This window comes from Triturus cristatus, chromosome 2_1 (assembly GCF_964204655.1).
Source record: "Triturus cristatus chromosome 2_1, aTriCri1.1, whole genome shotgun sequence".
Lineage (NCBI taxonomy): Eukaryota > Metazoa > Chordata > Amphibia > Caudata > Salamandridae > Triturus > Triturus cristatus.
This window is the reverse complement of record NC_140581.1, coordinates 256,697,644-256,920,026: the sequence shown is the minus strand read 5'-3', so window position 1 is coordinate 256,920,026 and position 222,383 is coordinate 256,697,644. Positions and strand designations below refer to the sequence as shown.

The window sequence follows — 222,383 nt, the reverse complement described above, 5'->3', positions numbered from 1 at the left end:
CATGGTCTGCCATTATAAAGTGGCAGGGATCCCCTTGCAGAGAGTGACTGCACCTGCCTACAAGGGAATGCATGGGGGTGTCCCTCGACACCTTTTCCCACTTTTAATCGGCACTTCCTTAAGGGGCCATCTCTCTGTGATGCAGTCAGTGCATCTCCTGACAGCTTCTTTATCTCTGTGCCTATGTCTTTAATATGGCACTGGCGCAAAGTTTTTCGTCATCTGAATGGGACCACACCCCAATGCAAATAAGGAAGCACCCCCTTATGTGCATGTTAGCACTATATGTGCACCATCACAATCTTTATTACAGAAGGGGCGAAACAGGCATCTGCATTCCTTTCTATAATACTGAAGTGCGCTGGGGCGCGGAAAATGGGCGCACACGCCCGTTATGTTCCCAAGCCACTTGGTGTAATGCGGCCCCCAGCTCCTTTCCCCTCCTAATCCCTAAATGTAGCAACTTGCCTCTGAAACAGAAGGAATAGGGAGCAAGTACCTAAGTCACCAACACTCACATTCTATCTATGCATTACCCTTTTAAACCACTCGAAGGATCACTTTTACCTCTTCACCCGCTGTACCATCAGGGAATAGTCACTCATCCTGGGATTTTGATGGTGTTATTGAATTGGCTTGTTGTATATGTTCCTAACCATGCCACAACTTTTAATTTCCGAGTGGCGTCCTCAAACTTGCTTTTCCGTGACTTGATTCTCAGAATGATTTCCCTGTGCTCTTGTTTTGTTTCTCTTGTGATCTCTGTCACCATATAGTATCTTCAGGTAATGACTAGGATCAGGGATCCTTCTCCCTATCATCTCAATTTCATTAATGGCCCATTCCTTTCGGTTGCTAGCACTCGTGCTCCCACTCTATACGCTTTTTCTTGCTGACAGTGTCGCAACTGTCCTTCACTGTCCATAGATTAATATTTCTTGTTTCGATATTGATGTGGCATGTGTATATTGTAATCTGTATATACGATTTGTAAATGTGGCATTTGTAGAGAAGAAGCAGTCTTGCAAGGGGTTGTCTGGTGTCCTCCCTTACTGGATACCACTAGCTTAGTCTTTAAATTGCATTTCAGACAAGTCAAGCGAGTCAAAAAATTTGAATAATAAGCTGATGCACCAAAAAATTATATTAAAATAATTTATTTGCTTTGTACATTTTGTATCAATGTAATTGACAGCAGAACCCAGTATTATAGTGAAATCCGATATTAAAAATGTTAGGATTTTAAGGTGGAACGGTTAATTTAAGTCCATGATGTGAAAAACACATTAACAAATATTAAAACCACCCAAACAACTTGTTTGAATGGAATCGCACTTTCCCACAGTGCAAGTCTTCTGAGGACATGGCACTGTATCGAAAAAGCTCAGTTCTTTCAATGTGGTCTCCGATATGTCTTTATTCCTATGCGTTGAGAAATACACAGTTCAACCTGCGAATTAATGTCCCACACAGTGAATTACAAGTTTCATCTATTCCTACGCTTCTCCTTTTTGATTCTGGCGTTTGTCGGCCCAACTTCAGGAGACGCCTGTAGGACGGATGCGTGACCTGTAGCCTTCAGATGATCAAAGAGTTTATTCCGAGAGGAAAAGTTGGAACGGCAAGTAACACAATGTAGTGGTGCTTGGACCTGGAGGGAGAAAAATAAATATTTATTCTTAGTAAGTACAACTCTTTAGACAACTGGTTTGCATAAATGTGTCCTAAAAGCACAGATTTATCTGACTGTAACAATGTTTCTGAAGGATTAGAATATGTTACTGACCTGTACCACTAGTTTTCAAGCTTGACGGTATCTCTATTGTTTTCTTGTTTGTGTTCCTATGCCCACTTCTGGTTGAATTTGTTTTGATGAAATTGCCTCATAGCTGCTATTTGTAGAACCCTATTGTGATTTAAATCCAATGCCATCATAATATTTTTGTGTAGGTGCTGCACCCTAGGATCTAGCAATCATAAGCAATTTCCTCTGGGAGTGTGTGTTTTAGGTTCCACATGCATCTATGAAGGAAACCGAACTGGAAAACCAATGTTCCAGACGTGACCGATTTGTCTGCAGCACAGAATTTCACATGTAGATGCTTGCACTCTGCAAGTATCATTCTGATAAGGTGAGAGCGATGCAAAGCAGGAATGCCTAAATACATAGTATACCTCAAACTGACCCACTTCAGAATCAGCTGCTTAACTAGTATTGCCTTGGTAAAATAAGTAGAATAGGCCACTCCTCTTTAGATTTTTGGCCTTGGTAGCAATAAGTAATCGCAACTCATCTACACAACATGGGTCCTATGTGACCCTTTCTATTGACTGTTGCTCTAAAAACATCAAATGTACACTAGAAATCCTAATAAAAGCACTGCGAGCCTGTAGAGCCATATTATGCCAAATTTCACTGTGACCCAGGTGTCTTTTTTTATGCCTAAACTGTTTTCACTGACAAGGTTGGATATCCAACCATTCCATGGATCACCTGCCATTTTTTTCTCCCATTTTCAAACGCGCCAGGTTGTTGTCGGAAAATGCACAAGCATTGGCAAAGCTAATAAGTCTGGCATTGTTCACCAGCCTTTTAGCAATTCTTGTTTTGTCATGGATTTTGCAAAAATGTGTTTAGTATGCTGTGGGGCATTACCATAATACTCCTTGGCACAGAAGGGAATTATTTTGTGTGGATGCGCTGCTTGTTAAAGGGAAGCATGCCTTAACTCATAGTTGTCAGCCAGTGACTGAAACAGGCTGGCACACTGCCCCTTAGTCTATGCTCGATTGGGATGGAAAGAACTGTGAATGACACAACCACAGACAAATAAATGAAATGTGGCTGAAATCCCCTGTATGCAACTATGCCCCACACACAATTTTAGTCAAATCAAAAGGTCCTGGTTAACACTGAAAGAAAGAAAAAAGGAAGAAAGGGAAGAAAATAAAGCAGGAAATAAAGCATCAAAGAAGGAAAGAAGGATAAAGAAGGAAAGAAAGACAAGACGGAAATAAAGACTGAAAAAGGACAGAAAAAAGGAAAGAAAAGACACGAAACAGGAAAGAATGAAAAAGTGAAATAATGAGCAATAAAAGAAAAAAGAAAAGTTAAGAAAGAATGAAGGTCTGAAAGAAAGCAAGGAAGATGGAAGGAAGGAAAGCAAGTAAGGGAGAAAAGTAAGAAAAAACAAAGCAAGTTAGGAAAGGAAAAGGAAAGCAAGAAAAGAAAGCAAGGAAAGAAAATAGAAAGAATAGAAAAAGGGATAAAATAAAGGAAGAAGGGAAGAAAGAAAGAAAAAATAACAGAAGAAAGAAGGAAGAAAGAAAGAAAGAGAGGACAGAAAGGTAGAACGAAAGATGGAAGGACCGATAGAGAAAGAAAGGAGGGAAAAGTGAAATAAAAAAAAAAAAAGAAGGAACGGAAACAAGAAAGATGGAAAGGAAACACGAATGATTTAAAGGAAATAAGAAAGATGGAAGGAAGAAAAGAAACAAAGATGGAAGTAAAAGAACGAAAGATGGAAGGAAAGAACGAAAGATGGAAGGGAGAGAAAGAAAAAACAGACAAAGAAGGAAACAAACAAAAAGGAAACAAAAGAAAAAGATGATGGAAAGAAAGAAGGCAAGAAAAAACCAAGAAAGAAACAGAGGAAGAAGGAAAAAAAGGAAGTAAAGACGGAAATCAATGTAAAAAGTGTTACAAGTTCTGCAATTTAAACACGATAAAGGCCGGTTTTCATCATGGGCAAAGTTTATCAAGGAATCACTGGTGAAATCGAGTCCAGAATTAATGTGTTCTAAAGAATTGTTAGTTTATGAATTCACAGGTGTAATATTGATGCCTTTCGTTTGTGTACTGCATTCATAGTAAAAAGAGGATAACTTACTACAGAACAGTTTCAAATTCATGCAATCTGCTACGCTGGGAAATACCAGCAGACAAACAAAGGACACTCGAAGAGGAATTTACAACAGTACTGGTAGGAGGCGGGAACTGTGCTCACTTCTGGTATAAAGTGCCCTACTTTCACCTCAGCTCTAAACACAAAGGCAACACTAAAGTGATTATAAAGTAAGACCAAAAACACTGCCAATGAAGGGAACTTCCATGTGTGCGGATGTGGTTATTGTGAGAGCAAAATGCAGTCATTCAAAGTGATGGTTATCAGTGGGATAAGGAGGCTAACCCATTGCCCTATCCTGTGTGTTGTATGTTGTAGTGGGCAGAAGCAAAATGTGGATGGCACAACACCAGACCAATGGATGAAGAGAGGTGGCTTAAAGCCCCTTTAAATAAGTATATTATACATATAAGTTTAGAAAAATCAAAAGATCTTGGCTAATGCCAGACATAAAAAAAAAACAGTAACTGGCATGCTAGGAGTTTTCTCCCAGAGTATGAGGTACATGGTTTTTTTCTGATCGAAAAGGTAAAAGCACAGTTGACATTGCAGCTGAAGGTCCAATCTAAACCAGGCACGTCTTCACACATGTTTGCCACAGGATGGACTGGGAAAAGATGTTTTCAATAACAGGGTTGGCTGTGGCTCCACGGTGTCAGAAAAAAAGCATTTTCTCTGCCGGTAAGTGATGCGGGGAACCAATAGATGAACAAAGGTGCATCTGCCGATTTCTGGCGATGCCATTACCATCAACTTTTAAATGAAGACCTTAGAACTCAAAATATTATGTCAGGGCTTCCAGATGCAAGTTATTACTGTTCACAATGTACCACTGAGAAAGGGTTAGTAGACAGATGCCCAGATTTACAAGAAATTCAGTAAACCCTGCTAAATGAGCTTCAACCCAAAGGTAGAAAAGTTTTACATTTTCACACCACTGATCCATAAGCTTGCTGTTTTCCTGGACGTTACATTGCCTCGAGGAATTCTTATTGTATGCAAGAGCATTTTAATCTAGGAGTCATCAAGCTGGCTAAAACTGAAAAATACTTTTTTTATTTATTTTTTATTGAAGGGAATACTTCTACTGGTAACCAGATTTTTGGAGTGGAGTAGATCGTGCGGTTTGTAAATTGGCTGGGACTATGCCACTGTCGCAGCCGCTGACACTCCTTGGCGCACCATGACTAATACTCCTAGTTGAACATAATGAAACCACAATACAAATGGTTCTAGATCTAGAAAGGTGCAGGAAATCCACATCTCCAATAAAATTCTGATAAGTATTTTTCATTCAGGAATGACCTTGCTGACACACAGTCCAAATGAACTATCACACGTTTACTAATGCTGTACTGAAATTCTATTTATTGAAAGGATCAACTTCAGCTTTTCCAAAAATACAACTGGTCATTTTCTGAGGGGATTGTAAAGAAGCTCAGAGACATTACTACTTCCCTGTTCAATGGTCTAGGCAAGAATACAACAAACATCTTTCCTTTGTGTCAACGTCAGCACTCATTCTAACTATACAATGAATTCTAGATCACTGTACTCTACGAGTGAGACGAAAGAGCAGAGGCCATTAAGCATAAAAATGCTGCAGCAGAAGCTTGGAGACCAGCACAGAGAGCTTATGATCTTAAGTGAAAGAGGACAGAACAAACGCAGTGTTCCCTATTTTAACTCCTAGAGAAAAGTTTTCGGTCAGCTGCAAAATAGTACAGTGAAAAGAATTACACCAAACTTGGTATGAAACTAGACTTTACTCAGTAGAGTGAATTTGCCTTGTTTAGTGGAAATCAGTTTAGTAGTTTTTGAGTAAAGCATTACGTATGTGTATTTGGTGCACTTCAAAAGGGTAAAAGTTAGAGCTAGCTGTACCACTAGTTTGAAAACTATCCTCTAATCCGGGTTCGGGGACAGTTAGTGGACACAATTAAAGAATAAAGGCTGAAAGCCGGCAGGGCAGACACACTGTGACCCCCCCAGGCCTAAGGAAAGGACATCCAAACCTCCCTCCAACATACATTTAAATAAAATAAAAAAAGGGTAGTGCTGGGTCCACAAACTCACCCCAGGGTACACGAACCCCGACAGGCAGACCCTGCCTGAAGCCATGTAGCCAAGTTCACACACCTGGTCAAATGTTCATAAACGTTGAAGCTCACAGATCATTCCGATTCCATTCCTCTTCCATAGTTTATGGCCTATGTACGGAGATCATGAACTATGAGACCCATGTTCGGTGCAGAGCCTTTAGAGAATCTGCAAACTGAAACCTGTGGCCCCATGCTGGGTTCCCTGTCGTAGTTCATTAACTCTCTAATTGAGGAATATACTCGCCATTTGAATGTGTTGCATCTGCAGACTCATTTTACATCTGCAAACTACAGATACATTTGGGCACTGTCAAAATTTTAAAATACTTTATATGTGTCGTTTACAAATGGATTGGGGACGGGATGTGTTTTAGGGGATGCACGGTTGGGGAAGTAAGTCTGCAGGCTTGAGTTCTCTTCACACCAATCAATGAGAGCATGACTTCCTGTAAATTCTGAGGACTTAAAGTTTCCAGAAGCAGACTGTGCTTGAAGAGCATTCTGAGGTTTTTGTTGGCCGAAAGTATATACATTCTTCAACCACATCAAAAATTGCCTGTTCCCAGGGGTGGCTCCTCCACTAGGGTGGAGGAGCATCACCCACTGCTTCTCGCAATGTGAGAAGCAGGAACATGAAATGTTTGGTTGCGGGTGGGCGGGTTCGTTGCTGCCCTGAGAGCAGGGCAGAGGAGGAGTGGTGTGCCTACCCACTCCGGAGTGCGCAAAGATTGTTTGGTCGGCCCCCTGGGGCCGCCAAACCAGTCATGAGCACTCTGCCCTTCTCCATGCAGCCTACATGGAGAAAATGTCCTCCCCATAAGCGGCTGGCTGGGCAACGTCCCGACTAATCACAACGCTGCTTGCAGCATTGTGATTGGCTTAGGGGAGGGAGGGAGCGTGGCTGCCTGCTTCTGCTTCCTGATCCTGGAGAGCAGAGAAGACGCGGGACCCGGCCAGCGGGGAAGGTAAGTTTAATTATATATATTTTTTTAAATTAAATTAACCTCACGCGGTGATCCCCACTCTCCCCGCGTGGCAAGACTCCTCCTCCTACTTGCAAACCATAACTAACCTACAAGCCATAAAAAACATAATTTGCACACCAAATGCAATGCTTTTGATCTTGAAGAATATATACCAACATGTAACGCCACCTACCGATCTGACACAACTCTACTCTAAAATCTTCTCTGCTTCAGACATCTGAAGACTCAAACACGGTTTCCACATCATACATAGCTTTATGTCCAGCCTGAAGCTCAACCCAACCAAGACAGAATCCCGACTTATTTGCCAACAGCAGCAACCAAGATAAAGTACAAACCTGGGTCAATGACATGAAACTTGACAGCTTTGTACTGCAGCTTTAACCAAATGCCCAAAAAGCTGGATTCACCCTTGACACAAACCTCACCTCCAAGGAACGCATTGTCAAAAAATAAAGACAGTTTGGTATCAGCTCTCTCTTCTTTCAATAAATCAATCAGGGATTTGTAAAGCGCACTACTCACCTGTAAGGGTCTCAAGGCGCCGGGTCGACAGGGATTCGAACAGTTCTGTCTCATCCAAAGAGCTAGGTCTTGAGGCTGTTCCTGAATGCTTGCAGTATGGGGGTTCGTCTGATGTTCAGGGGAAGTTCGTTCCAGGTCTTGGCCGCGAGGTAGGAGAAGGCTCTTCCTCCCGTTCTGGCTTTGTAGATGCGTGGGATTTCGGCCAGGGCAAGGTCAGAGGAGCAGAGGTTTCTCCTGGGTGCGTAGAAGGAGACTCTTTCGTTGAGGTATTGGGGTCCGGTGTTGTGGAGGGATTTGTAGGCATGAGTGAGCAGCTTGACGGTCACTATCTTTTCGATGGGGAGCCAGTGAAGGTCTCGTAGGTGCTGGGTGACGTGGTCTTGTCGTGGTATGCTGAGGACAAATCTGGCTGCGGCATTCTGGAAGGTCTTGAGTTAGAGAAGTAGAGATTTGTTGATCACGGCGTAGAGGGCATTCCAGTAGTCGAGGCTGCTGGTTATGAGTGCGTGGGTGACGGTCTATCTGGATTCGGGGGGATCCATTTGAAGGTCTTGCGGAGGGTATTGAAGCATGTGGAAGATACGGCGCTGAACTGTCAGTTCATGGTGAGGGAGGAGTAGAGTATGATGCGGAGGTTGCTGGCGTGGTCTGTGGGTGTGGGAGGGCTGCAGAGGGTGGTGGGCCACCAGGTGTTGTCCCATGCCGAGGACTTCTGTTTTCTCAGAGTTGAGCGTCAGGCAGCTGCTGCTCATCCAGGATGCGACATCTTTCACTCCTTCCTGGAAACAGTGTCCGGTGATGTTGTGTTCCATGGTGAGGGAGAGGATGAGCTGGGTGTCGGTGCAGGATACTATGTTGAGTCCATGTTTTCTGACGAAGGAATCGAGGGGGCCATGTAGATGTTGAAGAGCGTGGGGCTGAGTAAGGATCCTTGGGGTACTCAGCAGCTGATCTCTGTGGGTTTGGAGAGGAAGGGCGGGAGTCTGATTCTTTGAGTTTGGCTGATGAGGAAGGAGCAGATCCAGTCTAGGGCAGTTCCCTGAATGCCGGCGTTGTGGAGCCTGGCGGTTATTATGCGGTGGGAGACGGTGTCAAAGGCTGCTGAGATGTCTAGTAGGATGAGGGTAGCCGTGTGGCCTTGGTCGAGGAGGGTGTGGAGGTCGTCCGTGGCGGCTAGGAGGGCGGTCTCGGTGCTGTGGTTGCAGCGGAACCCGTAGTGGGAAGTGATGAGGATTGAGTTGGATTCTACGAAGTTCGTGAGCTGATTGTTGACGATCTTCTGTGTGACTTTGGCTGCGAAGGGGAGGACAGAAATGGGTCTGTAGTTCTTGAGGTCCCCACAGTACACACCATCCACAGCTTGTACAAATATGATCACATCATCCCTATCTTGATGGAAATCCATTTGTCCATCTTGCCAGACCGAACTATTATCAAAATAGGCTGCATCATTTACAAAGCCATCACTACCAGCAGCCCTGCTTATCTTGCAGACAAGCTCACCATTTCTCGTAGTTGCTAGCACACCTGGAGCCAGGACACCATCAGACTGCAGACTAGGAAGCGTACAGATGAAGAAAAAAACAGGGCAGTCACCCTTTCTATCTATGCTATCAGGATATTGAACAACATCCCTGTATCCCTCAGTACTGCATTAACGCTGCTCCACTTCAGGAAATCATTGAAGACTCACTTTTTTAAAGGGCACTTCATCACAATGCATTATCCATCCACAACCTGGCTTCCTCTCCTATTACTCATTGACTTTATACTCGTCTTTCGCCATGTAAGGTGCCGCGCTGGCTTTTTGCAAGGTTTGTGTTATAGAAATACCATATACATACAAACAAACCTAAGCAAGCACATAAATAAATAAAAAAATACTATATTGAGAGTTCTCATTGAATTGACGGAGTTATTGCCACTGAGATAAGAAATTTCACAAGTAACAGTGTGTGATTTGTAATTGCATCCGTCACATCAAGGAAGAAGCATTGCATTTTGTGCTAGACATAATTTTTGTTTAGCCAATAGCACAACCTCTTAATATTCTATGCATTACATATTAATATTCTGTTTTCCATATTAAGCAAATATTTACCCTGTCACTTAAATACACTCACATATGTATTTTTTGCAAAGGCAAGGCAGCCAGAAAAAGAAATCGTCTCAGATAAAGGAATGGATTAGAAAATCCACATATAGAATTATTTTAACCTATCTGAGTGACACCCTTAAAATATTTTCTGTGGTGAATAAGAAGGAGGCGCAATGTTATTATGTGTGCAAAATGAGTAAATGTCTTTATAAATGCAGAATATACTTAATGTATTTAATTTGCTTAAGAAAGGGAAAATAATAAATCACATTCAGAACTCCTAATGGAAAGGATGTTTTATATTCAGAGGGGAATGTGTGGCAGGACTTGAAAAATGCAGTCCTTGGTGGAAGTACAGTGCATCTTATGCAGTAATTCCAGTTCCAATGGCATAGATAAAAGCTGTGGCACTTAAAAAGCTTGTACATGGATATTGCGATTCAGCGGTAAAACTGGTGTAAATTTAACACTGACAAATCTACTGTGGGCAAGATTTTTCACTGAGCGTTCATTGTTAACAAGCTGCTTACTGTAGATTATAACTTTCGAGACCTGGTTATTGGTAAAGCATTATCACCTTTGGGGTGTCAGTCATTTACTTCTCTGCTTTAAGGGACTGTTGTTAGAGAACAGACTGTACCTACTGCCTGTATTTAGGGACGCTCCTCAGCTGGCCAGAAGAACACTAACCCCTAGACCACTCCTTAGTGAAGTCTTAGCGAAGGGAGAGCCTAAATCTGTCTGAACTAAAATGGAATGTCGGACAGACTTTAATAGGGCAGCTAATCCAACACCATTTCTACTGACCCCTGGACCACAATAAGGGTGTGCATGAAATAAGAGAAGATGGCTGCTTTGCCATCATCAACACTACCTCCCCTGGACTTTAAATGAGGCAGGTCAATACAGAGATGGGTAGTTGAAACATCAGCAATTTCTTAACCCCCACCTGGAAACGAGGCCCAAGTAAGTTACACAGTATATGGGTAAATGAATAACAAACTACCACACTTGCATAAAAGTTGCCACTTCAAGATATCATTTGGCACTCATCATTTCAAGTGGGGAGGTGGAGGCGGGCGGAGGTGGAGAAAGGTGGCTCTAAATACTAATACACCCCTGTATCCCTGCACTAATAAATAACTGAAGACACCTAAAAGCACACTATCCAGTCCCGTTCAATGAGAAGGCCTCCATAACACTAGCCTCTCCTACCTAACCAATGCATTAGCCTCCACAACGTACCTGGCAGATTATTTAAGTAGTGAGGACCTAAAAATGGGTATAGGAATTAGCTGTAGAAGATCTGCTGGTCTCACCCCCTCATCAGCCAAGCTGGGGGTGAATGTTTGACAATTTTCAGCATTCTGTCCATCATCTTTTTGTTTTGCTATAAGTCGCCCCAAGTGGGAATAGTATGCCTAGACGTGGGTCCCGTGCTCACTATGCCAGTAGATTCAAGCTAGCCTGGCTGATGTGGGGTGATATCCCTCATCAGGTCCCAGGATGCTTGTTGTCCGGTCCAGGGAGGACTTGTCCTTGCAGGTCGGGATACAATGTCCCCATGGGGACCAGGGTCACGGCTGATTTGCATATGGCTGTGTTCAAACTGGGCGGCATGGTGAGCAAAGAAACAATGGATTTAACACAGATCTGTGACTGGGGGTGAACATTTGACAATGTTCAGCATTCCGTCCATCATCTTTGTGTTGCTATAGCATGACACTGCTGCACATGTTCTCAATTCTGGAATGCAATTTCCTTATGGCATAACTGATTTTATCTAGTTAAGTTTTGGTCTATCAAATGCTATGCTCAATCCTTTGGAACATGCACATGATATTAGACATGAATGGAAATAGGAGCATAAATGAAAATTACTGAGGTAATGTTTTTGGGATTTCATAGGTTTTGGTGTCACGGTGGCTTCTGGTCAGTACACCAGTTGAATGTTTGTCAGTCTTATGAACACTTTCAAGGACTTAATGTGTTTCCTGGTTATTGTCCACTTGACTAAGTCACTGCACTGTCATTAGTATGCCGGCAATAGACCCACATGTGTGCCTCCCAGCCCAAACAGCACTCGTGTGGAAGTTTCGAAACCACTTTCAAGCACCAGCAACAATGCAATGTTTCACCAGCATTCTTAAGATGCTTTCGCACATGGCTCCACTCACAGCTGGACAAACTACACCATTCCACTTATCGAACAACCGCATGACTTCAAAGTAGACCCCAGCAAATTCCATGATAAAGATGTGCAACCTATCTGGCAGGCTGTGCCAATTATCAATGGATAAGTCCCTGTTCTTACCAAAACCAAAAATGAAGAGGTAAGGTATATATACACAAACCACTTCAAGCTGGATGGGGACTTCAGTCTCCACGCAAGTATAACTTACAAGAACCAAGGGTCTGGCGGACCTTACCAGGCATCCTCTGCCACACTGCTTCTCAGGCCATGGTGTTCTAAACAGAATAGTTCAATATTTATGCAGAGCACTGTTGGGACGAGAAGCGCTGGAGAAATGTAGCGTCTTGGAGGGTCCTGAAGCTAATGCTTCACATTACGCTTTATTAAGATTGGCTCAAATTCTTTGTAGAACAGGTCCTCGACAGATGTATAATACTAGTAATTCTCTTCCTTCACTCTTCTCAAGAGTCGTTTATAAAAGCTGAATACTTAAATGCTCAGCCCTCCCAGGATGTAAAATTAAAGGCCAGAGTAGCATTAGAAGGAGACTTCAACTGGTTGCAAGAGGAAGGTTTAGAGAACATGTCTGGACACAGGCAAATTAGATGCTTGAGAACTTGTTAAGAGTGAACAGTAAGCAGGCCAGAAAAGCAGAAGCTAAAACATTTTTATAAAAGCTTTGTAGAAATTCAGCCTTAAAAACACCTATGTTCGCCTTACACCCCGAAGAATTTCTATGAAAAAGTCTAACAGTATGGGGATAGCCCAAATAAAACTTCAGAATGGTCCCACCCAGTGCCCTTCGACATCTGGAAGCATCCAAGTCCATGCATTGGCAAATTAATTAAAAAATAAATGGAGTCTTTCCTCAAATACGACAGACAAGCCATAACAATCAAGTAGTTAACGGTCTTCTGTAATTAGTAATGTATTTGTCCTATGGGGAACTTGATACAGCTAATAAATACTAATTTGACCATAGCTTCGTATAAATATGTTCGTATTTCTCTGAAAAATAAATAGAGATGGAAAATACTATGCATACCTCAACTTGTGGCTCCGTTGATTGCTTTGCAACTTTTTTCGACTCCTTTCCTTTTTTCCCTTTAGACTTAGGGATGCTGAAAAAAAAGAGAAAAGTAAAACGTATTGAAAACAATCGTCTTTTTGCAAAGAGCACTAGATTTTAAAAAACAATCCTGTGTGGCTGAAGAGTTGGGCTATCTTACATACTAATGTGTTAGAGCATGAACAAAGCAGGATATTTGCTCATAGGTAAAAAGCTGCAGAGCCAAAGTTCTATGGGTTGATCATCCTCCTATGCCAGGTTACAGCAGCAATGAGTTCTATATATTTATTGTTCCTGTTATAAGAAACTAGATTATGTGCTGAAGAGGCTAAGAATCTACTTCAAATAATAATCACAATCCTTGTGAGGATGAATCACCAAAGTCACTAAATTAACCTGTGCTTAACCCTCTGGTAACTTGGCACAAACGCAGTCAGGCTTAATATAGAGGCAATTTGCAAATTATTTATAAAGTATTCAAACAGCAACAAAGTGACAACACAACACCAATCTCAAACAATTTAAAACAACTGACAATATTGTAATAAATGAAATCACACCAAAATGCCAAAAATCCAATCAGTAGAACCGGAGTAATGAGTCTTTAGGGATTTAGGCAAAAATAGCGCCAAAAGGCGTGAAGCGCCAACTGTGGGTTTCTGGTTGCCCTGGACCAGGACAAAGTCAAAAGTTCAGACCAACAGTGATGGAGCATGGGCTGGGGACTGGACCAGGTTAGGGCCACTGGAAATTGTACCTTCTGTCCTTAGTGAGGGGATTGGGGGGGGGGGGGTACAGCTATGCGAGGCTCTTAATTGGATTTGGTGAAGCTACCGATCAGAAGCTGCGTGGTAATATGATGCAAGGGCCTGCGCTGGATCTGGTGAAGCCACCAATTAGGAACTGTGCTGTGTTGCAATGTGGGGCCCTGCATCAGATCAGGTGAAACCTTCAGTTAAGCAGGGAGAAGTATACTCTGACTCAAGCCAAGGGTCCAGAGCTAGGGAGTCAGGGCTCACTCCCAAAAGGCCAGCAGAGGGGACCAGGGCAAGGTTCAGTTGAGTCTGGCCAGCTGGAAAGCAGGAAAGGCCTCTGGAAGCTTGTTGTGTCCCTGTAGCTCAAACAAGAGGCCAGCTGACACTTGGAGTCACTTCTGTGGTCCTAGGTTCAAGCAAGCATGCCCAGTCTTCCTTCTTCAGACAGCTAGCAGTCTTTCCTATAAATCTTCTCAGGTCCAAGAGTGTTCTGATTTTAGGTTCTGGGGATGCCACTTTTAAGCCCAGTGCCAGCCTATGGTTGGGGGACACCCCTTTACTTAACTCTAAAACTGGTTCTCGTTCATTCTTCCCCTTCCCCTGGAGTCTAGCTCCAGTCTGCCTAGTGAAACAAAAGCAAGCAGGCACAGACACATTGTATATAATACTTCAAAGAGTGAATCCTTGCTCCAGAATGGATGGCTTTCATGCCAATCTCAGTTGCCTTGTTCTTATTTGTGGCTTTGATCCCTTTCTCTGTTTGATACTGTCAACAGGAGCATTTTGGTTCCACTGTTAGTAGAATCTGCATTCATCCTGCTTTAAAACGCTGCACTACAAGTAAGCACTGGCAACACCAATCGATCTTGCTTGTTTATAAAGGTAAGCAAGACTGATTGGCATTGCCAATGCTTGTTTACATTACAGCCCACCCTGCCTTCAGATTGCAGCCAGTTTTGAGTGATGCTGGATACGATCCCTGAGCAACAAATACTGGCTCAACACTAGAAGGGGCAATGCATTCGTTCATAATAGTTACCAATTTAATTTGTCAAAACCAAGATATGTGACATTCCTATATTATCATTACAGAGCTCCTTAATAGTTTCAATACAATGACCAAGAGATCATAAATATACTGTTACACGGATTCGGGTAGCAAAGTTTTACAATATTAGTGTGGAAGTTCAATATGGGGTTCAGCGAAATGGGTGATGGATGGAAGCCCTGAGGAAAGCCACGATTAGTTATGAAACTGAGACAAAAAGGATTTCAGGTGTAAACTCACAACTCTGATGCTTGACATTCCAGTAAAATGGACTCAATTTGCTGGTCATTTACAAGAATGAAACAATTAAGTTGATCTGCCGTATCCATTTCATCCCATATGGTCACCAGTATAGTTTCCGTACCATGTTCAGCTGTTTATGCATAAAGTAATGTAATGCATATATATAATGGAATGCTGACCATATATCAAGAAACAAAGCACTTTCCACAGAGAAAGCGTATAGATATTGAGATTCCTGATGTTTCTGTATTAATCCCAATACTGAAAATGTCTTGCACTTAGGCGGGGTGTATTCTGTTGTAAAATACTTTATATTTTCTGTGATGTAGCCAACATGAGATCCATGTTTTAAGGCGTGAATCTCAGTTAAGTAGATTAATCAACCTAGCTTTAAAGTTTACATAGGGGGTCGAGAAGGTGTGTAAAACATATTTCATTCTAGGATAGCACTACAAACGTGTTTTCCACACAATCAGAAAATGTGCAATTAATATTCTCAAATAAACGGAATCACAGACTTTTCAACAAAAATAAAAGTGACAAAGGGTGGAATTTAAGGCCATGTGCACTGCACACAAACTGATGAATGGAGTTGGCCCTATGATCCTCAGCGACCTGGTGACTCCTTATAAGGCCCCCAGATCCCTTCGGTCTGAGTATGAGCGACTGGCCAACATCCCCAAATACAGAAAGACACGGACTGGAGGCCGACGCTTCTCCGTGAAGGCATCTGCCGGGTGGAACTCCCTCCCCCGCATCCTTAGACTGGAGCCCAGTTATCTGATCTTCAGAAAAAAACTGAAAACGCTTTTATTCCCAGAATAAAGTCCCTTCTCTTTCTTCCCCTCTCCTCTGGATAATACAATCAATATAGCGCGGGGATGCCTTCGGGTCACCAGGCGCTCTACAAATCGTTAAATAAATAAATAAATAAATTTAAAAGAATTATACCAACTGTCTCAGTGAGATTGAACAGGGCAACCAGCAAAAGCAGTGTATTTACTGAAATAGCATTGCGTACACCGACTACGATTAATTACTTTGCTAAGAAATATATTGTGCCTTATTTCTCTACTAAACACAGCATCACGTATTTTCGTATTTTTCTGAATACTTTCTTTACTTTAGAGTTAACTTCTAGTATACCTTTGATTTGATGCACTGATTTATTGTACAATTGTGATATTTTCTGTTGAAACACTCTGTAAACAACAACAAACCATTTTTCTCATCTGGATTCCATATAAATCTCTGGATCTGACCGTATTTACAAACAACAGCCAACACATTATCAAATTAAGACGCTATGGGCCAGATGTACAAATCTTTATTGAGGTCGCAAATGGCCAGATTTGCAAAATTGGGCCGTTCTTTACCGCAAAAAAGCATTTTCTATTTGTACAAATGCCCAAATTGTTATTTGGTAACCTATTAACGAATCGCAAATTGGGTTTCTGATTTGGTATTAGGAAGAGGGTGTTTAAGGCGGTCCTTCCTAATAGCGAATCACAGTGGTGTGTGTGTGACTGTTTTGCAACTGAAATGTGGTCACAAAACATTCGCATTTTACCGCTAACTCAAAGATGGTGGTAACCCATTTGCAAATGGGAAGGGGTCTCCAAGGAACCACTTCCTCTTTGTGAATGTTTTGAATTTTTTTTTTAATTTTTTTAAAGCAGGCAGTGGTCCCACGAACTACTGCCTACTCTTAAAAAATGAAAAGAAAACTTTCCATTTTATAATTTGAAACGCATCCAGTTTTCCTTTAAGGTAAACAGGCTGTATTTTAAAAAAACAAAAAACATTGCTGTATTTAACCCCTTGTGTGCCCATGACGAGCTGGACTCGTCATGGAGCACAGACGCGCTGTGCCCATGACGAGTCCAGTTCGTCATGAGGCATTCCCTGGGGAATCCCTCTGGTGCAGGCACCAGAGGGATTCCCTTTTACTGCAAATAGCCTCGGGAGCTGGGGAAGAGCTTCCCCAGCTCCCGAGGCCCCCCCCCCCTTCACTGTAATGACGATCGGCGCGCACGTCGCGCCAACGTCATTACAGTGAAAGTGAAACTGAAATGAGCCAAGAGGCTCATTTCAGGTTTCACTTTGTACGTGCTCAGGGGGCTATCTCAGCCCCCTGAGCACGTAGAAAGACGGGAGAGGTATCGTTGGAAAGGGGAGAATCTCCCCTTTCCAATGGTACCCCTCCCCAGTGGATCTCTGCTTGGAGATCGCCACAGGAGGGCGATCCCCAAGCAGGGATCCACCCACTAGACACCAGGGAGGGGGGAGCGGCCCCTTGGGCAAGGGCCTTTGCTCCCCCCAAATAATTTGGGCATTATTTAGCCCCCAATCTGCCCCCCCGGGGGGGCAAAAAGCCCACTAGACACCAGGGAATTTTCAAAAAAATAAAAATAGGGCAGGCCCATGCCCCCACCCCACCCCCCAATAATCACAGTCTTTCTGCCCCCCCCGGGGGGCAGATGGGGCATTGGCCCCTAATCTGCCCCTTCGGGGGGGCAGAATGCCCACTATACACCAGGGATTTATTTTCCTTTTTTTTTTTTAGGGTGGGGGCTGCCCGAAACCCACTCACCACCATTACAGCCTCTCTGCCCCCCCGGGGGGCAGATGGGGCATTGGCCCCAATCTACCCCCTGGGGGGGGCAAAAAGACCACTAGACACCAGGGAATTGTAAAAAAAAAATAAAAAAAAAAATAGGGGTGGGGGCTGCCCAAAACGGGCAGGCCCATGCCCCCACCCCACCCCCCAATTATCACAGTCTTTCTGCCCCCCCCCCGGGGGGCAGATGGGGCATTGGCCCCTAATCTGCCCCTCCGGGGGGGGGGACAGAAAGCCCACTAAACACCAGGGATTTTTTTGGCGCAATTGTTTTTAGGGTGTGGGCTGCCCGAAACGGGCACGCCAATGCCCCCACCCTCCCCCCCACAAACATGACAGTCTTTCTGCCCCCCAGGAGGCAGATGGGAGCTGTAGCCCCCCAATCTGGCCCCCCCTGGGGGCGCAGAATGCACACTAGAAACCATGGATTTTTTTGTTTTATTAGTGATGGGGTAGGGGCTCCCCAAAATGGGCATGACAATACCACACCCCACCCCCAGAGAAATTCCCGTCTCTCTGCCCCCCCCCGGGAGGGCAGATGGTGGCAGTGGCCCCTGATCTGCCCCCTGGGGGGGCAGAAAGCCCACTAGGCGCCAGCGAGTACGCAGGCTTTTTTTTATGCGTGGGGGTGGGGGCTGCCCAAAATGGTCATACCAGTGCCCCCACCCCGCAAAAAATAGCCACAGTCTTTCTGCCCCTTTAGGGGCATATCAGGATGTAACCCCCTTCCCCGATTCCCCCCCAGGGCGGCAGAAAGGCCACTGGGCTCCGGATTTTTTTTAGCAATGTGCATACCTGTGGATTTTGGGCCCTAGCGCAGTTGGCACGTAGGCAAACCTAGCAAATATGTACATTCTTTAAAACTAGACACCGAGGGGAATCCTGAATGGGGTGACTTCACTGGCTCTCACCAGGTTCTGTTACCCAGAATCCATTGCAAACCTAAAAATGTGTCCAAAATAACACATTTTCCTCACATTTCTGTGGTGGAAAGTTCTGGAATCTGCGTGGGACCCCAAAGTCTTCAGAGAAAATTGGTACCTCACTTGCGTGGGTAGGCCTAGTGCCCGCGTTAGGCAAGGGCCCAAAACGTATTGAGGAGACCTCAAAATTACCTATCACAAAACAACCTGGTTTTGCAAACGGGGTCACCTAGGTTTCTGGCCTGGTGCCCGGCGGCCACCTAGGGGAACCTACCAAACCCACACATTTCTGAAAACTAGACACCCGGGGGATTCCATGGAGGTATGGCTTGCGTGGATCCCCCAATGTTTCCTTACCCAGAATGCCCTGCAAACCTCAAATTTAGCTGAAAAAAAAAATCACCTTTTTCACACATTTTTGTGTGGGAAAGTTGTGGCATCAGTGGGCTGACACAAATTTCCTACCACCCAGCGTTCCCCCGGGTCTCCCGATAAAAACGGTGCCTCACTCGTGTGGGAGGCCCAAGTACCCGCGACAGGCAATGGCCCACAATGTAGTGAGGCGACATAAAAATTGCCTACCTCAAAACGACCTGGTTTTGCACGGGGGGGGGTCGCCTGGGTTTTTGGCCCGGTGCTCGGCAGCCACCTAGGGGAACCTACCAAACCCACACATTTCTGAAAACTAGACACCCGGGGGATTCCAGGGAGGTATGGTTTGCGTGGATCCCCCAACGTTTCATTACCCAGAATGCCCTGCAAACCTCAAATTTAGCTGAACAAATCACCTTTTTCACACATTTTTGTGTGGGAAAGTTGTGGCATCACCGGGCTGACACAAAATTCCTACCACCCAGCGTTCCCCCGGGTCTCCCGATAAAAACGGTGCCTCACTCGTGTGGGAGGCCCAAGTACCCGCCACGGGCAAGGGCCCAAAACGTAGTGAGGCGCACTACGTTTAGGACCCTTGCCTGTTGAGGCGCACTACGTTTTGGACCCTTGCCTGTCGCGGGTACTTGGGCCTCCCACACGAGTGAGGCACCGTTTTTATCGGGAGACCCGGGGGAACGCTGGGTGGTAGGAAATTTGTGTCAGCCTGCTGATGCCACAACTTTCCCACACAAAAATGTGTGAAAAAGGGAATTTTTTCAGCTAAATTTGAGGTTTGAAGGGCATTCTGGGTAAGGAAACGTTGGGGGATCCACGCAAGCCATACCTCCATGGAATCCCCCGGGTGTCTAGTTTTCAGAAATGTGTGGGTTTTGTAGGTTTCCCTAGGTGCCGGCAGAGCTATGGTTAAAAAACTACAGCTAGGCACTTTGCCAAAAACGGTTCATTTTTCACTGCGAAATTGAGGTGTGTCCACGATGCGTTTTGCGCCGTTTCCTGTAGCGGGCACTAGGCCGACCCACACAAGTGAGGTACCATTTTTCTCGGAAGACTTTGGGGAACGCGGGGTGGGTGGAAATTTGTGGATCCACGCAGATTCCAGAACTTTCCACCAGAGAAATGTGGAGAAAATTTGGTTTTTTGGGCAATTTTTTAGGTTTACAAGGGATTCTGGGTAACAGAACCTGGTGGGAGGCAGTCAAGTCACCCCATCCTGGATTCCCCTGGGTGTCTAGTTTTCAAAAATGTATAGGTTTGCTAGGTTTCCCTAGGTGCCGGCAGAGCTAGGGTTAAAAAACTACAGCTAGGCACTTTGCTAAAAAAGGGTAATTTTGCATTGTGAAAATGTGGTGTGTTCACGTTGGGTTTTGAGCCATTTCCTGTTGTGGGCACTATGCCTACCCCTACAAGTGAGGTACCATTTTTATCGGGAGTCTTAGGGTAATTCAGATTTGTAAAGGAACTGTTTTTACCTATTGACTTTCGATGCATTTCTGCCTTCCAAATGAAAGACATTGTGTAAAAAATAAGTCATTCTAAAAAATGACTGATAATTCTCATGCTAGTATGAGTATTCCCAAATTCGGAAATGTGCAAATATCTACTGTTTCTAAACTCTATATTTTGTTCCCATTTCAGAAATACATAGGTGTCTTTCATACCGATTTTTCCATGTACACATTTTTACAGAATAATTACTATATACCCGGTACATAATAAAAAACCATTGCAAGTTGTTGCTCAGTTTTTGGCTCTGGGTTCGTCGGGCTCTTGGTGAACCTACAAGTCCTATATATCCCCACAAACAGTAATGTCCAGTGGATGTAACGGAACATTGCTTTCAAAGAGCTGTCATAATTACAAGAAGTTACAGGTGAAAACGTTGACACAAAAGGCGCTTGTTTTCAACAAATTTTCAATTTATCCTAGCTGTTAGTTTCTATAAAGAAACCTTGATGGATCTACACAAATGACCCCATGCTGAATTCAGAATTGTGTCTACTTCTCTAAAGTGTATAGCTTTCCAGGATCCATTATTGATTTTGTACCCATTTCTACCATTAACTGGAAGGAGGTCGAAAGCACAAAAAATAGCAAAAATAGGCTATGTCCCAGAAAAATGCCAAAACTGTGTAAAACATGTTGGGTTTCTGACTAAAGTCTGGTATCCCCTAAAAGCTGGGAAAATGGTGATTTCAGCCCCACAAACCCTTTTTTGATAACACTTGCAGGGAAAAACCCAGAAGCTTTAATTTGAAGCCCGTTTTTCCCATTTTCCCCCCAAAAAACTACATTTTGCTGTATTTTGGCTCATTTCTGTGACCCCTCCAGGGGAATCCACAAACCCTGAGTACCTTCAGAATCCCCATGATGTTGGAAGAAAAGGACGCAAATTTGGCGTGGATACCTTATGTGGTCAAAAAGTTACAGAGGCCTCAGCGCGCACTACCCCAAATAGCCAAAAAAGGGCGTGGCACAGGAGGGGAAAAGGCCTGGCAGCGAAGGGGTTAAAAGCAATCACAGACATGCTGGTCTACTGACCCCAGCAGGCCACCATCCATGTGATTTTTGCGATTCCCATTAGGTCGCAAACCGAGACCTAGGTCAAAAATATTAATGAGATAGGTCTATTTGCAACTCGCAGGGAATCGCTAAATGTGTTTAACAAACATTTGTACATCGCTGTTTGCGATTACCAAACAGCGAATCGCAAAAATTCGCTACTTGGTAATCGCAAACCCTAGCATACATACATCTGGTCCTATATTACCCGACTGCTTAATTCATAAAATGATTATCAAATAATTAATAATTACAAATATACCACATTAATTATTATACTTCAAAATTGGGATTACTTAATTTAATTTTAGTTTTGTTAACGCCCTCCTAGCACTCATAACCATAACAAAGTGTTAGGAAATTAAAAGTAACAACAATTGCTCTATAATCCATCTAGTTGAACTATTCAGACCAAAAGAAAGAGCACAGGTTAAAGTTAATATTAATAAACCAGCAGAAAAGCATCAGAGAGTTGAGATATCTTTGAATACCCAAAAAAGAGAGATCAAAATGATAATTAGGCCCAATGTGAAGAACGGCTGGCCAGCATAAACATTAGCAGAAGCAAAATCTTGACAGATGACATCCGCATGATCCTAGACAGAGGTGATATAGCAGCCTCCTCCTCCTGGACCTCCCAGCAGCATTTGACACAGTTTATCCTCATCAATACTGCTCGCTACTGGATCTGCTCCTTCTTGATGGAGATAACACAAGCTGTTAGCATGGCACGGTACTCAGAAGGTCCCAAACTCATCTGTGAAGTGTCTCAAGGTCAGACCTACCCCTCTTTAACGCATACATGATCCATCCATCTGGCCAGTGTCATAAGTGCACACAACATCAACATCCTCTCCTAGGCTGACGGAGCACAACTCATATTCTGCCTCTCAGATAAGACCTTCAACACAAGGACCAAGTTCACAGCCTTCATGAACAAAGTTGCCAAATTGATGAAGTCCAACTGTCTCAAGGTCAGCAGAGACAAGACAAAAGTAGTGATTTTCTGCAAGAACATCTGTCAATGGGGTTCCATTTGATAGCCGGATGACTCTAAACCCACACCCACTCCCATCATCTATGCCAGGAACTTTGAGATCGTCACAGACAACAAACTGAACATGACTGTGGAAGTAAACACCATCATAGCAATCCTTTTTCACACCCTATAGTTGCTGAGGAAAGTGTACAAATAGCTCTCAAGAAATACCAGAAAACCCGTCACCTATGGACTTTCCACCAGCAAGCTGGACAACGGGACCACCCTCTACACCGGAAATCACCAAGCAACTCATCAGAAGACTGCAAGCCATCCAGAACTTGGCAACCAGGCTCATCCTGAACCTCCTCCCTACTCCAGGTCTGTAAGAAGCTTAAGACCTGACTTTTCAATTAACCCTCCCCTCGACCCCCACCCTAGCCAGGACCAGACAAATATATTTGCTCTATGCCAGGATACCCTCACAAATAATAGTGCACGCTACAAATACACATGATAAACACAACATAACAAATTCAACAATATTTGGAATATGTACAGACTGTGGAGAGTAACTGGCAAAAGTATTGTTTCCGCCAGTAAATAACACACCTTTTCTCAATAGCTGCTAGAGATATTTTTGGCAATTAATGGAAGGTGATCAGTATTAGGAGACATCTCTATTATTACTGCAGCTCCTGGTAATAAGTGGAAAAGTTTGACGCCTAGAGCTTACAAAATATCCGGTGCCCCAAATACTAACCATTTCCCCTTTAAGAAATACTTACTAGAGATTATAAATAACCTTCTGAACTCCAGACTGTAATTTTATATCAGAGCTATAACATTTCATATTGGAATACTGTATAATTAATATTCAAGATGAGAAATTACCTACATTAGGTATCTTATGAAAGTCACTAATAGCATGCGCGTACCTAAATTATGCTTGTGCTAGAATGAACATACAATCCTTGTCATGGCCTACTAGCGCTGTGCACAATAGGTAGTATCAGATCCGCTATGTTTATCTCCTGGAGAACAAAAGTTTTATCGAACCACTACTACTAACGTTCAAGCACGATTTTACCCAACTAGGTTTCGACTAAACACACTGCACTATTTAGTGGCTTCCCTAAACAATCAGTTTGGGTTCATAGTTTATCACTCTTTCCATGTAACAATTTGGCAGCACAGAACACGTTGCACTTTATTTTGTTCTGTCCCCTCTATAAAGATCCAAGGGGGACATTTTTAACCCCATTACTGAGGAAAATAAGGCCATGCACTTATATTGGTGGTTTTAACTTTCTACTGTCTTTGTCTACTTTAACCATCTGCACTGCTGTTTCGAATTTTATTAGAGTTGCAATGTCTATAAGAAAACGCTATGAGCAATTATAATTGAAGAAAATCGGAGTAATCCTTTCTTACAAACTAGATACACAGACTATATTGTATGGGTGATACTAGAGATGGATGCTTAGGGTATTCAACATCAGGGTCCATATCTCTTTTTCTATTGATTGCTTTTATTGTTTGTTTTTATCTACGCTGCTGTAACCAGGATACGCACATTTTATTCTAGCAATGTATTTATGTCAAACTGTTATGGTTCTTGTAACCAAATACATTTATTGATTGAACATAAACACCTGCAAATAATGTTCCATTTGGCACCTTTTTATTATTCGTTGATCACTATTAGACCCGACAGTACCAGTTTGACAAGAGCAACACAAAGCTTTGGAACCCAAAATTAAGAAAACCAAGCACGGAGCGGGAGAGGATTAGGGAAATCAGGAGAATTTGTCTTATTTACTGGGCCTTACCTTTTCACTCCACTGCCTTGGCAATTCAGAGAAGGTGGTTCTGTTTCTTCTTGTGTAGCATTCACAGAGCTCTCAATTTCTTCTTGTGTATCATTCACAGAGCAACTCTCAGTTTCTTCTTTGGCAGCATTCACAGAGGAACTGGAACGCACGTTCTCTTCTTGAAAACCATCAGTTCTATTAATTTTTTCAGGTTCATCTTGAATGAGCTCATTGTCCAAATTATCAGCTTCCGGACTGATACTTGTTGATTCAACAACATTATCCATAGGTAAGGGTTCCTCACAAGACTAGAAAGAAAAGGGCATTCACAGAATGTTACTAAAATCCAAGTACAACATCATTGTAACACTAACCCATTTACATCTAGTTGCACATTCACAGAATATAGCCCGCAAAGAGAAGTGTCCGTTTCCAAAAACATTTATAAACATTGCCCATCTAAACACATTTTCTGTCATTTTGTTTTAAAATGACTACAGAATTAAATATCCTTCAACAAGCAGCATGGGCAAGGTATTTTATGTCTGCCATTAAACCTGGGAAAAAGAAAGAAAAAACAGGCTACTTACCTGTACACTGTGGTTCTCCAGTATTGATATCTTTTATAGATCCACATGCTTGAATCTTCCCCATAATCATGGTGGGAGTCCCACACTAACAGAAGAAATAGCAGTAATAAAACATCACCATAGACCTCCATAGAACAGAAAACTCACTTAAGTAACTTTTCAGCCTCATTTTAAAACATCCAAACTTCACAGCAGAGACCCAAGATTTCCCTTGCCCACAGAGCCACCACACCTCAGATTTCGAGCACAAGTGTATAGGTATACAAAGCTCTGAGGTAATTGGTGAGCCTAATCAGGGAGGAGGGAGTGTCGCATGTGAATCTATAAAAAATATCAATACTGGAGAACCACAGTGTACAGGTAAGTAACTTGTTTTTTCTCCAGTATTGAATCTTTTATAGTTTCACATGCTTGATACAGACAAGTAAGCAGTAAAAACACAATAAGAGAACAAGAAAGGTGGCAGGCAGGAGAACCATCCGACCACGACGTAAACTTGTAGCATCAGAAACCAAGAAGAGAATAATAGGCATACAAATTTACAAACAGCATGTAAAGAACATACACGGCTAAAAGCTGACTACCTTAGGCAAACAGGCGAAGTGTAGCTTGTCCAACAGCGATATCTGCCTTTTTTCAAACATCAAGGCAGTATTGCTTTGTGAATGTGTGAGCGTTCGCCCACGTTGCTTCCCCTGCATATGTCAGAGAGTGATGCTCCCGCAAACAGGGCAGAGGAAGTCGCCACTTTCCTAGTAGAGTGAGCTTGTGTTTTCGCAAGAAGCAGTGGCCAGCTTTCTCATGACAGAAGGAAATCGTGGAGGTGACCCAACGAGCAATGCTGGCCCGTGTCAAGTCTTGTCCTTTCCTAGGTGCAGAGTAAGAGATCAGTAGCTGAGTGGATTTACGGAAGGTCTTCATTCTTTGTAGATAAAACTTTAAACAATGTTTAATGTCCAGCGAATGCAACGCCCTTTCTGCTGCTGAGGATGCAGTAGGAAAGAACGTTGGTAAGACAATTGGCTCGTTGAGGTGGTAAGTTGAAGTCACCTTAGGTATAAAAGAAGGGTTAAGGCATAGGATAACCCGGTCCGGCAAAAACTGCAGACACAGTTCTTTTATAGTGAGAACTTGGATTTCACTGATGTGTCTGGCTGACGTAATGGCCAAGAGGAAAGCCGCTTTCCAGGAAAGGAACTTCAATTTGCATTTGCGCACTTGCTCAAAGGGAGGACAGGACGGTGTTTAATTGCTACAAAACTGGAGGCAGCGTAACAGGCGGAAAAGCTCTTAAAAAGTCTCTTCTTAAATTATTTGACGAGTCGGTTAGACCAAAGAGAAGTTTGATTTGAACATCTTCTATACCTAGAAATTGAAGCAAGGTGAACTCTTATGGAAGAGTGAGGAAGTTCTGATTTTGCTAAGTGCAGGAGATTAGGCAGTACCTTCCCTGGAGATGATGAGAATGGATGTAATGCTTGTGAGATACACCAATCACAGAATCTTTTCAATTTAGCTGTATAACATTTTAACGTAGACGGAGCTAGATACTTGTGTAGCATGTTAGAACACGCCTTGGAAAGCCTCAAATCCCCAAATTCAGAGTGATGAGGAGCCAAGCCGACAAATGAAGCAAGGGAATTTGTGGATGTACGACTTGGCCCTGGTTCATGTAGAGAAGATCCTCCTTTTGAGGGAAGAGAATCGAAGCAAACTGATAGGCAATGCAGCTCGGTATACCAGAATTGTATTGGCCAACTTGGAGCAATGAGAATGATCCGATAAGGCTCTTTCTTCATTTTCTGAAGTACCCGAGGAATGGGTGGAAATGGGGGAAATGCGTAGGCAAACATCCCCGTTCAAAGAAACTGGAAGACATCTCCCCATGACTTTTGATGAGGATGTCCGCTTGCAAAAAGAGGACACTTTGTTGAGTAACGTAGCAAACAGATCGAATGTTGGGTAACCCAAGGACTAAAAAACAACCTTCAAATGCTGGTCGTTAAGCTCCCATTCATGGCACTGTTTGGAGGCCCTGTTGAGAGAGCCTGCCTTCTCGTTGTGAACCCCCGGCATATGCTCCACTCGCAAGGAGATGTGGTTGACAAGGAGTCATTCCCATATCTGTTGAGCAAGAAGGGAAGGCACTCGAGATCTCATGCCGCCTTGCTTTTGGACAAAACATGGTCGTAGTGTTGTCCGTCCTGACTAGCACTGACGCACCTTTGATCCGGAGGCAGGAAGACTTTGAGACCCAGAAGTACTGCCTTGAGCTCTAGAACGTTTATATGGCACCCCGAGTCCTGTTTGGAACACTTGCCGTGAACCTGTAGTTCTTGAAGGTGAGCCTCCCATCTGTCCATCGACGCATCCGAGGTCATCACCAGCTGTGGCACAGAGTGAATGAAAGAGGCCTTGCAAAAGGTTTTCCTTGACCATCCACCAGGCCATTGCGGCTGTCAATGCTGCTGAAATGCGAACCTTGTCGTTGAATGAGCCTGGAGTCTGAATTCACTGCGCATCGAGCTACTCCTGCAGCGGTCGCATGCGAAGTAGGCAATTGGGGATGAGAGGGATGCAAGACGACATCATCCCCAGCATGGTCTTGTACTGCCTCACAGAAAAGAACCTTTTGGTTGAAAGAAGCTTTGAAAGGCCTTACCCAGATCTATGTCGAGACGTGCACCCAGAAAGACCAACGATTTGGCCGGGATAATGGTCGATTTTTCCAGATTGATGCGAAGACCTAGAGACTGGAAGAGGACCTGAAAGACCCTTGTTGAAATCTCTGCCGCTTGAAAAGACAGCCTTTATGAGCCAATCGTCCAGGTAAGAGAACACCTGTGGACCTGAACATCTTTAGAAGGCTGGTATCGGTGCCATGCACTTAATGAACACCCTGGAAGAGGACTTCAAACCAAATGGAAGCACTTTGAATTGATAATGGCGCCTGCCACTTTGAACTTGAGAAATGTTCAATGGTGAGGGTGGATGGGAATATGAAAATAGGAGTCAAGGATATCGAGATAAGCCAGGTAATCCTCTTTTTCCATGAGAAGAAGAATCTCTTGAAGAGAGAACATCCTGAAAGATTGTTTTTTGATGAACATGTTCAGCATTTTGAGGTCCATGACCTGCCTCCCTTTTCCATTTTAATTTTTGATGAGGAGGAAGTGGGTATAAAGCCCCTGATTTTGCTCGTTGAGGGGTACTTCCTCTATGGCCTGCTTGAAAAGTGACTATCTTCTTTTTGTGATCTGGAAGGTGACTGAGCAGACCTTTCCGCTGTGAAACATTTGGAGGATGCTGAATGAATTCTAGTGCGTGGCCACGCTGGAAGATATCAAGAACCCATTTGTCTGAATAAATGGATGTCCATTTCCGAAAGGTTGCGGAGAAGACGTTCATCATGCTGTGGGACTATGGTAGCAGGGGCCTGATGAACTTCATTGTCTCCTATTGCAGTCTTGTGACTTTCCAGCAGATTCCTGCCTCTTGCGTCCTGCCAGTTTTGAATAAGTCTGAGCGGTGTTGGATTCAAAAGACCGGTTGCAGTGATGGTAGGTACTCTGCAGATATGGCTGGTACCACTGCTGAAATTACGGACGGGATAAGAATTGCCCCTGACCTCAACCCCCGAAGGACTGAAAGTGGTGCTGCTGGAGATAGCCTAAGGCTTTCACCATGTCCATGTCCATCTTTATAGATTGTAGTTCTTCGTCAATGTGGTTACCAAACGAGCACTCCCCGTTGATAGGCATGTCTAAAACCTTGACTTGGACCTCTGGATGAAAGGTGGTTGCTTTTAGCCATCCCTGGCGACGCAGAACCACCGCTCCTGCCATTTGTCAAAATGCAGTGGCTATTTCAAAGAGCACCGAAGACGCTCTTTCTCCCTCCAAAAAATATCTTTTGCCTCATTCTTTTTATCTTCCGGGATATACTCCAACAGAGTAGAGATGTCCGACCACATCTGCCGGTCATATCTCCCCAGAATGGCCATGGCATTAGAGGCTCTGATGGAGGTGGCCGCCAGTGTCGAGAAGCTCTTACCACTAATGTCGAGGTGACGGTCCTCCTTGTCCGGTGAGGCTGGGCAGGAAGATGCTGGATTCTTGGCTCTTCTCTGCGCTGCTTGCATGATGACACACTCCGACCTCGATGACCAATGATGCATGCAGGCAAATCGTCAGGAGCCTTGTATTTTTTGTTGCGCTATATAGGATTGCCCCTACTGAACGTTGAGTGCCTGGTTTAAAATCACATAGAAAACACTCAGTTTGTTTAGTTGGCTTTGGCAAATCAAAACGTTAAGAGGCACGCTCAAGAAGATCATGAAATCCCCCAATATCCACCAGAGGGAATACCGCGGCTGGAGGGATCGGAGATGGTGGCATAGGGGCTGTGTAATCATCACATTGATGTTGGGCATCTATGTCAGTTTGTATTTCTCCTTCTTCTGTGAGTATCCTCGGTGATGACTATAGGAGGAGGGAGGGTCTTCTATATCGTGGATTTGGGAGTGCTTTGGCCCAGAAGAATAGTGGGTACCTCTTGGGGAAGTAAAGGCCTCGGAGGGGTATTTGCATCCGGAAAACAACTTTAATATAGTCATCAATCATATGACGGACATCAGACACCAGAGACACTGGAACGTTCACTGATGGTTCCCTACACTGATGATGCTCCTCCTCCCTGTCATCATAAGGATAATGTTCCTGGAAAGAATCGGGCCTCTGCAGGACGGACGTGTCTTTTTCCAAAAAAGAAAAGTCCCCTGCCAGGTAAGAAGATGGATAATGGTCCTCAATGTCCTCACCATCCGAATCTTGGCATTTGACCCTTAATTTTAACTGACTGTATGCAGGGCCAAACATACCTTCATCCTCTGACTCTTGGAAGTCCAAAAGACAAGCAGGAGGTAAAGGGGATATTTTGGAGAAATCCTGAATCTACCTGGGCTGAAGAAGACTAATTTTTCCCTCTGTTAATGGTCCTGTTTACAGGCTCGACTACGGTGCGACAGCCGATGCAATCGTCTATGGCACCATCAATGGTGCGTGGACGGCCTTCGTCTGCGGGGACGTCGTCGTCTGAGTCGCCGACGGACCTGTGGTCAATGGTGAAATTCTCACTACGTCTTTGCTATCATCAAAGATCCTGCCGCTGTTGCTGCCGTAGACATCTTGTTTTGACCGTTGCAGTAGTCACCAACGAAGCCGGCGACGGTGTAGGAACCTCAGGGTTTTCTTGAGGAGAGTGGAATTTGACGAGGAAGCCGTCGACGGTCGAGAGGACTGGTCTCTGAGAGGAGTCAGAGAAGCAGACACATGAGCTGAAGAGGGATTTGAAGCCTCTGTCTGAGGTTTTTTGTGGTGTTTAAGCTCAGATTTGTCCTGGGACTTAGATCTCTTAGAATTCCCATGATGTGAAGAGGGACTGCCCTCCTTTCTTTTCCTTGAGGAAGAATGGGTCTTTTCTTCAGGTTCAGACTCAGAATCTGAAGCAGCCTTTCTCTTCTGTAGCCAGAGTAACAGCCTACCCTCCCTATCTTTGAAGGTTATTGCTGAAAAAGTGCAGCAATACCGGCATTTCCTGGGTTTGTGGCCAGGGTAGAGGCAATATAGGTACTGTTTGTGGGGGTCTTCCCACAGGTCTTACAGGGCTTAAACAGCCCTTTTTTAGGCTCTCACATATCAAAAACAGGAAGGTCAAAAGTATAAAGTCCAAGAAATAACTTGAGTTGCTAAAGCAGAGACTGGAGGTCAAAGGGTGGTAAGAAATCCTGTAACTGAGCAGTGAAGCTCCCTATCACACGACGTGCAGTAAGAAATCTGAGATACGGTGGCTCTATAGGGAAGGAAACGCTGAGGTCTCTGCAGTGATTGGCTGAAGTTTGGATGTTTTAAGATGAGGCTGAAAAGTTACTTAAGTGAATTTCTGTTCTATAGAGGTCTATGGAGAGGTTTTATTACTGCTATTTCTTCTGTTACCGTGCGACTCCTACCATGAAGACGGGCAAGATTCAAGCATGTGAATCTACAAAAGATTCAATACTGGAGAAATGGAGTTAGAGAAGGAAAAATCATAAACTGTAAAGGAATCAGACAGACACTTTAAGATGCCAGGCTGCTGCCTTGGTCCAAGATGCAAAGTAGTTTAAGATAGATCTCAATAAATGTATGCTAGAAAAATAATCTTAATCACTTCCTTACAATTCAACCTCATGACTTAACCAGGGATGCCAGGGGGTGGTTTATGAATTTATTCAAGAAACCGAAGAGGCAATTCTTTGATCACCATGAAATGATTACCAATAGCAAACATTAGTATAGAAATCGTACCCATAACCCACATGACAGGAACGCTGCAAGAATAGTAAGACATGAGAAATAGAGATGATGATTCAAACACATCAGGAAAACAAGTTCAGCAGAAAAATCTAAGCAACTTGTGCGTTTGTTCTGAAGTTAGAGTTTAGGGCTGTGGTAAGTGTTGGTAAAAGCATAGACTGTTCCCAAAGTGACTGTTTAAAACAGCAACGTTAATTAACAAAGTTGTAGAAAGTGCAGTGCCTACACCTATTCAGAATCTGGTTAAATAAATATGATGGAAGGGAAGCGGTGTGGTTCAAGTGAAAGCCGTAAAAGACCTTTAGAAGAAAGTAAGGCGGAGCTCCCAGGAAGACTATATGGCGCAGATCATTAAAAGGCTCACGGAAATGGGTGACCTTTTCGCACTGCTTCAAATAGCGTTCCTATCACATTTGGAAAAGGTTAAATATAAATTCTAGGCAGCTCCGAATCCTATATAGATCATATTATTCAACAACACTGATACACAAGATACGATGGGCGCCCACACGATACTGCATAAGAAAGAGGCTGCTGTCAAGAGGGTACATTTATACATATATTATGGGCCTGTCCACTTATCCAATCCTTTTGACAGAGTGCAACAAGATTAATGCCCAGAGTAGTGGCTACAGAGGTCCCGATGGACGCCAAATGTCTTCTTCTGAATGGAAAAGGGGAGAGTTCATGGCCTAAATATACAAACCTAGGACTAGAGATTGGAGCTGGAGTGGCAAAGAGGAATATAGTGAAAGCATGGGGTGCGTCAATGCCTCCCAAGATTCATGAATGGGAAAGAGACATGGACTGTTGCCAGCGGGCTGAAAAAGTGGTTACCATGGTAGGATCTGCGTCCAAAAATTAGAGAAAGTATGGGGCAGTTGGTGCTATTTCTGTGAAGATGGGGTGGAACTGGAATAGCGTTGTGCTGGGTGGAAGAGATTGGCGACATTGGAACCTGGGGATAGAGTTTCCTTACATATGTGCTTGTTTGGGGAAATCCCGATGCCTCAATGCTATTAATATTATGTGCTGTTTTATGCTGATGCACTCTGAACCCTATGTATAGTATTATACCTGCACTTCTGTTCTTCAAATAAAAAGATTTAAAAAAATATATATCTTATATATATATATATATAAGATATATATATAGATATATTTATTATCTACTGGCGGACGCCAGTAGATAGTTATAGTTAGGACCGTGTTTCCATAGGAAATCTCAAAATTCTATTTTGAATAACTTTGGCGCCGGTTGACGAATCTTCGCGAAATTTTCAAAACTAATGGGGCGCTCCGCTCAGCTCCTACCCTGAAAGTCTCGGGGGGCCGAGAAAAAAGGGCGGTCCCAAAACGCGTTTTCCCCATAGGACCTTTAGTCGAAGGTACAGCCCGAACGGCTGAACAGAATTACTTGAAATTTGGCAGAGAGGTAGTCCTCAGGTCAGGGATGTGCCTTTTGCATATATGGAGTCAATCTGTTCAGTAGTTCCAGAGAAAATTGCATTAAAAAGCACATACATATCTATAGCCGCACACCGTGCGCGCACCCTAACGTGCGCGAGCGTAATTCTGATTGGTTGTTACATGTCAGTCAACGTTCGAATCGGTCGAAATCAGGAAGTGTCGGCCGCCATTTTGTTTGTTTTCAGTGCGAGAGTGGAAAAGGAAGGTGGCGAACGTGAAAAGGGGGCAGGGTAGAGAGTTCCTGACCCCCTAGCCTTGGTCAGGGGGTCCCTGAAGGACCCCGAAGGCAGAAAAAAACATTTACATTTTTTTTTTTAAGTCGCGGGGGTGCGCGCACGGTGAAAAGCCATTAAAAAAAAAAAAAATTTTTAATATGTAGTTTATTGCAAAATAAATATATATAAAAAATAATACATACATAACTTAGCATTTAAAAAACCATACAAATTCACTTAAAAAACCATAGGTTTCACACACGTTATAGTTAGGAATTAGCATTCAAAAAACCTTGCAAATTCACTTAAAAAAACATAGGTTTCACACATGTTATAGTTAGGTGGATATTTCACTCGTAAAAAAACAATTAAATTCCCCCGTTATAGTTAGTTGAGATAACTATAAATCGCGCGACCGCCACTCTATCACAAGGATGATGTCATCAGTGATGTCATGAGTGATGCCACTGACCATGTCATGAATGATGTAATATGTGACGTCATGAGCAGAGGATTGCGGGCGCGCAAGTTATAGTTATCTCAACTAATTATAACAGGGGAATTTCATTGGTTTTTTACGAGTGAAATATCCACCTAACTATAACGTGTGAAACCTATGGTTTTTTAAGTGAATATATATATATATATATATATATATATATATATATTACCTACTGGCGGTCGCCAGTAGGTAGTTATAGTTAGGACCACGTTTCCATAGGAAATCCGCAACATTCTATTTTGAATAACTTTGGCGCCGGTCGACGAATCCTCGCGAATTTTTCAAAATAGGTGGGGCGCTACGCTCCGCTCCTACCCTGAAAGTCTCGGGGGGATTCGTCAAGCGGGGGCTGAGATAAAAGGGGGGTCCCAAAACGCGTTTTTCCCATGCATTTTTCCATAGGACCTTTAGACACAGCTACAGCCCGAACGGCTGAACAGAATTACTTGAAATTTGGCAGAGGGGTAGTCCTCAGGTCAAGGAAGTGCCTTTTGTAGGTTTGGTGTAAATCTGTTCAGTAGATTCAGAGAAAATAGCCTTTAAATCAATATATATATCTGAGCCAGCTTACGGTGCGCTTACGGTGCGCTTACCGTACGCGTACGGTGGCGTGCGCGAGCGGATTTTGATTGGCTGTTAGATCTTAGTAAACATTCGAATCGGTCGAAACCAGGAAGCGGCGGCCGCCATTTTCTCTCTCGCTCTCTGAGTTGGGCAGCAAAAACGATGCCAAAAAATGTCTAAAGAGGCAGTTTCTTGAGATCCTAACCACCCAGCATTGATATAGGGGTCCCCAAACAACCCCCAAGCCCAAATAAAAAAAATGTGTTTTTTCGGAAAATCGCCGATTACGCTTACCGTAAAAAATTTTTATAAAAAAAATTATCCACACCCTCCCTACCCCGTGTGCAAATGCTTATTACAGGTAAGAAATAAACAAAGAATAAATTTCACAAAGATGCGCATAATATGTCCCCCATGTGCGCACGGTGCGCGAAGCGCATCGTGCGTACATGGCCCATCCCGCATAACGTGGGCACGCGGTGCGCGCAGCGCACCGCGTGACCACCGTGCGTGCACGGCACTAACTGCGTAAAGTGGGCGCGCGGTGCGCGAAGCGCACGGAACGAACTGCGTTAACTGGGCGCGCACGCCACGAATGGCGTAAAGTAACTTAGCATTTAAAAAAACGTACAAATTCACTGACAAAACCATAGGTTTCACACACGTTATAGTTAGGAATTAGCATTTAAAAAACCTTGCAAATTCACTGAAAAAACCATAGGTTTCACACATGTTATAGTTAGCTGTACATTTCACTCGTAAAAAACCAATGAAATTCCCCCGTTATAGTTAGTGCAGGCAACTATAACTCACGCGACCGCAATCTTCTGCTGATGACATATGTGTCTTTATGAAAAAAAAATATTTGTAATATATGTATAGCTAAAATTTAATGGAAGAAGACATGGGCAAATAAGTGTCTAAATACAGTATTAGCATCAGCAGAGGATTGCGGTCGCGTGAGTTATAGTTGCCTGCACTAACTATAACGGGGGAATTTCATTGGTTTTTTACGAGTGAAATGTGTTAACATCTGTTTTTTCATTCCCCCCCTGAGGATTGTACCCAATGAACATATGGTACTATTGTGTGTTCTTTTAATTTTTCACTACTGCACTTTATATTTAGTAACACAAGAACAGCACTTGCAAACTAGTCACTTTAAGATGGCCGCCATGTATTTTTGAACAATGTTGCGTAAGTCCGTCTTTGATTCCCATTACAAACCTTGTAACACGTGTAAAGTTTAAAGGTTCCCACGGAGCACATGAAAAGCTGACATTGAGAAAGCCAGTCGGCGAAACGCGTCTGTCAGCGTTTGGGATAGGGGGGGCTCGCAAAATAAAGCACTGATGCTTTAAAACTCTTTGAGTGCTTTCCATTCTTGCACGCCATGGCGTGTTTGGTTTTTATATATATATATATATATGAACTTCCAGGAGAAAAATGATTTAATGGGGGATATCATTTATTTAGTTCCTCTAAAAATCTTTAGTCAAGGGGATGGTACTCAGTAAAGACCGCTAGATGAAACTTGAGACAAACTAGCAAGATTTAGCCAAGGTGGGTATTTTATTTTATCTAGGTAGAAAAAGCAGAATCGTTTCTATTTGAAGGCTTAGAAGCATCACATCACAGGACATTTTGCCTTTTAAGATTGTCTGTCAAGTTCATCGATGACTGTCAAGTTCACGGATGGAAACTTGTGATTAAGGATGCTGCTTACATCGTGAATAGGAAAGACGGAGTGCATGGCAATCTGTGTGGACTTTTTTAAAGGAAAAACAGAGCCACAAAACGCAAATTCGACCGACCTGATTAGGTTTAATCTTGAGGTTACATGGCTTGAATTTGATCATGACGACACTTGGTACAAGAAGAACAGAAAAGAAAGCAGGGAAGATTAAGCATGGAGAAAAAAAGTCTGACCAACTGAAATCTGTTCATCAGCATCAAGATGCTCATTGGGGTAAACCAGGTGCTTTATAAATATTAGGCGTATCTGCTAATTGAGATTATATAGGTGTGCCCATGGAAGGTTGGTTAGCCTCATCCTTTGCTGCACTTTAAATTTAGTTGAGAAAAAAGGCTGCCATTTATTATAATCCAAGCTAGTTAGGTGACAGATTACTCATAATAAATGAATGGTCCTAGTCTGGAATATTATAATTTCTCTTGTCTGAGGTTAAAGGATTTTTCATAAACAGGTGTTGAAAAACCTGCATATACTACTCTTAACAAGTCCCCGAGCGAAACAAACATTCAGATCGGAAAGGAGAGAGAGAAAATGAGTTTGCTCTCAACGGGGCTAGTAGGAAACACCTCCCTAGCTGAATCAATCACTCTAAAAGTACTGCACTGCCACTAAAATACTCGGACCCTGTTGATGGTGCTGGAGAGTATGTATGGTATGTCGTCCTTGTGACAATATCCCAACAACCATGTTTATTTTTATTATTTGTGACCCTCACCCACTCAAGTAGTAGTACGCTTCATCGTCAGATCGTATCCTGGTCCCTAAAATCCAAATCGGCTCAACCATATCCCAGGAAGCACTTCTGAGAATACGGTCTTACCAAGTACTAAAGGAAAAATACCTAGGTATCCCTTTTAATAAATGGTGTTTTAGATATAGATAAAAAAGAATCTCGGGTGGTCAAGTGAGATTATGAACCTGCACCCTAAAACCAAGACGACATGTCTCGGCCCTTACTGGCAAGTGGCCCAAAAGAGTCCACGGGCTTTCATCAGGATTAGAATATGCCCAGATCTGAATGTAGACGATTACTGTACAGAGATACTATAGGTGTCCTCAATTCAGTCACGTGCCCTTACCGATTTGGTGGGACAGAAAAACGATTACAAGTAAATTGAAGAGGGGCTACTTGCCCAACAGTTGAGTTAGTTACTTCTGGTTCCCGTGTCGATAACAGCAATATATCTGCTCATTGCCCTTGCTTGGTTTCTTGTTGAGAGCATGCGTCATACTACATTAAATTGTATTATAGCACTCGTACATACACACATATTGCGTGGGACAAGACAAATACACACGGGTAGAGGGCTCTCAGCCGCTGCATAGGGGAGAGGATACATAAAAGTGATCACTAAGTGTAGTTCACTACATGTGATACACTGCAAAATAACACATGAAGTGAGATTGAGAAGAGCAACATATCACACTATATTACCGTATCTATTTATGGTAACTCTACTGTGACATAGGAAGGTGGGGGGCATGCCTCTGTAGTCACACACTGTATAATGTAGATGCCAATATTTTGCTCTACAGGTATGCAGAGAGAAAAGATACGCTAAATATCTCAGTTGCACTTACTTTCAGAATTAGACATTGGAAATGTTATCAGTCATTGGTTACATATATCCTCAAGGGTGTCATGTCGCTTGTAGACACCCATAGTAACTCCCTTGTTCTTTCCTGGCTGTTTGCTCCAATGTGCAGCGAATCTTGTATTTTTGTCCACGCTACCCGTGTATGCAGCCACCTCCCGATTCAGCTGATACGCGTGACGTCAGCATGTGGAGCAGACATGTTCGAGGCAGGATAATGGGTTACCATGTAGTTACCAGTCATACCGCGTACACTAGAGACTGTAGTTCGGAGACGCTGTGCGATCATTAGAGGCAAACGAAATATGGTGCCAGTCACTCGTGTGCAAGTGTTTTTAGCAGCCACAGGCGATTTTTAATGGATATCAAAAAGACCATGATGTTGCTAGCAGGCAAATACCATGGTTCTGTGGGGGTTTAAAATAAAGATTTTTTTTTAAGTCGAGCTAGTCATTGCAGCGGTCTCTTCTAGACCTGCTGTAATCAGTCTGTGGGCATCAAGCCCATCCCCTTTCTTGACATTGTTTTTAATTTGTCTATATTGGTGTCCTTCAAAATTCCCTGCTTGCTAGTGGTCAGTAAGGCCTCTAAGTCCCTCCTTTCGCTCTTCTGTTCCTCCCACAAAGCAGGGACTTAGTACTGTCTCATTCCTCTATGGTTCTTTATCTGTTCTTGGGGGGAACTATTTTTTGCTTGGATTCCTGCTCTGTTTATGTTTGTCTGTGTTCTACTTCAGCTCCCTACCTGCCTACATTTAAATATAGCATTCTTACTTTGATCCCCTCTTAATGTCACAGATACATTACAGCTCTGCCGTGCCTCCGGCTCTGTTTGTACTTTATTTAGGCATTTTGCACTTTTATATGATCGCCGTCAGTTGGGCTTCTTTTGTGGTAGGATGGTTTGGGCTTCCTTTTAAGGTAGATTGGACTTGTAATTTTTCCTGCCTGCCTCCGCTTACTTCTAGTTTGCCTGTTCACTTAATTATTCCTGTGCTCTCTGCCCACACCCCTCCCACAATAGTGCTTGTGTGGGCTCCCACCACCCCTCCAATATTGAAGAATGTTTTTTTTGTGCATTTTTTGAAAAGATTTGCCTACAATCATTCAAAGGATGTCGAACCGACACCAAGGCTCGAACACGGATTCCCAGCTCCGAAGTCTGTAGCTCTAGCTGCTGAGCACGTCCCCTCGCTCTGCAGGCTGCTCGCATTAGAAGCAGCTCGCTCTGCAGGCTTTTTGTTTTGTTTCGTAGTTCTTTCCAAAAGCACCATTTACATTACACATTTACAGTTTCATATTTTTTGTAGACCCTGGGAGATTAATCGGCAGCTCAGGACATTGCTTAAATGTCTTTAACAGAGCTGCCGATTAATCTCCCCGTGTCTACAAAAAATATGAATATGTCATTGTGTAATATTACTGTTGCTCGTGGAAAGCGCTACGAAAGTGAAGGCTTTGCTGTCACTGGATTAAATGCATTCAGCAATGAGGAATTCACCGGGTGTCAGTCTGTATGTATTAAATGGAATTATGCCTCAAAATCTAAAAGCTTGTAGCTTTTATAGAACTGTAGAAAGACAGATTTGTCAAAGTCTTTCCATTCTTTGAAGGGAATACCTTTGATGATTCTTTAGTACCTCACTAAAAGAGAGAGTCGTTTCTAAAAATGAATCCTGGGAAGGGACTGTCCGATAAAATCTCGGTTTCATAGCAGTTTAGCAATTAAGATGAGCTTTCGATGCGAAGAATTACCCATAGGTATTTCGCTAGCTACAGCACCTGAGCAACACGGAATAATCACATGCAAAGATTAAAAGAAAATGAAAGGAAAAGTAATAATGTTCCTGCAGCATCTCTACTGGGGACAGAAACCAATGTGATTAAAGGGGGGCTAAATGGAGACGATGGAGAAAGGGTTAGTCTAACTGATGGAAAGAAAGAAGACTCCTGTAAGAGAAATGTAGTCTTTCTTCTCAGTTTTCACTTCTATGGTAACTTTCTCGAGGAGGTGTATGCCTTCAAGTAAGTAAGGAATGGAACAAAGTAATGCATGTTTGAGCTTACTGTTCAAGACTGTTTTGCACTAAACCAAAGAGCACAAATAACTAACTTTGAGCCTTTCGTTGCATTTAAACCAGGCCCCTACGACTTAACAGTCATCCCCACCCGCATAGCATAAAGTGCCACAAGGAGAACAAGTTCTATACAACTTGCAAAAGCGCGGCATGGGGAGCTTTTACAAACAAGCATTTAGAATGCAATAGGTCTTGCATTTGCGAGTTTAAGCTATTAGCATTTTTATTTATGTTTTAAAAACCAAAACATAAAAGGCATTCAATTACAATGCCAATAGCTCAAACTCATGTAAATGCAAGACCTATTGCAATGCAAATATTTGTTAAAAATTGTTGTGAATCAGTATTATATACATACATATGTGGAGTGTGGAAATAATTATATATTGGTAAACAGTGGGGAAGACCAATGGTATATAAACTCATAATTAACTCACTGATGTATACGTGACAATTCCTAAGGAAGACGACGATTTTGCATTCTAGGTACATCCTGCTTCTGACGTGATACCACTGATATGGGCAAAAGAAAAGGAAATAATGGGGAATATTTTACAGTGTTGAGTTGTTTCCATGGAATCTCATCATTGAGGAATCTCTTATGTGTCTGCAACTAACAAATTAATCTTTGTTCACGTTCTAGTAGCGTTTTGTTCATATTTGGAATGGACCTTACTTTCTTGATGATTGTCCATTTCAGATAATTTCCATTGTGTTTTTTTCAATGACCAATCCTCCTCGTTGTACTCCTCTGGCACCAAATGTTGCTCCGATGCTCAGTAATCCTAGTTTTTATATTCTAAGATGTCATCCTTATATGCTTTTGTTTACAGGGACATTCAGTCTTACCACATTATTGGAATTACAGTTTGTGGATGTTCTTAGGTCGCTGGATATTCTCAAATGTAGATCTATTCCTTACTCTGTGTGGTAAGAGGACATGCCAAGAACTTACCAAAGGGACAATGTCCTGTGATGTACGGAAGGCCCGATAAAGTTCTTTGGTCTTTCCAAATTCTAGACTTTGGTCTCAATGGACTAACAGATCTCTTAAGCTCATGTTTCTTGAGAATAAAGGTTGGGATCGTCAACTGTGTCAAAGGCAGCTAAGAGATCCATGAAAATCAGCACACAGGGGTCATCTTCATCTGTGGTGAGGAGAGCATAGTCTACTATTTGTAAGGTAGTGGTCTCCATGCTGCAGGGTAATCTGAAGCTAAGAGATGGAGATGAAGCCTGGAGATGGTTATCACTTTACAAACGGAGCGATAGGGAATGGGCTGGAGCACTAGAGCCATTATTTAATGAAATAATACAGTTCAATATATTACCTGCCTCCTGGAAGGGCTCAATTATCTCTCCTATACTCAAATCAGGTAATAAATCACAACCAAGCAACTACAGACTGATTGCCCTTATGGATAATGAGGCCAAGTACTTTGCTGGGATCCTCTTGGAAGAATTACAGCTCTGGGCTACAGAAAACTCCTTAATCCCTGTAAATCAAACAGGTTTTGCTAAAAATGTTGGGACAACAACGAACATCTTGACGATGGGCATGTTAATCGATAAAGCGAAAACTATCAAAATGCCAATCCATCTGTGCTTTATTGATTATAAGGCAGCGTTTGATTACATCAATCGAAATCTCCTGTGGTCTAAACTGAACAAGTGGGGGATCCCGAGGCCCTTGCTAAATCTACTTATCAACCTGCACAGTGACACCTGGATACAGGTTAAGTTGGGTGATGGATCTCATCTGTCCAGACGCATCCCAACTAATAAGGGTTTAAAACAGGGATGTGTCTTGGCTCCAACCCTTTTTAATCTATTCTTAAGTGATTTAACCCCGATTTTAAATACCTGCAATTCCCATGCACCGAAACTAGGAGGCCAAACATTACCATCATTACTATATGCGGACGACATAGTGTTAATTAGTCAAACAAAAATAGGGCTACAAAACCTCCTAGATGCCACTCGGTTGTATTCTGATGATAACCAACTGACAATAAATCTACAGAAGACACAAACTATGTCAATTAATAAAAAAAGGAAATTCAGCTATGGCTGGTTCTGGAACAACAACCGTATTGAAGACACAACAGTGTACAAATACCTGGGAGTCAAAATTGATAATGGTGGCCAATTTACCGCTCAGAAAGCAAGCATTAGAGGAAAAGGCATTGCGATTTCTATTTCGTTAAAAAAATTAAATGGTAAGCTCACCAGTCCCTCCCTCTTGCCCCTGGCACAAGTTATAAGAGCTAAACTGCTGCCCACAATTACTTATGGGAGCGAAGTACAGAGAGGTAGGGATGCGGCGACCCTAGACAGAACTGTGGCATCAGCATACAGAACCATATTCAGCTTGCCAAAACAAACCTCTCCGGCCCAACTCAGGCTGGAATTTGGAGGACAGAAGCAGTCTTTGGCAAGACAAGGTGCATATATAATGACTTGGGATAAAGTCCGTAAGGCAAATGAAGGAACCCTAAACAGCTACTTATGGTCAGAATTAGAACGGTATCCGGCATCGCCAGCTGCCAAATACTTGAAAAGCAGCCTAGTGAATCTAGGGTTACAGGAGCTGTGGAATACTCCTACCAATCACACCACGATCAAAAGAATAGTAAAGAGAACAATAAAACATCTTTCATGGATTGAAGATAAAGCGTGTGTTGCAAAGAGGTCACATGGGTGGATCATCCTAAACTCCTACTCCAAACAGGGCCACCAGAGTTACCTTGACCTCGGCTACTCACGTCATATAAAACTGAAGTTCCTCAAATACAGACTAGGCGTGTTACCATGCACACGCCACTTTCCGCAGTGGCTGAGGGTTAATGGGGGTTCCCTCTGTCGCCTATGTGGCAAGGCATCTGAAGACATGGAACATTTGTTGTGCTCCTGCGAGAAGCTGTTGGAGGAAAGGAAACGGTTACTGAAACACCACTTCAACCACCGTGGAATACGCTCACGAAGGCAGGCAGTTCTTGCCTGTTTTACACCTAGTGACCCGCAGTTGAATTGTAGCCTTGTGAAGTTTTTGAAGGTGGTAGAAACAAAGATGCAGAAAATTGACCGACCGTCATATTCTTATAGGCTCTTAAAATAAGCAGATCCCTATTTACATTGTATCAACTATGGAAGGTGGAAGAAGAGTAAATACTGGAATTTGTCCCCTTGCCATAAAACACAGAGGACATTTAGAACAATACGTTTACTATTTTAACTCTATCAACATATAAAATCTTATGAACTTTTTAAAAGGAATTAAAAATACAGTTACTACGTGAATGTAATTTTATTAAGTGATGAATAATGTATTGTGTACAAAGTGTTTTTTTATTATTATTTCTTTTTAAGGATGAATTGCAATGGTTTTAATTAACTATGCTAATAAACTACTACTACTACTGGTGTATTTTTAGAGTTGAAAACTTAAATTTCAACTCAAATTAATTTCAAATGTAGTTCTAATGTGAAAATATGAACCTATTGTTCATACATTTTAATCATTAAATTAATTATTAAGTAAATGTTACATGTTTATATCAATTAAAAGTAGTTGAAATTAAGTCATTGTAATTGGATATACATAGATAAAAAATTGCAGTGTGTGTATATATCTTCACTACAAAAACAAGCTTTTACAATGCAATAGGTCTCGCATTTTCAAAACTTTGACCTATTGGTATTGTAAATGACAATACCTTTTATTATTGCAGGTTTTTTAAACATAAATAAAAGGCATTGTCATTTACAATGCAAATGGCTCAAAATCTCACAAATGCGAGACCTTATGCATTGCAAATGCTTGTTATAAGAGCTGGGGGAAATGAGCAGCAGTAATGGGCCATCCCAAGCTGTTTTGTCATTTATATCCTAGATGGGGAAAATGTTAACACAATTTAACTGCAATGTTTAAATATGTCTCGTGTTTAAATAAATCGCGACAAATTTAAACATAGTTAAAAATAGAATAACTGGGGAGGAGCCTAGCGCGCAACCAAGACGGCCGCGTAGGTGCGAGGCTCCCGAGGACCTCCGCAACCTCCTACGTTTATCCTGTCTTCATCCTGCATCGGTTGAGGGGACTGTGTCGGTGAGCCTGAGCCGAGGTGGTACCCGTTTCCGAATCGGACCTCGGGTGCCGGAGTGAGCACCGACTGAAGTTTGCGGCCTACTTCTCTCCTGACCCCGGATTCGCGTTTGGGGGCGACCCAGTGGCAAAGTGAACAACAACGGCGGGCTGGGCCTGGCGAGTCGCGTACCCCTCACTTTCACTTTCGAGTCCCCTTGCCGTTATCGCAAGTGGGATCACGGCGCTCTTTGTGTTGGGGTGGCCTCGCTGGGAGACCCTGCCTGCCTGCCTGCTGTGGCCCGCTCTGCCGTCCTGGGGTGGCCCCCGGGGCTCGCGGCCTTGATTGCTTGCTCTCCACTGCGTGGCTGGTGCGGGTGCGAGACACGCGACGATGGCCACGAAGCAGGATGGGGATCGGTTGAAGGCCAAGTCGACCCGGCGTGGCACCGCACATCAGGCCAACATCATGGACCGCTACACCCTCCCGAAGGGGTCTCCCGGCGGATCGCACAAGTCCTCTGAGTGCCCCCCCGGATGCCCCGGATTTGCCTACGGATCTGTCTCTGCAAGACGTCATGGGCGCCATTGCTGAGATGAAGGCCTCAGTGGGCCAGCAGTTTGACACTCTAGCACACAAAATCGAAGCGGTCCTCATTGATGTCAACCTTGTGAGAGCTGATCTCTCTAAGACTAACGACCGGGTCGACTTTTTGGTTTGGCCCACACCGCGTCGCCTCACGACTGAGGTGGCGGCCCTTCAAACGGAGGTGCACCGGCTCCGTCAGGCAAGTGCGCTCATGGATCGGCGCCTGGAGGACTCCGAGAGCCGGGCCCGGAGGAATAATATCCGTATCACCGGAGTACCCGAGGGACGGGAGGAGTCAGCGGCGGATCTCTTTGTGGAGGACCTGATCACTACCCATCTCCAGCCTCGAGGACGGAGTAAATTCTTTGCTGTGGAGAGGGCCCATAGAGTTCCCGGGGGCAGACCGAAGGTCGGAGCCCCTCCGCGGCCTCTTATTGCCCGTATTTTTAACTTTCGGGACAGGGATGCGATTTTGCAAGCTTCCAGACTGCAAGGGCCGATTAAGCTGGAGAACATGGAGGTGAACTTTTATCCCGACTTCACCCAAGCGGTCCAGAAGCAGAGACTGAGTTTCCTGGGCGTCAAGCTGCGGCTTCGAGGCATGAACTTAAAATACGCCATGCTCTTCCCGGCCAGGCTGCGGGTGGAGGTGGATGGTCGCACTCACTTTTTTGACCGTCCTGAAACGGCCGGGGACTGGCTGGACACTTTGTCTGGGGGTCATGATCGGGATGGCGGGATGGCGGAGGGAGGAGAGTGCCCGCCGGACCGGGTCTGAGGTACTGATGCGGGGGCTCACTCCGGATGCTGCCACTTTCGGCCAAGCTTAGGGTCTTTTGTCTGTCGTGTCTTGTCTCCCCACAATTGGAGGTGGCGCGGGGTCTCGAGGGGGTGCCTTTCCTCCTCTAGGGGGTCTTAGTAGTTTAAATTACACAGGGGCGACAGGCACACTGCAAGTTGGGGGGGGCTGTCTGGGCTCATGCAGGGGTGCAGGGAGGGGGGAGTTTTGTTGGGGCGGTTGGGGTGGGGTGGGGTATTGTTCATTTGTACCACAAGGCAAAAATATTGTTGTGCTATTCCTAAAGTGCTCTCTGGGGGGCGATTGATCGCTTTCGGCTATGATGGGGGGTAGGGGACTGAGTCTTTTGTCCTGGAATGTTAATGGACTGGGGGACAGGATAAAACGGGGGGTGGTCCTGCAGTTCCTAAAACGAATTTCACCTGATAGTCTTTCTGCAGGAAACACACCTCATTGGAAACTCCTTTCGTGCTATGAATAGACGGGGCTACCGCCTTATGGCCCACTCGGGCTTCACGTCTGGTTCAAGGGGTGTGGGCATTATGCCTAAGACCTCGCTCCCGTTGGAAGTTGATGAGGTGCTCCATGATGACAGGGGAAGGTACAAGGTTCTGGTGGGTAAATTGGAGGGCAGAGTGATTGTTTTCGTTTCTGTTTATGTCCCGCCGGGGTTGCAAACGACTACTTTTGCGGATCTGGGGCGCCTCCTCCTTGGCCTTCCGGAGGGGATTCTAGTGGTTGGGGGGGATTTTAACGCTGTGGTTTCCGGGACTGAGGATCGTCACCCCCCTAGGGATCTCCCCCGAGCCCAAGCGTGGTTGTCCGGCCTCTTGGATACCTTGGGGCTGGTGGATTGCTGGCGTTTGAAACACCCTACGCAGATACAGTACACCTTTCATTCCGGGGCCCATGGCAGTCTTTCGAGGCTAGATTATGTCCTAATGCCAGCGGCGCATGCGGGGAGGGTCGGGGAGGTGCGCCATTTGGCGCGGGGTATTTCAGACCACTCCCCGCTCCTGTTGCACTTCGACATTGTCCCGAGAGGGGAGGGGAGGATGGTCCCGATTAATCCCTGGTACCTGCGTGACCCCACCATTCGCACAGAGTTGGTTAAATCCCTTAAGCGATATTTTGAAGATAATGTGGGGTCTGTGTCCTCGGCGGTCTCTCTGTGGGAGGCGTTCAAGACGGTACTCCGGGGGGAGGCCCTGTCCCTTATTTCCCATTCCCGGAGGCGCGAGCGGGAGGAGGTGACCCGTATTGAAACTGAGATAACTGAGTTGGAGGGTGATTTGGAGTGTGGGGTGACGGAGGACAAATTGCATGCTCTCCGACTCAAGCAGGCGGACTACAAGGCCCTCGTCACAGAGGCAGCCAGGGGCCTCAGTAGGGAGCAACAGGGTAGACTGTATGATGTGGGTGATAAGGCTGGTAAACTGATTGCGTGGCTGGATAAAAAGGAGAGAGCGAGTCGAGTTGTTCCGTCGATTGAGCAATTGGATGGTGTGTGTGTCACTGACCCAGGAGAAATTGTCGATTGCTTTGCAGAATATTTCCGTGGGGTGTACTCCCCGGTATCTTCCCGCTTGGAAGAGGACTCCCATGCCTTACTTAAAGACATTGCGTTGCCTTCCCTTTCGGAGGAGGATAAAGCGTTGTTGGACGCGACCCCAACATCTGAGGAGATTGCCCTCGCCATACGCTCGGTCGCCTCCGGCAAGGCCATGGGTCCTAATGGCCTTCCCATCGAACTGTATAAACTATGACCGGATACGCTGGCGCCACATCTCCGTGCTATGTTCCTCGCGGCCCGCTCGGCGGGTTCCCTCACGCTGGACCAGCGTCTGGCCACTATCGTGGTTATTCATAAGGAGGGGAGGCCGCGGGATCGGGTCACGTCCTACAGGCCCATTTCGCTGCTGAATGCGGAACCCAAAATTCTCGCCAAGGTGTTGGCTAATCAGCTGGTTGGCGTGGTGTGCGATCTGATTCACCAGGATCAGTCCGGCTTTATCCCTCATCGCAACACTGCGCTCAACCTGCGGCGTTTGCATGGGGTGCTCGCGCGGGTCCCGTTCATACGAGAGCCGGCCATTTTGGCGTCCCTGGACGCCACTATGGCGTTCGACACGCTTGAGTGGCCATATATTTGGGCGACACTGGCGAAGTTTGGTTTTGGCCCGGGATTCATCGGTTGGGTGAAATTGTTGTATTCCGGACCGCTGGCGCAGGTGGCGGTGAACGGTAGAGTGTCGGCTCCGTTTGAGCTGGGTAGGGGCACGCGGCAGGGCTGCCCGCTATCGCCGCTCCTCTTCGCGCTTGCCTTGGAGCCCCTGGAGGAGTGGCTGCGGTGGCATCCTTCTATCCGTGGTCTCCGATGGACCCCCGAGTATGAGGATCGCGTATCCCTTTACGCGGATGATATTCTTTTATACCTTGCTTCCCCGCGTAAATCACTGATTGTACTAGTTGATGTTTTGCACTCATTTGGCCGCAACTCTGGCTTAGTCATCAATTGGGCTAAATCTTGTGTGTATGTCCTTTCCGGGGAGGCTCCTATCCTTCCGCGGGGTTGTCCGATCCAGATCGCTCCGCAGGGATTTAAGTACCTGGGTATCTTCATTACCCTGGACGCGGAGGCCCGATATAAACAGAACTTGCTCCCCCCCCTCCAGCGCCTGAAGGATGACGTGGCGCGTTGGAGGCGCTTGCCGCTCTCACCGCTCGGCCGTGCGGCATTGTTTAAGATGATGTCGCTGCCACGTTTCCTGTACGCTTTACAGAATACGATGGACGTTGTCCCGGCGCGCTACTTTCGCGAGGTGGAGAGTCTGCAGCGACGCCTGTTCTGGGAGGGTAGGCCGCGTATCGCCCTTGCGAAGCTGACGCTCCCGTGGTACGACGGGGGGGGGTCGCCCTCCCAGACATCAAACGGTATTACTGGGCCTCCCAGCTGGCTGCGATAAACCACGGCCTTTATGGGCCCGCTCTTAACCCGGCCTTTGAAATGGATAAACTATTACTGCCGGGTGGCGACTATAATCGGGCGCTGTATTCTAGATCGCTTGACGCGCGTCTGACGGGCCCTACGCGGGTCGCGGTACGGGTGTGGCACGCGGCTAACTTGGCGATGGGGTGGAAGGACCGGTTGACCCGGGCGACGCCACTGTATGCATCTGAGCGGCTGGGCTCCCTGTGGACCTCGAAGGGCTTTGAGAAGTGGGACATGATAGGCATCAGCAAGGTGGGCGATCTCTGGACGAAGGGGGGATTTAAGACGTTAGAGGTGCTGCAGACGGAATTCCAGTTGCAGGACAGGGAGTACTTTCGATATATGCAGGTCCGTCACGCTCTGTGCTCCGTCTTCCCGGATGTTGCCTCCATCCCGGAGTACTCCCCCCTGGAAGATAGAGTGCTAGATGGGCATGTACCGGACGGCACGATTTCATTAATTTACAAAAAGCTCAGCAATGATCGCTCGGGACTGCTGACTAGCCTTCGTGAGGCGTGGGGGGCTGATGGACTGGAGCTGGATGACGAGGACTGGGTGTCTGCGGTGGCCTCCCCGAAAGAGGTGGCCATACCGGCTCGCCTTCGCTTCGTCCAGCTCAAGATACTCCATAGGGTCTATGTTACGGGGCCGGGTCTGATGCGTATGGGCTATGCCGTGGACGTGTAAGCGTGGGTGTGGTTCTTTGGGGACCTTTCTCCATATTTTGTGGGAATGCCCGGAGGTGGCGCGATTCTGGCGTGGTGTGCATGCGGTTTTGCAGGCAGTCACGCATGTGACGCTGCTGCCCGAGGCGAGGAGATGTCTCCTAAATGTGTGGGAGCCAACCGACTACTCAGTGCCACAGACGTGGTGGGTGACTCTGGGATATATGGTGGCCAAGCGTGATATTGCGCAATTGTGGGGTTCCCAGAGGTTGCCAACTGTCTCGGCGTGGAAGGACAACATGGATTGGTGTATGTTTCGGGAAAAGGTAGTGTATGTTGCGAGAGGTAAGCCTGGGAAATGGGTGAAAGTGTGGGGCCCCTGGAACACCTACCGTGGGGGAATCTGTACCCCGCCGATGACGCCTGATCTGTCACCGGCCCCGTCTCCTTAGCCTGCTTGTCTCCCTGGTTCTGGGCATTGAGTTCACTTTGTCTCCGTCCCGACCTATCCCCCCCTGCTATTCCTGTGGATCGGTAGGGTCCCCCCCAGGGGAGCTCATGATGCGGCTTCGACTGTTGGTTGCCTTGTGGATTTGTTTTTTCGTTTCTTATATAAAAATGAAACCGTTGTGTGGGGTCCGGATGGTGTGGCTGCCGACGCTTCTTTCAACTCCTGTGACCTCTCTTCTGCCGCAGCGTGTGTTTTACTGCTTGTATTAAATGCTCTTCCTGTTTGCTAGCGGCCGGCCTGAAGGTTGTAGGCCCATCTTTGTACATTTTTTGGATTCTGTAATAAACGGTTTTAAAAAAAAAAATAATAATAAATAGAATAACTGTGAAAAATATGAGGGGGGTGATGCATTTTATTTCTTTAAGGGAGGGGGTTTAACATATTTTAATTTTATGGGCACTTTTGTAAAAATTCGCGTTTAGTACCGATTTCGCAATTGTTTTGCAAATCGCAAAATCCTGGAGGGTCTGCGATAGGTTAAACACTGAATATGGAGGTGCACCCTTTATTGAGAAGATCGAATATATTGTGGCTTTTAACGTACACACGTTTTGAGAGAAGGTAATTCATGCCCCCGTGTGTTGATCTGCTCTTATACTCTTAAGCATGGACATCTTCAGGTTGTGTAATTATGTTCCTTACGCAATGATCCATATATATTGTAAAGCACTCTAGCACCTTCAGGTTATATCCGCGCTATATAGAAATGGATGGATGGATGAATAAATACATAAATAAATCATGTTAAAGATTTTTGGTCTGGGTAGCCCCAGGCCGACACAGAGACGAGCGGTTGACCAAACCAGTTTTCCCTCTGCCGTACTAGAAGCGTGGTCTCTTTATGTAATAATTACGCTGGCAACCACGGCATAAATAAGTAAACGGAAAATCCCAGGAAGGCTCCTGCGACTAGCTACATGGGGAGAACGAATCATAAATCATCAGGTGCCCATGGCAGCTGAGAGCAGAGCTAAACCGGGAGCGAGGTATCTGAGCGCCACCCAGAGGCATACCTGGGAAGTGCGGCTGATGCTCAGATCGTTCTCTATCTGTAAGACTGGGCTCTCTATCGGTTTATCGGGCAGCTTTCAAACGGTGCCACAATGCACTCCGCTCTGTGTTATTATTTTTCCACTGGAACTCTGTGATATACTAAAGCACTTACTAATATATAAGTGGACACACAAATGCATTGACAGTCGGCAGAACACAATTTCTTGCACTTCGATCACTTTAATACATACCGCAATGATTAAATAATTTACCGCCGAGGGTAAAACATATCTATGCCTGATTGCCTGGCGTAACAAGTTATACGTTCCGCAGCAGGTACAGGGGCCTGGAGAGGAAAGTGCACTTACATTATGTCTTCAGTGTTATGGAACAGAACAGGCATTTCCACTTTTCACGCTGTTCGCATTCCGTCTTTTTTAGCCGTTTTTAGGCCTCGCCTGAGCCAGCGCTTTAGCGCTGCTCTCGCAAGAGCTTTTGTAAAAGGGGGATTTGGAAGTGCAAACCAGTGCTTTCAGGCCGCCAACTACAGTGCATGTGCGCCCGCCAATTACAGTGCATGTGCGCCGGGCGCGCGCACCATTTGGCAGCCTGCGTGATCATTTCGCGGCCGCTTTGATGTTCTCAATGAGCCGCGCGGCCACTGAACATTAAAGCGGCCGCGAAAGTGCACACCATTTGCCACCCCCTCTCTTATCCCACTTCCTGCTTGTTTTTAATGCAGGTTTATACAGCGCAAACTCGTGCCATAGGTACTGAAGCTCTTTAAATGAGCACAGATTACGTTACACAAAGACACATTCAGGCACAGGGAGACTAAGTCATTATTATGGTGGCCAAACGCTTAACTTCTTTTTGCAGGCAGCACAAATGCTTACGTTTATTTTGCAGGCGGCAAAGAACAAAACAGCGGGACGGTAAAGCACAGTGCTTGCTTCCTTTTATTTTCCTTCATTTCACGGACTCTCCTGGGACCACACCTCTAACTGTAATCGGTACATAGCGGGACGGTAAAGCATAGTGCTTGCTTCCTTTTATTTTCTATTATTTCACGGACTCTCCTGGTCCGTAATTTTTGTTGAATTTGGGGAAACACCAGCCAGCAGCTTTCATGTAACACGGCTGGTTTTTGATGCGTGTGCAGTTTTTTGTTTGAGTGCTTTTTTTTTTAATGCAGATTTATACAGCTCAAACTCGTGCGGTAGGTATTGGAGTGCTTTAAATGAGCACGGATTACGTTACACAAGAACACATTCAGGCACAGGGAGACTAAGTCATTATTATGGTGGCCAAATGATTACTTCATTTTGCAGGCGGCACAAATACTTAACTTTATTCTGCAGGCGGCACAGAACAAAACAGCGTGACAGTAAAGCACAGTGCTTGCTTCCTTTTATTTTCTGTTATTTCATGGACTTTCCTGGGTTCCTACTTTTTGTTGGATTTGGGAAACTACACCATCACAGCTGATGTCAGCAGTGAGCGTCACGCGTGCTTTTCGTTGGATTTGGGAAAACATGAAGTATTCTTTTTTCTCATCTTTAAAAAGGTAATTACATTTAGCGTGCATTTAAAAATATGCGAATGCGATGGGGATGTTGTCTTTTTACCCCTTACTTTAGCAGTAACTGTGTTTTACCGTCCCGCTATGTACCGATTACACACAATCTACTCCTCAGCGACCGACTCCAAAATGTGTTCCATCATTTTATTCAATGCCTGTAGCACTAATTAAATTAGAAACAACGTTCACTTCAAAAACCACTTCGCCAGTGTACCTGGACTCCATTGTGCTGTACTTGCGGCCCGTAGAAGGTGCGCGCATGCCGGTAGCCAGTGCGTGTGAAGTGTAAATAGACCCTGAAGCATGTTATATCCAATTTATAAAATTCCCAAACGCACTTACACAAAAAAAAGTACTATAGTTTTTAAAAAAATAATGTGGTTTTGGTAAATACGTTTTCAATTTTGGTTAAAATAACTTCGAGTTCACCTTTATTTTGTAACTGTGCTGATAGATTATAATCTATTGACATTTGTTTAGGGAAAAAAAATCAGACCGAAAGACTGGTTTAGTGTGAAGTGTTAGCATGTGTTTGCAAGTTGGGAAAGGAAACCAGGACAAGCTAATTAAGTGCTTTGAGCCTTGCAGTAAAGATTGTAATCTCTTGGCGCGCAGCATCTCTGAGATGAAACTGAACAACCAGCAGGATGATAAGCTCCTTTCATTTTCCGTAATTTCACTGACTCTTCTGGGTCCGTACTTTTCCTTGGATTTGGGAAACTATACCATCACAGCTGATGCCAGCAGGGAGCGTGAAACTTGCTGATGTATTTTGGCAGTGAGATATCCGATGGAACACATTTTGGAGTCGGTCCCTGAGGAGTAGGTTGTGTGTAATGCAATAGGTCTCGCATTTGTTTGAGCTATTGGCATTGTAAATGACAATGCCTTATATTTATGTTTTGGTTTTAAAATAAATAAATAAAAGGGATTGTTATTTACAATGCAAATAGCTTAAACTCGCGTAAATGCGAGACCTATTGCATTGCAAATGCTTGTTTTATAGCGCGATCGACGCAAGGTATTCAAGCGATTTACACGAGCACCATTTACATTACACAGTCATTTTTTTAAGGAACGGGGAGATTACAGGATTTGCCCAGAATCACGGGGTGTTGACCCAACAAATCTCTAACTCGGTTCCCCAGTTCCAAAGTGGGCAGCTCTGGCCATGGCACAATCAATATACAAATGTCATACATGACGGCACACCCTCCGCAAATCTGATTTTGTTGGTGAGGGTGAGAGTCTGATCATACTCCCATGACCACTTCTCGAGGTACTACCCGGCAAACTCATCTGCAGACCCTCTCCAAAAGTGTTTAAGTCTTTGTTATTCAATAGAACCACAAAAAAGTAAGTGCTTGTCTTTGAAATAGTATTTAAAAGAAGGAACAAACAACAACTAGGTCAACACAGCAGGTCTAAATATCTTAAAGTTGCAGAGTGGCTTTTTACCGGGAGCAGCGGTGTTGTGCAGATACCTGGTTCCTGCTCTACTGCGTTAGGGTTGGAGTACACTGCTTGTGAGCTTATGCAAGGAGGGTTGTATAACACGGTACGCTGTGCGTGTGTGGAAGTATACAAGAGAGCCTGGTGTACACTGCACACTGCGTGTGTAGGGGTATGCAGGGAGGGTTGTAGTACACGTACCTTGTGCGTCTGTGGTGGTATACAAGGGAGGCTGGGGTATACAATGCGTGTGTGGGGGTATGCAAGGGGGTTGTGGTACACGTACCTTGGGCGTGCAAGGGGGTACGCAAGAGATGCTGGAGTACACACTGTGTATGTAGGTGTATGCAAGGAGGGTTGTGGTACACGTATCTTGTGTGTGTGTGGGGGTATGCAGGAGATGCTAGGGTACACATTGCGTGTGTAGAGGTATGCAAGGAGGGTTGTGGTGCACGTACCTTGTGCGTGTGTGGGGGTATGAGAGAAGGGTTGGGGTATGCTCCATGTGTGAGGTATGCAAATGTTTGGGGTACACTGTTCGTGTGGAGGTTTACAAAGAGGGTTGAGGAAATATTGTGATGGGGTAGGAGAGGAGGTTTGCATACACTGTGCATAAATGGGGTATTCGAGGAATATTGGGGTACACGTACACTCCATGTGTTGGGTATGCAAGATGGGTTGGGGTGCACTGCGTGTGTGGGAGTGTGCAAGGATGGTTGGGTATCAAGTGCGGGAGGTATGAGAGGAGGGTATGGGTACACTGTGCCTGGGGTATGCTAGGTGGGTTTAGGTACACTGGGTGTGTGAGAGTATGTGAAGAGGTTTGGGGTGCACTCCGTGTGAGAGGTATGCAAGAAGGATTGGGGTACACCGCGTGTGTGGGAGTGTGCAAGGATTTTTGGGTATAAAGTGCATGTGTGGGGGTACGATCAGAGAAGGGTTCTGTGCATAAGGGAGTATGCAAGAAGGTTTGGGGTGCGCTAGGTGTGGGGGTGTAAGCAAGAATGTTTGGGGTACACTGTGAGTGTTAGGGTAGTGGTGGAAACGGGGCTATACGAGAGCAGTTGAGGTAAAGCTGCGGGCTGGAGGTACTGGTACTATGTGCAGGTGGGGTGAGGTTCTGTATGCGGAGGTGGTGCGATGGGGGAGCAGCGGGTGGGTGGAGAGGTGGCTCAATCACCCATGAATAATCGTCATGCAAGGAGGGCCTGGTCTGCACGTTTTTGGGACCAAAACTGGATCGATTCCTATAGGTCTCCTCCTATGCAGCGCATGCGCGCTGCGTAGACAAGACCTAAAAACTAAGGTTAAAGTGACATTATAGTTAGGTGAAAATGCCAGTTAAAACATACTATTTTAACCAAACAAAACCACTAAAATTCACTAGTTATAGTTCCCAGAGCTAACTAGAACTTGTTCCTTCACCAAGCCCAGTGTTGTCATCAATGTAATTTAAGATTTTGACATCATTGAACATGTCATGAGTGATGCAATCTTTGAGGTCATAAGCAGAGAATGGTGGTGGCACAAGTTTTAGTTGGCTCAGTAATTTATAACTGCTGGAAGTAATTTTTGTTTGTTAAAATTTTTCTGAGAATTCAGTTTTTTTTCCCTTTAATGTAAAGTAAGCTATTATTACCATATCCAACTATAAACCTATTTTTCCCAGTGAAATTCTAGGGCTTTTTAAACGTAAATTAAGATCATATTACCATATCACTGTTCAAATTTTAGAATTACAGGTATGCCACAGCATTGCATTGTAATTAAAAAGTTGGACATGTCCTTTTAAGTTTTACATGTCTTGGAAGTGAAAAACTCACAAATTTGTATCTCCCTGTTGAGACCTAACTCCCCAATCAGATAACATTGAGTTATCTTATTACATTTAATAAGTGCTAACTTTTGATTAGGTGCAGATAGGAAAGTCAAGTTTGGTGTCTGAGGGGTTATAATTTAAAATCTTCTTTAATGGTAAAGTCAGATTTTAAGTTACAATTCTGAAAACATGACTTTACAAAGTTGGCATTTTCTTGTCCGAACCATTTGGTGTCTGCAGCCTGATCCTGGGTCACATTCCTCCGAGATAGCATCACAATAGAGGGCCTGGGTGTTGGCAGGATGGGTCATATCTGACTTGATAGAGGGGTGAAGCTGTCACCTATCACACTTGCATTGTAAAGGCACTGGCTCAGCCCACACAAAGGACATCAAACTAGCCTATTGTGCCCCCTAGACAGACTGGGACTAGTGCAGGGAGGCAGGAAGTTCCAGTAACCTCTGTAGGAGAAAACTCAAGAAGCTTCACCTACTTCAAAATGGGCACAGGTATAAATATTGGACCCTCAGACTCACTCTTTAGACCACTTCTGGCCATGTGGAAGACTAAGAAAGACAACTGCCCTGCTTGAAAAAGGACTGGTCTGCTACCATGCTGCCTGAGTAGTAAGGACTGGACCTGCACCTTGAACCAAGGACCACCTCAGTGACTTCAAGAGCTAATTGGCTGGCCTAATGATCAGAGACTCTGGAACAGAAAAGGCTCCAACTTGAACACTTCACCTGGACTGACTGCTGCGCGTCCTGTGCCTCTCCAACCCCCCCCCCCCCATCCAAGTGGTACCTTCCCAGTCCTGGACCCATGGAAGTGGGTTTAAAGGAGCTCCACCACCTCAGTTGTTGTCCCCATGAAAACTGAAGCAACTGGACACAGGACCTCGCATCATCGTCCTTGCAGCCCCTCATCTGAACCGGCGTGACGTAACTCGATGTGGACCTTGCCCCGCTCATTGGAACCGACGCTGTGCAACGCATCTTGACGCAGAACCATGCATCAAACCTCAGACCCGCCGCTGTGTTGCATAACACCCCCCAATAAGGACATAAGGTACACTCAGCAGGTCTAACCTGCTCCCTGTATCCAGCCCGCGCTCCATTACAGTTGAGCTGAACTTGTGACTTTGTCCCATATCCGGTGTGACCAGATAACCACAGTTGGCGCTTAGTGCTTTTTATAGCTCTTTTCACTGACATATTTAAACTTGCATATCTCTGGTTCTGCCGATTGGATTTTTGTTGTTTTGCTGTAAAGTTATTTATTAAAACTGACTAATTTCCTAAATTGGTATGAAAAGAACAGACTAAACAAGCACATGATAAATAAAAGGGATTTACATTATGTCACTCTTGAGAAGGCAAAATAGAAACCGGTTTATGATTACAGGGAGGCTTATTTTAGTATTGTGACTTACCTCCAAAAATGTTACTAAGAGAAAGATTTCAGGAAAATTTCTGCCATGGCAGACAAATCCCTATATTATTACAAAAACAAAATTGGAGTTGAAGAGAAGAGACAAAATAAAAGATATCGGTTCGATCATTATAAAACTATTTATAATGGACAGGAAATCCATTTATCAAATTTGAATAGGTTTCTTATTGCACTACCTATCCCTGAGCAAATGGCATTAAGTATGAGAAAGCCTTTAACAATGAAAGAGCTAGATGTAGTAATTTAGTCATTGCCAAATGGAAAGAGAGGTGGAGAGAATGACTTTGACAGAACCCTTTAAAACGTATTATACACGACAGATCTACTTTACAACAAATCTAGTGGATTCTTAGGATTTAAACTAGAAATTACTGAGCCTCAAAGTTAAATCTTTACTTTCTAGAGGGAACTCTTCTCTTTTCGATTTTAGACAGCTGCTTTTATTAGAATGTTAGTTTTATAGCTATTTAATTTTGGTTTTTGGCTGCCTCAACTGTATTGAATACTGTTTTTGTTTATGTTAAAAGAAGTTGAGAGTTTGCTCTCTATGTTCATAAAGGAGAAACAAAACTTCCAGGTAAGCACTTTATATAGATCAGTTGCACACCGAGAATCAGCTCTCTAGAATATTAAAATACATTATTACACAGTTTGCACAGATATGTTCCAGTTATAATAATATGCATACTGTACTCCAATACTATGATAATGACTGAACTGTTATGATACTTAAAGAAGATAGACTTCAGTATATTATGAAGTTGGTCAAGCCCCCCAAAAAGTTTGTTATAAGGTATTTAAATGTTTTTTTAAAAGGAAGGATCAATTTCTTTCTAAATGTTTCTATTCCCTATATAAATGCTGCCACTCGTTTAAGGATATTAATATCAACAATTAGAGTTATGTAAAAAAGTAGCCCTTTTTAGATCTCGGGCCTAGCGATGCAGTGCGTAGCACTGCTCGCGCAGCGAGAGTCCTTTTGTCCGGGGTTCTGAAATGGACCCTGGAATTGCACATGCTTGTGCATGTGTTTTTACATTTGTGGCCTGCTATTGGCCTTTGCCTACGTGTTTTTTTTTAAAGATAGCACACAATAGGCCAAAGCAGGGCGCATTGCTCCGCCCATGGCCTATTGGTGTCTATTACGCGCATTCCTGCGATATGGTTTCAATTATCGTGCCCAGACACGGGCACGATAATTGAAACCATATGGCTCGCTGTGGCCACCACTCGCTGGCTTTTTCTTTAATTTTGGATCCATTTCACACGGAAGCAACAAAAGCCAAAAGGCTAAGAGTAAACACCAAAGTTACTTTCTTTGCCAGTGCTTGTTAAGCCTGGTGGAGCGCTAGGAAACATTCCTGATCTTGATCGTTGGTTGGAGTAATCTTATGAGATGAAGATTTTTTGGACATTCCACAATATATGGTTGTTCTTACTGACGTTACTAAGTTCAGTATGGGGGTGCTCGGATTCTCGTTAATCTCGGGTGCCCAGTTAAGAGAGCGCTTCAAAGGCACGCCACCCCCCCCCCCCACCAAAGGTCACCCCCGCCATCCCCGTTTGATAGCGCCTTCTCCATGGGTAATGATCGCCGTCACTGGAGGAAGATGTATTCCGAAGAAATTAGCGCCTCCTGTGTCGGACGTGTCACCGGGGCGAAAGGCGCAAAATCTGGAGAGCAACTGCCAATTTTAAATCCGCTCTCTGCTCCCGTACACCCTCCTCCAAAAGATTAGCCTTTGTCCTCCAGCCAACTTGTTCGCCAATATGCTTCATTCTTGCAGTACCGAACGCTACATAATTGTTGTTACTCAATCATTGACTCATCAATGGGCGTTTGTGACAGCGGGACAAATCGACTTTAAAGAGCTCCGCTCCGTCATGCAACGGACTGTGGCAGCCGAGCTCCTGGCGGCAAAGCGTCCTCCGGAGGACACGGAGCACGTCCAATAACAGCACTGCTGTTGTAATTATGTTATTATGGTCTTGCATGCATATTCACAGGGTTCATTATATTGTCTTTAAACAAACCACGAATAAACTTTTAATAAAAAACACAATGAAAAGTGCAATCCAATCAACTAATTCAATGACCCTCTAGTGGAGTTTATAAATATTACTGGCTCGCTGATACACAACCGTATGTTTATTTACAAAGGTTCTTATAGCGCTGTATTGCTTTTCATATGACTTTGCAGCTCTGTTAGGAGTCCAGTGCCAGGACGCTCTGTTCTCGAACATTTCACAAGACTGAAGTCTTGTTTCTGATTGGGTTGACTGTGCAGTCTAAAGGCCGAAGTTAATATGCAGCTTTTGTGTATGTTTTTGGTTGTACCTGTGTTGTGATGGCCAGTGGTGTTTGGCCAATGTATCCAGAGATTGTAGACCGCCCTCCAATAGAGATCACGTGATAAAACGGAGGAAACGCGTTTTACAAGTGCGGCCCTCTGACGTCATGAGAAAGTTTGAAGACAACCTTGGGACAGATACAGAAATGAAAACCCCAACCTGAGGAAACCAATTCTCACATTTCTTTCCTGAAACTTAACGTGTGGAACCAAGGCTTTAAATGGCACAGGCAACCCTTGAAACCGTGCTGAGCACGAGCAGGAAATGACGCACGCAGCAGTTACACTTAGGCTAAAATGTTTAAACTTGACCCAGCCAGGTGGGCACCCCCAGGTTTGACCAGGGGACACCCTGAAGAACCGAAAAAAATTAAATTCAAACACAGACTGCTTCTCAGTGGACCTCCCATTCTGCTGCTTTCAAAAGCTGCTTAAGTGTTGGGGTCCTTCCGCGGGGCATCTGTATGCAAGTCACCCCGAAAACAGCACGGACCACAAGTACTGCCATAGACAAGGGACTTTGAAGGTGCTTTATACCTGACCTGGCACCAAACTGGATAAAGATATGTTCCTCTCTACAATGAGAACCCCGGGGTCCTGGTCAAACCTATCATGTGGGGCCCCAGAAAGGCCCTCATGACGAGTGGCCACTTAAACCCAATAAGACCGTATGGAGGGCCATAGAATGAGCACCTGTTTGTAATTTAAACAAGCATTTGCAATGCAATAGGTCTCGCAGTTGTGAGAGTTTGAGCTATTGGCATTGTAAATGGCAATACCTTTTATTTACGTGTTGGTTTTTAAAACATAAATAAAAGGCATTGTCATTAATAATGCAAATAGCTTAAACTCTCGCAAATGCGAGACCTACTGCATTGCAAATGCTTGTTGACATGGTCACCCCCACTTTTTGCCTGGTAACTGATGTGATTTCAATTGGAAGTGCACTGAGTTCCTCCTAACCAGATTCCCAGTGCCAGAGCTCTTTCCCTAAACTGTACAATGGTTTCCCAAACTGGAAAAACCTTTAGCATCCTCTGTAAGTCCCTAGTAAATGGTACCCCTCGTACCTAAGGCCTGAGGTACTAAGGAAGGGCAGCAGCATGAATTGTGCAACACTAAGGGGCTCCTCACCAAGCACATGCAAGTCTGCCATTGCAGGCTGCGTGTCTTGGTGCAGACAAAAGTAAAACACAAAATGTCACACATCCCGGTGTGCCATGTCCCCTGACACTGCATGGCATATTTGTAAGTCACCCCTACAGCAGGTCTGACAACCCTAAGGCAAGGTGCTAAATATTTCATGTAAGGGCATACCTGCATAAGCAGATATGCCCCTGTGTGGTCAGTCCTAGTACTGCCAGTGCAAGTGGACAGGGAAGCCATTTTAAAACATATTCTGGACACTGGTGAAAACGAGCTATCCCAGTTACATGATGGCTTCACTGAAAATAGGGATCTCGTATTGATAAACCCACACGGATTCCAGTGATGGATTTACCAATAAATTCAGCTAGAGGGTACCTTAGAGGTGCCCCCTTGAAACCTACCAGCCTCTGGTGTGCTCCCTGACTGTTTTCTGCCAGCCTGCTACCCGAGATAGAATCCATCGTGGTTTCATCCCTTGTGGACCCTCCAATGTTGCCTGCAGCCACTGCACGCTGACCCCCTCTACCAGAAACCAGATGCCTAAGGACACCTCTGCTCCCGTCGCCCTTGGGCTTGAGCCTCCCTATTTGTTCAGCCCGGTTGGCCTCCTAGCCAGAGCCTACTGCCTCTTTTTACAGAGACCGATCTCCATAGAAGAACATAGGGCTCACTATGCTGTTTTTCACCCTGCACCCGGCTGCCCTCGTGCCGCTGGTGGTGTACTGTTGGTGCTACCTTGGACCTTAACCGCCAATCACCTTACCTCAAAGAGATTGGTCCCGCAAGTCGATGTACTATACCTATGTGCAAAACTTGTTCTTCCTTCCATAGGATAACATAGCAGAACTCAAAAATTGCGCTGTCCACTTTTTGAACTGAAAATAATTCATAATTAAAAACGTACTTACCTAAACAATTTTTCTCTGATGCCTACAAATATATAAAGATACTTGCTATTTTTATACATTGGTGTGGATCATCTCCTTGAGTCGTGTGTGTCACTTATTGATCATTGTGTGAATTTGCAGATGACCTGCACTCCTTTCGTTAAGCCCAAGACTGTGCGACCACACTACCCCTAATAGAGCAGTTTGGGATTGCTAGAACAAGCCCGGGTCCACTCATGAGAGAACCCCTGGACCCATTACACAATATATCAGACTATTGATATATCACAAAGAGCCAGCTTTCTACACCTACTCATGGATAAAATAACATTAATTGGATGGCAAGTAGATGGTTTTAGTAAATTATACGTTATTTTACTAAAATGGATCACAGGGATCCTAGGGGAATATTGAACCGTTGACTGGGCAATTTAAAGGCTGGTTGATATGATCTTACAATATTGTATATTTTTTTTGTTAAATATTGACCCGAGTATTCCTTCTGTTAATACATATTTTATCTCAGGCTTAATTGAGAAGATTGGCTAGCTCTTGGAAAATTGTCAAGCCAAGGTAAACATTTATATAAGAATTTCTGAGCGATGGAAGAAAGATAAAAACATTACACAGACTGAAAATAGAGATATAGAGTAAAGTTAATAAAAATTAATTTTTCGGTTTTAAGAGCGGCTAATCTCCACAAGATGCAATAAGTGACTAATCTATAGTACTTCTTTAAATTTTAAACAAGATTAAAACCCTGAACTTTCAGACACCTGTTTTAGATGCGATCAGGAGAAAAGGGAAATTGGTTCTACATTATACCGAAATGCTCTAGAATAGATTCTTACCAGAAACAATCTTTAAATAGGCTCAGATACGTTAAACATAAATAAAAAAAATATATGATCCAGCAATGATTATAAATGGATAGCAAATTACTATTCATGTTGATGCTCATAGCTCAATTGTTGATTCTTCAGAGAAGGAAAACTAAAATAATTCCGACACTTCAGGAGCAGCTGCTGAAAATGCACAGCGGAAAAGAGTGAGAAAAGAAGATCGCAGCACAAGTGGAAGAAAAAACAATGTCTTTGGATTGTGAGAAATTCTATTTAGAAAACAAAGTGGTTAGTCTTTTTTCAAGTGAAAGTTATTTATTATGTTGCGTCCATAAACAAGCTACCATTGTTTGTAATAACTAAGGAACGGGAACAATTTTCTAATATAATATGTTTCTATGAAGGTGTACTTTTTGTATCTATGTGAATAAAAAACTTTGTAGTAAACCCTAAAATCCAGTACTGTTTGAAGGAGTGTAACGAGAGCAGTCTATCTGCCTTCCTAATTTCCTAACAAAAACTGCCTGATAATTTTTCTAGTATCCAATCAATCGAAGAAACAAGCCCTAGATTTCTGGAACTGACACCATTAAAAACCAGATAAATGTTTACTACCCTAATAATTACATTTTGACTGAAGACCAGAAAAATATTTGCTACGGCAGTGTATCTCAAACTGGGCTGTGAGACAATTTTTGGTGTGTCGGGAAAGTTTGAGCAGAAAAATAAAGATGCCTTTAAATGAGGTCTTGCCACATTTACTGGTGCTTCAAAGACAGAAGTCAAATGTTAGGTTAGGTCTTCTGACAAATTGCTGCTTATGTTTTTTTTAACATGGGCATTTGTTTGTGACTGCAAAGTAAGAGGAAGTTTTAAAGTGACAATCTTGCTGCAGTACAGTGAGTGTGACAGGAAAGGCTGTAGGATGTTGTTTTTTGCAACACACAACAAAATTCAATTACCTGTAACTGAACAGTATGCATTCAGTGGTTAGGAAAACAAAAAGATACACCTGTATTTTTGTCATTCTGAAATGTGCTGGAAACCGAGAATTTAATGGGACCAAACTAAATCAATATACTTTACCTGATGACACACTATTTCCACACATTTCCATTTGTGTGCTACATAGTTTCATCATTAAAACCCTATGTCTGTGCAAAATTAATGGTCATTACAATAAAAAATGTGCTGTCGTAGATCTCTCTCTGAAGTCTTGCCTTGGAGAATGCAAGGAAGTCCCCTCAATGTCCTGCAGTTAATCTTTTTACTTCTCCTGCTGGGTCTTCAGATCCACTTAATGGCTTCTCAGACAGATCCCCTCAATGTCCTTAAGTGCTCCTTCAGAATTTGCAACTGGATACCGCGTGAGTAGATGCCCAATGGACCACAAACACAGTGTTGATCTAGGACAGTCTTCTTCTCAGAAGAAGGGCACTTCACAAAAAGCAAAAGTATTATGAGAGGAACATCCTCCCAAAGGTAGGCAAAAGGGCTGCTTTTAATGGTAAGATGTGTAAGATATTGAATTAAGTATACTGAAGGGCAAAAACTAAAAATTGTGAAAATAACTCCCTAAAGTATTCCATTGAACTAGTCAGCATGAGTCAGAAAAAAGAATTGAGGCTGTGAGGCAAACTGGCAGTATAGTGCTTGCTTAGAGATGGAATTGTTTGGCTACTTACAAGAGCAGGGCCTCCTTTTTAGAACTAATGTACTGTTGGCCTACCAGACACCCTTCCTTTATTTTTCTATTTTGTAAGGTAAAGTTTGAAACCTCATTATGTTGAAATATTTACATTGTTCAGCTGCCTGCTGCAATGAATTTTTGAACTGTCTTTGTCAAATAGAGAAACATTCAGAAAATACTGACTTACTTTAATCTATAGAGGGGATGCATGCAAATACAAGTTTGGAAGGTGTCTACCTCCTTTACAGCTATATCTCTGGATTTAATGAAACCTGCTTGACAGTCCATGCACGCAGTAGGAATTAGTCTACGTTTAGGACTATCAGCGAGCATTCTATGATGCAGGACCACCTCTTTTCCTCATGCCTCGGGAATCCGTGATAGTGTTATGACCCCCCTCCCCCCCAACGCCCCACTCTATGGCACTGCTGTTCATTTAAATTGGGTCAAGTGAAATGTCTTAGCATGGAAAAATGGAGACTGACAAATGAATGAGAAAATTTGAACACATGGAAAGAACGGCATAGATAGTAAGGAAATTAAATTGGGTTTCTGCTTCAATCTTAAATAAATGTTCATTACAATCCTATTTTGTAGTAGAGGGCCCTATGAAATGTTCAACAGTAGGTGAAAAACATTTTACCACAATAATACAGCACATCCTATGGTATCTAGGTGAAGACTGCTCTGGTGCACCAGTATTTCTAGTTGTGTGCTCAGTTAGGTAATTTAATTAACGTGTCAAGATAACGAGAGGACCACATGTGACAATACAAACTAAGTTACGAACCTTTGAAGAAAGAATTTAGAAAGCATCACATACCGTCATGTTTTTTTGTTTCTTTTTCTTCTTTTTGGATAATCTATAGAAAAATGTAATTAAAAAAACCAGTAAATATTCGACACCTATATGAACAACATGATCAACATTTTAGATGTAAATACTCATCAGTTTCATGGGTACCGGAAGCGGCACACTACTAGATATGATGGAACAGGGCAGGTTAAAATAGTGTGGTACCAGAATATAGTGTCAGAGGGAAATATTTTTGTTTGCCAATATTCTAACTACAATCTACAAAAATATGATCCCATTGGAATTCCTAACATCTACATATTTGTTTTTACAAATAATATTCAGAACACAATATTTATGTCAGACTAAATTTCAGTATACGATATTCTGACATAACTATTCAAGAAACCTCCTAGGATAGATAAATAAATATTACATATATTCATATATATATATATCACAGCTTTTCTGTCGTAATTAATAAACTGAACGGCACTCCTCTTAGTCTTCAATAGATGTTTAGTTGCACAGCGGATTCCACACTGAAAGCATCAGACGCGTTTCGGATGACTTAGCCTTTCTCATGACGCTTGCGCACAATAGGCACTGTGATTATATTTCCTTATGTCAACACTAAAGAGGGACAATCCATGTAATTCTATTACAGTGGCCATCTTTGAATGTGTTCTTATATATATTTTATATTGGGAACCATAGTGTGCAAAGTCAGATTCAGCCCCATTGGGCACAAACATTCAATTTTATACATGAAATCTTTCTAGAATGGTGTGTATTAGAACAATACTGATTTGTACACATTTATACGTGTTTCTTCACCTTTTTGCACCAATTGATGCCTGTATGCTCATCTGATATAAATATTTCAGGCCTTCTGTATTGTGCAAAATTAGGTTATTTAAACTATTAAGGCAATACGTTATTGTAATTCAATATCCCGTTGACCTTAATCAAAACCAACCCTTTTGCGTTTCAGTTACACTACTCTTTTTTAATCCAATTGCACTGCGTTCCAAGAAATCGACACTTTAGCCAATGACCCTGTAAATAAACTGATATTCTTCCTTTAGCTCTGTACACAAAAAGCACTCTCAGTTACAATTATCTAATCATTCTAACAGTGACTCTACTGTGCGAGATTAAAATACAAAATTTAAAAACTGATTCAATTTATCTGAGGGTAGGACTAATCTTCTTAGCTGTTCCTAAAGATATGTATATATATCTTCATCCACATTCAGTTTTTTCCTTTCAATAGCACCTATTTGTACAATGTACCTACATTCCAGCTGTTAAAGTGTTCTTTCTCTATCCCCCCAACGAGGGGATTTCACTACATGATCAATCACACTACAATTAGGAGATTAGAATTGCTTGCATGATGTTCTCAGGGTATGTTTTGTCTACATTTCTTATGGCCACGGTTGCTGTAAGATATGTTTATGTGCCTGAAGTATAGTGCTGCTAATGTACCCCTTACGCCTAGGGCATGTTAATATATATATTGCAAATTCTGATTTGCAAATCTGTGTTTTTTTTAAATTGCTATTCGTTCACCCGTATCTGTATGGATTGCTGCAGTGTTCTCCCCCTGTAGGTAAGCCTTACATTTACTACATTTCCTGAACTCATTCTTGGGTTTCAGCCAGCTGCCTTGAGTGATGATCTGACTCTTAACCAAAGTATCTCTGATAGATAGCGATCTTCTGTGCGAGATCAATGGTTTCCTGTTGATCACTGACCCAACAACTAGGTCTTGCTGGATCAGGTGCCAATGTCTCTGTATGGCTTGTCTTACTTTATTGTGTGGCTTATTATATGTCATAATAAATCTACACTCATTCTCCTTTTGGATTAATTGTTCAGGTTTTTTAAACGAAAGTCTACTCTTGTTTTTGTGGCTACCCCTATTCTGGCTTTTATAAGGGTTGACTCACTATAGCCTCTATCGCTCAATATGTTGGTCATCTCATCTTCTGTGAACTGCAAATCCGTATAGCCTTAATCGTTCTCCATATGGTATACTCGGTTTGAGAGTGAGTGGATGTGAAGTTGTAGCATGTAATGTGGTGTTACCTGAAGTTTCTTTTCTAAATACTGTGGATGTAATAGTAGAACCTATAACTTCAAGTTTTACATCCATTTTATGGTACTGTTGCAGATACAGCTAGTGAAGGAAAGGTTCAAATAGTTTGTTGATCTGCATAACATTTATTCACCGATTTTTTATCTCCTTTCCACAACAGGAAGAGGTCATTGATATATCAAAGCCATATTATGTTAGATGACCAATCATGCAATCCAGTACTGTTGAGCACCTGCTCCTCCCACCAGCACATATGCAAATTTACATAGATGGGGGTGAAGCAGGTGCCCATCGCAGTACCTTGTAGTTGTTGGAACAATTCATTGGTGAAAAGAAATACTTTGCTTTTAATGCACCAATCAATCATACTTAACAACATTTCATTATGTAATTATGTATGTAAAATGATTTGGCCTAGTTTTCATAAAGTGTTGTACCGCTTTCAGTCCATCAGTATGTTTTAAATGCGTGTAAAGGGAGTTAACATCTTGACATAACATCAGGTAATCCTGTACAGGGGGAGAACACTGCAGAGATCCAAACAGATATAGTGATGAAAAAACCACTGAATTGCAAATCAGAATTTGCAATATATATGCTAACATGCCCTTGCCGTAAGAGGTACATTGGCAGTACTATACTACAGGTACATAAACGTATCTTACAGCATATTCGGGCTATAAGAAATATAGACAAAATATATCCTGTAGCAAGACATTTCGAAGAACATCATGCAAGCAATTCTAATCATCTAATTTATAGTGTGATTGATCAGGTAGTGAAATACCCTCACGGGGGATAGAGAAAGAACCCTGCAACAGCTGGAATGCAGGTATATTTTATGATTAGGTACCAAGAAATCAATAGGACTGAGCGTGGATGAAGAAATATATACATCTCTTTAGGAACAGCTAAGAAGATTAGTCGTAGCCTCAGATAAATTGAATCAATTTTTAAATTTTGTATTTTAATCTTGTACTGTAGAGGCACTTTTAGAGTGATTAGATAATTGTAACAGAGTTCTTTTTGTGTACAGATCTATTGGAAGAATATCTGTTTATTGACAGAGTCATTGGCTAAAGTGTTGACATCATAGAACACAGTGTAATTGGAATACAAAAGAGTAGTATAACTGGAACACAAAAGGGCTAAGAAATCAAATTTTTCATAGAATTTTATTTTTATCACTGATATGGATTGCTGTTTATTTAGAGGTCAGTTTGCCAGAATTATCTTAGGAAGTTAGTTTATAATAGTTTGTATATGCTTTATTTCGACAACTTGTATACTAAAAGCTTCAAAAAACATTAACCGATTCGTTGCTCATGACGAGCCCAGCTCGTCATGAGGCACAGTGGAGCTGGGCTCGTCAGAACAGTCGCGGCCCACCCACGCGCGGTTTATTCCCCGCCTATGCGGGGGAATCAATCAGTGGGCGGGGTCGTGACGAGCTCAGCTCGTCATGAGCACAGCTCCACTGTGCCTCATGACGAGCTGGGCTCGTCACATGCACAGCGCCACCGCCGCGTGGAAGGGGTTAAAAATGAGGTAGAAAGCTTTGTTTTAAGGGTTTGATTTTATTTGTATTGCCTTTCACGTTCTCCTCATTTTTATGAAAAATGGTCAAATTCAAATCAAATTTTGTATTTTGTATGCGGCAGGTGTCTCTGGGGTTCAGAGATCCGCGTTATATATGTGATAAACATTTGTAGATAAAAACAAATGATTTACAATAAAACTATCATTAAAAAGGTATGAACAAGATGATCCTCCCTGGCATAAGCCTCATGATACATGCAGTATGGGACCCCCTAATGTATACCCAGTAAAACACCTATGTTGGGCCTGCTTTCAAATAACAGAAGAGGAGGTCAGATCAAATATAAAGTGCCAGTACATAGAATATAGATCCTGTAGGGGGTTGGACAACCATCAAACTCTTGGGTATTTCTTCGCAACTTCAGGAGTATGCTATTAGGTCACGCCTGGCAATGCTTTGCGTCTAATTAGCCAGGCATGGCTAAGGAACTTGGCCACACCACACACAAAGAGAGCTCTTGCATCAGACTTTAGGATGTGCAGAGCAACCAGATGGTCCTGCGTGCCCAGCTGTTAGCAGATTGGTTTAAGCCATTTAGACCTGGCTGCTTTATACGCAGGGCAAGCAAACATAACATGTGCAACGCACTCCAATGGGACTCCGCAACTGGGGCAATCTTCTGACCTCTGTTTCGGTGGGTGCCATTTTGCGGTAAATGAGTGGACAGGAAGCGAGCCAAACCTAAAGTGAATATACAGTGTCCTGTCCCTTGGGACCAGAATTAAGTCAAGATAAGGCTCTAGGCGTCTACTCTGCTTATGGAGGTAGAATTCTTCTGTCAGTCTACCCACATCCGGTTTGTTGATTCCCTGGCTATCCACCCTCATCCAAAACATCTGTTTAATCTCATCTTTACTTGGTGGGTCCTGCCTGTCCCAATGTCCTTGCAAGCCCAAGCTGACAGTGTCCTCCTAATACTTGAGATCCATTTAATTCTATGAACGACATCTAGATGTATGACATCAGTGAGCGCCTCAGCATATTTGGAAAGTTCAGGGGTCCACCTAATGCGAGCCCAAAAGAGCAATGGGCGCAGCATTGCTATATCACCGATTGACCTCCTGCCCATGTCTAGCATTAACGGTGTTAATGGTATGTTGCGGGGAAGCATTACCAGGTCTCTCAAAAACTTATGTTCAGGTCTGCAGAGGTCCTTGATGTTTTCGAACCCCCATAGCTCGGCTCCATAAAGAGCCGTGCTAACTGCCTTGGCGTCATAAACCGTGAAGTCCGGTGCAACTGGGCTACTCTCTAAGGAGCGATGCTCTTTGCCTAGTGCTCCGGCCACACGTTTATGGCCCATGAGCATCTAAGCTAGGTGGGGACTCCACGACATTTTATCAGAGAGTCGGGCACCCAGGTAGTCAAAGGTACCGACTCTATCCAGGGGTGCCCCACCCAGAGAAAGATTTCTTCTAAATGATTTATGGGAGCTAATTGCCATGAACTTAGTCTTTGTGGTGTTGATAACCAGTCCCCGGGAGTCTCAGAAGAGTTGGAATCTGTAAAGCAATCTTTGTAAGCCTGCTGGGGTCTTAGACACCAGCAGGGTATCGTCAGCGAACAGGAGAGCGGGTACCTTCTCGCCCGCCAGGGTAGGTGTGTCAGCTGGGTCTTCTTGCCAGAAGCTGACCACCCCATATTTAATGAGAACAGGGTGGGTGCCATAATACAACCCTGGCGGACTCCCCTGTTAACTGGGATCCGCTCAGTCAGCTGGCCTTGTGACCCCATCTCCCCTGGGCGTAATTGCCCTCTTGGAGCCAAACCAACAGGTTAAGGATAAAGGGTGAAACACCCATATCTCCAAGTATGTGCCACAACCTATCCCTGGGTATCAGGTCAAAGGCAGAGATAAAGACTGCCCTTGCCAATCACCACTATCTTCCAGTATATAAGCAGCAGCCTGAAAACCTGATCGATTGGATTTAATAGACTATGCCCAATGGGGTATGACCCAGTAGATTTGTGATTGAATGGCAAATCGTTAGAGAAAATTATGTTGTAGTGATCACCAATTGCTTTTGATTAAGGTCAACAGGATATTGAATTACAATAACGTTTTGGCAGCATATTTAGTTTAAATAACCTTATTTTGCACAATAATGAAAGTCTGACATTATATTTATATCAGACTTCATACAGGCAGCAGACGGTGCAAAAATGTGAAGAAACATGTATAAATGTGTAAAAATCAGTATTTGTAGGAAAGTAGGATCTGCTTTTATGGTTACCCACACTTTTTGCCTGGTGCTATGCTATTTCTGACTAGTCTGACTGGGATCCTGCTAATCAGGACCCCAGTCCCTGTGCTTTCTCCCCTAAATTGGGATGGTAAGTATTTAGGTACATCCCAGATTGGACACTGGTTTACCCTTATCAGTCCCTAGTATATGGTACTGAGGTACCCAGGGTATAGGTACACCAGGGGCCCCCAATCGGCTGAAGCATGCATTATGCCACCCATGGGGGACCACTCAAACTGTAACTACAGGCCTGCCATTGCAGCCTGTGTAAGCTGGTGCTAGCACCACTTACAAAAGATATAGGTTTCCCTATATCTAAGGTCACTGCACTTAAAACCTATGTCACCCCTAAAGCAGGCCTTTCAATCCTGAAGGCAATGTGCTCGGTTCTAAGTGTGAGGGTGCCCGTGCATGCGCAGGACACCCTACAGCCTTCGGAGTCCATTCTCCCAGGCTTTAAGTGCATCAGTCATTACGATACATAAAGTGCTACGTGTCATTACGCGATGACCATCTCTAAACTGGCTCTAACAAACCCTGTCAGATTTGGTATCAAACATGTTGGTATGATTCCATGCACTGTAAATCTCCTCCTGAAGGCCCTCAGTGCTCCAGGTACTAGGCTTCTAGACCTGTACAGCACAACATGGCTGCTGCCGACCAGACACACAATTCTGCCCTCCTGCTGCTGAGCCAAGCTTGAGGCAGAACAATACGTATCTTGTCACAGGGAGGTGTGACCACCTCCCAGACAGGGTTTACTGCATTGGGTCCGGGTGGGAGCGCTTGCCACATTTAGTGCCCTACTTGCATGGTCCAGTTCAAACCATCTCAGGGAGCCATTGGTTCCCGCTCTGGCACCAAACTGGACTAAGGACATGAGTATCCTCCCCACTGTCCAACCCCTCCCCTGGGAGGGAACGCTGAATCGTCCCAACCCTTTTCTTAGGGTCCTTAAGGGCGGGTCCCTAGATTATTCGTAGGACAAGATTCATTTCAAGACACCACTTCTTCGACCGTCTGGGCACTCGGGACTTCGCTGGACTTCTGGGCATCAAGTCTGCAACTGGGAAGACTCCTGCTGCTCCTGATCTTGTCGCCCTGCTTGTCTGCTGCAACGTCCCTGCCTGTGCTCCATACAGGAACCTTCCAAGGCCTGTGGGCATCCAAGATACCTGAAGGAATATCCCTTGCATCTGCAGGCACTGCAACTACGCTGACCGGTCTGCTGATCCTGGGCTCCCATGGACTCCGAAAGGCTCAGTAACACAGTTGGTGGTTCTTCACATCCCTCGAGGCCTGCCATGGCCAGTATCCCTCGGAGCCTCAGGAATCGAACCCCTGTGCACCACATCGACTTGTTGTTGCAAAGGCTTGTTGGCTTCTCTCCACCTAGATCTTCGGGCTTCAAGTAGCCCCTACCTCAAGCATCTCCTTTGACCAAGATCTTCGTCCTCACCGTATCACTTGCATCGTGGGCCTGCATCTTTGGTGAGCTGCTCAAGGCCCTCCTGCGACTCCAGTGCCTCCGGCCTGTGGGTCCTCCTGAGGGTCTCCTTTGATTTCTGCGGGCTCCCCAGATTGCTGTGGGCCTGCCCCGACTCCCTGGCATGTGGCGAGTCACCTGGACCTTGCTGGTCCTGACACTGTACTATCTTCACTTTTCATGTTGGTTGCAGTTGCAAAGGCTTGTTGGTGCTTCCGACTGACACCGACTCCTCAACCCTCGGCATCCGATGTGGGACAGCTCATGCATAGCTTCTGGTCTTCCACAGCGTCGCCTGGTCCGGACAGCTGCAGTTTCAAGATCACAGTCAGCTCTCCTCCAACACTTAACTTCTGTGGGCATTCGTCTTCCGGGCCTCCTGGTCACTTCCAAGCGGAATATACTCTGTCCCCTCTGCTTGCAGGTACTTCTCATCCTGAATCCACCTTTGGGTTCCACCGGACACTTTCACCTTATTTATTTATTTATTTATTTATTTATTTATTTATGTAGTTTGTAGAGCGCACAGCTACCCCCGAGGGGGTGTCCCGGCGCTAGAACCTGAACCTCCAGATGAGGAGAAAGGGGCAGGGAGGGAAACAACAGGATAAGAATCAGAGTCCAGAAAAGAGCCAAGTTTTGAGTCTGGCCCGGAAGATGGATTCAGAAGGACAGAATCTAAGATCGATTGGCAGAGCGTTCCACAATTTTGCCGCGATAACACTGAACCCTCTGCCACCCATTCTAGTGAGTCTAAAACGGGGAGAGATCAGAAGGCGGAGGTCATTGGATCTCAGGGATCTGATGGAACGGGAAATTGAGACACGTTTTTTCAAGTAGTTAGGTCCGAGGCCGTTGATGGCTCGGTAGGCGAGGGTAAGGATCTTGAACTGGATACGGCTGGCCACCGGTAGCCAGTGAAGTTCCTTACGATAAGCGGAGACTGATTGACGGTAGGGGATATTACCAATCAATCTGGCCGCCGCATTCTGGACAATCTGAAGCCGGTCTATCAGATATTGGGGAGCACCAGCATAAAGGCTGTTGGCATAGTCCAGGTGAGACGTGATGAGGGCATGGGTAACTGTACGGCGGGAGTCCAGAGGGAGATAGGGAAGTATCTTTTTGATCATGCGCAACTTCAGGAAGCAGGCAGAGGTCACTTTATTGACCTGAGTTTTGCATGAGAGGGAGTCGTCAAACTGAAATCCCAGGTTACGAGCAGAGTGAACGGGAGAGGGAGCAGGATCAAGTGCCGTGGGCCACCACCAAGAGGAAGGGATGGGATTTTTCTGGTTAAAAAACAGCACCTCTGTCTTGTCTGCATTGAGTCTAAGGTGGTTATCAGTCATCCAGACACTGATGTTGTTGAGGCACTGGCGGAAGTTGGTGAACGCGGAGTCCGAGTGGTCTCTGAAGGAAAACATCAGCTGAGTATCGTCAGCATAAGAGACCACTCTGACTCCGTAGGACTCCACAACGTCGGCCAGTGGGGCAAGATAGATGTTAAAAAATAGAGGGCTGAGGGCAGAGCCCTGTGGCACACCGCATGACAGGGGTTTATCCTCCGATTTGAAAGGCCGCAACAACACCCTCTGACTTCTTCCTGAAAGGAAGGACTTGATCCAGCAAAAGGCAGTGCCGCCAATGCCTATCTGTTTGAGTCGGTCAAGGAGGATGAGGTGGGAGACAGTATCAAATGCCGCGGACAGGTCGAGGAGGACCAGCATAGCCTCCTCGCCCCTGTCCACGCATTCCCGGATCATTTCCGATACTTCCAGCAATGCCATCTCTGTACTGAATCCCGCCCGGAATCCGGATTGTGAGTCGTGCAGTAGAGAGTTGCTTTCCAAATACTCCGTGAGTTGCAGCTGTACGGCTTTTTCCAGGACCTTTGCGGGTTTGGGGAGAAGGGAAATGGGGCGGTAGTTGGCGAAGATAGTGGGATCAGCATGAGCCTTTTTTAGGATGGGAATCACCAAAGCCTCCTTCCAAGTGGTAGGGAAGAAGCCATGGAGGAGGGAGGCGTTCCAGATGGAGAGGAAGGAGCAGGCTAACGAGGGAGCCAGCTCTCCCATAAGTTTAGCAGGGACAGGGTCCGAGGGGGCGCCAGATTTGCAGTGGGTGAGTAGCCTAATAGCATCGTCCAGGGTGAGTTTATTGAAGGAGAGGAAGGACGGAGAAGCTGGGGGACTTGTGGAAGGAGGCAGGGAGGCTAGCCCTTTAGGGAAGGAGATACAGAGTTTGTTTATTTTTTCAAGGAAGTAGTCAGAGAGTCCCTCGCATAGGGCCTGACTCGCAGAGTTCTGAGTGGCCCTAGCCGGAGGATTAATGAAGTCTTTGACGATGGTGAAGAGGGTTTTTGACGAGTTTTTGGCATTAGCAATTTGAAGAGAGAAATGGTCTTTCATAAAGATTTTTTTTTGTTTGAGGAATTTTTTCAAAGCAGATTTGTAAGTAAGTTTAGCTTCAGGGTCATAGTTTAGTCTCCACTTACGTTCGAGTGCTTTGCATCTGCTTTTTTCCTCGCGGAGGGAGGTAGAGAACCAGGGGGCGGAGGGGCGAGATCTAGTGGAGGCAATGATTTTCTGGGGAGCAATGGTGTCAATAGCTTTGATAAGGGCAGTATTTAGCCTAGAGACATTTCCGTCAATATCAGTGGAGAGGTATTCCGTCTGGAAGTGGAATACCGGGTCCAGGGTGGCACATGTGACCTTATGCCACTTTCTTCCCAACTCCTTCCTGGGGGCCAGGGGGGCAGATTTCCGGCCTAGGGCAAGAGAGAAGGGGATAAGATAGTGGTCGGACCAAGTAAGGGGGAGGGGGGGGAAGGACTGTGATAGTCGAAAAATTAGCGAAAATAAGGTCCAAAGTGTGACCAGCCACATGAGTGGGACCGGTGACTAATTGTGTGAGGTTCAGACTATCCATGGATTCCAACAGATTGTTCGCCTTCACGCAGAGAGGGTTGTCTACGTGGAGGTTAAAGTCACCTAGGACTAGAAAATATTGGTGTTTAAGAGATAGGTCAGCCAGCTGGTGAGTAAGTGCAGTAAGAGAAGGGGAGGCGGCAGTTGGGGGGTTGTAGACTAAGGTGCCAGCCAGTATAACTGCCGCGGAGTCAGATACAGAGAAGTACATGGCTTCAATTATACCGATGTTGGTAAGTTTGGTAATGGTCAGCTGAAGATGGGATTTGAGAATGACGGCTAGTCCGCCTCCAGATTTTCCTCCAGCCCGGTTGATGCATTTTATGTCGTAGCCTGGGGGGATGGCCAGATAGATATCCGGAGAGGAGGAATCAGTGATCCAGGACTCAGTGAGAAATAAAATATCCCACTCGTCAGAGGAAATTGACATCCAGATATCGTTGGCATGACGGGGGAGTGACCGGCAGTTGACCAGGCCTGCTTTCAGCGTCCGGTGATGAGACGAAGAGAGTTGCGATGTGGGATAAGAAGGCAAACGAGGTAGGTAGGACGGGAGAGTGAAGTTACATTGAGGGCAATGGAAAGGAACATTTTCCAAATGGTCAGGGTTGCAGAGGGTAGTGGCCGAGCAGGGGGGAGGAATTTAATAGATGTAGTTGGGTGTTGGTCCAGCACGTGCGGGTAGTATCAGCGGAACTGGCAGGGGGTCTGGCCCTGGGCACGGTCCAGGCGCGGACGGGCGCAGACGGGCTTGCCTTAGGCGCGCCTTTGGCGCGCAAACGGCGCGCCCGCTGCGCCCGTCCGCTGCGCGTACGGAAGTGACACATAATAAAGGAGAAGGAAGGGGCGTGGCCTCAAGGGGGCGTGGCTAGCTTGCACGCCTGCGATGGCGGCCGCTGGGAATGAGGCAAACAATTACCGCGACAGCGTTCAATCGGCTGCGTGGCAAAAAGGTAGGATGCAGATTTCGGTCAGCAGTGACAAGTTATTTCATCCACACAGTAAAAACCAAAGTGTTGCAATTTTAAAAATAGCGCGTACCGCCAGAGCCCGGCTTCCGCCTCAGGTCTGAGGAGTGGCATCTTCCTGAAGTCCTCCACTGAGTTCAACTGCAGTTTCCAATGCCACTTCACACCTATGCACCCAGCTTCCCTTGTGTAGGTACCCTAGTTCCTAGTGTATCCACAGGGGGGTGACTCTCCAACCTTCTGTCTTCCACTGGGTTTCTTCAGGACCCACTGGGAAGGGTCCTTCTTTAAAATTGCAACCGCAACTTACCCATTGACTCATTGGGCCCGCGGTTGTGTTCCCACTCTGCACACTGCCTCCGTGGGGTTCCTGGCTACTTACCTTGGGTGGTTACTTGGGTCGCCGGCACTTCTACGTCTTCTGGGTATAGTCTTGACTTGAGTAGTGGTTCTATTTTAGCATATGGTTTGGTCTCCCCTTGAAGACCACTGTGTATTCTTGCTATTTACCTGTTTCTATTGCAAAGTATTGTGTGCATTGTGGATATTGCTGGCTAGGAGATATCTGCATGTGTTAGTGAGTATCTTATAATAAATACATATTTTTATAAATACACTGTGTGGTTCTTTTTCACTTAATCTATTCCAATAAGATTATGCTCTGGTAAAACAAGCTGCTTTACACTCCTGGACTAAGCCTGAAGGCTGCTCTCCACAGCTACCACTTAGAGAGCTTTCTAATGTTGTCTAAGACCACTAAAATCACCATAAGGGTAGTCTGGATTGGTAAAGGGTGCCCACTTACATAAGTGGGCACCATATACCAAGCCAGCTTCTCACAGTATTGTTCTAATACACACAATTATAGAAATTGTTAATGTATAAAATTCTATATGTGTGCCCAATGGGGCTGAATCTGACTTTGCACACTATGGTTCGCAATATAATATATATACAAGAACACATTCAAAGATGGCCGCTGTAATTGAATTACACGGACTGTCCCTCTTTAGTGTTGACATAAGGAAATATAATCATAGTGCCCTTTGTGCGCAGGTGTTGTGAAAAAGGCTAAGTTAGCCGAAACGCGTCCAACACTTTCTGTGTGAATCTGCTGTGCTAATAAACTTCGATTGAAGACTACGAGGAGTGACGTTCCGTTTATTTATAACTGAAGAGTTGTGAAGTTACATACGCCCGGGCTCGGGTGTTCTGCGATCACTCCCGGCAATAGGGCTGCATGCCGCCTTTACACAGACTGAAAGGAGTATATATAATATGTGTGTGTGTGTGTGTATATATATATATATATATATATACATATACACACACACACACACACATATATATAGACACACACATACAATAACACTCCTTTTACTGCTTTATAATAATTATAAGTGATCATTCTTTGAACTACCCAATTTAGTGGATGTATATATAATCGTCCTTGAGAGTTTGTTGAAAAAATCTGTCTTTGCTTAGTAGGACCGAGATTTGTTTTTAATCAGACCCCTCATGACATTAAATGGAATCCCGACAATGAAGCTCAAGTTAACACTCTCCCCATATCATTTTATTGGCCACTGTGAGAGATCAGTTTAGAAGACAAAGGGGTCTCTGACAAAAATATGCTCATGATATTTAATGAACAACTGTACACCATGTCTTACATCAGGGTTAAAAGAATGCTTGTAAATAATGAGTCCAAAGTCTATTATTTACCTTTCCCTAGGGAAATTTCACACCCATGTGGTATTAACCAAGGGCCCAAAACTCCCCCTAATTGATCAAGTAATTCCATGCATTCCACATTCTGATAGAGACTTCTAGACACAGATTCCTGAAATTTCCCCAGGTGTCAGACTGGATGGTGAAACTTTTTCGCAGTATGTCTGCGCACCGAAAGGTGGCACTGTGCCGATCTGCGCCAACGCCGTTCCGCTTTTAAGGACGGTTACAAAAAGATGTCTGCGACAGATCCCCACCAGGTTTGATGGCAGCGTCTGGGGTAGAGCCACAACTCCTAGAACTGTGGAGTCTGTGTATCAAATAAGCCGAAGGACATCAGGGAACGCGAGGCAAAACTCCATGTCACCAAGCACAAGACGGTACTGTGCCGGGAACGCTCCAAGTCCCGCTTCAAGTCCAAACCTCGTTCCTGCTCCTGTAGTCGTCGGAGTTGCTCTCAAGGATGGTCTTCGTCTCACTCCAAATTTTCACGTAAGCACAAGAAACATAAGACGCACCATTCCCACTTCCCTGATGGAGCACGTGGGATGCGCCAACGATCCTGCTCCCAAAGACAGCCAACTTCTGAGCCGATTCTGTAGGTGGTTCGGGCACAACCCGTGTTTCCACGGCTTTCAGCAATACCGCACCATATTGAAGTTTCGCTCAGCTATGCTCCCGCTCCTTGGTTCTTAACTGATTCCCTCTGGCACGCCTTTGGGCTTCACAGAGAAGAGAGGCCTACCACCTGGATTACGGCCAGCGGGTTTGCCTTCTGCGTCAGCTGGACTCTCAGCTGCTTCTGCCCTCAGCTACAGTATCTACATCGGCTCCGACACCCATACTCACTCCGGGCCCAGGTATGTCAACGCTGACTTCTCTACCTGAAGAGGAGTTCCTTTCCAACGCTGACTCACTGCAGGTTCGAATTCGAACAAAGACCCATTCGAGTCCGACTGAAGTTTTTACACAAACATCATCACAAATCAGGCAACACTTACTTTTTGGAACAGTCTCTGCTAATGATTATGACAAGGGTGACTAGTTTACTCAGCCCTATGCCGATGCCAATTGGTATGAGGACTTGCAAAACGCTAGTGGGCTCGACACTTCCCGAGTAAGCGATATCCTCCCGTCCTAGCCTGGGTCACAGAATAATCTGTGTCCTATTGGAGTTCGAGCAGGTCTACACAGCGCCACCTACAGGCGCGCAGAAGTACTATGAAAAAACTTTCCAGGTCCACTCTAACGGCTGGGGGAACATTCAAAAGATGACAAATCGGCAGCTACATAGTCTCCACCAGAAAAACCGTTACCAAAAGTAAGTAACTTGCTCATCTAGTCCAGTCCACTTTTGCATTCAGTTTACCTCTTGCTAACTACCCAATCCGACTTACAGTTATTGCATCTTCATTAGACTATGTGATGCTTTTCTGTAAGTATCTTATGGCTTAGAAAGAACTCTAAGATACTAATGGTTTGATTCTCACGACCACTGGGTTGCTAATCCTTGTTTAATCCAATGTAGAGAGCATCAATTTCATTTTCTATAAACAATACTATGAATCATTTCCACTTCATTTGAGAAGGTGGTGGGTGTCTTTGCTTCCATATCTATGTTCATGAACCAAAGGTCAATATTAACATTACCAAATTCAATGATCTGTGGAGCCATGTTGATAAATTCATCACTCAGTGTTTGTAAAGGGTAATGCAGCACACCCACATCTGACTTTCCCATCCAACTTTAGCAACTTCTTTTATTACTGTAAGTATCTCCATGTATTGCAGGAACCATTACTGCCTTGCCTATGTTGTCTATAACGAGGATGCTCTGTGGTATTACTGGTTCTGCTGGAAAAGTGTGGAGAAATGCCTTGCATCTATCTATGAAAAGCGAACGCTTTAATGATTTTGTCTGCAGAACCATGGCATCAAGGACAGTATATCCGGTTTTCTTAAATTAATGACAAATATATTGTTAGTGTCATACCTTACAAACAGGTTTAAAAATGTTTTATAAAAGATGACGGTCTATAACACAAAGGTGCTGTATTTAGAAACTACATCTTGAATATTCACTACTTTGATCTATTCCCATTTTTGTAGCATTACCCAGGAAAAACATTCTGCTGGGCAGAGGGCCACAACCATGATCCAGCTTTTATTAAAAAAAAGCATCCAAGTAGACATTTGCTGCAAAATGTGATACATAACAAATGTGTTCCACTTCCCTTCCATACAAACTCCAAAAAGCAGGGGGCTTCTGTGAAAATCACCTTTTAAGGGATTTAACAACCTGCAGGAATACCTTTTTAGCTGCCCTCACTACTGTATACATTTTCAGAACCTGCTATGACTTTAATAATTATTTTGGGTGCAATTAGTCATTAAATAGCAAACTCCATGATCATTTTCAGAACGATAAAATATGAAATAAACTCCACTGAAGGTCGTGTACTTTGTATGGATACACGCGATTCCCACAATTTACTTTTTTCCATTATTTCTTCAACCAGTCCTGCAGCAGCTGCACCCTCAATTGCATGATAAAATCACGCCCATAAACTTGCAGAGTGCGATACTCCATGTAAGCGAGGAAAAGGGATGGAGTAAAAAAAAAAAAACCTCTGTCAGGAAGATTACTTAGGACTGTGACTGGCAGGAAAGATGTTAGAAGGTCCTTAAAAGCTACCTCACCCCACAGATAACATCTATGTACAATTCGACACTTACTCCCACAATATGCATTGTAAAGTTCTAGGACCCTGTTGGAATGGTAGCACATAAGAGAATACTGGATGACTGTTGCTAAAACAAGAATGCTGTATATTGTTCGAGGATATAAACAGCAGAGCTTAAAGTCAAAGTAACATAGAATAAACCACCAGAATTGAAGTAAGGGGAAAAGGGTTAAGAGAAATAATAAACTGGGCCAGAGCCCCGCGTATGTGATCACTGAGAGAGGCAGGTTTCAACCACATAATAAGTTACAGCAAAGTAAACTAGCAATGGAATGAAGCATACAGGGATGAGGGTGACCACAAAACTCTCAAAGCTCTAGAAGCAGTTATTTTTATCTCACTGCTAGGCCGACGTACACTAGGGAGAGGCATGTCGAAATCCAACGGAGGTGACCATCAGGGCTGGGTTTCATCTAGTACAACGTCAAATGCTTCACAAATCCAGGGGTGTGGAATTTAATAAAATATCTAGTTGTCCATGGGGCAGGTTGCTTCATACTTGTCCTGTAATAAAACCCACTTGGTGCCATGTACTGCAGCGACAAATTATGGCAGCAATCGGATTATATAAGAGCTCTGATATAGCCTCCCCGATTACACCAGGGCTCATATCATAGTAGGGTTTGAATACTTGCAATCCCTCTTATGTTGCCACGTTTCCAAAGATCTACATACTGGGGCTGAAGGTAGTGGTAAGGAATAGTTCCTGGGTTAGAGTGCCCTTTTGAGTCTGTGCAAACCTACTAACTTGCATTTTTTAAGGGTTTCAACAACTCTTCTCTAATCTTTTCCCATACAGAGAAATGTTGGAAATGTACTCCTGGCAATGGCAGACGTAAACCTTCTCCTAGAGTTCGGAAAAGAGTGGTTGAAGGGAAAGTGAACTAGCAAACAGTCTGATTTTTGCATGAGTAAATCTACACATGCAGATTTGCTCATGCTTAAATGCAGTTCACAAATATTTTCTAGGAAGACTATTTATTGTCCTACTTCTGTGAATTCTTAGCAATTCACAAAAGCTGTATAGCTACACTTAATGCAAGGACATATACCATGCTCGAACTTTTGAGAGTTCTTTAATAATTGGGCCCCTGATATGGTCTGGCGTTGACCGAGACCGTTTGTATTTATTAAAATTCTATATCGGCTGGCTTCACTGTGAGTGACAGCATTCTGCTCTTTCACAAGGAACATATCGGCACACAAAGTAGTTTTGTTCAGTGCCAGTAACTACTGTGGCAGAGTGTGCTTTTTGAGACCCAAAAACTATTTTTGCTTTTGCCAATGTTTGTTATAATGGTGAGGGCCTAGCAGCTAGCAGCTCGCACACCAATAAGGTTTTACAAAAACCATGCCAAAACAAGTCACACATTGACAAAACTAAAAAGCTGACCACCAATTTCAGACCTACTGGCTTTGCCAATGCTAGTTTATTTTTGTTTCCCATAATCTTATTGAAACTGGTTACATTGATTTTCCGTTATGAATATTTTTGGGAAATACTACCATGCATCAAAACATGTTACTAAATGATGCTGCAAGGAAAGTGTACCTGAAATTTTACAGTACAGTTTGTGTTTTTTTCCTTCTTTTATTTTTAATGACCATTTTATTTTGAAAGCAAAGAATCATCAATCTTGCTTTCAGACTTCTGCAAATATTTGCATCAAATCAGAGCATTCTGGGAGCATTATACATAGCCTCATATTGCTAAACTTTGAAAACGTGTGTACACATTTTTATACTGGAACCACTGTCAATAGTGCAGTCGGAGCATACAACATTTAATTAGAGCGCTCACCCTAATAATAAAGGCTTTCAATTAATGAACCATAAATACAAGTTTGAACAGCATTAACATATGGGCAAAAATATCACCTTAAGTGCAGACAGGGCCCTTTCGCTGATCCTCAATGTGGTACTGCAAACTGGCAGCCAAAGGGTTTGTGCTGCAGGGGTTGGGCCTAATTGTCCCAAGGACAAAATACACATGAAAAATTGTTGCCCTTGACACCAAACAATATGTCCTGGGCGTCTGGCCATAGGAATTCCACATCCCTGCACTAGGACTAGGAAACACTGTTTCTTATAGGGGCAGCAGCTAATAATAATTGCCTGAGGGGTTGTGACCGCGCTGGTACCCTATTCCACACGCTATGGGATTGTCCAAGCATACCACCCTTTTGGACCCTGGTGCTTCGCCAAATCGGAGGTGAGGCCAGCAGTTGGTCACACTGGGAATCTTTGAAGCACAAACCCTACCCAAGTACACATTACTGCTGTGCAGCATGGCTTTAATTGTGGCCAGATGATACAAATGTGGTTAAGTCCAAAAGTGCTGAAGCTGAAACAGTGGTCAGCAAACAGACTGGGGCATGCCTGCTGACAAGTTAGTGCACCGGGCTAGCGGATATCCACAGAAATTTGAGAAGATATGGGGCATTTGGTGTGAATTTAATTATATTGGCTAATACGCTTTGCCAGCTTTGGTGCCTTGTGACACGATCCAGTTTATTAATACTGAGACTGACAAAACATACAATGTGTCTAAACAGAGTCAAGTTATAGGTTACAAAATGTTTATTATATATACAGCTGATGAAAGCAAGAATTGTTTTTTATAAAAAAAGCGAGAACAGTAAAGAGCCAGGACATAATGGTGGCTTGGTGGTAAGAGACAAAGAAAGACATTGTGTGCACTGTCATTATGATCTAAAAAGCAAGTTTGATCAGAACTCGGAGACTAGGAAGTCAGCATGCCAATGGCTAAAAACAGCCCAAAATATCCCCCAACAGCACAGGATTAATAATTCCACTCGGCAATCATTGCAAGTCTATCAATAATTTACTCTGAATTGCACTCTAAAGTATTAAAATGGGACATTCAATTATTAAACAACAAAATATGTTGGAGTACATTACTTTTGTTTGGGCATCTCCTCCAGATCCTCTTCCAAATCTTCTGTATTCTCTCCATTTTCATTGCTGTTAGGGGAGGAAAACTTCTGCTCCTCCTCCAGAAGCTGTTGACGTAACAAGGCTAACATCTCTCGATGTTTCTTGGACTTTTCATGGTTCTTCATGCTAGTGGGTTTGTCAAGAAATTATCAAAAGTAAATAGCGATTTACTCCATTTGAGAATTAAGACAGATATAGACAGATATACCCACCATTTGCACAACAGCATATAGTACAGTTTCAATTAAATATACTTCAAGCTCTACGACAAAGCTCTACAACAACTTCGATGACCGAGACCACTGCACCCACCTCCAATGACGCCACCCAATGGACCCTTCTCGCATGGACCCCTCTCACCACAGAAGAACCTTAAAGACAATGAAGACCATCCACTCCGGATCACCTTTTGACCCCTGCCTGCTGCACATCTTCCAAAGAGCCACCACTGCCATCACACCCGAGCTACGCCGAACAATTAATTGCTCCATCAAGACAGCCACATTACCTGACAAATGGAAGTCCGCCAAAGCCAACCCCCTCCTAAAGAAGCCCTCCGCAGACCCGACGGACCTCAAGAACTTCAGGCCCATCTCACTGCTTTCTTTTGCTGAAAAAGTCATCGACAAGGTCATCAACACCCAACTAGCACACTTCATAGAAACCAACAACATCCTAGATACCACTCAATCCGGATTCTGCAGCAACAACAGCACCGAGACCGCCCAACTTGCCGCCAACGACATCCGCACCCTCCTCGACCAAGGCCATACGGCAGCCCTCATCCTCTTGAACCGATCAGCAGCCTTCAACTGTGTCTCCCATAGCATACTAGCCACCAGGCTCCACAACGCCGGCATCTAAGGATAGGCCTTAGACTGGATACAATCTTTCCTCTCAGGCAGAACACAGAGAAGAAGACTCTCACCCTTCCTCTCAGAACCGACAGAGATCAGATGTACCCCAAGGATCCTCCCTCAGCCCCACACTCTTCAACGTCTCCATATCCCCCCTCGCAACCATCATCAAAAACTACGGGCTCAACATAGTCGCCTACGCCGATGACACCTAGCTCATCCTCTCCCTCACCAAGAAAAACGACATCACCAGGCACAACTTCCAAGAAGGGATGAAAGTGTTGCAACCTGGATGAGTAGCAGCTGCCAGAAATCCTCAGACTCGGCTCCACCCCCTCTGCTTAAGGACAACACCTGGTAGCCCCCCCACCTTCGGAAACCCACCCTCCCCAACAGACCATGCATGCAACCTCGGCATCAAAACTCAACACATCACTCACCATGAATCGCCAGATTAAACCTGTATCCTTCGCTTGCTTCAACACCCTCCACATACTTCGCAAGACGTTCAAGGAGCAAACCGTCATTCACGTACTCATCACCAGCAGACTGGACTACGGCAACGCCCTCTCCTCCGGAATCAACATAAAACTCCTCCGCAAACTCCATACCGTCGCAGCCAGACTTACCCTCGCTATCCCACTACACAACCACATCTCCCAACACATCCGCGACATCCACTGGCTCCCCGTCGATAAATGAATAACCTTCAAGCTGCTCACACAAGTCTACAAAGCCATCCACAACACCGGACCCCAATACCTCAAAAACCGAATCTCCTTCCACGCCCCCAAGAGAAACCTCCGCTCAGCCAACCTCGCCCTAGCCACCGTCCTTCATTTTCACAGGACCAGAGCAGGTGGAACATCCTTCTCCTACCTTGCAGCCAAGACCTGGAAAAAACTCCCACTTCACCTCCGACGGAGCCCGACACTGCACCAATTCAGGAAGGACCTCAAGACCTGGCTCTTCGAATGACCCCAACGGAACTGCCCCCCTCGCTCCCCCATGCCTTGAGATGCACACGGGTGAGTGGTGCGCGCTACAAATCCAGATTGATTGAAGCTTAATGATTTACGTGTATTCAGTGGTCCATTGCAGGATTCTTCAATATTGTCCTAAATGGAATAACCATACCCATCAATGGAATCCTGATTACCCCGAACTCTTGAGAGTGCATTACAGAATTAAAATGGATTTTCATAGTCAAAACAAGCTAAATGTATTTATAGATTAGACAAACTGAATTGCAACCTGTTAAATTTACTGGACTCTGGTGGTACAATTTTGGCAAAAGTAAACCTTTCTAGACTTGAGCCATGGATTACTAGTGAAGGAGTCCTGTATCCCAATCAAACTGAGTTCAAGCAATCAAGGTCCATGAAGGATCCACGATTTACACACTACTGGCTAGTGTAGAAATACATTATAAAAAATATAAAAGCCTCTTATTTTGGGTATTTGCGGACTTTAAGTTTGCTTTTGACCTAGAGGATAGGGCACTCATGTCTAAGGCAGCAAAAAATGAGCACTGATTTGCTGGACTTAAGTCATGGATTTGTATACTGCACACATTCCCATACAGGTAACCAAGAAATAGTGACGGTCAGAACCCAAAAGAGACTAAAGCAAGGACCTTCACTGGCACTAATGCTTATTTTGTTTGCGGATATAATGTTGGGTGATCATGGATGTGTACCCCTCAAAAATGGGGCCACTGAAAATACAAATCCTTCAATACACATATGATGTGGTTTGCTTGCCAAAACACAAAAGGGTTACAGTATCAATGTAATGCTTTATGAGAGAATGTCAAGCTAAATAATTTACATCAAATCATCAATGTACAGATAACCAAGGTGATCACATTTTAAGGACAAGATAATTGGAAAACAACTGGACTAAGTGCGCTTTAAGATTGCATGAGTGGTAAAGAGTCCTAAAAAGATTTAATTGAGTATATGGGTGCATATTGTTAAAATCAATATTATGAGTCTATGAAGACAACGCACTCCTGATTATGCTATATGGTGCCCAAGCATCTGAGTGTGTGTATGGCTGTAGGGGGAATTGTGACTCCATTACTGCATCAAAGTCTGTCAGCACTCAAGGCAATGGTCTTCTGTGATATACAAGGGCGACTGCAGGGCAAGCTGGCCTTAAATATTATAGTGCAATAGGCCTGCTCGCAATTAATTAGAAAGCTGAAGTAAGCTACATGACATTCACAGAACCGAACCAAAGGGAAATTGCAATGATTTTGCAGTAGTTGCAGCTCGTGAACAGGGAACGAGTGCCTGACAAATGAAGGGAGTGGTCAGTGAACTCTTTGCCAGTCTTTTAACCGAATAAGAATTGGCAATCTCCCTTAGGGATGAGATGCAATAATAGGCAAAAGCAACAGAACAAAAGTGCATACACAAAGTATACATTTGTAAAGGCTTACTTAAAAAGCCAATAGATGGAAAAATAGCTTAGTCAATAACACACTGGTAGATATAGGGTGGTAGTACAACCTTTTGATAACAATTTGAAAGTGGTATGAAGGACTAAGAGCCAAGCCATACAAATTGGCCAAATAGAGGTTTCCGAAGAGTGGCATCAGCATACAACAGAACATAAAATAAAAAGATGCAATTGTGGCACTAATATTAGTGGTGCCGGTAGTTTTACTAATTCCAGCGCAGGCTGTGAGTTTCTCAGCAGCGCTTTGGGCACAGCCAGTCATTGTTTTACAAACTAAGCACGGCATAACAGAACTCCCCAAATACCCTTAAAAAGAACGCTCTGAGAGGGGTAATATTTATAACTAGATAGTTCATCTGATTGCTGTCTTTTAACGTCATTCTCATGCGTAATATGCTCAAGCTGCATCTCAGTGAAGAGACGCTAGAAGTCTGAAATAGGCCTGGGGTTGCTGGAATTCGAATTCAGGATCTCAATTACTACTATAGCAGGCAGGGACATAGATAATTTACATATTCCTGCTCCCATGTAGCAATAGAACAGTATGCAAAACAAGCACCGACAAAGCCAATAGGTCTGGGTTTATAGCACGTAAACACAAACACTCACAAATGCTGTCCATCTCTTAAAAAGCCTGTCCCATTGGCTCAGTCGATGCCAGGAAAAAGTAGAAAACAATATCACTTTCTGTAACTGAATGTTACAAACAGTAGGATGACTGAGTGTACTTTGTAACATAGTCCCTCGTACATTCTAAAGGACGTACTTCCTGAAAGGCGGAATGACACACCAAATAGCATGAGGTGTGAGAGTAATACTCCTATCAAATCCCACTGTATGTATATGTAAGGGATATGAAACAGTAAGCCTGGCAGACAGCTGCACTCTCAAGCCAAACCTAAATGCTGCTGCTGCCCAGAGTAATTACAAGTGGCTGAGATTACTTCAAGCATTCCACCTATCACACTTTAGTTAATGTATTAATAGAGGGAAACTGTTGTTTGTAATGTTAATTTAAAGGATTTTAAATCCTAAGCAGATATTGAAAGCTTTGAAATTGCAGTGGTCTTCAGCAGACACAGGAGATATAATATACTCACGCTTTATCTGTTTTGACTGTTTTATCGCAAGCAGGGCAGTACAAATCATCATACAAGTCAATATCGTCATCCGCTTCATTACTTGCTTTGTCTGCGGAAAAAAAGAACCCAAGCTTAGAAAATACATTTTATCACTGGGGAGTATTTTGCTTTCTTCTGAAGCATTGCTCAGACATGAACAAAGACCATAAACAGTGTTTGAAAAGGAGTCAATAGTGAGACCTTCATACTGCATTTACAGAATAAAACGCAAAGATATGCAGGAAGTACGATTCCTGAAAATTAAATGAAAACATTATGTACAGTCTTTCAGCTTTTGTTTGTGTACGTAAACACCATGGCCGAGTCACAAAACCATGCAAGAGCACGTAAGAGAGTAGTCCTCTCTTACATGCCTTTGTGATTTGGCCACAAAACATCTGGAATGGGACTAAAATAGAAATATTCATATACAGGTTGTGAAAATTGAAAGGACTGTGCCCTCTGCACTTTTTTGTAAATAGGGAGTTGGACGTTCTGGGGCCCATTCAGAAAGGCAAGTAAGAGTGCATAAAAGAGTACTCCCATACTCAAATGCTTTTGCGAGTCAGTCCCTTTATTTTAATATTTTTAAACTACACAGGTAATGTGTATTTTCTGCCCCCAAGTCAACAGAAAGTTAATACAATACAAAATATAATTTTATAACTCCGCGACTACAATTTAAAGCCAATCATGATGGTATGCATATTATGAACAAGTAAAGTGACAGTGAAAAAGTGACCATTAATAGTTAATGATAACGAAATCATAAACTTACTTCTACTTATTTCTGAATTTCACTTTAACGTGCAATGGTTTCATTTAACCTTCTATTTTCTAGAGACAAGTGTATGTTGTGCCTCCCAGCTCCAGACCTCACCTGTTTAGAATTTGCAGCTCAGGAATGAAAGGTGAGAAGGGGAGGCAAGTTGAAAACCGTACTCAACAGAAAGACTCACCATCATCCTGTGCCATGGCTGCTTCTAGTGATTCCACTTCCGGTTCATCTCCATAGTCTGAACCGTCACCAAATTCCTTTTCATACTGGGCTTCCATTTGCTGCAACTCCCTCTCTAGGTCAGACATTTTAACCCAGCTCTGTTCCTTGTATTGTTCTGCAAGCCTTTAGATTAATAAGAGTAAGGTCTGATAAATAAAAGTATGCAAAACGTGCATCATACATTCGATATAAAATACATTAAAAATAGCTTGTCTTTTGTTTAAATTAACTGAAAATAAGAAAGCTCTGTTTGATTTTATACAACTTGAAAGAAAATAAAAATGTTGCACGGTTAAGAATGTTTCCCAATTCTTTATTGAATTTATGGAATAGAAACATACGCCCTTTTATAATATGCATGGCAATAGTTATGGCTTTAAAGGAATGTTGTATGGTAATATGAAGCATTACAAGTAAATAGCAAGGTAATGAATTGATATTTTTGTGTATAATAATATTGGTTAAAAGGGCCGGTGACTGTTGTACTGTCAAGCCAGACCTAAAATTCGATGTAGATTAATGACTGTCCTACTCCCATCTGTGCTGCTGCCGGAGGGAAACAACAAATTATCTAGTTATCTAACACACTTTATTTGGTAGGTGTGCGTGGTGTGTGTGTGTGTTTGCGTGCGCGGTTGAAAGTTCAAGCTTAGTCCATTAGATAATAAAAGGATTACAGCTACGTGGAGAGAAAGCTTTTTTTTGTGTGTGAAAGAACCCAACTTTTGCCTTATCAAAACATTTACTTCTTGCTCCCAACATGTGGGTGAAGCCAAAGCCCCTCTTAGTGAAGCGCACATAATTGTCTGGCGACAGCTGCGCTCTCAAAACAGACAATAGCAAGCATTAAAAATGCAATAGGTCTCACCTTTTAAGTTAAAGCCATTTGCTTTGCTATGCAATACCATTAGCAAAGCAAATGGTTTTAACTTAAAGGCGAGACCTATTGCATTTTCAATGCTTGTTCTGAGATACAGCCATTGTCAGTCAGCCAATAGCAACATGAGCATTCCCTCTCATTATGTGTGTGTAAAAATAAGTGCCAATACAGGGCACAAATGCAAGGACGTGAGTAGCACCTCTCGGCTGTTCCAATGTTTTTATAAATGAACACCTAGTAGCATTCTGGGACTTGTAGCCCCCATATCACAGGACCATTAACGTACAAGATCAAAAATTGACCAAAAAGATGACTGGCTTAAGAGGAGCCAGATTGCAGAATTTAGAAGGTCAAAGTTGATTGATAATCATAACATAAATAAAATAATTACATGTTGCGCACTTTCTTGCTTAAAGCTTTTGCATCAGTGTGTGAACCCAGGCATGCTTTCGCTGTGCACTGTGAAAACCAACACATCGGTATCATTTGTTTCGGACGTCCCCTTGCACCGTGTGCATTTGCAGCACTATACTATGACACTCTAATTTAAGAGCATCCTAGTGACAGCAGCCCCAACCTGCCCCCTGTAAATGCAACTCAACCTCTACACGTTTGCTACATATGTCTGAGGGTGGATGCATTCAATAGACACCACTGTGTTAACTTTACAACTGGAAAGCAGTGGGGATGCTAACATCTGAACTTATTTGGCAGCTCATTTCTACGTTTTTACGCCAATACTATAGACCAGCGAATGTCTGGGATCTGCTGTTAAACCCACGAATCATCTGTTACGTCAGTAATCGCAATGATGCCAGGCACACCTGTTGCAGTGATTGGAACCGATAGTGCGGTTGTACGCATAGAATAGTTCCATTTGTAGAAGCCGCAAAGAACTATTACACCTTTGACGTTTTCCTTGAGACATTGCTACAAATTATATTCACCACGGTGGTACACAACTCATGTAGTGGAGACGGAGTTTTAGAAGCACACATTGCTATGTTAGCATAAGCGTCTTAGAAGTTAGAAACGTCATCTTGTCACTTTTGCTGCTTTTGCACACAACACTGCAGATCGATGTTATTATATGAAAACTGCTTGCCTGCCTTTTCTTCACATGAGAACGGTCTGTTGTTCACATCCCTAGACGTGCACCGCGACCTTGGTCTGAACATTGTGTGCAGAAACAGTCAGGGCCAACAAACAATGTATGCTTTTGAATTCAGGTTGATCGGCCCACGCTCTAGCCATAACACGCACACAGCTGCAAATATCTGAAACTCGAGCACCTTTAATATTGCAGTTTGCATGCATTAGACACACATTCTGGAGAAGAACTTTTCCAAGCACAGAGCAAAGCTGATCCTGTGATGGGATTCACCTAAGCGGATATTTACGGTATGGGGTTCCTCATTAAAACCTAGAGACTTTCTATTAGTCTAATAATAGTAGCTTACTAGCGAAGGGAGGGTGGTTGTATTCCACTATCATTTGTAATATGATTTCTCCCTTCATTTTCTATGGTATTGTAACAATGCTGATGGTTTTATTTTTAATCATTTGTCTGCTTATGTTAGCCAAGGTACTGCATCTGAGGACACGTAGTTTATAAAGTAAACGTTTTAAACTTTACTGTGTCTCCGATTACTCTTGTTGTGGACTGATATGAGAATAATAACGAACAGGTATTTCTGATTCCCACCATTCCTGAGAGTACTCTAAGTTGCTTGTTCTGGGTGGTCTAATCATTGGTAGCTTCGAGATGATACGAAGAGCGAATGAGACACTGATGCTAGTCGGATAGGGGTTCTGGGTACTGAGGTGAGTTTTTGGTACACCGCAATTCACTGAGGTCCTGTTTTCCTGCGCATAGTTCTGTGCATGAGCAGAATCCCTGCAACACTCACTTTTCCTATTAAATGAATGATTTTTTGTAACAGGGCGTGTTTTACTGATCGCAGAATACCAGCGTTACAAGCCTTTAGACAAACTTTCACGATCACACTTTTTCCTGACATCTTCTGACGCTAAACAAGGTGCTATAGTACATGATGACCTATGGAGGACATATAATAAAATAGAACTTGGCGATTATACTGCAGAGACCACCAGTTACATGTGACAGGCACGTTAAAAAGTAACTTCCCCATTACTAGACTCTAAAATAAATCAAAACAGGCCACCTGGCGTACTTCTGAAGAATTCCAGCGTTTGCATTTATTTTTTATATAGACTTAGGGAAGCATGCAGAAAGAGTGCACGAGGTGTCTAAACAGGTTCTAGAAGGCCAGATTTTCGGTAGAGAATTATCCGATCACTTACCAGCAATGTCCCACAGCTGCAGTCGCACCACGGTTTCTGGGTTCCAGTTCAGCACCTTCAAGGCGAAGTCGACCCCGATGGTGGCCCGGTAGTGCGGGGAGAGGTTCTGGTGCACACAGCGCTTGCACCCAGTGTGATGTCTCCACTAAGCAGATGGCGAGATCTTGCTTTGTCTGCTCATCGGAGCAATGGAGCCGCTCTGAAAGAATTGGGCCTTTGCCACAAGGGCAGCAGGCAGGGTGTGGGGACGTGGTGACTCCGAGTAAAGCCCCTTCATACAGATCTGACCCAGGGATGGGCTGGGCAGCTGCTTCTAGACAGGGGCCAGGTGTTCACGCGATTATAACATTCTCGGCTGAGGGCTCCGGCAGCGCCGGGTGAGAGAGGCTTGTTGGACTGAGAGTCCTCCTTGAAGCGCTGTGGCCTGGGATCAGGGCAGAGGAAGCGTTGCCACAGTGCTGGCTGGGTGTACGCTAGCTAGGAATGCCAATTATGTACCGCTTCCTTCCTTCCTCTCCGAGGCGGCCTTTGCATTTGTGCCCTCCAGGATACCCGAGGGGGGCCTTCTGCATGTGTGCCTTCTGGAGTTTAGACAGTTCCTAGTCGATCTGTACTGAGAGAGCACACACCTAGCAACAAGATCAACGGAGCGCTGTACTAGAGTGGGGTCTGCTTGGGGTAGACTAGGGCAGGTGGCTTCATTTGATGATGCAAAGTTGGGCGTAAGGAACCGCAGTCCTCCCCATCCCACCACTATCCTGCTGCAACCCTCCATGCCCTTAACCCCAGGCCACTGCTCCACATGCTGCTGCCTTGCCACAGCATACAACAGAAGGGAGCATACTACTGTGCTTCCTGCAGGTTTTCATTCAGTTATCCACACCCAACGCTCACGCACCTGCGCCGACAGCACCTAGCAGTCCAATCTCTCACTCACATAGTCCTGCAACCATCCACATAAAACTCTGCACTTGCATGCATGCTCCTCAACTCCTGCTCACTCACCTAACTACTTCCTACTTTCAGGAAAACCTGGTTGAACTCAACAACTAAACCGGACATCACCACAGCAATCCTCTCCCCTCACCCCCCCGCTATAAAACTGGCAGGTGCTGGGAGGGAAAAGTCCTTCGGATGGTGATGGACATGCAACCCTGCCCTGAGTGCCACAACTGTACTGATGTCTAGATCTCCAATGCTGATTTTTGGTGTCATGGGCGAACATAGATCATGTGTGTGCACCATGACACAGGCCTGTCTCACTCTATGCGTTTTTTTGGATGAGGAGGGATGCCCAAAGCACTGCCCTTGTAGTGGTGAAAGGTTACAGCCTTTGCCAGGAGTTAAGCAGCACAAGCGTGGTGGTGGCAGAATACCATGTAGTGATCAATAGGAGTGAACCATTTTTTTTCAGCTAGTGTCCCTGGAGTGAGGTCTACGGGCCCACTCGTGTAAAGTTTCACTGCTGTGTGCTTAACTCACACTTGGCCTACATCGGTTTGGTGTGTAGTGCTGCACAGAGCTTGCAGTATACATGTGCTGGGTGCATGTGTGCCTGTGAATGGTACAAGACAGGGATTGTGCAGTGCGAGTATATTATATGCATGTGCTGGGTTTATGTGAGCCTGTGAATGGTACAGTACGGCCATGTGTTTCCAACATGGTCCATTGTAGTTTTCCATGGGCTAGCCTAATTATGCATGCTGTCACACTTGCCCTTGTGCCACATTGTATTTTCACACAGAACCTGCATATGTTTGTGTGTTCTGTTCTTTTCCTGGTATTTAGTCAGCACACCATAGACATGGTCAAACAATTATATCCCTTGTTATTTTCTCTGGTCAGGCACTAGCGCCTAGACATAACACAAGAATGCAGTTGTTGTTTGTGAGCACCCATGTCTTGCAATATATATGAGTACAAAGATCTAAAAGAAACACACATATAGAGAGAATTCAGAGACAAAAGCACAGCGTCAATTGAGACGTAGAACGTCTATCTGTGTATGCTAAGGTATGGTGTCCGCAACTTATCACAGAGATCTTTTGATGTATAATCATTTAGCTACAGTAGAAGGAGAGGGGGGTTAGACTACTCTGCCTTACATTCACAAGGATATGAGAGGCAACATAAAACAAAATTCACTGTGTTAATACAGTTGAGAACTGATTGTTGAGTCCACACATAGGTTGAGAGATTCAAGTGTTCTTTATTCCAAAATTCGGTACAACCATATTCACAGCTAACGCGTTTCGCCCACACATGGGCTTCTTCAAGGCACGAATTATAAAACGAGGATGCACAAAGGTGTTCTCAGAAGTGTTAAGAGGGTAGCTTAACGTAGAAAAATTCTTGCTAGAGAGTAGTATGTGAGCAATGAGAATGCATCTGGCAAAGTAGGTCAAGAACTGTTATTCCCAAGTACTCCTGGCTATTCAAATTTCAAGTATCCAATTTCAAGGACTGTCCAAAGAAGGCATGTAGCGCCGTAATCGCCGTCGTGTTGGGACAGTAGAAGGGGAGGGGGATTAGACTACTCTGCCTTATAACATGACAGAGCTTTTCATGGTATACGGTTTATTGACCATGCTAACTGTATTTTTGGTATGCTTTGGTTTTCGAATTGTGGCAAAAATAATGCATTTTAGGGCACAATAGTTTAAATAAATTCTAAACATTGTGTCTCTTGTTTACTTTATTGTGGACAAGTGCGAGTGAGAGCAAAAGGGCGTTTCCTGCTACTGCGATCCCTGAGAGGGTTGCAAGTGTTGTTCGGGGGTACAAATTCACTTGTCTCACTGCTAAGGTTAGGAGGGCAAGTGAGGCACTATAACTAGTCGGACTCCAGCTCATAGATACCGCGGGGGTATGGTCACTCACTCCCTACATGCCAAGGCTCTATTGTCCCAAGCATAGTTCTGTTCCCGAGCAAAATCCGTGCAACAGTACATGCAAGAAGACTGCGGCTTCCATTTTGAGTGACCCATGGCTGACTGGAGGAAGGTGGTAGGGGAATCCCTCTAGCCAGATTTGTGTATTTCTGCATTCCTACAAGCTGGGTGGGACACACTGGAGGAACAGAGAGGTAGTTTCTTCGTTCACTTTAAAGAGTGCTCTTCAATTTAAAGAGAGGTGACTGGGAAGGGGCACGCGCATGTCACAGGAAGGAAATGGGGCTGATTAGAGAATCATAAGGATTAGGGTTGAGGACCTGCGGTAACCTTTTGATACACATACCACTGTGGCTGACATCCAGGTGTGAACTTCTAGACACTCCCTGTGTTGGGGGGCTATCAGATTTAAAAGGTGCTCCTGCTGTGACAGGCTGTTTTTGGAGCAAGGGAGAACACAGAAAAGGGCACTTCAAAAGGAAGCAGATCCCCAACATTAACGTCAAAAACTGGGACTTTAAATCACAGTTGGTGTTTGGAAATTAAACGGAGGGGAACTTGAGACCCCAAAAATTGTTGACTGTCAAGCAGTCAGATGGGCTTTGCTAGGAGGAGAAGTTCTGCAAGACTTCTGCCTGTGACGATGATTGGGGGCCAAGGCCTGGTAGTCTCCAAGCTGATCACCCAGAGAATCCAAGACCATGTGCAAATGAAGCCTCGAGCACCATAATCTGCCTGCTTGCTAAGACCAGTGTGCCCTGTGAGGTAGCGGAGAGCGTTGGAGGGAGCAAAGTCCTACGGAGGGATCCTGGTGAGTGGATCCCCGCTGCGAGGTGCAACGAGACAGCTGTTGCACCGATTCGGTAACTGCCCATGCGCAGTTCCAAGTCAGAGACCCTGTATGTTAGGTGGGGGTGATGTGAAGATTGCTCCTGTGCCGACTGGGCCGTAGCCCTTGTGCAGTATCAAGTTGGCGACCCCATATGGCAGGTGGGGCCACCATAAAGTTTCTTGCTGTGTCGATCGGGCAGTAGCCCGTGCATAAAAGAGGAATGGTGATTCGGAATGCCGTGGGCCACGAGGACAAAGCAAGATGTGTGGTCTGGTTAAGACCCTCGACAGAGGAAGGAGGTTGGCCATGGCAACCGAGGGGTCCCAAGCAGTGACCGAGACTATTGCCAGTATCGTCATCCTTTGGAAGGAACTAGAAAATCATATCTAGCACTGAAGGAGCATTGAGAAGCCCGCTGACCACTGCAAGACTACGTGAGGAACTAGATGACACCTGACCGCAGCACACCTGGACCTTGTATGAAAGACATACCTGAGGCAGCCACTGCAGCTTAAGCGCCTGTGAAGGAGGTGCGCTCAGACTCCAGATGCTCAGATACGCTGGTGCGAGTTATTGTCAGGTTAGACAGCCCTAGGGGAACTTGTCAGATAACCCTGCCGCACTGGAACACTTTTGACTTTAATTACGAGTCGGACTGGGCCTCCAGAGACTCTGACTACTAGTCGGGGTTAACCTGAAAGTCGCCTATAGTGAATGGGGAATAACCGCAAGCAGGAAGGAAGTGGGACTCAAGGAACGGCCTTTGAAACACCACAGCCCTTACACCAGGGGATTGTGTGAGTGGTTTGTGAACGTTGTATTTTACTTGATGGTCATATATAAATACTTCTTTTTTCCTAAAAGCAAGTATTTGACTGGACAATCATTTATTGATGTTGCTGCACAAATTTTGAGTTGGGAACCTGTGTTCAACCCCCCAGTGTCTACATTCCCCCCCCACACCACCTCATGAAGCCTAGGACTGCTCGACCCACGCTACCACTGTGAGTCAAGTGCTGAAGGAGTAGTTGGCACAGTTGGTCAGGATCCATTGTAGGTTGGCCTCAGGACATCAGGATGAAAAGGCCTCCACTCCCAAAGGTTGGGTCCAGTAGCTCCTACTTGCCCCATGGCCCTCCAAACATGGTTCTGACACCAGGCAGGATAGAGTTCACAAGTCTGGACGTGGAATCACGATCAACAAGAACACCATCAACTGCACCACCTCCATGGATTTGTCAAGCGCCACTGCCAAATTTACCCTAATCAGTACTCTGATCTACAGACCATCAGGACTATGCATTAACTTCACTAATACTATCACAGACTTTGTTGCACCACTAGCCCTCAACGCTAAATATTACATCCTCCTCGGAGAATTGAATATCCACCTTAAATACTACCCCGACCCAAACTCAAAAGCACTCATTGAAGACCTTCAAAGCCTGGGCCTCACTCAATACATAAAGGGGTCTACCCTCGTCACCGAACACATCCTGGACCCTATTTTCCCCATACTCCTGGACGGACCAAATGCTTGTGAAGTTCAGCATCCTCAATCCGTAGGGAGAGGGAGACCCACCGACAAGAATACAGCAACAGGCTCCTCAAAGCCATCAAGAATTTCAACAATTGGATTGCTTCCGCACCAACTCGTTAATCCCCCTCATATATAGCAATAAAACAAGATCTAGAGTCCAGGCCAGTTGGTGCACAGAGGAATTCAGACTGATAAAATGCCACTGCAAACAACTGGAGCGCGAATGGAGGATGATCTAGGACAACACAGACAGGAGCACGTTTAAATCCACCCTGAAAATACTATTACAAAATGCAAATGATCTGGACCACCAAATGCGCGGTTCTACCAGAAAACATTGAGGTCAGCATCAACAGAAGTACAGAAATCTTCGCCATTGTGAAGGATTTCACCTCATCCATAGCTACTTCCAACTGAATCACGCCATCTTAGGACCTCTCCAAAAATCTCTCTCAATTCTTCAACAGCAACATCACCTCCATTTACAGCAATGTCTACGCGAAACTGGAGCCAGCAAACCTCACCAAATGCTTCCTGATTTTCTCCAAAGTCTACATATTCTAACCACATGACCAGTCATCACCCTAGAAGATACCACTGCCACCATACAGTCCATCCACTCAAAGGCCCCGTCGGACCCCTTGCCACCCCACGCCTACTCCAGTGGACAGCAACCCATCAGCACCATGCTCATACCCATTTTGAACGCTCCATCTCTTCTCCCACACTCCCAGATGCTTGGAAACACGCAACTGCCCTCCCATTACTGAAGAAACCCTCCGTAGACTGTACATTTATGTCATCAAAATGCAGATGGAAAGTAAAATCAAAAAGTTTAACTCAATGTAAACATCCGATTCAATAGCAAAAAAAACCACTTACTAATCAAAGCTGGATGAACATACGACAAAAACAAAGACTGAATAAGAAAACAAATATCCACAATTCTAGGCATCACACATCTTATTTGTTGTATGAAAATGTAAAAAACATATTTAGCAATCCGAATTAGGCAGAACACTAAAAACAGAAGTTATAGTTACAGTTCTATGAACATTCTTCTATTGAGATGTAACCTCTGTTTTGGTTACTAAATTAGCTTAAATGCTATATTAAAATGCCAACATAATTAATTTCAGCAACAATGTACTGTATAAACATACACACAACACCACAGTAATGGAGACATTAATGGAGACAAAGTGAACACACCACAAGGAACCAAGTTCTAAACATCCTACTGGCGGTCTGACCAACTTACCGACTGGAACTATTGGTAACACGCAGTCTGGCTACCAAGATCTACCTGAGCATTCTAGCACAAAGTGTAAGATCTGCTGCAGGGAATCAAGCTTTACACACTGTGATTAGGATAGTTAAAAGTTGCTAAAGAACGACAGAACTTCAAATTGTGTTGGGAAGTCTCTACATTATTATGTCAGCTTCTCAAATTTCAGTAGACGTTCGGGTACGGTTACCAAGGGTAGTATAGTTTTATTTACATGCAATATCAAACCTTGCAGTCACAAACCTCCGCTCTAAGAAAGTCTTGACAAGGTTTGTTTCACATTGCATTAGATAATTTCATAGCAGCGGCAGGGAAGGAACATCCTCTCCATTTAGCTTTGCGGAACCTTGGAACAATCACCTTTCTGCTAGATGACGATCAGAGTGGCCTGCTTGACATGTACCACTGAATAGACGATCTAATGAGACAAGATCCCTTAAGGCGTACAGCCAGAAATACTGTACAAAGAGCTTTGAAGATTACTCGCTTTCTAACTGGAAGCCTTCTCTGACAGAGATATTTTGGGGTATTCAAAATAAGACAAGCTGTTGTGTTTCAATTAACCTGAAGTTTATTCAATGAAAAGTTGTTGATGTTTAAATGAAGGCATTGCAATAATATAAGCGTAACGTAATCAAAGCAGCGGCTATTGATTTGCACAGTTCTGCAGAAATAAAAGGAACCATTTCTCTCAGAGTTTTGATGATATAAAAGCAAGTACTGGAAAAACGGTTACCTTGCATATTGAAATTTAGAGAATTATCAAAAACGACCTAGGGGTTCTTGGCTGATTTGACAGGAATGGGTAGAGGGCCACATGATTCAGGCCACCAGAGCTCCAACCAGATATACTGCTGGGCCCCGAACACCAGGACTTCGGTTTTATCTGCATTGAACTATAAAAAGTTATTTCATCCAGATACTAATACCAGCCATGCAATGTCTGAATTTATCTGCCATCAAAGGAATACTGTTGTTAATCGACATAATGATTTGCGCATCGTCAGAACATGATATAACCTGGCATCTAGGCAATAAAATTAAATGACTGCTGGTCCTCCACAAATATCATATAGGAATGCCAAACGTATAATGCTCAAAAGGAGCCATTTGGTACAAATAGTACAAGCAGTTGTCTTGTCACTTTTAAGCTTTTTCTCTTTAACGAGATAAGCCCTAGAAGAACAGATATTTCACAGAGTGGAAGAGACGACTTACGTACTTAGCTTGCTGAAGTTTCTGCTGTCTTCTAAGTTCCTCCACTTTCTTAGCTTTTTCTGCATTCTGCTCTTCCACGAGTTTGCGGTGAGCTTGCACCCTTTTGTCTCTCTTCCGAATAAAGCTCACAAGCTGGCGCACTAGCTCACTTCTTTCTTTTCTGGCCTTCTCTCGAGTTTTCTTGTTCTCTTTCTCCATTGCCCGCTTTTCCCATCGGTTTGATGCTTGACGTGTATCATATTCCTCTTTCCAAGCGAAGTTCTTTTGTGTACAGAAGCTCTGCCAATGTGCATAAAAAGCATGCACCACCTGTATAGAAAAACAAAAGTAGGGGAAAAAAGTGAATAGCAGCAATTTTTACTACCTTTCTATGCAAATTCTTTTTCGCGCAAACTACTTGTAGATGTTATTTGCTGATAAAGATAAAAGAATAAAACTGTAAATTATTTGAAAATAGTAAGTTTGTGTAGGAGAGTTTTTTTTTTACTGGTTTGTTGAATGATAAGAAAATTCCATTCATCACAGGTGTAAATCACAGACAGTTCTATCTTAAAACATTAGGTACAGAATACGGAACATAGATAGACATTCATTCCATCATGTCAAGCGTAAGATGCTTCCCTCTAGCCATTTCCAATTCTACAGTCGGTGCACGGTACCCGGGTATTGCTGTTCCTCGTCACTCGTGGGGTCCACTCGCCACAGCTCTGCTGGGGACTCACAATGGCCGTCGAGAAGTCAGGAAATCCACTTCCGTTGCTGCAGGGACTTTGAACTATGGCAGGAGCGGGAAAGTTTGCGACCGTCGATTAGAGGTTCTGGTGCCTGCCAACGGAGGAGAGTCACTCCTTGACTCCAAGGGAGATTCTTCTGTCTTCCAAAGGTAGTGGAACGTCGAAGGGCCAGGATTCTTCTTTGTAGAGCGTTGTCCAGGGTTATCTGCTTTGCAATGGCAAGGTTTGCTATCTTATACTAAAGATAGGGGAGGGACTAGCTCTATGACCAGTCCTTTGGGAGGGTCAGGGTAGGGGGTGGTTACACCCACTTCCATTTGTCCAGTTTCGCGCCAGAGCAGGGACAGGTAGCCCCTGAACCGGTTTGGGCTGGCATATGCACAGAGGAGCCTACTGCTCCCCCAGTGCAGGACTTCAAAGCACTCTAGGAGTGCACCCACCCAGCCCCAATACACTAAATCCTGTCTGGAAGGTGGTGACACCTCCCTGTGACAGGATGCCTATTGTTGGGCCTCCTCCACTGCGAGTTTCAGTTAGCAGCAGGAGGGCAGCCCAGTGTCTGTGCTGGTGGCATCCATTTTGTGATGCCAGGGCTCTTTCAGATTTCTACTGTGTTACCACAGTAGGTACATGTCGTCCCCTCTAGAAGGGTGGGATCATACTCCCGACATCAGTTACTGGTGTGGGGGTATGATTCCAAGTTGTTTGACACCAAACACGACAGGTTTTGATGCAGTCATTCCAAAGTTAGCATTTACCATTTTGTTATAATGCACTTAAGAGTATATGGTTTAACCGCATCCACAAACAGCCACAGAGAATAGACTCTGCCAGCTGCAGAGGGTTCCTGCTCATGCAGTGGCACCCCCTCACATAGTAAACCAATCACCCTGCCCTCAGGATTGATATGGCCTGCCATAGGGATGGCTAATAGGTTTATATGTGTGTGTATGGTGAGATTTAGGAACCTATAACTCAGTGAGGAGTGCTAACACTACCTCACCCAGGCTGCAGTAGCAGGCCTGTGGTGTCAGATTGAGTCTGCTTCCCAGGGGTGGCATAATACATGCTGCAGCCCCTGGTAGGCCTGTGAAGTACCTATGCCCTAGGTACCTAAGGTACCATATACTAGGGGCTCATAAGGTACCACAGTATCCAATCAATAGTGCATCTAATATGCACACCAAGTCGTTTAGAGAGAACAGAGAGACTGGGGCCCTGATTAGTAGGGACCCAGCCAGACTATAGCCAGAAACCAGTGTATACATCAGAAATAAGTGGGGGCAACATACGTGCAGATCCTACTCTCCTACACATGATGACCCCAATATTGTAATTACCGTCGTAGCATATGCCATGACAGATCAGGACATATCATTGGACAATCAAGCTTTAAAACAGGATTGCTTTAAAAAAAAAAAGTGACTCACTATCTTCAAGGGATGTTTCCTTCTAGAATGTTTATTACTCTTTTTCTCTCCATTTCTTGCTATCCTCACGATTCAGGGCAGTGGCAGTACCCTGAGCCGCTTGGTTGGTGCTGTTGGTTCGGGAGTAATACGCTGAGTTTGTTTTATCTACCTTTTAACGTGTAATTGCGGTGTTGTTTTTAAGCACTTTCAGGCTTTTAAGCATTTTAACACTTGAATCACTGTAAGCCTCCGTTTCTGGGAGCTTACCTGGGAGATCGGTGTGCTTCTGTCCCTTCCTCCTTCCTTCTCGCCCTGGCCCGACGCGGTAACCAGTACCGTTGCGCGGAGGGCGTAGAAGGTCAGGGCGAAGCACTTCCGGGGCATAGAAGGTTGCAGGGAGGCATTTAAGCGCATGCTCCGGCGCGCCTAAGGCAAGCCCGTCTGCGCCCGTCCGCGGCCGTCCGGGGCCCGGGGCCAGTCCCCCTGGTGGTTTGGGTAGGACATTAGGTTATAATAGTCAGGCCCTTCTTGCTCTTCACCCTAAAACTGCTGAGGCTTGCATCCACTCCATGCATGCTGACGGCCTCACTAGCGCCTGTAACTACTGCACCTTTAAATTTAACTCTACGCTTGAGGGGAAGGCAGGCTCACGTACTTTAATATGTAGCCTATTGAACTGCCGCTCTCTCAGAAAACACAGACTTGAGGTCTATGACCTTTTGATTGACAATCAGGTGGATATTTTGTTTCTTACTGAAACCTGGTTGGACGAGGACTCCGTGCCGGAACTCCTCGAGGCACTGCCAGTTGGGTATACCATCAGCCGCATTGATAGGGTCTCTGGTAGGGGAGGTGGCGTGGCGATGATTTTTAAGCAAGATATCCAGTGCCAACTTGAGGCTATCTCCATCACTGATTGTGAGGCCGGCTTATTCACTATCACGATGGATAGCAAATGTATCGTGAAAGGCCTCCTGGTCTACAGGCCTCCGGGGTATCCATCCCGATTTACATTAAGTTTGGTTGACTATCTCACTCAACCTGCACTGCGCTATAGTAAGCTTATCGTGCTAGGGGATCTTAATCTTCACCTGGAAGATGCCGGCTGCACAATGGCACTTGCTTTGCGCCAAGAATTAGCGACACTCCAACTACAACTAAGCGCTACGGGCCCAACCCACCAGAAGGGCCATTTGCTAGACCCTATCTCCACCAATTGGAAGGAGGCTGTGGTTGGTACCCCCCAACCTTTGATCTGGACGGACCACCACTTAGTCCCTTTCATGTTGCGGTTCCCCATGTTGAAGGTGCAGGAACTCTCGAATGAGGGTATAGCCTGCCGGAAATGGGTTGGCTTCTCCCCGGAAAAGTTTAAGAGTGCCCTCCTGGTGGGGCGACCTCCAGGAGGGGGGTGGGGGTGGGGGGGGGGGGGGGGGAAGGACGCCGACAGTGCCTGTTTTGAGTTGGATGGGAGGATAGCTGAAGCTCTTGACAAAACTGCCCCCTGGTCGTGGAAAACACTAACCAGAACCAAACAATCTGCCCCATGGTTTAATAATACGCTGAGAATGGCTAAGGCTCATTGCAAACGTGTTGAAAGACAATGGAGGAAGGACTTTTCCATGCAAGGGAAAAACGAGTATAAAGCATCACTGAAAGCCTATCATAGGCTTATTAGGAAATCCAAGGCTGAACATTATTTTGTAAGAATCGAGCTGGCAGAAAATTCTACTAGAGAATTATTTAGGGTCTATAAAGAGACCTCCTCTCTTGACTCTATAGCAGCGCCTGCTGAAGGTTCAGCTCAATGCTGTAATGAAATTGCGGAATTCTTCTCCGAGAAGGTGCTGACGATCTACTCCTCTTTCCCTGAGGTGGTCCTCATGGACCTAGATGTGGGGGCTAGGGCATGCCATGTTACTATAGCTGACGAGGAAAGGCTTGAGCACTTTTTTACTCCCCCACCCCTGAAACTTTGATTTAATATCTGTCGAAGTGTAAAGTCAGGGTCTCCCAAAGATCAGGCCTCCCCGAGAAGACTTGAAGGGTGTCTAGAAGCTCTGGAACCTTTTATTAGGCATCTCCTGGAGGTCTCATTCATGACCAGTACAGTCCCGAGCCGCTGGAAGGAGGCAGTTGTTCTCCCCATCCCAAAAAAACCGCACCTTGGCCTTGAACGCCTAGATAACCTGCGACCCATCTCTCTTCCTTATTTTGCCAAGATCGCTGAGAAAGTGGTCAACCAGCAGCTTACGACTCACATTGGGAAACATCATCTCCTGCACCCGACCCAATCGGGCTTCCGTGCTTGTCATTCGACGGAGTCGGCCCTTCTTTTGGCCACTGAGACCATCCGTCAATTCGTGGACGCGGGTCAAACTGCGGCCCTGATTTTGCTGGATCTCAGTGCGGCCTTTGATACGGTGGCCCACCAGATATTGGTTGACCGTTTGAAGAAGGGAGGTGTGTCTGGAAGGGCCTTAGGCTGGCTCACCTCTTTTTTAGACAATCGTAGTTTTCAGGTGAGGCAGGGTAAGTTCTACTCGAAGGTGATGGCACTGCAGCAGGGGGTCCCCCAGGGCTCAATTCTGAGCCCCACCCTTTTTAATATATACGTGGCTCCCTTGGCTGAGCTTGCTGAAGGTTTTGGGATTGGAGTGGTGTCCTACGCCGATGACACCCAGTTGGTTGTGTCCCTGACTCAAGACCAACAATCAGCGGCTCCCAACTTGGTGGCGTGCCTCCAAGAACTTGCAGCCTGGATGGACACCAATTGTTTAAAACTTAACGGCAATAAGACTGAGGTACTGGTGGTGGGAAAAACGCCTTCCGTCTGGTCGTCCGCATGGTGGCCGCAGAATTTAGGTCCTACTCATGCTCCTTGTGCCCAGGCTAAAAACCTTGGGGTCTGGATGGATACCCACCTCTCATTTGATTATCATACCAGACGGGTCGCGGGCACATGTTTCAGAATTCTTAAAGGACTAAGGAAGACTCTGGACATACTGCCCGCTGCTGCCAGGAAGACCCTGGTTCATGCACTTGTGACCTCCCGTCTTGATTATGGGAACATCCTCTATCTGGGTGTTACAGAAAAATGTATACAAAGACTCCAATGCGTGCAGAACGCAGCGGCCCGACTAGTTCTAAAGCGTCCGAAGAGAGCCCCCTCTAAACTGGCTCTCTCCTCCTTACACTGGCTCCCAATCCGAGAACGTGCTCGTTTCAAGGCCCTATGTGTGTGCCACCGCATTATGCATGGGACCTCTCCAGCTTACTTGCAGAACCTCCTCACCCCTTACACGCCCACCCGCCGCCTCAGGTCTGAGGGGTTGGGTTTGGCTTGTATTCCGAGGGTGAAGAGAGCCAGGATGGGGGGCCGCTCCTTTAGGTTTCTGGCGGCCCAGCTCTGGAACAAACTTCCAGTATGCCTTCGAGTTGAACCGGTGGAAGGGACCTTTAGGAAGAAATTGAAGACTTACCTATTCCCTCTTGAATAGACTCAGCACCTGCTTTGCTGCTGCATCGCAGCGCGGGGACACACTGTTTCTAGTGTAACCATGCGCGTTATAAGTTTAATAATAATAATCACCCTCATGCACCTCGGATGGGAGGGGCCTAAAATCAGCAACCCTTCTTATCCTTTAGTGTTGTTGGTATCATAATACCATATCCCATGCATCATCAGGCACAAACAGCTTCTGACTGGGGGTGGAACACTGCAGACAGAACGATTTGTCTTGAGGTTACAGTAACTTGGACAGAGATTCTGTATTCACTCACAACAATGCTGGGCTCACTGGTCATAAAGGGTGAATGCGGGAGGAGCAGCAAAGCCTCAATAGAAGGACTACAGGCGACACAATATCAATGGGCAGAGGTTAGAGGCTTTAGCTAACTCAGTGACATTGTGCCACACTACCACTACATTAACAACCCACTTCTAAATGGTAGGCAATTATTAACATGTAAATCTGCTTGTTACCGTATCATAGTCACTCTGCGAGTCTCCAAATGTTGGAAATTCTTCTGAGTCTTCTTCATTTGTAGATTCCACCTCTTCTTTAACAATTTTCTCAAAGACATTGCGATATACAGCATAAAATCCCTGAAATAAACAAGCAGTTGAAATCCTTAAAGACTAAATGAAGCTCAAAAGCAGAGTGCATACAGGCGACAACAAAGTACTGTCCGTGAATGGGTGCAATAGAAGACCTAATCATTTTGAAAACAAATTTACAACAAATGAAATTTAAAAAGCCACTAGCAAGATCATGGTTTAAGATTTTGGATATCCAATTGACTACTTTCTAGCCAATCTATGGAACTATCTTATCTGGACTCTGACTTGCTTTGGTCCCTAACATTTGGTGCCACCGCAACACACAGTTCTTACAGCAGGCTTTCTTCTGTACCCTCTTGATCATTCACATTTGCTCATTTACTGTTACTTATTTTCTCAGATGCTCTTAAATGTACAGAGCTGTTTTGTAACAGCTTCTATATGATCTCTTAGATCCTTGAAATATACTACTGCTTGTGTACTTCGAAGGGTTGGCAACTTGTCGCCAAAATGATTGTGCCAAAACCACACCCTTATGCAGATGGCAAGCTCAGCACTACTAGAGACCGATAAACCATTCCATTCCAGTATCTTTAGGAACTTATTATCGTACCAAAGAGGTGCGAAGTGTAACACTATATGATGGGAGCACCAATTGACACCGATTAGTTTTCAGGACTAAAAGATTACAAACTGAAGAAAACACAATGGACAGACTGGGTAGGGGAGAGGGCTCCAGATTTCTTGGTCTAAGATTCATAATATCATCCCAGGAAACATAGCAGAACAATACTGGACATCTTTTCATTCACATCACTGAATTTCAATGCTATACGTGCACGCCTACATGCCTGAAGCCAAACAATTCTGATCTCAAAGCGGCTATCTGCATCTTAGGCAGTGCTTAAAATGTCACATCATGTACATGGGAATCAACTAAACTAAATTTAGGTGAAACAGTTAAATCAGCAGGGCAAACAGTGCAATTAAAGAACCAGGACAGACTTTGCAATCATGGGGCAAGGAATATATACAAAATCAATCTATAAACCTATTCAATCAAATTACGTTATACCTAAATTCAGAATTACCTTGTCATCATCTCCATAGCCAGAGTAGCAGGTCACTGTAAAATACTGGAGCAGATCCAGGCTGTCATCCTGATACTCTCCACCACTTCCTCCCTTCAAAAGAGCTTCCCGGTGATTGTCATACCTCCAATGGAGACAGAAGGGAATAACTCATTACATTTCCATTCCTATATTCATGGCCATGCAACACTGAGCCTGTCTGTCCGGATATTCCAGTTATGTTGCAAAGCTTTTCTCTGCATCAGAACCAGTTTATATTTGATTAATGATCCATTTCTAATATACCTTTTGCTCTCACTCCACTCCAACCAAATGTTTAGTTATTAGGAGGATTCAGACTGTAAATGCCACTTACCTGTGCCGTTTCTGCTATGCTCCCATTTTGAAGAAAGGCCAGTATTAATGATGTATGGCTATTAGAAAATTGAAAATTTTGCAACCCATAAAACATTTTTTAAAGAGGAAAATATCTACTAGGGTAGACCCTCGATGGCCTATTGAGCGGGCATGCTTACCCAAGCTAAAACAACCAGCCCTTATATAACCGAATTACTATACTAGTACCAATATTTCTACTGCATAACTTGTGAAACACTAAATAAAGCACCCTATCTGCCGAGACCTCCTTGTAATTTATTTTCGTGTACACAATTGTAATTTATTTTCGTGTACACAACGTGTGGATTAGGCAACCATGTGTGCTTATACATTCAGGAATTTTGCAAAGCACATTCATAGACTCGTAAGTTCTGGGCCATAGAGTTAAGTGATACGAGGCATGCCGATAGATCGATTCCTGAAAAATGTTGCTACATTCAAAAGAATCAGCGTATTTTTCAGCACCACATTGTTTCCTTCAATAAAAATATTTCAGTGATGGTCTAAAGTCATAGAGATACAGTGAGCATGTTGCTCTTTGGCATGACAATCCTCCAATTTAACAATTCAACAACGCATGTGGATGAGAGTTCAAGACGCACCACTTTCTGAAGGAAAGAAGACTAAAAATTTGAGAACATTTGAATGAATTTGTAGCTAAGATATTTTACCTCTTCTGCTGATTGGTTGTTTCCTATATTTCACACCACATTTGGACACGGACAGGCACTCTTCTACAACAGAATATCAAAATTCTAAAACAATCAATCAAACAAGATTTATAAAGTGCTGCTAATCTCCCGCCATGGTATCCAGGTACTGAAAGCCAAGCTGCTAGGGTGGAATCAGTTAAAGAACCAGGTTTGAGTTTCCCTCTGAATTCCTGAAGAGAAGGTGAGGTCCGGAGGTATAGAGGGGCGAGGGGGTAAAGCTGTTCCAGGACTTTGCGACGAGGTAGGAGAAGGAGCGTCCTCCACTGTTGCTTCGGCAGATGCGGGTGTGATAGAGGGAGGCGGAGCGCAGGTGTCAGGATGGTTAACGGAAGCTCAGACGGTCTCTGATGTATGCTGGTGCATGATTGTGGAGGGTTTTGTAAGAGTGGGTCAGCATCTTGAATTGACATCATTTGTGGGCAGGGAGCCAGTGGAGTTTAATAGGTGAGGGGAGATGTGGGTCCATTTGGGTAAGTTGAGGTTGAGTGTGGTGGCTGAGTTCTTTACAGTCTGCAGTCTCTTTGGGAGGTGTGTGGTGATTTCTACATAGAGTACATTGCCGTAGTCCAAGAGGCTGGTGACTAGTGCTTGGGTGATGGTGCGTCTGGTGGTGCCTGGGAGCCATCTGAAGATCTTTTGGAGCATACGGAGAGTGAAAAAGCCATAAAGAGCATTTTATGTGAATACCAGCAGTTCTAAACAACTACAGAGAGAGGTTAGTCAACAGAGGTCTCCCACATCCGTGAGGAAGCTACCTTGTGTCAATACACACAATGTGAAGGCTATTGCTGTAAATATTGCCTAGTATCAAAAATCATACTTTGTGGATACCTTTATCAGCAAGGGGGGAGCCTCAAAGCAAAAATGGTTCCTTTATGTGTTGTACTATAGCAAGAATACCAGTACTGTTCTGAAACTGCAAACACACAGGCAAAAAGTATCTTTTGGCTATGGAAATGAAAGCACACTTGGGATCGAGAAAAGGCAGGACCATACTGTATCTTTCTAAATTGACTATATTTTTAGAAATCAATGCTCAGAACTACCGTTTCATAGCCAGTGCAAAGCCTCAAATGCACGTGTTTAAATGATCTTTATAGCATTACGTTGTTTGGTAATATTTTCCCAGTTCACTTGGAGATTGGGTACTATTTTCGAATGCTATGGGGTGTGAAATCAGTAAATATTCACCTCAGACGGCAGATTTTGATTATTCAGAAATTGAAAAATCTTGACACCGCTTTAATTCCTGGAAAACTAATGCAGGCCTGGAGACAGAAAACAATTGCCTTAATATTTGAGAAAGTGATACTATAAATCTACCCAACACACTGGAGAAATGTCCCAGGCATACAGGTTTGTAAAGAAAGATTCGATAGAAAAAAAAAAATCAAAACTACAAACGTTTAGAATGTGTTGAATAGAGAAACATAATTCAGTGTCCCGAAGGAGAATAATTAGTGCCAAGAAAAATAGTTCGACTGTTGGACTTTGTGCTGTAACTCTGCAACCCAAAACCCAAAACTGTTATATCAAGTCCAAATGAAGTGGCAGACAAAATCTAAACCTACAATTAGGGCTCACACTCATTACACTAGGCTCTCCCATGTCACTAACGCATGAGAATTTTGCAGCACCCTGAAGTGGTACTGGAAACTGCTTCTCTGTTTGGTAAAACCATAGAGGTTAGTAATCAGTACTGGGAAGACAACACCTGTTTATGGAGACATATCCTTCCACATTCAAGATGTGTATAAACTTCAGTTGCTTTCATAAACAAATCAAGATGACAAACACAACCAAAGGCGTAGAGTTGTTGGATTCAGGAATATAAGTGAATCTACAGCTGGGAATACCAGTCACCATAAAGACCACAACAGGTGGTTCTCTCATTACCGAATCACAGGAGTAAATCTCCAAAGATAGAGGTACAGAGAGAAGACTGTATACGTAAACCTTACACAAACTTCCTGACCTTGAGTAAGACTATAAGATTTCTGTAGCCTTACAATGTCTCCGATAGCAGCTCAAATGTGTTCCAGGAGATCATCTTCAAAAAGAGGTAATGCTGCAAAAGGGCTGTGAAGCATATGTTCCTTCTGCCTCACTGTACGAAATTAGTACAAGGGTAGACGATCCTTTTGAAATGTCTTGGAGCACTTGATTCGAATGTGTCACAATCTGAAGAGCCAGTACTAACAAAATGATCCTGGAACTGCTGCCATTGGTTGTTCTATCAATTATCTGAATCTGATTTCATAGACTGCTGGTCAGTGCCGGTCGCTCCACTCGCCGCGTGGCCCACCTGCGTGTGCCCAGTCCCCGGTTTGCCGCCGCCACTGCCAGTAACTGTTTCTTGGATTGTTATTGTATTTTATTGTATTGTGCCAGTACTCTGTTTCTCCCGCTGTTGTGCCCCTGACTGGTTTGTCCGCTCCATCGCCGTTTTTCTCCCGCTGTTGTGCCCGACTGTTTGCCTGCTATCGCCGTTTTCCCCCCCCTGTTTGTCACTGTCGTGCCCCTGATTGCATTTCTGTTCTCTCCGTTCTCCCGCTGATCCACCCCGCTCCCTGCTCCCTGCCGCCGCTCCCCCGCGGCCCCACCCCCGTTCCTTCAGCCTCACCTCGCATCGCTCCCCTCCCCACTCGCCACCCCGCTCCCGCCTCCCAGCTGCTCCTCCCTCCCACTGAGTACTTAAGGTGGTGTCCGCGAGGCGGGGAGATGTGACCTGACCTGGTCAGTGCTGGTCGCTCCACCCGCCGCGTGGCCCACCTGCGTGTGCCCAGTCCCCGTTTGCCGCCGCCACTGCCAGTAACTGTTTCTTGGATTGTTATTGTATTTTATTGTATTGTGCCAGTACTCTGTTTCTCCCGCTGTTGTGCCCCTGACTGGTTTGTCCGCTCCATCGCCGTTTTTCTCCCGCTGTTGTGCCCGACTGTTTGCCTGCTATCGCCGTTTTCCTCCCCCTGTTTGTCACTGTCGTGCCCCTGATTGCATTTCTGTTCTCTCCGTTCTCCCGCTGATCCACCCCGCTCCCTGCTCCCTGCCGCTGCACCCCCGCGGCCCCACCCCCGTTCCTTCAGCCTCACCTCGCATCGCTCCCCTCCCCACTCGCCACCCCGCTCCCGCCTCCCAGCTGCTCCTCCCTCCCACTGAGTACTTAAGGTGGTGTCCGCGAGGCGGGGAGATGTGACCTGACCTGGTCAGTGCTGGTCGCTCCACCCGCCGCGTGGCCCACCTGCGTGTGCCCAGTCCCCGTTTGCCGCCGCCACTGCCAGTAACTGTTTCTTGGATTGTTATTGTATTTTATTGTATTGTGCCAGTACTCTGTTTCTCCCGCTGTTGTGCCCCTGACTGGTTTGTCCGCTCCATCGCCGTTTTTCTCCCGCTGTTGTGCCCGACTGTTTGCCTGCTATCGCCGTTTTCCTCCCCCTGTTTGTCACTGTCGTGCCCCTGATTGCATTTCTGTTCTCTCCGTTCTCCCGCTGATCCACCCCGCTCCCTGCCGCTGCACCCCCGCGGCCCCACCCCCGTTCCTTCAGCCTCACCTCGCATCGCTCCCCTCCCCACTCGCCACCCCGCTCCCGCCTCCCAGCTGCTCCTCCCTCGCTCCGCCCCCTCCACTCTCCACTTATGGCAGAGTCCGCACAAAGTTCACGCGCAGCGGGTGCGCCAAAGGCAAGCCCGTCTGCGCCCGTTGGACCGCGCCCAGCGCCAGAACCCCTGGGCCCCGCAGATGCCATCCCACCCGCCGGACGTACGACGCCGCCACCCTCAGCGCACTCAACACCGGACGCCTCCTTGGCTGCCACCAAGCCACCCCAGGATGCACCAACGGACCCTTCACCTGCCAATCCTGCAAGTTCCCCTGCATCCGGACCTGCAACCCACCCGCACCCGCCAAGTCAAGCACCAACAGCAACCACCTGAAGTGCATCCTGCTCAACACCCGCTCCGTCCACAGACACGCCGTGGAACTATGGAACCTGCTCGACACCACATCTCCGGACGTCGCCTTCCTCACGGAGACGTGGATGAACGCCTCCTCAGCACCCGACATCGCCATAGCCATCCCGGACGGATACAAGATCACCCGGAGGGACCGCGTCAACCAGACTGGAGGAGGCATCGCCATCGTCCACAAGAACACCATCCGCATCACGACCAACTCCGAAGACACCCTCACAGCCGCCGAACATCTTCACTTCCAGATACACACCGACCCCAAGACCACACTCAGAGGCACACTCATCTACAGACCCCCGCACACAATTCAGCGAAGACATCGCAGACTTAATGAGCCCACACGCCCTCCCCTCCGCTGACTACATCCTCCTAGGGGACCTCAACTTCCACCTGGAGAACAACAACGACAACAACACCACCACCCTACTGGACAACCTCGCCAACCTCGGACTCAAGCAACTGGTGAACACCCCCACCCACTACGCCGGACACACGCTCGACCCAATCTTCTCCTCCAGCAAGTACATCTCCTTCAGCCACTCCAACGGACTCCACTGGACAGACCACAGCTGCGTCCACTTCAGCTTCAGAAAGACCACCACTCACCACCTCCCGCAACAGGTCCCCCGCAGGAACTGGAACAAGATCATCACCGACCAGCTCACCACATCACTGAACCACAACCCTCCCGCCAGATCAACGGACCCCAACCAAGCAGCCCACAACCTCGCGCAGTGGATCGCCAACTGCGCCGATGACCTCGCACCCCTGAAAACCCATCCCAGCAGGCCCGGAAGCAAGAAAGCCCCGTGGTTCAACAGCGACCTCAAGAACTCCAAGAAGAACTGCCGCACCCTCGAGAAAGCCTGGCGAAAGAACCCGACCACAGACAACATGACCGCCCTCAAGCACGCCACCCGCAAACACCACCAGCTGATCCACACCACCAAGAAGACAGCATTCAAGGAACGACTAGACAACAACGCACACAACAGCAAGGAGCTCTTCAGTATCGTCAAAGAGCTCTCCAACCCCAGCGCCGGAAACAACGACATCACTCCCTCACAAGACCTCTGCGACTCACTCGCCACGTTTTTCCACAGCAAGATCGCAGACATACACAACAGCTTCGGCGAACAGACCACGCACCCCACCACTGAACCAACGCCCCCCACCACCACCCTCTGCGACTGGACCCCAGTCAACACCGAAGACACCATCCGCACGATGAACACCATCCACTCCGGATCGCCAACCGACCCATGTCCTCACCACGTCTTCAACAAGGCAGACTCCATCATCGCGCCCCATCTCTGGGACATCATCAACTGCTCCTTCAACACCGCCACCTTCCCGGAGAGCTGGAAACACGCCGAACTCAGCGCCCTCCTGAAGAAACCATCATCAGACCCCACCGACCTCAAGAACTACCGCCCCATCTCGCTGCTCCCGTTTCCTGCCAAAGTCATCGAGAAGACCGTCAGACAGCTGGCCGCCTTCCTCGAGACGAACGGATCCCTCGACCACTCACAGTCCGGCTTCCGAGCCAATCACAGCACCGAGACCGCCCTCATCGCAGCCACCGATGACATCCGAACCCTGCTCGACAATGGGGAAACAGCGGCCCTCATCCTCCTGGACCTCTCCGCAGCGTTCGATACGGTCTGCCACCGCACCCTAGTACAACGCCTCAGCAACGTCGGAATCCAAGAGAAGGCACTGGAGTGGATCATCTCGTTCCTCGTCGGAAGAACCCAGAGAGTCCGCCTCCCCCCGTTCAGATCTGAGGCCACCGAAGTCATCTGCGGCGTACCACAAGGATCATCACTCAGCCCCACCCTCTTCAACGTGTACATGAGCCCCCTCGCAGCCATCGCACGCCAACACAGCCTCAACATCATCTCCTACACCGACGACACCCAGCTGATCCTCTCCCTCACCAACGACCCCGCCACCGCCAGAACCAACCTACACGAAGGGATGAGAGAAGTAGCCGAGTGGATGAAGAACAGCCGCCTGAAACTGAACTCAGACAAGACGGAAGTCCTCATCCTCGGATCATCACCACCTGCCTGGGACGACTCCTGGTGGCCCCCGGCCCTAGGCAGCGCACCCAAACCAACGGACCACGCACGCAACCTGGGCTTCATCCTGGACTCCTCCCTGTCAATGACCAGACAAGTCAACGCCGTCTCGTCCTCATGTTTCAACTTCCTTCGCATGCTCCGAAAGATCTTCCGATGGATCCCCACCGAAACCAGGAAGACGGTCACCCAGGCACTTGTCACCAGCCGACTGGACTACGTAAACACCCTCTACACCGGAACCACAGCCAAACTGCTAAAAAGACTCCAACACATGCAGAACGCCTCCGCACAACTCATCATGGACATCCCCCGCCACAGCCACATATCCGGACACCTGAAAAACCTGCACTGGCCCCCCGTCAGCAAAAGAATCACGTTTCACCTCCTCACCCACACACACAAAGCCCTCCACGACCTGGGCCCCAGGTACCTCAACAACCGCCTGACCTTCTACACTCCCACCCGCCAACTTCGATCGACCAGCCACGCCCTCGCCGCCGTCCCACACATCCGAAGAGCCACCATGGGAGGAAGATCCTTCTCCTACCTGGCAGCCAAGACCTGGAATACCCTCCCCATCCACCTCCGGTTCACCCAAGACCACCTCGCCTTCAGGAAACAACTCAAGACCTGGCTGTTCGAGCAGTAGCGGACCCCCCCCCCCCCAAGCGCCTTGAGACCCCCCGGGTGAGTAGCGCGCTATACAAATTTCTTGATTGATTGACTGCAGAATAAAGCACTGGTCAGCTGGATTATGGTATCCAAATATTTCCTGAATTTTCTACAAACATTTTCGGAGGCGTTCTCTTTAATCTTAGCAAGGAGCGGTCACATACTCGTCTGACAGCTTTTGAAACACTGACCTGTGAGGGTCTGTAAGTTGTTACAGTGGAACATGCCATATAACTTAAGTGGATTGACATAAAACTTAAAAATACTTGCAAAAAATATGAATATGTTGAGAAAGAAAAAACAGTCCAACATGGGTAGAATAAAGGCATACCTCTTCTATGTAGTTAAAGATAACCAGGCCCACAAGCTCAGAAGAATATTTTGTTGCAGTGTCAGGCGAAAAAGAGGGAGCCGAGAACAAAACTTGCACGAAGGTGCATAACTCAGTTTGCAGTGCCTGCTGAGCACAGTTTTAGTTCACAGCTTAAGATCCTGCCAAAATATAACGTCACTAGAAATAAATGGGTTTTTTTTCAAATCCGTGACTTGAAAAGTGCCTTTTCACAACCAAATGATGTACTACATTTAAGAAACCACCTGTAATAACACAGTTTTCAGATCCTAAAATAACAATTTAGGTAATAACCAGCACAACTAAAACTACCTTATGTTCTAAGATTTGTGGTTATGACCTGGCTTTCAATTTTCATATCTCGAGTCATAAAACACACACTTTAAGGTCAAATGAAACAGGATGGAGGAAATGGTGTTTGTATGTGTTGGCCTTTGTAGAGCGCAAACCTAGCTTGAGAGCAAGGTTAATGCCAGAGCTGCTGACTTTAGAACCAGGTTTGAGACATGTCGGCTTAACATCCTATGATTCTGGGCAAATCATTTATTCTTCCCGTGCTAAAAAAATGAATATGTCCATGTGCAAATTTCCTGTTGCTCATGTAAAGTGCTCCAATACCTTCGGGTCCGGTTTTTGCTATATAAAACTGCAAAATAAAACAAATATATACAACTACATGAATACATTGTCACCTACCATGCTCTCTCCTGGGGATCACTGAGGACATCGTATGCTGCTTGGATTAATTTGAACTGTTCTGCTGCGTCCTCTGCATTATCAAGGTTTTTATCTGCAGAAGAAGTGTGAAGTTAAACATTATTTCATTGAACTCCTACCAAATGCTCCACTTTGTTTTAGAGCACGCCATGTAAGCAGTCTAAAATGTCTAGATTACTAGACAAATTGCAGAATTGTTATATATACACAGCTGGATTGTTGTCCTAAGACACTGGGTGTGCAATACATCTTTTTAACCAGACGCGATACACTCAGCAATCCGTAGAGGGACAACTTTCGCCATAACCTACATAACCCGCTGAGTGCAGGGAAATGCTGAAAGCCTTGGACACCCCTGTTGTTCTTTATTACGCGACTAGGAGCACGATATTTGATTACAATTCCCTCTCCACGTCACCCTCTCACCATCTTTCCTTTCCTCCCCCACCCCCCTTATAGTTAAGTAAAGCTAGTACAAATGAGGTACGTATCTTAATGATAAGAGAAAGCTACAAGGTATTGCTTTATTAGACGTTTATAATGCTTGTTAGAACTGGTACCATTGGCGTGAGTCTCCCTTTTATTTTTTCTGATTGCCTCCTCTCTTTTTTATATGTTTTGCTGGTTTAGATGCTTTGGGCACTGTGCCACTGCCATTCAGTGCCACAGTGCAAGTGCTCCCTATGTTAAATTGATGTATTGATTAGTGACTCCATGATTGGGTTATTTGATTTACTTGTCAGACCCAAGTACAGTGCACCCTGTGTGCCCAAGGCTGGTATATCAAATACTGCTGGTGGGCTTGCAGCACTGGTTGTGCCACCCACAGAACAGCTTGTAAAGTGTGTCTCGGGCCTGTCATTGCAGAGCCTATGTGCAGTCTGGTACTGCCATGCTGACTGACCAAGTGCACCCACTTGCCAGTCCCTAAACCTTCCTTTATCTTCATATCAGACACCCCTATGGCAGGGTACATTGTAAGTATAAGGTAGGACATGCCCTGGTGTGTGTGGCATGTCCCAATAGTGAATTACAGCCATTTTTGTTTTTCACTATTGCAAGGCTACCTGTTCCCCATAGGCCAGAATGGGCAGTTTGATTATTACATCTTATAAATCCTAACTGACTCGGGGAACATGGTAGAAATTTGAATTTAGTATGCCTGAACTCAGAATGATAAAATACATATTTTAGTAAAGTTGGTTTTAACATTCTGTGTTTGAAAATACCACTTTTAGAAAGTAGGTATTTTCTTGCTTAACTGTCCAAGCCTGCCTCTGCTAGGTTGTGTATTGTGTGTCTGGTTCTGTGAGTGACAGGAGGTGGGGATTCCAGGGGAGAGGATGAATAGGAAGATCTGCATGTAGATGGGTGGGAGAAGTTACACCTGGGACCTGAATCAGGCTGTGCCTTCCCTCCACAATGCTGTCTCCACCTCCTGTGGTGTGTCTGATGTCTGCCCTGCACTCTGAAAGGAAAGAAGGAGTCAGGTAAACAAAGTGCTCCAGGACTGACCAGAACTGGTTTGGACTAGGCAAATGCCTCTCTGCCTTCAGAGAACAAAGAGAAAAGTAGTATACAGATGGGGACCCAAACCCAAAGACTTTGGATCACTTCTGGAACAACAAGAAACCTCTGCCAAGGAGAAGAACCAAAGGAATCTGTAGGAGTTGGACTGCCCCCCTGCCAGTGTGCTGTGTTGTTGGTTGGCCTGCAGTGGCGTCTTCATTGCCAAGGAGAGGAGAAAGAACTTTTACGCAACTTTTATCATCTTGCAGAATATTTCTCCAAGGGCTTGAACTTGTGCTTGCCTCTTGCTGAAGTCTCAGGGACAACAGACTTCACCACCAGCTCCCCTCTGAATTTCCTTGCTGGGAATTCTATCTGCAGAAGCCTGCGTGTCGCTGGAAGTGCGACGCAACGAGAAGAAGCGTGTCGCCGGAGCTGTAGTCATCGCATCGCCAGAAGCGTGCCTTCTGCAGCTGTCTGCTGTCGCATCACCGGAGAAGCGCATCACAACCGTGAGGGTCGCCGTCGCATCATCGGAGAAGCGTGTCGCAGGGCCTGTCGCGGCTCCAAAGAACAGAGTCGCCGCAAACCTGCCAAGGCGTGTCGCATTGTCTCAACGTCTTCGCATCAAGGGCGCCATCTTATCGCATCGCAACCGGGCTGCACGAGAATCTACGCATCATTTCCTCTCCGGTAAGGATCAAGACGCATCCCCTACTCTGCGCAAGCATTGAGGCGCGACTCATCGGCTCCCCCGAAGCAAGGAACCGACACATCTCCAACGCTGCGAGCCTTTTGTTTATTTTGCGTTACGCATCCAGGTACTTTTGTGAGAACTGTGTCGCATTTACCAACAACTTGAACTAAGCTAATCCTACCATCTTTAAGTCAATTTTGAGTACAGTATTGTGGATTTTTGTCGTTTGTGGTCTTGTGTTAAGTCTATATAAAGAATACTTATTTTTATAAAACCTGTGTGGTGTCCATCTGTAGTGTTTTCACTGTATTACTGTATGTGTTCACAAATGTTTAACACACTGCCTCTGAGATAAGCCTGTCTGCTCGTGCCAAGCTACCAAAGGGGTGAGCAGGGGTTATCCAGTAGTGTAATCCCCTTTCCCTGACTTAGAAGCAAGGGTCCCTATTTGGTCAAAGGTACCTACCTCTGCCAACTAGAGACCCCCAGTTCTAACAATGCACATGTGGATAAAACAGGGAATGATTTGGCAAACACCCGAAGAATGTAATATGGCATTCCTCTGTAAAGTAATCCATTAGGGCATGAACGGACAATATGACATGGAATAATGTTGCCTAGAACTTAAGAGAGACAGCCAATTGTGATATCATTTCATGCTGTAAAGTACATAATGCTGATGCATAAAAAATACCAATAAAAAGATGTTTACAAAAAAAAAAATAATAATAAATCAGTGTTGTTCGAAGGAGACAAAGCGATATCTGACCTACAGTTCTGCAATTGCATATGACATACTCCTGAATGGGATGGATGTTTGCGAATAATTCTGACCTGGTGTTACAAACAATTAAACAACAGAAGAATGCTGCCTGAAAAAAAGAAGAGCCAGCAAGAGAAATCACTCTTATAATTAAAAAAGAACCCTCACTCACCAACACTCACCAACCTAGTTGGTGAGATGCTTCATCATTGGGTTCCCAACAGAGGGGCAGAGTGCCTCTCTGGTGTGCTACAACGCCCGTCTACGGCGGAGCGGGTTTTTTGTGATTAATGTGAATGTGAGTGAAAAAGGGATTTTAAAAGTGCCTCAGTTTCATCCAAAAAAGGTTTCTTTGTTGGAAAACCTGGCACAGATAAAAGAAAGTGTAGCGGATGTTTTCAAACTGGTTAAATTGACCAGAGACATCCTAGTCTATAATTTTAAAAAAAGTGTATGGTCATCATGTTTCTGCCTCCTATTGCTCTTGGCGAGGCATTCTTCAGGCCCAGAACACCACAGCGGTATGCGCACGCTAAGGCGCACCTTTAGTGGTGTTACAACACCGAATTAACTCACGGTTATAACTGTATCTTCAGAGTTTCTGAAGGACAAGTGAATTTTGAAACATTTGTAAATCCACAACATGGGTCCTGGCGGGGGCTTATAGTCACACTTTCGTCAAAGCTCAGCGCCCGTATGGCACCTACATGCACCCATTCGAAGGACCCCGACAAAGTTCCTAAGCCATCTTCCCTGCCCCCATAATTACATTGCTGGTATACGACTTAAGTTTTTTCCCAGTGTTAGTCTATAGATTAGTGAGACCCAACTCCTAGAATATTCAAGACCGAGGAGTTTAGGGTGGGGTGTAAATTCCCTAGGTTCTTGAGGGACCACTAGGAAGTAATCTTTTAGACTGTGTCACAATCTGGGAAGTAATCTTTTAGACTGTCACAATCTGCAATATATAAATATGTAAGGTGTATAGGACGAGGCTTTATCAGAAAATTGCTTAACTCTCATTAATGTCCCAGCTTCGTCACATTGTGTTTAATAAGCGTAATCTTCATCACCGCCTCATTAGTGAGGAGTATTTCAGGATTGTCAAATAGTGGAGCACTCGGTGAGTACAGCCCCTAGTGTCCAAAAATAGATTGTTGGTTGCAGTTACCATGTCCATGGAAGTCCTAGGAAATGGGATTTTACTGAAAAGGCGATGGTCTCAGGGGCTATGGTCACGGTTTCAACAACCGTATGCAGTATTGAAGGCTGAGAGAGATACTAACACACCGATAAAAAAAAAAGCTGGCCTGACAAGTAATGCAGCTTGGGGGCAGGAACAGCCAGCCAACATCCCTTTAGCAAGTGGTAGCATCACATCCTCCCATCTTAATCTAGGTTGACCTCTGTCCAAATTAACCCACTAAGCTCCAACTTCAAATTTTGAAGTGCTGTGTCAGAGGAATCTGTATATTCCTGAATAGACAGAGAAACGCCAGCATCACCACCATTTTAATGATAACCACTTTGTCTGTGATGTATAAGGGTAGTTTAATCCATCTATTCACTCGTGTACGCAATCTAGATCTCACTGGGCCATATTTATCAACAATAACTACCTCTTTATCCCTGTGAATTTTAATGTTTAGGCGTTGGATTGATTCATTTCTACATCGATTGGGTACTCTGTGGCAAAAGTCTGGGCAGATGGCATAAACAGGTAAACCTTTGTTGTGCTCCACTTAATTACAATGCAAGAGCACTCACTAAATTTAGTAATCACACGAAGAACAGCCATCAGGTTCTCCATTGGGTGCTTCACAAACAACAAGATGTCATCTTTATACACCGATACTAAACGTCTCTGTGAACCTCACCCCTCTGTTTGCATGGTGTTGTCTCAACTTATATGACAATGGCTCCATAGATATGGCAAACAGGATCAGAGACAGGGGACATCCCTGTCTGATACTCCTCGTGTGCACCACTGGTGCTGATAAAGTATTGTGGATAATAATTCAGGCAGCTGGTAACATACATCACGGAGATCATGGGCAATATTTGAGCACTTAAACCTATCCTACGCAACACAGTGTACAGAAAAAGCAACTGAATTGAATAAAAAGGCTTCTCAGTGGGTAAAAAGACACTGATTCCAGGGAGCTCCTGTTGAACGTAATGCATCACTGCAAATAGTCTCATGTTGTGTGTAGGAGATTTACCTGGAATAAAGCCTGCTTGATCTGGGAGGACCAGGTCTTTGATTACTCTGGTTATTCAATTGGCGATGATACTAGCCAGTACCTTACTGACTAGAAGAGAACAGGTAATGGCTGATATGATTTAGCAGACTGTAGGGTTTTGTGGAGTTTCAAAATGGTAACAACAATAGCTTCACGTAGTGATGGGAGCAGACCACTATCTGCAATAGTCTTGTTAAATATCTTGAGAAAATATGGGCACAGGCTCTCACTGAATGCTTTATAAAACTCAGCTGTAAGGCCATCTGACCCAGGGGCCTTGCCAGCAGCCAAGACTTTGATGGCTTCTGATATCTCCTCTAGCGAACGGGGCTCATTTTAAGTGGTAGCTTATCATTGATCTCCAACCAGACCATGGCTATGTCCACCAGTACTCAATTATTTGTAGTTCTGTGTATATACAAGTATGTAATTCTGAATAACAGTTAGAGAAGATTTTGGTGATCTCAGCCACGATCAGATTATGGGTGATGTCATCTCTTATAATCGCTAGGATTATTTACAAATATTTCTGAATAGCCAAAGTCCAACTTGGGTGTACCCCCTCACCAGTGTCAGGCCTGAGCCTCACCGCCTAAACTGCTCACCTCCTTGTCAGCCTTCTCCCCAAATGTCAACAGGGAGTTGTGTATTTTGTTTTCAGTTTTCTTACACGATTCCAACAGCAGCAGGTCTTTGATTTTACGTTCTGGCATATGGAACTGTGCACAGACCACCTTTAGAATGTCAGTCTGCTAAGATATACACACACCCTGATCACTGGGGCTTAAAGGTCTCCTACACCAATGCATGTTAGTCCACAAACCCAGTGTTTAGATGAAAGTATACATGTATTGCATTCATTGGACAGCACTGCCTTAAAGACAGTATCCAACAACGCTAAGATGGAAATTGCCATGGTCCCCATCACTCATCACCATACCGGACTAAAAGCCCGTAGAACGGGGGAAGGCCGAAGGTCGGAGCCCCTCCGAGACCGCTCATTGCCCGGATTTTCAATTTTCGGGACAGAGACGCTATGCTGCAATCCTCCAGACTGCATGGACCGGTCAAGCTTGACAACATGGAGGTAAATTTTTACCCTGATTTCACCCCAGCGGTCCAGAAGCAGAGACTGAGCTTCCTAGGCGTCAAACGCCGCCTTCGGGACCTAAACCTCAAATATGCCATGCTCTTCCCAGCCAAGCTGCGAGTGGAGGTAGATGGTCGCACGCACTTCTTTGATCGTCCCGAAGCGGCCGGGGACTGGCTGGATACTCTGTCCGGGGACCGTGATCGGGGGGCGGGGGCGGCGGGGGTCGACGGCACGCTGGATCGGGACTGAGGGTTTAATATTGGGCCTCACTCTGGACGAAAATGATGCCACTTTCGATTCTGTGTCAGTCTTTGTAAGTTCCCCTCCTATGGAGGTTGTGTTGGGTCTATTGGGGGTTCTCCCTCCTCCTCTAGGGGGTCTAGTTAGTTTAACTATATATGGGGCGACAGGCACACTGCACGTTGGGGGGGCTGTTCGGGCTCATGCAGGGGTGCAGGGAGGGGGGAGTTTTGTTGGGGTGGGTGGGTAAGGATGGGGTATTGTTCGTTTTTATCACAAGGCAAACGTATTTTTGTGTTAGTTCTAAAGTGCTCTCCGGGGGACGAATGATGGCTTCTGTATATGATGGGGGGTAGGGAATTAACTTTGTTGTCTTGGAATGTGAATGGACTGGGGGACAGGATCAAACGAGGTGTGGTCCTGCAGTTTTTGAAGCGAATCTCGCCCGATGTAGTCTTTCTGCAGGAGACACACCTCATTGGCAACTCCTTCTGCGCCATGAATCGGCGTAGCTATCGCCTAGTGGCCCACTCGGGCTTCACGTCTGGCTCAAGGGGTGTGGGCATCATGGTTAAGAACTCGCTCCCGTTGGAGATTGATGAGGTGCTCCACGACGACAGGGGACGTTACACGGTCTTGGTGGGAAGACTGGAGGGCAAAGTGGTTGTCTTTGTGTCAGTATACATCCCACCGGGGCTGTAGTCGACCACCTTTGCAGACCTGGGGCGCCTTCTCCTTGGCCTTCCGGGGGGGCTTTTAGTTATGGGGGGGGATTTCAATGCGGTGGTATCTGGGACTGTGGATCGTCACCCCCCTAGGGACCTCCCCCGGGCACAGGCGTGGCTATCCGGCCTCTTGGATACATTTGGATTAGTGGGCTGCTGGCGTTTAAAACACCCCACGCAGCTGCAGTACACTTTCCACTCGGGAGCCCATGGTAGTCTCTCACGACTAGACTATGTACTTGTCCCGGCGGCCTATGTTGGGAGGGTGGGAGAGGTGCGCCATTTGCCACGGGGTATTTCGGACCACTCCCCGCTCCTACTACACTTTGATGTCTTTCCGAAGGGTGAGGGTAGGGTGGTCCCAATCAATCCTTGGTACCTGCGCGACCCCGCCATTCGCGCTGAATTGATTAAATCCCTTCAGCGATATTTTGATGAGAATGTGGGGTCCGTGCCTTCGGCTGTACCACTGTGAGAGGCCTTCAAGACAGTACTTCGAGGGGAGGCCCTATCCCTTATTTCCCACGCCCGGAGGCGCGAGCGGGAGGAGGTGACCCGGATGGAGGCTGAAATAGCCGAGTTGGAGGGTAATCTAGAAGGTGGGGTGACGGATGCCGCATTACATGTTCTCCAACTCAAGCAAGCGGCCTATAGGGCCCTCGTCACGGAGGCGGCCAGGGGCCTCAGTAGAGAGCAACAGGGGCGACTGTATGATGTGGGTGATAAGGCTGGTAAACTGATAGCGTGGTTGGACAAAAAAGAGAGAGCGAATCGTGTGGTCCCGCTGATTGAGAAAACGGATGGTGTGTGTGTAACTGAGCCAGAAGAAATCGTCTCCTGTTTCGCGGATTATTTCCGTGGGGTGTATTCCCCGGTGTCTCCCTGCTCGGAAGAGGATTCCCGTGCCCTGCTCAGGGATATCGCGCTGCCGTCCCTTTCCGGGGATGACAGGGTGTCACTGGACGCAGCTCCCACCTCCGACAAAATCGCCCTCGCCATACGCTCGGTCGCTTCCGGCAAGGCCATGGGTCCGAATGGTCTCCCTATCGAGTTGTACAAGTTGCGACCGGATACGCTGGCGCCCCACCTCCGGGCTATGTTCCTGGCGGCACACTCGGTGGGCTCCCTCCCGCTGGACCAGCGTCTGGCTACAATCGTGGTCATCCACAAGGAGGGGAGACCTCGGGACCGGGTTACATCCTATCGGCCCATTTCGCTACTGAATGCGGAGCCCAAGATTCTCGCCAAGGTACTGGCCAATCGGCTGGTCGGCGTGGTGGGCGATTTGGTTCATCAGGACCAGTCCGGCTTTATTCCCCATCGCAACACAGCCCTTAATTTGCGGCGTTTGCACGGTGTGCTCGCACGTGTCCCGTTCATATGGGAGCCGGCCATTTTGGCGTCCTTAGACGCCACCATGGCGTTTGACACGCTTGAATGGCCATACATCTGGGCGATGCTTGCAAAGTTTGGATTTGGCCCGGGGTTCATCAGTTGGGTCAAATTGCTGTATTCGGGCCCATTGGCGCAGGTGGTGGTGAACGGAAGGGTATCGGCTCCGTTCGAGCTGGGCCGGGGCACACGGCAGGGCTGCCCCTTATCGCCGCTCCTCTTTGCACTTGCCTTGGAGCCCCTGGCGGAGTGGCTGCGGTGGGAGCCTTCCATCCGTGGTCTCCGCTGGACCCCCGAGTATGAGGACCGCGTATCCCTATACGCTGATGACATCCTTTTGTACCTAGCTTCCCCACGAAAATCACTCGTAGTACTGGTTGATGTTTTGCACTCATTCGGTCGTAACTCCGGTCTTGTCATCAACTGGGCTAAATCGTGTGTGTATGTTCTCTCCGGGGAGGCTCCTATCCTCCCGCGGGGCTGTCCGATCCAGGTCGCCCCGCAGGGATTCAGGTACCTGGGTGTCTTCATTACTCTGGACCCGGAGGCCCGGTATGATCGGAACTTGCTTCCCCCCCTCCAGCGTCTGAAAGAGGATGTCGCGCGCTGGCGGCGCTTGCCGCTTTCGCCGCTCGGCCGGGCGGCATTGTTTAAAATGATGTCGCTGCCGCGTTTCCTGTACGCGTTGCAGAACACTATGGACCTCGTCCCAGCGCGCTACTTCCGCGAGGTGGAGAGTTTGCAACGCCGCCTGTTCTGGGACGGGAGGCCACGTATTGCCTTGGCGAAGCTGACGCTCCCATGGTATGACGGGGGGATTGCCCTCCCGGATATTAAACGGTACTATTGGGCCTCCCAGCTAGCTGCGATTAATCAGGGCCTATATGGGCCCGCCTTAAACCCGGCATTTGAAATGGATAGGATGCTACTTCCAGGTGGTGACCATAATCGAGCGCTCTACTCTAGCGCGCCCGACGCTCGCTTAACGGGCCCCACGCGTGTCATGGTGCGAGTGTGGCACGCGGCCAATGCAGCTATGGGGTGGAAGGACCGTTTGACCCGGGCGTCACCACTGTACGCGTCTGAGCGGTTGGGCTCCTTGTGGACCTCGAAGGGCTTTGAGAAGTGGGACATAATAGGCATTAGCAAAGTGGGGGATCTCTGGACGAAGGGAGGATTTAAAACGTTCGAGATGCTGCAGACGGAATTTCAGTTACAGGGCAGCGAGTACTTTCGGTATTTGCAGGTCCGTCATGCACTGGGCTCCGTCTTTCCGGACGTTGCCTCCATCCCGGAGTGTTCCCCCCTGGAGGATAGAGTGCTGGATGGACACATCCCGGACAGCACGATCTCACTGATCTACAAAAAACTGATCAACGACCGCTCAGGCTTGTTGACGGCCCTTCGTGAGGCTTGGGTAGCCGATGGGCTGGAGCTGGACGACGAGGACTGGATCTCCGCGGTGGCCTCCCCGAAAGAGGTGGCCATACCGGCTCGCCTTCGTTTCGTCCAGCTCAAGATACTCCACAGGGTCTACATGACCGGGCCAAAGCTCCTGCGTATGGGCTATGCTGAGGACGGTTTGTGTAAACGTGGGTGTGGTGCGTTGGGGACTTTTCTGCATATCTTGTGGGAGTGCCCGGAGGTGGAGGGGTTCTGGCGTGGTGTGCATGAGGTGCTGCTAGTGGTTACGCATGTGGCGCTGTTGCCCGAAGCGAGGAGATGCCTGTTGAATGTGTGGGAACCTACCGATTACTCGGTGCCGCAGACGTGGTGGGTGACTCTGGGGTATATGGTTGCCAAGCGTGATATTGCTCAACTGTGGGGATCCCAGAGGCCCCCGACTGTCTCGGCCTGGAAGGAACATATGGATTGGTGCATGTTTCGGGAAAAGGTGGTGTATGTGGCGAGAGGTAAGCCTGGGACATGGGTGAAAGTATGGGGCCCCTGGAACGCCTACCGCGGGGGAATCTGTGATCCGCCGTCATTGCCCGATCCGTCGCCGGCCCCGTCCCCTTAGCCAACTCATCCCCCCGGTACCGGGCATTGGGTTTACCCAGCCCTAGTTTTGATCTCTCCCCCCTCTTGAGATTCCTATGGATGGCTAGGATCCCCCCTCTAGGGGAGCACGTGTTGCTATATTCCGAGGATTGCCTTGTGGGTTTGTGTGTATTTGTTGTTCTTTAAGTTTAAAATGGAACCGTATAGTGGGGTCTGGATGGTGTGGCTCTCAACGATGTTAACTCCTGTTCATGCTCATCCGCAGCACCATGTGTTTTATAAATGTATATCGTATGCTCCTTTTGTTGCTAACGGCCGGCCGGAAGGTTGTAGGCCCATATTTGTATATTCTTGAGTCTTGTAATAAACGGTTTTTAAAAAAAAAGCCCGTAGAAGCACAGGGGGAAACATTTGATAGTGTCCTGTGGAGGTCTCTTTTGTTCCGTCACCCACTGCAGCACCCTAGACGCCCACTGTAGCACCCTAGACGAACACCACTAGAGGTATATTCTGGAATATGAATCATGTACAGTGGAGTAAAAGGAGTATGCAGTTTCTTCCACAGATGTGGCCCGCTGGGTGTCATGTATTTCTAGAAGTCCCATTTAGTACCTTAGAGTGTCCGGGAGGACTTTAGACAGGGAATGAACATGCCCGAATCGGTCTCTTGTCTCATCAATCACCGAATTGAAGTCTCCGCCCCAAATGATCAAGCAATCAGCATTCTGGTGATATATGTCAGCGATTTCATAAAATACCTTGGTGCTTACAGTATTCAGACGATATACATATACACTGATGCCAGGTTGATCCATCAGCGTCCCCAACTAAAATGTTCCTGCCCTCTGGGTTGCTATACTCACATTTGCATTTCTAATCTATATTTTATATATCAGAATTGCGACCCACATGACTAGGAACTGTAAAATGCAATAGAGCAGTATCCTCATTTCCCTCTGAATCTTCTAGGATTATTAGCGCGCATGAGTATCTATTGTAACAGAGCTACAGGCACCTTGTGTCTGTCCAAGAATGCATGGCTCAGCCTGTGTTTCTGGGGATTATTCAGGCCTCGGATATTCCAGGACATTAAAGTTACAGAGGATGTTATGTGCTAGTCAAACGGACTAGTAAACAGAGGTAATGGCACAACCCAGACATACAAATCTAGGTGTGTCTGAGCTTAATGAGGTCTGCAATAACCGTATGATGATGTGTCCTATTAGAGTGATGAGTTGTATAGCTAAAGCTAAATTAAAACATCACAAAACTATACCGCCCCAGCTTCCTCTACCTGCACTCAGCGAACAAGCAGCCAATGCCCCACCCACACTGAACACCCAATTTGCCCATGAGACAGCCCTCTTTAAGAAAACCATAACACTGGTCTACTGTAAGTGTTGCACAAGTGGGAGGCGCAACCTGCCAAACCTCTTGGGGATGGAGGGATATATTGCTATACATAGTTTAGGTTTGGCAGTTCGGGCTGGACTGTTTCCATAAGGAACAGGGTCAAGACTGATTTTCATATGGCTGGGTCCAAACTGGTGTGGCATGGTGAGCAAAAGAATGATGGATTAAACCCAGATCCTTGTGACTGGGGGCAAATGTTTGCATTGTTCATTATTCCATCAATCAACTGTTTCTTTTTCATTTGTCGCCCTAAGTGGGAAGGGTATGCCCAGACGTGGGTCCCGTGCTCACTGCGCCATTGGATTCAATCTAGTCTGGCCCGGGTGATGCCCCGAAAATGGTCCCAGGATGATTGTTTCTGGTCCAGGGAGGACCTGACTTGGCAGTTCGGGCTAGACTGTTCCCATAAGGAACAGGGTCAAGACTGATTTGCATATGGCTGGGTCCAAACTGGGGTGGCGTGGCGAGCAAAAGAATGATGGAGTAAGCCCAGATCCTTGTGACTGGGGGTGAATGTTTACATTGCATCCATGAATTGTTTCTTTTGCAAACATAGTTTAATGGCATCCACCCCAAAAACAATCAACATGCCAACGGGACAAAAATACATTTAAGGATATCTACTTCACAGCATCTGGGTCTTATCCAGGTGGTCTAAAACCATCAGGTGAGTGAAGACTATTCAATGTCACTAAGAGCACCCTAATCATGACCAGAAACAATGGATCGAGACTCAGAATCCCGTTGGGATGTTGCAGCCTCTGATACACACTGCGTCTCAAATATCAGGGACACTTTGGAATCTGTCAAATGTTTCACTTTATCCTCAAGTTCAACTGGAAGTTTTACTCCATAACTTCTTTATTGTGCAGCACCTTTTTTGAACCTGTGAACTTCTTCATGGCTCCTTACACTGCAGTTGCCAAGTCGAAGAATGCTGCAGTGGACCATGTCCCTTGGTAAACCTCAATATTGCGTCTTTGTTGCTGTAGTTAAATAGAAGAGCGACTACCAATTGCGGAGGTGCACCATGAATGAGTCTCGGAGCCAAAGATTGATGAGCACGGTCAACAATAAACATATCAGGGAAATTATCTTCGCTAAAGTTCCCCAATCAGGATAGCTTCCACACAAAGCTCTGCTTCAGTCAAGTGCGTGGATTTGGCAAGGCATAGGATTCGAACATTATTGTGGTGGGAGTGCACTTCCAAATCTTTATTCTTGGCTACAATTGCTGTCAGTTTCTTTTCCATCACCAGCATCCTGGCCACCTGTCCCGCACCACCTTCCTGCAGGGATGTGGAATTCCTATAGCCCGACGCCCAGGACATATTGTGTGGGGTTAAGGGCAACAAGTTTTCATGTGTATTTTGTCCTTGGGACAAGTAGCCCCAACCCCCTGCAGCACAAACCTTTTGGCTGCCAGTTTGCAGTACCACATTCTTGATCAGGAAAGGTCACTGTTTGCAATTAAGGTAATATGTTTGTCCATATGTTAGTACTGTTCAAACTTGTATTTATGGTTCATTAATTGAAAGCCTTTATTATTAGGGAGAGCGCGCCAAGTAAATGTTGTAAGCTCTGACTGCACTACTGACAGTGGTTCCAGTATAAAAATGTGTACACACATTTTCAATGTTTAGCAATGTGTGGCTATGTATAATGCTCCCAGAATGCTCCGGTTCAATGCAAATATTTACAGAAGCTTGAAAGCAAGATTGATGATTCCTTGCTTTTAAAATAAAATGTTCATTAAAAAAATGAAATCAGGGGAAAAAAAATAAAAAATAGTAATAAAATCGCTACAATACTGTCAAATTTCAGGTACCATTTCTTTGCAGCATCATTTAGTAACATGTGTTGATGCATGCTAGTATTTCCCCATAATAATCATAATGGAAAAATCGGTAAAACCAGTTTCAATAAGATTATGGGAAACAAAAATAAACAAGCATTGGCAAAGCCAGTAGGTGTGAAATTTGTGGTCAGCTTTTTAATTTTGTCAACGTGTGAATTGTTTTGGAATGGTTTTTGTAAAACCTCATTGGTGTGGGAGCTGCCGGGCCCTCATCATTATAACAAACATTGGCAAAACCAACAAAAAATATTGGGTCTCAAAAAGCACACACTGCCACAGTAGTTACTGGCACTGAACAAAACTACTTTGTGTGCAGATATGCTCCTTGTGAAAGACTGGACTGCTGTCACTCACAGTGAAGCCAGCCGATACAGAGAGAGAGAGAGAGAGAGACAGAATTATAATAAACGCAAAAGGTCATGGTCCATGCCAGATCAAATATGGGGCCCAATTATTAAAGAAAGTCTCAAAAGTGCACAAATGGTATATGTCCTTGCATTAAGTGCAGCTATACGGCTTTCATGAATTCCCAAGAATTTACCTTAGGTAGGACAAGAAATAGTACTCCTAGAAAATATTTCTGAACTGCATTTTAGCATGAGCAAATATGCATGTGTAGATTTGCTCAGGTGAAAACCACTTTTTCCCCAACTCTGAAAGAAGGTTTACGTCTGCCATTGTCCGGAGTAAATTTCCACGATTTCTCAGTATGGGAAAAGATTAGAGAGGAGTTGCTGAAAACCTTTAAAACATACAAATTAGTAGGTTTGCACAGACGCAAAAGGGTATTCTAACCCTGGAACTATCGCTTACCACTACCTTCAGCCCCTGTATGTAGATCTGCGGAAATGTGGCATAAGGGGATTGCAAGTATTCAAACACTACTATGGTATGAGCCCTGGCATAATCAGAGAGGCTATATCAGAGCTCTTATATAATGAGAATGCTGCCATAATTTGTCAACACACCAAAGGGACAAGTGGATTTTGTTACAGGACAAGTAGATTTATGAAGCAACCTGCCCGATGGACAAATAGATATTTTATTAAATTCCCCACCCCCGATTCCTCCAAGCTACTTGTGCCATCCAGCCAGTAGGTGTACTTCATATGGACTACAAAAGAAATGTATTAGTCCAAAAAGGACCTATTTCTGTCCCACTCAACCCCCAAAGGCCTTGGAAAGGTCCTGCTGCTGGGTTCAGACCCTTCACCTTCATACGCTACACTGCCCCGGTTTAAAAAGAGGAGCAGTCCATTTACTGGAAGACAAGCAGCGAGGCCCACCTAGGTGAAGAATACATCAAGATCGGCTTGAGGGATTAAAACCATCATGGTCTCATAAGGACCTTGCAGCCTAGTTAGTCAGAAAATATTCAAGCGCATCTGTGCGACCAGATGTTTCAGGACATGCAAACAGCATCCAACTAATAGAAGGGCAGTAAGCCTGCATCATTCCAGACCGATTCAGTACAATCCCTGACTTTATGAGATCATTTATCAGATCCCTTCCAGACCTCTAGGGTCAAGAAGTTTTTTCTTGTCAGTTCATGCCATAGGTTAGTATCTCATGGGCTTTTTTAGCCACCGGCCAAGCAAGGATGAGGTAAATTTCTTGACTGTGTAAGGCGAGTCTTTGGATAGAGACTGTCAATAATCTAGTACTCTCAGTGCTACCAAAACTCCACCACAAATAGTCTCCTTGTGCTGAACTCTGACAAAAACAATTTGGACTGCTATTCGTATCTGCCTGAGAAGTGTGACTTTTCTGAATACAGTCTATCAGATCTACATAACCTGCACACATGAACTATGTGAACTAGGCCACAAGTCGGATTTTGGAGCATTAACTTTTTTTTTTTTTTTTTACTTTTTACTGAAAATTCAGAAACATGCTGACAGACCATGTAAGTGCCCCACATTACAGTTGTCGAGAAACTAGAACAGAAGGGAAACAGATACAATTTGCTATATTGTGGCCTTCCCTCTGGTATCTCTGCTTCCTTGACTGCCTTTAGTAAATGTACACAATAATAGTAAATGAAGAGTTCATGAAGACTGCTGAGGACAACTCAACGTGTCTCTGTAGATTAACGTTGGTCATACACCTCAAGCAATTGTAAAAGACACCCTAGGCATACAGCGAATCAGCTTACTGTTAAACCTGGCAGTATTAGGGTAGTCTTCCCCCAAACTTTTCTTGCTTTCACCCTCCTCGTTTTCTGAATTCGTTTTTTCTGGTCTTTTGTCTTTGTGGACTTTAACACTGCTAAAAAGTGCTCAAGTGCTTGTGCTCATTGCCTAAACTATTCAAAATTGGCTTACACCCGATTGGCATATTTTAATTTACTCATAAGCCCCTATTAATGTGGGCAACCATATACCCAGGACCAGTAAATTAAATGCTACTAGTGAATCTGCCACAGAAAATAAAACACAGGAGATACACATTAACTACCCAGGTCTCAACTGGGTTTATGGGTTAACAATCAATAACGTCTCAAAAGGTAATATTTCTAGGCAAGTATTTAAACTGTAAAACATCAATTACACCTGAAAGATAAACAGGGAGATATCAATGGTTTGTATAAGTTGTATAGCGAGATCTATATTGAAAGAATATTGCATACAATTAATATATCAGCACGATTTACATTGTATGTGCGTGTAACACAAACATTGATGTGCAAATCAGTGCTCATGCAAAAAGTGAACGGCGCAAGTGGCAAGTCAAAAAAGTGTACAATGCAGCGAAGACATTGCGAGAATTATAATTTGGAAATTGGTTACAAAACAAAGTATTGAGAGAACATAAAATAATCAACAAATTAAAGGAACCAATAAACATCCAAGAATGCACTGAGTGGTCGACGGCGTTCCAACCCATATGTAATTCAGGTCATCATCAGGACCGGGTTACAGAAAATTCAGTTGGTGCTGAGGTGGAGAGAAATGGTCCACGAGATAGGTAACTTCAATTAATGCACCCAAGAATCGGTATGCACAATTTCCAAAAAGAACGGTATCTTAGGGGAACACTCCCGATCTGGAGTGCACACGGAGAATCGTGTTACAACCAGGCGAAGCCAGAGTCGTGTGAAGAGCGTAGGGGTCACTGTAACTAGATTGCTTGGAAGGAGGTATGACATGTTTAAGGCATTGCGAATGGGTCGTCGGTAAGGAAGGTGTACGGATCGAGGAATCTCAGTTGTTCAAGGAAGATGACTACGGTGAATCCAGCACGAGTCTGGAATCTGCAGGGTCCTGTCAAGAAAGCGAGCACACCAGGTGGACAATTGAGATTCCACGATCCGGATGCCTTCCTTTCCAGCAGGACACCCCAACGACAACACCTCCTCCTCCTTGGACCGTGCCTGCAGCCTTGTCCTACTAAACTTTACCTTCTCAGACATTTTTCTACTAAATTTCTTCTAAATCCGAATGCAAGCAAAGATCGGGCTCAATCCACCCTTTGTATCCGACCCACGCTCTATTGCAGTCGGCCATATTTTTCTACTTTGACCAGGTCTCAAAGGAATAGCGGTTTGTGTTTTACACTTTCATCTTTTAGGCACTAGTTTTTACCTTAAACTTTAAAAATTCATAACTCCAGTTCTACTGATTGACTTATTGCTGGTTTTGGTGACAAATAATTTATTAAAATGTACTCTAGTTTTCTAAATTGATCATGGGATTTTTTTTGCGTCTTCACTTTATTACAGTTTGTGTGCAGCATAAATACTTTACACATTGCCTTTAAATTAAGCCTGACTGGTTTTGTGCCAAACTACCAGGGGATTAAGCACAGGTTAATGTAGGGACCTTAGTCGTTCACCATGATATGGAAAGTGGTGATTGCTTGAGCAGAGCTCACACCCCCCTCAACTAACAACCCAATATCTCACAAATACCAATTAGATCATTCATCAATGTCTCATGGCTTGGTAAATGATCATCAATTTATTGTGTAAACTGAAAATAGTATTATTTTAGCACCCAGCCTATGAATATTTCGAAAAGGCTTAAGCACTAAACTACAGCAAGGAAAATAATTGAAGACATTCACTGCATATTTGAGAAGAGAGATACCTGAATACTCGTCCGCGAGCTATCAATTGCCTCTACACAATTGACATTACACCTTTGGGGTGAGGATGATGGCGATGTTGAGTTCGGATGTCAGCCCAGACACGTCTCAAAGTTCAGGTGGGGTGCGGTTTGAGACTTATTTTAAAAAAAAGGATATAAATAGGAGCACAAGCGAGTCAACATTCGACTGAATATCGATGACAGAAAGACAGACACAGGGGACAGACTGATCGACGTTGGAAAACATAGACGAGCTGAAGGCTGGCAGAACCCATAACTTATAACTTAAGGTTCCGAGATGTCATCATCAGGTCAAATGTGTTTTGAATTTCCACTGTCGTAGTTGAACTAAAAGTAAAGGTAAATTCCGATTGTCATACCTGAAAATTTCCCACCACTGTTAATCAAGGTATACTGTCTCGTATATCACTCTATAGCACCCCACTCTTCTCCCGTTCCCTTTTAAATGATATTTTGATTGTCCCTGCCCTCAGAGCCCGGGTACCTGGGTGCCATCGGAGAGCCAGGCGGCGGTAAGCCTTCTTAAGGTCATCATCTGTGGCGTCCCTGCGCACACCCAAAGCTTCGTAGTGACACTTCATGCTGACAGCAGCCCACAGCCCGCCGCCACGCTGAGACAGGGACCGGCAGAAACAGCATAGCAGGAGGTGGAGACAAGAACGGACATGACGTAGCCGGTACCTACAAACGCGTGAACGCTAGTCACACTAGCATTGATCACAACGAGAGAAAGGCACACTTAGGGTAGTTAAGGGTACTCAAACCATAGCAACTCGGGAATCTCGGCAATCTTAGACTCACATTGGTTCACCTCTCTGGTACGAATTAAGAACATTCCCACCTCTTTTGCTATGCCCCATTACTTTTTATGCTGCAGTGTTATACGCTGATTTTTGTTTTTGTTGTCATTTCAAAAATATTAATTCTGTCAAAAAGAGAAAAAAGACACATTACATATTGAAGAACGTCCTATTGATTCAAGAAAATCAAAGTGACGCTAACACATGCCTCTGATTCACGTCTAAAGTATCGATGATGCATAAACAAGTACCCTCTAAGATGGCCGCCAAATTCACTGCTGTTTGAGACACATGTCACGTGCGAGGTCCGGCTCTTTGTGAGTGGCGCGTTCCGGGTAACACGTGAGCCACTATCTTGCCCTTGTTTTGAAGGGACGCGAATCCAGTGACACTATGCGTATTTCTGTGATTATCCGTAACGAGTATGCTCTGCAGAGCGCAATAAAACCTTAATCTGGTAAGTGCCTTACGTTTGTGTTGTTGTAGTGTGAAGGCAGACATCTAGGGTATGAGCACACATTAAAGGAAAATAAAAAAGCACGAAAATAAAAGATCACGACTCCTTCCTCAGCCAAGGCTTTAAAACACGCAAGCTGCTACATGAAATGTGTTATCTATCGCATGTGCATGCATGCCAACATTTTGAAACAGGAAAGATGGAGGTAGTGAAAACAAAAATCGGGGGGGGGGGGGGATTTAGTTTCCCCATTGACTAGACGGAGGACAGACTCTGCTAGTGCACTGCAAAGCACCTTCCGTAACCGCCACCAGCGATTGACCCACAGATCAGTTCAGTTGTTCTTTGGCTCACCGAGTTTATGTTGGCAAATGTTAGAATTGAAAGCAACAGTTTCCCTGGGCTTGTCCTCAGGCACACTCTCTGTTGGGGCAGACAAAGTACTCTGTTACCTGCTTAATGCTTACATGATAACAGATAGTATTCAGGCGGGAGACTCACAATTTGTAAAGACAAAACTGCTTTATTTGAGCTATCTCATGCCTCGCGTTGTCTCTGTTTCAATGTTAGTGGGGAAAATAAATTCCCCCGATTTTTTTTTTCCTCAAGCTCCCTCTTTTCATGTTGATACGTACGTTTGCGACACTGGAGCTGTGTAATCGGCGTATGTACACTTTTGAGCTTTGATGCTGGGGTGGGATAATTTCAGGATCAAGGGTGCTGAGGACCATGCTTGCTGGGCTTGTCGGTGATCACAGCCTTCGAGCGAACACAGGCTGTGGTGTTCACTATTGGCAATTGCAACTCTATGGCAAATGCTCATCTTTGGCAGTTACAAACTCGAATCAGGGGTGTAACACAGGACCCCGCATCTCCCCGTGGTGTGGGGGGGGGGGCAACCTCCAGGGGGGGGGGGCCCTCAGCACCGCACTTCGGTTGAGAGCTCCAGATTAAGTTCGGAGGGGGCTCCTCCGCGTACCCTGCAAGGGGGCCCCATCAAGTTTTGTTACGCAACTGCTTCGAATCTGATGCAGGTGGACCCTCCTGCAGTTACAGCCCTTTAGGCCAATGCAGATGTACATTCTTCTTTGACAGTTGCGGCACGGGAGGCCTGTGCAGGCGGTGCTCGTGTTTGGAAGTTGCAGCTCTGGACGCCGATTTAGGATGCTTATGCTCCGCAGTTTTTGCAGTCTTCCGTCCCTGGAGGCCAGTGCAGCCGCCCTTCTCGGGTGGACACTTAAAGTGCCAGTGGCAGTATAGGCCCGCATGCTTAATTGAAAGAACGCCAGGACACATGAGGACAACTTAGTGAATACCTCTTTACAGAGCCTACCGTGGGAGCCCTAGAACGGGAGTGTCCTTGCAGACTTTGGGTCAGGAATGGCTTTGCTCTCTCTCAGCAGTCAGTTACCTCTTGGTGCCCTACACCCGAGGAACACAATGGGTTTCTCCTTAACATTCAGTCCTCCTGCAGGGCCAGCCACTTTCCCTTTCTGAGCAGGAAGGCTTCTAGCCCCTTGGGCAGACCACAGGTTCTCTGGTAGGTTCCAGACTTCAGGTGATGTCTTCATAGAGCATAGAGTACTGTGGCTTGAATGGTACTTGTTTTTCTTATTTTCTGGACAAGTGTCGTGACGCAATAGGACACACCTGGACCCTGTACTCCCAAGAGGAGGAAAATGCACTACTGCACCTTTAAACAACACACGTTTAATAGCACTCCTAAAAGACGAGGCGATAAAACAAAACCCAGCACTCTCTTAAGGCAAGGCAAGAAGACAAATTCAGGTGCATTTAAAGTGACACACACATATTTATTAATTATTTTTTAGAAAGGAAGGCACAATATATCAGTTAATGCAGACTCCCAGATATCAAATGACTCAAGTGCAAAACCAGAATGAAATGCAGCATATATACATGTAGCAAAGAGCAAGGAAACTTAGAAATGATGTACATAAAGTAAGGAACACCTCAACGATCGATCATGCAACATCCTTGCCAACTCAAGCTGGAGAAGCCCTTCGACAGCCCAGGAAGGAATTTGATCGGGACCCAAGTTCCGTCCCTTTTACAGCAGTATGTCTACTCTGTGATGAGTTGATACCTGCCCCCGAAGGTCTCCAGCTTTAATACCTTTACTCAACGTGAGGCGAAGATTCTAGAAACCCCGCCCCCTTCTTTTGGAAAAAAACGAGCTGGCTGTAATGGTTTGTGTCAAGGTCAAGACGGAGGCTGGCCAGGCTCCCGTATTTTGACTCCGAGACAAAGCTGTACATTCCGCACATTCCCTGAAAGGTACCAAGCACGCATCCCACACAAAATGTTCCAGTTCACTCTGATCGGTGAGGAGCGAAAAACAAGTGTAGAGCAAAAAATGCCCTCCCCACTTTGCAGCTACGTGCGAGTACAGAAAATTGAGTCAATTATGCCAAATGGAGCCAATGGTCAATATATCACTTAATATCAGTACATTCCACCCTTTGACCATTGGCTTTCATAACATATATGTCTAAGATCAACTGCTTTAGGTTGAAGCATAGATAAGAGATTAGGCACACACTGGATACAACAACATAATGATATCAAGATACATATTGCTAATGCTATCCCACCTAGAACAGAGCGAAGTTTACCAAAATCCGGCAGCCACCCAAACAACCAATCCCACCACCCTTTTTCTACATCCTGCTTGACATCTTTAGCTAACTTATGTAAAGCGTCAATGTGGGATTGAATTGACTAAGAATGATCTGAAAGATTAAAGCAACACATTCTTCAAAGTCTGAACATCCATGATCATGTTTTAAGAGTAAATAATCGATTGCGGCTCTGTTCTGTAATACAGCTTTTCTTGCCCCTGGCACATCTAATAATAATTCTGCTAAAGCAACTGATGTATGCTTAATATTTTTCTCCATCAAACATGATAATTCACTAACAGCCCTAGAATTGTAAATGGTTAGGCCTGGAATTACTACTATTGAAGCAGCTAAACTAATGTATTCAGACTTAGATAATAAATTAATTTCAGAATCACAATGTTCACTGAGTTGAACAGCTTCTCTGGTATTCCGAACATGTGATGATGGATCTAATGGGAACATCATGAGGCCTAATCTAGTAAAGGCACACGGTCCACCTGTGATATTTTCTGGAATATACGTATATGTAACATTACCAAATGAGAATAACCACCCTATTTTAAAGTGTGTATTGTAATTTAAAGTACTGCATTTTAAAGTGTCCCAGCACTATCCCCCGCATACTCGCACTTAAATTGAGTTGCTCACCTGCCGTTTGAGCGGGGCTTCTCCTTCCTCGCCCTCATTGAGCGCCATCTTGGGGGTAGTAGAGACACACTTTGAGCGCTATATTGGTGAGCACACTAGTGCTCAGGAATACGACGGACGCCTATTTTAGTCGGGGAAATGCAAGCGCGCCGGTACTAACTGGTATAACGCACTAGCTGCCGAGTTGAGAGGACACGGGAGGGCTTTACAGGCAATCAGTGGGAAATTGTTGCTGCTATTTACAGACCAAGGTCTTTTATCGTTTGAGTGTGCTATATTTTAAAGTGTGTATTGTATTTTAAAGTACTGCATTTTAAAGTGTCCCAGCACTATCCTCCACATACCCGCACTTATATTGAGTTGCTCACCTGCCGTTTGAGCGGGGCTTCTCCTTCCTCGCCCTCATTGAGCGCCATCTTGGGGGTAGTAGAGACACACTTTGGGCGTCATATTGGTGAGCACACTAGTGCTCAGGAATACGACGGACGCCTATTTTAGTCGGGGAAATTCAAGCGCGCAGCACGCGCGCGCAGCGGGCATGCCGATGGCGCGCCAGAGGCAAGCCCGTCTGCCCCCGGACGTGCTCGGCGCGGTACACGCCGCCCGTTTAGCCAGCGAGGCACGCCACATTTTTACTAGCGAACAGCTCTTGGATATAGGTAATAGTATAGACACTACTGTCGATCTTGAGGTTGTACACATCGGTCCCACTGCGGGAAAAAGAGGTACTATATCACCCAGTAGCTTAATTTGCGGGCTGATTAACAGCAGGTCGTTAGTAAAACACCACATGGAAATTGCTCTGCTGATTGACAATATGAAGCTCGACGCCCTGTTTCTCACGGAAACCTGGATCAGAGCAGAGTCTATTGTAGAGATAGGCCTCGCCTGCGCTGAAGGTTTCAAAATTTTACATAACCCAAGGAAAGGAGGCAAAGGGGGAGGGGTGGGAGTAACCCAAGGAAAGGAGGCAAAGGGGGAGGGGTGGGAGTGATATTTAGGGAAGAATTTAAATTCACTCTCCTACAGGTGGATGAGGTAGACGGGATTGAACTGATGGGATTCTCGCTGCAGGAAGCCAAGGGCAATCTCTTTTCAGGTTTGATCTGTTACCGTCCTCCAGGGAATACCACTATGTATCAGTCCTTCCTGGATACCATCGCCAACCTATCCCTAACACACTCTAATCTAATTATTCTGGGCGATTTTAACTTGTGGGAGAATGCAAATATGGGTAACTATTTGAGAGATTTGAAATGCACCTGTACTAACTTTAATCTCCAACAATTAGTTACTTCCCCGACCCATCAGGGAGGGCACATTCTCGACCTCTTGTTTGCAAATGAGTTGTAAGTTGAGATATTAAACATTGTACCTCAAAATTGGACAGATCACTATCTAATTCATTTTAAAATGATGCTAGCTGGCTGACGGGACCAAGTTAAGACTCCTGCGACTTCCCGGAGGGGTAGAAATTGGGCTAAATTGGCCAGGACCGGTGCCCTCCTGATACCACCTACAGGGAACCCCTTCCATGCATCTAGCACAGTGGAGGAAAATTACACTACCCATCAGTAGTTCATTACGGATGCCCTGGACCAATTAATCCCACTGAGGAAAATAAAAAACAGAAATAAAATCTCTGCGCCCTGGTACAATGATGAACTGAAACAGTTACGCCTCTTGTGCAAGAAGGCTGAAAGGAAATGGAGGAAGGGGACTTGGAGGAGGATAAGTTAGTGCTAAAGACGGCACAGACCAAGTATAAGATGCTCATCCTAGAAAGTAAAGCCAACTTCTACGCCAAAACTATTGTACAAGCAACAAATGGAACCAGAGAACTCTTTAAGATTGTCAGAGACCTCTCGGCTCCAACCTGCTTGGAAAACAAAGTGGAGGCTTCACAGAAGTTATGTGATGAGATCGCTACCCACTTTGAGGAAAAAGTGGCAAAGATCGTTGGTTCCTTTAAGGATAACGAAACTGCCACTCAGGCCCATGGGTTAGAGGTAACTGAAGGTGTCCCGGGTCAGCAATGCACCTTGGATAGGTTTCCTACCCTTTCAGACCTTATCTTTAATTCTACGGTGCAAAGCTTATTTTCGGGTTCACCACTCGACCCCCTGCCCCAGAAGATGTGGAGATCATATGGCTGCCTGACCTTTCCTTGGCTACGGCAGATATGTAACCACTCTCTGGAAGAAGGTATAGTCCCAAAGGGCTGGAAGCAGGCGGTGGTGTCACCTTTGATTAAGAAACCCTCTTTGGACCCGACCAACCCGGCCAACTTTCGGCCAATCTCCCTCCTTCCTTTTCCAATTAAAATTTTGGAAAGGGTTGTGAGCAGATCGCTTTCAGATTACTTGGAAGAACATCATTTGTTGGATAGGGACCAGTTTGGCTTCCGGCCCGGACATGGGACAGAGTCAGCCCTGACAACTATGATGGATAACCTACGGATACGGGCCGACAACGGGAGCACCGTGGTTATGGTGCTCCTGGATATGTCGGCCGCATTCGACACAGTGAGTCACCCAATTCTGCTTGAGAGATTGGAGGGTATTGGGTTAAAGGGACGGGCACTGCAGTGGCTTCGATCCTATCTGACAGGGAGACAGCAGATGGTAACCTTGGGACCATTTACATCTAGAACATCTTCCATAGCCCATGGAGTACCGCAGGGCTCCAGTATGAATGAATGAATGAATGAAAGCAGTTTTTATAGAGCGCGATGGCTACCCTGAGGCGTCCCAGCGCTAAATAGACCTGCGTATGCGTAGAGGGACCTAGTCTGTAGTGGTAAACAACAGCGTTTTTAGCCCCTTTCGAAAGGAAAGATGGTTAGATTCTGAACGTAGATGGAGAGGCAGAGAGTTCCAGAGTTTTGATGAATTATAAGAGAACAGTCGTCCTCCAGCTCTGGTTCTCTTAATTTTTGGCACCGTGGTCAGAAAGAAGGACGCTGATCTAAGGTGTCTGGTGGGAAGGTGGGGGGAGATCAGGGAATGATTTATGGTGGCGCCAGATTTCCAAAAAGCGCGGTGAGCAACGCATAGGCTCTTGAAGGAAATTCTTTCCCTGATTGGAAGCCAGTGCAATTTCTTTAGACCAGGTTTTACTGAAACATGACGGGGAGCTTGCAGGAGCATTCGTGCTGCACAGTTCTGAATGACCTGAAGCTTATTGATCGTGGACTGGGGGGCCCCCAAATAGAGGGTGTTTCCATAGTCCAAACGAGAGAGTATGAGGCCTTGGGTCATAATTTGTCTAGCTTTAAAGGGAAGACGGGAGAGAATTTTTCGGATGAGCCTAAGCATCCCGACACAGGTGGCTGAGAGTTTAGCTGCCTGGCAGGAGAAGTTGAGAGATTTGTCCAACCAGATACCCAGACTCTTAATTGAGTCCTTGGGAATAGGAGTAGAACCAAGGCAGGATGGCCAGAAGAGGTTATTGATGGCGTTGGGAGAGTTGCCCAGAAGCATCAGCTCTGTCTTATCTCCGTTTAATTTAAGACAGGATGAGGTCATCCAGGAGGCCACTGCTTCTAGGCAGTCCCTCAGGTTATTGTTAATCTGTGTCTGAGTTTGGTTTAAGGCGACTACTAACCGGGTGTCGTCCGCATAGGTCACAATTTTTATCCCAAAAGGGTGGACGATTGCAGCCAGTGGGGTCATATAAATGTTGAAGAGCGTTGGGCTCAGTGAAGAGGCCTGCGGCACTCCACATTCTAGAGGTTTACAAGGGGAGGTGGCATTACTCTTGAAAACCTGGAAGGAGCGATCAGACAAGAAGGAATTAAACCATCTGAGAACCTGAGTAGAGACTCCCAGATTGGAGAGTCTCTGAAGAAGGATGCTGTGGTTCACAGTGTCAAAAGCAGAGCTAAGATCAAGGAGGAGAATGGCGACGGTGCCTCCTTGATCGATAATCCTCCTAGCCTCTTCCGTCACTGCAATCAGAGCAATCTCAGTCCCATGCAAGGGCCGAAACCCAGTCTGGGAAGGATCCAACAGATGGTGGGTCTCGAGAAACTCCGTCAATGACTTATTGACATGCTTCTCCACAATCTTGCTGAGCCAGGGTAAGAGAAGATTGGGCGATAGTTCGCCGGGTTGTTGCTATCTAGGTTAGGTTTTTTAAGCAGGGCTTTTACCATAGCGTGTTTCCAAGGGAGCGGAACTATGCCGGTGGCTAGGGAGGCATTAAGCAACTCCATGATAGTGGGGAGGATGAGTGGACTGACTAACATCAGAGATCGCGGGGGCGCGGGGTCGTTGGGGGAACCAAATTTAATCTGGGACATCAAGGACTGTAAAATGGGCTGATTCAGAGGGGGGAGTGTTTCAAGTGTTACAGGGGGCGACACCTCTGTCTTAGCATCTTCGACAGTCATTGAGAGGGTCTGGGTGATAGGGAAGGTGATGTATATGGCCTGGATTTTTCCATGAAAGAACTCTGCCAGATCGTTGCAACGAAGTTGAGCATCACCAGGGTTGGGAATTTTTCCTGGAAGTTTAAGGAGAGTTTTTGCAATGTTGTAAATTTCTTTAGGCTTAGAGGCAGCTGCAGTGATCTTAGTTTCGAAAATAACAGCTTGTGCGTTTCTGATTTTGTTCTTATAAGATTTTATCGCAGCTCTGTAAGCAATTTTCCTGGAGGGTGAAAAGTCCAGACGCCATTTCCTCTCTAGTTTTTTACAAAGGCGCTTGCTTTCTCGCAGGTCTTGGGAATACCAAGGGGCAGTTTTGGTGCCACGCTTGGTTTTGATGCATTCTAAGGGGAGAGTAGCATCTAAAGAATTCAGAATCCAGTTATTAAAATTTCGATTGGCTAGGGTGGGGTCAGGATCGAGAGAAGGTCTTGATGACTCGAGGGCCAGAGCCCAGTCCGCTCGTGAGAGTGTAGACCAATTCCGAATTTCCGAATGACTTTAGATGGAGAAGGAGGACTGTGTATAATAGACAGACAAAAAGGGATCAGAAAGTGGTCTGTCCAGGGTAGCGGGGCGGGGTTTTCCACCAGGAGGTCAATACAGTTACTGAAGATAGAATCCAACAGATGACCCTTACAATGGGTGGGTTTCGTTACTAACTGCTGGAGTTGTAATGCAGCAAGGTTCTCAGACAGATCTAAGGAATTATGGTCGGTAGTGTTATCAAGGTGGATGTTGAAATCTCCTAAAAGTGTGTAGTTTGCTAAGCTACATACCGAGTCAGCCAATGAGGGGGATATGGCATGAAGAAATTGCCCCATAGGCCCCGGTGGGCGGTATATAAGCGTCCCTGAAAAGGTATTGGTAGCAGAGAGATCAAGAGAGAAGGTTAGACTTTCACAATTGGGTAGAGAGTTGGGCAGACTCCGACAGTTATAGCAATCCTTAAAGATAGTGGCAAGTCCACCTCCTCTGGTGGGGAGGTCTGCCCGTAGGATCAGATAGCTCTTAGGTAGTGCTTTGATAACGTCAGGGTCTGATTCGGAATGGAGCCAGGTTTCTGTTAAAAATAAGGCATCTGGTTTAGTATCCTCTAAAAACAGCGAAACCTCTGTGCTATGTTTGGGGAGTGACCTACAGTTCAATAGATACATGCGAACTAGAGTACCTTTATCCGTAAGGTCACGGAAAATTTGAAAGCCACAGTGTGGACAGACTAATCCGTGATCTATTGGATTGCAGGAAGGGACGCAAAGAGGAGAGGGCTTCATTCTAAGTTGAAGGAGAGCCTGGGAACTGTATCTCCGTATAGTAGGGGACAATAGAGCAGGGGTCGTGGCCCCTGGCCCCGGTCGGCCGCGGACAGGCGCAGACGGGCTTTTCTTTGGCGCGCCCGCTGCGCGCTTGTACCATGAGCCTCTTTGTAGCGTGTGGGAAGCAGACACTAGACTGCTCCCCGCGCTACTTCCAAGATGGCGGGCGGGCGTGCAAAATTGAATACTTTTAATATATTTGGGGAACAAAGTATTAAAGTGCCGCAAGTGAGTAAAAACAAGTTAAAATGACAATATTTTTTAAAACTTGGTTAAAAAAACATCCAGGTAAACGCTACCTTAAAACAATGCTAGGATCGCTCCAGCCCCCGATACAAAACGTTACAGCCACTGTCTCCCGGCTCAAGCCTCAGGAGATTTCGCCGCTGCGCGCTTGTACCATGAGCCTCTTTTTAGCGTGTGGGAAGCAGACACTAGACTGCTCCCCGCGCTACTTCCAAGATGGCGGGCGGGCGTGCAAAATTGAATACTTCAATATATTTGGGGAACGAAGTATTAAAGTGCCGCAAGTGAGTAAAAACAAGTTAAAATGACAATATTTTTTAAAACTTGGTTAAAAAAACATACAGGTAAACTCTATCAGCCCCATTCTTTTCAACATTTATCTACAACCACTTTTTTCTATCATCAAAGCATTTGGGGTGGAACTGGTCAACTATGCGGATGACACGCAATTGACATTCTCTATGGAGGGTAAACAGGCTGTCCCCATGGAACGATTCCACGAGTGCATGCGTCTGACCACAAATTGGCTGCAGAGAAATTCCTTGCAGTTCAATGGAGGGAAGACCGAGGTACTGTATTATTCACCAGCAAGGTTGACTCTACATTCACCGGTGGAGTTCAGGCTTGCCCCAGAGGAGGACTCGCTGGCCCCGGCTAAGACAATACGCAATCTGGGGGTCCTTATAGATAATAACCTCCAAATGGAATCTCAGGCAGGCAATACAGCCAGAGTGTGCTTTGGGCTACTGCGCCTGTTGCGCCGGATCTTACCGATTCTACCGAAAGAGATGCGTCCCCTGGTTGTGAGCAGCACAGTGTTGAGTAGGATGGACTATTGTAACTCTCTGTATTTGGGGGCCCCTCAATACATCTTCCAGGGGCTGCAGAGTCCAATCGGCTGCGGCTAAACTAGTACTAAACCGCAGACGTGTCTCATCCTCTACTCAGGCTCGGAGAGAGCTTCACTGGCTGCCAATCAGAGAAAGGGTCCTTTTTAAATCTCTCTGTTTGGTATACAGAGCAACACACGGGATGGGTCCAATCCCCCTTCAGGAAAAGTTTACCTGGTACCTCCCGCAGAGACAGCTCCGCTCTTCCAGCGCCAACTTGCTGTTAATTCCTAGATTCAAACGGTCTAGGATGGGCGGGAGGGCTTTCAGCGTGGTGGGTGCCCGGCTGTGGAATGAGTTACCACAGAAGATTTGACAACTCGACTCATTAACTGATTTCAGAAAGAGCCTTAAAACATGGCTCTTTCCGAAAGCCTAACCCTTCCAATCTGTTTAATTTCTCGCACCGGTAATATTTGTGCTATATCAGAGCGACAGGATACCCGTAGGGTCACAGCAGCGCTATATAAGAATCAATACAATACAATACAGGCAATTTGACATTCCTGAAATGACTGGCAGCAGATACTACATTTTTGCACATCATGTGGTTTTGCATATTTTGGCATGTACTTTCATTTCGATTTCTGCATAGAGTTTGTTGTTCCCACGTCATTCGCGATTTACTTCCTTCAAGTCGTATATGAGCACATTTACCAATGGTAATGGGGTCACAACTCAAATTATAGCAAATGTCGCCTTCAGAGATGTTTAACGTTATCACTTGTGTTAGATTTTTCCAATCATCATCAGTAGTTTCTGGACAAAATCAGCAAAACTCATAAGGTGACGTGAGATTTCACATCATGTTCCTCCACTGCCTCGTCTGTATTTGTGACATTCAATGTCTGCAACAGCACATCAACAGGGGTAGGTATAGCTATGAGGCACGTGGAAATAATATCTATGGTGCTTTTCATGTTTGTCATGCAAAAGTACGACCTGTTGAAGACTATCTGTGCAAGATAGGACCACACATTGTCAGGCCGAGTCTTCAGTGCTGTTGATTTGCCCTGTCGGCTGGCCACTTCGGAGTAAGGGCCTCCCGGCCCCACTCGAACACGACCAAACACACTCCAGCGAGCGCAAGCAGAGCACAGATACGCCATGCTGTGATCTAAAAGAACAGAGAACAAACGGGTATTATTCATTCTCGCAAGTAACATTTATCAGCAGGCACGTTCCCATTTTTCCTGCCCTGGTTTCATGACTAACAGGACGTTGTCCTTTCCTATTTCAATAACCTCTGTCTGTTCGGGGGGACCATTTGGAGTTTCTACCCACACTTTGGCTCCTGGATTCTTGTCAGTAGAGCCAAACCCTCCTTCAACACGCGTGGTGAGGAGGGCTGACTTGACTATCCCTCTGTATACTGGCATGATCACTATTTGAGCAACTCTGTCTCCAGATTGTATTACCAAATCAGCGTCTCCACTATTAAGTAGGATGACCTTGATAGTCTGCATCAATGACCCCTCCCAGCACTTGAATGCCCTTTAGAGCCAGTCCAGATCGAGGGGCGATCAAGCCAAAGTGCTCTGGGAGAATCTGTATTCCCACTCCTGTCTCAATAAGTGCTATATCCCTTGGTTTGAGTCTGTACTGTTTCAAAGCATGCATATCAAGACCTGCAGCCTCCGGTGTCGCCCAGTACGGAGCCAAAGCTTCAGGAGCTGTCTCCCAGTAGTGAATGGTATTGGTGGCGACATGAGGCTGAATCTGCGAGTCTGGGGTTAGCATTCACATCAAAGGGGTTTCTGCATTTGCTATGGATCTATTATTCAGTATTTGCAGTGCTTCATTTAAATGATCTCTCCAACTTTTCAATGACCCATCAGACAACTTTCTCAATTGATCTTTCAACAATCCATTCATGCGCTCATCAGACCCGCAGCCAGCGAGTAATATGGAATATGACAGACCCACTCAATGTTGTTTTGTACACCATAATCCTGCACCAATTTGCCTTTGAAATGAGACCCATTGTCACTTTGAATCTGTAATGGAATTACATAATACAAAATCAGCAAATCTAACGTTTTCAATGTGTTCAACTGAGTAGCACGTTTACATGGAAATGCTATCAAATATCCAGAGTATGTGTCTTCAGCCGTGCACACATATTGACATCCTCGACTAGTTGGCAGGGGCCCAATGTAATGATTCTGCCAGATCTGTGCTGGTAATTTTCCTCTGCCTAACTGGCCTCTCACTATCTGTGGGACTGGTCTATGTCAGGTATGCTGACAAACAGGACATTGGAAGATCGCAGTTTTAAGCCGATCTAGAGGAATGTGTATCCCTCTATTCCCTGCCCACCTGCTAGTAATCTGTTCTCCAAAGTGTCCACACTTCTGATGTGCACACTTCGCAATCCCAACCAGGTCAGAATCTTGCATTGCCACCTCGGTCTCCGAAATCTTAGCTTTTTCATCTGTGGGGGAATTAAACCAGCGGTCGAGTGAGTCGGTGGAACAGTGAGCATCTACATGATACACGGTAACTGTGCTTTGTGGCAACATGTTCCAGATCTCTTTCCACAGTTCCTTACCCCACACTTCCTTTGTATTTATCATCCAGTTGTGGGCATGCCAAGTGGCTAACCCATTGGCAGTAGACCACGAGTCAGTGTCTGTAGTTTATACGAATTGGCTGGAACAAGCCTGCAAGACTCTAGCTCCAGTTAAGACTCTTCGCCCTAAAAGATTGCAACCTTCGGCGCCATGGTTTACAGAGGATTTGAGAAATCAGAAACTCGTGTGTAAATGGCTGAAGCGGAACTGGAGGAAGGGCTATGGAGAAGCTGATAAAACACTGTATAAGCTCAGTCTGCAAAATTATAAACAGCTTATTTTTGCCGCCAAACAAAAGTACTTTACAATTTGTATTGATTTGGCAAAGAATTCAACAAAAGAGCTATTCAGAACTGTTTCTAATCTGGCTTCTCCAGGTCCAGCCAGAGTCCAGCCCAGCCAGGAACTTTGCGAAGATATCGCCAAGTTTTTCCTGACCAAAGTATAGTCCATCTTTTGCACTTTCAGTGGGTCGAGCTCTGGGGGTGGGGGTATATGCAACTGCGGAGGAACCATAGTTAGCAACTGTTCCCAACGTAATGTTCGAGAATTTCTCACCAGTGTCTCTTGAAGACATTTAAGAGCTCCTCACGGCTGCAAACTCAGGGTCACCCTATGACCCATGTCCAGTGGCAGTGGCCAAGCTGGCTCCGATCCCTATAGCGTCGCTGCTATTACCCATCTTTAATGGCATGTATGCAACTGGGCAGTTTCCTACATGTTGGAAATTAGCCTCCATCCTGCCCCTATAAAAAAAACAAACAATTTGGATCCTAACTATCCCAACAACTTCCGCCCCATTTCTAGGCTTCCACTCCCAGCGGAACTGATTAAAAAAAATATGAATACACAACTCAGTGCCTTTCTAGTAGAGACACAAGCTTTGGACTCTGATCAATATGGCTTTAGGGAAGGCCATAGCACTGAGACTGCCCTCATTAAAGCCACAGATGAGATCAGGGGGGCTGTAGATCGGGGGGTCAAGGCAGTTCTGGTGTTGTTGGATCTGTCCGCTGTCCTTGATACGGTCCATCAGGATATTTTGATGGACCGTCTAAAGGCATGCGGGGTCCTTGTAAAGCTTGGGACCTTTTAAGATCCTTTCTATCTGGCAGGAGACAAATTGTTTCACTTGGAGATCATCAGTCAAAACCGTTTGCACTGCCTTGCGGTGTTCCACATGGCTCTTCCCTTAGCCCCACACTTTTTAATGTTTGTCTCCTTTGTGGCGCCTATAGTTAGGGCATTTGGATTTGGCTTGACATCATATGCGGATGACACCCAAATTGTAGTGTAACTGCTACCCGGAGAGGAGGCTGGTTTAGACAATCAATTCCAAGAGTGTATGTTATCAGTGGGTAGCTGGATGGCAAAGAATTGCCTAAAACTCAACACTGGTAAAACAGAGGTCATGTTGTTTGGAAACAATATTAACTTCTGGACTCCAAACTGGTGGCCAGACTTGATGGGCTCTCTCCCCTCACCCACTAATAAGGTGAAAAACTTGGGTGTGATAATGGATGAGGGTCTTACTTTTAGGCAACAGGTTAATTCAGTGGCATCTAAAACCTTTTATGTAATTAAAACAATCAGGAAAATATTGCCGTTCCTGCCCCCGAGCAGCCGACAAACAGTGGTCGCAACTCTCGACATGTCGAGATTGGACTATTGTAACAGTTTGTACCTTAATGCTCAACAAAGGCTCCTGAATAAACTTCAATCACTGCAGAATGCAGCAGCCAGACTGCTTTCGGGCACACCTCTGATTGCGCCCATTACCAAGGAAATAAACAAATTGCACTGGCTACCGGTAAGAAACTGAGTACGCTTTAAAGCCCTGTGTCTGGTCTTCAAGGCGCTGCATGGTTCAGGTCCTGACTACCTAAAACAGTATTTCCACTGGTACACACTGAAAAGGCACTCCGCTCATTAGGGGCTAGGTTGGTCTCAGTGCCACGCATAAAGAAAGTTCGATGGGGAGGCAGAAGTTTCACTTACACTGCGGCCAAGGCCTGGAACGACCTGTCGTTCCAGTTAAGATGCATCACAAACCTCTTAGCTTTCAGGAAGAGCCTAAAGACCTGGCTCTTTGCCCAATGAACTTCTTCCTTTGGTCACAGGAGATCTAACTAGCGCCAGGACACCTCCGGGTAGAAGCTGCGCTGTATAAATATCATTAACAGTGTATATATATGACATTTTCCTGGCAATTCTTGTTTCAAAGCTTGATACACAGCATATAGTTCTGCAAACTGGCTACTCTCTCCCTCTCCAGTAGTGGTCAACAATATCTTGGTCAGAGGATTGTACGACACCGCCTTCCAGTGCCTTTTAGCCCCTACATACCTGGCTGAACCATCAGTAAACCACACATGCTTCCTGTCCTCTAAGGAGAATTATTCAAATGGCTTACCCACTTCACAGTAGACTCCTGTATCTCTGGTACATCATTAACACCTCTGTATCTCCCACTGGGGCTTGCGCCACCTGCTCAGGCAACACCGCAGTGCCTTTGAGACCTAATCGGACCCTATCCTGTATGTACCACTTCCATTTGATTATGCTGGCCTCTTGTGCATATCCTATTCTGTGAGTCTTGGGGGAACTCATCACCCATTGCATTATAGGAATCTCAGGTCTCCAAAAACCAAACAATCTAATGAACCTCTGGGCTTCCTTTCTATTTCGTGGCACAGCTAATTCTTTGATCTTTTGTTCCACCTGGGGCACCACCTGTCTGTGTCCCTGATGCCACTGAATACCCAAAAACTTCACACTTTGAGAGGGTCCTTGTAATTTGGTGGGATTTATCTCCCACCCTTTGCTCTGCAAATGCTCTACAATCCTTTCCAGCTGAATCTGCACCTGCTTGTCGTGTACCCCACAATGCTTACCTCGGCTTGTGGAGTGATTCCGCAGGGACGACAAGAGCGCCCGCCCCTGTACCCACCTACCCCTTAAGGACAGCAGAACCCAGCGGGGATGAGATGGACGCAGGGAAGGGAGCCAGTGGGAAGGCAGGAGGCGGTGTGCTGGGTTGTTGGACGGAGGCTGGAAGACAGGGAAAAAGACCTAGTTAGCAGGTAACCCCCACTACCTCTTGTTCCACACCCCGTAATCCACACACAAAGAAGAACCTTGTTGTTTCCTCTGTTGAGGACTCACCAGTGTTGGACAGGCTACGGGCTTTAGTCCTTATGCCGCTCCGGGCGAAGAGGGTGAGGGGCTGTAACGCTGGTCACTCCCAAATGCCCTCCAACTGTACCTCGCTTCTGAAGGCGCATGACGGCGCTAGGACAACAAGTAAGTGCGGCCCCTTCCCTTTAGTTTGTGGTGAAGCTAGAGGATCCTTCAGCACTCCTGTACGGGAAAGACGGAGAACCTACCAACTGTTCAGTCACACCCCAGTAAGGCATGTGCAGCGTGAAGCAAAATAAGTAAAACCCAGAAAGCTTTCCTGCGCGATGCTAACAAAATAACTACGAGGCGCTCCTGCGCGGTTCTAACAAAATAACTAAAAGGCGCTCCTGCGCGGTGAAACCAAAAACAAGCCCTGCAACACTCCTGTGTTTGCTAGGCTCCAGTTGTGAAGGAGAGAATTACCTCGCCTCGATGTTCGGCGTCGATCTGCCAGAAGGCTTCCCCAACGGTTCTTCAGCAGAGAGGGTCGGCTCTTGATCGGCGCGGCTGGGCTCCGGGTACGATCCCCGCTCCTCGGGAATCAAGAAGGAATTCGAAGCGGTGGGTTGGCGGGAAGACGCGATGTTATGCGTTCTTCCCGGAAGTGCTTCTCATGACCTTACGTCCGTGGTGAGGACTAGACCGGGAACCCGCTTCCGACCGGAAGTGAGTCTCCCGGTTCGTGTCTGTGTGTGTGGATGCGGGAGCGCCGGCAAATGCCGCGAACATGACAGTACCCCCCCGAAACAGATCCCCCACCCGCACCACCGGAGACCCAGAAAGAGGAAGCAAGACGGGGGCTCAAGGGATGACCCAGATGGAAAGCACGGACTAGGTCGGGAGCATGGCGAACATGAGACAAAGGCTCCCAAGACAGCTCGTCCGGGCCATAACCCTTCCAGTCCACCAGGTAGTACAGTTTACCCTTAGTACGACGGGACCCCAGGATGGCCCTGACCTCGTACTCAACATGATCCTCCACTACCACCGGAGATGGAGGAGACAGAACAGTGCCACCCGGGCGGACCGGCTGAAGAAGGGACACATGGAAGTCTGGGTGGATCTTCATGTGCAGGGGCAGCGAGAGCCGCATAGCCACGGGGTTAACCACCCTTTCAATGACAAAGGGACCCACGAAACGGGGTAGCAGTTTCTTGGGACCATGCACGTTGAGGTGCCGAACAGAGAGCCACACCTGATCACCCACGCTGTACATGGGTTCTTTTTGACGATGAGCGTCAGCGTGAGTCTTGTATGTGTCTTTCGCTTTGGCCAACTCAAACCGAGCTTGCTGCCAAAGGCCGCGCAGGGCGTCGTGGTAGGCACGTACTGTCGGCAACAAGCTGGCCCGCGGTACCTCCCAAGAGGAGGTGCGGGGGTGATGGTCGTGGAGACAAAAGAATGGCGACATACCGATGGCAGAATGTTTTCCGTTGTTGTAGGCGTATTCCGCCATCCAGAGTACTTCGGACCATTCCTTCTCGACCGTTAGCAGCAAACAACGGAGGTACTAGTCCATGGTGTGATTCGTTCTTTCGGCCTGACCGTCGGTCTGGGGGTGGTATGCAGAGGACAAGCGCACCTCCATGTCTAGGATCTTGCACACCTCCTTCCAAAAGCGGGACACAAATTTCGAACCCCGGTCCGTTATGACGGACGAAGGGATGCCATGGAGGCGCACCACCTCCTGTACGAAGATCAAAGCCAGCTCCGCCGCCGTGGGTAACTTCGCCAAGGGCACGAAATGCGCCATCTTAGATAGGTGATCGACAATGGTGAGTACCGTGGTATGCCCTGTTTTGGTGAGGGGTAGGTCCACCACGAAGTCCATAGAGATTGTGTGCCACGGGTATGGTGGCACAGGGATGGAACGCAGAAGACCAACCGGGGGTTCCGATCTGTTTTTACTGAAGAGACAAACGGTACAGTTCTTTACATGGTTCTTCATGTCAGACACCATAGAAGGCCACCAGAACTGCCTTCGCACGAGTTCAAGCGTTTTATGGAAGCCGGGGTGGCCTGATAAGACATGATCGTGGCACAGACTGACTGCCGTCTGCTGGCTGGAACACCCAGGAAGGTATAACCTGGCACCGTGGTACAGCAATCCGTCCACGCACGTTACCCCAGCGTTTTCCGCCACCAGAGCTTCCCGGTTTGATTGCTCCGTGTCCTTTTCCACTTGAGCCAGAAACTCCGAGGATGTTACAACTCCCTGGAAGCGATCCTCCGAGAGTATGGGGCCTGGTTCGATGGGGTCGGGTTCCACGTCAGACTCCCCTAGGCGTGATAGGGCATCGGCTTTGGCGTTTTCCTTCCCGGGGCGAAACGTGATGACGAAGTCGTATTTATTGAAGAATAAGGTCCACCGAAGCTGTCGGGCAGTGAGGGCACGTGCCGATCGTAGGAACTGGAGGTTCCTGTGGTCCGTATAGATGGTTACCGTGTGTTTCGCGTCTTTCAGGAAATGGCGCCATTCTTCGAACGCGGTCTTGATAGCCAGAAGTTCCCGGTCGGACACCGTGTAGTTGCGTTCCGCTGGTTGGAGTTTCTTGGAATAAAAAGCCACCGGATGTAATAGTCCTGTGCTGGTGTTCCGTTGGGAGAGGACCCCTCCTAAGGCGTCTTTTGAGGCGTCAGCTTCCACCACGAAGGGCTGTTCGGTGTCGGGGTGCATCAGAACAGGGGCTAGGGTAAACCGTCTCTTTAGTTCCCGGAACGCGTTGTCAGCTTCCTGATTCCAACCAAACGGCACACCCTTGCGCAACAAGCGTGTAATCGGGGCTACCATCTCCGAGAAACCGGTGATAAACCTCCGGTAGTAGTTGGAAAAACCGAGGAACCGTTGAACCCCCTTTACGGATTCAGGAGGAGGCCACGATACGATGGCGTCCACCTTCTTGTCGTCCATCTGGATACCCGCAGGAGTGATGATGTGCCCCAGGAACTCAACAGAGGTGACATGAAATGCGCTTTTTTCCAGTTTGACGTACAAACGGTGTTTTCTCAGTTATTGAAGGACTGAACGGACATGCTGGACGTTTTCTGCGGTGGACTGGGAAAAAATCAGGATGTCGTCTATGTAGACAACACAGAAGATGTCTATGAATTCCCTCAACACCTCGTCTATGAAGTACTGGAATGCTGCGGGGGCGTTACAGAGTCCGAAAGGCATGACCTGGTATTCGAACAGACCAAACTTCGTCCGAAAGGCGGTTTTCCATTCGTCACCCTTTCGGACTCTGACAAGATGGTAAGCGCCCCGCAGGTCCAGCTTCGTGTAAATGGTGGCGTTTTTCACCTGTTCCAGTAGGTTGGTAATCAAGGGCAGCGGGTAACGGTTTTTCACAGTAATGGTGTTCATTGCTCGGAAGTCTATGCAGGTTCTTAAATCTCCCTCCTTCTTCGATACGAAGAAAAGAGGAGAGGAAACCGGGGACCTGGAATGGCGAATGAACCCGTTGTCCAGAAACTCGTCCAAGTATGACCTTAGGTGGAGATTCTCTTTCTCTGTTAGGGAGTATATTCTGCTGCATGGCAGCGTAGAGCCGGGAATCCGGTCTATTCGGCAATCGAAGGACCGATGCGGTGGCAGAGTGTTGGCCCCTTTCTTGTCGAACACATCGGCTAGGTCCAGATATTCCTCTGGTATCGCTGCTTGGGACACCACCCCCATACCCTGAAATGGCAGCGAGCATGCTTGTATGGAGCGATCTCCCAGGATGTTGTCCGTAGCGTAACAGGTTCCACAACAATGTTCTGAATTCAATCGTATCACTCTGGTTACCCAATCAATGCAGGGGTTGTGTTTCACCAACCATGGTAAACCCAATATCGCCTTGAATTGAGGTGCGTCAATGATGTCAAAGCTGATGGACTCAGCGTGGTGATTCGCAAAGGACATAGTCATGGGCTCGGTTTGATGTCTGATAGGACCGGAGGTCAGGTCCGTTCCATCAACAGCCTTAACATTTTCGGGTTGGGCCTTCGACACTTTGTTCATGCCCACATGAACCCGCTTCCGACCGGAAGTGAGTCTCCCGGTTCGTGTCTGTGTGTGTGGATGCGGGAGCGCCGGCAAATGCCGCGAACATGACACTGCTCTTGTTTCTCTCCCTGTATCATCACGTCATCAATGTAATGGCAAAGCTGTACCCCAGGAATAACTGGCAACTCATCTAAGTGGTCTGCCACCATCCGGTGATAGATGGTAGGACTATGCAAGTACCCTTGAGGCAAATTTCTGAACATGAGTTGTCTGCCATTCCATGAGAATGAGAATTGCTCTTGGCATTCAGGGGCAGAAAAGAAAGCAATGGCAATATCAAGTCGCATACCAAGTCCCAGGGTGCTTCTGTATTTTCTCAATTAAAGTAACAGTATCTGGGACAGCGGCAGTCAAAGGAGGTGTGTGCTTGTTCAATTTGCGATAATCAACTGTCAAGCACCAAGTATTGTCACTTTTGCGCACAGGCCGCATGGGTTTATTCCATGCGGTAGTGATTGGAGTCACCACCCCTGCCTCTATCAAGTCCTGTATGGTTGCACTGATCTCATGCCTCCCTGGAATTCTGTACTGTTTCAAATGAACTACCTTAGTAGCCTGGGGCACCTTCACTGGAGGAATCTTCAAGCGACCCACCCTTACGGCGCCAATTGAAATGTACTTCTTTGATCCAAATTGATAGTACCTATCCTCCAAATACAGAGTTATTCCCTTCAAGATATCAATTCCAATAATATATTCAGATAGGGGCACAATCAATACAGTGTACTCTCTTTGGTATTCTCCCTATTTTCATTTGAACCTTTGTCTGCACTGCTGGTGTCTCTTTTCCGCATAAGCCTGTGATTGTGAAATACTGTTCTTTAAACTTTTTGGGATTTCCATATATCAAAGTGGCCTCCGCTCCAGTGTCTACTAGGGATCGGGCCCTCTGAACATTACAATGTTTCCAATGAATTTCTATGTCAACATAAGGTCTATTATCTTTGCGAGCCCATCTCTATACCGGAGCTTGACCTATTTCCTAATCTGCTTTAAATCTGTCAACCTTTGCCCAGGTCAAATCTGGGTACAACCTGTCATATTCTCGAGGGAGGAATTCCTCCTCCCTTCCGTTCTCACTGAGTCATTCACTTTCTGAATCTCTCCCTTCCTTCGTGCTCAAATGGGCAGCTCTCTCACCATCCTTTTCCTCCTCATCCACCTCTGGCTTTCTTCGCATTTTATTTTGTTTATTAACTCTCCTGCTTCCTTCCTTTTTATCCAAACCTCTTTTCCGATACATCTCCCACAGACTTTTAGTCTCTATTCCATCTATCTTCTCTTTCTCCACTCCATCCTTCAACAAAGCCAAAACATATCTCTTCTAGACAGCCTGTTATTGTCTGCGAGTCTCAGACCTGGAAGCTCTTTCAGTCTTTTTCCAGTCCCCCAGCTCTCTCAACTCACGGACTGCCTCAACCACCTGCGCCAAAGTATTACCAATCTGATTAATTAGCAAAGTCATCATAACTTGTTTGTATGCAGGGGGAGCCAAATGGATTATTTTATTTCGCACAGATGCATTCAACAGCTCATCCATCAACTTATGTGCCTTATCCAGGAAAATAGCAGTTTTCATCACCTCCTCCATAAGCCTCTGTATAGCATCTCTCAGTGCATACCAAGGTTTATCATTCACTGGCCAGTCTGACTCTGCTGGGTATTTATGACTACATCCAACCATGCCAACTGCAACAGGCTGATTTGATTATTGTCACTGTAATTCCCAAACTGCTCCTGCACTGTAGAATCAGTACTGAGTGCACAAAATTTCACTGCATCTCCATGATCTAACATTACCCCAGAGGCGCCCATATCATACAACCGCACCATCCATGTAAGCAGACATTCTCCAGGTCTTTGTCGGAATCTGTCTGAGATGTCATTAATCTCCTGCTGAGTAAAATCCTCCATACAATCCATCGCAACCCCCTGTGGATAATTTGGACCACCCTGTATCTTCCGACGATATATGGGCTGCGCCTGAACCACATTGCGTTCTTCCGACTCACCCTGGCTGCCAGCTTGATCACAAACTCTTCCAGAGTCTGAAAACTCTGAAGAATCCCAAATATTCCCATCCCACGTTTCAGGGTCCCAGTCAATTCCTACCTTTGCAATAGCTAAACCTACTTTTCTCTTGTTAACTCTTCCCCTCCTTTTCTTGTACTTGTATTGCGCAATACGAACCGCAGCATTTTCAGCCACAGTCTGGTAAGTTTCCAACTTATCTTGTAATAACTTATTCTGACAGGTTAACATCGTAGAGGTATTTTTGGCTTCAACAAACTGTTTCTCTATTTTTTCATATTCGTGCTGCAGCTGAACACATTTATCATGCATTTTACGATAAGCACATAAGAGGATTCAGCCCCTTCTTCCTAACGTGCTAAGCTCTTTTCCTTTCTCGACAGGCACTTTTTGCAAACACGCAACCACTTGTGCTGGCTCAGCGTCAGCTAAACGCACATTCCAATTCTCACTCAGACCAGCGCAATGAGCCCACTCATGGGCAAGCATACCCAAGAGGAGGCAAACGCACTACTGCACCTTTAAACAACACACGTTTAACAGCGCTCCCAAAAGACGAGGCGATAAAACAAAACCCAGCACACTCTTAAGGCGAGGCAAGAAGACAAATTCAGGTGCATTTAAAGTGACACACACATGTTTATTTATTCAATATTTTAGAAAGGAAGGTAAAATATATCAGTTAATGCAGACTCCCAAAAATCAAATGACTGGAGTGCAAAACCAGAATGAAATGCAGCATATATACATACATGTAAAAACAACAGTTGATGGACAGAATGCAGAACAATGTCATACATTCACCCCAGTACAGAGATCTAGGCCTAAATCCATTGTTTTGTTGCTCACCATGCCGTTCCAGTTTGAACCCAGCCATATGCAAATCAGTCTTGACCCTGTGCCTCATGGGAACATTCCAGCCCGAACTGCCAAGCCAGGTCCTCCCTAGACTGGAAACAAGCAACCTAGGACCGGTTTCGGGGTTTCACCCCTCCTCAGCCAGGATAGTTTGATTGCAGTGGCATGGAGAGCACGGGACCCACGTCTGGGCATACCCGTCCCACTCGGGGTGACAAATGCAAAAACAACAGTTGATGGACAGAATGCAGAACAATGTCATACATTCACCCCAGTACAGAGATATGGGCCTATATCCATAATTTTTTTGCTCACCATGCCGTTCCAGTTTGAACCCAGCCATATGCAAATCAGTCTTGACCCTGTGCCTCATGGGAACAGTCCAGCCCGAACTGCCAAGCCTGGTCCGCCCTGGACTGGAAACAAGCATCCTAGGACCGGTTTCGGGGTTTCACCCCTCTTCAGCTGGGATAGCTTGACTCCAGTGGCATGGAGAGTACGGGACCCACGCCTGGGCATACCCTTCCCACTCGGGGTGACAAATGCAAAAACAGCAGTTGATGGACAGAATGCAGAACAATGTCATACATGCACCCCAGTACAGAGATCTGGGCCTAAATCCATCATTTTTTTGCTCACCATGCTGTTCCAGTTTGAACCCAGCCATATGCAAATCAGTCTTGACCCTGTGCCTCATGGGAACAGTCCAGCCCGAACTGCCAAGCCAGGTCCTCCCTGGACTGGAAACAAGCATCCTAGGACCTGTTTCGGGGTTTCACCCCTCTTCAGCCAGGATAGCTTGATTCCAGTGGCATGGAGAGCACGGGACCCACGTCTGGGCATACCCTTCCCACTCGGGGTGACAAATGCAAAAACAACAGTTGACTGTTCCCATGAGGCACAGGGTCAAGACTGATTTGCATATGGCCAGGTCTAAACTGGGGTGGCATGGTGAGCAAAAGAATGATAGATTTAACCCAGATCTCTTGACTGGGGGAGAATGTTTTGATTTGTTCTGCATTCCGTCCATCAATTGTGTGTCTTTTGCTTTCTTGCCCTAAGTGCGCCGGGTATGCCTAGACGTAGGTCCCGGGCTCACTGTGCCACTGGAATCAAACTATCCTAGCTGAAGAGGGGTGAAACCCCGAAACCGGTCCTAGGATGCTTGTTTCCGGTCCAGGCAAATTCTTGAGGAAATGGAAGTCGATCCTGCCATTGTACTCTTTCTAAGGCAACTTTATTCAGGGGCAACAGCCAAAGTTAGATTTGGGCTGAGAGGGGAGTGCACTGGCCCCTTCAGGATAGAAAAAGGGGTAAGACAAGGGTGTGTACTGGCCCGCTTTCTTTTTACCCTTTATACGAATAAACTTGAGGAGGAACTGGGCGCTTGTAAAATAGACTCCCCAAAGTACGGCAACAAGTCAATTGTATCGCTTCTGTACGCGGACAACGCGGTACTAATGGCGAGAACGAAGGTCGGAGCAAAGAAAGCCCTTACAAAATATCTTGAATTTATGGAAGAAAGGGGCCTTATGATAAATGCTAAAAAATCATATGTGATGCAGTGTGGTAAGGCTCGTCCAAGCTGTAAAAATCTTAGAGCGACGGGGCTTGTAATAGAGCATACTAAAACTTTTCCATACCTCAGGGTTATAATGGAGGGTTCCGGCTCCTGGGGGCCTGAGGTCAAGAATAGGACCCTATCCTTTAAACGCACCATAGTAGCATTAAAGAACTTCGCCGCTAAGCTTGGCAAAAGACCCCCTGAGATCATGCTAAAGATTTATAAATCTAAATGCAGAAGTGTTGCGTCATATGGGGCAGGGATCTGGGGGTACCAGGATACATCGGCGATACAAGTTGAAGAAAATAATTTTTTCAGATACTTATTAGCTCTACCGAAAGGTACCTCAGTCTTTAATTGCCATCAGGAATTGGGGATGGATTATATATCCGACCTGATTAAACTGCAACCTGTCCTACTCTGGCGCAGAGTATGGGTCTCAGTGGCCCTTGGTTTTAATCAGGAAATAATAAAAGATGTCATGGGCCTAGATAAAGCCAAGAGTATACCCTGGCTTGAGTATATCAGGAAAATATTTACTGATATCCAAAGGCCGGAGTTTTTCAGCATCCCAGCTTCAATTTTGAATATTTCAACACCAGAATTAAAGAGGTTATGTATGGCCCATTTTGAACTTCTCAGGTGTGTAGGAGAAATAACAATGAAAACAGTGAGTGAACATCAATTGTTACTGACCACCTACACAATCCAGCCATATACCATGTGTAATCTGGGCTTCGACCGATTCATTTTGACAAGATTTATGTTTAACCTATGTCATCGGTTAGTTACATATCCAACCAAAAATGACTGGTCTAGAGCCCTGGCTCCTTGCCCTTGTGATAGTATTTCTGCACAATCCACCTTCCATGTAGTATTGTTCTGTAAATTATATGGAAGTGAGCGTAATAGGTGGATCAGACAGTACTTGAAGCAAGGTGCTTGTCGTCAATGCCGTCCTGCGTTCCTTAGTCTGCAGCAATTGGGAAATGCTACCTGTACTATGGTTATGTCCGGTTTTTAGGTCTCGGCTAGCGATGGCTGCGCTTGCGCAGTCTCGCTCGCGAGAGATAATGAGTTGGGAGAAGAGGGGCTTGAACCCGCCCCTCTTCTCACCTGTTCTCCATTGGCTGGCCTAGTAAATGCTGGCCAGCCATTGGAGAAGAGGTCCCGTCACTCCAATAATGCCCCGTCCTTTTCGGATCGGGGGGCCCCCGAATCCGAAAAGGACACTGCGTTTCTCCGAGGCATTTCTGCTCTGCCTGCCTCGGAGAAAGGCAGCGGTGTGCTTGTTCTGGCCTCCCCCGGGCCCTCCCTTGACCTTTTAAGGACTAGTTTAAACTAATCTCCTGGGTTGCAGGCTGTGGGACGATCCACCAGAGGCCTCTTCAAACCGCGCGCCGCCGGGTTTGGTCACACCGGACCAGACCGTACCACAGTCTCCTAACTCCAGCTCCAAACAACACAGCCGCCATTCATCGGGCACTTGGAGCAGCTACTCCGGACAAACCACCCCCAACCCCCACTCGGAGCATTCCCTGCTTTCCCAGCCCCAGCGGCGCCCCTCCCCGCAAACCGCGCTAAACTCCTCCTTCTAAGCGTCACAGGGGCCCAGGACGTGACCGAGGAAAAAGTTTGTGGAGACTCCAAGAAACTTTTTACATTCAAGCTGAGGCTGGTTACAAAGTAGCATTTTTTGTATTTATTTGTTCCTGTATGTTTTACTCCCGTTGTACAAGGTGGGTGCAAGCCTCCGAAAGGATTCAGCATCCCGGTGTGTGAGGTCCCCAACCCCCCCCCCCATCGGGAACAAGGGGAGGAGAGACGCAGCGCCGCCCCCATCCCCAGCCCAGGCTGCGGCTCCAGATTTGCTTTCACTCACCCTCCCAAGTATTTCCCCGTCTCCACCCCACCCCACCCACACACACATGCCTTATGGCCGCGCCCCGCCCTCCCCTCGCGCTCACCCACCTGCCGCGCGCTGAGCTCTTTCTCCAGCTCCAGGGGTCGGTTCCTCCAGACCAGGTGATGCAGCGGGAACCTGCTGCTGTCCGGAGCCCAGCATCATCCCTCGAACATGCCGGGCCCGCCTCCTCCACCAACCGGCTGACGGGGAGGGCGGGGCGCTGCGGGGAGGAGGAGACTGGAGACCGGCAACAGAGACTGCAGGGTACGGGAGGGGAGAATGAAGGCAGAGAGAGGAGAAAGGGCGGAGAGCTGGGAGTGAGTGGTACGCTGCACGTTGGAGAGGAATGGGTAGATCTGAGAGACACTGCTGGGTACGGGAGGGCAGAGGGAGGGGGGAAGACTGATATCAGAAATCCCTTGTGAGAGAGTGTTTATTTTACTTTACTCTTCAGTGATTTCGTTCCACTGTATAACTTGTTTTATGTATAACATTTTGCAGCTCGTGAGAGACGCTCATAAACGGGAGCCTTGTGTAAATACTTTCGATCCCTACCGAGACTACCTTTGCTTTTGAGAGTGGGCTTGGCGGCCGTGATTGTTCGTTTAGACATTTGGCCTTCCGTGGATTGCCACACGCTGTCCGACACTTCTGTGTTCATAGCAGGCGCACAACACCCATTGGGCTCACCGGGCTTTAGCCCCCCCCCCCCCGTCATGTGTGTCAGCCCGGCTGAGACAGCCTTGCGGGCTGGCGTCCGTCTAATTGCAGACGGACCCGGGTACTTCACAGGTCTTTAAAAGACTCGTTAATGAGGCTTTTGTTGTGTTTTCGCCCCTTCTTACAGCCACTCTGCCTATGGCTGGAAGACTTAGCCCCCCCCCCCCCCCCCCCGAAATCTTTTTCAGCCCCCCCCCCCCCCCCCCCCCCCCGAAATTTGGCTCTCTCTCATATGCATTACTTTTGTTGTATAGCACTACTTATATCAGTGTACAGACTCACAGTACTTTACATCACGCACACATTATACAGAGACAATGAATCATATACGTATGTAAATAATTGTATAGGGAATGTTGCATAAGCCGACGAGGATTACAAAGTGTAGGAATCACATTCCATCCATACTGGTGGGCAGTATATTTTAAGAGGATTTGGTCTGGAGTAGCACAAACTCAGGATTTAAGAAAACTTCAGTGGTTGGGGGTTGGCTTTACTGACAAAAATGTATATCTGCCCAAACACACTCTTTTTAACAACATTAGAAGAATAAACAAGCATTTACAATGCAACGGTCTCGGCATTGGTAAAGTTAGAGCTATTGGCATTGCTCATGACAATGCCGTTTCTTTAAATGTTTGAAAAACAAAAACATAAACAACAATAATGTCATGAGCAATGCCAATAGCTCTAACTTTACCAATGCCGAGACCATTGCATTGTAAATGCTTGTTTAAAAAGTGTTCTTAGAAAACGGAACTTGGAGATTAGCGAACTCGTTTGAATTGATTTAATACTGTTTTAATTAAATGTTATTTATTGTAATGATTTGTATTGATATGTATATATATGAATTGTTGCTTTTATGATTTTATGTAACAAAAATCGAATAAAGCTAATCTACTAAAAAAAAAACAAAAAAAAACCAATTAAGAAGTGTGGCACCCTAGTGTGTGAGTGAGTGTTCTCGTCTTAACTCAAGTGCTTCTTTCCCCTTCCCCCCCTCTTTTGGTTGTGTTCTTCACAATATACCATCCGGGTACCTATTTGTGAGATAGATTGTATGGAGTGGTACTGTTGATGGTGGTAATTACTCCCTTTAGACCCCCTACTGTGAGATACCAAAGTGGTTTAATCCCCAAGACAATGTGAAGGTTAAAGAGGATGCTTAATGACAAATTCAATGTTATGAACGCTGGTGTCTGAGGTGGGGGACAGAGATCCCACAGCCAGAAGCCCCTTAAGGGCAGGGGCCCAGAAGGGATGAAGCCACCTCCTTAGTTTGTGTCAAATCCGAGCTGTGGCTAAGGTATTGGATGCCTGGTGTTTGTCTTCACCATGATGTGGGCTGAAATGGGCCCTGATATATTTTATGATTGTGCACTCATTGATTTTGGCACACATGACCACATCGGCATTTAGAGTGTGATGCCTTGCTTTAGTTGGGGTTAGCACACTGTATCGTCCATTCCTATCACATAAAGGGTTTATCTACAATAGTATTCTGTAAACCCTAATCATTGTTTTAAAATCTTGTCTTTACCTGCCATCCACCATATTATGGATTCATGCACTTTTTTGCCTTCTCAGGTCTCCCTGATTCGAGCTGCTTTTTGTCCATGGCTTTTTAAGCAGTGTATAAAGCAACAGAGGCTGGCATGCCCTTCTCTACACAGCCTGACACGGGGCAGGACGCCTACATCTTAACTGCGTGCCTCGACAACGTCCGGAATCTCTCCAATATCCTCAAAGCCATCCACTTCAAGGACCACGCAACATGTTTTGCGACAAAGAACGGACTCAAGGTGACTGTGGAAAACGCGAAGTGTTTGCAGGCAAATGCGTTTATTCAGGTATGACCTAACACGTGTTTTCAAATCGGTGCTTTGCATAAAAATGCTGCCACGCTTGCATGAAAAGTGCCACTTTCCACTGCGGCTCTTAGATGCTTCACTAACTCCAAATACATGTGCACCCTTCGAGCTACTCAATTTGATTTATATTAGTGCAGCTGGCCTTGCTATAGTTTTTTCAGACTAACCCTTCTGCTTTATTTAAACTGCTTTCCTGCTGATGCTTTGTAGTGCAACTGTAAAAACTGTTTTCATTTAATTCCTTGGCACGACAAGGACGCATTACGCATGCAAAATCCATTCGCACTTTCGAGATATAGAGTGAAACATGACAGTTTTATAATTGTTCAACATTTTAATGCTTCTCAGACAGATAAGAATAACCACCTTCCCCTCAGGCTTTATAGGAAGTCCAGAGTGCTATATATAGAGGGGAGTGCCTAAAGTGTCATGGGCACTGCCAGGCCTGTCAGTTTCTCAATTTGCACCCCAATTAAAGTGTGATTTTATAGGTCGCCCCAGCCTAGGTTATGAGCATGCAGAGCACGCCTGATCTGCAGGTACCAATAGTTTCTCTTTGTCAAATCAAAGTTCGTCTGTCATTCAGTAAAGAATGTCAACCTGTTTTTCACACCACGTTACTTTGTTTGGAAATACCAACACTATTCCAGGCCTAATATCCTTTCAGCTCTGAGGCATCTCAGAGTATGGCCACTGCCTAGGAAGGGGTTTCCTTCATTACTTTAAATCTTCATCTGACCAGCGTCCCCACTTCCGTCAGTGCCCTCATCACTGGAGCAGGTGATTGTGAAGTGTTGATTCTTGAACTTTAATAAAACCACATAAAATAATAGCACATGCCATGCTTATTGTAACGCCTCCCTACAAACTCTTCACACCCAGAAGAGAGGCACAGAAGTCCAGTTCAGCATCAAACAGGCATTAGTTTAATATAGAAGGAGGGTAAACATTAAATGACAAGACGAGCGCGCATCCCCGCTAGGGCAATGTCATACACAATATTGTCTTGTCAGTAACCAAGGATAGGTGGCTCGGACTGGTATGAAAAAGGCTGATGTGAAATGTATTTACACGTTGTCATTCGTTGATGAGCAGGTGTTTTATCAGCTTTTAAAGAGTAATTTTGTTTGGGCTGTTTTTCATGCTTACAAAGGACCTAATTGGGCTATGAAGCCATTCTAATAGAGTGAGTGCTACATACATATAAGGTCATTGAAAACCAGTCCATTTCTATTGTGCTTGCAGTTGTGTGAAGAAATGTAAAGCATTTTAATTCACTTTTAAAACATTTTAGGTTTGCAGTATAATGATGCTTGTAACATTCATACACCAAACCATTTGAAGGTATAATTAGGGTTTCTGACTTTCAGTTAATACTGTTTATAACCATTAAAACACCACCGAAGGGAATATTTGCTTTTTAGTAGAACCTAGACAGCACCAGATTCTGCTGTGCGTTTGCTGCTTTGACGACAATCCTATAACTGCAGCACCCATCTGTAACCTGCTTTCTGTGATGGATGCTCCTGCTACGACCCAATTTGGCCCTGATATGCCACTTAATGTACCCATATGATCATCCGCAAGAGGGAGCCTGGCTCACCTCATGTGACTTCACCTCACTGTTCACTGCATGTTGCTAGGGAGTGGCCAGCTGGTTTGCAGCTGAACTCTAAGCTCTGTCCCTGTCCAGGGCAGGAGGCACTACCATACATCCTCTTTCACTGAGAGTGTTACACAGGTTTACTTTCTCAAAGATTTAGTATCAGGATTGTGGCAACAAAGATCACTGTGCATATGGATGCTTCCAGAATCAATGTCCTCTCATTGAAACACTGCACCTAGCAATCCTGTTCTTAAGTTTACTTCATGATGGTCTGAAAAACATGCCTATATGACTGCATCCCCTCATACAGAAGGAATCGGGGCCCATATCATTAAAATCTTCAGTGTCCATGTGCAGGTCCAGAAGGGATTTGTGTGCCAGTTTTGCTGAAACCTTGCTGGCTTTATCACATATTATCACATTACCCGAGAAAGCCTATACGTTAGTGTATGACCTGCAGACAGTATATCTCCGAAACAATAAGATTAAAGCACTTCTCTGTGTTTCCAAGTATTTCCTGCAGACTGTGCAATTTCAGGAAAAAGAGGTGCCTAGACCCGTTCTCAACCTGCGCATTAAAGTAAGAAGCATTCATGACACACACCTCCCCAGAATCAATCACCAATTTCAACTTTTATTCCTACTTCTTTTATGTCAAAATGAAGCTTGGAAGTTATAGGGCTGAAACAAGGCTTGACACTTAGAAGCATTGCTTGTACAAACCCTGTGGCTGCATGTAATGGACACATAATGACCCGTGCTTGCCCTTTTCCTCAAGCTGGAAAATGCCCTTAAACAACGCATGCTGCAAAGAACACAAACGTTTACTGTCCTGTACAATTCACACTCATGCATGCAAGGAACACATTGCCACACTGCGTTCAAGTAAACAAAGACCCACATCATTTGTAAAAATCAATGCTAATACATCTGTGTGCCTGCATTAAAATAAACACAAAATCCGATAGACATGGCCTAACAATGTAGAATAAACTTCATTCCTAGCATGAACTGTCCAGGCTAATTACACAAGGCAGGTTGTGAAGTTTCTTTACTAACTCAGTTTCTGTTTTTAATGCCGTAGCACAGATCGCTGTCACCAAAGTCACTATAGCTAAGAGTATGCATATCAATTCCTTAGCGGGCTTCTCCTCTATGACCAGGTAGAGCAGAAATGAGCCAGGATCAGACAGTAATTATACATTTATGAGCCCAGTTCTGGTTTTTGTTATCTTGAGGCAACGAACAAGTCGGTGGCATACTGGTCTGCAAAGAGCACCCCACAATGTGGCTGTCATGCTCCAAGCATAAAATCTTCATTCAATCACTCTTTGCCTAAAGCAGAAGGTCCTAACCTATGGTCCATGGATCCCTGGTGGTCCTCGAATCCTACTCAGGGGGAGGGGGCGCAATTGGTTAGAGAATTAAATAACAGATTAGTAAGGTTTATATACATAAAGAAGCAAACTTGAACATTGTATAATTTAAAACGTTCTGTAAATGTGTAGGAATTTGAAACTGAGTGCTAAAAATTAAGTTTGAATCTGCATATTGACCCGTGGGACAAGTGCATTAATCCGACTATAGTGTAGACGATGGGTCGCCTCAACTGAATTTAAAAAAAACTTCAACCTTGTCCTTAAAATGAAAAATTACATTATTTTGTGAATTAAAGAACATATTTAATAATTTGTGTATTTGTTTTATAAATGCTTGTTTCTGTATTTTCCTGCAGGGTTTTGTGGTTCAAACCATTGAAATTGCTAAGATCGGGGTCCCTGGATTCTATTAATGACTTAGTGGGGGTCTCCGGATTCCAGTAGAGATTCATTTAGGGTCACTGGATTCCAGTAATGATAAAGTGGGGGTCCACAGAAGTCAGACGGGTAAGAACCACTGGTCTAAAGAAAAGAGCAGCAGGAAAGTGTTTTAGGTGCCCACCATAACCTTTTATCTGTTACAGTTAAATCCTAATGAGGTGCAAAGGTATCTAAATCCATGCACATGCTTCACGAGGGGTTGGGCTGCATTTGCTGGGGTTTGAGTACGGAGAAATAAAACAGGCAGCGAGGTGAAATAAATAAAAGTTATTTGAAAGGTCCAGTTTTAGGAAAAGGTACAAAGTGTTGCGAGCAAGAAAGAATTAAGGAATAATTGTTCATATGAATGAAGAGGGACAAAAGGAAATAAAAAATAAAACATCTTTAAATGTATTGGAAAAACACCATCTCCACGATTTTGTATGGAGATAAACAAAAAAAGAGTAAACAAAGATAACCACTCATTTTTGCACTTTTTGAAAACAATGAAAAATCAGCACCGGAATTCACAAAAAAAAAACTGAAAACAGGAAAGTCTAGCTATACTACAAATCTGGAGAGTCGGTGCTCTAACTTACATGAATTCAGTTTAGCTCTTTCATCATATCTTTGGAGACTCTAAATCTGTTCTCCACATCATCATTCTAGTCAGTGTGTTGCCTAATGGCAACAAGGTTCAGCAAGTCTCTTATCTGTCACACGGCTCAGTAAGTAATGTATTTTATATTTAAGACATACTTAATTGTTTGCAGAATAAAGAACTCTGAAAAAGCAGATAACACTTTCAATAAACCAAACCAACAAGCAATGCAACGGTCTCGGCATTGTTAAAGTTAGAGCTATTGGCATTGCTCATGACATTATTTTTGTTTATGTTTTTGTTTTCAAAACATTTAACCCCTTCGGTGCTCATGACGGAATGGTTCCGTCATGACCCACGGTTGAGCTGTGCTCATGACGGAACCATTCCGTCATGACCACGCCCGCGCAAGATTCCGTCAGCACAGCGGCGGAATCTGCGCAGCATCGAAGGGGTTAAAGAAACGGCATTGTTATTTACAATGTCAATAGCGTAATCACTCTCAAATGCGAGACCTATTGCATTTGCACCCACACAGAGCCACCCACACACAAATAGAGCCACCCACACACACAGAGCCACCCACACACACAGTGCCAGCCACCCACACAGAGCCACCCACACAGAGCCACCTACACAGAGCAACCCACACACAAATAGAGCCACCCACACAGTCACCTACACACACAGAGTTACCCACACACAGCCACCCACCCATGCATAGAGCCACCTACAAAAAAAGCCACCCACAAAGAGCCACACACAGAGGCACACACACATAGAGCCTCCCACACACACACACAGAGCCACCCACACTTACACAGAGACACACACACAAAGCCACACACACTTACACAGAGCCACACACACAGAGCCACACATACATACACAGAGCCACATACACACACAGACACACACATACAGAACCACACACACACACACACATAGATCTAGACACATACACATTGATATTGGGAGCCAAAGCAGAAGTGGCACCGTTGTTTCTAGATCGTTGCATTTATCACTAAAAATTAAGTTGGCAGGTCTGCACCACAAACATTTCAATCTCACCTTCTCCGATTTGCATCATTTTTGTAACACAAAACCAGCACAAAATGTTTGTGAATCGTGGACAAACATTAAACTATCTCATAACCAGGGATGACTTGGCAGATATGCAAATGTTTACAAACAACAGCTTCTAGCGTGACCGGGGCAGGCACGAATCTCTGAATTCCGAAGCGGAATTGGATTAACGAGGGGGAGGAGTTTACACGCACTCTCGCCCCTTTCCCTTCTTTGGTGCTCTGCGCGGAGTCTGAGGCGCGCAGTAGATACAAGAGTAATGGCCGGTGGGTAACCTCTTCCCAGGCGGCAGGATCCTCTGGGAGCATATTCGGTCATTTGCGACTTTGTATTCAGCGCAGATCACCGTAACTACAATGGATCTGCGTCCAAACGGCTGGGCAGAACAGTAAATAGCGCTGGGCTGCTTGTTTGCTTATGTTGTTTAGGCAGTGGAAAGCCAGCTTCCATTCAAGATCCATTCAAGGGAGTCGCCATGAACACCACCGCCTTTCTCCGAGGTCAAGCAGAAATGCCTCGGAGAAACGCAGTGTCGTTTTCGGAAAAGGGGGCGTGTTTTTCTTTCTCTCCTCTTGCAGTTGGCTGGAATGTTTACATCCCAGAGAGAGAAAGAAAGTAAAAAACACGCCCCTGAATCCGAAAAAGACAGGGCTTCTTTGGAGAGACAAAGCTCTTCTTCAATGGCTGACCAGCATTTAAGAGGCCAGCCAATGGAGAAGAGGGGTGAAGAGGGGCGGGTTCAAGCGCCTCTTCTGAAAAACATTAAACCTTGGAGCGAGACTGCGCAAGCGCAGCCGAGACCTAAAAAGTTACGTGGGAAGAACAATCCACGCATTTTATTATATTCATGCATGTACTTTATTGCAGTAGCTCTCCTTCAATGTTCAGGATGCTGTTTGTTTGTTTTTGTGTTACAAAGCTGCCTAAAAGAGAGGTGGAGAATGCAGTCACCTGGCTCGTCTGTGGCTCGTCCTTAAACTGAGGCCTACAGCCGGGCTAGAGCCAGTCGTTTGGCCCCAGCCAGGCTGCCTTGGCCCTCCCACCTATAAGTTAGATCTCTTTGGCTGCATTTGAACACTGCAGCAGGAGGGCTCTGTAAATCAGGTGGGCCCCAGAGATACCTACCCTAAGATGTGCCTCTTGGCCTCGTCCTCTTTCCCGCCAGCACCTGCATTAAAGCGCAGAGAAGTGGCCGCTCTGTATTTCTAATAAGCACTGATTGAATAAGTCATCCAGACTGTTTTACAAATACAATTACTGACTGATTGCCAACTATTGGCTAAGAAGAAGTCTTCGCGGAGGTGGGAGCCGCAATAACATGTAATTGTATTTCACATCAAGGCTCTGCATTGAGATAGGCAGCCAGTGCTCGAAGCACACTTATGGAAATGCTTGCAAGCACATTCCATCTCGGGCCAAAATCCGTAAACACATTACACGTCCTATCCAGCCCTTGGAGCCTGGGCTAATTATTGTATCTGCCCCCCTAATATGATGAATCCCCGGTTTACTCAGGAAAGCGAGAGTGCAATAAAACCAATTGCGCACATTTCCAAAGAAAGCGGTTCCTTTCCAGTGCGGTAATTGTTGCAAGGAAAAGCCCTGGAAATGTCGCGATAACATATTGTTTCTCCATTACAGCCTGAAACTTTTGCCCAGATGCTTGGTTTTCTTCTGTTTTATAGCAGAACAAACTCCCAATTTTTCACAGGCCCTGATGTACTGTGGCTTTGACTAGTCCATAACTCAGGCTAAAGCATGCCGGCACTTTTCCATACACTGTTTTCTCATGAAAAAGGGGACCTTGCGAGACGCAGCGCCGGAGCGAGGAAGAGGTAAGAGACAATTTATGATTCTGTGACACCGGCAGGAGGGGTGATTTATAGTTTAATTTGCTGTCGTAATGGACAGAGGATAATAACATATAAAATATTAATCAATGTGTAGCAACAGCAGACATCATTTGCTAAGCTTGTTATCTGCTGCTCTTCCCCTGACAGTGAACAACAAGCAGTCCAGCGCTATTTCCTGTTCTGCCCAGCCGTCTGCAGACTCGAGTCCTTCCTCTTGAATACACGCTGTCTTCTTTCTGATACTTCCCTCTGCCTGGCTTTTCCACTGCTTTCTTCATACATTTCTTTTGACTGTTTTACGTGCCATGTATGACTCTCTTTCTCCTGCTGTTGTAGACTCTTCTCTTCCTTCACATGTGCTCCATATCTTTCCAATGTGTGCTCTGTTAACGGTCTTAAATTCCATACACTTAAAAAAGAAAAACATAAATGAAGGGCACTCGACTGAATGCGAAAACCGCTCACACAGAAGGCAGCTCGCTGGCCCTAACACCTCGCAGCTGACGCACTCATTAGCCTAATAAAGGTATCATCTTTACAAAACAGTTTTTTTTCCCCCAAAGCAAATTTTGCTTAACATATTCTCGGAGTCCTTGTTTGCTAATTTTGCTTCGTGCCTTTGTCTCCTTTATGCGAAAAAGGCTGCCTTGTGCATTCCGCCTTGTTTTTCTGATAAACGGCGTAAAAGTGAGAGAATGCAAGTGTCAGGAAACACACCTTTTCGGATCTTTTATCTCTCTCTGCCCCTCGCTTCTTTGCCACCTCAAGTTCCTGTATTTTCACAAAGCTCACACAGCCCCCACCCGCCCCCACCACTGAGAAGGGTGAGAAAAATAGCACCTACGTCTGGTGGCTTCCAGGCCAGGAAGCAGCTGGTCATTTGTGTGCAGTTGCCAAAAGGCACGGTTTAGCCCAGGATCATAAATGTGTTAGTGCAGATGCTGGGAGCTGATACAAACCAATGTTGCATTGTCTGCCATCGGCCTTTGCTGAGCAGAGAAAGGATTGTGTGTGGGTGCTTGTACAACATGCTCAGCTCCAGCTTGTCAATGTAGTGACTAATCGGTAGATCTTACTCCGACCCCCAAACCCAATAACCATACGAAGGTTAAGTGGGGGTAAAGGCAGTGAGGGCGACCACTGCGTGGAATAGGAGAAAGGTTTACGTTTATTAACTCGTGTTTTGGGGATGGGGGGTGTCACAACTAGTTGGGAACACAGATATTGTGGTTAACTTTTAATCAATGTCACCTGGAACTTTCCTACTCTCCTTCGACCCTCCCTTTCAGATTCCTTCCTCCCCTGTTTTCCTGTCGCTTCGAAGTGGTCTGGGCGAGTCGGGCTGCGCAGACACCGAGGGTGCAGCCGGGCATCCCTTTCGTCATTCCCTTCTCCGTTTATCATCATTGTGTCTCTTTACTCCCCCCTCCTCCCCTAGTTCCAGTCAAGATCTCTCCCTCTCGTGTCTGCTTCTTCACAGCGCCTTGAAGCTGCCTAATGATATTCTAAGTGCTACACAATAAAAGACAACCAGACCTGACAATCTACGTCTCTAGTCCTAGCCTGGGCCTTGAATCGACTCCCTTGTAGCCACATTGCAAAGGAAACCCCAGGGCTGGAAAGTTCCCTTTGATTCCGCAGCACTTGGGAGACTTTGAATCGAGGCGACACCACGAGCTAGAACTACCAGTCCCAGGAAGCCATGGGAGAGACTTTTGGAGCAAAGTTCATGTTTGAACCATGATGATCCCTGGGAGTGATTTCATCGGAGGCGATGCCGCTGTACTAAAGGCATCTCAAGCCCTCTCGTATCAGGATCCCCTTCGCCCTCTCTCAGACACCACCTGACACTGTATTTCCCTTTTCCTATTAATTGGACTGTTGGCGCTTTGGCGCAGAGCTCGTCTGTGGCTGTCCACGGTGGTGGTGTTGGGCGGGTCGCTGTGTGTTTGCGTGCTGCAGGGTGAGGGTTACTTTGACGGACACTGGCCCTATCAGCGCGTGTGTGGACTGGAGTGGACAGTTCTGAATAGGGCTGTTTGGCATAATAAGGTGGTAAGAGGGGTATTCACCGTAAGCAAGGGCCTTAACAAGTTGAAGTCCTGGTTCTGGGAGCTGCCCGCGTTACCTGCATGTCCTAAGTGTGACTAACTTTGACTTCAAGCAAACAGACAGAGTCATTTCGGCTGGAATATTTGCATACGAGGTGACCCACCTGCGGTTCGAAACCCAGATCACCCCTACTTATACGTTGCTGCAGCAGGGCTTCCCGTAGATTCTAGAAGAGTACTACTCACCCGGTGGGACACATGGAGGCAGAAGGAGGCAGCAAGTTCGAAGGTCACCGCTGCAAGATGCAGCGATCGAAATCGTCGGGGGCGCAACAATCATTCAAGGGAGTCGCCATGAAAACCACCGCCTTTCTCCAAGGTCAGCCAGAAATGCCTCGGAGAAACGCAGTGTCGTTTTCGGAATCGGGGGCGTGTTTTTCTTTCTCTCCTCTTGCAATTGGCTGGAGGAGAGAAAAACACGCCCTGAGAAAACCTCGCAAATAACACGCCCCCGAATCCGAAAAGGACGGGGCCTGTTCGGAGTGACGAAGCTCTTCTCCAATGGCTGGCCAGCATTCAAGAGGCCAGCCAATGTAGAAGAGGGGAGAAGAGGGGCGGGTGCAAGCCCCTCTTCTCCAAAACATTAATTCTCCGACTTCCGGTTCTGCCTTTGGCAGACCGGACGGTCCTCGACCTAAAAACCATTCAAGTAGTCAAAAAGGTGAAATATGTTTTTTATCCAATAGCCCATATAAATAGCTGCCTATCAGGTCATATCATGCATGACACATTCAGCCAGTTCTGGTTTTACAGCAAAGATAACAGTGCATTCTAGATCGTGTAATTTAGTTTTTATCATTAAAGCATAGGTTTAGAAAATCTACCACCCTAACTTTTCCAGTACGAAAACCCAGGACTGGCTGAAGTTGTTACACACATGACACAGGGTCTCTTGGAACTATGCAAAAAGGAGTTGTTTCTGTATGTGTGTCCCTGTGAGTTACCTGGGTTCTAGGTTGTCAGTTATAAAACAGCTAATTTTTTAAGTGTGATGTATGGAAGGAGGGAGGACCAAGCTCCCATTATGGCCGCTCGGAGCTATTGCTCCGTTGCGAACCCTCAATCTGTCCTCCAGAACGGCGCTTTCACCGCTTTGACGAACCATCCTCTATCAAGATTCTACAACCGGAATGCAGACGGTTCACGTTGAGACTTATTTCGCTCTGCTCCAACCGATCCTCGCAGAGATTTCTGCCGTGACGTCCCTCCCTTTGAATGGACTAAGATGGCTCCCGAGCTACGAGAGCTCCCTGAGCTATGAACAAACGCCTGGGGCTGAATTGTAGCGCCCCACTCCTGCCAGCAATCAACGGCCCTCACCTCAAATTGCCTGCTGCCGGAAAAAGCTCTGAAAAGTCTGAATACAGCAGTATAACAAAATCCGACTGTGGCCGGGAGGTGAGCCAAGATGGCGACGCCCATGAAGCTATTGCTGGGCTGGGAGGAAAACTCAGCTGACAACATTGATCGGGCAGCAGCGGACTAAGACCCAGAGTGTCCCCCTTCCCTCCAGCCCTGTCACAGGCCCCGAAATAGAGCCCAGGGACTCCCGAAGGCTGAACCGGAGGATCGGTGAGGAGGCAGGTGCAGATCTGCCAGGGACACCTTGTGACGGGTCTGGGGGAAGCCCCTGGCCACCACCGGTGAAAGCATTCAGAGAACAGAGGACGGACCTGCAATTCCTGGAGAACACTGCGCTGGTCCCCAGAAGGTAAGCGGACTGCAGCGGCATTGAGGTAACTGGCAGGGACAGCGGCCGGTAACTGAGGCGAAGGCAGAGAAGGCCCCCGCCCCTTTAACACGATGGAGCAAGTGCAGCCCTAGAGATACTAGTGGGCGCCTGGGGGAGACGAAGGCCCAGAGGAACCAGGGTAGAGCAGCAGCAACGCGGGATTGAGACCGTGGTGCAGAGAGTCCCGAATATACTGGAGGCTAGGAGACCCCGGGGGCTTTATAGGAGAGTGCCCCGATGGGGATCCTAGAAGCGCGCCCAGGGCCCCAGCGGTGAAGACCGGCAGCGAGAGGCCAGAGAGGCCCCAGGTCAGCAGCAAATCATACATTGAGACCTGAGGAGAAGGATAGGCGATTAGCAGCGCCAAAGAGGAAGCCTAAAATAGCGGAGTGGGCCCAGCAGCGCAGATGTAGTCGAAGAGCGGGTCCCAGAGAGAACGCCAGTAGAACACAGAGCCCTGACATGCGTGTGGGTGCCTGACCCTAAGATGGCCGCCTCTGGGGACATCTAACACCAATTTTCTAATAATGGCCACCATGAGTGAGCCCCTTTCCAAAGCATTCCTTCTCCCCTTGTTGGGGAGAGATCCAGCATTTATGACCTGGAGTCTCAGAGACCCCTCTGAGAGAGTCCACAGCGACAAGGGAGTCTCACACAGCAGAGGCCTGTTTTTTTATCCCATTACCGCTGGGAGCACAGCACCGTACACCTGACCAGCACGCTCGATGGAACTTTTGATTATGCCCCCCTAGGCGGAAACTATAACTTTTCTGTATGTACTGCGGTGCCCGAGCAACCTTTGGCCGATTACCGATGGAGATGTCCCACGCAGCTATAGAGAAGTTTGGTTCTGCTCACCCCTCGGCCGTCACCTACCCAGCCGGACATCGGACACTGTTTTTCCTCGTCTCCCCGTTGTGCCTCCTACGACCTCCCCCTCTTCTTCCCACCATTATTCTCTGTTTAACTCCCCTATCCCTTCCATCTCTCCCCTAATCTTCTCTCCCCTTGCCTATTTTTTCTTCATGTTTATGCTATGCTTTTGTGCTCTTGTAATTCCTGTAACTACGCTCCAGTATCTGATGTAACTTTGTAACCGTGTTCTGAAACAATGTTTCTTCCTCATGTTAAGGCTCGAATACCTCCGGGTCTAGCCAGTGCTATATGAAACTCAATAAATAAATAAATATATTTAATCTGCTCCCTCAAAACAAATTACTCATGCAGAAGATAGGAAGTTTGAAAAAGCTCAATTGCTTCTCTTTCAGCACTTTGTGTGATTATTTGACATAGTGTGGCCACATACTGCACATCATTGTGTGGTGCTTACTTGATATCACCCTACATCCCTAGAATACACATAGGCCTGTGTTCTAGAGCTGGAAAATACTCAGTGCTTCCCAGTGGTTAATTTGGAAAAAAAGAAGTGCCGGGGCTCTCGTCGGGAGGCAGCTTGGACCAGCCCTTTTCTTCTGTTAGCGCTTCCTAACACAGAACTAACATACCATACCACTAGCGCATGCCGCATTGTGAACATGCCACCGTAAATGCCTGTGTTGACTGGTAATACCTTGCATGCTCTTTATGTTTTTGTATTGACATAAATAATACTGCCAATAAATAAATGTTAAGAAGTAGTCTCTGCCTTTAATTTATTTTAATCCTCCCATCACAGTAGTAGGTATATTTTACATTATCTTTATCAAACTCAAGACTGAGGCATATTAAGCTGCTTTCCGACTTTAGCATCATGACCACTGGCTACTACTTAACTTCGTACTTAATTAATTTACCTGTGGGTGGGCAGGGCACCAGCCGGGACACAAACTGCACTGACTGGTTCCATTAGGCGGGCCTGGTGCTGCTGCTAATAGGAACGGATGACTCGCGGTGGGGGTGGGGCGGGGGTGGGAGAGGAGGTGCGCGCATGCGGGTATGCCGGGGAGTGGCAATTTGAAAAAAATCTGCGCACTCTGCCTGCTGCCGCACAGCCCAGCCCCCACAGAAACAAAATCCAGCCAAATGAATCTGTGTCTTCGACCCGCCCACCGGGCACCGGAAATACTGAATTAAAGGACGCGCCGCCATCAATAAACATTTCATGAATATACTTGCTGTTCTCGGCTCAGTCTCACAGCCGCAAGGCCCGCAGCATCACAACTTACCGGGACTCACTCGGGACTGGAGATGGTCACGGGAACAACACTCTACTGCTGCGCCTAGGTAAATTAATGCAATATGTGACCACGTGCAGCAGATGGGTGAAGATTGTAGACCCGGCCCTGATAAGAAAGTGCCGGTGCTAAGCACCGGAAAGCACCGGCACAAATTAAGCACTGGTGCTTCCCCAGTGCACAACACACAGTATTTACCTAATCCTGAACTCTAATGATATCTTTGTGCCTGCACTCAGTGCTCTAAGGATACATATCACCCCATCATGCCAACATTTTTCCTCCTGTTTCACATTGCTCTCCGTTGCTCTTGCATATGGTTACGGATGACTCTTTACTTGTGTCAATGCGTGTTAGTTTGATGTTGTTTAAACATAGGTAGAAATACATGCTCATATGTTGTGTGCTTCTTTTTGCATGCGGTATACAAAAGGTAGAATTTATTGGCTTTGTTAATGCTTATTGAATGTGATGCCCAAATGAATCAAGCATTTTTTGTCATCAGTTGGCAATTAAAAGTGTGATACCTGATACAACTAAAGATTAAGATAGTTATCTTTTAATAATGCCTTTTCTTTCCAGGCCGGAATATTTCAAGAATTCAGTGTTCAAGATGACGATGCTTCTGTAACGTTTCGTATCAATCTCACAGTGCTTTTAGACTGCTTGACCATTTTTGGTGGAAGTGCTTTACCAGGTAAGACAAGCATGATTGTGGGTAATGGTTCTTAGACAGTTTTCTTAGAGGATACAGCTTAAGTCTGGTAATACACTTTGTTCAACATTGGGCCCTTCTGCAAGCGTTCATATTTTTGTAGCTCAAGGGGTTGCTGCATTGTTATTTTCTTTCTATGACAGCACCAGATGCAAGTCTACATGCAGTCATCAAAGGCACTGATCACTCGATTATCATTTTTTTTCCTGTTCCTATGTGCAGGGAGGGCGGGGCTGGCCACAGCAGGGGGCAGAGTGGTGAGCACACCTTTAGTGGGCATGGCTGTTTGGCCAGCCAGCTTGGCTGCATTACACAGCCTGGTGGGGAAAATGCCCAGGCTGCTTGCCCCCGTCTGAGCGCCAAACTACGGTGCCCAGACCAATCACAACGCTGCATTGCAGCATTGTAATTGGCGGGGAGCACAGGTGCTTCCTGCTGTGACGGAGGAGAGGTAGCGGAGAGGCAGCGGCTGGTGACGCGAGGAGGAGGTAATTTTTCTTTTCTTTTTCTTTTTTCTCCCCAATCCCCCCCGCCCCTCCCTCCCCTCCCCAGTTGCCAGATATCCCACAATACAAGAAAAATACATAGGTGGCACATACTTTTCCGTTAAAGCAGCCTCACTGTGGAACTCTTTACTCCCAAACATAAGATCCATGGATAACCACCTTATCTTCAGAAGACTACTGAAGAGTTGGCTCTTCTGCCACATAACCACCATACTTTAACATAAATATACAGCATAGCATGCATTTGGACTATAGAAGTGTACCTACATATGTGTATTACTTAGTATAAACACATATAATAATTATGTTTTAAAGATATAGATATTTGTTAGTTCTGCTTAACAAATGTACATTACTTATATTTACATAATTCTATGTTTAACATGTATATGGGTGACTGCATAAATAAGTATATCATTTATCTACAATTGCTTCACGATTAAATTACAAAAACAAACACAAATTAATTTAAAGTACAGCAACACTTGAAAGTCTGCATTTATTAAATACAACTTTAATCTACATATATTACCTACCTTATACCTTCCATGTACATATGTATCTTTATATTTATTACTTTGTTGCTAATTCAGCATATCCAATTCACTACCATATATCTCACCGTATATCTCTCGCAATATGTACTCTAACTCCTCTCTGACTCACCTCAAACCTCATTCTACTACTCTCTCCAATGCACTACCCTATTTCTCACCCGTCACCTCTCTTAATATATCCTCTACCTTAACTCTCTGACTCATCTCAAACTTCATTCTACTACTCTTTCCGATGCACTACCCTATTTCTCACCCAATAATTTTGTCAATATATCCTCTACCTCCACTCTCTCACTCATCCCAAACCCCATACCTCTACTATGCCCCCCCCCAAAATAACCCTTTCTAGACTCTACCCTCCACTTCCTTTCCTTGCATCATCTCATACCTCTTTTACTTTTCAGATCTCCCAAACAAGCCTTTTTTAAACCCTTCCCACTGACTCTTCCCCCTCCACCTCCCCTTTACTCATCCCACACCCCCTCCTACTGCTATGAACTAAAACAAAGAATTCTAGACCCTTCCCTCTTCTATCCCTCCACTATTCCTTTTCAATCCAAATAACAGACTAACGTTTCCACCACTCAAATTAATTTCATATTTCCCTATACTAATTACTCACTAATCCTTTTTGGGTTCCGGAGTAGCGTGTTACTCGCCGAAAAGCGATTCAACACCTCATCAGGGGTAGGAAGTGCTATATAAAGGCAAACCCTTGCCTCTTCTATCCCTCCATTATCCTTTTCAATCCAAATAACAGACTAACATATACACCTCTCAAATTAACTTTATATTTCACTATACTAATTCACCACTAATTCTTTTTGGGTTCCGGAGTAGCATGTTACTCAGAAAAAAGCGCTTTGACGCCTTGTATGGGGTAGTAAGCACTATATAAATGCAATTACAATACAATTACAGTGGAGCAAAAAAGCGAGACCCATCGCCTTTGCCCTTGATTTTCTTGGTAGCAAGTGCTGTGAGCTGAAGGAATACCTCCTTAGCACATGCATAATGGTCAAGTCAAGTGTCAGGAAGTTCATCTCAGTGCAGGTAGAGTACCATACATTGAGATTTGGGAAGTGCCCCTTGCTTCCTGTCCTCTGTTAGTTGGTGGGAGCAGGGGTTAATGTGGGGGGCAAGAGGGAGCTGGGGCACTGGCAGAACATTGAGTTCCATGGGTTGGCCCTCAGGCACCCGTAGAGTGCTTCACATTAAGGTAGACCGGTAAAGTGCTGTATGATTATGTTTGTTTATGAAGCGCACATCCACTCGCTTGGAGTATCTTGGTACTACCTATGGATATACTCTGCTAAGCTTATTTAGGTGTAAAATATTCAATAGCGAGGCAACCAGCTTCACCTATATACTTCTGATACTATTGAGAGAAGAGCCATGTTTTAAGCTTCTTCCTGAACTTATGTAGAGTAAGCTCAGCATGGATGATCACTGGGATGCTGCTCCAGAGTTTATGCACCTGGACCCTAAAGGCTATGGCTGCTTTTTGTTCCTATATTTTGGGATGGCAAAGCGATTTCTCTAAATTCTTTATGCATGTCTGGGTGAGAATTTTGTACATTTCTTAGTCAAAATTGTGGCGCTTAGTTTGTTTAAGGTCCGGTATGCTACACTTGGACATGAATAGTTTCAGTTTCTGAACTGGAAGCCAATGAACCTGATTGAGGAAAGGGGAAACACCCTCATATAGACTGCCGTTTGTGAATGCTCTTCCTAGACAGCCTTGGGTACAATGAAGTGCAGAAATGCGAATGTGATTGGATTTATAATCCTCTAGGGAAAGGAGAGAAAAGTGAAATATGTTTTAAAATATAGAGATTAAACTGGGTAGAGGCAACTGTCCAAAGTCACTTGCCAGAGAGAAGCTTCCCAAAGAATAACTTTGGTTAAGGCAAGCAAAATCCCTGATTTTGACTGATTCACTTACAAAAAGTTGCTTTCCATGGACTTGTTTAGGACTCACAAGTCTCAAGTAAAGTTTGGATTGATGTTGCCAGTGTTGTTTCAAGATTAACAGTCAGCTGTAATCAGGGCATCAAAACTGCTTAAGGCCTGAGGAAGAGATTAAATGGAAGCATATAGTTAAGAACATTTTGGTACTTGCCTGTTCAGGTCTTTAGGCTCTGAGCTAAAATGGCCCATGTGTATTATTTCAGCTTGATCTGCAAGGAAGGCTGATAAACAGCCTTGAGCAGAGCCACTCAAACCCTAAAAGCTTTTGAATCAAGACACAGTCGTCCACAGTATCAAAGGTGGGAGACAGACCTAATAAAACAACCTTAGTCGCTTTCGTTCAGCATCATCGTTAGATCATCAATTATACACGTCCTCGCCGGCTCTAAGCCTAGGCCAGGATTATTTGTGTTTTGACCAGGATTTTAGTAATTTCCACGAATGGGTGGGAGCTGAGCAGTGACTGCTTGCTGTAATACCCTCTGTCAAGTAGGACAAGCTGCAGATTTACCTAAAATTAGCCTGGACCTCTGCACCCAACCCTGCCTTCCTAAGTAGCTAGTGGATTATTCCTTTCTTGAAATCACTTGGCGTTGCCTCTGTATTAAGTGATACATTGATGTCTGTGACATGGAGGCTCAAAAGCTTCTTTTCCATGAGAGGCACTGACGGACAATTAGGACTCATCAAAGCTTCTACTGAAATAAGGGCTTGCTTATTTTTCCCAAAATGTAAAGATGCTGCCTCGCCAGACTATCTCCTCGAGAAACCTAAAGATTCTAAGCTCCTCTCTGTTCTTCACCACCTTCTCAGAGAAGAAATTGGGCAATTTATTAACTAGTTCTTATGAGGGAGAGAGTTTATCAACAAAGGCCACCAGGATATTTGGACTCTCGATTTAAAAAATATTGTGAGTTAAGTTTTCTCTTATTTAAAATTAATTCTCCTTCTTTGTGGTGCTGAACATTTAATGGTGTTTCTACAGATTTTGGACACACTTAATTTTGTCTGACCGATCATAATCTCCTGGCCACAGACTTTTTAGTTGGGTTTTCTGCTTTTTTAAGTCTGGGGTAAACCGCTGACAGTAGTTAAATCATGCTGTTGTATCTAATGTTAAGGAAACCGCCACTTTAAAGCTATAACATTTAGTTTCCAAATTAGTGATTTTCTCCAAGAAACCAGTTGATTTATTAGGTTCCTGGTAGCTCTCACTGAAAGATTGTGCAGTGATTCGAATCCTCTTGGTTTTTGCTCTTTCATTGACCTACTCAGACCTGTTGGTGATGGGTTTTCCCTAATGATGATAAAACACACACAGAAAGGGTCTCCAAGTAATTTGCATGACTTGAATGAATTCAATATGCTGATTTGAGCGGAAAAGTATGTCTGTGGAATGACCTGCCCTGCGGGTGGAAACCTTTAAACACTAACCGCCTAGAGACTGCCCTTTGTATACTTCAAAGAAGCTCAAATTGGGGTTCTCATGGACTAGACCGTTCCCTGACTAATAGAAGATCTGATGGCAACTTGTGAATTCATTCTTGCCTCCGCTGCTAGCAGATGTGCAACTTGCTCTTTGAAGAGCTTTAACTACCAAGTAGAGTAAGCACTGGCTTATACTGGTGGTAAGTACTTTACATAAGGTAGAGAGCCTTAGACTCTGTTCCAAGTAATGTAGGTGCCTGTTGTCTGGCAACATATCTCCAATGAGCCCAAGGAGCAGGTTTTTAGTACAGATGGAGTTTCTCACATAGATCTGAGTTTAGTTATGTAATGCAGGTAGGTTATCTTCACAGAGCCTGCTCCTTGTTGCAAAGGTGTGCAAGCCTCATTCTGAGGTTTTGCGGTGTATCCCTAGTGCTCATTGGCTCCTCATATTGGGTTGTATCAGCCTCTTTGAATACAGATAACAGCGCGCTTAAATACATAGGGGAGGTGTTCATAGGGACTTAGGAAAGTGTGCTTTTTAGAGAAATCTAGTCTGGTCTTAGGAAAGTGTTCTTTGTAGAGAACTCTGGTAAGGGTAGCGTGCCTTACACTAAACCACCAAGCCCAAGTTGTATTAATTAAAGTAGAGTATCTGATACTACCCTTGGGATCTGCTTTAACCCGTACTCTGTGCACCAAGAGTCTTTTTTGTTTAGGTAGAGTTTGCTTCATGCTGAGCTCAATCCTTAGACCCCCTGGTTTGGTGCAAGAATGTGTGCCTTACACTGTACTCCATGTTATTGCAGGTAGAGTGCTTGTACTAAGTACCAGGAGTGCATCTTTATTACAGACATAATTCAGTAGGCCTCAGGATAGCGATCATAATCCAGATAGACTAACTCAACCTGTAACTGAAACAGACTTCTAATTAATAGTAGACTGACTCACATTGAGGCCAAGCATGGGCTCATTAGCGCAGGTAGATTACTACACAGTGAGCCATTAGAGGTGTCCTTGGGTTACGTAAACGTCTTGACATTGAGCACTCGGATAATCTTAGGACAGGCAGAATCCTTCACACTGCGGCCTATGGGGGTCTTAGTAGCTTATGTTGAATGACTCACCCGAATTGTTTATATTCATAAGAATTTTTTGTAAAGCAAGTGTTATTATGTCAATTGCATTTGTGATACCCAAACCGCCCTGGGTACATTTAACTCATTGCAGGATCTGTTGCAGCTCCTGAATCCTGCATGGCGGTGGTCCTTTTGTGTACCCATTTTCTTCATGAAATTCCAAAGATTTCCAATTAGTGCAGTATCATTATTAATAGAAATGTTTGTTGATAAGTGAAATCTAACAACCATAGTCCATGTGTATGCTCTAACAGGTTGATAACTGGATTTGAGCATTTACTGCTAAATGTCCTCCGCATGACCAAAACACCCAACTACTGTCCTTGAAAGTGTATCTGAGTAAACACAAGTTCAAACTGTTCAAGACTGCTCAGATATTCATGTATTGTTTTGGAGAGGTCAGTTTATTTACATAGTCACTCAATATATGCTATACAATGATCTATCGTATTTATCACAAACACTGGTTGAGTCTGGATTTTAGTAGAGCTATTCTCAAAATAGCTTCAGCTGTTGTTGTTCTTAAGTCATCCCTGAAAGGCTCTTTTTTAAGAAGCATGCTGCTTCCTTTTTTCTTCAGGAGCATCGACGGCTCTGCGGATGTGTTATCAGGGCTATGGACATCCATTGACGCTGTTTCTGGAGGAAGGTGGGGTGGTGACGGTTTGCAAAATTTACACCCAGGAACCCGAAGAGACACTGGATTTTGACTTCTGCAGCACAAATGTCATTAATAAAATCATTTTGCAGTCTGAGGGCCTGCGTGAAGCATTTTCCGAACTAGACATGACCAGTGAGGTCCTGCAAATTACCATGTCTCCGGATAAGCCTTTTTTCAGGTATTGTGAAATAGTCAAAGGCTGCACCTGGTGATCAGATAGTGTGGTGTTTTGACTGCTTTATGATTTTAATTTGTATGATTGTTATTTGTAATTGTATGTGAAAGCAAGCAAGGGCTAAAATAGATTGTTCTGCAATGTATTTACATGGAAGGAGTATATGCTAGCCAAGATTACATATCCATTAAGGAATATTTAGTTATTCATTCTAAATGATCGATGCATATTTTAATAAATTAATTACCATAGATTTCATTCTCAGTTAAGTTCAAAAGTTTATTTGTTATGAATTCATAAACAATTAAAGAACAGTATTAATATCCATACAAATCCACTTATGGTTAACTATATTGCTATATTTTGTCTGTAAGGGATGTGTTGGGTGAAATGGATATATTGGGATAAAACACTATATTCATGAGGTCCTTAGTTTTGTTAGTTCGAAGGGTTTACTAGACTTACTCTGGGAACAGTGTATGGTCAGAAATAATCTTTATTTAAACATTTATAGAAATTTGGAGATAAAAGTGATAAAGAAGCATGCTCGAAAAACCTTACTGCTGATCAAAGTTCTGTGACTTTCACTGATAAAAATACCAAGTTGCAAGTAAGAGAACAAAAAACAAAAACGAAACATGAACGTGGTAAACCAAGGTCCACTGATAGCATATGGTGATGAAGATGGCTCTTAATTAAAAACTTATTTTTCATTGATTGTCAAACAGAAATGTAAAGAGGATTTATTGTCCCTTCTGCAAATATGCCATAGTCCATCATCAGGGCTATTTCATTTAACCTGCTTCTTTAGGGAGTTTAAGGAATGTCCTATCTTTGGATAGGATCGCCAAATTTGTGTATCTACGCCTGTTTACCTTTATTTCTGTACACTTTCATTTTATAGTACATTTCATTTTATAGTGCAACAAAGACAGATTACCCCTTACAATAATCGTTATTATATGAACTGTTTTACAGCCTGATGAATTAGTCTTAATGTTCTTTTCATATATCTAACATTCTTGCTGGTCAGCAAGGATTGTTTCCATATCTGTCTATCAGTACAGCTGTGCTCTTCAGCACACAGTGTTCCATGTTGGGATATCGTTACCGAGGTCATAGAAGAGAGCCTTTTATACAAAAAGACTCAACCCTTTGTCCCCTCTCTTAGGGAACCAAACCAAAGCCTTGAAAGTAGATGGGACAGTACTGGCTAGTCCCCTTTGTTCCACTGGTGGCATAACTCAATGACTTTTTTCATGCGGGTCGCATCACCTACCCTTTGTGTTCTCCTGCAGCTTTCTCTTCACTGTGCATACATTTGTTCAATTTAATTTGAATTTTAATGCCAATTCCCCACTTTGGTCACAGGTTGTCCACTTTTGGAAACGCAGGAAGTGCCCACCTGGACTATCCCAAGGATTCAGATCTGATGGAAGCTTTCCATTGCAGCCAAACTCAAACAAACAGGTATACAATGCATGCTGCTGTGTTCTATTTAGTTCTTTGGTTTTCCAAAGTGCCAGCATGCGTTGAATGTATGTGTAGCTTTATGTAACAATGCTCACCTTTTGGTTTCTTTTCTATTTCACTTGTAATTTTTTGTATTTCTCAGAAACCTTATTGAAATTCATTCTGTGTACTTCTCCTCCTTTGTAGTATGTCATGGTATTTGAGTTCAACCCCGAATGCTGCCGCTTGAATTAGGAGCACTGGTCTCTCAGTTGTTGCCTTGGAAGATTAGTGGAATCAGTGTAGACTGCTGTGTGAAATAAACTTCTGTCTCCTTACAATGTCACTTTTCCTGACTGAAAGTAGCGTCCTTAATCCTCATTGTGTAAATTACATTCTAGCCACTGCAAACACATATTTCTAAACAAACAAGGATTTGGGTAAAATAAGGCTGTCTTTCAGGGCTAGTGCTAAAGAGCATCTCTATGAGCACTAGTTACCCACATGTGCGATGCAATTAAACAAACTAACAATTCAAATTTAGAGGGCATGCAGATGATCCAGTAAGCAGGAAACATTAACATCTTGCATAGTCGATTTATTGATATTATCAACAGATATATTTACAAATCATCTTACACGTTAAACATTTCCTCACATATTTCAAATACAGCATGCATGTGCTTAGCATTTATCTAAAATCGCTGTCGAAGGGCTGTTAACAGAATACAGCACGGTACAAAAATAAATGAAAAATACAATTATTGAGACTTCAATCAGTATCTGACATAAGTGTACAACACAAATCAATATTTACAAATACAAACTTAACATCACAACTTCATTAATACACGTTCTTAGATAGGTTTTTATAACATATATTTTAATAAAACTTTTCTATTATTATGAATTCTAAAGAATGGAGCAAAACCATTTATTGAGAATCACCTCAACTTCAGAAATGCAACGGGAATTTTTCAAATCCTAATCTCATTTTCTCTCTCTCTCTTCCACCCCATTCTCTCTCTCTCTCTCTTACACACTCACTTACACACACACACACGCTGTCTGCGTGCATTTGTAATATTATCCTGTCGTGCTCAACATAATTTATGAATCAGACCACCTTACATCATCTAAAAAGAGTAATGGCAATCTCGAAATAATATATAATAAAGTTAGTAGGCATAAGGAAACATGAAATAGCGTATGATGATGGATTCCGCAAGCCAACCCTTTTTACAATATCCATGGCACACAGATATGTGTCATGGACACTAAAAAGGATTTGAAAAATTCACTCACACACACACAGGCGCGCCATATGCTTTATCATAAAGCAAGCTGTCCTCTGTATTACGGATTATTCTGAAGATGTGATAAAAATGTCCAATATGGAAAATGACTGTGATTAAATCACCTACAAGAAATAAAGAACACATTTAGTTACGGTATCCGGTTTATTTAACTATTATGCACCCGTTAACGTTTTATTTTTAGATTTGTTTCTTTGGTTATCTTCCATATTTTACCGTCCACTGAATTCTCCACTGACCTCCGGTGTATTCACAGGATTTTTCGCTTACTACTACTAGCCTGAAATGTATTATAACTTTGGTACTTATAGCTGGGGTTTAGTCAGATTGGGGCCACCAGGTCATTAAAGCCATTAAGAGTATCTCGGAGAACCAATAGTGCCAAGTTTAGAAGCTGTAGGTGTTGTTTTCTTATTGGTCGTTTTTATTACATCTGTTTATTTTACTTTGACTTTTTAAACATTAATCAAATAGTTTTGGGACGGTTTGTTAAATACCCTGTTGCTTTTCGGTTAGGTTAACAATGGCAAAAAGAGGTAACATTTGAGTTACTTCTAGGAATGCAAGTAGGGAGTTCCTGTCTATGGGTCGTATCATACCTTAGCCCAGACGTTAAAAATACATTTCTTGTTGAGAGGTGAAATAAAACCTTTTTTCTTAATTATTGTACAGACTTTTAAACATGTGTATATCATGGTATTGCAGGTTGTCTTCGAAAATGGGGTCTCTTAGAAATGCAGTAATTTCTGTCCATGTGCACACAGTGACACCAGGCCTTAGGTCAGCAATTTCATACGCTTTCATCCACCAAGAGTCCGTCTGAGGCATAGTTAAGATTGCGAATAAACATTGTATAACCTGTTCCTATGTAATCTTTCGTGTCCTCTTCACAAATGGGTGTGCCATGATGTTGAGTGAGCCCTCTGTAAGAGTAGAAAAGGAGAAAGCAACAATAAAAAGTCAAAACATGATATAAAACTAATATATCGCCAGAAAAATATACCCGGTCAAAAGCGTTAACAGAATGTACCATGCTAAATAGTTTGCATAGGTTTATGGTACTAGTTAGAAATGGGGCTCTCTGGTTGGCAGAGGTAGGTACCTTTGTCCAAATAGGGATCATTGCTTCTAGTCAGGTTAAGGGGGATATGCTTCTAAACTAACCCCTGCTCACCCCCTTGGTAGCTTGGCACGAGCAGACAGGCTTATCTCAGAGCCAGTGTGTAAAGCATTTGTGAACACATACAGTAATACAGTGAAAACACTACAAATAGACGCCACACCAGTTTAGAAAAATAAGTAATCTTTATCTAAACCAAAACGACAAACATCCACAATACAGTAATAAAAAATATGACTTTCAAATGGTAGAAATAGTTCAGTTCAAAGCAACTTGCAAATGCAACACTTTTCACACAAAGTACCTTGGATGCGTCACGCACACAAAAAGGGTCGCAGGGAAGGTGGTGTGTCGGTTCCGTACACTCAGGAAAGGTGATGCGGTTCCTTACAGGAGAGGAGGTGATGTGTGGGTTGCTTACTGCGTGGGGAGGTGATGCGTGGGTTTCTTACTGCGACCCCCAACTATGTGACCAACATGGTACCTCGATGGAATGCGACGATCCGTGGCGATGCGAGGGGTCTTGCAGCCGCACAGCAGGCCTTGCGTTGGAATCGGTGCGGTGATCCCGGACATTGGAGATCGGTTCACTCGGTGCAGCGATTTCTCAAGCTGCAGGCAGGCACTGCGACGATTTCTTCGGCGATGCGTCAAACAGGTGCGGATGCGTCACGCTTCTCGAAGTTGCGTTACTTTCCCAGCGGCAAACAGCCTCGAGAGGTCCAAAACAACCGCAGTTACCTCTTAGTAGGTCAGAACTCCCATCAAGGAAGTTTAAGGGAGCTGGTGGTGAAGGCTTTATATCCCTGAGACTTCAGAACAGGAGGCAAGCTCAGTTTCAAGCCCTTGGAGCTCTTCCTCATGAAGGGGACACAGCAAAGTCCTTTCTCCTTTCCTTGGCAGCAAGTAGCCACTGCAGGCCAACCCCAGACTGCAATCAGCACAGGGGCAGTATTCCTCCTCAGCATCTCCAGCCCTTCTTGGCAAAGGTGCCTCTTGATTTCCAGAAGTGATTAAAAAAAATGGGGTCTCGGACCCTCTTTTTATACAGTAAATATCTTTGTCTTCACCTGGCCCAGTCCAAACCAGTTTTGGGGGGCACTTTGCAAACGCACAACAACCTCTATTGTCAGTGTGAGCCGCAGCTCCAGACACACCAAGGGGCGGAGCCATCATTGTGGAAGGCAGACACAGCCCTATTCAGGTGCAGGTGCTACTCCTCCCACCACTCCAAATGCAGACCAGGCCTATTCAGCCTAACTCTGATTCATCCAGACTCTCTGGAGCCACTGCACATCCCCAGCCACTGTCACTCCAAAGCCATAAAGTCAATACATATCCTAGCAGAGGCACACTGGATGGCTAAGCAAGAAAATACCTACTTTCTAAAAGTGGTATTTTCAAACACAGAATGTAAAAATCACCCTCACTAAAAGATGCATTTTAACATTCTGAGTTCAGGCATACTAAACTTTATTTTCCTACCTTGTTCCCAGGGGTAGTTAGGCTTATGATATGTTCTAAGCAAACTTCCTATTCTAACCGATGGGAACAGATAGCCTTGCAATAGTGAAAAACGAAATAAATTGGCAGTATTTCACTAACAGGACATGCCACACACAACAGGGCATGTCCTACCTTTCACATACACTGCACCCTGCCCACAGGGGTACCTTGGGCCTACCTTAGGGGGCGGCACAACCAGTGCTGCAGGCCCACTAGCAGCATTTGATTTACAGGCCCTGGGTACACACTGTGCACTGTACTACGGACTGACTAGTAAATCAAATAAGCCAATTATGGAAATACCAATCCATAACAACAATTTACAAAGGGAGTACTTGCACTTAGGCACTGAACAGCAGTGGCAACGTGCCCACAAGATCTAGACCAGCAAAACTAAGTCCAACACACAGTAAACACACAAGAAGCAAAGGCAAATATACAGGGGAAACCCACTCCAATGATGCCAGCTCTAACGGTACAGATGGCAAGTTCCTTATTATTTTAGGATCAAGGTTCACTTAGCTACTACAAAGGTGTTTAAAACTGTAATGGTGGTCAGCAAAAGCCATATTTGAAGTGGCCGCTTCTAAACTGCATATTGCAAAGGAAGGAATGGGTTGTGGGTGATGATGTTTGGCTTTATAATTACAAGATTGCATGGAGTCTTGTAAACAACTGATGGGACTTAATGTGATATTACAGCTGGGAATGTTGGGTTCTTAGAAACAGACCATCTTACATCATCTAAAAAGAGGAATGGCAATCTATAAATACGTAATAAAAACTTAGTAGACCTAACGAAACAAGGAGGCAATGGATAAAAGGAAGACAGTGTCTCAGATAATGAGGTTAAGCGTGGGCATCAGAATAGGCGTCATTAAGGAACAGAAGGGTTGAGAGCATGGAATTATGGCTTCAGTTTAGATCACTTAGGGGCTCTTCAGCCTCTGTTTCAGAGGGAATGAAGGAGTGCAGTCTGTGATCAAGTTAGGGAGAGTCTTCTTTCTAATTTGCCACTTGACAGATGATCATATTTATTCACTTGTTCAGCAAAGAGCCCTTTTTAACTAGATCGTTATTTCTAAAGTCTGATAATGCAGTCACTCTAGGCTGCCAACTTTTTAACCATGATTCTTATCAACATTTTCAATTCTTTGTGCCCGATAACTCACACGACCCCACTTTCCTCAACCATGTCAAGTTCTTTTCTGAGGGCTTACCAAATTACCAGTTTCAATCTCTGGACTGTTTCCCTCTAGAAATAATGGCATTTTATTTAATGAATTTAAAAGGGGAATTGCTTTTCCTGCTAAAGTTCGGAGTGGATCAGAAAGTGGGAGCCCTCAGATTTAATTGGGGCTTTTTATCTAAGATGCTCTTGGCAGTGGAGTGAACCATGGTAGTGGAATTTGTGGCCTCATTAATTGCCTCGAGAATGGATTTTCCATTTGGAGTTTCTAGTTTTGGCCAACACTTGGCCTTTGCTGTGAAACGTTTGCTATTGTCGTTATCAGAAATACCTCAGATGCAGGGCACTGCATGCATTTGGTTTTTGGGTTGAAGGAAATGGCTTGAAGGCTTCTGATTTTCCTTATTTAGTCTAGACAAATTATAGTTTTGGTTCAGCTCCTCTTTTAGACTTGTTTATTCCTTTTTCTGTTCGATTGTGGCCAGCTCTCTTCTTAATAGTATACTGTATTGTATGGAATCCTATGCTCGCTTTAATGATCTGATATTATTTTTGTAATGGTTTAGCTGCTGAGACATGTCAAGTTGAGTGTGGGGCAGTCATAGAAGTTTTGGGGTTCACAAATATTGGTAACACTTTTCTTGAGACACATCTTGTTTTGATCTATGAATAATTGAATGTGCTTCTTTCTTTTCTCAAATTTTACATCCATTGGGCTTTTTCACTACATTGTTCCTCCCTATACTCTCTCTATTGATTTCCCATTCCATAATGTTCTGCCGTAACTAGCAAGTAATAAGCTATTATGATTGATGTGCGAGGTAATAGATTGATAGGCCAGCTTCATTCAATGACGTCGTGCTGGAATTCTGAAGTAATACAGTTATGTAATTTTGCTTCATGTTTTAGCTTTCTTGTGTGAACCGCCGATTTCTGCTGAATTTAATGTTCATTTTCATTCCCACTAGGTATAAGATCTCTTTGCTGAAGCCGTCAACCAAAGCTCTGGCTTTATCGTGCAAAGTTTCCATTCGAACAGATAACCGAGGTTTCCTCTCCCTACAGTACATGATCCGAAATGAAGATGGGCAAATCTGTTTTGTGGAGTACTATTGTTGTCCCGATGAAGATGTTGGTGAACCAGAGACATAATTACCAATTATTGAACAGATATTTCATCTATAGCACTGCAAGGAATGCACTCAGTATTAACAAAAGTGAAAGGCATAACAACAGAAACATGTAACGGCAAACTATCAATTAAATACTACACACACAATTCATATTTGATTTCAGGCAAACTGGACGCAAACCCATGGTTTATTTTACTAAGATGTCAGCAGTTGAGCACTGGGTGCATTGAAAGATATGCTGAGGATCTTGACAATCTTAAAATGGTAGTAATTGGAAAGGTAATGAAAGAGGACTGTCCATAGGCTTCAGGGTATCTCTTTTTTAATTCACCCCCAAGTGTCATAGCATCCTATGTATATGCACAGGGAAGGACAATGTGGATTCAAATTTAAAAGAGGAGTAATAACCAAAATCTGTCAAAGCAGCATTTGTTTATATGTTAGATCATTCAGAATAACTACAGATGTGTTCAGACTGCATTGTGAATATTCTTCGGTGCTGGTGAACTTCATGCTCGTCACTTATAATTTCTACAAAGGTTAGTCTCGGGCAGTGTAGATGGTAGAAAAGCAACACATTTTGCTGCCCAGGGTCAGGGTGAATCTAGATGTAAAGGGGTTTTTGTTATAACATTTTTTGCACGCAAAGGTTTAGATTCCTATGGTAAATATATAAGTGCACAGCGAGATAGGTTTCATTAATGCTCTAATCTGGATAATTTGGCCTACCTGCTGTACCTCCCTGACACTTGTATGACATTATTTGCTCGGTTGTGATTAGCACTATACTGTAAATAAAAGTGTGTGTTACATGGGCATTTCCTTTCCTTTTACATTTAAGCAAACCAAGCAAAAAGCGCTATGTAATGAAGAGTTTACGGCCTATGTAGCGAGTGGTTAATGTGCTTGGAAGGCCCTCTGTCCAGGGAGTGTTAGCTGTAAATTAAGACGTTTTAATAATTGCCATTGCTTATTTTTCTTTTTGTGTACCCATTATTGGATAATTCCCGCAGATCCGTAGCACAAAAACATACCCTGTGTTTGAATGTAGACTTCTTGTACGCCAATGCCATTTGAAGTTACATACATTAGTAGTCAAGTCAGCATGAGTAATTCTTGTTTTTCACCAAACGCAACCAGCAGGGGCAAGTGACATTTGAAGGAAAGAAAGGCAAAAATGCACGTGTGCTTTTCTCAGAAATGAGTCTGACATCAGTGGAGCATTTGGGAAGGTTTTAATTTGTGAATATAAAACATATATGAAAAGCCTTCACCTCTGGCATCCTTTTATTCTGTACACTTGGTCTTTTCTCAGGTTAACTTTGTTCAGCTGATATGATCTATTTAATTGGGATACAGGCTGCTGAGAAATCTTAAACTTCTATTTCTGTGGAAACTGCCATGAACGACAGTGCTTTGAAATGTTCAGATTTTGACCAGCTGATATAAATTTCTATAATATGATGGACGTTCCTATGAAGAAATTGGAAAGAAGCATTTAAAGACGCACTCTAATATCCTTACCTTAGCGACTGTGTAATTACTTAAATGAAAATCAAAGCCACCATCATGGGCATGTTATTGCTTTTGACTGACTGTAAACTCCGTTATGCCGTGTAGCAAACTTTATACAGATCCAGGTTATTGAATTTGTTTTGTACATTTGTAATAAAAAATAACGTTAACAACTTTCAAAATAAGTTTGTGTTATGTTTCAGAAAAAAATGAGGTAATCTCGTAACCTGAATTTGGATTATGGCAAAATTAGTTAAGTAAACACTTGAATCATCTTGTGTTGATTGAATTTCTGATCCAGCCTTAAAGCCAAACATCATAGTTGATTGTTGCCATAAGTGTTAAATAAATTTCTTGCTCCTCTCACCTGTCCAATCTCTAATATATTGTGCAGGGTTGGAAAAAGAAGGAACGTTCACAAAGAGTGGCAAACATAGCTCCTCGCCCCCCGATTGTGAATGTCTACAGGGAAAGGCAGTGATGGGTAGATGAACCTCTTTCACGTGGGGAAATTTGAAATCCGGGTGTATCTAAACTAATCTTTGGAGCGATTTTCTAGTTCTCACTTATTTGTCACTATTTAGCACAGTCGTTTTGTCTGTAGGTAGCATTAGCAACAATGTGTTTTCATCGCCAGTTTATATAGAACAAATCTAAATTTATATTCAAGAACACTTAACCCTAGCAACAGAGTTAATTTACTCTCCGTGCCCAGACTTTCCTTTGAAACAGTTATTATTTTCTTTTGTTAATTGAGATATTCGAACATTGTGCCAAGTTCCTCACACTAATTTAGCATGAGAGTGGATACAGGGAATTCAATTTTAACTTCTTCTTTAAGCTTGGAGCAGCATTTTGTAAAGCATCTCAGATAAGCAAGTACAATGTTGTTCATATTTTTGAAAAATCAACACCTAATTTAATAATGGCATTTATTACTATTCCAAAGACAACTCGAAGGTAAAACAGTTCACACCTGTTGGAAGCTTTTCAGGTAAAGCGTGCATTTTAAAGGATCAAACTATTGTTTGAAGGGCTTGCTTCTGGGCTTTGCTGTGAAACGTTTCTACATCACTCTGAGGTGATAGTGTCTTACTTAACATGTGTGCCTCTAAACACATGCATCCTGATGGCTTTCACAGATAACTGTTTTGTATACAATTTACACCTTGGCACCAGCTTTTTCGCATGACAGTGATAAAGAGATATTTTCACTGCAGAGTAAAGCCTAAAGCTCCCGACAATGTCACCATCAAGCAATTGAAGGAGGTTCCACATGTGTCACAATTTAAAAAGCTGTATACACTTCAAGTAATCAATTTCTCCTATCAAATGGATTCTTTGTCTGTAACACATGCCATAAGGTGCCAACTCTTCGTAGCTTTAATTTTTATGATGCATGCTGATGACTGCTATTGCATTAGAAGGTTTAGGCCATATCCATTTCCATGGCAAATGTTTCTGTATTGATGTTATGTGACAGATTTGCTCATAAAGTACAGATTCCAAATGTGTAACGCCCTGAACGTCTCAGGATCGTTTAACAGACACGATAATGAGAACGCAACCACTTGTGAAGGTTTAGTTGTTTTAATGAAGGCAAAAATAATACAAGGAATAAACAAAGGTTATAGTCACTGGAATCCTCCAGGCTAAGTACGTTACCAGCCCACAGCACGGATGGTCCTAACCGTCCTCTGCATATACGCCGATCCCGGCGTATGCCAACAGAGGGCAGAAATGAAATGGCCAACAATGCCAATCGGTAGGCTGTGAGGGGCACGAAGAGTGTTGGGGAGAATCGAGGAGTCAGGGAAACACCCAGCCGGGGTCTCTACCTGAAGGGAGCAGCCGCTCAACCTCTTCCTCAGACTGCACCGGGACGCGGAGTCACCTCCTGGTGATGCGTCACCGATACCCCAATCACAAGCAAAGAAGACTGAACCGAGAGCAGCCGCTCGATCGATCCCGTGGACTTCCGAGTCTGTAACGCGGCAAACACCTCCTGGTGTGCGTTACAGCTGGCAGTCCCTGTATCTCTGGTCGGGCTGGGAGTTACGACTCCAACCAGCAAAAGCGCCACTGCGCTTTGACTCAGCCGAGTCAAAAAGCGAAGCTCAATGGTTATCCGGTAGAGCTTCCGGGTCCTTCACAGGTGACGATGGGGCAAGACACGGCCCAGGGAGTAACGACTCGACCTACCTCCGTTCTTGCCTTACTGGAGCACCACTCCGGAACACTGCTCTTCCCTAAGCAGGTACGTCGGTGTAAACACAATATCCGACAGCGTTGTACCTCCCGGTTCCTCCCTTTATAGGGCGTGTTTTCCTTGAGTTATGTAACAGCTCACCTGTTTACATAAGGGCGTGTTTTCCTTGAGTTATGTAACAGCTCTCCTGTTTACATAAGGGCGTGTTTTCCTTGAGTTATGTAACAGCTCTCCTGTTTACATAAGGGCGTGTTTTCCTTGAGTTATGTAACAGCTCTCCTGTTTACATAACCTCTCAACCGCTAAGCATCCTGGGAGATGTAGTCCGTTTTCGCTGTTTACCGTTTTCCTCCCCTCGCATGACAGGAATTCTTGACAGTACATCCTCCCTCTCAGCGGCTCCCCACGGGTCCAGCGCTGGCAGGAAAACGCCGATGGAACAAGGAGACCAAGCGCGGAGCATGAACCCCTTCACCCGGTTCCCATGACTGCTCCTCCGGGCCATAGCCTTTCCACGCAACCAGGTACCACAGCTTCCCCCTGCGCCATTTGGACGCCCGTATGCCCGACACTTCATACTCCACCTCCGACTCCACGCATACCGGCCTGGGTGTCCCAGACGGCTTGGAGGGTGCTGGTTTGAGCAATGATACATGAAAGACAGGGTGTATCCGCAATGACTGGGGCAAGCACACCTTCACGTTCACGGGACCCATACACTTGGTAATTCGATAGGGGCCCATGTACTTGGGATGGAACACACTGTTCTTTCGAAACCTCATGTTTCTTGTGGATATCCAGACGTAGTCTCCAGTGCGGTACAGTGGTCCGGGCCTTCTCTTCCTGTCTGCCGCAGCCTTGTATCTTCTCTTGGCCTCTATTAGGACAGCCCTTGAGCGCATCAACGTGTCTTTTATGTGTGCCACCCTGTCCGCTGTGGCGGGAATCCTGTCCTCTCTGAACGGATGTAGAAATGGCAAGAACCTGGGATGTTGGCCATAGTTGCTATAGAACGGAGATGACTGTGTGGAGCTGTGAGTGGCGTTGTTATAGGCTATCTCTGCAACCCATAGCAAGTCGACCCATTCTTCCCTGCCCTGGTCCACAAAACATCGCAGATACTGTTTGAGCGTTTGGTTCAGGCGCTCGGTTTGGCCGTCCGTTTGAGAGTGGTAGCTGGTGGACAGGGCGGTCTTAACATGCAGCGCAGTGCACCAAGTCTTCCAGAATTGCGCAGTAAACTGCGACCCCCGGTCCGACACGATCACCCCAGGTAATCCATGCAGTCGTACCACATTCTTTAGGAGTAGTGACGCCAATTCCCCGGCCGTAGGGACTCTCTTGCAGGGGATGAAGTGCCCCATTTTCGTCAAGTAATCCACCACCACCAGTATTGCCGTCATCCCCTGGTCTACCGGTAGGCCCACCACGAAGTCCAGAGATATGCTATCCCATGGTCTATCCGGGGTCGGAAGTGGATGTAAGAGCCCTTGGGTTCGGCCATGGTCGGCCTTCATGGTAGCACACGTAGGACACTCCTGTCCCCACCTCCTGACATCCACTCTCATGGTTGGCCACCAGAAATGCCGTCCCATGCTAGCCACCGTTTTTTCAAAGCCCAAATGACCTGCGCATGGAGAGTCATGGCACCAGATGAATGCTTGTTTCCTTAGCCTAGGCGTGGGTATCAATAGGCACCTGCCCTTCAGGGGTATCCCGTCCTTCAGCTGCCATTCTCTGTGACAGAGGAGCCACCTCCGCCATGCGAATGACCTGATCCCTCTCTTTATTCCCCTCAGGAAAGTATCCGGTTGGATAACCGCCAATACCATCCTCGGGGAAATGATGGAATGCTCGGTCGCAGGCAATGGTTCCTTAACTGCAGATTGACGGGACAGGGCGTCCGCCTTCCGGTTTTCCGTCCCCGGCCGATATGTGATGCGGAAGTTGAACCCCGCAAAGAAGATCATCCACCGCAGCTGTCTGGGAGAAAGGTGTCTTGTGGCCGTCATGAACTGTAGGTTCCGATCGTCCGTGTACACCGATACCACATGTCTTGCCCCCATCAACCAATGCCTCCATTCGGTGAAGGCGTCCTTGATTGCGAGAAGCTCCTTCTCCGCAATATGGTAGTTGCGTTCGGCGTCGTTGAGTTTGCGGGACATGTACGCAACGGGATGAAGCACCCCTGTGTCGTGGTTGCGTTGGGACAAGATAGCCCCCAGCGCCACATCCGATGCGTCCGCTTCCACCACGTAGGGGAGATCCGGATCGGGGTGAGCCAACACCGGCGCCTTACCAAAGGCGCTTTTCAGGGCCTCAAAGGCTGTGTTCGCTTCAGGGGACCAGACAAACTCCTTGGACTTCCTCAGTAGCTGTGTGATTGGGGCCACCAATCCTGAATATCCATCTATAAACCGCCTGTAAAAGTTGGCGAAGCCAATGAAACTTTGGACGTCCTTCACGCTTTGGGGCACCGGCCATTCTTTCACCGCCTTGATCTTTCGTTCTGCCATCTCCTGTCCCTCTGGACTCAGCATCACTCCGAGGAATTCCACGGATGTGACGTGGAAGTCACACTTGCTGAGTTTACAAAACAGCATGTTTTCCCTCAGCTTTTGGAGCACAGCTTTGACGTGGTGTACGTGCTCCTCCACACTGGACGAATAGATGAGGATGTCGTCGATATATACGACCACGTAGATATCCAACTCCTCTCTGAATACCTCATTCAAAAAGTACTGAAAGGCTGCCGGGGCGTTGCACAGACCGAACGGCATGACGAGGTACTCAAAAAGGCCGAACCTGGTCTTAAAGGCGGTCTTCCACTCGTCTCCGTCCCTCATGCGCACCAGATGGTATGCCCCTTTCAAATCCAACTTGGTGTAGATACGAGCTTTCTTGACCTGTTCCAGAAGTACACTGATGAGAGGCAAGGGGTACCGATTCTTTACGGTTATCGCATTCAATGCCCTAAAGTCCACACAGGCTCTCAGCTCCCCATTAGCCTTCGGGATGAAGAAGAGTGGCGAGGCGGCCGGAGACTTGGACGGGCGGATGAATCCTAGCTTGAGGAGTTTATCCAGGTACCCCCGGAGATGCACGTTTTCAGGCTCCGTCAGGGCATACAGCCTGCCGCTGGGAACGCTGGCCCCTGGCACCAGGTCGATCTGGCAGTCAAACTGTCTATGTGGTGGTAGCACTTCCGCCTTCACCTCATCAAATACATCCTCAAAACTGTGATAAGCCTGGGGGAGAGCCACATCTTTTTCTGCCGCTGTAGCCACCGTCTGACTCCCGCTCTCATCTGCGTCAAGGGATTCCGTTCTTATTCCACAATGCAGGATGCAATACGGTGACGTCAGTTCGATGCGATGTGTTGGCCAATCCACAGAGGGGTTGTGTTTCTGTAGCCACGGCAATCCCAATATGACGCCATATTGGGGCGCTCGGATGATGTTAAAATCGATTTGTTCCAAATGGTTCCTCCCACATCTCATCGGAAGGACCCCCGTGTGCTGCGCGATGGGCCCCGTCACCAATCGCCTTCCGTCTACAGCATAGACGTCTTCGGGTACAGCTTTGGGAAGAAGCACTAGCCCTAGCCTGCATGCCTCGTTGTGGTCCATAAACATGCCAGTGGCCCCTGAATCCACCATGGCCACAACGGGTATCCACTGGTCATGCACTCCCACGTGCACCGTGAGAAACAGGTGTCGTTGTCCCTTAGTGACCGAGTTGGAAAGTGAAGGGATGGATGAGTGACTCCGAGATGCCCCTTCTTTGGTCTGGGAGTCCTCTAGTTTTCCGCCGGTACGTCCACCACGGCTGTTACCGACCGGTTGGCCCGATAACGTGACGTCTTCGGTTTGGCAGGGCATTCACGTACGTAGTGGCCTTTTTTGCCACAATATAGGCACAATCCTTGTTTACGGCGTGACTCTTTCTCCGTGGCTGTGAGGCTCGCTCGTATTGCGCCGATGTCCATGGGTTCTCCCTTGGATGCGGTGGCAGTTTCAGGACTTCCCACTGTCACATAGGATGGAAGGGATTTTCCTTTTCTCCCATGATCCCCCTTTCTTTCACTTAGCCTATGTTCCAGCCGTAATACCAGGTTGATAAGGCCCTCACATGTCTTGGGTTGTGGGTCAATATGAGCCACGGCGTCCTTGAGCTCCTCGCACAGCCCGTGATGGAAGAGCGCCGTCTGTTTAGCAACAGGCCACTTGGTTTCCGCAACCAGCCTTCGGAACGCGTTGAGATACTGCACCAGGTCGTTGGATCCCTGTCTCAACTCAAGCATTTCACGGTCCGCCGTGTACGAGTCAGCCCTTCTGTCGAAGACCTTCAGGAATTCCTCGCGAAAAGCACCCTAATCACATAAGATGGGGTCGTCCCTGCTCACCAGAGGTACGGCCCATTGTGCCGCGTTTCCAGCCAAATAGGATATAAGGAAAGCCACACGAGCCTGACTCGTGGGGAACGCCCTTGGTTTGCACGATAAATGTAGCGCCACTTGTGTGAGGAATACCTGCACTGTGTTAGGATCCCCACTGTACCTCTCTGGTGTTGCCAAGGGGACGGCTACCGGCATTTCCACTACTACCGCAGGGGTCTGGTTCGTGAGGGAGGTGCTGGGCGTGAGCGGGTCCAATTGGATAGCATCCAGTCTGGCTTTTACATCGGCTGTTTCTTGCCTGGAGGCAGCCAATTCAATTTGCACGGTCGCTAAAGCAGCCAGCACATCATCAAGTGTTGCCATGTCTGTTATCGACCGGGAGACAGTTAGTGTTTATTAAGGTCGGATATTTTGTAACGCCCTGAACGTCTCAGGATCGTTTAACAGACACGATAATGAGAACGCAACCACTTGTGAAGGTTTAGTTGTTTTAATGAAGGCAAAAATAATACAAGGAATAAACAAAGGTTATAGTCACTGGAATCCTCCAGGCTAAGTACGTTACCAGCCCACAGCACGGATGGTCCTAACCGTCCTGTGCATATACGCCGATCCCGGCGTATGCCAACAGAGGGCAGAAATGAAATGGCCGACAATGCCAATCGGTAGGCTGTGAGGGGCACGAAGAGTGTTGGGGAGAATCGAGGAGTCAGGGAAACACCCAGCCGGGGTCTCTACCTGAAGGGAGCAGCCGCTCAACCTCTTCCTCAGACTGCACCGGGACGCGGAGTCACCTCCTGGTGATGCGTCACCGATACCCCAATCACAAGCAAAGAAGACTGAACCGAGAGCAGCCGCTCGATCGATCCCGTGGACTTCCGAGTCTGTAACGCGGCAAACACCTCCTGGTGTGCGTTACAGCTGGCAGTCCCTGTATCTCTGGTCGGGCTGGGAGTTACGACTCCAACCAGCAAAAGCGCCACTGCGCTTTGACTCAGACGAGTCAAAAAGCGAAGCTCAATGGTTATCCGGTAGAGCTTCCGGGTCCTTCACAGGTGACGATGGGGCAAGACACGGCCCAGGGAGTAACGACTCGACCTACCTCCGTTCTTGCCTTACTGGAGCACCACTCCGGAACACTGCTCTTCCCTAAGCAGGTACGTCGGTGTAAACACAATATCCGACAGCGTTGTACCTCCCGGTTCCTCCCTTTATAGGGCGTGTTTTCCTTGAGTTATGTAACAGCTCACCTGTTTACATAAGGGCGTGTTTTCCTTGAGTTATGGAACAGCTCTCCTGTTTACATAAGGGCGTGTTTTCCTTGAGTTATGTAACAGCTCTCCTGTTTACATAAGGGCGTGTTTTCCTTGAGTTATGTAACAGCTCTCCTGTTTACATAACCTCTCAACCGCTAAGCATCCTGGGAGATGTAGTCCGTTTTCGCTGTTTACCGTTTTCCTCCCCTCGCATGACAGGAATTCTTGACAAAATGTATCACTTGATTTACTTTTCGCTTGCATACCGCTGCATATCTCTGTTTCCACCCCCATGCTTCATGTTCCTGTCTCCCTTGTGCTCTTTCTACCTGTGCCAAGGGATCCCTAACACAATTCCAATTGCTGTCTTGCTTATGTTCTTTCCTCCCCTACAAGTTTTCTTGCCACCTCCTGTGCTCCATCTTAGTGTTTCCCTCGTATGAGTATCCCCCACTAACCCACCCTCTACAATTCCATGTCCAGTCCGTGCTTCATACCGATCTCCTTGGCCCGTGTGTTAATCCCCCTCCCCAAAACACTGAACCACCTCTCCCACAAACCATTTTGCTTTATTTCCACCCTGTGCACTGTATTTTTTCTTCTTTGTAGTGCTTCTGTGAACGAGCTCCCACCCGTACTACCATTTCTTACCCGCTGCCGTCTCCCATGGACAGATATCCTGTTTCATGTGATAGAGCAAGGAAGGATTCAGGAACAAGAAACTTGCTTGGATCAACCTCTCATTAACAGACACTAACAAGTAGAAATCATAGATAAATGAAAATTAACATACATCCGACATTCATACATTTTTTTTTTTTTAAATATCTTTATTGAACAGAATAAGAAGGAAAACACATGTGTATCGTATAACAATGCGTCATCTGCGCATTTTTCGGCATTTAGTCCAAGAATTGGTGTCCAACCTACAAAGGTCTGCCTCTCCATCCATGCATTACAACAGTTCCAACGTAGGCAATGAATATAAGCGAACAAGACAAGCAATCAGTACTGCTAATGGCAGGCACTGTCCTCACAGTGAGCAGATTAATATGATGCACAATTCAACCCAACCCCATCCCCCCTCCCCCCACCCACAAACTAACTAAAACCATTGGTGTCGCTGTGCGGGTGAACCACCCTCGCCGATGTAACTGCGGCAGGTGCTCACCAACCTCCGATGCCCCCCAACTGGGGGGGGGCTCGTACCAAGGAGGAGAAGGAAGGGGGAAAGGCAGGGGGGGAGGCAGGGGCGGGGAAGGGGGGGGGAGAGAGAAAGGGAGAGAGGAGAAAGGACTCAGAAGGGGACATCCGACATTCATACATAGGAAAAAAGGCTTTTTGCTTTCTTAAATAACAAAAAATTATTTGCTACGTGATTAAAATCCCGCTTGAAACCAAAAATCGCTTTGCGCATGTGCGAACCTGTCCTGTGCGTGATTAACCATGTGAGAGGAAAACTCTCACACATGCGCAAAGAGTTGCTAACTGTAGGTCTTGAATTACCTCATGTCTGGCATATGCTTGCCCAAATCTTAAAAGAAGTTTTTCGCTGCTAACGCTTTGCTTAACAAAGAAGAAATAACACATGATAGAGTAGAAGGGGGAGGTAAACGGTGATAATAACTTATTTGAGAAATTAACATCTGTTTATGATTCTTTCATTAATAGTGAATGTTTTGGGCCTGATATGCTAAGCCGAAAGAAAGATGGCAAGTGAAACATAATGAAAGTTGAGTGTGCGCATTGAAGACCCAGAGTGACCCGCTGACCAGGACATTGATCGCCTGCCAAAACCCAAGGACGAGAACTTGAGAAAAGATCCTCAACTGAAGAAATTATATAAAATTTGCATCTGTCTATTGTGTGAGATGTATGAGAAAAGGAAGAGTCATGAGAAGTGAATAAATTAAGTGGGAAGGGTTTACTAAACAAATAATTAGTTAAGGATTTTGGGATGGCCACATGAGTTGATGACAACTCCACTGCCCCGGCTCAATCATAGTTCAGGATTCACAGACATTTGCAACCTTTGAGGGTGGGACATGCAAAATTAAAGGGTATAATTAGAGTGACTTAAGGTTAAGAAGAGAGAGATGATGAGAGCAGAGATGCTGCTGCTAAGGAGAATCGTTGATGCTGAGTGAGGAGTAGGCAAGAATTTCTCCTGAGAAGAACAGACTGGGAAGATTCAATACTGAGAGACAGCCTGATTAGATTGAAGATTTGCGGAAGAATATCAAGGAGGGAGAGAGTGTGAGAGAGGGATGCACTCCGGTGCGTCAGGTTTCTAGAGAAGTATAGTAAGTATAATCCTATCCTGCACCTGTCCTGAAGTCTTTGTCTCCTGACTCTTAATCAGGTGACCTCCATCAATCCTTTTGGCCAGGGGTTGTGTTTCCTTTTTCATTTTGGTAACTATCACTTCCTTAAATTTTTAATATTTGCTGCAAAGTACAGATTGTGTCTTTTGTCTCTTCATCTATCACTCTTAATGCTGGCAGTATTACATTAGGGACTATGGGCCTTATGTAGGTGGGCTTGCATTTACCACTTCATAAATACCGAATCATACCGATTCGGTATGTATGAAGTGGTAAATGCAATGTAGGTAATGAGTCGGTAAATATTACCGATTCGGAAAAATTCGGTAATTACCGAATCGGTATTTACCGATTCGGTAATGAGGCATACCTTCCCATTGATGGGAAGGTATGCCTCATTACCGAATCGGTAAATACCGATTCGGTAATGGGGGAGCACATGCAAGGGTGGCAGGGTGTCACATTGACACCCTGTTGCACCCCTGATTCGGCCATGTGTGCACATGTGGCGCACATACATGCCCTAAGGGCATGTATGTCTGCCACATTGCACACTTAAACGTGCACACAAATGCTTTTTGTCACCTATTCGTCATTTACCACCAACCTTTAGTTGGTGGTAAATAACGAATCCCCACACCCACCACACACTCCCCCCTACATCTCATTTCATGAATCGGTATTTACCGAATCGGTAATATTACCGATTCGGTAATTTTACCGATTCGGTAAATACCGAATCATGAAATTCTCCCCCTACATCTCAAAAGCCAAAATACCGGTCGGTAACGGTATAATTACCGAAAATCGGCCGTTACCGACCGGTATTTGGCTTCCTACATGAGGCCCTATATTGTATAAGAGTGGAGTGTGGTTGATAGCAGAGGGCCCGCCTTACCCAAAGGAGGTATATCCCTAGAGGAGTAACAGGTCCTCCCCGAGCTTGAGTGAAGAGTAAACAGGGATTTTTACCCGCAGTGACACGAAGGAATTTTCTTTTGTGGCGCCTGAAGAAACTATCTTAGGTTTAGTGGAGCAGACCGAGTAGTGCTGTTTTGACTTGTTACTAACAATAATTTTTATAACGAAAAGACGAAAACAGACATTGTTGTTTTACCTTGTGAAGGGAGAGTCAGTAGCAGGAGCTGTACTGACGTCACAGAAAGCCGCACAGGTATTCGTCGAGGCAGCGGGCGTGAGAACACTGCAGATTGTTAAGAGAGAGTCAGTAGAAGGAGTAATACTGAAGAGAGCCGTGCTGGCATTGGTCAGACAAGAGGGTGTGTTGAAAGGTCTGATTGGTCAATAGATCGGTAGTGAGCTGTTATTGGGTGAAGACGAAAATACGTAGTAAACTCTGATTGGTTTGTTGGTGTGAGTCGCGCAGGCATTGGACGAGAGCTGAATAATAAGTTCAGTGAAAATACAGAACAGTTTTGAATTGTCGAGTTAAATAAGGAAACAAAGAAAAATGAAGTTGATTAACAAAGTCAAGAATTTCTTTAAGAAGGATAAGCGCGTAGTGACTAAGGAGTGAATTCCTATGCCACCTCCTAATACACTGGCTTCCTATATGATGATGGAAAGTGGATATCATACGTGTGTATGGTTGGAAAATCGGGTGGAGTATACAAAAGATGATGGTGGGTGGAGTATACGAAAGATTATGGTGTTTTAGCTTTTCCAGAACATGGTATTTTTAATATAAGAGTTCTTCAGAATTTGAGAAACAGAATGAATTCATTGGAACCAAATCCTAGGTTAACACAGTATGAGGCTTTGGAAGAATGGGAAGTTGAGGCATTTGAGCGAGAGAAATACAGAGGAGGTATGAGAATCAATAGAGGATTTTTGCCTAGATACCCATTTGACACTCAAGGAGATCAGTTGAAAAGATGGAGAAGGGCTGTATATCCAGTATTAGTAGCTGATGATCAAGAAGGGAGTAAATGTAAGGAGAAAACGAAACATATGGGTACGACAGGGATAGGGTGTAATGAATCTGATGAGGAGTTATTAGAGCACATTTTGGTAAAGAGACATCCACCTTATCAGGAAAGCGCTAGAGATACCACTCCAAGTGCCCCGATGATGGGAACTCCATTGGTTCCACAAGTCCTATATGACCCAACAGTAATTCAAGCATCGCAGGAAAAAGTAAGAGAGGCATTGAACAAAACCAAAGAGGAGATAATTCAGAAGATAAATCAGTTAGGATTAAATGCAGAAGCACTGACAGTACCCGTAACAATGGTCCTGTGATTCCATTGTATGGAGACAAATGAGGTACACCAAAATCCCAAACTGCAGCATCTTCTCAGACTAGGGCCAGAAAGGAGATAGTTATGATAGATGATCAAATTAGTGAATGTGAGTCGAATGTTTCATTAATGGATCTACCAAATATTGAGGCTGTGATAGAAACCCCAAAAAGAATTTCGCCCACAATTGTGAACAGAAAAGTACCAACTGTCGCTCCTGTGGCAGGGGATTCCGCTGGATTTTCTCCTGAAGATCTAGAGGAATGGGCAAAACGATTAGAAAATAAGAAACCCCAAAATATAGATGTAAGTAAATTAAGGGTGGCTTTGGAAGAAATGATCATTGGTACAATAGGTCTTGATAGATTGGGTTCATATGAATAAGAAGAGTTGTTATTTCTATGTAAGAGTATAACCTGGAGGGCAAAGAATGTGCATGAAAAGATAGCGGAAGTAGCCTTAGAATTTGGAATAGATATAGAAAAATCAAAAGTACTGCATAAGTACTATAGAGCAGAATTTACTGAAAAGGGCTTGGAAAGCTTGAATGCGTCAGGAAGGAGATTGCAAATAAAGGAACTGACACACCTTTTAAAGAAATGGGAAGCTGTAGATCGATGGACTAAGAAAAGAGAGGAAGCGATTGCTAAAGAGTTGTCTGCATTTCAAATGAGAGAAGTAGAACAGGTTGAAAAGATGTGTCCGATGAGAGAAGTTCCAGGTGGTGGATATGTTCATGTTCCATGGAGCAGACAGGATATTTTGTCTTTTACAAATGACTTCCCAAGGTTGAGAGAGAAACCAGTTGAACGGTATAAGTAGGTGGAGAGATTTGTCAAGGTATCAAAGGTTTTGTTGAAAGATTTGGATGGGCTGTTTGATATAGTGGTACCAACAGATTTGTGGACGGAATGTAAGATTACAGTTGATTGGTCCACTGAAGAATATCCTAGAGATGCGAGAACAGGAGCACCTTCAGGAAAGTAATGAAAAAATACAATCAGGTGATTACTTTTCTGAAAGGGAAAATTCCCCCTAAAGAAACTGATTGGGTTAAAATAGACAGAACAACTCAGGAACCGAAGGAGTCAGTGCATGCATATTATGAGAGATTACTACAGGTGTTTAAACATTATAGTGGATTTGAGAATATTGGTCATAAAGATATGGGACATTTTGTATATAGGTTTGTTTATGGATTAAGATCAGAAATAAGTCAGATAATTCAGCAACATATGCTGTGCTGGCAAAGTAAGCCGATCGATGACATTCTGAAGTATGCAAAATACTGCAGTGATGACATTGATGCAAAGCATAAAAAGTTAAAAGAGAAAATGATGTGGGCTCAAGTGACGATGGCAGAACGCCAAGAAGCAAATTCGAATTTCCATATTGATAATCAGATGAATGGACAGAATCAGAGTGGTCAAAATGTGAATGAAAGTAAAGGAAAAAGAAGAATGAGTAGAGAGGAAGCGAGAAAGAAATATCTGTGTCATGAGTGTAGAAACCTTCAACAGAATAATGGGGAAAATCAAATTCTAAATCCACAGATGCAGAATGGGGTGGTTGTGAATCAACAGCAGCAGATAGTTACTCCTCAGTTACAGATGCCTCTAGCCCCTTTGCCCAACAATGTGAATGCTCAGTTGCAGAGATACAGTGTGAACACTGGATTCAGAGGAGAAAGTGGTAAGAATACCCAGACCGTTCAGCAATTTTGGATGCAGTGATGCAGATGAGTTGGAAAAGGCGCAATGACGGTGCCTGAGGGGGGAGGAGGATTGCGTGCTTGGCGGTAGATCAGTCAGGTCCATTTATTGATGGGAAAGTCTAAGGCAATGATATTACTTTCGTACGGGAAACTGGTGCTATCTGTTCTACTGTGAGAACTGCGGAAATCCCAAACCTGCCCCTTTCGGGAGAAACTATCCAAGTGTTAGGAGTATCAAATAAGCAGATTAGGACCCCGATCACGAAACCAATAGAAGTGAATATTGGAAATTTCAGAGACATGCATCGATTGTGGTATGTGATTCAAGTCCAGTAAACCTATTAGGTATGGACTTATTGTGCAAAATGAATTGCACCATCTTCTATACAACGGTGTAGCCTTTCAAACACTGGATGAGAATGTGGCATTCAAAATGATGCTAGCTGAACAAGGAACAGAAGTGGATGAGATGTTTTCTATATTTACTGAAAGAGACTTGCCTGATGAGCTAAGAGATACAGTCAGATCAGATGTATGGGATTTTACAGCCAAGAAATTGGTCTAATGGCTGAAGTAGACCCTGTCAAAGATATGGTAAAGGAAGGTGCAGTATATCCGAACACCCCACAATACAAAATGAGCCCTGAAGTAAAGGCAGGAGTAGCCAAAGTAATTGCTCAGATGATTGAACAAGGAATAATAAAAGAAATATTAGGCAGTCCTTGTAATTTGCCAATCATGGGACTCAAGAAGCCTAGTGGAAAATATAAAATAGTACAAGATTTGAGGAAAATTAACAAAATAGTATTACCTTGTTGTCCTGTAGTACCAAATCCAGCAGGGATTCTTTATCAGATACCATGGGATGCTCATAGGTATAGTGTGATTGATTTGTGCCACGCATTCTTTTCAATTCCATTGCACCTGGATAGCCAATATCTTTTTGCTTTCCGGTTTGAGGATCATGTTTTGGCATGGTGCCGAGTTCATCAAGGGTACACAGAAATTTTGAAAAAGTGGTTAGAGACGTTGGTGATGCCAGGGAATTCCGTTTTGGTTCAGTACATTTGTGGTAAATTTAAATTACCTAGACTTAATTTATGCGGTAAAATACAATACGAATAACTCAGTAAAAATAAGAGGCAGAATCCGTGGTATTCGAGGGTATAATAGGGAATTTATTCCTTACAAAGGAATGATGATGATGATGGTTCGAACCAGGCAATCGAGTTCCGTCACCACGAAGGTTCAGGAAGGGATCAGCAATACATTATTGACAGGTTATAATATATATAGTAATGTATTACAGTAAAGACAGATGCAGGAGGCGTTACAATAGGCGTGCATAGAGGCGTATACTAAAAACGTCATTATGATGATGACACAAGTGGGTGGATCCATAAGAGAATCCTGCAAAGTCAGCAGAAATACATGGCAGAGATGCGCGCGCAGCCGCATGACGTGTGATTGACGTGTGACTAGAGGGTGGAGGGAACTTGACATTTAGCCCTACATGAGGAGACAGAAGTCTGGGGTGTCAGGACAACCTAGTTCTAAATCATATCTAATATCTTGTGTTTAAGGAACTATATTATCTGGAAGGAAAGGCCTTCTCGGACAGATCCTATTCTATACTGACTGCTAGCGTGTGTACAAGCGTCTAAGTGTCTACATGAGATGCGAGGGGGCATGGGCCTACCATGGTAACGAGAGTCATGAATTACTTGCACGGAGACAGTAAGGCCGGGCCCTTTGCTCTGCAGCTGGAGGGATGTTTACCTAAGCTACTAGACAAGAATGTAGTTCTTGAGGAGCGAAACAGATAACTTGAAGGCTGAATACAGTTTTGGCAGGCAACAGGCCGGGCTAGGCACCGTTAGCCACGCAGGAAGTAAGACAAAGTTCATGGATACAGATGCAGGTCCAGGCTGGAGCATTCAGAGGCAGAAACAGGAAAAAGCTCGATGGCAGAATTCAGGGCCTACCTGGCCAGAGCTGGAAAACGTGAAAAGTATACCATATAAAGACGGTGGCAAGGCATACTTAGGAACGGAATATCTGGCCCATTCATGGCAGATATGAAAGAGGACATATTAACGTTGGACACAATTGTATTTGCGTCTTCATAGCTTGAAGTGGAGGGAACATACATGTACTTGTAGCATGTACATGGAGCCGTTGGGGTCTAGATAGGGGACACAATTGACCATAAAAATTCATATTTCCTCACATTGATGACCTATTGGTGGCATCAAAGACCAGGGAAGCTTGTGTCACTGACACAATAGTCTTACTGAATCATTTGGCAGAAGGAGGACACAAGGTGTCCCCAGACAAATTACAATTTTGTAAACAAGAAGTTCAATACCTTGGACATAAGATAGAGAAGGGAATCAGAAAAGTGACACCAGAAAGAAAAAAAGTGATTCGACAAATGAGATTGCCTAAAACTAAGAAAGAAGTACGAATGTTTTTAGGAGTGGTTGGATATTGTCACCAATGGATAAGTGGATTTTCATTACTGACCAAACCTTTAATAAGGTTGACGCAGAAAGAGATGACAGATCCGATTGAGTGGGATGATGAAAGTGAAGAGGCATTCATAAAACTGAAAAGCTGTTTGTGTCAGGCCCCAGCCTTAGGAATGCCAGACTACACAAACTAATTTGCATTATTTTGCTGTGAAAGAGTAGGGTGTGCACTCTCAGTGCTAACCCAGAGACATGGATTGTCCCGACGTCCTGTAGCATACTTTTCTGCTACCCTTGACCCAGTGGCTGCAGCATTATCTGGCTGTTTAAAAGCAGTAGCTGCTACTTGTGTGAGCTTGGAGCAAAGTGAATTGATTGTGATGGGGCATCCCGTCAAAGTGTATGTGCCACATTCAGCTGAGATCCTTTTAACAAGGACTCGTACGCAACATTTGACCCCTAGTCGGCTGACTAAGTATGAAAGAGTAATTTTGGGTGCTGAGAATGTTAGTGTGATAAGATGTACCATGGGGAATCCAGCAACCTTGTTGCCTGATTTTTATAGTGAAGGAGGAAGTGGATCATGTTTGTTTGGATGTGACAGAGATGTGTACCAAGCCCAGGCTTGACCTCCTTGACGTTCCCCTAGAACATGGGTACTCCCGGGGGCCAAATTTACAGTGTGGTTTGTGGCCGAGGGCCGCACCGGTGGGGGCGGGGTCAGAGAGGAAGGGGCGGGGCTAAAGCAAAAAAAAATTGTGACCGTGAGGTTGAACACAGGTCCCTGCAGCAGATGCCTTCGTCTACTGAGCCACCAGACCCGGCATACACACATCTCTCTCTCTCCCTCCCCCTCCCTCTCTCACCCTGTCTCTCCCACCCTCCCTCGCTCGCGCTGTCGCCCTCCTCCCGCTGTCGCCCTCCGTCTCCCTCCCGCTGTCGCCCTCCTCCCGCTGTCGCCCTCCGTCTCCCTCCCGCTGTCGCCCTCCGTCTCCCTGCCTCCCTCCGTCTCTCTCTCCCTCCGTCTCTCTCTCCCTCCCTCCATCGCTCTCCCTCCCTCCGTCTCTCTCTCTCCCTCCGTCTCTCTCCCTTCCGTCTCTCTCCCTCCGTCTCTCTCCCTCCCTCCCTCCCTCCCCCCCCTCCCTCCCTCCCTCCGTCTCCCTCCCTCCCTCCGTCTCCCTCCCTCCGTCTCCCTCCCTCCGTCTCCCTCCCTCCGTCTCTCTCCCGCCCTCCCTCCGTCTCTCTCCCTCCATCTCTCTGTCTCTCTCCCTCCGTCTCTCTCCCTCCGTCTCTCTCCCTCTGTCTCCCTCCCTCCGTCTCTTTCCCTCTGTCTCCCTCCCTCCGTCTCCCTCTCCATTCCTCTCCCTCTCCCTCCCTCCCTGTCCCCCCCTCCCTCTCCCTCCCTTTCCCTCTCTCCCTCCGTCTCTCTCCCTCCGTCTCCCTCTCCCTCCCTCCCTCTCCCTCCTTCCGTCCCCCTCCATCTCCCTCCCTCCATCCCTCTGTCTCTCTCCCTCTGTCTCTCTCCCTCTGTCTCTCTCCATCCGTCTCCCGCCCTGTCTCCCTCTGTCTCTCTCCCGGTCTCCCTCTCCCTCTGTACATCTCCCTCCGTCTCCCTCCCTGTCTCCCTCCCTCAATCTCCCTCCGTCTCCCTCCGTCTCCCTCCCTGTCTCCCTCCCTCAATCTCCCTCCGTCTCCCTCCCTGTCTCCCTCCGTCTCCCTCCCTCTCCCTCTGTCTCCTTTTGTCTCCCTCCGTCTCCCTCCCTGTCTCCCTCCGCCTCCCTCCCTCTCTCTCCCCCTCCTTCTGTCCCCCTCCATCTCCCTCCGTCTCCCTCCCTCTGTCTCCCTCCCTCGGTCTCTCTCCCTCGGTCTCTCTCTCTCTGTCTCCCTCTCTCTGTCTCCCTCTCTCTGTCTCCCTCTATCTCTACCTGTCTCTCTCCCTCCCTCTGTCTCCCTCTCCCTCTCTCCATCACCCTCTGTCATCGCACCCGTGTATGTGTCAGCCCTCAGCCTGGGCTGAGACAGCTTCCCAGCGCGCCCACACAGCCGCCCTGAGACAGCTTCCCAGCACTCACACACAGCCACACCCGAGTACTTCACAGGTCTTTAAAAGACCATTTACATGTTAATAAAGCTTTGTTGTATTTCACCTCTTAGGCCCCTGCATCTCCACTTTGACAATCACTGGAATCAGCCGGCCCCCACAGAGCAGAGTCTCAGAGTCCGGGCTGCTGCAACCAGCAGTGTTTACACTATTTCATTTTTTTTAAAAACACATGTAAGATGTCTGCAAGGTCCACGGGCCGCCGAGGAAGGCTTGCAGGGCCGTACTATGAGTAACCCTGCCCTAAAAGAATCCGATTATGTGCTGTTTGTTGATGGGTCTTGTTTGAGGAGAGAAAATGGAGAACTGATGTCTGCCTATGCTGTATGCACTGTGTCAGGAATTATAGAAGCTTCCTGTCTAAGAGGAGTCAAGTCCTCCCAAATTGCTGAGTTGTTTGCATTGGCGAGGGCATGCAAAACTGGGAAGAAATGGAGAGTAACCATATTTACACACAGTCAATATGTTTTTGGGGTTGTACATGATTTTGGCCAATTGTGGCTACAAAGGGGGTTTCTGACTTCTTCAGGATCTCCTATATGAAATGGCAAAGATGTTAAAGAACTATTGGAAGCACTACAATTGTCAAAAGAAATTGCAGTGGTCAAATGTGCCACACAGAAGTCAGGAAATGACTATGTGACACTGGGTAATCGGTACGTAGACCAAGTGGCACAATTTTGAGCAACAAATACAATGTCTTTGAACAGAGGGATGGAAAAATAAGTTACCAATTCCCAACAGATGTTGTTCTCTGCCTTTGAAACATGGGATGAAGTTAGACAATTACAGGATGAAGCAGACATGAAAGAGAAGGAACGATGGATCAAAACAGGTTGTACAAGAAGGGCTGATGATGAAGTATGGGTGTGTCCAGATGGTAGACCAATAATGCAAGATAGTTTGTTGTCACAAATGGCTACGGTATATCATGGGGTTGCACACGTCGGGAGGGATGCCATGAACAGACAGTTCAGACAAATGTGGTTTAATCCCAAATTCAGGATAGTTGCAGAGAGCCTCTGCCAAAGGTGTTTGACTTGCCAATTGCAAAAGCCAGGAAGGAAAACTGTGGTTAGTTGGGGTAAAATTGGGAAAGCAGAAGGACCGTTCGTAAGATTGCAATTAGACTTCATTGAGTTGCAACCTTGTAACGGGTTGAAGTATGTCCTTGTCATTGTTTGTCTGTTTTCTCGATGGGTGGAAGCCTATCCAATTAGAAGAAATGACGGCCTAACAGTTGCTAAACTACTGTTAAGAGAGCTTATACCAAGGTTCGGATTTCCAGTTACTCTAGAATCCGATAGAGGACCTCATTTTAATAATGAGATAATTAAACTAATTTGTGAAGCTTTCAAAATTGAGCAGAAGGTACATTGTGCCTACCAACCAGAAGCTTCTGGAGTGGTCGAACAGCTCAATGGCACAATAAAATCCCGGTTAGGAAAAGTGTGTGCATCCACTTCACTGAAATGGCCTGATGCTTTGCCTATTGTATTGATGGCCCTTAGAAGCATTCCTGATCGAAGAACAGGATTGAGTCCTCAAGAAATCCTTATGGGAAGAGCAATGAGACAAGTATTAATACCCGGAAACAAATTGATGAATATAACTGATGATTTAATATTGGACTATTGCAAAGGACTGGCTGATCTGGTACGTTCTGTGTCTCACCAGGTTGGAAAAGATCCAAACCCAGCACAGCCAAATCAAGCTCATGATTTGTGTCCTGGAAACTGGGTCGTGATAAAGAAGCATACGAGGAAATCGTGCTTGGAACCCAGGTGGAAAGGACCTCATCAAGTCATATTGTTCACGACAACAGCAGTAAAGTGTGCTGGGATTTCGACTTGGATCCAAGCAAGCTATACTCAAAGAGTCCCAAGTCCACCTGATCGACCAAAGCAGCAACTGGTAGAACAAAGAAAAGAACCAGAAGCTGAGAGTTTTGAAGTCAAAGAGATTGGAGAATCAGACTGAAGAACGCATTGACGATGAACAACCAAGTATGAGTCATGTAGAGTGGGCACCAGTTACTGGGACTGAAGAGACTGCTGTAAAAACCAGAAAAGAACTTGAATCTGAAAGACCAGAACGAAGTGAGCAAAATCCAGAAGAATCTGTCCCAGAAATCACAGATTCAGCCCAGCCAGAAATAGAAGAACAACACATTCCAGGGGACTTGGATCAGGTTCAAGAAGAAAAAGAAGAATTCAAATACAGCTCAGTTAGGAAAAGGGAAAGAATTTGCTGAAGACAATTTAGACCAGAGTCAAACGACAGAGGAACAAGAACAAACCGCAAAAGAAGAAAAGGTAGGGAATTTAGAGCAAAGTCAACAAAAAGAAAGAGAAAATAAAAGAACACTTGAAATAGGTGAAGAAGGTGAAAGGGCGGTACAGACAGAGTTAGAAATGAAGATTGTTGGCCAAGTGGAGTGAAAAGACTGAGATACATTTTAAGAAGACCAGAGAAGAGACTAGAACCGGTAGATGAGGTATCATGTCAGGCAGAACAAGAACAAACAAGAAGAAAATCATTAAGGTTATCAAAAAGAGTAAAGGTTCCAAATAGAAAGTATAAATCTCCAGAGTGGACCTACATCATTCTTGAAGATTTTGAAAATCTTGATCTAAACGAAGAACCAAGAAGTAATAGTTTTGAAGGGACTGATGAAAGGGAATTAAGACCACCTTAAAGACTTTTTCCTTGTTACAAAAGGTGGATTCTATTAAAGACATTAAACAAGGACCCTGAAAGCAAGGTAAAGGCGGAAAAGCTTTGAAGTGTGGGATCACACAAAGGATTTACGTGCTTATTAGAATATAAATTTAGGATTAAATTTAGACATTTAAAATGGCAGAAGTAAAAGTGACTGAACATCTAAAATCTAACCTAAAACAACGATGTGTTAAATGTCGTCTATGTAGTATTACAATATTATTATTGATGTGGTTGTTATTAACACTTGTAATACCTGTTCTAATGATAACTAATAAGAATAACACAAATATAAGTGAGAAAGTGAATGTGATTAATAAGAAGACTACTATTACAGAATTAACCCAAGTGGATAAAAGCATGTATTATCATAATAAATCAAACAATGATTTGTCATTGAATGTATTTACTAAACTTCTCTACCACTATGTGGAAACAATGGATGTGAGTGATTGTTGTATTTGCATGAAACTACCTTCGTCTGTCTCGGAGGGTGTGACCTATCATCATCTTTCCTTAACTTAGGGTGTGTCTTGTAGTGTTGTAACTAATTTGTTCCATGTTACTGGTAAGTTACAATATTTTTATAGTAATATGGATTTGGTCTTTTCAGAAGCTCCCATTAGAAGAAATTTGAATCCAGTACTTAGTGCTAGAAATGCAGAGTTTATGGGGGAATTCTTTCTAACCACGAACCCCATAGACATAACATATGCGCATAGAAATAATTTAATGTGTAGTGGGCATAGTGGGGCTACGAGGAGCATCGCGTAGTTTGGCCAAATCTACGCACACTCGCGCGCTCCGCGTAGCCCCACTACGCGCCGCCCGCCTCCCGCCCGCCCTCATTTTGAAATAAGTTAAACTATTTTCAAAATAAGAGAAAATGCCTTACCTGCGGTGCGGCGTCCCAGGGATCCCTCTTCCTCGTTGACTGCAACTTCTTCTCACAAATGCGCATGCGCGGATGCCCGGACATGCGCATTTCTCACGAGAAATGCGCATGCGCGGGTGTCCGCGCATGCGCATTTGTGAGAAGAAGTTGTCGTCAACCAGGAAGAGGGAGCCCCGGGACGCCGCACTGCAGGGAAGGCATTTTACTTAGTTTAAAATTCTTTAAATTATTTTAAAATGAGGGCGGGTGGCGGGCAGCTCTGCTTCGCCCTGGCGTGTGCGTAGTGCTGTCTGCTACACTTACTTTGTAAACCGCGAAGCAGGCAGCGCTACGTACACTCCATGGGCGGAGTGGAGCACTACGCCCGGGCTTAGTTACAACAGACAGAAAGTCCTGTTTGTATATAATAAATTTCTTAAGCTGGTGGTGGCTGTTACTAGCTGTGAGGGGGGTCGACACGTTTTTGAACCCAATCCATTTTAAGGGTTCTCCTCAGGACCAGGACGGGGTCAGACACTACAAGACATAAAAGGGAATTGTATGTGATTGGAGGATCCCTGCATTATATAGTGAAAAACTAATTATGGGCGAGGGGAGGGGAATTTGGCTTACCTATTGAGGTGGAGAAATCAGAGATTACCTTACAATTGGAAGCGACTGTTAAACTGAGTTCAATGGTGTGCTATAGAAATGATAAAATAGTCTGCCTAGTAACAGGCATGTATTGGGAATGAATTCCAGAAATAAAACCACAATTTGCACAAAAAGGGATATTGAGTGAAAGAAAACTTGCCTCATATAGTAGTTTAATTTTAACAACGGCTTTCAATTCCGGATAATCTGCTGAATTCAACTGTTTATCTGATAAAAAAGAGTGTGAGCCCAGATTAGTTTAACCCCTTCCCCGCTCATGACGGAACCACTCCGTCATGAGCCTCGGGTGCGCTGTGCTCATGACGGAGTGGTTCCGTCATGCTGCGGCCGTTGGCGGCCGCTCCGCCCACGCGGCGCTAATTCCCCGCCTGTGCGGGTGATTAGCGCAGTGGGCGGAGACGTGACGGAACCACTCCGTCATGAGCACAGCTCACTCGTGACGGAGTGGTTCCGTCACGAGCACAGCGCCACCGCAACTGCCCCCAAACCCCCCAGCGCCGCGGCGGAATTCCTGCCGCGGCGAAGGGGTTAAGAACGATTGCTGACTTTCTTAAAAGGAAACTTGTAAAGTTCATTGATCTTACTTTAATGGCATGTGAGGGTCAGTAAGGTCGCAGGCCTCAGACTAATGTGGATTGACTTGAATCAGAGGTTCAATCTGTATCTAGAAAAGGACGGAGGGAATTGTTAATACATTCCGTTTCCACTTTAAGGGAAACATGATGTTCAAAAAACTAGCGAGAGCCTACCTCGATTTTGTAACTGCCGCTGTTGCGTGAAAGTGAAGCCGTTTAGTGGGTTCAACACTTCCCGAACCGCTTCTAAACAAACATTTACAATGCAATGGTCTCGGCATTGTTAAAGTTAGAGCTATTGGCACTGCTCATGACATTTTTTTTGTTTATGTTTTTATTTTTAAAACATTTAAAGAAACGCCATTGTTATTTACAATGTCAATAGCTTAATCTATCTCAAATGTGAGACATATTGCATTTGCACCCACACACAGAGCCACACACACAAAGTCACCCACAAACACAGAGCCACCCACACAGAGACACCTACACAGAGCTATTCGCATAGAGCAACCCACACACAAATAGAGCCCCCCACACAGAGCCACCCACGCATAGAGCCACCTACAAAAAAAGCCACACACACAGAGGCACACACACACACAGAGCCTCCCACACACACACAGAGCCACACATACATACACAGAGCCGCATACACATAGCCGCATACACATACACACACAGCCACACGCACACACATACAGAACCACACACACACACACACACACACATAGATCTAGACACATACACATTGATCTTGGGAGCCAACGCAGAAGTGGCACCGTTGGTTCTAGATCTTTGCATTTATCACTAAAAATTAAGCATTTAAAAAATAAATGACTAATAAAAATTGACAGATTATCTGAAAGGTTTCTGAGGTGGCCATAGTGGGGGCGATTGGTCAGCGAACACTCCTGCCGTAGTCGTTACTCTCTGCCGCGCAAAAGGACGGAAAGTTAAGGAAGCTGTTGAGGTTTTCTCTAGGTTTGCCATGATGATTACTCATTGGTCTCAGGATTTTGTATGGTTAGGTCTGAAACATCAGGAAGCTGCTGAGACGTGTCCTGCCCTCTGCCGGAGCAAATTCCATGTGGGAGACACAAACATTATCTGTTGTTCCGTCCCCTGTCCTCACATAACCCCACATTTCCTTTGATTTTATCTCCCAACTGAAATATTACATTTATTCAAATTACAGGCGCTAGGGGCGGCAAGTAATTTAGAGCAGTTTTCCCGAACTGACTTTTTTCCCGCTCTGTCCCTAATTTCTCCCAGTGCCGCCCCTCCCCCCGCCCCCACAGGAACCCTTATCCTGCCCTTTGTATTGCTGCTCGTCCTTCTGCTTCTCGGGAGGTGTGGGGGGAGTACACAATGCAACGGGACGGGCTCACGGGTTGGCCGCGTGCCATTTGGGCACGGGGGCATTGTCAGGCTGGCTGTCCCGTCTTTCCAGTGCTGTGAAGGACACTTAAACTAACTGCATCGAGAAATTCAAAAAAATGGGTGACAAACCCGGGATAGAAACATTATCAAATAAAAGGCCCACCTAAAATGAAGGTGCCATTTCACTTCCAAATCCGAAAGTCTACTGGAGAATACACATCAGCAGCATGTTACCCCCACAGAGGAACAGCCAGCTGGCTGAGCTTGAATTTTCGGGGGCCGCGTGCATGACTTCGTAATGCTGTTAAAGTGTCCCAGATAACTAGATAATGTGTTTTCTCTAGCAGCAGCACAGATGGAAGGAAGGGCAGTCATGATCCTACAAAGACGTTTTGGTCTGGCTTGAAAGTCCAACTGTCACCTGACATTTTAACCTAGACCAATATTATTCTACAGTTATTTGCTCAAACATAAATATATATCCATTCTCATGCTGTTTTCTTGCAATGTTTTCACATTACCATACAACATTCCTCTAAAGCCAGACCTATTGGCATTGCTCTGTCTTGTGGTCCACCTCCTCTGAATTAGGTCTCAAGTCTCGTGGGTGAAACCATGCTCATGCTAAAGTTGTGCTGTAGTCCTGTGATCATTTAGAGGTCGTGCTCTTTGGCCTGTGCTGTGACGTCCATCTGTAGAGAGTTCAAATGCTTGTAATCCGAGACTAAATATATTCTGGATTCGCTGTTCTACATTTTAAAGGGCAGAAATGTTTCAGGATATTGGACTCAAACACTCTGAATTAAATAGAAACATAAGTGCATCTATCCCTATTGGCCACAGTGGGGCATACTTCAACATGAATACGGAACAATCTGGCAGCCAAATCTCTAGAATGCGCGAGACACGTCAACAAAATATCTCAAATGCATTACGTTAATCACATCGTGATAGTTCATTATGTGTTTTCATTAAAACTGCTATACCAACAGAACCAGACTTCGACCAAGATGTAAAACTACACTCCTTTATGAGGTTGCGCCGCAACTTTTGGTCCCACTCGCCACTATCGTGTCCAGGTTCGACAGTTTGTATTAATAGTGATTGGTGTGCTGCAAATAGTGAGGCGGAGCCCTTGTTAGCAGTTATTCTTACTTGAACACTAACGTTATTCTGTTACAGTTTATTGCGCATTAAATTTGGCCTTTAAAGTAAACTTTTAAAACTTTAAAAACATGAAATATTCTCTAAAAAGAATAAAACAAAATTTTTCCTTCGCACGTTTGAAATAGAACACGCAATATGCATGCCTCTGAACCTTTTAAGCCTCCGTGACGAAGTTAAAATGGACTAGGCCGATGAGTATTTAAATTAAAAAAGAAAAAGCATGTTTGTAGGGTTCCGAAAGGTTGTATTGAAAAACCTACAATGCATTGATAAAGCTGCTATTATTTACTTCTGGGACAGTTTAGACAGCAAAGGATTATCCGAACATGCAAATTTCTAACGCGTGCGCAGTTTGTGAAAGACTGTGCACGATAGGTGACGTCGAAATAGAAGACCGACACTTTAATCCGATACTCTCTTTAGGAATACTCACAGAAAAGCCCTTTGGTGTACAGAGTAATACCCCGGCATGGCTGAAGTAGTGCAGCAGCAAATCGAGGACCGAGCTAGAGCAGCTGGAGAGAGTCGGTCTTTTTACGAACAAGGAGATCAGGTGAGGGAGCAACTAAGTATTGGAAATTAGCAAATGCGTCCGGATGCCGGGACACCACCGCCTTTCTCCGAGGTGAAGCAGAAATGCCTCAGAGAAACGCAGTGGCGTTTTCGGATTCGGGGGCGTGTTTTTCGTTTTCTCTCCTCTTGCCATTGGCTGGAGGAGAGAAAAACACGCCCAGAGAAAACTTCGACAAAAACACGCCCCCGAATCCGAAAAGGACGGGGCTTGTTTTGCGAGACAAACCTCTTCTCCAATGGCTGGCCAGCATTCAAGAGGCCAGCCAATGGAGAAGAGGAGAGAAGAGGGGCGGGTTCAAGCCCCTCTTCTCCAAGTCATTAAATCTCGCGAGCAAGACTGCGCAAGCGCAGCCTTCGCTAGCCGAGACCTAAAAATGACACCTATACACAATAATCATGACCATGCATCCCCTTACAGAGGAATGCGATTGTTGCCGCATGCAGTTTTGTTTCTACTTTGGAAGGGACGAGGATTTAAACTGAAAAAAAATAATTACTGTATTACATTGTAAATTGCAGAATGTACGCAGCGTTGAACGTCCCCAGTAAGAGCACGTAGGCTTCACGTCCTCGACCAGAAATCGCCCTCTGTGCCTGCCGCAGCAGACTTTATGAAATCCATCCAAAATGGCCTCCACTTAGGAGTCTTCGCGTTGCCTAGCAGTACTTAATAATGACAACAGATCTAAGGTGATGAATGGGATTCACATCATTGGGGGTCATTCTGCCAAAGAATCAGTAGAAACGGCCACCCATATGTTGTGGCTCAGACTCTGTTAATGAGCTACGCTAATAAAGACAAGAGCCATAAATAGAGCAGAGGCTGAACGTACCATTTGGAACAAGTGTTTCTCCTTCTCCATTACGGGTGCTTCCCTGTCACCAGCATGAACTGCTCTGGCCTTGAATACATTATACCAATATAGTACACAAACTCACATATATGGGGTTTCGTTCATGAATATTATTTCCGAAAATATAAATGCGTTTCCATTGAATTCTCTTGAGAGCAAGTCTGAAGCGTGAACGGGGTTGGAGTAGCAGCGTGTTTAGAACAGCAGCCTGCTGCGACAAAGACTTGATTTGATGGGGGTGCGTTTAACCTTTGCCCCCAGAGATATGCAAATAGAATTTCCAGGGCTGTCTCTGTTGGCAACCATTGAGCAAGGATAATAACGGGAATATGTCGAGCTCTATTAATAGGTGGTGGGGGACAGGGAGTGGGTGAACAGCAGTGAGGGGCGGGACAGGGTACCATGGCTTCCACTTCAAGTGCGCATTGATTTGTTGACAAATGGAATCAAGGGAGCCATGATGGGTATTACCTTGAGAGGCTGTAAACATTTCAACAGAATCGTCCAGTATTTATTTTACTCGGTCTTAATGCAGAGGGAGAAACTCGATCTGTGCATGCAAGCTTTTTTTAAAAAAAAAATCCATAAGCCACAATTCCTGATTTTACGAGACCATATTTCATACAAGATGAACGTTTCAATCAAACAGCGCATTTTTTGTGTGTGAAAGCTAGATCTTTCCAGGCCCAAAAAGTTAACCACGTCATCATTGATCAAAATTATAAGTAAGAATATATTGGGCGTTTTCAAATCATGGTAGTATTGTTGGGTTTCCAGAACTCGCTTTCAAGTAGAAGCCATCTTTGTATGTCAAGAAATTATTCTGATGTTCATGTCATGGAGTTTATACGCGCTCCACTGGCCTTGCCTAATAGGAAAATGTTACCTTGACCCAAGCCAAATCATTTTCACCTCGGTTCCACTTATGTTTTAGGTCTTTGTGTGTCTCATTCGGTTTTTCACAGGTCAAGAGCAAATGCGAAATGGGATTTTTTTTCTTTACAAGCGCCACAAGAATGCATTATTTGCTTTCTAAAAGCAGACCAGGTTTCACTTCTGATTGCGTATTTTTGCTGTTTATTGTTCACGTGAAAAAAATTATAAAGATTAATTAATTTGGACCATAAATCACTCCAGCTGAGCACAACGACAGGATCATAATGAAAAGCCTCATATTTTCCTTTCGCTTACATTTGTGTTTTGACAACCTAACATCCCTGCTGCACACATCTGTGATTCGAGCGAAATACTTCTCTTGCACTGCTCTGAACCAGTTTTGGGCTGTTTCGTAAGGTCGCGACTGTGTAAATGTAAAATGTGCAGGCACTCGCTAAAGGTTAAAATATGCAGGGGGACATTTCTCTAACGTTATAAGCGGTGTTTGTAAATTGGAAACCGGCGCATCTGAAAGTGTTTTTTTCCCACCTGAATTCTGCCTCCCCTACAGGCGCTGCAAATGAAACAGTGTTACACAGTCACGCTACGTGTGCTAGAACACCGAACCTCAATTCATTAGTACTGAGGCTGTCCCCTTTTTGGAAAACAAAGAAGCATACTATCGACTGCCAGCAATTAGAATTCCTTCAGCTGCTGTACCTCACGTTCTGTTGTTCTCGAGCTCTACTGTGCGTCCGGACGCCGGGACACCACCGCCTTTCTCCGAGGTGAAGCAAAAATGCCTCGGAGAAAGGCAGTGGCGTTTTCGGATTCGGGGGCGTGTTTTTCGTTTTCTCTCCTCTTGCCATTGGCTGGAGGAGAGAAAAACACGCCCTGAGAAAACCTCGCAAAAAACACGCCCCCGAATCCGAAAAGGACGGGGCTTGTTTTGCGAGATGAACCTCTTCTCTAATGGCTGGCCAGCATTCAAGAGGCCAGCCAATGGAGAACAGGAGAGA

General features: G+C 45.2%; 2 protein-coding genes across 2 annotated transcripts; one reads left to right on the top strand and one right to left on the bottom strand.

Moving 5' to 3' along the window:
• Positions 1-1,141: 1,141 nt before the first annotated feature.
• DNAJC21 (DnaJ heat shock protein family (Hsp40) member C21) lies at positions 1,142-134,120 on the bottom strand. Its single transcript, XM_085630972.1, has 12 exons — positions 133,886-134,120; positions 115,338-115,431; positions 106,474-106,597; positions 105,305-105,427; positions 99,178-99,482; positions 88,159-88,322; positions 87,179-87,269; positions 82,720-82,881; positions 64,016-64,055; positions 24,232-24,521; positions 12,856-12,931; positions 1,142-1,651 (listed from the first exon to the last, which is right to left on the bottom strand). Exons 1-12 carry the CDS (start codon positions 133,980-133,982, stop codon positions 1,487-1,489), a joined length of 1,731 nt encoding a protein of 576 aa, XP_085487098.1. The 5' UTR covers positions 133,983-134,120; the 3' UTR covers positions 1,142-1,486.
• A 388-nt stretch (positions 134,121-134,508) lies between these two features.
• On the top strand, positions 134,509-193,113 carry RAD1 (RAD1 checkpoint DNA exonuclease). Its single transcript, XM_085630971.1, has 6 exons — positions 134,509-134,658; positions 163,303-163,565; positions 177,131-177,245; positions 183,445-183,703; positions 185,072-185,170; positions 191,252-193,113. The coding sequence occupies exons 2-6, from the start codon at positions 163,371-163,373 to the stop codon at positions 191,433-191,435; spliced, it is 852 nt and encodes a 283-aa protein (XP_085487097.1). The 5' UTR covers positions 134,509-134,658; positions 163,303-163,370; the 3' UTR covers positions 191,436-193,113.
• The last annotated feature ends 29,270 nt before the right edge of the window (positions 193,114-222,383 follow it).

Excerpts from the sequence above, each read along its gene's own strand:
- DNAJC21 (XM_085630972.1), bottom strand. The coding sequence starts at position 133,982 with ATGAAGTGTCACTACGAAGCTTTGGGTGTGCGCAGGGACGCCACAGAT. Across the intron at positions 88,323-99,177 it reads CAGAAACTTCAGCAAGCTAA|GCTTGCAGAACAATACAAGG; the intron begins GTACGTAAGTCG and ends ATTAATCTAAAG. Across the intron at positions 12,932-24,231 it reads CAAGGCAGTGGAGTGAAAAG|CATCCCTAAGTCTAAAGGGA; the intron begins GTAAGGCCCAGT and ends CTTTTTTTTCAG.
- RAD1 (XM_085630971.1), top strand. The coding sequence starts at position 163,371 with ATGCCCTTCTCTACACAGCCTGACACGGGGCAGGACGCCTACATCTTA. Across the intron at positions 183,704-185,071 it reads CCGGATAAGCCTTTTTTCAG|GTTGTCCACTTTTGGAAACG; the intron begins GTATTGTGAAAT and ends CTTTGGTCACAG. Across the intron at positions 185,171-191,251 it reads AGCCAAACTCAAACAAACAG|GTATAAGATCTCTTTGCTGA; the intron begins GTATACAATGCA and ends CATTCCCACTAG.